The sequence below is a fragment of the Mytilus edulis genome, chromosome 2 (assembly GCF_963676685.1).
Source record: "Mytilus edulis chromosome 2, xbMytEdul2.2, whole genome shotgun sequence".
In the NCBI taxonomy this organism is placed as follows: domain Eukaryota; kingdom Metazoa; phylum Mollusca; class Bivalvia; order Mytilida; family Mytilidae; genus Mytilus; species Mytilus edulis.
The window spans coordinates 9,674,932-9,963,289 of NC_092345.1; the positions used below are offsets into that span (position 1 = coordinate 9,674,932).

Here is a 288,358-nt window from a genome sequence, read left to right on the forward strand (position 1 = left end):
CCAGTTCTATAGATATCATTGCAGGCAAGACTAAAGTACCATATTAAACAAGCATTCTGTGAGTATTGCATGGCAATACAAAGTCCCATACCGGTTAAAAAATTATTGTACTGGAACAAAATGCTAACTTTGTCTATAATTTGACATGGTGTAAGCTATATAACAAATACCAAGCCAAAATTTTCAAGCATGGCGAAATAAGGCGTGGAAAACTGATTATTTGAGTGATTTTTAAGTCCAAAGACTGTATAACTCTGCACAAAATTATCAGACCAGAACAATATTCCAACGTGATCTGTAACTTGCCATGATAAAACAAATACCAAATATCAGACCAATATCTTCAAGCACGAAGAAAATAAGTGTGGAAAACTAATTTGCCAGACTGACGGATGGACAGACAAACAGAGTGCAAACCGATAGTCTCCTTCGACTTTGTCAGTAGGGGACTAAAAACAAATCTAATCATATCACTAATATATGTATAGTAGATATTTATTACAGGCAAGACAAAAGTATCATAAAAAATAAATCTGTATTGTTACAGGTATAACAAATGTAGCATATAACATAACAAAAATCTGACTAAATATTAATAAAGTTCCCTGAAATAATTTAACTTTCTTCATGATTTTTAAAAATAATTAACAATGTAAATATATCATTAACAATTTTGGCACAATTTGGTAGTCAAGATACAATGACTAATTCTAGTTATCACATGATAAACATATAGAATCCTTATTGTCACGCATATCTCATCATCAGTATTATTAGTTACATAGTGTGCTAGTGACCTAATACGGTATATATGGGGTCAGTAAATTCCATATGGGGTGAGAGCGAAGCTCGAATCCCCATATGGAATTTACTGACCCCATATATACCGTATTACGTCACTAGCACACTATGTAACGAATTTATCTTACCGACTATCTTAACGTGTGAAATTAAGACTAGTGATTCTCAAAATGAGCAAGTCTTCAATACTGTTAGCACTAAGAAAATACTTCCATTGATCATACAAAAACAGATGCCAACAATAACGACTTGTAAGGTTTAAAGGTGTTTTGTGAACTTATTTCAATCTTAATCATCAATTTCTTCGTCTGTTGAAACTTTTAAGATTTTTTATCAGTACCGTTTTGTTTTTTATAAAGGGACATAACACCACTACTAACCGTGTATGAAATAAGACCCGCCCCCTTCTTACCTTATAAGGAATATAAAGGGACGTAACTCCACTACTAACCGTGTATGAGATAAGCCCCGCCTCCCTACTAACCTAATATCAAATATACACGGTTTGCACGCGGACGCTTTTAACCAATCGTATTCCTGGAAATGTATAGGAGGTAAGATAAAATTTATTATTCAACCAAGAGTGGATCTCCAACATGTATTCTCTTCCCAACAGCAGAATCATCATGTCTTAGATGAATTCCAAAGGGAATCTGAAAAAAAACAGAGAACCATGGTCAAACATATTTATCGTGGATTTAATATCAATTGTTGGATACTAATTTATATGGATTGTGTGGGTAAAGGTGTAATTTAAATCTCTAACAGGGTAAACATTTATCTGAAGTTCTACTCATCACAAACATCAACATTTTATTGTCAATAAGCCTTCATAATCCAACAGTTAAGAGTTTTGGACGATTATTATTACATCATTTAAAAGTATGAAATATATTTGATAAAATAATAACAAAAAAGTATTCAAGACATTACTAAGCATGCATTCAAATTTCAAATTAGTGTAAAATTTTAGAATAATTTCTTACCTTCTTGCCCCTCCATGCTGCTAATGTTTTTAGAGGTTCCTTACTTCGTTCACTTGTGTCCTGATCTAGACATACCATCTGACATCTAGTACAACCACCCTGACTCTGGAAACAAACAAATAAATAAATAAAGGACAGTATATTGTTTTTATTACTGATAAAAGTTTTCTTTTTTTAAATTTGCACAGATTGACTACACTTAACAAAGGAGTAGGTTCAGTAAGAACCTTTTTTGGCCCCAAAAAATAGCAGTTTTACAAAATTGTGAAAATGTAATCTTTTAGCTATAATGCTTCTGCTACATAAATATGGGCTGTTTTTGACAATACAATGCACAAATTTCGAGTACTAGCATCATTAAGTCATGCCAAATTACTGAATTCTTCACAATTTTTGCATTTTAGTTAAATTTTAGACAGTTACGTCTGAAATAAAAGTGGCCGCATTCGTGTTCATTCATAATATTGAAATGTAAGTTGTATTTGATGATAATAAATAACATATATAAAGGTTGAGGATGAACACGGATGCGGTCACTTTCATTTTTAACAAAAACCATCTGAAAAGTGACGTTTTTTTGAATATTTGGTAGATTTTTCATATTTTAGCTTGAATTGGAGCGTTTTTAATGACTAAATCAGTTAAAATCTTTCATATTAACTAATTGAATCAATTGAAATAGACACTTTAGTGTTTAAAAAGTGTCCAAAATCTTTCATTAGATAAACATGAAATTTGAGGCCAAAATCTGTATGTTTCTATTGCATAAATCTTTTTAAAATAAAAGGGGAATGTGTCCATGGACAGCAGATGATGCCCCACTTGCATATCATATACAGTTATAAAGGGATATAACTCAAGAACCGTAAAAGGGACACTACCATTTTTGAACTTGATCTGAATTTTGTGGTAATAAGTATTGTGTATAAGTTTCATAAAATTTGGTGAGGCAAACTTAAGTAAGAAATTCAGCAATTTTTTTCATTTGTAAAGGGTGTATAACTTTAGAACTGTTTAAGTGATGCCACCAAAATTCAAACTCAATCTGTATTTTGATGTAAAAAGTATTTGTTTTTAGTTCATTTTTGTACATAAATGAGGCCCTTAGTTTTCTTGTTTGAATTGTTTTACATTTGTCAATTCGGGGCCTTTTATAGTTGACTATGCAACATAAGCTTTGCTCATTGCTGACGGCCGTACAGTGACCTATAGTTTCTGTGTCATTTGGTCTCTTGTACGTCTCATTGGCAATCATACCACATCTTCTTTTTTATATTGTGTATAAGTTTAATAACAGTTGGTTGAGGCTGACTTAAGTAAGTGAACAGAGAACATAATTTTTCCATTTGACATAATTCTAGAACAGTAAAGGGACACCACTTAAATTCGAAAATGATCTGTAATGTGTGGTTATAAGCATTGTGTATAAGTTTCATAACATTTGGTTGAGGCTAACTTAAGTTAGAGAACAGAAACGAAAAATTGAGCAATTTTTCCATTTGAAACGGGCATAACTCTAAAATGGCCAAAGTGACAGCACCAAAATTATAACTTGATCTGTTTTTTGTGGAAATAAGCATTGTGTGTAAGTTTCATCACATTTGATTGAGGCAACCTAAATTTTGAGAACAAAACCAACTTAGGGAAGTTCTGACAGACGGACATATGCCTCTGGGTTTGGGATTTTCTCACTGTATTGAAGAGTGAAGACCCATCGGTGGCTTTCATCTGTTTTATGCTCTTTGGTTGCATTGTTGTCTCCTTAACACAATCCCCCGTTCAATTCTCATATTTAGACAGACGGACAAGGGTAACACTTAATGCCCCCTTTTAAAAAGATTGAAATGAGTCAAAATCCTTATTGTCCTATAAAAACATTCTGTGTAAACTGTAGATTAGTTTCAATGTTATTCTTGATTTCTGCAAATTATAAGCCAAACTAACTTTTGAAACTTCTTTAGGTATTTGTGATGCTAAGTATAATTCCCACTTTACAAGGAGAAGAATTGGGAGATATAGGCAGAATAAGAACTATAATACTGAATGTTCAATAACTTTTTATGTGACAAGGATTTACCAACCAAGAATATCATACTTATATACTTGACCTGTATTTTATGGTTAATACCATTGTGCTTAGATCAAGAAATATTTTATCATATGATATTTTTACTATCACCTGGAAACCATAAAAATAACTATTGTTGAAAACTGTATGTTACTCTTATGATGTGTATTGGTTATTTTAGTTGTTGGGTTGCTGTCTCATTTACATATACCTTACACATCTTTTTTCATGTGTATATCATTATATTTCATCACCTGTAAGGCTGAGGTATAGCAAGTTCTGATAAAATAAAAGGCTAATATATACAATCATGCAAGTTCTTAGCGTATTACTTGTAACAACACAATGGATTAAATATTAAATTACCATGAATTTGTTATTTCCAATCTTAACTGTTGCCCAACCGTCTTCTTCAAAAGCTAGGCCACCACCTACAACAACATTAGCACGGAATCTGTTTAGCAGGTTCTCCAGTTCTGTAAATGGAAATATAGTCATTTTTTAGAGTTTTCTTGTAAAACTTAATTTCAAAGTGTTGACATGATTAGTGAAAGGCATTTACTAGTTTTTATTTAAATTTGCACCATAAATAATACAGTTTTATGATATTTTTTTCTACTTTGTGGAGTAGACAAAATATGGTGTATTGATTCATATAACAAAAACAACTTGACAAAACAAAATCAAGGGAATTTTTTTATTGCTGTACACAAAGTCACAACAAATACTTCACACCAAACTGCAATTTCATGATGGTCCCTAGCAATGTGTTATGTGTAATACCTTGCAAGATGTTGATCATATTCATTACAAAAAATGGTTGTAGACATTTTTGAACTAAAAAGTATAATTGGCAAAGTAAATTGAGAAAAACTGTCAATTATTATACATCAGTCTCAATAAGTATTGGCACTTATTTATATTAATAACCCCGAGTCCTGTAAAGCAAAGCACAAACTTGAACTGATCCTAATTAAATCAAAAGTGAGAAAATAAAAAAGCCAAAATTGGGAATGTGTCCATTGGACACAGGTGATGCACCAGCTTGCATTAAACGATATAAAGGGAAATACTCAAGAACGTTAAAAGTGACACCACCATAATTCACACTTGAGTGTTTTGTGTATAAAAGTCATAACATTTGGTTGAGGCAAATTTAAAATGTAAGGTTTAGGTAAATACCAAAATTAGGATTCTCTTCGTTCTGTTGTATTCTGTGCTGTAAATCTTCAACACTCTGTCTACATATCAGTAAATATTGGGACTCATTGGCTAAGGAAAGTTTGGATACATTTTCTGTATCTGAAAGATAAGAAAAAACATTTAAATATTCATACAGGGCATAGCTATTGTATATGCACTCATACACAAGATCTAGAGTCCAACAAAACACAAAATTGGTACCCATGAAATTAAAAGAAAAAAGAATTCATACATTTGCTAAGTACAGAAACTTATGCCAAAAAATCTTAAGATTATATTCTCTTGTAACGAATCTGAATGAGTAATTTGCCAAAATATAGAAAGAAAATTATTAAGCAAAAAAGCATATATAATATTGGTATAAAAAAAAATCCCCAAAAGTTACTAATAAAATATATTCAGAAAAAACCCTATGAAAATGTACATATTAAAATCAATGGAACTAAACAAAACACCACAAATTAGTTAAAATAACCAAATAACCATCATTTTAAATTTTTACCATCAGTTGTTTTATCCAGTTTACATTTTCTTGACCTTGTTCTATCTTGCTGAATAAGCCTACATCCTGGTTTATTTAACACCTCACTGATCCATTCTCCAACTGTATCTCCACAATCTACACCAGTTACTCTGTTTGTAAAACAAATACCAAGATCATTAACTCATCAACACACATTAATCTTATCTACTCAATACTGATGCTCAAATGACAAACTCATACAAATATAGTGTTATAAAAGTTAGATGTGTTAATATGATTGCTAATGATACAACTATCTACCAGAGTACAAATGAAGTGGATATAAGCAAAAAGTTATCATAAGCCACTGTACAGCTTTCAACAATGATAACCAGATGCTTTTTAGGGCGCAGCTTTATATGACCGCATAGTTTGAACCCTGAACAGTTGGGGCAAGAATGGGCACAACATTCATACTTGATACAGCTCTGAATTTTGATTGTGATTAAATAGTTGACACAACATAAGTTTCTGACACAGAATGAATGTGGTCTGAGAATTTAAACAAACTTAAAAATTTTAAATTGGACATTTACTTATTATGGTCCAATATCCAATATCTAAATACATGGTTAGATTCAGCATATCAAAGAACCCCAAGAATTCAATTTTTGATGCAATCAAATAAAGTTCAATTTTGGACCCTTTAGACCTCAATGACCAATTTGATAACTGGGCCCAAATATCAAAAATCTGAATACGGTTAGATTCAGCCTATATCAAAGAACCCCATGTATTCAATTTTTGTTGAAATCAAACAAAGTTTAATTTTGGACCCCGATTTAGACCAACTTAAAAACTGGGCCTATAATCAAAAATCTAAATACATGTATAGATTCAGCATATCAAAAAACCCCAAGGATTCAATTTTTGTTGATATCAAACAAAGTTTAATTTTGGACCACCATTTGGACCAACTTGAAAACTGGCCCCATAAGCAAAAATCTTAATATGTGTTTAGATTCAGCTTATCAAAGAACCCCAAGGATTCAATTTTTGTTAAAATCAAACTAAGTTTAATTTTGGACCCTTTGGACCTTAATGTAGACCAATTTGAAAACAGGACCAAAAATTCAGAATCTACTTTCACAGATTTCTATTTACTTGTACTAAGGTTATGGTGCGAAAACCAAGAAAAATGCTTATTTAGGCCTTTTTTTTTGGCCCCTAATTCCTAAACTGTTGGGATCAAAACTCCCAAAATTAATCTCAACCTTCCTTTTGTGGTCATAAACCTTGTGTTTAAATTTTATAGATTTCTATTAACTTAAACTAAAGTTATAGTGCGAAAACCAATGTGTCTTCGGATGATGACAACGACAACGTCATACCAATATAGGACCGCAAAGAATTTTTGTGGTCGTATAAAAACCCATAGAATACCGTTAGCTATGGTAGCCCTTGACATGACCTAACCTATGTAGAACAAACCTTTACTTAGTTCTTAAATACAGCAACCCGTAATGTAAAAGAAGGTCCATTTTATTTTTTTAAATTCAACAACTGTTTTCATGTAGCCACTGGTATGTTGAATTTGTAATTACTGTAAATTCAGAAAATATTGCCATGTTTTATTAGTTCCAATAATACCACTAGGTAAATAATGCAACAGTGTGAACTGCAATATGGTTTCTGATATATACATACATTTCCTGAAATGGCAATAAGCAGTCTCACAATTTTGTCCATTTTCAAAAATTGCAATCATTAATTCACACAATAATTTCTGAATTAACAGTACTTTTTTGTGTACATTTTCATACAAATGATCTAATTTACTGTTGGACAGCTATGAATCAAGAGGTATAATTGTATTAGTGTAATCCCCATGTCATACCTGTCTCCACACACTTTCCCAACACATGGTAAGATTGATTGCTGACCTTGACCTTGGTCACTGCTGTCTAAAGGTACTGTTACTGAACACATATCTGAAGTAAAATTACCAAAATCAGTCACAATATTTCAACTAATTCCAACTACAATCGGAAGTTCAAGTAAACTGATTCCCATCATTGGGAGTTAGTGCATGATATGTAAAATTTTGCCATGAATCTGACAGGTGAATAAAAACCATATTTTTTGTCATTAACAATTTATTACCTGGATACCTAAAAATTAAACATTTTCTGACTAGATCAATTTGTGGTTTGATGAGACAAAGTTTGGGTTCCCTTTTCTGACTGACAGTAACACCACTCTCTGAGACGATCATCCATTCTCTGTCAAACTTTAGTCCTGTGTCACAAATCTCCCAATCTCTTACCTAAAAGTGAAATACACAATTACATGACTCTTCATTTTCAAAATATTTTTTTTAAATGTATGTATTATAAATTGCAAACTGAATGAAGCTATTGTGGAGATATAAGATATACTGTTACAGTGAGTTGCTTATAGGTGTTACTGTAAAAGTTTACCTATAGCTCAACCTGTTTTTAAAATTGACAATACAATAGGGACATTTAAATTGACCAGTTGGTATTGTTAGATTTAAATCTACCTTGATGCTACCTGTAAAAAAATTTATTCACCTAACCCGAAGTTTCAGCATGCTTTTTTCCTGAACTTTTTCTTACCTAGGATTATTCTATTAAAAAATTGATAGGGAAGAAAATAGTTTTGGTTTTCATTGTTTTAAATCCCTGATATATATAATTTATCTATTTTTTATCTAAAATTCTAAATCAGTAAAAGATTAAATTAAATATGTATTACTATGTTTGAAAATTAAACTGTCTTTACACACTAAATGCTTCTTTAAAATTCTAACCCTTATATATAGTATTGTCCAGCTGCCAGTGAAACAAGAAATAGCTGTTCAGGTGTTTACAGTTTAAATTTTCAGATGGATATGTTGTTCATTTCTTCACATGTCCCTTCAAGATTCTCATTTTGGATTATTATTTGCAATGTTTGAAATCTTTTGGTGTCATTGTGCATACAATATTGGATTTATTGTATTTGAATTCACTTCTTAGATTTTTTATAGCAATTTTGCTTCTTAAAATGTGATGTGCTTTTTTCAAGATTTTATTGTCATGAAGGACATCAAGGAGGAAATAATTCATTCAAACTGTTTTGTGGGGCTTACATATGATGTTGTACATGTAAAATTCAAAAATAATTTTGGAGTATACCTTGCTGTGTTTTTTCTTTGAAATCTATTATAATATTAGTGGGACTTTTGTGCATAAAATGCTGTGTTCGCTCAAGGAAATTCAAATTTTCATACGATGGGATTTAGTTATGTTAAAGATTAAAAAATTTCAAAACTGGAATTCAAGTAGGAGATATAGTGTGAGTTCATCCAACATGTTTCTGTGGCTTTAAATGTGATTTTAAAAACATTCATTATTAATTTGGGATCTATTACAAACTTAAGATGATTTACCATTTAAGGTAGCACAATACAAAGATTTGCTCACTCCCAATCGGACAACTTTAAACTGATGTAATTCATTTATTCCTGCTTTATATATTATAAATGAGGTACCAAAAGAAAGAAGAAAGATTCATCTTTCAAATTGTGATAATTTCATTATGACATAATTATTACATAATTAATTATTATGTAATAAGTTGCTATATTGTGATGTCCACACTTGAATGAATTTAGCATCTTTGTTCTTCATACAATCCCAAAATATTTAATAGATTCTGGTACAACACAGCTTGACCTCCAAAACTGTGTCTCAGATTTCCAAAAACATCAATAGAACAAAATTTATACCCAATTGAATTTAGTGATCACTTATGAATTATTGTTGCAAATTTCATTGTATATTTATGAGAGAATGAAATACAATAAGAAAAATCTGAGACACAGTTTTGGAGGTCAAACTGTGTTGTGCAAGAATCTATAAAATATTTTGGGATGCTATGAATAACAAAGAAGCTAAATTCATTCAAGTATGGACATCACAATATGGCAACTAATTACATAACAATTAATTATGTAATAATTATGTCATAATGAAATTATCACAATTTGGAAGATTAATCCTTCTTCTTTCTTTTGGTACCTCATTTATAAAATTTAAAGAAAGATGAGTGGAATTACATCAGTTTAAAGATGTCTGGTTGGGGATGAAAAATCTTTGTATTGTGCTACCTTAAATGGGATCTTGGAAATGAAATAAAATGTTGAATTAATGCAGTGGATATAGTCTAATCTAGTGATAAAGTGAAAAATGAAAGTAAAATATTCTAAAATATTCCTAACGTGAGGAAATGTTTTAAGTGAATGTGAAGTTGGAAATAGTCATTATAAAATTCTGGATCAAATATTGTTTGATTTGGAAATTTATAATAGGAAATGAAATAAAATGTTTACTGTGGATATAGAAAAATCAAGTGATGTATAGTAAAAATATAAATAAAATATTACAAAATATTTGTAAAGTGAGGATAACTATTTGGAATATAGTAATGGAAATGATAAAAAAAAATTACAAGATTCTGAATTATGTATAGATTCTGCACCTGTTAAATTAGGATGTATATCATGGGAAGTTAATCAGAATTTATACTATGGATTTAGAAAAAAATCTAGTGAAGTAGTGAAAAATGAATAAAATTGGGAATTATTTAAAAACTTTGGAATTCTGGATGAGATGTCAAATATTAGTGTAAAAAAATAAATGAAATTGTTTATTCAAATATGATTTTGATGTTTCATAAAGTGAGTGAAATATTACGACTGGATTATTTAGGGTATTAAACACTGCTAGTAGTGGCTATGCAAACATTAAGATGAAATGTAGTGCATTTTAGGCCATGCAATTTTAAATAAACTGCAAGAAAATAACATATATGATATAGTCATTCTTGTTTGGCTTGATCACTCCTAATATTTTGAATGACAGTAAAATACAAAATCTCTCAATAGAATAATCCTAGGTAAGAAAAAGTTCAGGAAAAAAGCATGCTGAAACTTTGGGTTAGGTGAATAAATTTTTTTACAGGTAGCATCAAGGTAGATTTAAATCTAACAATACCAACTGGTCAATTTAAATGTCCCTATTGTATTGTCAATTTTAAAAACAGGTTGAGCTATAGGTAAACTTTTACAGTAACACCTATAAGCAACTCACTGTAACAGGAAAATTTTCTAAGCAGTTTAATTTTTTTTTTCTTTTTTTTTCTTGATAACATTTGTAATGCAAAAATAAAACACCTTATTATACATGTATCATAGAACACCAGACACAAAGATGAAGACCATACATGTCAATAGAATATATGCAGATTATTTGGTCAATCACAGTAACCAAATGAAGTCATTTGACCTATGATTCTTTACAAATCAGTATATGATGAAATATTTTAAAGCTTTGCTAGTTTATTAACCAGACAGTTTTGTCAATTTTTAAAATAATTTATCCAACCAAAACAAGAAAATATCTTTAAAATTGCTTATTATCATTCAGAAGAAGCATATAGTAAAAATTTTGATCAGAAAGTAAAAAGTCATTTGAAATAAACAGATGACTGCCTAGCATTACAATATGAATTGGACGGGAAAAAAATTATTTTCACATGCATTGATTAAACTCAGATTGTGAGTTATGTCCAAGACTTAACTTTAATAATAATTAGTTGGAAATGGTCTGAAACGTATTTAAAATTTAAACAATTATGCAAAAAAAATATTAAATTGTCCATTAAGAAATGTTTTTGTAGCATAAGGTTTGCATAAAGACAAAATATACCTTACCTCAAAAGCACCACATGATTTAACAGGATAGAGGCAAATATTTGTTACAATATGATTGGGTGGAGAAGATGCCTTCAGAACTAACTGCAAGTCTTTTGTGCAATGAGAATCTGTCTTTTGATCAGAAGCTTTGTTTGAGCATAAGGTAAGATCATATTGTTCATTATCTTGTTTTTCATTGGATATCACAGATTGCACACTAGATGACAAATAAAAATCAGACACATCTGACTGTTTCTCAGTTATCACAGAATGTAAAGTTTTATTCACAACACATTTATATTGTTTGGACTGAACATCTTGAGCAAAATTTGGTTTGTTTTTATTTTCCATAAAACAGTCACATATAAATGTAAGACAATGCTGAGCATCTTCAATGGTGGACATATAACCGAATGATATGCGGATAGATCCTGTTGGTTTACCATTTATCAGATCTCTGTCATCACCACACACATGACCTGCCTGTAGAAAAAAGATTAATCAAATTTGATTATTTAGAAGTTCCTATGATTAGTCTCATCTATTTCATGATTCCCTAAGCAATATTTGGCAAAACCATTGGTATTTTGGGTTCTCAATGCTTTTCAACTTCATAATTTTATTTATCCTTTTTAACTTTTTTGATTTGAGCACCTCTATTTAGTATTTTATAGATGAAACGCCCATCTAGCATACATAATTTTAATCCTGGTATTCTGCCATGGTGATCAGAAAATGGCTCACATGACTCAACTTAGTTCTATCTACCTACAATATTTTTGACCAAATATCAAAAATTTTCTTATCACAGAACCTGAGAAATATGTCACCAAAGTTACTGATGCACTGACAGAAGGGTGGACTAACAGAGAAATGGTCAGACAAGGTCAATGCAGAATACAAACCACAATCTAATAATGCTATATCAATAAGTGGTGAATCATATTATTATTTTCAAATAGAAGTCTGTTAGTTTTCTCGTTTGAATTGTTTTACATGTGTGATTTCAGGGCTTTTTATAGCTGGCTATGCATATGGGCTTTGCATATTGTTGAAGTACAGTGATCTATAGTTGTTAATTTCTGTGTCATTTGATCTTTTGTTGAAAGTTGTCTCATCAGCAATTATACCACATCTTCTTTTTTATATTAAAAGTTTCTATTGAAATACTGTACCTCAAAGTTATCTTTGATTTGTTCTGCAGTTAGTTGTAAGTATTTCTGACAGGCTCCTATATTACAGAAACAACCAGTCCTCAAGTGAATATTATATAAATGGGCCATTTTATCTACCTACAAATTAAGATTCATGTACAATAACAATATGTTTTTGAGAAGACTGATAAATGAAAATAATCATCATGAAATCAAAACTAATAATTTTTCAATTTGTTTCAAGTGGTGGGCAGTTTGACAAAGAAATATTTTTTGATGTGGTAAAATATGTGTCAATATTCTAAGTGGTGTATGCTTGTAATTATTTTCCTGCTATGTTATTATTCATGAGATATTTTTTATGGTTAAACTTTTCTTCATCCTCGAGTTTTCATATAGGTAAATTGTTGTCATCACTTCAGTTATCCCTAGCCTTGCTTGCTTTTATCTTTACATGGGGTATGAGTTTATTGCGAATTACAAATAATTTAATTTGATATTTTCTGCAACATTCAATACCTCAGCAAATCCAATATAACTTCCATCTGGTCTTTTAAGATTAAAGTTCACAATTGGTCCTTGCTTTGATGGGTCAGAAAAATCTCCATGGCAATAAATATCTGCTACTTGTTGACTGTTACCATGGTGAAGACTCTGAAGATAATGATGAAAGTACTGTGCCACAATAAATGTGTGTCTAGATATAGACTTCATTCCACCTATTATAAATAACAAAAGTTTAAGCATGTATACATGTATTTTTGCTTTGGATAAAATTGAAATAAATTGATACTGACGACTCATTTTAAGATCTTATCATAAAAAGTACAGGTTCCAGCCACGGCGGGGGAGGAAGTTACGATTCTTATGAATCAAATCTACTCTAACATCGTTAGGTAGATTTTATAGGCACTTTATATATATATATATTTTCTCAGAGCAAAAAGTTGATATCAACATTTTTTGGGGAAAGACTACTGTTGATATCAAATACATTTTATATAAAACGGTCAAATTTTTGTAATTTTTTGTAAAAGATGACATTGATGACGTGCTCGAGATATCAAAGGGATATTATCACAAAAACATTTTTTTTCATAATAACTATTTTTCATAACCTTTTCCTGTGAATCTATAATCAGTAGTGTCCTCATGAAGAACATGCAAAATATTGAATAGCTTCCGTATCACAGTGTTTTATGGGAGGTAATATTTTGTCTGTTAATTTTTTGATACTGGTTATTCCACAAACATGTATCAAGAACATTGACAACATGTATCACTTGTTTTTTTAAGGTAGACACTGTGTTTCATTTACCTCCAAGATTCTTAAGAGAATCCAAACCATGTCTTAATGCTATTATATCTAAAAATGGTACTGTGCCATCTTCAAACCTGAAAAATATTCAAAATGTTTCAATTACAATACAATTAATATGCTGTATTAATCTTAATAGATATAATCTAAAGGATGCTGTAGTGTAAAATAGACAACTCAATTTTCCACAGAAACTCCATAAACACCTAAAATAGTTCTACTTTTACTATGATGTTTCATAAAAAAATCTTAAACTAGTATTGGAATCACAAAGTTTATATCCACCCCTACCCTCCAACCCCTTGATTTGTTTAATTGATATCTAATTGTATTTATACTGGTAAAAGTACAAAGCTATAAAAAAAAATCTGTGAACCAATAGGTAAACATAACAAATCATTTATGAATATTAAGAATCTCTCCATAAGAGGTGAGGTTTCTAAATCAACTTTATTTTCAAAGTGCAAAATATACAGATAGCAAGCCTAATTTTGGGTGTGTGCTCACAACACACAGCAAAATAAGTTTACAATTAAACTTCTAATTACTTTATATGTATGACTCAAGCAATTATTTCCCTCCCAAAGCATCTGAACATATTGCTGATAGATTAACAATTTCTTAGGCTAATGTTTTTCCCAAACAAATCTAGAATGCATTAAATATAATTTACACTAACAAAAAAAATTGATAAATTCTTCCAAAATATGATAAAATAATTTGTATATCTATAAAACAAAATGATACAATCAATTTATGTAATTGTGTAATGACAGTTTTCTGAAAATCTTAATAAAAACAATAAAATTTGTTATCACCCATTTTCCATGACCGATAAAAGATTTTTTTAATTAGTTTTTCATTGATGCACTTTTATTCTGTTTTGAAAATTGTCATGACGACTTGAAAGTTAAAATGAAATCAAGCCTTTAATAGCATGTTTAGGTTGTGTTATTTATCAGCCGATTCAAATTAAATCCATCAAAGTCAACTAAAGAAAGCCAATTACGTAGGGGAGTTAATTTCAGGATATACTTTTATATCCTAGCATGGAAAAACAACATAATCTCAGAAATTACAATTATAGAAAAACGCTGTTGTTTAAACTTCCCTATTTTCCTTTTGAAATTCAATTACCTTACGTCATTCGCTGTATAAAAGCAGTATTAAATATAAGAGGATCAAGTATTTTTACTTGATGTTTACGTAATTAGCAATTAATCTTTAATAATAGAGAAGCTATTAGGTTTGAATTTTTCTGCATTCAAAAGATTTCCATGGTTTTGAATACTATTGATCTAAATTAAATTCTATCCATTAATTTTCAAAAATAAAAAAAGAACATTTGCGTCAGCTAAAATCGGCTTCTGTACTTCTCATCAGTATTTCTTATTATAATATGCAAGCTTCTAACAGTTAAATAGTGATTACAGTTGTATGGTTTGATTTTTCAAATTTAAATGAGAAAACCAAAATAATAATTTTTGGCAGATGTACTGAGTTAAATGTTTATCTAAAGGTTTGGAAAGTAGTCATCAGTTTTACAACTAATTGTTACCATCCAAAATATTAATGTAAATCTGAAGTAAAATTATAGCTGACCACAAGCATCCAATTCTTACAGTTTATACAAGAAATTGTTCTAACAACAAACAGCAACCATCCTCCAATGAATAGGTTTGATTGACACAATAATAGTTAGTTATCTCCCTTTGATTCCTAAGGTCTAAGAGCACAAATTATTATAGGATTACACTCGACCAATTCACTCACAGACAAATAAAAATCCTTATGATATGTGTGAGTGACTTGGTCCAGTTTTTACACCAATAAATTCCTTTAAAAAGGCGAATTCTTTAAAATTGGAGATAAGGAGTATATATTTTCAATACTCGTTACCTCTATTAATAGCACACGTAAATTGTATATCTATTTCATTGGATAGGCCTGGCGCATGAATATATTTGTTGGTTAAAGCAAAAATATGTACTCAATGAAATTTGCTATCTGATAAAAAGTTATAACTGCAAAAACTCTTATTATCATTCACACGAATGTTTTTGAATATTATTTTATTTAACGATTAACGTGCAGTGAGAATACATTTTGTTAACGTCGGTGATATTATCGCCCCCATTTTGTTTACATTGGTTACGAAAAAGAAGTTCAGTAATGCCGTCTATCGAAAAATAACCAACGTCAAGATCAACTACCAGAAGTTCTCTCGACCAATCATATCAATGTATTCACTAATATGCAAATCATATAAGAATTATTCCTTAGTAAATCACTCAAATTTATTTTTCTGACTGCTAGACTTTTTGGAACAATTCTATTCATCGCTAGTATGTACAGCATGGTCAAATAAGAAAATAAATTATTTACCTCTTCAAAATGGCAGCCAAGGGAAATAACCCAAATGACTTCATATAGAAACATATCTATAGTAGAAATTTAACTCTCCTTAATAGAGAAATGCCTCATTGTAAAGAAGGAAGTGTTATTTCAAGATATGTGCATAAACTATACAAGATATTATTGTCTTCCAATGAGTTTATCTGTGTTGTCATGCTATCACAATAGAAAAATTTTGAATGGACAAAGACATATTGGATCTCATTATAAAATTCTACGATATAGAAGTGCCATAAAAAAGTAAACCTAACAATAGTATATAATTATTTTTTTACAAAATTATGAAAAAGGAATTAATCTGCAATGAGAGAAAATAAGATACTTTACATGAATCAAAATGCTTAATATTACAGTATGTTATTGTTAAACAAAATAAGTTTTCAGCACCCTGACAGGAACTGGATATATTTGTAATTGGATTGTTTTTCTGTAGTACATACTTGGGTAGCCATAACTAGATAAGCTCAGTCAGAATTAAACCACTGTCTTTGAACAAGGGTTCATTTTCCAGTGTTGACTAGATGAAATTTCAAATAGAGAATCATTATACTATCCATTTACATAGGGGGAAACATGATTTTTCTCATTAATTTTCTGACATATCTTTTACAGAAACTGATCAAACAATGAGACCTTTACATATTAATTGTAAATAAATAAAAAATCTTTTTTTTATCCATATATTTGGTGAATAATGATTCCAAATCATTTAGGAAATATTTGAATTGAGTTATTTCCCTTTGTCCATGACTACAATTTATAGTTGATCCTATTTTTAGAACAGAGAGATTTATATAAATTTATCTTGAACAATATATCTAATATAATTAAAATAAAATTCTTGGGAGTATAATGATTATATATATACTGTAAAAGCAGAAATTTTCGTGGGGGATTTAATTTCGTTTATTTCATGGAAAGAATATATCCACGAAATTAAAACCCCCACGAAAATTTAACCTACATATAATATCACTTCCATTCAACGGAAACCACAAAATTAAATCCCCATGAAACATTATTTAGAGTCAAAACCTCGAAATTTTAACCCCACGAAAATAAATGTTTCTACAGTATACACATCATTCCTTACTTGGAAATTTTAAATATACTCTAGTATATTATGATTAATTTCTTGTCCATGGACCTAAAGAATATTTACCTTTCTGCACCGTTCATAGTGTTCTTAAAGATAGATGATGTCTGGAAAGTTACAAAAGGGTTTTGATTGCCATTAATGCAATCTTTACTCAAAGAAAAATAGGATACCTTAAAATATGCAATAATTCAATTTAAAACCCTATTACAAAATCATACTTGTTCAAATTAATTTGGCTTATATGAAAGTTAACTAGGAAAGTATGGGACCTAAGTAATAATCATGCTTTCAGTTCCTGTCGCAGATTTTTAGCAAGTCTGGTGCAAATTTCTAAGAGTACAGGAAATATTGCTTGTGAAATCCTAAATCACATGAACTCCTAACACTGTACTCCTATTTTTTTTGTTCCCCAAATTAAAAGCATTTTCAATTATCTATAACATGTCTGCTTCATCTACTTGGGCTTTCAGAAGCTCAATAATTGTATTAAGAATCAATGATTAATTCATTACAAAGTAAATAGATATATAGATACCTACTAGGCAAGTCATTCTTAGAGAAGCAGAAAAAATTTAATCAGCAAATATTAGTCAGCTGAAAATAGTTTAATTAGATTTTCATGAGAAAATAGTGACAAAAATCAATACTTCACAAGTTAACTGAATTTACCATGCTTCTGCTATACATTGATAGATATAAGAAGCTATCCTCAGGACTCATAGAGACTGGAAATAGTCTTATTTATTTTAACTAGTACTTGTCTACACAAGAAACTTAAAAAGGAGTGCTGAACATACTATCATATAAATAAAATTAAATATATTACTTCAGAAACTTAAATGCATGCATTTACTACTGCGAATCTTGGTATAATGGAAAAAACACGATATCTAATTAATATGCTATAGCAAAAATTTTATGAAGGAATATCACTATTGAATCTATAAATGCAAGTTTTCATCATTGCAAATCTGATACTGTTGCATTTTTTTGCAATAATAAAAACATCGCAATAATTTCTGAATTTGCAGATTTAAAAAAAACCTTAACAAAACAAATTGTTCGCCCCTAAATTTTCCAAAATGTTATTTCCTGCTAAAAAGTGTTTTCTGATACTAAAGTGCAACTGCCTTAATGTCAAAACTCAGTGCAAGCTAATTTAGTTTAACTAACAATCTAACTAATATCAATGTCCTTAAGTTTAACAACACTACAAAGCTGGTTCAGTAGTTCTTTTCACAAAATATATTACAAACTTAAACTTATTTTTCTTGTACGAATCTTTAGTTTGAACAAATACAGCTTCCTTAACAACCCCATGTACCAGTATGATAACTGTCACATTTTAAATCTGAATGTCGACCAATCATTTGTAGTGATAAATTGTTTGCGTTTTTCTCACCTGAACTGAATCAAAAAATTGAAAAATAATCATTATTCCCGACAATTTTGTCTAGTTGGTTATTAGTGTTGTAATTTCATAGAAGAATATAAAAATGTGATTTCCCAAATGGAACAACAGAAATCTATAATGCATTATGGCTATCATTGGTTCCAAATGAGAATCTTGGTAGCAACGCACACTATCACCCTACCTCTATATACTGGGAAGATCTGGTCTTTAAAGGGTTAAATAAGAATCAAGAATTGCCTTTTATTTAAATGAAATAATAAAATCATACAAAGGACTTTCAATATTATTCCTGACATCTTAAAGGGTCCGATTGGTCTAGGAATTTTAGAAAGGATGTGCAAGTGATTTCCCATAGCGTTAAATGGGGTCAAATGTCACCAAATATACCACTGAATCAGTTCAAAATGATTAATCTTTGATAAAGTTATCTCAATCATCAATACAAAGAAAAAGACCTTCATTTATAGTTTCATAGCACTTAGTGAGAAATTCAAACATTTATGAATAAAATCCAGAATGTTTAAAAAAAAATGCATACATTTCTTTATTTCATTCATAATTTTTTTTTTTTTTTTTCTGTAAGTGCTTAACAAACAAAACAATTGATCTTTGTTAAAGATATCTTTTTATGCATTTCTATTTAGAAACAAAACATTTTACACAAGTTCTTTTATGCATGTATCTATCTTTTATAGTTTCAAAGAAGAAGTGATAAAAAGTAAAGGTTAAAGTTCAAATATGAAAACATATGAATAATATATATAGGCAAATTTAAAATATTACACATACAGTTAACCCATATCAAATAAGACCATGCAAACTTAATTGTTATCATCATGTCCCAAATAAAGTAACAACCTTCTGGAAAATCCAATTCTACGGCTTTTAGTCATCTGTCATTTCTAAATTACAAAATAAATGAGAATCTAACATTAATTTGTTTACAGGCCTGGGATTCTATGCATTCAATATCACGGCAACTGATTGAGAAACGACAGGAGACTAAAAAACATTTTATCAACGCTGTCTTGCTGGTTTTGATCTCGATCGGTTCCTCTATTATAGTTTCATTATGAATACATTTCTTTCAATTTGCATCATGCTTCTAACAATAATGAAATTTCTAAAAATATAATATGATATTCCCATTGTGATTGACATATAGTTATCAATGATAACAGATGAATTATCTCCCCTTACAAAGCTTCGGAAGGTGATCTGTTTTAGAATGTAAGAGCCATCACTCATTAACGTCTCCAAATTAAACCATAGAAGCAGTTTTCATCAAAGACATTTCATATCCCGTAGAGAAGAAATGAAATGGTAACAAGAGGAAACTGAGCATCATATTCTCTGCGACAAACAACTTCAATTATCTGGTTCAACAGTTTTGTTTGTGCATTTTGAAAAAAATCAATAATTAATTGTTAACTTATTTTTCCGTGGAAATTGCCAATTAAGCTGTAAAAAAGATTATCTAAAGCAGACAAACACCTGAGATTGTTTAGTTTGATGGAACAGAGGAGTTAATAGCAACTTTTCCAACCTGATAAATGAATAAAATAATTTTATGAAAGACAATGACCTGAACATTTGGATGATGTAATTTTAAAATGAAATGTAACTGAATAATGACATTTTTAGACTCCACAAAGAGTATAATATGAAAGAAGAAGAATGTCGTATTCTGTAATGTCAAATTAAGTGGTTTATTTGGCAGTATGATCTTATTGTGTATTGTCAGCAGTATCTTTTGTTCTTCAATTGATCCTTATAAGTCAAATGAAATCTAAATTTAATCTACTACTACTAATTACATGACTATGTACTAGAAATTTAGTTTCACCATCAGATATGATGGCTGATAACAATTTATTATTTCAAAGTGTTATAAATAGGTCCAATGTTGATCAGCAAAACTAAATAAAACCCACATCTTGTATATCACCAAAGATTGTTCCATAGACTGTTTAGTAAGAAACCAGGTTAATATTTTACAGGAACATCCGTAAATACAACACAGTCTGTCTATTTCATGTTCTTTTATAGTAAAGATACCAATGTTGGTGTAACGGGGACAAAAAAAATTTCGCAAATTTGAGTTAACTTTCTTAGATTTTTCAGGTGAAGTTAAGGTTGATAAGATATAGTTTCAGTTTATTTTTTTAATTTTTCATGAGGAACAATCAAGTGATCTTGTGATGATAAGATCCACATAGTATAATTGTTCATGTTCATATGGAAACTTGCAGTAAGGAATAACTTCAAAGCTCATTCACATATAACTAACCTGTCAGATAAACTGGAGCGGTTGATATGGGTACATTCAGTAGGGGAGCTAACTCCAACAGTACCACCACCAAAGTATGTTTTCTTCAGAACATCTGCAGACTCATTTTTCACAAGTAAAGCTCCTGAATAATCAAAACATATTTTTGATGTCAAATAAAATCAAAATAAGATAAAATAAATAAACAGCATTCAAATATACATTTCCAAGGGGAATAACTGCTATAAAAATAGTTTGGACACATGAATTTCATAAAAATCTAAGTGAATCTCGCCACATTATGTATTAGCCAGCTGTCCAAAGTCAGATGATTGTAATTCAGTGACCATCATTGGTTGCTGTCTACAAATTTTGTTTTTGTATTATTATAAATTAGGCCATTGTTTTTTTCTTATTTGATTATTTGATACTTTATCATGTTTTGGTCTTTTATAGCTAACTATACACTACAGTATGGGTTTGGCCAATTTTTCATGGCCTATATTGACCTAAAGTTGCTTACAGAAATTTCATTTGGTCTTAAGTGGATAGGCCTCATAGCGATCATACACATGCCTTATTTTTTTTAAAGTAAGAGTGATTACAATGTAATTTCCGTAATATTAACATTTCAGTTTTTGACTGCCATGGAAATAATTGATCTGCCCCAAAATTTGAACTCTTCCAGAAATCTTACATAATCATTTGATATCAAGTTTCCTAAAAATCCTTTAGAAATATAACTTGAGAGCACTTCTTATGCAATTTTCCATATAATTAACATATCCAAGGGGCACAACTCCTCTCATTACAGTTGATTGGACTAATTTCCTAACTAATCAGACATTACTGAATAAAACTTTGATATGAATGTTAGAAAAGGCAGACAAGAAATGTTGGGTCTTTGCAAGTCATGAAATAGGTTTGGATAGGCACTCATATGGGTGCACCCATGGATGTTGTGGTTGGGCAAAACGATGCAGAGATGGATAGGCTAATTATAAGAATGAGTGAGGATATAAAATTTGTGACCAAACAAAGTGGTATCAATTGCACTTTAGTTGTCAGAAGAAACCTAGTCCAAATAGTTATGACATCTTGGAAGGCTATTTTAAATGGAAGGCGTCAAAGAAAAAACAAGAATGTGTCCTCAGTACACGAATGCCCCACTCGCACTATAATTTTCTATGTTCAGTGGACCGTGAAATTGGGGTAAACCCTCTAATTTGGCATTAAAATTAAAAAGATCATATCATAGGGAACATGTATACTAAGTTTGAAGTCGATTGGACTTCAACTTCATCAAAAACTACCTTGACCAAAAACTTTAACCTGAAGCGGGACAGACGGACGAACGAACGAACAGACGAACGAATGGACGCACAGACCAGAAAACATAATGCCCCTCTACTATCGTAGGTGGGGCATAAAAATATAATAGCCTTTTAAGATGCCATAATTATTTGGAATAGAAGAGACCATACATAAGTCTCTTAGGCTATTTAATAACACTATCACATTTTGTGACAGTACCTATTATAGTCCAAATCAGACTAATATAACCCAATAAAATATATAAATGTAGTCTCTTTGAATGTTATCTAAAACAATTAGTTTAAGATGGTTTTTACAATTGCTGGGATGTCTCAAATTTTGACTGTTTTAACTGGTTTTATAGTGTATTTGTTATTCATACATACTGTGGATTCATTATTTTTTGTGAGAAACCTTATTTTTATGGATTTCATTTGAAAGTTAAGTCCTAATTAACAGTGTTAAGTGAATGTTGAGTGCTCACAAACATGTTTAACCCTGCAACCTTCTTTAAGCGCAGGACCCAAGGCAAGTTTTTAATAAGTTTTTATTTTTCTTGGTTTATAAATGTCATATTTGTTTTTCAAATTTTTGTTATTTTGGAAAATTAGGCTGTTATATTTGTTAATTGAATTGTTTCATATTTTTCATGTTGGGACTATACAGCATGAGTTTTTCTTATTGTTGAAGGCTGTATGGTTGCCTATAATTGTTAATAAATCCACTTCATTTGAACTTTGGTGGATAGAAACTGTTGTCTCAGTGACAATCATACCACATCTCCTTATTTTTATATACAATTTCCATATATCCATAAGCTTTTTTATGCAAAATTTTTCAAAGCTGTGAAATCCTGGAAAAGTACAATTTGTTGTCTCACCATGAATATAGGCATCAATTAACATTATATCTATTCATTTATATATTTAGTAGTTTAATGTGACGTCCATCATAGTCCACTAGTGAACATGTTTGTTTAGGGGCAAGCTGAAGCACGCCTTCCGGTGCTGGATTTTCTCGCTGTAGTGAAGACCAATTGGTGGCCATCGGCTGTTTTCTGCTATACGGTCAGATTGTTGTTTCTTTGACACATCCCCATTTCCATTATCTATTCATGTATAGATATCCTTTTACCTGTTCATCTAACACATCAGCATCAGAAACTTTGTATCAGTAGAAACAATAATTACATAAATCACATCTTCCATCTAAGATAGGATATCAATGATACATGAGCACTGAAGGAAATCAATGGTAGAACTAACCTTTATCATATATTGCACTTTTACAGAGCATATAAGTACATATAATGTAGTATTGAAAGATACATCAATTATATTTTTTTTCTCTTTGATTTACCAGTCTGCATCAACTATTTACAAGAGTTTTGTATATCTTATACAACACAATGTAGCTGTACCCTAATGTAAACTATGATAAGTATACAGAGATAAACAGAACATAATACAGAGGAAAAATGTGTATCATATGTTGTACCAATCTAAGGACCAAAGGCATGTGCACTGATATTGATTTAACTTATATCCCTTATCCCCTAGAGGATACCGAAGTCAAATCCCCCACAAAAAAAATTAAAAAAAATTATTCTGCTGTTAAACTGGAACACAAAGTTTATCTAATGAATGTAAAATAGACAGAATACAAAAAAAACCAAAACAAATAAAAGTTGGTATTTCAAATACTCCTCAAATAACACACTTGTAGGAAAGTAAAAATAATTAATTCTTTTAGCTCATAGCAGAGATATATAATACAATTGTATTATATGTCTCTGCTCATAGCAAATTAAAATTATACAAATGTTTCTGGTAATTAAATAATCAATTTAATTTATTAATATTTAGATAAAAAAAATACAGGAACCTCTGAAATGATAATAACAAGTTTATAAGATGGGAGCTCATAGCAAAATACCATTATCATCTATTAACCTTTTTACAATGGGAGATAACTCTGGAACTATAATTGTGGCATCATTGGAAATCATACTTTTCATTCATTCATCATAATTTTATTGTAGTTTAAGTGAATGAATGAAAATATTATTCAGAACTTAAGTATGTTAGAAGTGAAAATAAAAACAAATAAATAAAACACACCTTTGAGTCACCTTTTGTCTCCTCATCTGTTGTACCTAATACATGTACCTTTAAAAAGCACTTTGTATGAACCAAGGCAAACTCACCTTTTACCAAATGAAAAAAAAATTAATAGAATAAAAAGGCTGTTAAATGTTAGCAGCAGATTCTTTCAATCAAACACTTTTTGTTTGTATATTACAGCAAACAATATTACATAATATATCTACCTTAACGACCAGTCAATCATACCTAAACATACCTAGGAGTGTTCTGACATTTTATACCTTGTGCCAATTAATAAATCCCAGCAACAAATTAACAACATCCATAACATGATAGAAAGAACAAATAAAACAAACTCAAATATTAAAATCTTACTAAGCAGTAAAAATCAAACATGATTTGATCTTTAAAATTTAGAATTTTAATGTTAAAAGGAAAGCACCAAGGGCAGATTAATTTTCACTCTCCATTCATAGAAGAATTTACATTTGGCAAGGAATCAGTTTAGAAAAGCAATCACAATGGATGGATAAGAAAGGGGAAAAGAGTCATTTCAACCATAGTTAAGGCATCCTTATAATAATGAACTCTGATGGATATTTGTCTTATTGGCAATCATACTATTTTTTCTATTTTTTCTTAAAGAATGCATATATTTTTAACTTCAACCATCAGCAGGAATAGTTTGAATACCTAAGTATGAGGGTACTTCTTGGCCAGGCTAAAACTCAAAACAATATGCTGTTTTTATAATGAGTTATGTCCCTTGTTTTCATTCTTTAAGCAAACTTACCTATTCCTGTAGGAAATCCAAATATTTTGTAGAATGAAAGTGAGACAAAATCTGGTTTGTTCAGACTTAGGTCAAGATGACTTGTACTGACATAAGATGCTGCATCCAGTACAACAAACCATCTCCCTTGAAACGACCTCTGAAATGGCAATTGACCTTGATGTATTTTGTTGATCCATTTCATTGGATATTTAAGGCCACAATAATTAGACTGGGCTGGATACACAAACAGTGAGTTTCCATTTTTACTTTTCCCTTTTTTAACATAATGTATTTTAAAATTGTCATCTGTAGTTTCTTCAACACATAAAATGTCTCCTGCATTTACAATTTCTCGCATCCCCTGCACAGAAGTGTGGTTATCTAATAAATAGGCGAAACATCCTGATTTGACCTTGAACTCATGATTTCCTGGGTCATCAACTAGTTTATCAACTTTCTCTTTGTCACATTTTTCTATTCTGCTTATTTCATTTTTGTTCCCATGACAATTGTTTTCTGTGTAAAAGTCAAAGGACTCTGCTACAAGCTTGAGTGCACCAGTGCACCCAGATGTAAATATAACTGTATACTCATCACTTGTTGTATTGAACAACTGCAAAACCCTAAATATAAATAAAATAAATGCTTAAGGTCCAATTTATTGTTTACTTTTCAATATCTTTAAATGGTAAACAAAATATTACTTTGATGAAATGTTTTTGTAGAAAGGGATGAAATTAGGTTTAAAATCATATCTTATCTATGGCTATTTGTTTTGCGACTACAAAGTAAAAAGTGGCAAAGTTTACAAGGAACAAAGTAAAATTCCAAACTGTCTGTTTTACCCTGTGTTATTCTTTTGGGTAGTGATGGTGGCCATATTGGTTGATTGACAGAAACATAATATTGCAGAAAATTATTCTATAATGGTTATATCTTGCCACTAATTGATTATTGTTGTATAGTGTGGAGTAGTTGTAGCAGTGAGGGTTTAAAAAGGATATTAAAATTACAAAAGAGGGCTGCTAGATTAATACTAGAAACAGACCCATTCGCTCCTTCTGCACCCTTATTCAAACACTTAAACTGGATGACAGTTGAACAGAGAATAAAAAATTATAAGTTAGTGATGACATTTAAGTGCATTAAATGTGATGCCCCATCATATCTTACTAACAAGTTTCATTATGTTTCAGACAGAAATCCATACCCCTTGAGAAATGCTGTTCAAGGAAACCTCATACTCCCTAAACCAAAAACAGAATTGTTTAAAAAATCTTTTATGTATTCTGGACCATTCTTGTTGAATAATTTGCCAATACCGTTAAGAAATATTACAAATGTTAATTCTTTCAAATACAAAATAACAGATCATTTATTGAAATCAACCTAGCTGTATCAATAATAAAAAAAAAACAGATCATGTCATCATGTTTATTTTTTTCATCAAATTTTATCAAGTTGTATTGAACATTATTATCATACTTGACTTTTTATACTAATGTATGCAATGTATATGTTTGCATTTTGTTTGATTTCTCATGTGAGGGCCTTAGGGAAGATTAGTTATATAGCTAACTGTGTAACCCTCTTAAAATAAAGTATTGTTGTTGTTGTTATCTGATCAGGATGATAATTACACTAAACACCCAAATATAAGGAGATGTGGTATAGTTGCCAATGAGTCAACTATCCACAATATTTTTCAAATGAAGTCGATGTAAGCAATTACAGGCAAACATATGTCCTTCAACAATCAGAACCAGGTGCTCCATAGCTTTATACGAACGCAGAGGTCGAACCCTGAACAGTTGGGGCAAGTAAGGACAAAACATTCAAGCTTGAAACAGCTCTGAATTTGGATTGTGATCAAATTTCTGACATTATATGGGTTTCTTACACAAAACAAATGTCAAGATCTTACAAAGCTATTGCACAATATTGTGCAATTAAAGATTTCTTCTTCAAACTTTTCAAAAATTTGAAATTTGAGAAATTTGGAAAAAAAATAATTGAAAACTACTATCACACCCTTTTTTTTTGCAATTAGTCAAAAACCTGACATTTCTTTATACATAATTTATAATAGGTGTAAGGGAGGTAAATCTGAACATACCTAACATTGCATGTTAAATGTTTTTGAATTATCTCCCTTAAACTGCTTTTAAATTGTCTTAATTGTCCATTGACCAGAAAAACCTAGATTATCCCCCTTTTTTCCCCCTAATTCCAAAACATTTTGAGCAATTACCTCCCAAAGTCAATACTTACTTTCCCTTCATGGTATGGAAACTTGTGGTATAATTTCAGAGAAATTCATACACTTAACAAGTTATTGTTTGAAAACTACAAAAATGCATATTTTTGGCCCCCTTTTTGGCCCCCAATTCCCAATCTATTGCGACCATAACCCACAAAATCAATACTAAATATCCCTTCATGGTAGGGAAACTTGTGGTATAATTTCAGAGAGATTCTTACACTTAAACACAAGTTATTGTTTGAAAACTACAAAAATGCTTATTTTGGACCCCCTTTTTGGCCCCTAATTCCAAAACTATTGGGATCATAACCCCCAAAATCAATCCCAACCTTCCTTTAGTCATATTGAACATTCTGGTAAAAATTTATTAAGATTCATGCGCTAAAACTAAAGTTATTGTCTGGAAACTAAATGTGTCTTGGGACAATGACGACGCAGACATGAATGCATTATACGACGCAAATTTTTTTTGCAGTCGTATAAAAACCCATACCAGTATACTGTATAGGTGGCTTCAAAAGGCCATAACATGAAAAATGGGAAACAATTCAATTCAGTAAACTAGCAGCCTAATTTACAACAAAACAATTTCAAAAAAATATATGACATACATGAACCAACAACAACCACTGAACTACAGAATTCTGACTTGGGACAGGCATATAAACAATGTGGTGGGTAAAACATTTTTGTAAGCACTCATCTCTCTCCCTCACATAGGACAGTACAAGACTATTTTTATTAAGGCTCACACTGTCAGGTCTTAAATAATGTACCTGTATCTAATTTGATCAATGGCATCAGTTGTTAACCGACTACTTTGGCTACGACTGTGTGGATTACCATACAGGTTGCTAAGCAATTCTTTATGATGAGCCTCAATCTGAGATTTACTGTACAATGTTGTTCCAGCATGGTCAACATACACAGCCTCTGAAATAGCAAGGAAGTTTGATAATGTGGATTTATATACATGTATTTTCATGAATTCAAAGAAATGCATTCTCGTGGATATTTATTGGTTTAGCCAAAGTCTCCATACAGGCCTTATAGAAAAATTTATGTTTTTTTTGTTTGACTTTCAAATTCATGGTTCACCTACATTGTATACCCATAATGGTCATAAAAATCAAAAATATCTGTATCCCAGGAACAATAAAGAATTCACAGGATTTAAAATGAATGAACATATAGAAAATATATATGGTGCTTCACACATAAGTACTGGCTTAAATTTTAATAGTAGTTGTCCTTTTACTCACAATAAGTGAGAAATCCCATGATTTAAGTTTGAATGTAGTAGCTGAACCTTGAAAATGAGGTCAATGACAATAGACATATGCCAGATGGAGAAAACATAACTGATGCATCTGTAGTATTTAGGCAGATTTTCTATATTCAGAATTATAAAGCTTTGTACCAATATTTAGGCTGTTACTAATTTTTTGTTACTTCCTTAAGCAACTAGAAGCCCCATGTCTCACATTTTATGCAATTCGTTAAGGAAAATATACCAACCCACTAAAATCCATTGCAAAATATATTCACTCACAACAATTTTTCATCTATGAATTTTAAAAATTTAAAATCAGTTTGGTCATTTGATTGCTGATCATTCATTATGTCATGTATGTCATCTGTTAGAGTTACATACTAGAGAGTTATTAAAATACTCATGATGGGTATATAAGTCAAAATCATATCCCTTGCTAGACCTTCATTTGACAATTATATATTACACAATTGTAACTCCATTTTTGCTAAAAATTAATTAATAGAAAATATGAAAAGAAAGGATACATGGGGTATCCATCTATGACACAAAAACAATACATGCACAGTGAAAATTACACAAATACAAAGGAACAGTGCTTTTATTGCTGTTCTTCATCTCAAAGTCAGTGAGGCCTTTAACAGGGAGGAAAAAAAAACTCTCACCTCACTGCATGTTTTAGATGGTACCAAGCACTAGTTTGAGAGGAATGAAGATAATCCACAACTTAGAATTGAAGAACAAAGCTATGCATGGAGTTACAATAATACAAATCTGGCAATGAAATCATTTACTGTCATAATTTAGCCTAACAATCTCACTGAATCATGCAAAAACAATATAAATACAAATGTATATATATAACAACAAAATTGAGAATACAGCCTGACCAAAGAGCAGATAACAGCTGAAGGCCACCAATGTGTCTTCAACACAACTAGAAAATCCTCCATCAGTGTCCATCGGGATGTGGGCCTCAGCTGGCCCCATAATAAAACTGTGTACTATTTCAGTGATAATGGAGGCCATACTAAACTCCAAAACATACAAGACTATCAAAGGACACAAGTTCAATTACTTAGGACAGGCGCAAAAATGTGGCAGTGTTTAACATGTTAGTGAGATTTCAAACCTCCTCCTATACCTCAAGCCAATGTAAAATAAAGAAACACTTGACAATACACACAGTAAAACTCCATTTAAAAGAAGACTGAATCTGATGTCAGAATAGGTAACAAACGAATCTAAGCAAAATGACAATGATACATAAATTAACAATGGACTACTAGCAGTTTCTGACATGCAAGCTGAAGACCTCAATTACACTGATTGAATTTCAGAAAGATTATGTCTTCATCAGGATGATTAACTTTTCAAACAAGAATCACATATCACAAAGGAGTATTAATGTATAAGATTGTAAATAGTCTTGCACCTGATTATCTTTGTCAATTATTTAACAATAACCAAAATGTTAATGCAAGATATTCTTTGGGTTCATTGGACAATAATTGTCTTTTCATACCACGTCCAAGAACAAATTTTATGAAAAAAACATTTCAATATTACATTACAGTTCTTTCGAACAGTCATGACAGTATTCCAGTTGAAATCAAAAAGATAGAAAAAAATAGAACAGCTCAAAAAAAGTTTTTATAATTTCTTGTTTCTAAACAAAAAAATGTAATTATCAGATGAAATTTATCTATTTAAAAGTCCATTTTTTGTCTTGTATATCTGACATTAACAAAATATGTTTTTGAACCGATTCTGTATGTTTTTATGCCTTTTGTTTTGAATAAAAAGTATGTATGTAAATGTATATACATGTAATATATCATTGTATATTTCAAACTATTCAGAGGGCATCAGGGGAGATTAGTATTCTACTAACTGATTTAACCCTCTCTAAATAAAGTATTAATTATTATTATCATATGAAAAGAAGCACAATCCCTCCTGTTAAGCATCTTCTGTATTTAGTATTATACCATCATAAAATATAAGAGAAGAACATAACCTGTATCATGCCACCAACTGGATTTAGAATAAAGGTGCTTATTTCCAATGCCCTATGAGTGAATCAACATTCAGTGGCGGATCCAGAGCTTTTCATAAGGGGGGGGGGGGGGCCTGCTGACTGACCTAAGGGGGGCCCACTCCAGTCATGCTGCCCTACTCCAGTCATGCTTTAGTGAATCCCTATATAATCAACGCAATTTTTCCACAAAAGGGGGAAGAGGCCAGAGACCCCAGGACCCCCTGGATCTGCCTATGATATTAATACCAAAATATGGCATACTTAATGACCTAATAATAAGTGGAGCACAGTTAGTCCTCATGGGAATTCTGAAAACTTGAAGACGTACAGAATCTCCATAGCAAACAAAAATGATATCTAGTAAAAATTCAAAGGCACCATAAACTCTGGGCCGGCCAGTCAATAAGTACAAATCAGAAAGAAGACAATATAGTTCCTACACACAGGTGTAAATACAAATATATGTTGATTGTAAATATATATTTGAGTTCAGTATTTATGTTTATTTATCTTTTTAGGTATTAAATGAAAGGTACAGGATTGGTGATCATTCAACATTGTCGAACACCTTTTTGACTGTTATTTTAGAAAAATAAAATAAAATATGTATGAATGAATAAAATAATATATTGTAATTATTTTGCTCATTTAGGGTGCCGCGTGATTGGCAAATAAAATATTTGTATTTTAGGTTAAAATTGGCTGATTAACTATTATTTAGCTGATTGACTATTATTCAGCCAACAAACAATAACTGAATCAACTTGATTGTGCATGCAATAACAGGACATCATATCACAAAGTCCCAGTCTAGCCCCTCAAACCTAGTTTATTTATTTATCTAACATTGTCTAATACAATGTTAAAATTGATTTCTGTAATATTCCATTGATTTTATGACCTTGATAAGATAGATAAGCGATGGTCTAATAGTTATCTTTCAATTGCCTTAAAATTTGACGAAAATAAACAGCAGGCGATAAAATTCAACCTTGCACAGTTCAGGTGTTATGATCTAGTTCGCAGGTAATCATTCCTATGTTACCTTTTAGTTGAGGAAACTCGACAACCCTATCAAAGTTGAGGGAACTGTTGAGTAGACCATCTTTAGCCATCATATTCAATTAAAAAGTTTTAAAACTAAATCATTATTGAGTTATTTGACATAATAACTTTCTTCAAGTTTACAATCGTGGAGGCTGCCATTTGTTTTGGTCATGTGACAAGCACCTGCCAGGAGTGACCTCAAACATGGGGTTCACTGTATTCATCCGCGTTTCATTAATTAAGTATCAAAACATCGCCAAATAAATGAAATACACTATTAAAAATTATAATAATTAGTCTTTTGATAATAAATGTCTGATTATGGTTCATTAAAGTTCACAAGTCTTGTTAATAATTAGCTCTCTTATAAACTAGCGGAATAATCGATTTGAGTAATTCGGTCTTCTACACATGATTATTATATTCCCGCACTGCTCACCTAATTGCATCTTTTCCCTGGCTGTGTATTCTTGTGTGTTATATTTACTGTCAACCAACCTGCCTATCCCTTGCTAGTTTATCCAAAGGTATGTTACATCACATTTCCTTTTTAGCTTTTTACCTTTCACTTTGTTAACATGTTTTCTTTTATTTTTCCATTCATTTTTTTTTCATCATGCGCGCACGTTGCCATGAACGCACGTGCATTAGTGGTGTATTAGAATAGCTAAATATATTCACGTTGCTTTTCATAAAACTGTTTACCTTGCATGTGTGTACTGTAAAATACCTTTTTTAATTCTTATTAAAATCACGGTAAATGGAAAAAATCAATTCTCTCTTTCCTACGATATTTTCCCGTAGAAAAATAAATATCTGTACATTTGTATATATATCGAACATACGCATTCCTTCCTATAATCCCGTTATTTAATTTTTTGTTACCCTGTCTTAATCCTGAAACCTTTCCTACCGATCGCGACCATCTTGAGGATTTACAACGAAGATTTCAGCATGCAACGGAAAATCCTTCCTCACCTTATACTAACTAACCAGAGCTTTTTCCTTAAGCCTAAGAGCAGTGCACTCACAGGATATCTACAAAAGTGAATACACAAACAGAAAGGAATACACAAAACTGGTGGAAAAAATGTGTATTGGTGACATTTGTGACAATGTGACATTAATTTGGAATTTATCTTATTTGTTAAAAATCGATTTTAAATTTGGAATAAATTTGCAATAAAAGGTGGAGTATTTTTGTTATTTGTATGTCATTTAACTTGTGAAAAGTGTTTACAACACAAATGTCTGGATTTAATCCTATCCACAGGTTGTCTCAGCTGGTGATTTGTTGTGAATAATAGGTCTGTGGAAAAGTTTTACTTTCTCAGTGGTGAGTGAAAATGTATCCTGCGAAAAATGTTGAAATAAAAACCCTAATCTGATTTTTGACTATATCAAAACAATTTTAAGATGTATATGTTATAATTAAAATAAAATAAATGTTAAAATGTTTCAATTAGAGGAAAATCATTTCAGTTACTTTGTTGAGCTGTAATTGAGATAGTCCATATTTTATTAACTTGTTAAAAGCAATTATCTCCCTAAGATTATAATTGCAAAGTACATGTAAATGTCAATGAGACTGGTCTCCCAACAATATTCACAATAGACAAAAAAATTTGTTAGGAATTACCCACATGTATATTCATTAAATAAAATTTTATCTGTGTGAAGTATATATTCAGAATAAGGATACTTTTCATTGTGCTCAATTGTGAATTAGTTCTTTTTCCAAAAAAAAGAGGGGGGGGGGGGTAATCTTACCAGTAAAATTAAAGGCTCCCTGACTAGCCTCTAATCCATTTGTTTTTAAAATTGGTAAGAATCTAGAATTCATTTTAATAAAAGGGAAATATGTCTCTAAAATTGTGATTTATAACGGTTACAAGAAATCACAAAAATTTATAATATTGAAACAATTTAGTGTTGGTTTACCTTCTGGTTCAAATGAAAACAGGAATCTTGAAGGTAAACCAATATTTCTACATTGTACCTTAAAGTCTAACTGTTGTTTTGGTAGGGTTGCTGCCGAATTAATCGCTTTTAATTCATTTGAACATTTTAAAGTTACATTGTAACATATTTAAGAAGGTATGACTTGTATTTCTAGAATACACAAATTAGAGGAATTATTCTGGTCCTTGTCAAACTTTTACAGAATTACTTTACAATCCTGAAACATGTTTTTTTTCTGCCCAGAAATCAAAGTTCTACGTCAATTTCTTTTTTTCAAGACAGTGAAACACTATAAAGACTAGATTGAGTGCTACAGGTAATATTTCAAAAGTGAAGATTGTTTTAATGACAATACATGTATTTGGTGAGAAAAAGACAACAATGATGACTTTCCTGTGTTTCTTTAGAACATCCATCTGGTGTAAAATCAGTAATAACTTGCAAACCATAGTACTAAGTGTTTATCATGGTGTAAGCACAAAGGAGAACATTGATGAATGGTAAAAACTGCTGACTTTAAAGAAAGGTTTTACTTATATCAAATCAAAACATGTTGTCTGTATAACCTGAACAGTGTACCAAAATCATTAACAAAAACACATAACAATGCAGATAATAAAATATGTGATTGTTTTTTTGCAGTTCTTACATACAAGATAAAAGATAGATAATGACTGTGTAATACACAATACGTACATATGTATAAAAGTTTTGTTAACACCTTAGTTAGACCATTTATTATACAGTTATAATTACCTACTGAGCATTATATGTCATCAGTAATGATTACTATGTCAATTTTGATTATCAAGAACAAAGAAGTGATCAGTCATAACATTTGGGCCAATTCTTGTTGTTTTTATGAGGTTATTTATTGTTCAGTTCTTGTGGTTTCTATTTTTTACTTTGTACAACTTCTGGCTATTGTCAAGAAGATTTATAATGGCTGTATCTGCATGGAAATGCATCTGTTTGGAATCTACACAAAAAATATTCCTCTCTCCAGAGAAAAAAGAAATAAATATAAAACTGCAGAAGATGTTTAGATTCTTTCTGTAAATACATGTACATCTAAAATAAAAACTAGAGTTTTCTCCCTGTGAGCTTATTAAGATGAAAAGAACTTGTTTCAAACATGATATATGTGATTTTGATGAAAAAATACCAAAAAAATACAATGTTAAATAGTTATGACAAGGTAATATTTTGCAAATAAATATTATGACTAAGTTGATCTTAAAGTTTACATTGTCATAACTTTAACACTATGTTCTTTGTAAAATACATACTTGTGACAAAATCTTCACAATGTGGACTTGTGAAGCACCAAAACTAAAAAGACATATAAAGTCAACACATTGTCATCAGCAATAAGCATTTATAGTGTCTATATACAAGATGCCAAAACTCTAAATGAATCGCCCCTAGTCTAAATAAGTGTTGTGTTACTCTGTAAATACTGATGCTTTGGGATACATGTTTCTGTAGAAAGAAGAGCATGGTATTTTAATGTCCTGATATAATACTCTTTAGATTTTAATATTACCATCATTATTGAGGAAATTGCAGATGTTGACATATTTATATAATAATAAAAAATACAGAAGAAATATGTTGCATGAAAAAACACACTTGAAATGACCTTCCTTGAAGAGCTTCAGCTGTGGATTGTGAAGATAAATAATATGAAAATGTGTCATAACATTATTTTGAAAAGCTTATTAAATGAATATAAAGGTATTCATTTGAACATTTAAGGATTTGAAATGCATCATGGCATTTGAAAGTACATTGAAGTTTAATGTATAGATAATTCTATAGGGGAATTATGAGATTTTAGATTTGGAAAATAGAATTGTTTGACCAAAAATATTGTTAACTTCGGTTAAAAAAAAGATCGTATATAAACAAGTCCATATTTGTCAACATTAATTAACATACATATACTTCTTATGTTAATTTAAATTAATCTTAAAGTAAAATTAGAATAAGTTTTTAATCCTTATTAAATAAAATCTCCATTATATCTATAGATAGCTATGAATAAGTTATAGATATTTAAATTTTGTTCATTAACATCAGATATTATATAACTTTAAATCTTAAGAAGTTATATTGATTTATGGTCATTAGGTTTTGTTAAAAAGTATCATTTTCTGACTGAAGTAACAAATTTTTTACCTATTGTGATTTAATTTAATGACTGATTGCCTCTTTTGTTAAAAGGTGTTAAAATTTAAGATCTACATCTGATTTAAATATTGAATGTGCCTTGCAAGTCATAAAAAAGATCTTTATTGAATGTTATCGCATTGTGGATCGAATCTCGAGTTTCATTTAAATCTAATAATTTCATTTCCTCTGTACCGATCTATTCCTTCAATAGTCTCCCTTGAGGTAATTTGCATTTGGTATGAAATTTGAATGATGAACTTTATAAGTATGCATATAAACGCATTTTAAAAATTGTTGGTGTTATATTGTTGAAAGTCTGGTTTTGTTGGTGAGAATATTAAGATACTATTATACCACACTGGCAAATCTATATTGTAAGGCACAGAGGTAGGCAGAAATTTGCATGTGATAATGTCTAGAATTTCATAAAATGGAACAAAAAGTTTGACAGTTTTTTGGCACTTAATGTTAGGATAAAGATCTCAAGAAAAAGGCAGGGAAAGATGAGGGAGAGAAGTTATTTCATTTTTTTTGTAACTCTAATACATGTAATATATAAAAGTTAAAATTTGAAAAAGTGTATAAGTTAATCTTTGTTTGCCATTGAAGGGTATATTAGTCATGTCATAAAATAATATTTGTTCTAAATTTGATCAAAGTTTAGAGGGGATTGTGAAGTATAAATCCAAATATTATTCAAACAAAGTGAACATAAGTACCTAATTCACTGAGATGGTTTTCCACTTAAAGGGAGACAATTACCACTTAAATTTATGTAAATTAAAGCAATGTTTAAGGTTTAAAGTTAAGTTTAGAAGGGATATTGGACATTAAACCTAATCTTTTCTTTTGAAAGTAAATATTTGTACTTGAAATGTCCAGATTTTTAGTTTTTACATGTACTTGTTTTAGAATTAAGAGGATTTTTATAATACATTTATCCTAAAGTTCTTTCATTTGGGTCACAATAACTATTTGAAAAACAAAAACGGATATTTATAGGTTATTTATCCAACCATGTATTCAAAATCTTTTCCATAATATGTTCAGATATTTACAAGTAAACAAACTTCCAAGTTCATGACTTGGAATGATAAAAAAAAAGGTCAAGTACTTTTTTGGGGGGGTCTTAAACCCTATTTAAATGATTGAAAGGATCTGTAGCATTTAGTACATCTCGTAACCTGTACACGGACTGAAAAATAAACTATTTTTTCCTGTAATATTTTTAGGGATTCAGAAATGTCATTGTACCAAGTTATCTGTACAAGAGTCCACCCTAGATTCTGTACTGAGTATAAGGAGAGGTCAATTAGACAGCAACTCATTCACAAAAATAAACATTAAAAATCTAGAGGGCAACATTCTATTTTCAACAATAAGATATATCATTGTGTCAAATGACAATGGTGAATTCAGAGTTTTGAACCCCCCTCTTTTTTAAGACTATCAATGCATTTGAATGGGGACATTAAGTTGGAAACCCCCCTTTATCCTGGATTAGGAACCCCTCGCCTTTTTATGAAAGACTGGATACTCCCCTGCTTCAATATGTTCAACTTTGAATTGTTTCAAGTCTGTAATAGGTCTTACAGAAATCAAAATAGAATTTAAAAAATTCATTTATTAAAAAGACCATAAAAAAATTAACTTGAAAAAATTCATCAAGTATTTTATGTCAGCTGCTAGTTTTAAGAAGTCTTACGAATTTCTATTCATCTCAAGTATGTTATTTTCTGTACCAGTCGAAAATGTAACTTTACAAGAGCCCCTTGTACTAGAGAAGTACAAGATAAGAGGGAAGATAATATTTCTCTCTTGAGACAAGAAGTCATGTGCTTCAGATGACTTTATCAAGGACATTACTTCCTTAAATTAAGCTTACATAAACAGGCCAGAGGTCACTGAAGTTTAAACTTTGAATTCTTACCAGTATACCTCAGAAACTCAGTTTGTTACCTTTCTTATAAATGAAGTTGTGTTAATAATTCACAACTGACTGTTTTACTAGTCTGCAAAACATGAAAAGAATGAGCAGCATCATCATGTTAATATGCCACTGCACATGGAGCAAGCTGCAGTCAAACTCTTTTTATTACCCGCCATATAACAAACAGAATTCACATTTTGTCAGTAGTCTCAACATTCAGATTTGCAGCATACATGCACTAAACTCTTAGTAACTACAACTGGTATCATAATTCAAAATGTTTTTTTGCAGTATTTATTGTTTTCCTTGGGACAAGTTTGACCTCTAAAACTTTTCTTTTCACCTTCACAGATTTATGATTCCTCACAGATTTTCTTTAACATATTATCAAGATGAACAGCTCTTCTGTGAAAAGTGACTATGTTTCTTTCTTCACAAGTGTGAAATTAATTAATGGTATGTTTTTCTCATTTATGTATGCCTCTCAGTACAACATTATGAGAAAACCTTGATTTTTCTTTCTTTGAGGATTTATTTTCTGATGGTTATACTTGTTGATGCTTTCTAGAATAAATATTGAGGCTCAAAGGGGAAGTGACATTTCTATTTTGATACATGTATTAATATCTCAAAAAATGTTGAAATTTTTTAATACCTTTTACAATGCATTACTGATGCACTTCTAAAGTGTATATATATATATATAGTTGTGTACAAAATAGTTGTCATAATTTTATATGTAGGAAAAAAACAATCAGTCTTTCAAAATCAAAGAAAATTGTATTGATTAAGAAATATTTCTAAAACCTGATATCAATACCTGTGCTGGAAATCCAAGGGCTTCGTTTGCTGAAATATTTAATTGTGGAACTTGGTATATATTTTTATCTGGTGTCTTAGGGTTAATGTGACTTCATTGAGTATTCGGACATTGTTTTTTTTAATTATTATATGCCTAGAGTCTACAATAGTAACGTGAAATGTTTCTGAAACTTTTCACTAATTTCCCATCTCAAATCCCCCTTTTATGGTACCTGGTTTGTTTTATGAAACCTGACATGTTTCTGAAACCCTTTAATTATCTCCGTTCTCTAATCCCCTTTAATGGTATGTAATTAAGGATACCTGACATGTTTCTGAAACCCTTTTGTTATCTCCAATCTCAAATCCCCCTTTTATGGTATGTTTTAGGATACCTGACATGTTTCTGAAACCCTTTAGCTATCTCCCATCTCAAATCCCCCTCTTATGGTATATTTTAGGATACCTGACATGTTTCTGAAACCCTTTAGCTATCTCCCATCTCAAATCCCCCTCTTATGGTATGTTTTAGGATACCTGACATGTTTCTGAAACCCTTTAGCTATCTCACATCTCAAATCCCCCTTTATGGTATGTTTTATACCTGGCATGTTTCTGAAACCCTTTTGTTATCTCCCCTCTCAAATCCCCCTTATATGGCATGTTTTAGGATACCTGACATGTTTCTGAAACCCTTTTGTTATCTCTCCTCTCAAATCCCCCTTTTATGGTATGTTTTAGGATACCTGACATGTTTCTGAAACCCTTTAGCTATCTCACATCTCAAATCCCCCTTTATGGTATGTTTTATACCTGGCATGTTTCTGAAACCCTTTTGTTATCTCCCCTCTCAAATCCCCCTTATATGGCATGTTTTAGGATACCTGACATGTTTCTGAAACCCTTTTGTTATCTCTCCTCTCAAATCCCCCTTTTATGGTATGTTTTAGGATACCTGACATGTTTCTGAAACCCTTTAGCTATCTCACATCTCAAATCCCCCTTTATGGTATGTTTTATACCTGGCATGTTTCTGAAACCCTTTTGTTATCTCCCCTCTCAAATCCCCCTTATATGGCATGTTTTAGGATACCTGACATGTTTCTGAAACCCTTTTGTTATCTCTCCTCTCAAATCCCCCTTTTATGGTATGTTTTAGGATACCTGACATGTTTCTGAAACCCTTTTGTTATCTCCCTTCTCTAATCCCCCTTTTATGGTATGGTTTATATCTAACATCGTTTCCGAAACCATTAAGAGAGATTATTTACATATGATTTTAGTCTGGAACATCTTATTATTCAGTACTTTAGTATTTCTAGTCATGTTGATCGGAAACTTGAAAGGGTAAATTTTAAAGGGATTAACGAGGTTCACTGCAGGGGATAAACCAGTCATTAAAATATTATATATTATGTCAAGGATTTCTTAAAAGTTCATATGAGGATTTTGTACTACTTCACATAAGATTCAGACACTCTATTCCTGTAGATTCTTCTTAATTAGTATTACTATGAACTGTGATGGTGATTAGCTACTTTTGGTCATGGAAGGACACTCAAATGTGAATGTCAAACACTACATTTTTGGAAGTGTCAGAAGCCAAAGTGTTTAAAACTCCACCTAGATCAAAACAAAAATAAATTAGCATTCTACTATGAGGTTTATTTCATTAAACACATTTTTGGTATATCCAGGAATTAACTTCATGCTTCATATGGGGAAACCATGTGTGAAAATATACAAATGACCAACTGGACATTTTTGATGCAGTGGAAAATATTGTGGTCCAAGTCTAATAGTAGACTTTTTTAGTAGTTAGTCATGACTCAGAGGACCCTTCTTCAATGACCTGATACAAGTATTTGAGGATTTTAACTTGATTAAGTCTTTTATTATAAGGAGTATTATCAAAGCTAGATTTGCATTTATATGAGATTTTAAATGTGGTTTATTGTATTTGATTGTAACGGAACTCCGTAACCCTCATTCAAACTAATATATGCTTAATTCTTAAATAAAATAAAGTATATTCAAAGGTTAATTCTCCTGTTATGTTCATCAATTCTGAATAAGTATGCAAATTTATACTGGTGATACTGTCTCAGATGAAAGACCGAACATGCCGAAGCATAAGTTATGAGTAACAATGTTCCGTCTCTCGTTACATTGTGTATTAACTTGATACATTTGATATACAACCAAGACCAGGTGGTTTAGATAATAATGAAAAACTGTCTAAGCCTAGGGAAAAATTTGCCTGCATATATATACTTTCTTCATACCATTTTCAACATCTGACATAAACACCACATCTACTTTTATAAATACTGAAATAATAATTTGTGCATTTAAAGCATGAACACGTAGCAAATCTTGGGGTACTTTCTTTTGAACTAGGAAATATTTAAATCTAAAAGAATCACTTTACATAACTTTTGATAAGGCATTACATAATTTTAATAATATCATGATTTAATTGATCTCCTAGTGATATGATAAAGGTCAACTCAGTGCGTAAAAAACTACATGGATTAGAATTTAAAGAACCCACACATAAAGAGTATGACTTGAAATACATTGTTTACATTACATCCAAGTTGATGCCTTTCTTCCTATCATATATAAGCCCCTTGGGTCCCCTAAGAACACCTGTCGTGTGTGGTGATAATTACAATTCCTACCTATAATTATCACATAGAAATACAGAATTATTTATTATTATATAACTTTATTACTTATCAACCAAAATGTTTCAACCTTGGGTAGAGAGGTTAAAATTTGCAAAACTAAATATATCCTGTTAAAGAAGAGAAAAAAAAACAGTTTTGTGGGTTGTTGTTTCATTGATGTGTACCAGTGTTTTAAATGGCCATAGATTTCATACAATTTTTGAAAGGTTCAGTCAATGCTTTCACAGAACTTCAGAATTTTCTCATTTGACTGAAATGCTGAAGAAAGAGCATGGTTTATCAGTTGATGACTTGATAAAATAAACGAACATCCTTTTTATTGTCGTTCTTCATCTCAAAGTAACAGTGATAAAGAATTACCACGAAGCAAATGCTCACATTTCAATAAGATGACCAAATAAAAACACCATGATTATGCCTAAACAGTTTCAAACCAACTCAGATTGTCAATACTTTTAAATTGTTAAGGTGGATTCTAATTTTGTAGGATTCAATGACTAAGTTATGGAACTATGAATATCATATATACAAAGTACTATACTGTAAATTCAGAAATTATTGGAGGTTTTTATTATTGTGAAAAATACGACAGAGTTGTAAGCGCAATAATTTAAACTCGCATTTGGAAATGTTTTATGTGAATTCAGCAGGATTTTTCTCAAAATTGTAAAAAATAAAATCGCATTTAAGTCTCAAATTGACAAAATCGCAATAATAAATGCAAGCAATAATTTCTGAATTTACAGTATACTGCAATTGCTGGTAAACTTTTTAGAAAACTGTAACTTGTCTTGGATTAAAACTTGTGAATTATTTGAGGAGAAAAAATTAAGTTTGCACATAAAGAAAAACTCAAAACCCAGAGTTTCATAGTTCATGCAGTTTAGGTTGAAGTTTTTATAGGGATCCTACAGTGTAAAGCAATGAAAGTTTATAACACCATAATCACACTATCTTCATTGAGAATTCAGTGAGCGAGTCTAACAGATTATATATGAATCAATATGATATCGGGGAACTTGGATTTATATGAGAGAGACACAGGTTCATAATCCAAGAAAATAGATTTTCTATAAAAATTCTTCTAGACCTAAAATCTTTCAATTACCTGGTAACAGAAATAATTACAGTTCTCTCATGTTATTATATTGATTCTTTGGTCATGTAATGACGACAGAATTACTTTTTTGTGTCCTAGGGCATGTCAGATAAAAATGTCTTTTCTCTAAGAATTACAAATGAAGAGATAATACCCAACTTGTACAGTGCTTAGGATCTCGTAATATTTGATATCAAACTATTATAATGTTTAGGTAAGAGGAATTTTTTTAAACATGACAAAAAAAGTGATTTTCAGATTTGTGCATTTTAAGCATATATTATATTTGTATCTTCCATAGAATTTGTAACTTACAAAAACTTTTATTTTAACTAAGGATGTACACTGTATTTTGCTAAAAGTCCTCGACACTCATTAAGAATGACAGTCCATTCAGAATAAACAAGGAAAAGCAATGGACCAAAGTCTTGGTTTTGAAAGGCATGGGGATTTTAATGGTCAGGTCTTTCCAAAGATCTGTTGGACATTTTTAAAAAGGTTTGAGTAAAATTTGGTAATTAGTTCATTAAATGGTAATTTTATTGACTGAAGGTAAAGAAATTGTTAGACTTGGAAAATGCTGTGGGATTTAAGTCATTGTAATTTTAAGTGGAACCATAAAAAAATGTGACCTTTATAGGTACTGGTGAAGGTAATTATATAAGTATAAAAGATAAGTGAAAATTTGAAGTCTGTATAAACTGTATCTAAAAATTATTTACAATTCTGATGTAGACAAGGATTGAAAGATAAATACATATTGAAAAATTTACATCATTTATTCATAAAAAAGACCAATAATTATGATGGAATACAATGATGTTATAACATAGAAGCATGTGACATAAAATTGATAAATGGTTCAGCTGCTGACTTGTAATACTCAAAATACTATATACTTTTGACTGATTCTTAGACTGAATAACTTCATAACTGAAGTTCAGATTTCATCCATATAACCTGCTTTCACATTATTATGGACCCTTAATGGAAAAGAATCGTCTTTCCTTCAGTCCAGGATTTTTTTTTTAACTGCATTTTCTGATCTTCTCTTCTTATCCAGGTCTTTACAGCACTGATAATCCAAATAGTCCAAAAATAGGCCATACTAATCTGACACACTAAACTTTTATCTGAGTAACCACTGATTAAGACATGCTGATGGTATAATACAGAGATGGCACAGAATTCCATTATTACTGTTAATACAAATTTTCTAGATTTCTGTGTTGTATATAAAGATGAGATCTAACGATAGTTGCATAATACAAGTAACATTTTTATTGGATTATATAAGGTTGATATTCATTCTTATATTCTGTGAATCTGTAAAAATGCCAATGCCCTGATCTTAAATATGTAAAAGGGGTAAACATTTGGTAATTTAGATATTTTAGGAAATTATTGATTGGGTTGATTTTAACTCTTTGCCAATGCTGTGATACAGTTATTTTTCTGTGCAGTATTTTGTTTGAATTTTTGTGGCATCACTTTTACTGTTCATGAGTTATACCCCTTTACAAATAGAAAAATTGCCTAATTTTTTCGTTTCCATTCTCTTACTTTAGTATGCCACAACCAAGTGTTTTGAAATTTATACACAATTGCTAATTACTGCGAAAAACAGATCAAGTTTGGATTTTGGTAGCATCTCTTTTACCGTTCTTGAGTTATGCCTGTTTACAAATGGAAAATTGACTGTTCTGCTACTTTAAAGTTATATAGCAACAACCAACTGTTATGAAACTTGTATACACTACAAATATTACCACAAAACACAGATCAAGTACAAATTGGGATAGGGTCACTTTGACCGCGTCTTATGATGGACACAGTCACCATTTATTTAAAAAAGAAAAAAAACTCGTATTTTAAGTTCACAGTTACCTAATATCACAAGAAGAGTTACTTTTCTGTTGTTTTCCACTCACAAGTTATAAAGTATTTTGCCACAGGTTGAGATGTGCTGATGCTATCACAGATGACACAAAAATTAGCTATAACTGTTACTGCAAATTTTCTCTATTTCTTTGAGTGCATTTATATATACCAGTATATATGAGATGAGATCTTGTGATAATTGCATAATATAAGTAACATTTTTATTGGATTATATAAGGGGGATGTTCATCCTTCTTTTCTGTTTATCTACGTTAAGAGTACATCTGTGAAAATAAAGGCCAGTGCCCTGACTGTGAATTTGTAAAAGGGGAGGAAATACTATAATACAGATAGTTAGGAAAATAATGTTGTGTTTCCCTCGGTTTCAGTTTGTAACCCGGATTTGTTTTCTCTCAATCAATTTATGACTTTTGAACAGCGGTATTATACTGTTGGCTATATTAAGCATCATCAGCTGCTTGTAAATTATTCTTGTGAATGCAGTGATATTTTTTTTTATCATTGTTGAGTGTCCAAGTATCTGAAGTCACTGATATAACTATTCCTGTACAAATAATGACTGCCATATAGATATTAAGGTTCTGATTCACTAAGGTTGAGTGCTTTATACTATTTAAGCAAGAATTCAGTTCCAATTTGTTCCAAATTTAAACAATTTTCAAAATAAACAACGAAAAAATTATTTGATCGATAATTATTAATTTGCTAGTACATGTTTATTTCAAATGATACAATTGAACAGATAATTTACAAAGACACAAGCACCATGCATTCAGAGTACATAGTTAACTATTGACTCGAGAAAACTTGATTTCTGACTTCCTAGTCATGACCTTTTCAAACTTATTCAGCACTTTGCCATAGATTAAGACATGCTGATGGTATCATAGATGGCACAAAAATTAGCTATTACTGTTACTGCAAATTTGTCTCTATTCCTTTGTTGTATACAAGATGAGATCTTATGATAGTTGCATAATTTAACTTGCATAACATTTATTGGATTATATAAGGTAGATGCTCCTTCTTTTCTGTGAATATCAAAGAGTACATTTCTTAAAATGTAGATCGGCCGGTGCCCCTACTCTATGCTTGATAAAAGTGCAGGATAAATCACCAAGGCAGAGAGTTGGCATGTATATTATACCACTGAGGTTGTGAGTTTTGAATCCGAAATTGAAAGGTGCGCTCAACTCCATTGTTAACTAGTTAGAATTGTTTTTTTTCCCCAAAAGGCAATGGTCTCTCTCAGGGCACTCCAGGTTTTAAGTGACTGAAGTAACTGATTTACATATTCCTGTAAAAATAACAATTTTTTTGTTTCATGATCAGGTCAGGCAGTACCAGTGAAGAAGGAACATTTCAAAAACCACAGTTAACTTGACTGTTAATTTGAAAATCAAAACAAAAACTGTCAGATTTGACATACTTGGTAAACTACTGAATTGATTTTTTACCTTAATCCCCAAGAGGAGTTATTTTTCTGTTGTTTTTGAAACCCTATTTATCACATTTTTAAAATATATATACATATATGTTGGAGAGCAATTTTCAGTCAAATTCCATTTTTTTTTTATATAGAACCTTTAAAATCATCAACAGTACATCATTAAAGGAAAGACAAATTTGACAAATATTTTGATATGATAATTGGGAAATCATGAATTCAATCTATATTCTTTTTTCTATGTTGGGTGCTATGTGTACTGTTATATATCTTGTTCTTTCTCTCTTGAAGGCAGACCATCACAAATGAAAAATACACATTGAGATCCTTTAGTTGACTATAAAACAGCTCTATTTACTATAGATCAGCTCTGTTTACTCAGTATAGTTATGATTTTGAAGAGGAATGTACATACATAAACTTGTGTATACAAATCATTTAGTATTTACATATATGGCGACTTATTATAACAATAAAGTATTTGATCTGGATAATAACGGTCATTTGTCCAGTAAATCAATGGGATTGTTGTGGTCAGTTGTTCACCTTTATGATTATTGTCAATTATGGACTTTAATTGACCAAAGAAATTAGAAATAGTATTTTAAATGTTTATATAGAGTTAAATGTATTAGTGGAGATTTCTTGCTTTTTGGAGCAAATTGTAAATTTTATGTTTGTTCTGACTATCATGAAAAATTGTAAGTTGTAAAATAAAGTTGACCAGAAGTAGAAATTATTAATTAATTGGTTTTTTTTTCTCTGGACTAATTATTAAGTATGTATCTCGTTGACAAATATGAAGAAAATGTTCTGACAGCAATCCAACAACAACAAGAAATTAAGATGTGAACATTCAATTCTCGAATTGAAATGATCTATATATCATTGTCATGGGTGAGTACAAAACCTAATGGAGGCTGCAAACCTTTAGAAAGAAGAAAACACACAAAAGAAAGCCATAGATTAAATCAAGATAGTTACTGTCTGCAAAGCAATATTATATAAAAAGAAGATCATCATTGCAAAAGAGACGAGTTATTCAATGTTTTAGGATTCTGTTATGGTGTATTATGTTTGTGAATGTTGAATGAATGCTGCCTCCTAACAATGTCTAAGGGCCCTTATAAGGACACTAAAATATTCCTATTTTTATCCAACCTTCCAAATGAAGTGGTTATTATTAAGCAAGTCTATAGGTCACTGTACAGTCTTTAACGTTTAACAAAACTTATACCATATACCCTACTATGACAAAATGTGAAACATATCAAAAGAAAAAACCAACAGCCTGATGTATTGAACAAATATGACGGACAGCAACAAAAGAAAACCACTGAATTACTGACTTCTTGATTCAGACCCAAAAAAAACAAATAGAATGTGGCAGGGTTCAACAAGTTTCTGAGGGCTCAACCCTCTTCCTAACCAGAGACCAATTATTCAACAGCACAGCAACAGCACAACATAGAAAAAACTTAAGAATCAGTTGGAAATGGCTGGACTTTGTCAGATAATAAAGAAGCACCAAAAAATAAATAAAAAAGTGCTGATCTAGTAGGAGAACTGGCAAATTTCTTAACAAAATAACTTTAAAAGACACATTTTGGACCATAAATGCAATAAATCAAACAATGATTTGATCAGCATGTGAATAACAGGCCAAGTAATAAAACAAACAATGATTTGATCAGCATGTGAATATCAGGCCAAGTAATAAAACAAACAATGATTTGATCAGCATGTGAATAACAGGCCAAGTATAATAAAACAAACAATGATTTGATCAGCATGTGAATAACAGGCCAAGTAATAAAACAAACAATGATTTGATCAGCATGTGAATAACAGGCCAAGTAATAAAACAAACAATGACTTGATCAGAATGTGAATAAAAGGCACATTTGCCATATTAAGATTTTATTGACAGGTTTCGCACCTCTTTATCTGACAGCAGATTATTATTGTATTGTCCTAGATGTTAGGTCATTATTTACCTGTCATTTACAAAGTCGTTAAAGGTGAGATCTTGTCAATTTCTTAGTCAGGTGTTCCTGTATGTTGTCTATGTATATATGGCTTTGATTGATTTTGTAATTCTCGAATTTTCAATAGAAACTGCTATGGGAGATGTAGTTCTGTAATTTGATATTATCGACCAAAAATGGAATGGTCAAGTTTTTGATTATTTTGACCATTTGCTGAGTATGCAATCACAACTTTGCATTGTGGTCTTCTGCTGAAGTCTTTAAATTATATCGGAATATTAATCATCAAATTTTAGTCTGGATTTTTTTTATTTAAATAAGGTTTTAAGTGTGAAATTAAATTATCCTCAATTTATAAAATTAAATTAGCCGTTTAATTCACTTTACAATTTAACGATACAAAATAAATTAACATAACCACTAGTATAGACTGTAACAATACAACAGAAAAGTTCTATGGGCAGTCCAAACATTGCAGTGTATTGGTGAACAAATAGCTAAAGGTGTTTCATTTGCTTTTCACATGGTATATACCTTTCACATGTAAACAGACCTTTCATTGGTTTTTCAATGAGATAGGTAAACAAAACCAGGCCAGATTTATTATTAGGTGTTTGTCAAGTAAATACTTTTTCAATGGGTCGAGAGGTTTTATATAGAAAAGAAAACATTTGAGTTTATATAAACCAATAAAGTAAATTATATCTTAAGTACATGGATAATGATGTAAATTGAAAAATAATGTTTTGATATTATATATACTGTGTCTGGCCACTTTTAGCCTTTCTTAAGGTGAAAGTGCAAATTTATTTATTAAATAGACAAATATTTGTAGGAAAATTTGATTAAAATCAAAATGCTGTCATTAGGTATTAGGTATAGAACATACAATTTTTCACCATGTTTACATCTGTTTTGACATGATGAGTTATCTCCACTTAGTTTGTCTGTGATTTATGTCTTCTATCAGTTTGTTTATGTCCAAGAAAGACAAATATAAGCCAATTTTAATTCTATATCAGCAGAAATAAAGAAATAAATATCTTTCCTGCAAGAAAAATTTTATTAGATTATTAAAAAATGTTCTTCTGATTTTTAATATAACATATTTACAATTTGATAAATTAACAATATTTCTTCAAATCCATGATTATTTCTGAAAAAGTACAAATTTTGAATTTGTTTGAAGAAAGATAAATGATATTAAATTCTCTAATGGACTTTAACAGAATGATTCCGAATAATTCGACATTGACTAAAGCATATAGATTTCCAGCTGTTTACAAAATAATTATTTGAATTTTTATGGGTACTTTGATGTTGACTAATTCATATGAAGAATTCCAACTGTTTGTGTTATTTCATAAAATCTTGGGGTTTATTTTTAGTGTTGAGTTTTCTCCTTTCGAATTGAAACAATATATAAAAAGTATATTTTTTAAATTACTTGTACAAGTTTTTAATTTTTTTATAAGAAAGTTAAGGTTTCTATTAAAATAGCTTGATTGTTTTTCATGTTCATTCTCAGTTTTTTTGAAGCAATGGGACTCATTTGAGGTTTTCTGTGGAAAAGCTTAGTAACATACTGTTTGGTTATAATTTTGTGAATAAGGGTCCTGGTTGTCCAGTAGAGTACACTTTATCACCAGCCTGTCATCACCAAGGTTGTGTGTAGGAGTCTTGCATGTGACAGGTGCACTCAACTCCAATCTTAACTGACAAGGATTGTCAATTTTTAACCCAAGGTCGTGGTTCTCTTTGGGCACTTATTTGGCTTCCTACTCAAGGAAAACCGGACAGCCATGAAATAACAAATTTGTTTTGAAAGTGGTGTTAAACACAAATCAATCAACAGTGATGAGTGAGATGATATTTCTCTCTTCATATTTTTTTAATTTTTGACATGCAAGCTTTAGCAAGTCAGTTATTTTTCAGTAATTTTTTTTTTTATTTTCTTTAAAGTTGGAAGTATCATGGTAGAAATCTGAAATACTATTTTGATATATGAGAAAGAGTGCTAAATCATATAAGCTAACTGTGTTGCTATAAAACAGTACACAGATTCCTTAGTCTAAACAGATGAGGCAAACATTGCTTAATATTACACCCTAGTTTTTGGATACAATTGCAAGAAATGTTACCCTGCAGAGCAATGATAAGTACAATGCAGATGTATATCAAGAAATGTTACCCTGCAATGTGATAAGTACAATGCAGACGTCAAACTCAAGGATATCCCATCAGTAGTTAAAACATCTGTTCTATAAAATGTAGGTATTTGTTTTATCTATGTACCTGGATATCTGTGATAGAAATCTAATCAGCTGAAATCTAATCAGCTGCTCTCTATTTTTCATATTTTCCATCAAAATGACCTTTTCAAATAGAAGTTATTTTTACATCAGAATTCAGACAATAGGTTATTTTTTCTATGTGGAAATGTGGCATGATGTTTACTTTGGCTGTACCTGGTTTTTTGTGTCAAGATGGCAAGATTTTATATTCCAAAGTATGTCTTATCATAGGAGACAATAGCCTGAAAAACCACTCAACAGGCTGCCAGGTAGAATGATCTATGATCTAATTCATTTTCTTAAGAACATCATCCAAGTGAAAATTCAGTCCTGTATGCAGTTTAATTTGTCTTGCAGGGGCAAAACCAGGAATTTTGAAAGATGGAGCATAATTCTAAATAACTGATTATTTTTTGCACCATGATGTACTAGAAATTTATAGATATCCTGAAAAAGGGAGCGTATAATGTGTTACTACCTAGATATTTCTGTTATTTGTGTCAACCATGATGTTTCTGTTTTGGTTGAGTCAACCATGATGTTTCTGATATATGTAGAGTCAACCATGAGGTTTCTGTTGTTGGTTGAGTCAACCATGAGGGTTCTGTTGTTGGTTGTATTTAACCCTGAAGTTTCTGTTGTTGGTTGAGTCAACCATGAGGGTTCTGTTGTTGGTTGTATTTAACCATGAAGTTTCTGTTGTTGGTTGAGTCAACCATGAGGTTTCTGTTGTTATTTTTGTCAACCATGAGGTTTCTGTTATTTGTGTCAACCATGAGGTTTCTGTTGTTTGTTGAATCAACCATGAGGTTTCTGTTGTAAGTTGAGTCAACCATGAAGTTTCTGTTGTTGGTTGAGTCAACCATGAGGGTTCTGTTGTTGGTTGTATTTAACCCTGAAGTTTCTGTTGTTGGTTGAGTCAACCATGAGGGTTCTGTTGTTGGTTGTATTTAACCCTGAAGTTTCTGTTGTTGGTTGAGTCAACCATGAGGATCTGTTGTTGGTTGTATTTAACCATGAAGTTTCTGTTGTTGGTTGAGTCAACCATGAGGTTTCTGTTGTTATTTTTGTCAACCATGAGGTTTCTGTTTCTAAGTAGAGTCAACCATGAGGGTTCTGTTATTTGTGTCAACCATGAGGTTTCTGTTGTAAGTTGAGTCAACTATGAGGGTTCTGTTCTTATTTTTGTCAACCAGGAGGGTTCTGTTGTTATTTTTGTCAACCATGAGGTTTCTATTGTTGGTTGAGTCAACTATGATGTTTTTGCTGTTGGTTGTGTCAACCATGATCTTTCTGTTGTTGGTTGTGACAACTATGATCTTTCTGTTGTTGGTTGTCTCAATCATGAACTTTTTGTTGTTATTTGTCTTAACCATGAGGGTTCTATTGTTGGTTGTGTTAACAATGATTAGGTTACACAGATGGAACATTTTTCTGTGTAAATGTTTGTTTTTATCTTGTCTGTCTAGCCAATAGGGCCATGAAGAGCATTGTCCATCACTTTACATATGTCATCCCTCTTGCATGTGTTAAAAGATCTTCTCATAAACTACACTGGTTAAGTTATTAAACCCATTAAAACCAATCTTTATATGGTGATACTTTTAAAAGATGTATGGATTATATTTTGTGACTTCTATTACAGATGATAAACCAAAATGGCCACCATGGCTTAAATTTTACACAAGGTAAAATGCAACCAGTTGTCATGAAAACCAGATAGAGAATTTATGACGGAGATGAACATTCTCCCAAAGTTGTATATGCAAGATTGAAAAACAATACCAAATACAGTGTACTTGTAACAAACTTAAAACATCATGGTGTTTTAATATCAGTTATCTTATTCAAACATTTTAGAAATTGATGAATAATCATATGTACATGGAAAATTTTGTTACTTTTTGTCCAGTCTTTAATTTTAATCATTGTGGTATAGCTTTTAGTTTGTTCATCTGTCCTGGTGAACTTTTCAGCTGTCTCAGTCTTTTATTTTTCCAGTGTTTTTCTTCCTGTGTTTAATTTCTATTTGGAAATCTTCTAGATAACTGATACCATTCACAGTTTAATAGAATGTTTCTTGAGCATTCCTCAGATTTTATTAAACAATTAAATGTAGTCAGGAAATTGTATAATTATTGTATATACCCACAATAGAATTCAATTCCTTCCAGTCTCCAAACCAATGGTAACATAACAAATATGAAGTGATTCAACATTGGTCTTTGCTGCTGATATGGATTTATGAAAAAGGCATGTTAAACATATAATAAAAAGAACATACATCTAACAACCTCTAAAGGAAAAATGTTTTAAAACCTGAACTGAATTTAAAGGCTTCTATTGTTGTTACATTCTGGATTATATGTTGACTTGATAATTTATCAGACTCCTACACAGTGTGTTTGTGGACCAGTTTCTATAATTGTCTGATTGTAGGTGTATTTCTATTGGAAAACAGTTTTTCAAGGTTTCATTGATATCTCATTAAATACAAAGAAACCTAAGGCTTTAAATCAAATCTCCCAAGAAGTTTATTCCTATAGAAACATGAACTTTCTTTTCATCAATGATTCTTACAAAAAAAAAAGTTTCTAGATGATGAAAACATATGTTTTTACGGTAGATTTCATACCAATTAATATAATGAGAAAGTTCACCTTTGCAAGGACATTCTGTCAACATGGTTACCAAAACACAAAATGATAATGTTCTTGTACATGTAATATCTTTTGGAAGATACTATTTCTGTGTTTCCATAGCCATAATTGGCCATTAGAAATAACTGGATCAGATGATAAGTATCAAGCAAGTTCTTTCATCAGAGTAATTCTGAGGAGAAAAAAAAGCAATTCTCAGAATAAAAAAAAAACACATGTTTTTTTAACGGTAGATTTCACATCAATTAGTCTAATGAAAAGTTAACCTTTGCATGGACAATCTGTCAACACAATGTTATGAAAATACTTATAAAACATGTTGATAAACGAAGCATGATACATTCTATGATAAATGAAAATTTCCAACCTCCCATTGAAGTCTTAATCTTTTGAACAACCATAGATTTCTTCTTCTCCCATTCACTTTTGATTTTGTTTTCTATGACTGTGTTTGGTTGCTAAAACTATGTCATATTAGATAGCTTGCTGTAATAAAGTATTCTCTACTATGCCAAAGTTGATGAGCTATATTCATAATTTTTTATAGGAGGAATTTTTTCCTCCTCATATTTGATGGCTTGCTGTAATAAAGCATCCCCTCCAATGCCAAGGTTGATGCGCTATATTGTGTTATAGGAGGAATGTAGTCCTCTTGAAGGCTGGTGGGATGATGTTTATTGTATAACTGTGTTGAGATAAACAGGTATTTACAGAGTTACATGACTTTTATTGTCACAGCCATTGACTGTGGTGTGAAACACAGATGGAATAGGAATTCTTAGGAAAATTTCTTTCTACATAGCTTTACACAGCTGATATACAGCAATTAAAAAAAATGCAGTAATTGCATATTTTAAGATTGCCCAATTATTAGCATGGAAATCAATAAAATAAAAATGAAAATACAAATCTACAATCTTAAAATACGGTAAACCAGAAATAAATATAATTTGACAAATAAACAGCTGCAATATACCTGATACTCCAAAGGTTTAAATTCTTTATCAAAATTCCTAAACTTCAATATTCGAACTCGCAAATAAAAAATCAACTGACAACACTTATTGTTTAAAAAGGAAAAAAAACCAACAGTACATGTACATACAACACAACATAGAAAACTAAAGACTGAGCAACACAAACCCAACCAAAAACTAGGGGTGCTCTCTAAGGTGCCCTGGAATGGTAAGCAGATCCTGCTCCATATATCATTTAAAAATTTACTGCATATGAGGTAATATAAGACTTAGTGTCTGGTATATATTAATTTTTTGTTACTCACTCTTGTGAATTTATGTTTTGATTGATTCTTTACTGTTTCTTGATGTTATGCACAAAGACTCATTTTGTTCATATTCAAGGTCTTATATTCCAAATAGGCTAAAAGCCTCTTATTTTAAAGAGATAGATTTTAGTCCTGATAAATATGTAGGTATAAACACCTACAAGTATAGGAGAGTTAAGTAATAAACAAGACTCTGATAACTTTGATGTTTAATTGATATCAGATGAAGATAGAGTAAACCGTTATTACCTATCATGTGACTTTTTATGTAGGATTATCAAATAAAATGACATTTATCTACACAATTATACAGTAATCACTAGTTAATGGACGAAATCCGAGTATTTGATGGAAGTTAAATCTCTGTGATTAAATGATATTTGTGAATGAAATGTGTACCAGTATATGAAAAGTAGATTGGAGTGTGTCTATGTAATTATTGGGAACATTAATGGTACTAAATATTAATAATAAAATTATATGTATTTATTGGGCGTGACATTTAAATGTTTAGTGATTATAGTAATGGATCTATTTGAATACACAGAGTTTTTCATATAACTAAATTTGCTTGATTCTCTAGTGGCAGTGCAATTTTACAGTAATCAATTCCAAAAAATAAAATCATTATAGGATATTATTATATAGTGAGGGAACCTCCTTTTGGTTATAATTGACTATAACGGCATGTAGTTATTAAAAATGAAAACAGCTCCTGTGGAGAGTCTCGTAAAACGCTCTTTTAAAGCTTGGAAGTTGACATTTTTATCAATTTATTTATTTAACAGTGATTGAAACTCTGAATTGAAAATAAAAAACCAAGAAAAAAAACATATTTTTTTTAATAGTCTGTATTCCTTTTCAAACTGTAATTGAGGTTCATCTAGTACCCATATTTTATTTTTATAATCAATACATCATTAATCAAAGAAACATCAGACCTCATTAATCAATTTCACAAATAATACCTGGGAGAGAGCTGTAAGGTTTTGTAAAATGTTCCATCTAAATTTTAATGTATGATAAAATGCAGTCTTTACCTAGCCTTTGATGTTTCTTTTCATGGATGTAAATTCTTTTTTATTATGAATTATCTGCATTAAATGAATGAATGAATATTATTAATCACTGATCTACTCGAATCAGATTTGTATGTGAACTGATAGTAAGACAACTAAAGGTTATAAATACAGATTTTTATGGATGTTCTCTTGTGCTATGTAGGAATTTGGCATATTCTGATGTAGAGTTGGAATATTGGACTGGAAATCAAAAAAATGAATATGGAGAAATAAGTTTTTTTGTTGTCATAGTTTATTCAGATGAAACCTTTTTTGGATGGATTGAAGAAATTTAAGTAACATTATCATTTAAGTGTGGATTGGACTCCAGGATTGTAACATGAGAATTGCATAGTTTACTCGAGTTAATATCAATGGGACTGTGTCCTGATCTTACTGTAAGATTCAAGGTTCGTTACTGAAGACCTTAAAAGAAAATGAGGAACTACAATAAAATGAAAGGTCCTCCAAAGATATTGTTATAAGATTTCTTACTTTTTGTTGTCATTAGTGTTGGTAATCTGGACCATGTGTTTCTTTTTTGTTGTCGTTTTGTTTTTGCGTCACTTTATTTTTAACATAGAGGTCAGATGCTAGTGATTTACATGGTCTCTTGTTCTGTCATGATGTTTATTTTTAACATAGAGGTCAGATGCTAGTGATTTACATGGTCTCTTGTTCTGTCATGAATTTTAAATTATTATTCCTGTTTTCCTTTCAATGTAATAATATTATTAAACAATATCTGTTTTCTTCATATTTTGAGAAGCAGAATGAATACCCCATTCCATTACACCATACAACATTTTAGTACTTATCCAATGTTCTGCTGATGATACTGGTTGGGTATCAGTATATAATTACATAGATAAAGTCTTAGTGCTGTTTTATACTTAATCAGTGTTATAAATCAAAAGCAGTAGCAGTATTCCTGGGATAATCTTATCATATTCTATCAATTTCTTACAAATTAAACTCCCATTAAGAATTTCTTCTTTTTCAAACAGATTGAGATAAGTTATATAAGATTATTAGCGGCATGTAATTTACTGCAAACAAAGCTTTTCCAAAATGAGAAAATAATTATGTTTTAATGTGCATGGCAGTAATTAACTGCAGGAATTTTATCTGAATTGAAACAAAAAATCCAAAATATTAGATGATGATCAAATTCATTTTTCAAAAATTTGTAAAACCTAGCTTTGCTTTAAACAATCACATCTTCAAACAATGTTGACCCTCTCAGAATTGTGGACATGCATATCATACTTTCTTGGCACAGCCGTTTATATAACTCATTTAATATTTTGGCTTGCAGTTATTATTATATCAACAAGAATATTATTAACTTATGTGTAAAATTACCAAAGAATTTAACATGCGTCAAATATGATTTATATATAGATTAAACTATCTGAAGCCAGCATGATCAAAGAGTCCAGCTACATTTTTTTTTACTTATCTTTTCCCAAAAGTTTAAAAAGTATTCATTTTGAAGAAGTGCCATGATTTGTTAAGAGTATATTTAAAAATTAAGAAAATAATAAGCGCACTTAAGCCAATTTTCATGCAAGTGGTAAATTCTATTTAAATTTAAATTGAGATTTGATCAATTTATATATTTACTGAAATTGTGTTGATGAATCCATGTAGAATGCTATGCTAAATTTTGCAATAACAAACATTCATGGCTATTTTGTCATATTATAGTTCATATAAACTGACAGTCATTGCATATATATATTTCTCTAATTCTTTGTGAATTTATCCCTTTCCAGGGGCGGATGCAGGAATTTTCGAAAGGGGGGGTGCTAACCCAGGGCAAAGGGGGGGTGCAGGGGGGGTGCAAAACATATGTCCCGATACAAATGCATTGATCGGCAAAAATAAAGGGGGGGTGCGCACCCCCGGAACCCCCCCCCTGGATCCGCCACTGCTTTCTGCACTCGTTGTATAAAAAAAATTTAATCAACGTGTGGTTCGTTTGATCCCAGTTCATCATTGGTTAAGATCCAATTATGATGTCGAATTTTCTTGCTTTCCTCTGAATTTCTTATTGTGACGGCATGAAGAAAGGCGACCATGCCTGATGACATCACATAGAAAGAACACATCATTTTGCAAATCATTCGTAAAGAAGGAATAAGTTTGTCTGCATATTGTTTAAAAATCATTAGAGAAACAGATTCCACCACCAAATCTCGTGTAATACGACATTTGTCCACTCTCGACAGTTAAGTTTTAAATATTTAAAATGCTCGGCAAGCCTCACGATTTAAATTTGAAAATTTAACTGTCTGAAGTGGATAAATATCGTATTACACTCGATGCAGGGGTAGAATCTATATATATATATATATATATATAAAAAATAAAAAACCAAACATTCAGTTTTGTTTTGGTAAGATTATCCTTTTACCAGTTGGTCAGTAATGATTCTATATCCAGTCACTTTATTATGATCCCTTCCATGTCTGTTAGTAAGTCTATTATTTTGCTATGATCAGTCAAACTATTATGATCCCTTTCATGTCTGTTAGTAAGTCTATTATTTTGCTATGATCAGTCAAACTATTATGATCCCTTTCATGTCTGTTAGTAAGTCTATTATTTTGCTATAATCAGTCAAACTATTATGATCCCTTAGTCCATTCAGAACAAAGAGCCTATATCTTCTGGATATTTATGACCTTTGGTTGCTGAACAATTTTATTGTAACAATTTAGTTTTATTTCATCACAATTCATCCTTAAATTTCTTCAACTTGATTAATGAATGTAATATTTGTGGACAATTTTGAAAAATAGTACCTGTAACATCATCAGTGCTTGTACTATAAAGGGAGATAATTTGATTCTCTTGACAATCCAACTGTTGTGATTTTATGGCAAGACTGATTACATTTTTCCTAGCCTGTGGTGTTATTTCTACTCTGTATTCAAGGCCTCATTGTCAACTGCTTATATTGATTTTAGCTTTAATTCAAAATACTCTTGCAGAAAAAAATACATTTCATATAATAGTTTGCGTAAAATGAGAATGAAAAACAAAATAATTCCCCATTCATTTGATTACTCAAATGTGCAATAGAAATATTTTATTTATCTTCTGTAGTAGTTCAATCATCACATTTTGTATTGAATGTGTATTGGGGGAAATTGTGGGAAGCTTAAGTCTATAACACTAGGTTTATTTGCAGAGCTATTTCCCCAAACCCCTCAAATTATCTTCTGTCCGTTCACAGCTGATTTTCATCTATTGCTATATGAAATTGAAGCTTTCATATGTTATTTGTTATATAAAATAGCATGAAAATTTCTGTAAAAGTGGACATAATATTTTTTTATATAGATTAGACTGTTGGTTTTCTCGTTTGAATGGTTTTACACTAGTAATTTTTGGGGCCCTTGATAGCTTGCCGTTCGCTGTGAGCCTTAAGGCTCCGTGCTGAAGACCGTACTCTGACCTATTATGGTTTACTTTTTAAAATCGTGACTTGGATGGAGAGTTGCCACATTGACACTCATACCACATCTTCTTATATTTATAATCTGTAGTAAGAGTAAAAGTGGATTATGATATGTACATACAAAACTGATGCCATTTTGATTGAGTGAATCATTGTTTTATGTGATAACCTAAATGTACTAAAGTATCCCACAATGCTTTGCGGTCCAATATAAATTGGATGAAGCAAGGACCTATATGACCTTGGGCAAAGTATAAAAAACAAGCTGATAAATCTTGGATGGTGCCATTAAGGATAATAATATCATTATTCTTGGGTTATGTAGGAGTGGGAATGTGTCTTCCAGTTCATTCATGTTAACTCTAATTAACGGTGTTAAATTGGCATAAGTCTTTGTCCTCGTAAAAAGTTTGTTTTGCCATTATATGAATATTGGGTTTATTTTTAACAATATAGAAATTTTATAAATTAACAACTTAAGCTTAAGCCTGACAAAAATTAAGTTTTATGGCAAAAATTAAAATGTGGCATAGCTGGGAATGTGCCAATTCCGAGGGACCAGACTCCTGTTTTCATTAAAAGATTTGAAATATCTGCCTTATTGACAAGTCATCTTTTTTTTACCAATAAGATCAAATCGAAAACACTGTAGTTTAAAGAGGGTCTCCACCAGATAACAGGTATTTGTAGAAGCCCAGTTATTGAGAATTGTAGACCATATCTTGACATTAAGATGTCTTTTGTGTCATTGGGTTGCTGTCTAATTTAACTTAACCCCAAATCTCATTTGTTTACCGTTTATAAATTGTCTTCCACCAATGAACCATAAGGCTATCATTATGACATATACAAAAGGATTTGTGTGTCTGATGGCTATTGAAAAAAAATTCCAAATATTTTTGCCAACTTGTACAACAGATTATTTTCTGCTATTCTGATTGCCATTGAAATTATCTGTTACCTAATGTATCTGCATTACCTATTGCAGGTAATATGGTGCCATGAACATTCAATTATGATCCTATTCAATTGAGACACTTGAGGACGATTAGCCTAAGACAATAATGAAATGTTACAATTGTATAAGATTGGAACAAACACATGCCTGTACTGTTTATACTTCTGCAAAATGTCTGCTGCACTTTTGGCATGTTTTCTTGTAGTATATTTTATTTTATTTCACATGTGTTACAATAACATGATGTTGATCTGTCGGTTCTGTTGAAAACCAGGATCAGTACTTTTGAACTATATAGCAATTATTATTCATTCAGATTTGTATTATACCATCTATAGCATACAGACTAAAACATTTGACCTTCTCATGTATGGTTGTTTGTGTCTTGACCAAAGAACTAGACAGTCGATCCATTCAGTCATATCAGTCTTCATACATACTGTCGATTCATTTATTTTCATGGATTAAGGAAAACATACATGTTTGTGGATAAATAGTTAGTGGTTTTGCCGATGTCTGCACACAAGCCTATAGAAAAGTTGTTATTCGTTGGAACTTTTTGTTTCATGGTCCACATGTACCTACAAAATCCACGAAAACTAATATCATTGGCGGATCCAGGGGGGGGGGGGGGGGGGGTTCAGGGGGTTGGAACCCCTCTTTTTTTGGCCGATCAATGGGGACATATAGTTGGAACCTCCCTTTGTCCTGGGTTGGGAATTCCCCCTTTTTAAAATGGCTGGATCCGCCACTAAATATTAATTGAATAATAATGAATCCACAGTATATTTTTGTGGCAAGAATTTAAATAAGAAGATGACACTGGTTTTATTGCCAATGAGGCATCTCTCCATCCAGAGACCAAAGGATGTAGAATTTCACACTGGAACAAGTGTTTAATATTGTCTTTTTGATTGAGATGATTTGTATCAGGTTCAACACAATTCTCCCTTTTTGTTTTCCATGGACATGAAGACATCACTTGTAAAGTAAAGTGAAAAAAACTTGAAAACCGATACCCATGAATGAGTTGTATTTTGATGTTGCCACTGTAATATCAGCCCTTATCTGTTTAATGTGTAGAGAAGTCATTAACATGCTTGTAGTCTGAGTAAATAGCAGGTGTAATTAACAGCTTATTAATTACCAAACAAAAATCTGGATCAATATCTATCTATGCCAATAAATCGGCTATGTATATAACTTTCATTCATATGTTGCCCACACTATACTGTTCTAAACTTACAAATATTTAATGTTTGCACATCATTGAAGAGAGAATTGCACATCTTTGAAGAAAAAATGGTATCAGATTACAAGAAATATTTGTACAGAAGAATATCAGTGTATAGCACTTGGTATTGGTTGTTAAGATGTACTTCTGATATCAGATTCACACTGTCAATGTTTACAAGACAGGAGTGCATGGAGGCCCTTTGATTTGAAAGGAGACCATTTTCTGCATAAAATTAATCATCTTGATGCAAATTACTGCCACTTGTTAAGAAAGTTCAGTTATGTTTTATGACACTACAATGTGGAATATTTGTAAGAAAGGCAATATATATACACAAATAGTTGCATTAAAAGTACATTGTATGACTGTATACATAGAAAATTAAATGAAGTCCGAGTTATTTTGACACAAACTTTGGATCTATTCAGGACCTACATTTAAGTAACTTTCTTGAACACTTAATCTAGCTTAGCATCATAAACTACAACATCAGCCACAGTGACTGCAGTAATATTTTGAATGGTTCATTTTACTAAATAGTTGTCAGTGATATTTATCCATTACAATTCCGCTTAAATTTAATATCTTGAATTCCAGCTTAGTTCAGTATCTGCCATGGTAGGACAACTATAGAGATTCTTCTTGGGCGCATACAATAGTTGTAAGATTGGTGTTTGTGTAGATGGGTTATAATCATTATATCTTATCATTCTATTTTGTAATATAGCAGAGAGATAGAAACAATAGCCTTCACAACACACTTTTTTACCCTACTGTTTCCAAGGTCATCAGATCACTTGATTTATCAAATATCAAGGTCATCATACGATGTAATAGTACTGTATGGTTCATGTCATTCTTGAAATCTGCAATAGTCTGACCTTTGCTTAAAATAACATCTTGTGATTACATCATACTGGAATCAACATACTTTCTGGTACATAGAATTAGCTATCTGTTTGTGGTATTTTAATGTAGATATTCTGCTTTTCAGTATCAAGGAGTTGTCTATCTTCTGTCTGGGTTGCTTCCCTTGGGGTGTGTAAAAAGGAAAATTGGTAGAATTGCTAAAATGTTTGACGTCAAGAGTGGGTGGTTCGGTTAAGATTATGTACCATTTCTATCACATAAGCTGTGAGTTGGAGCAATTGATTGAAGTCAAATTTATATTTGAGGTCATATAAACTTTGGTGTACCGGTACATGCAGTATCAATATATAAAGTTAAAAAACAGTCTTGTCACAGTGATAGTTAAAAAAAGAAGCCGATGGTTTTGACTTTAATGACCTCAAATTGCAAACCAATTTTAAGTAACTAAATTTTCTCCCATATGTCCATAATTAAATAGATTTGATTAAGCATATGTGTTAGCTATATAACTAAACAATTGAAACAGAAAATGAAGTTTATATTTACTCCTTTCATAATTAAGTTTCAGCAGTGTGGATTTTCCATAATGGTGTAACTCTTATACTTGTTAAACATGAAGTAAATTAGTTTGCTTAATGTAAAACCCAGGAGTTTGGCATCTACAGCTTATAATGATGGCGTATTTCAGTGCTAAATACTGTGTAATTGATACAAAAGTAGGAAAACCAGACAGGGTAACTAATAGGAACGTGAGAAAAACCATACTACTGTAGGTGTTTGAAAAATAGGTATCAATGGCAAGACAAATAATTCGTTGCATAGGGAGTTTCATAACAGTTTGAAAAATATTCACATCTTTTTTTTTACTGAATTCTCTTGTACATTTATTGACAATTATCTGTTTATTTCGGTCATTATAAGTTGAGTAGTCTTTATATCATATCATTTGAGCTTGGGTGAATTATTAATTGTCTCGTTGGTGATAATATTACTGCATCTTCCTTTTGATTTTTGAAATTTAGAAAAAAATATTAGCACTTTATCCAGCTGAAGAAAAAAAATGTTTTTCTCTATGATTGACAGATTCTGTTGAAATCTGTAAACTGTCCACTCAGTTGGCTAAGAAATATGTCATTAAATCTGCTGCTAACAGTTTCTGTTGTCTTTCTTCTAGGTTGGTCAAAATATGAATAAAAACTATAAGCACCAATATATCTGTTCAATCTGTGTTCCAAAAAGGAAAAAAAAATCTGATGTTTCTTCCGATATAATCCCTAAGACTGAATAAACCATAGAGTTTAATTATAGGATAGTGATCTGTAGGAACTGATCTGCTATAAAACAATCAATGGACATTAGGATTTTAACACCCATTCCTTGGTTAGCAAACCATAAACATTTATGGCTTCTTATCATTTATATATGGACTGGTAGTGCTGAAAATCAATTAATGCTTACCAGTTTTAATATCCTTGTGTGGCTGTCAAGTTGGTATTGGTCATAAAAAAGGAAATTGGTGGAAGCAGGGACACCCAAGATGGTCATTATTGAGTGATTAGATTGGAACCTGATTTTCAATAGTCTTGCATAATGGTCTCCCATAATGACGCAAGTGCTGTTTGAAATCAGACGGTATTGTGAATGGTCAGTTTCCTTTGTGCTAAATCAGGATATTTTGCGAGTTATCTTTTATGTGGTTTGATACTTTAAAATAGGTATTTGGTAGTTTACTATATATATATATGTTTTAGGCTTGTACCAGTATCAATTTTAATTGATTTTCATCTTGGAATATGGAGTTTTAGGGGTCACATGAGGGAAGTGTTAAAATGAGGGCTCACTCTATCCAACCCACCCATCCCAAGTTAGAGACTATGCTCTGTTGGTCTCATTCTTAATTATATTGAAGCCAATTGAAATGGAATCAGTAAAATTTTTGGTGTTTTTTTAGGGGTGCAAACTAATATTACATTTCTTCTTTATGTACATCTTCAGTGAACATTAAATGTCATTTCTCTTGTGAGGCTGCAGTTTTAAAAAATTTAATCAGATTAGAATTAAGATGGAACTTATGTTTTAAAATTTCTTAAAAAGGAATTTACACATTTAATTGATGTACCGGTATGTGTTTCACATATTTGAATGATGGAATAAAACTGAATCCTTGAAATGCCGTTATATTTCCTTTATAATTCCTCTATAAATAAGGTAATAAAAGTTGTAAAAACTTTAAAAAAAAAAAAAAAACTATAATTAACTCATAATTTATATGTATTGATATGATGAAAATCAATTGTTATATAAGAAGATTGTAGGATGATGTGATTGAGTTATAAAGTGTGATCAGACATGAAGATACCATACTAAAGTGTGATTAAGTATTAACTGTCAGATACAAAATGGAGGTCACTATTTGTTTCACAGATGTATTGATTTAGTCTGAATTTTGTGGAACAAACTGAAATGTGGGGTATACAATAAAATAGGAACTTAACTATAGAAAATTACGAGTTCTGCTGTATATAGGTGAGAGGTTTTGAAATAATTTTAAATTACACAAGTTTTTGAGTCTGGAAACCATTATAGGTTTGTAGGTTTTCAAAAGGGAAATATTTTTATATAAACTGGTCACATATATAGGATTGTATTATAGCTGTTTTCCCAATCTTCCAATAATCAAAGGACTATAGAAAGTTATAATCAGTGGTTGATATTTCTGACTTCAAATATAAAATGTCATTTGAAAATTCGGAGATGAACTATTTTATTCTTAGAGAACTAATTTCAGCAACCAGACAATTCTTATAGGAAGTTTTTGAATGAAGATATATCAGGACTGATCAATAGCTGTCATCAAAATCATATTAAGTTCAAAATAAATGTCATTCTTCAATTTAATTTTTGTTGTAATTGAATTTAATGATTATTTAATTTGGTTTGGTCTTGAATTATGCAATTGTGAGACACCTATTGATGTATATCTTGTCATTGGTAAAAGTAAAGGATTGTCACTCCGCTGTGGTGTAAAAAGTAGAAGACTTTTGGAAAAAACTAACAGCATGTATTGATCTTTGTAAGACAGAGAAACCAGCTCTCAAAACAAATAAAAAAATATAAAAGGGTCGTTCCGAGTCTGATTCAAAATCAGTAAAGAAAAACAGCTCTCAAAACAAATCAACAATTAAAAGCGGTCATTCCTGAATCTAATTCAAAATCAGTTGGAGGAAATACTCAGCTCTCAAAACAAATCAACAAATAAAAGAAGTCATTCTTGAGTCTGATTCAAAATCAGTAAGAGAACACACAGCTCTTAAAACAATTCAACATATAAAACGGGTCATTCCTGAGTCTGATTCAAAATCAAGTTAGTGAAAACAACTCTTAAAACATATCACCAAATAAAAGTCTGGGTCATTTCTGAATCTGATTCAATTCAGTTAGGAAAAACAGCTCTCAAAACAAATTAACAAATACGAAGGGTTATTGCTCAGATGTTACCTACTAGATTCAAAATCATATGGCTCCAAAACCTTAATGCATTGATCGTAACAATTATAAAGGGTCTGTTTTTTAGTATGGATCCATCTGATGTAAAAAAAAATAAGAGAATGTGGTTTGATTGCCAACGAGACAGCTGTCAACCAAAGGCCTTAAAGGACAAGCATGTAGAGTTAATTCGATTGTTGGTGGTTTTATTGCCAACGAGACGACTGTCAACCAAAGGCCTTAAAGGACAAGCATGTAGAGTTAGTCAACCAAAGGCCTTAAAATACAAGCATGTAGAGTTAGTCAACCAAAGGCCTTAAAATACAAGCATGTAGAGTTAATCGGATTGTTGGTGCTTTACACTCACCTCTCATAAATCATAATGGTGGTGGCTAGTTTCAATTGATGGATGAAGCTGGAGTGACTGGAGAGAATCGCTGACCACAAGCATGTGTTGATTTTAGCTAACTAAAGCTTAATTATCACATTATGGCTTGAATGTTGGTAACTGCACAGTGTACAAAAGTCAATTTCTCTGAAAGAACCAGGCCAAATTGGAAGCAAACTTTGCCACAATCATCCTTGGGTTATCTAGTTTATCAAATAATGATCCTGCCAGACCGACATGGTAATCCAGACAAGAAATAAAACAGAAGGGTAAAATGCACCTATTGTCTTTTATCTTATGGCATATTAATGAAGTTGTTACCAAATAGAACAGATCTGAGGCTAAGTGAAACTCAGGGTTGATTATTATGCTGTGTTCCTGTGTCAATGAGAGTAACTCTCATCTTTTATTTACATTTATTATTCCCCACCTACAATAGTAGAGGGTCATTATATTTTCTGGTCTGTGTGTGTGTTCGTTCGTCCGTCCATCCATCCATCCATTTGTTCATCTGTCTGTCCTGCTTCAGGTTAAATTTCTTGGTCAAGGTAGTTTTTGATGAAGTTTAAGCCCAATCAACTTGAAACTTAGTACACATGTTGCTATGATATGATCTTTCTAATTTTAATGGCAAATTAGAGTTTTTATCCTAATTTTACAGTCCGCTGAACATAAAAAATGATGGTGCAAGTGGAGCATCCGTGAACTGGGGACACATAATGTTCTTGTTAAAAATATTCTTGTTAAAAGTGAAAAAAAAGGTTTAGAGCTACTGAGGTCTATCTCTAAATATCTAGAAAATAAAAACACAGTGACTTATAAAATGTTGTGCAGACTATGGTTATTATAGTCAATCTGACTTGAAACATTTACAATGATGAATCTAATGACACTTGCTGTAATTCACCTTAAAGTTTTATCACAATACATCTTCATTCGGAAGCGATTTATTTGATACCTTTATATTAATTATTCTTTGAAATCAATCTCAAATGTTAGTTTTATGTTTTTATGTTTTATTTGAAACCAAAGATCAAAGTTGTTATTATTGAACTGTAAAAACTATATTCATCATTTTATTCCTATCTAAATTACATGTCATTGTCTTGTTAACCGACAGACCTTGACAAAGATACATTAAGACAAAAATGTTAGTGATTTTTTTTGCCATTATAAATAACAAAAAAAATGTTTTTGTAAAATCAATACAGTTAATGCACCTGGAAAATATGAAAGTTCGGGCAGTGAGTCTTAAACTCGAATAAAATATTCTAACTTCTGCGATTGTTTTATCTCCCTCATAACAGAGGTTACAGATAAAAACAAATTTCATTTTGTGTCATTGTCGTCCCACTTTATTTCATCTTCCTCTACTTTAAATAACTGCTCAACAAAAAAACGAAATGAAAAATAGAAAGAAAGTTGTATTAAATACCCAACAATCAGTTAACCAAATTATCAACCTAGGCAATGAAGGAGGGGGACTTGTAATAAGAAAATGCCAGCAACCCAGCTTCCCTGCATTTCACTTTGGAAGATTTAAGTCGGTAGCCTTTTAGTGTATTTTTTGTTTCATTTCTTAGTGTACTTTTATCATTTAAAGATTGTAGTTGAATGGCTGAGGACTTTGGTGGTTTTGTTTTTCTGCTGAAAAGGACAGAAGACATTTCGAATTTTGGAAAATGTATGATGAAAACTAACCCAATCAAGTAGGGTTAGCCATGCCTGTTATTGAAATTTCTGGATCTGCCACTGAGTTGGTTCATATTGAAATATCAATGACAATTAGATTAACTTTACCCATGCCCTCTTTAATTTGGTAAGGTTTTATCATACATTTATCAATTTTTCAAAATGATTCCTGATCATTCAAATAATTCCTAGTTAAAAAGAGATAGTTCTATACTTCTATTTTGATCTATTTTCAATAATTATCAATTATTTTGTTATGTTTGTGTATAGTGAAAAACATTCACTATGAACAAATGCTTCAGCTTTCTAGACTTAATCTGTAAAAAGATGTTTCTGCACAAAAACAGGAAATGAGGAATTTATTTACAACTTGATCATTATTTAAAGTCTAAAAACACCAAATAGGGTTTTACATCATCCTAAAATACCGGAACTTAAATTTCCAATAAAGCAGGCTTACATTGCCTGTAATTACAGTATTGAATGGCAAGGAATAGGAATTGCTTAATTGAAGCAACTTTTATTGAATTGACTTTTCTAAAATTGAGTCCACAGGATAATTATCAGTAAACAGTAAAACTATATTTGAACAGGAACCCAGTCAATATTGAATCGCAAACAAACACTCAAATGATTAAGATTTGCTCAGATGTTACCTACTAGATCAATGAAATAATACATCAACAGTTTGAAAGAAGGAAATACAAATGTATAAATAAATAGAAAAGGAAAAAAAAATCAACAACAAAAAAATGAGTCAACCCATAATTGAAATAATAAATTTATTGCTTTGCCTTTACCGGAGTCTAAAAGACACTAAAAAAAAAATCCAGCATCAACGGCAGTGTCAACAATGTGCTAGTTGATAAGGTCAGTTTTTAGAAAACACTTGTGGTAGTCAATGATATTTCTAATGCAGTAGTATTAGAATTGGCATATCCACATTTCCATGCAGTCGGAAACCCGGTTGAAATAGAACAAAAGAATTGAAGCTCTTTGTTAGAGAAGGCGATAAATGCTTACTGTAATGTTTACTAAGTGACTAAATTTTTAAAGTTAATAGAAACAAACAAAATTACAATTTTCTTCTGAATTACAAAGTGTTTTATTTTAAAAACACCATTTGCATAAGTTTTCAATTTATCTAGTATATAGTTAAGGAGAACAATTAGATATCAAGTCGACGACATGGGTATCTTTCAAGTTGGATGTAGAAAATGCATAACCTCCGATTAAAAGAAAAAATTACCACGGACAGAAAACATTTCAATCTATAAGTTCAGTAATTTTCGTGTCTGCCCTTCCATTATGTGACTCAAGAAAAAATTCCCAAAAATGGGTAACACTTGTATCAGAAGGAGAAAATCGAGTGCACCTTTTTATGTAAGGGCGTGTTTGAGTTGAATATTTTGTCTTAATATCGTACAAAGTAAGAATATTTCATTCATAGTCTTGCTTCAGATTCTATCATTTTTATATATCAAAGCTACAGGTTGACTTTATAACATAACAAGAACTATCTTTAAAAAAGATATCCGACGTATTTAAATTTGAGTATATGTTTATCATTTCGATAACCTTCAGAAGCTCAAAGATACCATTTAAATAACGTTTTCTCTGTTTGTGTTCAGTATTCTCGGTCCTTGTATCTTTCTGTTTACATTCACCAAAACCCCGCGGAAATATCACATGCGTAGGTGCGTTGTAAAAGTCGTGTACGTTCGTACAACAAAGTTTACATTTAAAATTATATAATTGTCCCGAAAAAACAGCTGTCACGGATGCAAAGAGCCATTGGAGAAACAATTATTTTAATAAAAATATAAATCTTTGTAAGATCTAGTTCAAATATTTATAGGTTTTCACTTGCTTTCCATCACGATATAATTAACCAGATGTTTTTTCAAACACAACCAAATCACCCACCATGACAGCATTTTGTCCAATCACAGAAAGGATTTTCAAGCATGCGTATTCTGTTGCCATAGTTAAGCGTCCTTAAGTTCAAAGGGCACAAACCGAAACTATACCGACTATATCGGAAAAAAATCGCAGTACTAAAACATGAAATATATGGGTCAAGTGAAATACCTATCTAATGAATCACAAAAACAGAGTAGGTGTGTTCGAATAGCTATTTTTTTACTGAAAGTACTTGACGACAGTCTTTCAAGTTGGATGATGAAAATGCATAGCTTCGAAAAATTATTATATATATATATATATATATAATTTTTTGTGTGTGATAACTAGGGTTTATAGTCTTCAACCGCTTAAAAAATCTAGTCTGCCCTTCCACGAGATATTTAATTGGAATTTTTTTAAATGTTTATGAATTTTCGAAAATACCACCTGACAACCGACCAGACAATAGTTTTAAGTTGAATCAGACAAGATCATTAACTGATGTTCATTAGCTAGCAGATACATTTGTCTTTTAAAATACAACTGACATATAAGGGTCGTAATGGTGCAATGTGGATAAATTTATCGGTTTCTAAGAGCAAAATTGGCAGCGCGTCATCCCTACAATGGCTTCCATTTCTACGATTGTGATAATGAACTGGCGTAATGGGGAGATAATTTTGACAAAGTAGAATCCTGACTGAACAATTTTAAAGGGTCTGTATTTTAGTATGGATTCATCTGATGTAATAGAAAATAAGAGAATGTGGTTTGATTGCCAACTGCTGACTGCATGGAGATTGTTTGACTCTGTACATTCAGTCATGGTTCATCAAAATTATTTCAATTTTTATTTCAACATTACATCTCTGTCTTTAATTTGTTTGGTAATGTGAATAGTCTTTTCAAAGGAACATTTTTCATGATTTGAAACTTTGAAAAATTGGGATATAGACTCTCACTGGATACTTTTAGTTACGCCAAAAATTATGTAAAAGAAGTTGCCCATCATGGTATCATCACATAACAGTTTTGATGAGTTAGGTGATATATCTGTTTATGTTTTGTAAATCTGAATATTTTAAGAATTCTATGAAAAATATGTTACAAGTATTAGCATTATTTCTACATTAGCTTCAATTAATCCACCCTGCTTTAAGAATTGAATGCTGTAAGATCCCTTTATATATAAGTTTGGCAGATTGTGATCTTTCCATTGACAGAAGATATTGATAAAATGCATATTTCTATCCTTCAAATGACAATCTACCTCATGTCATCATGGTCTGTTGTGTAACTCCTGATGGGAGATCGTGACAAATAGATTGTTTCACTATTGACTTGTCTGTCACTGTCAGGGAGTTGTAGCTAGACCAAGATCACAACGCTTGATTAAAAGCAGCATTAGTGATGGTTCGATTAAAAATCTGTGGAACCAAGCATATCAGACAAGTTACTAGCTTAAATAGAGGAATCCATTTATTGTGGAGGATTTGCTACATTGATCAAGAAATGATAAAGATGATAGAATCACATTTATAAGATATCAACACTTGTCCCTGCATTGTAAATAATGTAAATACAGAATGCTTTTTTGTTCTTATTAGTTAATCACCCTGGGTAATCAAGGTTACAATTTGTGGACAAATTAACAAGGGTACAAAGTTGTTAGCAAGACACTGATCAACATGACCTACATTTCATGCTAAATTTACTTGGGGTTAAGTTTTCCACCTAGCTTTACTAATATATAACATATATTCATTAACAATAAGGCAGCTGAGTTTGAATCTTTACCAAATACAAAAGTTAAAGATATTTCAACTCATAGTACAATGTTTCATTTGGTTCTTTGTGACCAATGTTTTTAGTATAAATGTTTTAGGATGATATGTTCATGCCTTTCCGACACTTTATCTATTTCATTTTTTGATACTTTGAGACATATTTATAGATAATATAAAGTGAGTTATGAATATCTGTATTTTAATGTTTGCCCAATTGAACTATTGTACAACTCTTGTAAGGAGATTTCCAACAAATAGATTTCTACATATTAAATTGTCGATTTCTGTCAGTTTGGTAGATAGACCATTATCGGCTATGTTTGATTGAAAGTGCCTTTTTACCAAAGTTATTTATCAACTGGCATCCGAAGACCTGATTCATTTGTTACGAGGCAAAAGTGACAAGCTAGAATTCCTAGCTTCATTACGTGGTTATATGGCTGTACTTAAAACATTATCGTATCGATTCTTCTGTGTTAAAGAACAATATTCAAGGATGTATATTGTTAGTCAACACAAGATGTTACCTGCTAATCAATACCAAAATCGTCAAAGAGTCCGTTCTGTTCAAGATTTTAATAAAGCCAAAGCTGATAAAATCATCGGATTAAGATATGAAAATACCCGCTATGAAAAATCTCGGTCTTGGTTAAAAATCTATATTACTGTTGATAGGATTGTGTCATCAGGATATAGATTTGGATTTGTTTAAATCAAAATGTCTAAAGATTATTGACTTTTTTGAAAATATTTGATCTGTTAGTTTTAAATGTCAAATTGATTTAATTGTATAAAACCTGTGAAGACTTCTCTTCTTACCTTTAAGATATAAAATATCAAACAAGTTAGAAATAAAGAGTTTGATTTATTTGGTTTGTAAATTAATTCTTGCTTCTCAATGATAGAAAGTTGAGGCAGATTTAAAGTTTCTTGATGAACATTATGAATGAAAATGTTTACAATGGAAACTTGTTACCTAAATCTTATTAGTAAAAAATTAGTTGAAAATTTCTTGAAAAAGATGATTTTAAGTCTTTGTAATTTAACCAGGAAATGTTATCCTTTGGTAGGATAAATCATTAAAACAATATTTGAAGGGCTTATAGGTATTTGACTGGTTTTCTAATTTTCTGATTAAAATAATCATTTCTTATGAAGGTTTAAGTCTAAAAGAAACTTGCTGTCATTTGTTCTGTGGTGAAAAGTTGTGTCATTGGCAATCATTGTTGACCACATATTCTTTTTCTTTTTTTTCATACACACAATATTTTAGATATAATATTAAGAGCACTACTTGTGAAGCTCAATATGAATGTGCAGAAACACTCAGCACCCAACCATCAGCCGGCTGCCGCCACCAACAAAAACTTGCATCCAAAAAATAGCCCAAAAGTGGCGTAAAACCCCATCAATCAATCAACCCTCTATTTAGTTTTTGAAGTCAAAATACTGTCATTACTTTGGAAAGGTTGAATTTCATTATTTAAAAGTTTAACAAAACTACCTCCTGTCAGTACAAACCATTGTTGAAAAGCTGATGTTAACTGAGTTCTTACAGCAGACATAGAAATAACTGTGAAAATAAAGATACACCAGAGAATACAAAAAGATTCTGCATGCAGACATGAGATCAGGACCTTATTGTAAAAATGAAATGAAATGCCAGATCTTTGTTTAGCCTCAGGGGTAATTTAGTACCTCGTAACTTTTTATCAATTTGACATCCGTCATAATAGCTACATGTGTGAAGAACCAGTCAATATTCATCAGAATTAACAACCAAAATATGGTTATTTAATATCCCAAGGCAGTCTTAATAGATCCTCGTATGGAAGAAATTATTAAATCAGAGAGAAATAGGTTGTCAACAAGAGGCTATGATCGGAATTATATAGATCAGCTGAGAGATTACGAGTATAAATCATCTGTGTTGGATATTAACATTGGGGATGTATTCATTCTGTATGGTTTTAATGGCCTCAACTAAATAAGGCAAATTGTACCGAGTATTTGATAGATTTATAGATGATGGGTTGATCTTCGTGATAAATTACGAAGCTTCCGAGTTATGTATCTTTAAATTAAGCTTGTATCAGTTGATTCATGTGTGTTCAATCATATATTGGAAATAAAAGTGGCCCAAGAACATATTGGTATTTAATAATGTATGGAATAAAAAGATAAGATAAGAATCGAGAATTAAATATCTAATCCATACCAGTAGGATTTTGTAATTGAAATAAGAAAGGAGAATAGAAGTGAAAAAAATCTTATCCAATTTATTGAAGCAGATTTCACCTTTTCAGTGGTTGTTTTATGTCATTATAAGGTTGTTGGCTTTTTTGTGGTTTGTGTGTTTCTTTTTTCTGTTATTTATAGAATTCCATGTTGATAGCAGATGTATGATATATATGTCTGTGTTTAATTTATTCACAACTTTTGCAAGCTGGTAGACAAATTGTATAGATACCTGTCTAGTATATTTGATTTCCTGATGCCTCACAGTCTTGAGGTTATTTGAGTCTGGTGAAGACTATATGTTGTCCTCTCAATGTCTTGATGTTATTTGAGTCGGGCGTTTCTTTCTCATTTAAGAATACCCAACATGCCCTTTTATTTATATTCAGTTAAGTTGGGCTTTGAAACCCAAAACAAGACCAAATAAGTTATAGAATAATACCAAAATAAGGATGAATGATAGAATACCCCCAAAAAAGGTTCCGTCAGAAAAAATGAGGACATTAATTACTTACTAACTTAAAGTCTTGAAATATAAAAAAAAATAATTCAAAAACGAAATAAATCACAGGATTCATTAGCTCGCTAAACATCAAATTGAATTGTATACATGATTTTTGGGGTACAAATATTTTCAAATCATATACTGTAGCTCATTACAATAACAGAACAAGTGACTGGCAAGCATTTGTTTTGGGGAATTTAGAAAAAGCAAGGGGTGAATTTATATACAAAACCATGTCAAAAACATAATGATGTCGGGCAGAAAGAGGTATAATCTGTTCCCCAAGTTCAAGTTAGATATCCCAGGTTATCTCCCTTTCTGTGGATTAAGCTTTATTTTAATTCTGATATTGCTCTGCTATTTGCAACTTAACAGTAATTTGTATGTAAAGTTCTCGCTCTTTTATTTTTTATACGATTTCTGTGTACAAAAGTTTTCTCAAATTGAACTATAGGTACAAAAATTTAAGATGAAACCTTTTTTTCTATTTTCAGTTAGAAGAAGAATGAGCTGTATAAAGTATCCAGTTCCAGTTAAAGTAAGTGTAAAGAATAATTATACTTCATGATAAAATGACAGATATGGATTTGTTTAACTGTTTCAATGTAGACAATTTACTATCCAATGACTCAACGGGGGACACCTCTCAATGGCCCCGACGTAGCAGAGGGGGAATTAAGTTCTACCCTGCTGTTCTGTCTGTATGTCCCAAAATTGGTTCTTGTTCTCTAACTTTAGTTTGCCTCAACCAAGTGTTATTAAACTTATACAAATGCTTATTACCACAAAAAACAGATCAAGTTTGAATTTTAGTGTCATCACTTTAACTGTACTTGAGTTATGCCCCTTTACAGTTTCCACTTTCATATAACTTATAATATTATGTACATAAGGTCATAGATAATTTCTTTCAATTTACAATTTAAAACACAATAATGGAAGATTTAGTATAAGAAATTTAATAACACCCTCTCAGCTTTTTGTTATTTATAAATAAACTGTGTTCCATGATCCCTAGTAAATTTCATATTATGTCTGCATAAGTACAACAAGGGAAGTACAATATAAGTATATGTGATATGATCACCAATGGGTGAAAACTATCTACCAATGTCCAAAGAACCAGTATGTAATCTAACTATAGGTCACTCTTCAGCATTTAACAATTGATCAGGCAGCTGGTTTCCTCATTTGAATTGCTTGACATTTTATAATGTCAGGGCCTTTTATAACTTGCTTCTGAGTATGGGTTTTGCTCATTGTTGGAAGCCATACAGTGACCTATCTACTTTATTTGGTCTCTGTGGATAGTTGTTTCATTGCTGATTTGCAGCCAATCATACCACATCACCTGGATTCTCTTCAAATTTATCTGGTTACAAAGATCTGTTAGAGTAAAAACATATCAGATTTATATCTTTCCTTGTTTCAAAAGGTATGTGGTTTTTAATGTCCATACTGGCCCAAGCAACCAACCCACAATCAATCAATCAATATTAGTACTGGTCATGTTTCAAGGTCAATTCTTACTGAACTTTGCTTAAAATGTCTCATGAAAAATCAGAATAACTTATTTTTCCCTCAAATTTGGTGTCCTTTGGTACTCTGGATGGCTGGTATATAAGAAAGAAGGCATTTGTGATTGATTATTTTATCAATCTTGTTTCTATAAAGGTCAAACCAGATAAATGAAGGTGTTGAAGTCTAGGAGGTCAGGTCTGACTTTTTGGATCCTGCTTGAAAGTACACACAGCTGTCTGCTATCTGCCATTTATTTCTGGTAGAATTATATACACTATTAAAGATTACAGTCAAAGCTGCTGTAAAGGTCACCTATCTGCCATTTATTTCTCACTCACTCACGGGTAGAATCATATGTAGGTCTGGTAAACACTTTTGAACTACAGTCAAATCTGCTGTAGAGGTCACCTCTGTAAGGGGGAAACCCTGTAGTGTCAGGTCACTTTTGTTTTGTCCATTTGTAGTGAAACCTATTTGTATTTAGAAAGTTAACCTGACTAATAAGGTCAGTTTTCTCTTGACCCATAGATGACCTTTATATATCTTTGACTGTATTTGCTAATGTCATGACACTGCTATTCTATTACAAAATATTCTGCCTAAATTTATGTTCTATATTACTCTCCTAATCTGTAACACATTTTACTATTTTAATGTATAAAAATTGTCTACGTCTGCATAGTTTTATTCTATTTAATAAACTAAATGAGTTAAGTTCAATTGGTAACCATTTAAAGTAATAAAGCCTCATCCCTGCTTAATTATGCATTGATTGGAGATGAATATCTTAGGTTATAAACTTATTAGAGATGTGCGTGTATTCTTGTCTGAGATGATGAGAAGCTTGGATATGGCTTTATATAAGGCACATTAACTGGCTTGAAGAGGGATTGTTTATACTTATCCTTGGACTTGTAATTAATCATTAATTAATTTATAGATTACTGATCCATCTTTGGTTCATCTGTTATTACTGGTTGTAGAAAATAACGATTATTTAGTAAATTAGTACATGAATGTCTTCATTAGATTGGTTATGAAATCTGGTACCTTATCATGTAGTTATCCAGGTGTAAGTAGTATAGTTTGAATGGCATATGAAAATAGAGAATAGAACTGGAGGAAAATGTCAAAGAGACATTATAACCTGACCTCAATGCAGAAAAAAGTAATTGGTTTGTGTTGGCCCGTGGACATTATAGAAAAGAGAAGAAGACTTCATTATAATTTTGAGGTCTATTTTTTATGATAAAATCTGAGCTTTATGTATTTTTGTCATTTTGTTTAGTTTCTTTTGTTACCTATTCTGACATCAGACTCAGACTTCTCTTAAACTGAGTTTTACTGTGCATATTGTTGTGTGTTTGTTTTTTGTACATTGGCTAGAGGTGAAGGGGGAGGGTTGAGATCTCAAAATAACATGTTTAACCTTGTCGCATTTTTGCGCCTGTCCCAAGTCAGGAGCCTATGGCCTTTGTTAGTCTTGTATGATTTTTAATTTTACTTTCTTGTGTATAATTCAGAGTTTAGTATGACTTCCATTTTCACTGAAGTAGTATACATATTTGTTTAGGGGCCAGCTGAAGGAATCCGTCGGGTTCAATTGTTTCTCGCTGCATCGAAGACCCATTGGTGGCCTTTGGCTGATGTCTGCTCTATGGTCGGGTTGATGTATCTTTGACACATTCCCAAGCCCATTTCCATTCTCAATTTTATTTACCAAGTATTATGGAGTAGCCATCATAAGTAACTTCCATCATCTTAAAGGAGCACTAGCTATGAGATATATAAAAAAATCAAAAGTATGATGTTTTTTGTTCAATCATTAATGAAAGTGAAATAGCGAAATAATAGTTTGCTTTTATAGGCTAAAATGGTTCAATTTTGTTAAATTAAGCTATTAATAAACATTGATAATGAATTATTCACTTGCAAGTGAATAATTCGACCTCAGTAAATCCGTATTCATGTGAACTACAATTTAACCTCATAGAAAGAGATAGAATAACACATGCATTGTCTGTGTAAGGTTACTTAAAGGAATAGAATGTCAACATTGAAAGTGAAACAAAGGTAAATAATTTGATTAACTGATTTGATCCACAAAAAAACATTCTTATAAAGGTAAAAACGACAAAAAACATAAATTTTTAATCTATAATACAAAATTTAACAGACCTATAAAAATCCAATTGCACGAGTTGCTTAATCTATTTATATCTATGTTTATGTTTACATTGCTTATATATTCATAGAAGGTCAACTCGATAGTTAATTAGATGGCGTTTTGGCTAATATTCACACGAAACAAAGTTACATCTTATTGAGACCATGTCCTGTAAATTGTTTACTTTATACTTTTAATAGTTTGGAAAAATGTTTTACATTGTTATAAATAAAATATGAGAATTTGAGTCAAATCGGTGAACATGAATTTGGCAGCAAGTGCCCCTTTAAGTTTCTTTGTAAAGAATTTGTGGTGTTATAAAATTATGATGATTATTATTTTAAATAAAATTGAGAATGGAAATGGGGAATGTGTCAAAGAGACAACAACCCAACCATAGAACAGACAACAGCAGAAGGTCACCAATAGGTCTTCAATGCAGAGAGAAACTCCCGCACCCTGAGGCGTCCTTCAGCTGGCTCCTAAACAAAAACATATACTAGTTTAGTGATATTAAAATGGACTCCAAATTATACACAAGAAACTCAAATTAAAATTAAAAATCATACAGACTTTTAAAATGAAAAAGATTCTTTTTTTTATTCACTTTTGACAAATTACATGGTTTTTTTATGAACAAGTATTGACAACACATAAGACCTATCAAGTGTTGTCTCTCTCGGGAGATACAATGTCACTTTCTCCCGTAATGAATATTGATTTGGATAGAAAATGTGTAAAAACTGATTTACTTCAGCCTTCATCCTGCTAATACCACTTCCTCAGAATTGCCGGAATTGCCTTACTGGAATTATTTAACAATCAAGATAGCCATTGTGGAATTATTTAACCATTTTTTTCCCATAAATGCGTAGATTTAGTGTCTGATTTCCATACATGTTTGTATTAATGGTGAATTCTAGTCTAAATGAATCTTTAAATACTCCTTTATGATAATTCTTTGACAATTGTTTGTGTTTTGTCTTTATCAAACTAATATGTGTAATAATGTCATAAATTTTGATTAGGTTGGTAGAACTATTGCTACTTTGTAAATATCCCAATGACTTAAAAAAAAAAATGGAAAATACGAAAATGAATTCAGAATGGAATTTAGCATTTGCTAACTTGATTTAATTCATAAACTTCAGTTACTTAAATTGTTTTTTTATATACAATACTATTTAAAAAGTTAATTCTTTAGTTTAACTTTAAAAGAATAAGCTCACAAGTTTTAGAAAAGAAATAATTTTTGTTATTAATAAAATTATGGTGAAAAAAATACAAATAAAAGTTACTGAAGCTTTGTATAGAAAGGAAGATAACTCTATATTATTAAGTTTACTCAAAGATCAGTAAAACAATATATGATAAGACTATATCGAATTGAATAAAATATTTATGTTTTATTTTTTGTCAAATAGCGAACAGGCTATAGTTTTTGATAGATTTTCAGATTGTGCTGAATCTCAGTAGAATTTATATTTATTTATATATTCAATAAAGTTGCTGTCTATTGTACCTATCAGAGTTCTGCATTAGGGTTCCTTTACCCAATCCCTGTGTTTTCCTGTGTTTCCCCTAAAAGGGATATGTTGAATTACATTAATTACATTAAACATTGTTACATTAAACTGGCCAGTTCAAGCCCGTAGCCAGAAATTTCTGGGGGTGGGTGGGGTGTATTTGAACTCGCAAACTCAACTTAAACAGTCACAATTCAACCCGAACTTTGACTTTAAACAGTGCTTATTTGTTTTAAGGGTTCGTCGAAACCACCCCTGGCTATGGTTATATGGTTATGCAGTTAAGAATTGTCAGTTAGAATGTGTAAAACAAACAAACAGGATATTAAATAATAACACTTGGTATGTTCTTAAAAAAAATCCTCTAAAAACTGTAATATTGAATCACAGATATGTTGAGGAATATACTTATGTCATAAACATGAATCATTAAGTTTTTGGTAATTGGGTGGTATTTTAGATTTTTATGATATTTTGTGTTCCATTAGAACTCAATGACCTGCATCTGAATGTAGACATAACACTGGCATACAATCAAGATGTCTTTATTTTATTTTCAGTCCTTCATTGCTTTAAGTGACAGATGTCTTCAGTAGGAGACAATTTATTGCAGTCAATCTCCTCCTCCATAAACATAAAACAATGCTTATGTCTTTGCCAAGTCTGGTAAAGACAATTACATAACTCTGTTCGAGTGTTATGTCACGAATAGTAGTTTGCTGTTAAATAGCAAACTTTCTCTGAGTATTTATTGTTAAGAAATAAGTTATAATGAAGTGCCAGTAGTGGTATCCCTTTAAAGGAGCTAATTAACTGGGGACTCCACTCAATAGCTGCACGACTTTAAAATGATGTTGATAGCAGAGCTAAAACAATTAATATCTGGTAACAATTTGTAAGAGACCAATTAATAAGCCACACAAAACTCTATTCTGTTTATTTCCGATGCAAAGACCCTATGCGTGAATCAATATTAATACCAACATATGCAATCCTTAAGGATGTCAACATTATCGTAACTATATCCTTTCTGAATAAGTCTGTTTAAAGGTTTGGTTAGATTTTGAGGTGAATGTGGACATTTTTGTGTTTTGTAAAGAATATTACTGTTGGCTGTTATCTGCTCTTTGATCAACCGGATCAAAGAGCAGATAACTCTCTGACACATTCCCCATTACCATTATCAATTTTACCATAAAATATTGGATGTGAAATACCTGAACTTATAAGATATCTGCATGTTGATTTATATTTTAGAATGATGTCCTTGTGCCATTGATAAAATTTAGTAAATGTTTTGACAAGTTTGTGATATAGAAAACCCTGGTGTAATTATTTATCAGTAATACAGAGATTTCTTTCGTTGAAATCAAATATGTTGTTACATACACAAGCAAATCAAAAAAGTTGAAATATTTAAACCACTTAAAATGGTGACATGGGAACGTGACACCATAAAAAAATGGATAATTACCAATAAAAAGTATCATTCTGCACTTGACAAAAGATAAACTAATTCTGCCTTATGCCCTCAAGATGTAGCTAATACTTGTAATAATTTGACTTTGGCTCTCATACTTTCATTTCTTGTTGGATTCTTATGAAATTTAATTATGTTTTAATCAATAGTGATGAGCTATTTAATAAGAATTATTTATATATATATATATATGCCCTCGGAAATAAAACTGTATGAAAAATTGATGTAGAAGCTCTCCCATGTCTGTAACATTTCTTGTTGGATTAAGAAATTTGTATCAACGGTTTATATCAAAAATGACTTTTAGTGCTAATCTACCATTTGAACTTGATCAATTTTAAGGTCAGAGGTCTTAGTCACAGCTTCCAGATAAAAAGTTTGGGTGCATTTGTGATTTCTAGTGATTACTTGAGGTTAACTTTTTTAATTTGATAATTAAAAAGGAAGTGTTTTTAAAATGAGAGGGAGGAAGGTTCTCTAGTTTAAGGCCAATTGGTAAGTGGTCGATACTAGTATTTAGTTCATAGTTTGAAAATCTTTAGAAAAAAATCTTGATTTCTATATTAAACTTAATATATGTGCCTGAATCTGTTATTGTTTTTGGATGCCTAAGTTTGAAAAACCAACAAAAAGAACCCAAGTATTAATCACAACAGTTTTGAGTTACCTCCCTTTACATATTAAATAAAGAAAAAAGAAATTATGATCCATTGATCTTATAAAAGCCATTAAACTGGTGCTTATACATGTAGTACCATTTATGAGAGATATCTGTAGATCTTCTGCTGACTCTCATCAATTTATTTGTTGTTCTTTGAAATACTAAAAGAAAAATGGCCATAAGAGTTAGAAACTATATTATTTTTATTTTTTGCTGGAAAAGTTTATTCCTACAGAGAGAGTTGACAACTTTTTAACTTAATTTCTCTTCATTCAAATAAATATAGAAAATGAGATTTAGAGTTGAGCGTCTTCTAATACAGCTATTTTGTCATGCTGTAGGTTTCCTTTTTCTGTAAACCAATCTTCTGACAGTTAATTATGCCCCACCTACAATTGTAGAGGGGCATTATGTTTTCTGGTCTGTGCGTCCATTCGTCTGTCCCCCTTCAGGTTAAAGTTTTTGGTTAAGGTAGTTTTTGATGAAGTTGAAGACCAATCAACTTGAAACTTAGTACACATGTTCCCTATGATATGATCTGTCTAAATTTAATGCCAAATTAAGAGTTTTTACCCTAATTTCATGGTCCACTGAACATAGTAAATGATAGTGCGAGTGGGCCAACCGTGTACTGGGGACACATTCTTGTTAGAGAATTGCCCTTTTTTGTTTAATTTGCAGCGATTTATTTTTTGGATTTTTGTCGAGCCTGCAACTTTTGTTGCAGAAAGCTCGACATAGGGATAGTGATCCGGCGGCGGCGGCGGCGGCGGCGGTGTTAGCTAACTTCTTAAAAGCTTTATATTTTAGAAGGTGGAAGACCTGGATGCTTCATACTTTGTATATAGATGCCTCATGTTACGAAGTTTCCGTCAGTCACATGTCCAATGTCCCTGACCTCATTTTCATGGTTCAGTGACCACTTGAAAAAAAAGTTCAAATTTTTTGTAATGTTGAATTCTCTCTTATTATAAGTAATAGGATAACTATATTTGATATGTGCGTACCTTGCAAGGTCCTGATGTCTGTCAGATAGTTTTCACTTGACCTCGACCTCATTTCATGGATCAGTGAACAAGGTTAAGTTTTGGTGGTCAAGTCCATATCTCAGATACTATAAGCAATAGGGCTAGTATATTCAGTGTATGGAAGGACTGTAAGGTGTACATGTCCGACTGGCAGGTGTCATCTGACCTTGACCTCATTTTCATGGTTCGGTGGTTATAGTTAAATTTTTGTGTTTTGGTCTGTTTTTCTCATACTATATGCAATAGGTCTACTATATTTGTTGTATGGAACGATTGTAAGGTGTACATGTCTAGCGGGCAGATGTCATGTGACCTTGACCTCATTTTCATGGTTCAGTGGTCAAAGTTAAATTTTTGTGTTTTGGTCTGTTTTTCTCATACTATATGCAATAGGTCTACTATATTTGTTGTATGGAACGATTGTAAGGTGTACATGTCTAACGGCCAGATGTCATGTGACCTTGACCTCATTTTAATGGTTCAGTGGTCAAAGTTAAGTTTTTGAGTTTTGGTCCTTTTAACTAATACTATATGCCATAGGTCAACTATATTTGGTGTATGGAAATATTTTATGATCTTTATGTCAGTCGCACAGGTTTTATTTGACCGTGACCTCAATTTCACGGTTCATTGCACAGTGTTAAGTTTTTGTGTTTTGGTCTATTTATCTTAAACTATAAGTAATAGGCCAACTATATATGTTGTATAGAAGCATTGTTAGCTGTACATGTCTGCCTGGCATGGTTCATCTGACCTTGACCTCATTTTTAAGGTTCATTGGTCTATGTTTAGTTATCTTGGTTAATGTTAAGTTTATGTGACAGTTGTTATAAAGCTTAGCTTTATACTTAGGACTATCACCATAATATCAACGATTAGTATAGAAGGCGAGACATTTCAGCGTGTGCACTCTTGTATAAGTTTCTTGAAGTATTTACATTCATATTAAAGAGAAGATACATCTTTTTAAACAAATTTGTAACTATTTTTTTCACGTTATTTTTTCTACTCCCAAAAGTAAATGTGTAGGGATACACATTCAGCAAAAAACTAGGAAGGCATTATTAGAGTGCACCTTTTTATTTAAAAAAAAATAATGGCCCCAGCAAAACTTAAACATCTAGAAATAGATGAAAAAGTATTAAATAATCAAATCAACTATTGATTCAGATCTTTCAATGATGCCCCTGAAAAATGACATGTCCCCATTGATTAATCCTGCAAGTGATTTTTCATGAAGAAAATTTAACCTTAAACAATCTAAAGTTTATATGCACCCTGCAGAAACAAATAATTTGTGCACGTCATATAAATGATTATGCACTGTATTCCAGAAATATCAAAGTTTAATACTCATCTTAATACTGCATCATTAAATGAAATATGATTTTTACATCAGAGTTTTGGATTTCACAAACGAAGAAAAATCCTGTGTATTACTAAATGGCTCCATATTTATAGCGTAATAATGTTTGATTTATATTAGAAATGCATCTTTGATGTAGTGATCTTCGAGAGGGGGTATTTTTACTTTAATATTACAGCATACCCTCAGATCATACCTTTGTTAAAACTGTACTGAAATTTTTTTTTCTCCAGAATATGTAACCTTTGAAAGTGGATACCATTAACAGTACATATATACATATATATCAAGAGCATGACCTTCAGACCTCAGTAGCCATCACCATTTGATGTAAGTATGTGATTATTAAGCCAATCATACTGCATCTCCTGTTGCTTAAATATTTGATGTTTTCGGGTTAGCGAATTGTTAACTGTCTACAGTATACAGGTGGTCTTATTACACAGGTGCTACAAATTTTTGGTGATTTTCTATGATTGATATAATTTGATATTAATAAAGATGTATACTATTAAACACTAAATGCTTTACATGAAATATGATTGAATCACACAAATAAAAACAGAATGACCATAACTAAGAAACTGTCAGTTGTAAGAACCAGTCAGTGTGACTGGTAGATTTGAGACCATTATAATGGTGAAATAGAAAAATCAAATTTCAAGTCTGCCTATGTTAAAATGGAACTATCTTATACTTCTGACATGATATAGTCTGGTAGTCTGTTTTTAATACATAAATGGTTTTAAATCTGCCCTTGTTTTCTTTACACATTGCTTGGGTGTATGTATGCAGTTGCATGTTCACAAGCTAATATAACACATGGTGAAATAAGTATTGGTTTGACAATTGCACTTAAAAGATGTCTCATTGTATATCAAATGTAATGTCATGATAAGCAAAGAACTGGGTAATTAGTACCCATGAGAATTAGCAGTATATTATCTGCCAAATATTTATTAGATACAGACAACAATCTCCTTATTCTAAGAACAGAACATAAAAATCAATGCTAATTGCAGGACCTATAATGGACATAAATATTCTAGGAGATATAATACTGATCAACAGTATAAATCTGCTCTAATTATCACCTCCTAATGATCTGTTAATAAGAGGCTATTATTTTGTATAGCTTGCATTTGGGAATAATTGAGGCTGATAGTTGTTTATTGTAATCTGCTGGTGATTGGTCAGACTGATGGCAATAATTATTACATGCTGTTGGAAGAACTGAAAATGATGGGACACAGCCTAATGTTTGTTTACCCATATGTTTCACCTTGGTTTCAAATCCAGATAATATATTTTTTACAATGGAATTGCCATTTCCAAACATCATTTTGCTCCACTCATTGAACTGTTTAGAATTGATTGATTCATGGGTATAGAAATAGGTAGATGCAATATAGTTGCTAATGAGACACCTATTAGAGACCTTAAAAATATAAAACAGAAGATGTGGTATGATTGCCAATGAGACAACTATCCACAAAAGACCAAAATGACACAGACATTAACAACAATAGGTCACTGTATGGCCTTCAACTATGAGCAAAGCCCATACAGCATAGTCAGCTATAAAAGGCCCTGATAAGACAATGTAAAGCAATTCAAACGAGAAAACTAACAGCCTTATTTATGTAAAAAATATACAAATATGTAACACATAAACAAACGACAACCACTGAATTACAGGCTCCAGACTTGGGACAGGCACATACATAAATAATGTGGCGGGAAAACCATTTCCCTTAAACTAGTATTCACATTGAATATACACATTTTTACGTTCACAAACGAAACATTCTGTACTAAATATGATAAATCTGGAAGTTTTTATCATTTATCCATGCTGATAATAAAATATCAACATGATTCCTTACAATCATCGATATGTACTGGTATATTCATCTTTGGTTTTTTTGCAGAATCCTCAAAATCTGTTTTCACCTGTTGGTCATTGAAGAAAATCATCTAAAAGGCCCTCACTATTATTTCTATTGCAAAATACCCAAACTGTGTCATTCCTTTGTGAAATTTTGATTGACAAAACTTTAGACAGTAGCATTTTGTCATTCTAATTGCAGCTTCAAAGGTTCTTTATCATATATTTTTACCTTTAATGTTTTGCACTTTTCTTATGAATTTCAATCTATCTGCCATTCTGATTGTTATAGAATGACAAGCTTTCAATTTTTCTTGGACGTTTTTAAGAAAAAGACACAATAAGCTGATCTCAATTATTTTGATTGTTTAAGAATGACAAGACATATATATATAAGAATATGGGAATTAACATTTTTCTCTAAACTTGGTCATTGTAAGAATCATCATTAAAAAGAAGTTCTTCGTCAAAGTATAAGCTGCCAAGAGATAATGGTGCTGCAGACTTAACAATGAATATTAACGACAGGTTTTCCTGTGTTCATTAAGACTTAATGCTTCCACGGGGAGTCTTACTTTCCTTTACCGGAGATATATGTAGTACAAAGAGAAAATAAATAAAAAGTTTTGTTATAACAAGCAAAGAATTAATTTCACTCTTGGACAAATTGATGAGATTCATTTGTTTTTATTTGTACAGTTTTAGTGTTTTCCAAGAAGAAAAACAGATTTTTTAATTAAGGGTTTCAGTGTTCAATGAAATGCTGTAAGTGAATTGAATAAGTAGTAAGAACATTTTAATTTGGATGTTACAAGTTACAAGAAATAAACGTTAAATAATTTCATAGACTCCATTCAGTACATTGTTCGCAGCATCTACAAAAATATCAGTCTTCAATATTTTTATATCGAAAGCTTGTTATAGTGCTCGAAACACTTAATAATTTGCAAATTTTATCATCTTTGTCAAATTGACAAATTCTTGATTCATCCCTGACTCTTACTTTACTATAGAATAAAACCCATGAGTCCATGAAATTGGTACAATTGAAAACTTAGTCTTGGTACAATTGAAAACTTAGTCTAAATTATACCTTACCGCCAGAAAAAAATATGTCAAATTGCACACTGTCTGCTATATGGTAAATTGTCAGTTTATATTCATACCTTTTAAGGCCATTGGACCCGATGTCCCCTTAGTAAAACAGAAAAAGTAAGTTAATGTAATGTTTAATGGATAGGTCTGTTGGAAAGACCTTGGGTAGAACACTTTGATCAGTTGACTTCTATGAAAGAGCGTTTTTATATTTGATCATCATCTTGATAATATTAAGTTGTAGGAGTAGATCTGCACAATGTAGAACTTATGGTTTCTTAGATCTAAACATCAACAACAATTTATTATACGTTGTGGTTGACATTTTGGTCAAATGCCATACGGAATCTTTCCAACTTAATCTTTTAGGAAAAAAATGGAAAATTCAAAAAAATTGATTAGAATATACATAAAACTTATTCTAATTACGTATAAGTTCTTGTATAGGAATATGTAATTCTAAGATATTCTAATTACGTATAAGTTCTTGTATAGGAATATGTAATTCTAAGATAAAAGAGATATAGCTTCTGATGTTGCATCAATTTAGAATCTAGTTATTCTCTACACTTTAGAATAGCCTAAGTAAAGGTTTTCTAATGAGCATTCTTTTAGATCCCCCTAATTAGTTGATATGTATTTTCCCAGTAACCCTTGGTACATTTCCAGCCAAGTTGTGAAGTTATTTGTATAAAATATTAACACATGTTGAATGGAACCTCTCAGTCGTCTGTTCTTAATAATAATAATAATGCCAGAGTTAAAAAGGGTGATATAGATGTGAAATGGCAGATTGACAATCCACTCAGTGCACCCCCGTCACACAGGCAGAGGACGATATTGTAGTGACGTGTTTAACAGAAGTAAAGCTAGATCGTTCCCTCTATCGTAGGATTTAATTGCTTATTGCAGGTAAAGAAATTAGATTTATTTATTTTATGAGAAGATGGCATCTCCTGAAATGTAGTTTTCTCTTTTTTAATTATTTATTTATAATTGGGATAACAATTTTAACCTTTCTGATAAAAGATTCTTGGTTTTGTTGTTGTCATGTTGAATAGTTCGTCAACTGCTTTTATCTTTTGTTAGAAAATTATTTTTAATTGGAGTTGGCAATGTGATCAATTTATTTACTAGAATTGCAGTAAATTATAATTGTAAAACTTGAGATTTTGTGAGTTTGGGAAGATGTTTTAAAGCTAAAATTTAATGAGCACCAGTAAAACATTTTTATCATATCTCATGGTTTTATTAATTTATATGTATTAACCACTAGATAGAGAGACAAAGTTAATCATTTTAGAGTCTTACGATTTTGAACAAGGAATTTGAATAGTTCATTAACCATAATAGTCTTATTAAGTTCATTGTTTGTGTAGATTTTTCATGATTTTTATCCACCACCTAGGAGCATTATGTTTATCTGTCTGTGCGTCAGTTTGTTTGTTTGTCCGTCCATCCAGCTTCAGGTTTGAGTCTTTGGTCAAGGCATTGTTTGATGAAGTTGATGTTCACTAATTTTCACTAATTTAAATGCAAACAAGAGTTTTGACCTCAATTGCACGGTCCACTAAACATATAAAATGACAGTAGAGATGAGCATCTGTGTACTATGAAAACATATATGTTTTTATTTGTACACATAATGGAAGCACAACATTTAAATGTATTAAAAGTTATTTTAGGAAGGACATTATTAGGCAAATGGCCTTCTGATAGCAAATGCATCTGCTTTTCTCATTAACCTTTTCAAATCACTGTGGCCTACAATATGGATTGCAGCATAGTTCCAGTCCTAAGTTTGTGGTATTATATTCTATAGTTCTCTCACCAGTTAAGCAAACTGAGATAAATTGTTTATTAAAACTGAGACAATGATTCCATAATATATATATATATATAAACATCTGATACAAATTGAGGATGTAAACTCAGTAACATTTATAAAGCAATGGTGCTGCTGATAAGAAATGGTGTTTTTATTTCTTGTACAATGGCTTTCCCATAATACCCTTACCATTAGTAAACCTTTAAATCTCTCAATTTATTTAGAATTTGTCAAACTTGCAAAGTAGAGCTCTGCTTCCATCATTATTTGTATCTGTAGACAGAGATATTATCATAGGTTTGCTTCAGGTAGAGAAGGTCATCTTGAGAAAAGAAAATGGAGAAAATATTGATTCTTAAACTAATAGAAAATACAAAATTATTGTAGATGAAATAAATTTCATGTTTCAAAGAGAGATAAAATATAGCATTGCTATTAATATTAAGTCTAGTTTTACCTATATATTTTTAGTATTATTTTACCTCAGTTTATAATCAAAATATAACAATGACATATTATTTTACCCCTATAGTTATCTACATCAGACTCTCCAAACAGAATCAGAGTAAATATAGAGCTGTAACCTTGATCTAATATAAGCAATGGATTTATTTACCCACTGATCCCATTTGTCATTTCTTCTCATAATATGTTGTGTGGTTCCATTGATGAAGCTACCCACGGTTGTCAACGAGACATAATAATTAGATGTATGCTTGGATGAAATAGGTTGGAATTTCTTGGTCATTAACTCTGCTGTCTTTAGGTTGGCTTACCATCCTTCTATATGTAATTATTTTCCTTCAGAAAGAAATGTAGAAAATGTATAATGGTTTCTCTACAATATTATTACAGATGTGTAAAACTTCCTACATATAAGTGTCAGTTGTTTACACAGAGTTGGTTCCACTAGGCTTCAATTTGTCCTTTATTCATTTCACAAGCCAGAGAGGTAAGCTTCATTTGTCCTGTATTTATTTTATGAGCCAGGTTTTCTTTCAACAGTCTTCCCTTAAAATAGCCTTTCATCATTTATAGTTTTAAAGTATTGCAGCTTTTTATGTTCACTATGAAAGTTCCGACAATATTATGTCATACTGATTTCTGAGCCTATTCTGGTAATCAGATTATTAAAGTTAATAGAATTTGATAGATCTTTGGCAAATTTTAGAATATTTAAGAATTAGAAGATACTTTCCCAATCCAATATGTTTTTTTCATGAAAAAATATATCCATGCATAATCGTACATAATCGGATAATTGATGAAAATAAGGAGATGTAGTATGATTTCCAATGAGACAAATATCCACCAAAGTTCAAATGAAGTGGATGCAAGCAATTTTAGGCAACTGTACAGTCTTCAACATTGATAAAAACCCATACCAATATAGTCTGTAAAAAATATAAAATACAATTTAATTGAGAAAATTAACAGCCGAATTTATAACAAAATTTACGAAAACAAATATGACCAACATGAACCAACAACAACCACTGAACTACAGGCGCTTTATTTAAGGCCGCACATAAAGCACTGTTGGCAAGGTTTAACTCGTTCATGAGTGTTTAACCCTGAACATTGTTGGCAAGGTTTTACTCGTTCATGAATGTTTAACCCTGAACAAACTATTAAAATCTGTTAGAAAAGGCTTAACTCATCGCTGTGAGATAGATACAAGTTTGGCTTATCAATGTGATATAGAATTCTGTTATGCACCATGCATACAGAACTAGGTAGCTGCTTCTCCTAGGCAGCTTGACCTTCTGAAAGCTTGTTTGACTCCATCATAATTAATTACAATTGTTGTGAGGTGTCAAACTAGATTTTGACTCTCTGAGGGTTATACCTTGTATGACTGGCCACTGAATATCATGTTGCAGCAGGTATAATGACTACCACAGATTGATTGGATTACAACACAGCTTGTCTGTAATTTAGGTTCCAGACTTTAGGCATAAAATTGTTTTGGAGTTGAGGATGATTTCCATTTTCACTGAACTAGTTCAGATTTTTGTTTAGTGGCCAGCTGAAGTCCTGGTGCTGGATTTTCCTGCTGTGTTGGAAAGCCATTGGTGACGTGGCCTGTTTTCTGCTCTTTGTTCAGGTTATTGTCTCTGTGACACATTTCCCGTTTCCATTCTCAATTTTACAGCTTGCATTGCTAAATATTAAAAGCAAATAGTTCAACTAACCATAACAATTACTTAATTTTCTTAAACTGATGAACATTGAGGTCACTAATAACTTCAAAGGTTGTTTGGTTAGCATGTGTCCTAAACAAAGAAAAAACATTATGACATCCTTCTAATTTGGTGTTTAAACATACCAATTAGCCATCATGTATTGTCAGTTGGGACCTTTAGATTCTGCTGCATCAAATTGCTATACCATAAACTTTTATTTCACAAAAAAATCAAAAAATGCTTTATAGTATTTACGCTGGTATTAACATATAACTCAACATTTGTCATGATTTTCTGTTAGTTTATATTTCTGTCATTATTGCAAACAGCCTTGAAAAAGTCATTTTGGTTTGAATAATGACAATCATGCATGTAAAATGTCTTCATTCTACTAAGGTGGTGATAGAACTGTCTATAGCCTTCAGTATTAAGTTTGCCAACATCACTACTCATGGGATCTGTTGAAACAATTATACAGCTTTCATTGGAGAAACAATGAATTGCTTAACAATAACAAACGCAAGCTGCTGTGTAAACAGTTTATTTACTCATTTGTTATACTGCCAGACAAGGTGGTAACAAAAAATTGAAAGCAAAACTGCAAAAGCCTGATAGTACAGCTTCAGATGCCAATACCTTTTGTTAGAGTATAGCTTTGTTCTGCTGAACACTGAATTCTTTTATTGTCTTGGCAAGAAGTTGAGTTGTTGTTCTTCAGGGAATATCTATATGTGCTTTGTTTTAACATCATTATTGTTTCCTAAGCTGTTATAAAGTAAGTATGTTATTGCTATCTGACTTTTTTTTCTGGCTTGAACAATGTATTTTTATGGAAAATGTTTGTTTCTGTCACAGCAAATGCTGAATTTTAGAGCATAACTATTTTGAAAATTGATATAGTATAACTTGTATAAATAGCACTTCTTTAATCAAATCCCTGTATAAAGAGGAATTTTTTATGGTAAAATGTATTGCAATATAAAATAAAATATGTGACACTGCTTAAAATTGGTAGACCATCATGGAGTCTTGTTACCTGAATTGCAGTGGATGTTTTCAGGATTTATATTTCAAATATTTGATTTGATCATATTACAAGTACATGTATTGCATAAAACATGTTGAATTTGTCTTCTACTCCACATCACCGTTTGTGACGATCAAATCAACAATTGATGATGGTAAATATTTCAGGGGGGATGAAGAAAATTTATAATGCCACTGGAAAATGAGGGTAATTGGGATAGGTAATTTGGATTATAACCTTACATAAGGCCACCTACAGACTCCTTATAGAGTTATTACAAGGGTTTTTGACCTGCAGAGAGTGTGGCAATCTATTAGAGGCATCGGATTTTATGTTCCCTTTCTGTACGAACAGGCATGCATAATAATACATCTTGTAAATCAAAACTTATAAGCGGCTTTTGCAAGGGTCTTACAACCAATCAGTGACCAATATTTTTATCCTCCAGTCACACTTGTGGTGCTCTAATTAAACCAAAGAACTCATAATCTTTCTTAATTGTGGAAGAGAATCTGGCAAGTAATAGCTTTGTGATTTATATTTGTGTAAATCACTACGACAAGTAAGTGTAATATTGTAAGATAAAGTTAGATTCAAGTTAAGATATCATAAGATATATGTGATGATAAAAGATACAGGGAGATATATGTTATAATGTCTGTCAGTCTTCACATCTTTACCTACTTATAAATACATGAGTTAAGGAAAATTAGTAATTGTCACCCTTCATTGTTACACCTTGTGGTTATCTGACTTTTTAACTGTTTATAAGCTTGGGCAGACATATATTATTTGTACTTTATGAATTACTGTGGGTTAAGGTATTGGTGCAATCTAGCTTTTTGAAAATGTAAACATGGAATCTTTTCATATGGAGAGATTGAAGGAAACATGAGGTCTAAAACAAGTAGACATCAATTTGTTTTCTATAAATAAAGTTTTCAGATGACTTTTTATGCCCAAGCTACTGTAGCGGAGGGGCATTTAAAGTTTTACCCTTGTCTGTCCCACACCTACCAAAATTTGTTTCAGTTCTCTAACTTTAGTTTGCCACAACAAAATGATCTGATTCTTACAAATAATGCTTATAATGACAAAACACAGATCAAGTTTGAATTTTGGTGGCTTCACATTTACCGTTCCAGAGTTATGCCCCTTTATAAATGGAAAACATGCTGAGTGTTTGTTTTCGTTCTCTCACTTAAGTTTGCCCCAACCTCAAACCAATTTGTAAATGTTGTGGTTTCATCTGTCAGCAGAGTAGTTTTTGTCTGACCGTGACACAAATTAGAAACGTGCTTGCTTTTTCTGGCTTCAAAGGCTTCCAACATTATGAAATTTTGTCAGTTAAGGGGGAATCATAAATGGGAAGTCAATGATATTTGGTATGCAGTTGTATATAAATTGCCCGGTGAACTGTAGCATATAATTGTGGTATATTTTGACATGGTAAATAACAGCGAGTATTTATGTTAGATAGTTCAGTAACATACAGATACACAAAGATAGTCAAGTCAGTTAATAGGTTTATTAATGTCATTATGTGAGAGTTGCAGCAGGCAGGAGTACGTGACAACCAGTAATATGTTGTGACATTTGTGTCAGTGTTTATATGTTACACTGCTGTGATGGTGCAAGATTTGTTCAGTAAGAATCTAGAGTGATGACTGTCAGATTTATTTACCTATAATTTGTGGTGATGTGGTATAAGGTCATTTACACCATACATGTAATGGTGTTTGCAGTCTTGTGTTTTTCACTAATTTGGAAATGTCATATACTTGATAAGGATCTGTGTTGAAAATTGTTCTTGCGTCCACTATTTCCACATCATTCTTTTTCTAGTGGATAGTTGTCTCCTTGGCAATCATACTTCATTTCTTTATTTTTGCCATGTAACTGATGTTATTCTATTCTTAACATAGATTTTACAGTTGTTTTAATTTTATTTACATCGGTTAAATTTTACTTGTGATGTCTGACTGCATGAGCTTGTAAAATTGTTTTAAAAAAAAGACTTGATTCTCTTAGTACTCACAGATCACACCATGGTATTTAGAGATTATGTTAAAAAAATATCAAAATGCACTTTCTTTATTGCTTGGATTAATCTTCTTAAAAAAACATAGTTCCCAATGAAGAGCAGGACTCATTGTTTCTAATTTAAAATCTGTAATATTTGAATACACCCAATGCATTGCACAAAGCTTTAAACTTTCATCTGTAATATGATTATTATAATCAAATTGTTGACTACCGGGTACTCATATCTGAAGAGTTTTTATCCTGTACTACTTTCGCCCATCAAGGACCAACACTTACATTGGCCTATTAGTAATTGATTAGGAGAAAGTATATCACAAATCAGAATAGTTTGGGAGTTAAACTGATTTATTTTCTGAGATTAATTTTAGATATATAATTCAATTTTATGTTTATCAAATTGATCAACATTTCAATTGTATTTATATGTAATATCATTATTTGTGCCAATATTAAGATTCTGTCATATACTTTGATTTTGTCTTGTCAGTCTTTCCTGGTATTACGCAATAACATTACATAATGTCCACCTTCCTCTGATGATTTATGGTCAGATATTGGTCTTGCATCTGTGACAAATTGGAAGGTATATGTCACTCAAGAAATGTATATATATCTATCAGTAACTAACTCTACAGCCTTTATAACCTTAACACATTAAAAGAATATTTTTACAAGAAGATACAAGATTACCCAAAGATAACATGATTGATTCAATTTGTCAGTAAGGGATGTCTCAAATTATCTCCCCTGAGCGGTACATCATAGGCATAGAACAAAATACTTGATTTATTAACTGAATGATTTGGATTTACAGTTCTTACTATGGATTCATTATTATTGTGGGGTACTTATTTTTTGTGGGTATGGGTTAACCACCATTTAAGGTGAACAAAGCAAGTCTCCATTTGATGGATGTCTGAAGTCTGTTATTGGTAAAGAATCAGGTTATGATACAGTCTTGTTATAAACTGCCTGTATTTAGTTGTCTTTAGCAGGGTTCTGTACGGAGTTTATGTGGCACATCAAGTCTGAGCTGGGAGATTTAAATACAATGTGACAGGGATTTTAAAATATTTACAAATTTGTCTTTAAATCAGATGATGGCATTTCTCTTTTTTAACTTTATATGCTGTTTATTAAGTGAAAAATTCTTTAAACTAATCTACGCTTCATGGTTAATTAGAGCGCAATTATTTGTTTACATTTTACCGGCAAGTTTTTTACCCCAAGAGGTGTCATACCACCAATTAAAAGTCCCTATCTGTTCAACCAAATTTTGCAATTTTCACAGCTTTCTAAATATTTTACCTTAAGTTTAACTTCATAGAAACTAGGTATATCCTGAATTGTACAGGTGTCACCTTTCTGCATGCCAATTTTCAACATACATTCAAAATCATATAAGAAAGAAGAGAGCTCCCGAAAGGAGGTACCACTAAAAATAACCCCTGGTTTTCTGGAAATCTTTAATTAGTATACCTTGGAGCACATTAATCCTCAATTTTAAATGCAAACTCTTAGACAGGTAAAATTTGGCTCAAAAGGGTCTTAATATATTTCTCTTTCAACAAAAGTTTCATTTCTGCAAATTTGTTGGTTAGTTTAGGTGAACAATGACATCAAATGCACTATTTTTTGTCCGAGTAGGCCTACTTTCACATACGTTCTAAATTTGAGGGAGTAATTGGTGGTGTGACACCTAAAGAGACAAAAAAGTTAATTAGAAATCTTTTGTTTTGCTTTATTCTTAATCCTTAGTCAATTTGAAGTTAAAAACAGCCTTTCTGAGCATAATGCGACTTATATTAAAAATTTCACAGCTCAATTTAAACTGACTGTAATGTATGACTTTGATAGAAAATACTTAAAAATTTCATTTTGGGCCACAGGAACATAAACTTTCAATATCAAGATCAGTTTTTGCTGATTTTTCCTTGTTTGTTCTACTACTTTAAAGACTTGCAACAATTTTTGCAATGCATTTAGTAAAAAATATAAGGTATTGAAGTGTCAAGGAATATTGACCCCCCTTTTTTTCACCTGGTGTCAGTAAAGTACTACAAATTGATCAAAAGTGCAGTCATGGTCATTTAACTGTTTTTATTTAAATCAGTTAATAAAATTTAAGACATGAAAATTTTATTTGGAATAATAAATGGTATTTTTGTGAGTTTCTGCAGTGCTTACATTAGGCTATGCTATCTGCCAAGTACATAGTATGACGCAATGATATAAAGGGTAAAAATCAAATAATTTCATTAAATCTGCATGACAAAATTTGTTTGGGGTAGTAAATAACCTATGTTTTAATGTTTAACACCACAGAAACAACTTTCTGTGCATTTATAACAATTTAGGACATGTTTTTGATATCAAAGCATATTGTCAGGGTGAGAAAAGCTAAAAATAGCACAAACTCAAGTTTAAGGCTCTAAATTTGCAATTTGTGACATTTTGCCCCCAAAAAGATTGAAATGTGGCTACTATTATTTCAAATGATCAATTAAGACAAAAAAAATCAATTGTTTTCTGAATTTGATGTTTCACCGCATTTCGCTTAAAGGTGTCATACCACCAATTAAAAGTCCCTATCTGTTCAACCAAATTTTGCAATTTTCACAGCTTTCTAAATATTTTACTTTAAGTTTAACTTCATAGAAACTAGGTATATCCTGAATTGTACAGGTGTCACCTTTCTGCATGCCAATTTTCAACATACATTCAAAATCATATAAGAAAGAAGAGAGTTCCCGAAAGGAGGTACCACTAAAAATAACCCCTGGTTTTCTGGAAATCTTAAATTAGTATACCTTGGAGCACATTAATCCTCAATTTTAAATGCAAACTCCTAGACAGGTAAAATTTGGCTCAAAAGGGTCTTAATATATTTCTCTTTCAACAAAAGTTTCATTTCTGCAAATTTGTTGGTTAGTTTAGGTGAACAATGACATCAAATGCACTATTTTTTGTCCGAGTAGGCCTACTTTCACATACGTTCTAAATTTGAGGGAGTAATTGGTGGTGTGACACCAAGATGGTACTCAGAATAGAATCCTATACAGCTTCTGATTGGATGATGTCAGGATTGGAATTACTTTTAATCTAAATCTTATCCAATTAGGTTTAAACAAATGCAGAAAATATGCCTTTTTCCATAAGCAAAAAAAAATAGACAATCTTTTTCAACTGCATTTTGGATAAAATTATATATTTATTTTTCTGTTGTAATGCAACACTGGCATTTCTAAGTAACAGGAACTGCTATTCATTTTCCCCTAGTTTGTGTAGTCTTCGAGAAAAAAAATATGGAACACCTGGTACCCTATGGAAAATGCATTACGAATAATTGCGCTTTTGTAACCTCATGTGAACATTAAGAGTTGTGAGTTGCTTCCCCTGATTAAATTTGGCGTTTTATTGTCAGTTTTAACAGCACATTAGAAATGTGATTCTTGATTACAAGATAGATTAGCTCATTTGTGTGCTTTAGTGTTTTTGTCTGTATAAACATTTGCCTAACAGATGCCAAAAGATGAAAGGGGTGTTCTGCTAGTAACAATACATCATTAGATATTTATTATATATATATTTAGGTCTGGCAATCAAACAATAGATACTAGCTATATCTCTGTTTCTGGCTTTTAAATTTATATTGCACAGAAAGCCTTTTCAAAACATGTGTAAACTTTATGATATTTTTATATTTATGTGAATATGTTAACCTTCTGTTTTCAAATCTGGTTAAATCTTTTTTTATTGGATAACAATTTTATTGTAATACAAGGTTTGTCCTAAGTTTTTTTGAAGACCTATGGGGGAAAGGCAATGAAGTCATTTGCTTTTATTTGAACAGATATGCTAACCCCAATATTCTGAAGGCAGAATGAACTCTTTTGTCTCTCTCCTTAGTTTTTGCATGGTTCTTATAAATGTACAACTGTTCAAACTATACAACTGAAAACATACTTCAGCTCTGATTGATGTTAAAAAAAACTAAACTTTAATAGATAATTTGTTAGATTTTATGTTCTCTTAGAAATAAGCAAAGGAGTGAAATTCTCTGTCAATTATGTGCTTGTAGGCTGATTAAGTAATCAAGGGGGAATGATGATCATACAATCGCTTAGAGATCCAAATCTCTGGGAATAATTAAAAGAATAAGAGGAAGATTTTATTTTGTGAACAATAAATTGTCTCACTTAGTTGCTTCTGAAGAGGAGTTGAAAGTATAATAATGCAATGCTCTTGGTAATTGTTAAAAATCTGCTAAAGGCTATATAACATACAGATATGGTTTTTGCATTATTTTCATTGATAGAGATTCAATGGGGAAGAAATAGGATCTCTTAAAGCTTCAGTTTCATGCCACCATAAAATGTCAAATTATTAAGCATGAAAAAGAAAGTATAGGGTTAGTTGTGAAAGTAAAAATGCCATTGGACAACAAAATATCTAATCAATAGTCTTTTGCCTCAGCTGAAATAGCGGAGAGAACATTCCTGATTTACCCTGGTATCTGAAATATATTTTTTACAGACATATTCCCCAAGATTCTTCAAAGAAACATTTCTCATCTTGTTGGAGGGGTGACTTGGTGGCTGAGTGGTCTTATAATACTATACCATTAGCCAGTCAACACTGAGGTTGTCACTTTGAATCCATCACAGGGCAGGTAATGGAAGCTGTTGCAATTATTGCTAAATGTTGCAAAAAAATCTAATTTCATTCCAGCAAATTGCAAGATCAGCAAAAATGTAATGTATCAGTATTTGACCAGGAAAGTTAAAAAAAAATTCAGAAAGTTTCAGAGAAAAATTAGGAAAGGTCTTCAACTGTTTTAATTATCAGTGTTTTACAACTTATGGTGTAGTAATGTTTTATTTTGATAAGTTTTTTTCTTTGAAAGTTAAATCTTACTAGATGTTAAAATGTTATATTTATATAATGAAGCTATAGAGATGTCTGATGCACATAAACCACAACAAAATGCCTCTTAAATCCAACATTCAGTCTGTGGTATTAAAATTCCTAGCTGTATAACAGATGGGGGTGTTTTTTATTGCACCAGATACACAAAATATTCCAAAGTTTGTTTTTTTAAACACATCTATTTATGTTGCAGTAAAGATCAAGTTTATTACCCTGTCGCTGATGACACTCAGATATAGACAGCAGTCATCAGTTGAGATATATAATTAAGTTTATTATTGACTTTTTAATTATCAAACAAAGTTATTTCTACCGATTAAACATATTTTCTGGCAAACCTATTTATATTGGCAATTGTCTTAAGTAGTGTGACGTAATATAACAAAATGTGTTTATACCTCGTAAGAAACTGAGCATTGGATTATGACAGATGCACTCCACAAGGTTGACATCGTAACGTAGTTCATCAGCTTGCTTTTCTCTCGTTCCACTGGAAACATGGTGTTACTCTTCACTTCAACAAAAGCATAAAATTACAAGGCATCAAATTGCAGACTAGCAGAACGCAACAGTATGAAATATAGGGTTAATTAGGAGAATATTTCTTAAACAGTGAAGTCAACCAGTACTGGTATGTTGACAATATGTTTTCAGCTCATATCATTAATCTGTTTCAAGACCACCAAATGTCAATCACAGTATATTACTCATAATAATTATAAATAGGCAAAGATAGTATAATGACTTGACTTAATAATGACCTTAATAGAAATGTGGAAGAGACTGCTGAGCATTTTGCCCCGTTTTTAGCCAAAGTTATTGCACTCTTGTTGTCTTTATATTCCAAAGAGCAGTCCAAGACTGATCTAAAGTGACCATTAAACTTCTGTGAAGTGTTTATCTAGTATTTATACAGGTTTAGATTCTATGACAGTTAAATATAAAAAAAGAAGATGTGGTATGATTGCCAATGAGACAACTATCCACAAAAGACCAAAATGACACAGACATTAACAAAAGTTAAAGCATGAATGGTACTTGACACTTAAAGCCAATGAATTTTAATAAGTGATACTTCAACAAAGTGTAATTACCATAATTACCCCCTCAGAAAGATTATCTCCCCTTGTAACGATTATCTCTTAAATAATGAGTTATCTGCCTTTGACAGTTTAATGCTGCTAACATAATTCAAAATTGCTTTTCTCAGAATAATTCAACCTGAGTTAGTTTTGTTACTGACATTTAAAAATAAGGATATGATTGTTAAGGGACAGAAATTTTACATGGAATCAAGCCAACTTGGTGCTCCTCATTGAGATGACTATTTGAATTGAAAATATATGACATATGAATTAGTATGTAAATTTAATTACATGAAATTGGTTGCAATGATCATTTCAAATAATTGATTATTGTATTGTTTGCCCAACAGTTTGCATAAGATTCAAATGTGTGCAAGAATTTGTGCACAAATTTTGTCTTGTTTAGTAACAAAGTTGTGCAATGAATCCTGTCTTCATAAAAGTTGGCTGTAGGACATTGCATTTCAATTGATCTTGTTTGTTTACCGTACAGCAGTGATGTCTTCAAGAGAAAGTGAATTCGGAGGCTGTTGTTTTGGCAGCAGGTTTCAAAGGGGTGGTATCAGCACCAGCTCAGTAATATGTACTTGATTAACTGTAGACAGATTAATAAAAATCCTCTTTAGAAGTTTGGTTTGTTTGTATTTAACTGTTATGTTGTTTTCATTTGATATAGATTTACCCATCATTCCTCCACCATGTGTAGGATGATATTGCATGATGGGATACCATCTGTCAGTTTGACATTATCTTTGTTGGGTTATAGAGTATACTGCTTTGTCTTTGTCTGTTTTCAGTAAAACTATAAAAATAAACTTCACTGAAAATGAAGACAGATCTTCATTACAACTTTTATTCACAGAAGCCAAATATTGAGATTGATATAAAATGTTGCTGGCTGTATTACACACAGATGTGATTCCTATACACTTGGCATGCCAAGCACAGCTTGTAAATCAGTAATAAAATTCATGTAGGCAGACTTATCAAATTAAATTTGACTAAAAGTAATAAGGTAATTATAAGGTCATTACATTTTTTGCTTGTTTTATCAAGAAATTACATGATTTATCAGAGATTTTGAAAATTTTCATTCATAATTTTGTTTATTTATATTATGGTTAATACAAATAAATATGATTTCTTCTATCATAATTGTGTTTTTCTCCAGAATTTTCATAATGTTATTTACAATTGCAAAGTGTTTTGAATTAAGCATAGTAACCACTTATGTTATGCAAAGAGTTCATTGTAGTAGAAATAGTAACTTCAAAATCAGCTTAAAGTTATATAATCAAAAAAGTTTATGATTTATAATTCTATTTTGGATTAAGATTTAATTCCTTAATGAAGGGATAATTGACCCGTGGCAAGCTATTGGACGAATTTCAAACAGTTTATGTTTATTTACTGTTGATGTTTTGTGTATTGAATCATAGGTTGACATTTCATTATGAGAGAATTTAATGTTCAATGATTTGGGAAACTGTGAAGACTTGTTATAACAAAAAAAATAATTTTGAAAATTTGCCTTCTTCCAGGTAAGCCAATCAAAATAATCAAATAGTTAAAATTAAATTAGTGATTTCAAGGCTGTATGATGTATGATTGATTTATTGATTGATTGATACTTTTCTAAACTCACAGTGGCAAATATTTCATGTTTATTGCAGATAATATATGATATTATTGTAGTAATGAACCATTATTTAAGACATTTCGGCCCCTGGCCCTCTTCAGTTTCTTTATTTTCTTTCTTTCTTTAAGCTTCATGTAATATTATGTTCCATATAGGAATTTTTGAAACAAGGATAATGTATGATCGTGAAAAAACTGGTATTTGTTCAGTCATCTTCTAGTACCAGTCATTGCAAAATAGATTCTTGATTTTGACCTGAACCTTGTTTTTATTCAACACAATCCTTGCTTATTTTTTAACCCTAAGGTTTATTTCATCAAATATGACTTGACAATATTGAAGAATGCACAACAATATTTCAAAAAAAACAACAAAAAACAATTTGAAATTTATTATTGTCATTTCAGGAAAATGGGCATACAGTTGTATGTGTCTTAGATATCAGTATGCAAGTTCTTGTTATTGCCATACGGGAGTCATATTGATAAAATACTCACAATAACTTCTAGATTAACAGTAGTCATTAATAATTATTTTACAAGAAAAAACCCAAAAAATATTTTTGAAGATAAATCTGTTGTTTAAACTTTTCATCCCTCATTAATTATTAAATTTGAACGCAGAAGGAACATCAATAATAAATTTTGATAAACAATTTTATTTTACTGATAAACAAGAAAAAGATTGTTTGAAGTCCTGGATATCTGTTTTAAGACAATGTCAGGATAAAACAGTATCTTCTTTAGATTTGCAGGATGTTATGTAACATTGTGTGAAATATTAAACAAATATCCTGACAGATATAAACAATATATTACACCCACTGAGTAATTATCAACTGTTAATTACCTAATACTGGTCCCCTGTCAGGGTGGAATCTTAAGTCAGGAAGTTTATCATCATACATGGAGTTAATTAGTTAGTACATTATGTCATCCTTCCCTGGAATTGTTATTTGATAAGAACCCCATGCCAATTATAATTGTAATAAAGTTTCAGATAAATTTCAAAAAAAGAAAAAAGAAAAAATGTAGATTTTTTGCCAATTAGTATCCTTCATTTATACTAAATTTCAAAGAATTTATGTAAGTCTATTGAATGAATGAATGAATGAATGAATGAATATTTTATTTGCGAAAGCATAAATAATATGCTATGGCTATACATAAACAAGTATATACAATGTGACAAAACAACGATAGCAGAGAACAATACATAATATACATATATAATAAGAATGTAGGACAGAAAGTCACAGGACAAAAAGTCACAGACAAAAAGTCACAGACAAAAAGTCACGGACAAAAAGTCACAGGACAAAAAGTCACAATTCATTTTTTCTGAATATTTTCTTTGAATAAAAAACACTTATTTCTACAAAAATATTTATGTATTTTTCTTGAACTATTGTATATAAACCAACATTGTAAACAAAATTTATCCAAAAAATATCAAAGATGATCAAATAATTGTTAAAAAAACAAAATGTCAATGTGGCTTTTCACTTAAATGGCTTCATGGTGCCAAGAAATATACCCTTTGCATGATTAAAATTAAATAAATTTTCATTTTTCAAGTATAATGACACATTTCCCACACTTTAATATGTATATATGTATTAAAAAGTAAATATTTCTAGATATTTCTCTTATATATTCAAATAATTGTCAACCAACTATTTGTGACTTTTTGTCCTGTGACTTTTTGTCCTATCAAATTTGTGACTTTATGTCCTGTGACTTTTTGTCCTGTGACTTTCTGTCCGTTTACCTATAATAAAGGTACAATTAATTCACAATACATGATCTAATTTTCCAAGCATATTTCAGATAGTAACACAGTATAATTGTGATTGATTTTGATTTTGTTTGAAGTAAATGAAAAAGTTTAAAATTATTTGGCCAAGAACAATAATATTTTGGCAAATGTTCTTGTCTCACAGTTCTGTAGGCTGGACATACAAGTAAGAAGTGGTATTCATTTTCAATATAATATTGGTGTACTTGTTTATTATCATTTGGTTGCTGTCTCATTGACAATAACTTAAATCTCCTTATTTACATAAATAAGACAAAAAATTCAAATATTTGCTTATTGGTCATTTTCAATTGATTAATTATATTATCAATTATCTGCCTGTACTCGTTAATATTTTTACTTATTATTTATTTTAACGAGTAGAGTAAATAAGCACATGGCAATACATGACGCGGAGAGTGCACAAAGTTGTCCAAAACATTTTATCTGCACAGATAATGATGAGGCAATCAGTGTATTATCTGGTCCCATGAGAAATTTTGGTTGACAAGGCTCCAGTATCATGTGACAAATTCTCATGTGTTCTGATTTTCTCTTTTATACATTTATCTTTACCTAATTGAGACAAAAGTTATACCGAGTCATTAATTTCCCTTAGACTAATGTTTTACCGACTGAAGTAGTTGCGTTTCCTTTCCCTCTTAATTAGCGAAACCTCAACCAGCTTCATTTATCCCCAACATTTTGACTTGCTTTTGAACAGGCCAATTCTACACTTATCTTACAAAAGATTAGGTCACATGGATTTTTAATTGCTAATGGTTTAAGCTTGTATTGCGAAGTTGATAATGAAGCTTTGAATATCAAGCTGTATTTGAAGTCCAAGGTTCGTTGATCAATAGCAAAATCTGGAAATTTTGATGAATAGGAATAATAGGAGACAGGAAGGTAGGCTTTTCTATTAAGCATTATTAACGGTCTTTGATTAAAGTCTTGGAATTTCAAATATAAAATATTATAATTGTTTTAAATGATAATTATCTTTATGCTTTACGACAATAAAGATTATTATCTTCACGTTGAACACTTCAGAAAATGATAAGAATAAAATTGAACCTATTAAGAAGGTTGTTGACAAATACATAATTTGATTATTTTACGACTGTGTACAAATGGACACAGCTGTAAAAAACTAAATGAGCTGTAGGGCTAAGAAATGCCTGTCAGTCTAATGTCTGATGACCATTTAAACAAAAATTAAACAGCAAAAACCAAAATTTAGTCTAATTTTATCAAATTTTAGCTTACGAAAAAATTTATATATCATATTTCATAATGTATTTAGAACAAACAAGAAACATTGAAGATATGGATTAAACTATTACAGACATTATTGTAAGCAAATTTTGATTGTACTGTAACTCTGTTTTTTATGTTATTCTTATAATTGAATGCAAAATATCCGATGAGATTTAAATACCAACATTTTATAAATGACAAATATATTTGAATTTCTTGGGGAAACATTAAGCTTTTACCTCTTGGTTGAAAAGTAATTCTATGCTTCAGGTCTCCTGTTGCAATTTTGTGAAAATTTAATTTCAGAATGATATTAGCATTGTCATGAATGTCCTAAGGGGAGATAATTCTTAGAGTCTTGACAAATTTAATCAAAGTTATAATGCATGCTTCTAAAGTTAATAGAAGCTACTGAAAATTACATTCCTATTACATCATGATAATGTAATGCAATTTGTTTCAGAACGTTATTAAAAAAGTCTATCTATATCTTTTCATATCTTATAGAGATGATGTGTATAATGTGTCGACTTTGAAGTGCATAATGTGTAAATTGAATACTTATAAACAGCATTAAGAAATATATGAACCCTTTTACAATAGCATATGTCTAATGTCTGTTTGAATCTTATTCAGCTTCAAGGTCAAATTTCAAAGGTTAATATCTCAATATTTTGAGCAATAAAAGCATGCATATTAAATTATACTTCAATAGCTAAGGTTTGTGTGAAAATAAAGTTTGCCTTACCAGCCCATTGGGAGATACACTGGACAACAATTTAATATCAATAAGCCCTATTTCACGTAGTGACTTATCTATTTGGACATTGGGTGATTATTTTTTCTCGCTCTTTATTTTTATAAAACTAAATTGAACTTTAAGGAAACACTACAGTCCTCTGAATATACTACTTTTAAATGTATATTTTCTTCATTATAAGTCTTCAAGGAGACATTTCATTTTACATTTGATACACAGCTGATGCTGGTTTTTAGAAGCGTTGTTTTGGTTTTACTGCTCTCCAGCTTTAGATAAATGAGATTTTTCTATATTTGGTTTGGAGCATGGCTGATCAGAAGTTTTGAAATGTGAATATGCTTAATGTCAGGATTAAATTCATTGTGAATGTCATATTATTTACCATTAAAGTTCTGTTTGGTAATCCTGAAGTCAAAGAACTTAAAACTTTTAATCACTTCCTCTATTGTTTTGATAGATGAGAAAATGTTTATGATAAGTTAAAAATTGTCACATCTAAAGTTCATCTTTGATTATAAGAGCACAGATTAAAATCTCTGTTTTCTTTTGTAAACGTTTTAGATGATTTCTTTGATGTAGTTTTACGGGGAAGATTCAATTAGCACTGATAGAAAATTAATTTGGTTCATAGAAAATCTATAAGATTACTGCAGATTGTTACTTTCTACTGAGGGTTAATTAAGATGGAAAAAACATTAAGGTATCTGTAATATTCTGTGATCAAAGATCAAGGACAATTATTGATACAGAGAAATGGGATCAGGATTATATCAAATCTTTCAGCTTATCTTTCAAAACCACCATCTCATTACGAAAATTATGCATTGGAATGAACATTTAGGATGAGTTGCTTTTAAAGAAAGGCAGTCCATAGCTACTGATATATTTCGTATAAATGAATCTATTCTTTTATTTCATTTTTTGTTGTATTTTTTTTATGACTTTAAAGTGACATCATGTTTGGATTTTCATAATATAAGCATTTGAATATTGCTCTCTCACTTGAATTCTCTTAAACGTTTCTCTCTCACTTAAATACTTAAGACCTGAACATATTGCCCTCTCACTTGAACTCCTGAACGTATTGCTTTCTCACTTAATAACTCTTGATCATATTGCTCTCACATGAATACTCTTGAATATTGCACACTCACTTGACCACTTCAGAACATATTGCCCTCTCACTTGAATACTCCTGAACGTATTGCTCTATCACTTAAATACTCCTGAACATATTGCTCTATCACTTGAATACTCCTGAACATATTGCTCTCTCACTTGAATACTCCTGAACGTATTGCTCTATCACTTAAATACTCCTGAACATATTGCTCTATCACTTGAATACTCCTGAACATATTGCTCTCTCACTTGAATACTCCTGAACGTATTGCTCTATCACTTAAATACTCCTGAACATATTGCCCTCTCACTTGAATACTCCTGAACGTATTGCTCTATCACTTAAATACTCCTGAACATATTGCCCTCTCACTTGAATACTCCTGAACGTATTGCTCTATCACTTGAATACCCGATTATATTGCTCTCTCACTTAAATACTTCTGAACATATTGCTCTCTCACTTGAATACTCCTGAACGTATTGCTCTATCACTTAAATACTCCTGAACATATTGCTCTATCACTTGAATACTCCTGAACGTATTGCTCTATCACTTGAATACTCCTGAACATATTGCTCTATCACTTGAATACTCCTGAATGTATTGCTCTATCACTTGAATACTCCTGAACATATTGCTCTCTCACTTGAATACTCTGGAACATATTGCTTTCTCACTTGAATACTCCTGAACATATTGCTCTCTGACTTGAATTCTGTTAAACATTGTCAATGAGACCAGCACTTCTTACTTAAAAAAAACTTGACATTTAAGGAGCATTTTATAATAACCATGATGGTTCTTGATGCATAGATTAGTAAAGTTTTAGTAAGAGTTGATATTAAAAGATGGCTTTATTATTGTTATATAATATATATGATTATACTTATTGCAATTACATTACCCACTATCCCACTGCACAGTACATTCTGTCATAATTGCTATTTTGTTTAAATGTCACTACCTCAAAATAAATACTGAAAACCAATAGATTGAAAATTTAGCTTTAGTTTTATAGTTTTAATTAAAAAAAAAATGCTATCTTAGCCAAGCAAAACATTACCATAAAGTTTATGTACAAATAATTTATCAACAGAGAGAACTAAAAAATCGGTCAGATTAATATTGGCATGTTGTGAGGAATTTCTTACGTGAGTCTTAAATGGATGTTGTAATTATTGAGGACATTAAATAAGTTTGATCATAATTAGCAAGGGCTTAATCAATATCCATTTTCTAAATGCTTTAAACAATTAAATATTGATTATCGTTTGGTCCAAAATTACCTTCATCGCTAGTCTATACAACTATTAATAAAGCCATTGTATCCTTCGCCAGAATAAAGGCAGAGAAATTATTAAACCATTAAAGGTCCCTGTTCTTCCTTGAAATGACTTCCTTTGGTAATAACTGTTCAATTTCCTCGTATTCCAAAAGAAGATGGGGACATTAATAATGTATGTGCCTTTGACAAAGGTAGCATAAAAAACTCATCTTCATTAGAGAATCTTTAAAGTTTACGTGTCAAATGACACTCTCCCGTATTTTATATTTGTCTCCTTAAATAACATCCTTTACTTTTATATGTTTACTAAAGAAGAATACAACAATGGTTCCTGTGGTTACAGTGTCTTTGATGTCGTTGACAAAAAATGTCTGCATTGACAAATAAGTTCTCATGTCTTTTAAAGAGAAAAGTTAAAGTTGATACTGTTTTGTCTTCATTTCTATCAGAATCTGTAATTTTCTATAAACTTATACTTTTTTTTGTAATAGCAAGTGCAAGAGTTTCTGAAAAAAACATTTTCTAAAATAAGAACAGATTTCTCAAAAAATTTTGATATCAATTAAATTTTTTTAGAAAGCTGAAGGCTCCCATTCACGACTGGCAAGCTCAGTCTACCTAAAATACATCTGGTCATTGACATTTCAGGCCCATTTTTAGCTATATTCAACTTATGTGGAATAAATGTATCAAAAACAGTTATTTTTTTATTTTTAATAAATATAATAGCAGATTGAAACACCTTTTTCCTCCGTTATACAATATGGCAAATAAAATATGGATTTCTTGTAAACAACTCATTTATTCTTTATAATATTATTGTGAACATGTGATAATTATTTTAGATTTATTATCCTCACATCATAGCTTTTTTTTGTCAGCAATTATTGAACATTTGATAACACAAAATTATATAGGTACCTTGTTTATCTTTATTGTTGGTGGATGAACCTGTAGAAAAATGGACTCATTATCAATGTGCTTTGTGTACCATTATAATCAGTCATAAATGGGTGATAACCTCTTTTCCAATTATCAGTTCTCAATTAGGTTTGCTATAAAGGCGCATGAAATAATTAACTTTCTTCATAGAATCTAATTGTGATGAAACTGACGTTGATTGCAAAATCGGTATATTGGATTTATGATTTTTTTTCCATATAACTGTTGAACAGTTTTATTCATGATGTCATGTCTCTTTTTGTATTGAGTAACAAATATTAATATTTGGAACCTTTATCGCTAATTTGTTTTAATTAGAGAACTATCAGTATTATATATAATCAAGTAATCTATTTTTGTCAACGTCAGCATGGACATGGACTGTGATTGAATAATAATGAGATTTGTTACGGTGTAATGATATTTATATATTTAAATAAAATGGTCACATGTACTTTTACAAATTTGGTCATTTAGTGCTAGAGACAAATCTTCATATCAAGTCTTGTTAGTCCTAAATATAAAGGCAATACTGTGGATTCATTTATTTTCATGAGCACCAATTTTCGTGGATGAAGGAAAATTTGCATATTCTTGGACATTAATTTTTGTGGTTTCGCCAAAGTCTTTATACAAGCCTTTAGAACATTTGTCATTCATTGAACATTTAATTTTCGTGGATCACCTATATCAACGAAATCCACGAAAATTGGTATCCAACGAATAATAATGAATCCACAGTATAATAATGTCTTAAAAGACTATCACATCTCCTTAAACATAAGCAGATCTTGGGCCTAGTGTTTTCTTGTATTACTATGTACACTGACATAAGTTTTAAAGATAAAGTCTGGAGTTGGTTTGTATGTTTACTTGTCTTTATGATGAGGACAGTTCTTCAGCTTAGCTCATGTCTGGTCTTTGTCATTGCCTTCTATTGTTACTATAATGTAGACATAATAGACAACTTTCCAGTTCGAGGCATTTCCGTCAAAAACTCTTGTTTTAGTGAACGTCATTTGTGTGTTTAGGGGCATCTTCACTCCCATTCCAATGTTGAGCGAGTGGTTGGAAAACTATAATTCTATATTGTACGAATTATTCGGCAAATTGAATTCTCAAAATTTACAATCAGCACTGATATCATTAGGGAATTGCCATTAAGTACCTACAGAACAACCATTATTTCTAGTTTATCCTGCACAATGACGATCACTAAGACTCTTGATTCCGGTGACGGATGAACTCGAAAGTGGTCTATTTGTTTGGCTCATATCTCTCCCAATTTGGCATTAGTTGCTGAAGGTTTCGATGGGGAACCAACAAGCCCATACATATACTATACAGCTTAGATCAGTAATTGGACCAAATGTGAAAAATATCTTTAGCTGTTACAAAATTATCAGTTATGTGGTCAAATGTCACTTTTAGACACTGTTCTTTTGGCTTTTTGAATTGTATATTGTCAGGGACTATTACATTAAACATATAAATGTTGATATATTAGTCCTAGATATTATACCATTATTCAAATTAGTACCGAAAGCAAAACTGAAACATTTTTTTTTATTTAAAAAGTAAAAATACCATTGGCCATGCTTCTCATGTAGCAAAATTCAGTTGTTTAAATTCTATCACAAACAATGGAATCCTATGAAAATATATTCAGGCTTTCTGCATTATTCAATTATTATTTGGTGTAAATGTAAACTAACGGTTCATTTATTATCCTTCAACGTTTACAATAAAACAAATCAAGCAGTATATATTTACATTGCAAAAAGGCATGTGTGATACCAAATATTTAAATATCGCCTGTTGAGAAAAACAGCTTATCCCTGGATTAACCATAATCTTCACCAGTTATGTCAATAAATTTCCTTAAATTTATGGATATATATTCACAAGTTTACATAAGAAGTCAGTTAATCATATCAGCCCTCATACAATCAGGGTCTATTGTTTGTTTGGAAAATCAGGAGTAATCCTGTGGTGTGTCCGTACTTATTTATAGTTTAATTACATGTGTGTGTCGTACTTATTAATAGTTTAATTACATGCATAAGTGAAGTAATTAATGGACTTTTGTTATCATCATTGATTATAGAGAATGCACAATTTAAAGAAATATGTAAGTATTTATTTAAATGTGTCATAATCATGATGCAAATAACTTCACATGGTAATTAAATTGCATAAGCATCATGAAAAACATATTTTCCATCTAACTTTCTTGAAAATGTAGATTGTGTAACTTAACAAATCCCAACAGGGAAAGTGTCAGATTGGCACTAAACATATTGAATATGCGATTTCTCCTAGAATAAACAGTGTCATAAAAAGATCTTGTCAAAATTGTTTTAATTCTTAAGTTGTTTTAATTATGTCATAACTTCATTATCAACTAATTGAGTGTATTGTTGATAATCTGTATTATATGAAAATTTACACTATAAAGAAAAGATGTAAGTTATATTATGATTTTAGAAAATTTATTTAAATAATAAAATATAAAATCACCTTTCACATTTATTTATTTATTTAATTTATAGAAAAAAAGGTGATATTAATGAAAATGAATATAAAAGGTAAATTTGTTTTGTTTTGTATATTATTTTGTGGAAAAACCTTTGCCATCTCTGAAACAGATTTGTTTTATTTCCCTCATTGTTCCCCGATCTACCCATATTGCATACTAATTAATTATGAAATTAGGAGAAAAACCAAAGCTTGCATTAATTAATTAGCTAATATCATGCAGAGACATGTAATGGAGAGTGGTAGGGCAGCACAGGGCCATGATATGTAATACCTTGGTGTTAATTGGGACTCACTACAGACCTAGAGGGGGTGTGTCCTCAGGCTTTCCTTTAGATATCAGCTGACTGTTGACAACACCACATCTATTAAGGGTATTCACATAGATTATGACAGTGTGTTTGTGAAATATTAATAACTGGATTGTTTAGGATTTAGTCTTGGATTTATAGTTTATTGGATTTTCTGTATTTTCGTGTTTTGACTCAAGGTAGGCTTAGATTATATTAAAAAGAAAGAGTTGTGACATTGAATTGTCAAGCTGTTACGAACGGCAATGAGAACTAGAAGGATCAGTTATTTATTGAAAATATTTCTTTATTACATTATATCAGGTAAGGATTTTCTTTTCATAAAGGTGAGAAAAAGGACTTATTTACTGTGATAGTAGAAATAGACAGGTGCTTGTATTTCTATGGGGTGTTCAAAATCCAGAGAATGATGCTCAACTGTGTAAATCACAGTTATACATATGTGTTGCAATATTGAAAATTACAGAAATATGTTATATACATATGTATAGAACACATTATTTCAAAACAAAATTATCAAAAGGATAGAAAAGGTTACAAAGTCAAAGATGTATTATACCCGTCTTTCCTTAATTATACAGCAAAGTAATGTATCCATTAGTATTGACTTTCAAACAATTTTGTGATACATAAATTCAATAACTATTTGTGGAAAATAGAAAGTTAACTGTCCCACCAAATGTTACAAATATATTCAGAAACAGATTTTCTTAAGAATTTTACGTCTCAGTTCACCGTATTAAACTATTGAATGTCACATGTGTTCAGCTTACGTCTTCAAAGTTTATATTTTGATGTTGCTTGATTTGACTGTATATTCATTTGGAGTAAGTCTTTTAAACTTGGGTGACAACATTCTATGGAGTTTAAAACACGACTTCTTGCTTGATTTGAACTTTAAAGACATTAGTGCAAGAGTTTTAAAAGATTTACATATTTTTATATACAACTAAGAGATAATTAAACATGTTAGTATATGTTGGTGTATAAATTGATTTGATTTTGTATATTTACAAAGTGTCATTTTACAATGAAAAACATCATCTTTTCATTAAACTCGTAAAATTTATTTACATATGTTCTTCGCATAAGAAAGAAATCTCTATTGAAATGCATCTAGGAATATCTCAATGTGAGCAGCATATGTTTAGTGTTTTAAACAGCTAAAATTTGAAATAACCTCATACATTCATACATTAAAAGTTTCATTATTTTCAAAATTCATTGGATTACTGATTGTTGTATTTCTATTGTGCCCGTCATGGTTTTTTCTTGTTGCAAATGAGGAAGGTTTTAATATTTTTAAGAATTATTGAATTTCCATTGTGTCTGTCATGGTTTCGTGTTGAAGTTTGGTAAGCTTCAAGCCAATAAAACTTCATGGATTAGCAAATAAGTTAAAATGGAATAGCCAAGAATAGTTTGACGTGTGTCAGGAAAAGAAATAAAGCAAAACCATGGTGCATTTTGTTTCAGGCAAAACTGCAATTTTGGAATTTATTGATGCCATATTAAATGTGATAATTCTTTTCTCTTTGCAGATAGCATTGTAGAACCACAGTAGTGTTACCAGTAGAAACAACCCTGTACGGACTATAAACCGTACCTATCCCCCCTTACTTAGTGTTGTGACATGGCCACAGATATTAACAACATGGTCCAGAACGACAATTCCCCACCCACGATGCTTACAGTCCGAATGATAATGCAGGGAAAGGTTAGTACTTACACAAATTTCCAGTCTTTGACAACCCCTACTGAAAATGAGACTTTTTTCTTGTATGTTTAAAACAATGTACTTGATGTTACATGCTTGTTATATGAAAAGGTTGTACTTAAACATGACAGGAATATGTTTCATATATAATGTATATGGCATAATATTATTAATTCGTATATTTTAACAAATTTGATTCGTTTAGGGATAGTCACATGTTAAACTATATTTTCGAAGGTAGAGAGAAGACGGCGGATAGCGAAAAGCATATTGACCGGCAAAAAGCATATTGCACGGTTATTTTTAGAATATCTAAAAACCGATATACTTTGTGACGTCATGTAATGAATTTCAGGATAATGTTTAACATTTTGAAACAAATGATATCTGTAATCGATTATTTGACGAAAAAAAATCTTCAAAAACATAAGATGTCAAAAAAAAAGTAAATGAAATAACAACTAATATGTTGTTATTGTCAAGGAGACAATGTAATATCTATAAAGTTCCAACAAACCTAAATGACGATTTTGATACAAACGTGGTCGGAAATTAATAATATAACAAATATAGTCTTTGTATGAGGTCAATACAGGATATATCGACCCAAAGAAGTATATCGACCTCAGACTTCGTCCTCAGTCAATATACTTCTTTCAGGTCAATATATCCTTGTATCGACCTCATACAAAGGCTATATTTGTATAATATATACATGTTGAAAAAGCCTCCAATTCACTAACACTGAAAGTAAAGAATTTTAAATTATCTCCCTTACTTTCATTGTAAACTAGTATGGGGTGATATCTTATTACTAATGGTGTTACTGTGGTATTTTAATTTTGAAAGCAAATTTATTGAAATCTTAAAAAGGGGGATCAAAACATCAAAAAATCATTGATAAAAAGTAAGATTGCACAGAAAGCGTGTGCAGATATTGCCAAGTATTATTTGCATCATTAATGATATTGTAGAGGAATTTTACATATAGATAGAAGTGCTTCTGATAATTAAGTTTGTCTGTGATTTATGTGTTAAATTTAACACTAAAGGGTTAATGCTTCATGCTGCAGGGATTATATTTTTTATCTTGTCTAATTTTGATGGAGATTTAATCTTGGGGCTATCTAAGGTTTGAGTCTATTATGGTGCATATTTCAGAGGTTTGGAGAAATTATATTGTGGAATCTGAAGTTTGATCCTTCGATTGAGTAAATCTGAGGTTTGGGTGACAGAATATATATGGGTGTGATTTTTTGGGACTTTCTTCAGTTTGTTAAATAAATCAGGTTGTAGAATATAATTTCCAGAGTTATGTTTTTAGACATTATAGCAGAATCTTCAGTTATCTTTAATTATATTTTGTTGGGAGACTTTCAAAGTTTTAGAGACATCTTTCTCTACAAATCACAATCATAGGTTCAACTGAGGTATGTTTCATAGTTTGTGATACTTAATCTTGAATTTTTGTCTTTTCCTTGGATTTCAAGTTCTAGAATAACGCTTCATATTTTAAAGTTAATGTGGAAAACAGAATCGAAATGAAATACAATTAATGCGTTATTATTTGTAACAAATTTTTTCAACCACATGATATTTTTTCTATGTCATGTTTTGGATATTTTTTCATGACAAAAAAAGGGGGGGGGATTTGATAAGTTTCTGCATAATCCTGTTTAGGTCCCTTGTTTGACTGTATTCTATGAATAAGTTGCTCTATACGTCTTTGACAACAACAATAAATTCCCCTCATTATATTATACAGTGAGCTATTACAGTAATGTGAATCCCAACATTGTATATTTTGAGCTATTACAGTAATGTGAATCCCAACATTGTATATTTTGAGCTATTATAGTAATGTGAATCCCAACACTGTATATTTTGAGCTATTACAGTAATGTGAATCCCAACATTGTATATTTTGAGCTATTATAGTAATGTGAATCCCAACATTGTATATTTTGAGCTATTATAGTAATGTGAATCCCAACATTGTATATTTTGAGCTATTATAGTAATGTGAATCCCAACATTGTATATTTTGAGCTATTATAGTAATGGGATTATTGTATATTTTGAGCTATTATAGTAATGGGAATCCCAACATTATATTCTACTTTGAACTATTGTAGTAACCTGAATCACTTGGATTATCTTGATGATTTATATTTTAAAAGAATCACCATCTTTCTTATTTCTTCATTAGTTAGTAAAGAAATGGTCATTAAAGGCATCCGTTGACAACAACATTTGTTTTGTTGAGCTGTGATGGATAGACCTTAGTTTAAAACACATTCTGTTGTTCTTTACTCAGTAATAAATATGAATAGCCTCAAGATCAGATCTCATTTCTTGCTGCCATTTTCCAAAAGAACCAATGTTTATGATAAGAAAATTTCTCACATTATTTTTTTCCCTATTGCAATATTAACATGGAGACGATGCTTTGTGACAATTAAATCAGAAAATGTTACGATGTAGACGCTAAAGGCCAACAGAGGTTGTCTTTAATGATATTTTACAATATTAATGTTCCTTATTTGGATCTGATGTCGTTTCATTTCAAAATGTACATTTGGTTTTGTCATCATCTGAATCTTTGGGGACTCCTGACTTTGAAATAGATTATCAAGTCTACTTTTATATGACGAAATGACATGATAAAATAGGGATGCTAGATGATTATCGAAGGTACTCAAGAAATTCAAAAATAACTATTAAACCTTCTGAGTAAACATGGCAAAGAATAGATTACAGCTATTAAACTGTGGACTTTGGGTATCAATTGGACTTTAATTTGTTAGGAATAATCAGTGTTTGTTTATTTATAATCACAAACTTTACACATCTTATCAAAATATTTATGATAATGGTAATCTATAGTCCAGGGTCAAATTGATAAATGAAAATTAGAAGAGTAACTCTTGTGACTTTGTGACAAAATGTTATGGCTATCATAGCTGAACCCAATGCATGTTCAAACAAAACTGATATTTGTTTATCATAACCACCTTAAAATATAAAAGACATGCAAACTCCTGGGCCTTATGCGCTGGTTTTCAAATTACCTTAATCAAATCAAGTAACCTTAGATCATGTCACTAGAATAATTTACAATAGGTTGATCTGATTATTTATGTAGGAAAAAATTTATGGACCAAACCACCTATAAAAGAGTTCAAGAATACTAATTTTTAAGATTTAATTTTTTTGGCAACTGAAATATTATTGCAACACTATGAATAAATTTGACTAGCAAAAGAAGCAATTAATAAATATACTTAGAGATATTGTTGTGTTATTTGAGGAATAAATGCCTATATTTAGTATAAGGAGATTTTCTATGTCAAAAAGGTCTAAATATGTAACATTAACAAATAATATAATACAATCTAAAAGCCTTTTTCTCTTAATTAGTTAACTGACAAGTAAGCACTGTTTTGCCTGAAGATTTCTGACCCAGAACAATAAACCTAGGACAAATTCATGTCCAACATCTTTTTCATCCTAAAATTAATGTTCTAAAGTTCCTGTTTCAAGTTTCTATTTCAGCTAATATTTCTGAAAATCAATGAACTGAATTTAGCTGGCATTAATTTCCATTATCTTTGGCATCCTGATAATTAAACAAGTATTGTTAAAAGAGAATGGTAGAGAAAAGCTTGATAATGACTTTACTTAAATCTTTAACTCAGGTATTTTCCTGTTTTCATGTAAAGGACTTGTATTGATTTGTTTTAAAAGTATTAGATGGAGTTGTCAAAATATAAATAAACAAAACTTACTTTGGTTTAAATACAATAAGAGGTGCTTTTTTTTTAAATTTTGATTTTATATTAAATGCAGCAGAACACAAAAATGTATACCCAATTTTATTTGTTTATTGTAATTCTATTCTAAACCGTGCTGTTTCTAATTTTAACATTATATCATTGGAAAAATTGACTTAGGAAAAGACCAAAATAACTTGGTTCCAGGGGTGGTATATTTGAAAATAAATTAGATTTTTTTTTATTAAAATCGATAAACCCAAAGCCTGGATATCACCAAATGTTCCCTAGACTAATCAGTGTCAAACAGTAGGATTTTCTAATAAAGGTAAAAAGTCACCCCTGAGAATTGAGATAGATAATTTTCAATTGTTACATCTGGAATACTTGTTAAAATTGAAATAACCAACTTTTTATATACTGGCTTTTATCATCTAGACACATGTAAGGATGAGTTTCAATTTAAAAGTATTCTAGCATTATCATTGATGTTGAGAGATTTAGTTGTTTGAGGAGGAGACTTGATTTCTAATGTTTTATAGAAGATGGCTCAGTATGCTGTATAATTCTTTAAATATTTCCAGGCTCTTTGTTTTGTGATAAGTCATTTGTTGACCTCTATATGTCTCTTGATATTGCTATGTTTATGGATTGCTGTCTCATATAACCAATGTTTAACAGGTCTGTCCTGGTGAAATGATGCCCCAACCATTGAAAACAAAAATTTGGCAAAATTATGTTTCACCTATATATAGCTATTGTTCATAAAGATCTATTTTTTTGAATTTGCATTTGTTCGTGTTTGAAAACATTTCATTGTCATCTTTTTGTATTGTCATATCATTCAGGGGCTAATCAATAAATGAAAATTTAGAAAAATATATATAAAGAATATATCTTTATAAGATGTCAGCTCTGTGTAAATATACTCCTGTGAGAGAAAACAATTCTTTTATAAATTTGCACAGAGTTTTACCTATGAATATATTGTTATTGATTACTGAGATTTATATGTTAGTAAATTCAAAGATAGTTAAAAGAGAAAGGCTTAATCCTCAATATTGTTATTGTGGGGGCAACATGTGTGTTTATATATATATATTATAAAAACATCTTAATTGACAAATCAATAAAGCTGTGTTGTGTGAGCTGAAATGAACATGATATGATTTTGATTAATTAATAGTACCTGGTGTGCAGCTCAGTAGAACTATCAATTGGATTGCTGTTTTCTTATCTTTCTTATGATGCTTCATTATATTTTCTCTTGTATTAGTTGATGTTCCACACAAGACCTCAGATAATGCTGGCTTAAGCAGTTTTAACTAATACTGCCGGTCTTAAGAATATTTTTTTTAACGAACTTTGTAACACTATCTATTCATTTGTATTCTATCATAAAGAAGCTTATGAAATAAAAATATGAATAATTATCATTTAATTTTGAATTAATCTTGCTGTGACTAATTGATTTATACTTATAGTATTTTAATTCTATTTTCAGGAAGTGGGCAGTATCATAGGAAAGGTATGCATGTACTAGAGAAGCACCAGATATTCACTATATGGTCACATATTAAATAACCAAAAAAATCAGGCTATAATGTATAACTAAACATTTATACAAGAAAATACTGGAAGAAAAAGAACAAAATGCATTGATAACAGAAAACAAAATTATACATGTATTCTACAGTTTCTATAGCTTAGAAAAATGTACTAGCTAAGTTATGAACATTTCATTTAATACTTGTAGTAAGATTTTTGTGAAAAGAGTCGCTGCTCATTTTTAGGTTTTCTTGTTTATGTTATTGTGATATGGATTTTTTGCCTTTTATGTTTCATCAGCACTCTTACAGTCCCTTCATACACTGAAGTTAATGTGACGAAAGATGTCATATTAAATTTGACACATTTCGTCATATCTTTCTATCATATAAATTATATTAAACCGGAATCAAATTACTTCTTTCACCAGACACTGCTTTACTAGAGTAGGAATATACTTGTTGAATTAGCAGTAATATTCAAAGATATATTTCATTTGACGTAAATAGCTAGCCTGCAGATTGAATTATAGAAAGCACCTGCTAGATTGTGGGAAATCAATGTCCTTTAAGCTGAATGGATCATTAATTAAGGAATGACAGCATGGACAAACACTTGTCTATCATAAGTTGTGCTTAGCCACTTGTCGTTGACTTTTCAGGTGTATATTTCCAATCAATAAGAAATTAACATTTTGTTTCCAATTAATTTACCTGTATTGTAAAAGACCCTGCTGGTTTTGTCACTGATTCAGTTTTAATGGAGTCGTTTGAAGTGTCTTTTACAGAGCAAGTATGCTATAATAAGGGAATCAGGGTTTCAGGGCTGATTATAATCAATTGTCAGTAGTTTATACTTTAATTAATAATCTATTTCTAAGTGAAGTACAAAAGGTGGTTAGGGAGTATTTGGATGAATTGGTTCATAGATATAAGAAGATGTGGTATGAGTGCCAATGAAACTACTCTCCATCCAAGTCGCAATTTAAAAGTAAACCATTATAGGTCAAAGTGTGGTCTGCAACTTGGAACCTTGGCTCAACTCGATCAGCCAGCTAGAAACAGCCCCAAATATGACTATTGTAAAACCACTCAAACTGTAAAAACCAAGGGTCTTATTATAGAATAGATAAAAAAAAGTTCTTTGTACCAATTAATGTTTTGGGAGATTTATTAAGATTACTCTCCAAATAAACTCCTAAGAAATAGGAATAGTACTGTGTTTGAAGAAATGCCACCATCAAATCCAAGTTGATTGCTGCATCTTTTCAAACATATGTCTAATCCAATGCTAATAAACAAATTGGGATAACACATTCTGAAAAGTTCAACTGTAATAAGAACAATGTAGCCTAAATAGGAACCTTTTCAAGTTGTCTTTGCACGTCTTTAATACTGTCTAGTCAGCACATATAATAGTTGTACTGGGACATAGTGAATGTATAGAAAGTGAGTGTATAGAATGCCTATGATAGCTATACTGGGACATAGTGTATAAAATGCTTAATTTTCTTTTTCAGAAAGGAGATAATATAAAGAAATTCAGGGAAGATGTAAGTCAATTGTTTAACTTGTAAAATATGTTTATATCCTTTATTTCAGAACAATTAAAAATCGTTGAAAAAAATGATTTGCCGTCGTATCATTTAGTAAATTTTCATTTTAAGAAAAGCTAAGAACAAAGACCATAAAATACATTTTTCTGAAATTTAAGAATTGTTAAATGACTAAAATAAAAAGCACATGGGCAAAAACCGTCAATGATGAAAACTTCAGTGTGATGTTGTATCATAAAAGTACTATTAGGAAACAAAATGGGCGAAATGATTGTTAAGAAGAATTATAACAGCAATAAGATTCACTTTTGATCATGCGACTTCACAAGGTTTACCTATTGCACATCATATAACATAATAGTTACAAAAAATAATAATAAGTAATATAGAGCAAGAAGAAAATAACTTAATGTTTTATTGTTATGGGAAATTTACTTGTGGAAATTTTTCAGTTTACAGTAAGATAGAATAAAGGAAATGGAATCTTGAGTATTTTTTTTCAAGTACTTTATTGTTAATGCTTACCTTTTTTATTGCAGAGTGGTGCTAAAATAAACATATCGGATGGATCTTGTCCAGAACGTATCGTCACAGTAACAGGAACTACAGATTGTATAAATAAAGCATTCACATTTATTTGTAAAAAGTTTGAAGAGGTGAGATTCTCTTTTGTGAGTTGTCTCCCATATTGTTGTATCCTGTAACTAAAAGAGAAACATGTTTAAGACCCAAGATTTTACTTACAAAATTTTACTTAAATAAGGCATTCAGGGATGGTTGCAAAAAATGAGGTAAAAGTAATCAGAACTTTTGGTACATCCTTCTTCCCATTTACATTTTCCTAAATTTGAACCTTGCTTGCAGCTGCTGCATACTCCTACAAATATATAAGAACTGAAAAAGTGCGTGAAAAATCTAAAAAAAAATTATGCAAAAATAAGGCTGGGTATAATACAAATTAGTAGTGTTACTTTGTGTCTTTAAAAGATATTTGGAATTAGTTGTATAACACAGTGTTCACTTGAAGCTGTTGTTTACAACACATTATTACAATTTACCTAACTGATTTGGTCTTTAATTTTGCCATTGCTGAAGTAATTGAGTACAGCATCTGATTATATAAACAAATGCTCTTAACTAGATACACACAGATTTTGGTACTTAAATTTATGATCAAGAGAAAGCCATTTTAGATTTTGTGTTTAAGTGGTAGCCCCATCTTCATGTCTTAACAACATTTAAAGAACATTTAGATACAAAAAAAAGTTTCAGCAATTTATGAGAAAACAAATACATTGTACATGCAATGAAATGAACTTTATATCTGTAAAAAATAAATATGGGTTTTGAATGGTCATTGCATGCTTTTTATCCACCTCATTCCACCATTGTGTTTGTAGTCAAATACATGCATTACGAATGAGTTATTTTTGTTAGATTTTATATTTCAGTTTTGATAAATATTTTCATGTATATTTTAAATGCTTAAAGAAGAAATAAGTAATTTTTCAACTATTATGTTATTTTGTCAAATATATGTTTGAAAAATATACTGTTAGATAACTATATGTATAAGAATTTATATTGCAATTTTACAATACTGTTGATTAATGTGTTTGTTATATTGGGTTATCTTGGAATTCCACCAAACAGCTTCCACTATCCATCTATTCTATACATGCATACAGACAATCCTCCTGGTTATTTAGGGACACTATACATTGCTTACACACATACACTACCTCATTACTTCCATACCTCTACCAATATGGTACATTGTATGTTTTCATTGTTTAAATTGGTCATGAGTTCCTTTGTGATACCATTATACTATATTTTGTGACAGAAAAAGTATGTGTTATAATCATGCATTTTATCTTGTATGGTGAAAGTAAAAGCTTTATCAATGTAAATTAAAACTTTCTTCTAGATGTTTTGCACCTCAAAAAAGGTCAAAACATCTCACAGTTCCCTGTTGTTTTGGGTTTTTATTTGGAAAAAATAAAAATTGAAAGTCTGTTCATATGGTATCACAAGTTTCATTATTGACCTCTTTAGATATTGTGTACAATATAGTGCATGATTAAAAAAAAAACATTTTAGATCACAATTTACTATTATTGAAATAGTTTTCAATGATGTATTGACAAACACTGCATTTATTCAAATGAATTGTTCATCATATGAAATCACTTGTATGTTATTTGAGTGACTTGAGCACTATATTGTATTGTTTGTATTTTAGTTTTGTGCATGATTTGTTTTAGCATGTGATTTATGGTGTGTCCCTTTTGTATTTTCCAGGATTTACAGAATGCCTTTGTTTTACAGGACTTACAGAATACACCAACAGTGCCTAAACCCCCCGTTACATTACGATTGGTTGTGCCCGCTAGTCAGTGTGGATCACTGATTGGCAAAGGTGGCTCCAAAATTAAGGAAATTAGGGAGGTATGTCTCCTGTTTAAAACATTTTTATTGTGAACTAATATATGTTGTGAAATTGTTTTTGTATTTTAAACAGGAAAAAACTTCACCAAAAAATAAATAATCTTGTGCAGACCCAGGTAAGTAGAAAAAGAGAGAGAAGAAAACAGCCTGGTTATACCTTTGTAGTATTAACATTCATTCACCAAAGAATGTCAAGTACTTTCAGTGCTTTGATTTTTCTGGAAATTTTATTGAATTCGTTTCTTTGGTTAACACCACTGGACTTCAGGATTTATTAGACAAAAAATATGATTTTACCCCGCAGTAAAAATAATCTTATAAGCTGTAGGTTTTCTTATTTTATTTATTTCACAGTATAGTTTTTGCTCATTGTTGAAGGCTGTAGGAAAAGGTATTGATATCAAAGGTTATCCATTGAAAATCAGGGGGGGGGGGGAGGGGGGGGGCTTACTGTGTTGAGCTTCTAAAATGGCTGTTTCCTATTTTCAATATTAAAAAGAAAGAAAACAAGTGGTGTATAAAGTATTTTATTCAAAGAAAAAGTTGCTGCAATGCTTATATTCAAGTTTTAATTTTATCTAGGTAGCAGACTTTTTGTAGTGAGAAAGTGATTGTATGCACTGAGGGTTGGAAACATTAGTATGTAACATATTGCTATTATTTCTATGTAAGAAAGGTTTATGTTCTCCTGGACAAATAATGACAGACTAACTTAATTATCACACTTGAAGGTCTTTGTCATTACCTGATTATTATTTTTGGCACTGCCATTAAATTCTCTTTCTATCTCTCTAATGCAAACCATGTGCTGTGTTGGCATAAATAGATCTGATGTGACATCAAGGTAAACTCCACTAACATTAAAGATGGTCACTTGGGTCCTGAGAAGTATTACCAGAGAGGTTCAACCATAAAATTGAAAATCATTACTTCCAGTAAGAATATGGTTGGGAGAATTTGGTTGATTATAAAATTTGTGCTCTGCTTTGTCAACAGCTTCCATGGTCATTTGGTTGGTTGTCATATTTTTAATTGGTAATTGCTATGTATATTGTTTTCAAGGTCATATGGCTATTAGTTTGTTGAATTTGGTGGATTGTTTATTTTTGTAATTCTGAAAATCTGTTATCAATCAGCTTTGTTATTTGAACTATTTTTTCCACAATTTTCCACCATCAAAGGACATTCTAATATCAAGGCATTTATCCCTAGAAGAGAGGAGGAAGCACACCCATGTTAACTTTCCTCTGATTCTTCTCTTGACAGGTAAACATATGTAGAAATATGCTTTATCTCTTCATTTTATTAAGATACTTTGTTTTGGGCTAATTTTATTACAAATCTTTCTCCCCAGATATAAATATATAGTATACAACATGAAAGTAACAGTAAGACAAATTAGCACCTCTATCTGAGACTACAAGACAGATAAGACTTATCATTACAAATATTGGGGGAGTTGTCTAGCTGATGGAGAAGATAGCTGAATCATATCTTTGTGTTCAGTCTTTATGAATGGAATATAACAAGTGACTTGTAAAGATTACCCTGCCATGGCAGTAACATACTAATACAGAAAGTGTAATGATTGCTCTTCTACTGTTATACAAGTAAGAGGCTATGAAACCAGGTTTAATCCTCCATTTTCTACATAAGAAATCTGATGTGTTTGAGCTTCTGATTTTATAAGGGATTTTCCTTATGGAGTTGGGCATTTCCCCCCCACTTTTTACTTATAACTCTCCGTGGTATAGCCAATAGTGGTGAAAGATGGTAAAACACCAATAATTAATCCGTGTTAACCTCTATTTTGTTGAGATACTGCAATTTGATTGGATTATATCAAGTTGGATCAGTTGACAGAACTAGTGCCTAGAGTTACTTATAAAGAATAACTTACTTGTTGTTTTATTTAAAATAACTTGATTTATTATACAAAATATGTTCACTTGGACTGATACTTGGCTTAGTATCTGTTAAGTGACTTTGAAGGACTGGTTTTGGTTGGTAGTTGGTTTACTTTGAATTACACTAAATGAAAGCTGCATTTTTCCATTATTAATTAAATGAAAATCTAACAACAGTCTAGGACATGTAAATTACTGTGAAATTTTCATTTTTCACAAAATGTAGATATTCTTAATAGACAATTGTTTCATAATGTAATAAGACAATCGGATAAGTAAATTATAAGTCTGTGAAGCCTCATTGTCAGGAATTACTGTAATTTTGTCTGATAGGTCTTAACGAATGTATGTTCTAATTACACCTATATGCTGCAGTTTTACCTGCTTGAGTAATAGACTCTTAATGACTTGTTACATTAATGTGCATTTTTTGTTCAATATAGTAGTAAAGTATTCAAAAAATCTGTTCAGGTTGTCTCAATATTGTGGATATTTAAATGAGTAGAAGAACTGGATTTCAGAGAAGAAAGCATGTAAAATATTTGGATATTTTGGAATGAGAATGTGTTTTAATAGCTGACTATGCTGTATGGGTTTTGCTCATTGTTGAAGGCCGTTCGATGACCTATAGTTGTTAATGTCTGTATCATTTTGGTCTTTTGTGGATAGTTGTCTCATTGCCAATCATACCACATCTTCTTTTTTATATTTAAGGCAGATAATTATTGTTTCTAATTCCTAAATGCATTGTTTGGTTTCATTTAAAGTTGTTAAACATTACCAACCTGTTAAGGGTATGACTGTTTTGTAGAAGGGCTAAAGGAAAGGACAATACTAAATAGAAGTCAAATAACAAGGACTGGTCTTTTTATTGGTGATGTTTGAAGGTCCAAAATAATAGACAGAGCAGCTATGAGGATCAATCCATGTCCTCTGGTCTGTGTTTGGCAGTTGTCTCATTGACAATCATACCTAGTCTCCTTTTGTATACTAATTTACAGTAAACAAAAGTAGGGAATTCCCAACCATTAGGAATATCTGTATGCCATCTTATCAACAAAAATGATACTTTTAGAAAAAGCCTAACCTTTGATGGCTTGCTTAGTGATTTAATGACTGAAATTATGTCATTTCTCTTGTGAGCATTAGACATTGCCTAAGTGGAGGCATGTGTTGTTAATTTACTAAATCATTTAATGATCAGATGTGAGAGTGTTAGATTCCTTGCTTATGGATCTGTCATACTTTTGGCAGAGAAGGTTGCCAATGTGTATTTATAGAACGGCTAATATTTTGATGGACTCCCTCAAATATAAATCTATTAATGAATGCAATATGTCTATCATCTTGTCATGTTTTTGTTAGCACATTGTAGTAATTATAATAACTTCTTGTGTACACTTAATAATTATGGTCTGCATTCACTTTGGGTGCTGAAATAATAAACAGGGTCAAAACAAATATAAGTAGGTCAATGGAATTTACAATACTTTGATTACTAAACTGCAAACATATTTGACTTGAGTTTATGTTAAGGATAGACATTAAGGTCTTAATGATCTGAAAGTATTGTGGTTAAGCTGCTTTACTCTCTGTTTCCTTTGTAAAAGCTGTTTCATAAGAGGTAGACATATCTTCCTTTCACTTTGTTATGTAGGTTGGTAGTAACCCTTTTTATAACAAGTACTAAGACATGTTGGTTTTTAGATTCTTTTGGATTGAGTGACGTCTTTTAGTATAAGCCTATCTGTCATTGTGTGTGTGGTTTTTAATGCCAGGCTATTTACTTGATAGGTTTCGTATAAACTAAAGATAGGTAAGCAAAAGTGGCCCAAATTCTAAAGATAATCTTGTTGAACCTGATTAAAATGGTGGACTGAAATCTAAATTTTATTTCATAGCTATACATGTAGAAATTTACTTAAGAAAATTTTCTTTGGAAGTGTTACTGCACTGTTTTATCATTTTGTCCTGTAAAGTAGACCGTGATGCCTTTAAAGACCTCAAACCTTGAACCTCAACTTAAAAGCCCTATGTTAAGTGGATTTTTTAGATTTTTTTATATAGAACAATTCTCTTCATGATAGTCGGTACTATAGAAACCAACATGAAAAAAACATCAAAAACTTCCGTTCAATGAAAGTTGAAAAAGCCATAATAAATCAATTAATTAAATTCCATTTCCATTTCCATTTCCAGACAACGGGTGCACAGATACAGGTAGCATCAGAAATGTTGCCGAATTCCACAGAGAGAGCCGTGACTGTGTCAGGCACAGCAGACGCCATTACAGCGTGTATACAGAATATCTGTAACATCATGTTGGAGGTACGTGTGTTTATGTTGTGTCATGTAGAGGCTTACTGTGTATTCATCATACATTTATTAAAAATTCAATATATCTATAAGAGTTTCTCAATCTTCAAAGTGCAGGAGTTCAAAATTGTTTCTTTCAGTTTAATTTCACTTTTGAAAATTTGATGGAAAGCTTTCTGATAAAGTTTTGAAGTTATATAGAAAATTATTTTTCTGGTATTCTTTATATTTAAAGAGGTTTTTTCAAAATTGAATTGTTCAAGTTCATCACCCAATATTAAAGGTTGTAGATATATTTTGAACTCTGCCGTATTAGATCTTAATTCATATTGTTCCTGTTTATTTCTAAGTCAAATTTAGCTGTGCAAATATTATATTAAAGTAAAGAAAAAATTCACATTTTGAAACTTTGTAAATGATTGGTCATTCAGGATACGAGACATACCATGTAATTTTCCCTTATTGTCTTATTCAGTATACTAAAATAATGAGAATTGCTAGTCATTCGAACATAATAATAGTTTGCTAATTAGAAGAAAAAATTTGTGCTAAATTAACCGAAAAAATAAAAGGGTTGTTTTTAATCTTTCTATAATCAAGATAAAGCAGCTAACATCTGAGTTATACTTGCAACAATTACCTTCTAGCCTTTCAGCTAAACAAAATGAAGCAAAAGATATAAAATCACATTAATTTTTAGTAAGCTTGATTCTTTATAGAAATTAAAGATTTTAGGATTAAATGGAAAACGTGCAGAGTATTGATATTTTGCAAAAAGACTTTTTAATGATCCAAGTTCTAATGCGGAAAAATATAGAAATAGCTGAAACTGCACACTGTGCATTTTCACTCTGAATAAAATAGCAATAACAAAATTGGCCCTGCGCATATATAAATATTTTGAAATATCATAATGGGGCTTATTAGGGGTTGTTTCCTGACCATTTTTTTTTATATGTGTTCCTTTTGAGACGAATCTTTCTTTATATATGAGTCAAACATGTAATGAATGAAAGTTTAACACAGTTTCTCATTATAAAAATTAAAATTTGATTATTTGCCTATTGCTTTGCTTAAAATTTTACATTTCCATCAAGAATTGAAATATTCATTTAAAATCACAGCTTTGATTGAAAGTCTTGCTAATGAAGTATAAAACTAATAATAAGTTTAGATGACTAGCAAGAATAACTTAATGTTAAACAGGCTTATTTATCATATACTTTTTATTACATCCAATATTATTTTTTTAGGAAAAACAGGCAATCTTATATAGTTAGGCATGTTTATAATTGATAAAAATATATAACGCTGCAATTAGTGGCATGAATTAACAAAAATGCCCATTTTCACTAATAACTTGTGCTGAAAACTTTAATTGATATTCCCTTCAGTTATGGATCATGCATATTGAAAATTGTAAAGATTTGTTTCATTTCGTGTTTAATTTTTTGAAAAATAAATTTCATTGCCAAATTATTTTTTATTAGTTTTTAGAAGGAAAAATTACTGTTATACAGAATCTGTTTTCAATGTATTTATAATTTTTTATAAATCTATTTATATATTGATAAAGATCATATTTAAAAAGCACAAGTTTGAGAAGAATGGTGCAGGATTATTTATCGTGTTTTAATGTTCAGTATAATCTCAGATAAACACATTTTTTTCTGTAAATTTTTCCAGCAGTCAAACTCGGGATTAATAAATGCCTGTCTCCCTCAATGTTTCCATGGTTATTGCTTAATTCCTTGACTTAATTTAGTACCGAAACTTGTAGCTATAACTACTTCCTGTCGATGTTACCTTTAACCTTTGGTTCCTTTCCTCTTTCCTCTGCAGTCCCCTCCCAAGGGAGCAACAATCCAATACCGTCCAAAACCCGTTGTCCCTCCAGTAATCTTCACTGGGGGTCAGGCATATACAGTTCCGGGTGGGCAGATACCACTGACAATACCAGAGGTGAGTACACTTTATCGCTATAGTAACCTAACTGAATCTTAAATCATATATGTATGCTTTTTCAAAAATTTATTAATTATACAATTTAAAAGTATACAAATTTTTTTTTCAAAATCTTGATTATTTTAACTGTGTGGTTTGGTCTTTTATACAAAATTGAAGCATATATAATTTAAGAGTTCAGTACTTTTAACTTTGATATATAGATTGATGTATTTTTCTCAAGACAGTTCGAAGATTTTTAGCATTTTTGAAGTTGGAACTTTTTGCCATATGAAATATACTCAAAAAATTTGAAAAAAAGAATTATGGTTTGTTTGAGATAAATATTCTATAAAAATTTGAAAAAAGAATCAGGAATAATGTCATAAAAAAATTCTTCATTAAATTTTCTCCAATAGAAGAATCCATGCTTGAGAAAAATATCTATGTTATTATAAAATTGTCTTTTTTAAACCTTAGCTTCTTCTTGCCCTTGTGACAATAATGGCAAGGTGTTGTGAACTAATGCTTCAAGTCAAACATACCCCTATATATAGACAGCTGTTTTGTAGCCTGTAGCTATGTGTTGTACATAATAACCGCATTATAACATCAAACAATTACTATACACTTTTCTCTGAAAAGATGGCTGACTTACATGAATATACTACAGTTTGATCTTTTAATGGTTACCTATTGACTATTGTGTAACGTGGACATGCAGTAAGAAATCATGCTTTTAGATCGAATAAAGGGGGATGCATTTTACAAAATGACAAATGCCATCTTCCATTGATGTGTTGCACAATGCTTTTGCTCTTTAAATAGCAAAAGTGTTACGTAATTTGGATTGTCATATTAAAGGTAATCATGTCACGGACAAAAAAAGTCTTCATTGACACAGAAATAATCTAAATATGAAATTAATTACATGGAGATAGTATTTCGTTAATAATAGTTTTATAATTATGATGTGAAAAAGTACTTCAGAAACACCATGACAACTACAGACTAATGACAGCAACAACATGCATCACTTACAAATTAAGACTGAGAATTTAATGCAAAAATAACCGATTTGGCACTCGAAGTGTATAGTAAGGGAGTTGTCATATTATAGAGGTCTATTTTAGTTGACTGTGATACTGACGCAATATATTAAACTAAAGGACTGGCCATGTATATTTGAGTGCTGAAATATTCTGCTAACAGCCTTTTAAGTCATATAAAATCTGTTATACAAGGAAACAGAACTGAGCAAAATAAATGTGAACCAGTTAACATAGGAAGGATATTAACCTTATATCTTTTAAGACTGATGATAACAAAGAGAGAGCTTTTCATTACTCGGTACAAAATATCATGTAAATCCTGCTTCGTTGGTATAATGAATCCTGCTTATATGGAATATAAAGTGCGTGAAATTAAATCCCTTACGATCGTCACTAATCCATAGGCTTTCCTGTTTTGTACTGCATTATTTCTATTTACTATCAGTCTGTAGGCAGACGTTTTCTGTCTTTTTTTTATCCAGAGGTATTATTTTTATAACAACACAACACCACTGTCGACATCACATTTTATAAGCAGCTTAGATATTGAAGGATTAGACATTTCTCACGTTTTCAGAGGACAATTGAACCTCAGCAAGTTTTGTATACAATTTGATAGAAGTACAGGACACTTTCTTTGATATTGACAATTGATCAGGCCTGATATGTCCAAAGTGGAAAGAGTCTAAATATATAAGTAAGGAGTTGTAGTACGACTTCAAATGAGACAATTATCTATCATGTTTACATTAAAAAAACATTGAAACAAAGGTTTTACAGTTTTGTTCGAAAACACCAAGTATGGCTTTTTTTAGTTGGCCACATTAGACAATAAAAGCATTTACATTAAACATATCTTTAGAAAACTTTATTTCATTTTTATTAGTAGCAAAATGAAGATACATTTAGTTGATGACTTGTTCTCTGCAACAACCATACAATCTTGTATTTCTTTAAAAACAAATCAAAATCGAAAAGGAATCTTACAGTTTGCTGGATTTGAATATCAAGCATACATGCATATAACTATAGTTTGTTTTTTATAGTTTTTAAAACACAAAGACACTGTTTTAAAGTTTACATATCTTTAATACAATGTTAACCTTTTCATGACATTAAACATTAGCTATTAGGATTCTTCATGACAAAAAAACATGAGCTATCAGGATGCTTCCTTTTCTCATAACTTTGATCCACTAGTGGAAATAAAACAATATTAATACAATATCTACCTACACAATTAATAAGATATATTCAAAATGAGATATATATATATAATGGATTATGATTGATTTTTTACAATATTAAAAAAAAATATTTGATTTGCATTCCTTCCTTTTATGACATTTCTACAATGAAAATACCATTGTCATCGTAGGGGATTACCGTCTTCTTCAAAAGATATTAGTCTTGGAAGCGTTTGAATGTCAAACTTTATGTACCATATATTGTTTGCTTGTCATCATCAAAGCTGAATAAGAAAAATGAATTATTATTATACAGTCAGTATACAAGTTCATAGGAAATCATAAATAAATCATCTTAACAAGGTAGAAATGATACATTACATAGAAGGAAATGGCCTTTTATTATGTTTAGTTTTATTTCTTAATGTCAGTCAGGTATGTATAAAAAAAAATCTCTGGTAAATAAATATCAAGGAGACAGTAACCCACCATTGAAAAGACCTGTTATTTTATGGATATATAAATTGTGAGATTTTATTCTGATTTATTCAAATAATAAAAAGATCAAAGGAACTTTCCAAAAAAAATAAAGGTGAAAATGCAAATTTCACCTTAATTGAATGACGGGTAACTAAATAACACACAAAGAAGATAATATTCACTGTATAGTCTTCAACAATGATTGAATCCCAGTCGTTATATAGTGCAGTGTGATAGTGTCAACCTATTTGTAAATTAGTAATTATTACATTTGTAATATGACATGTAGTCTTCTATTGTTGCACTATTTTTGATACTTTCATATATCGGTATTACAAAAAAAAAAAAAGCTTTAAAAAAATATTCCTACATTTTGTTACCAGATCTGTATTTCTAGAAGAAGTATGCAACCTGCTACTTGACTAAGGAGATTTCAAGGTCTATATACCTCAAACTTTGTTCAAAGTGGTGTAAAAAATGGTGTAAAATACCAAAGGGATTTTAAAAAACATTTGTTGAAGGCTAACTGACAGCCATGACAAACAAAGTCTCTGTAATTAAGGATGTGGTTCTAAACCTAACACTATCAAAAATTCTGGGAAGAGAAAATGTATAAATTCTACTACATGATTTGATTAGCATGTCTATAATACTGTTAATGATGATACAAAAAAAATCAGTTTAAGAATGTTCATTTGCAGTCAAACTAATCACAAATTGGAAATTTTCAGATATATTGAAAAGACAATATTTCTACCAATGATTCAATATGATTTCCACAGGTGTTGCTATGAATTTACATCCCAGCTCCTTTGTTCTAACAGGTGTGATCTGAGCCGGATCACTCCTACCAGATCACCCCAGTTTAAGTTTCTTTGTTATGCATGCTTTCCTTTGTTCTGTAACATTTTGGCGGGAATGTCAAATCCAGTATAAAACTTATAATTAATTATACATAGAAGACTATCTATCAAAATTCACGTAGAAAAAATCCAGTGTATATGCTGGGATTCGAACTCAAGACCTTTAGCATATCAAGCCACGACACATACCACTTAACCAGGACGACTCGATACGAACTTTAAGAAAATTAATATACTTAAAGGAAGCAAGATATTTTTATAACTGGGGCGAGTTGGCAGACCTTTATTCAGTGGGGTTTAAACACTTTTCGTTTAATAAATGAGTTGTCAGACTGATTGTTCAATTTGATTTTACACTTTTTTAAAGTTGGGCGAGTCGGTCACCAGCGTGGGGCGATTTTTTCATAAAGTGGCGATACAGTGTGGGCCGATTGGCCAGTGGGGCGAGTTGACATTGTTTGATATCTACTCCTCGTGTTAGGGGGTCATAAAGGGTATACATCATATAGTAATATATAAAGTATATAATAATGGTTGTGTGGCGTTCTAAAATAGATTTTATGAAATGTAAATGGTTTTTCGTCTAATCTAAAACAGCTGGGATGTAAAATAGTTATCCCATTCGGACTTGGTGTGTCAGTGTAAGATCACCCTCTGGCCTCCGGCCATCGGGATGATCTTACACTGACACACCGCGTCCTTATGGGATAACTATTAAAGAAATGCCAAGCTTTTTACCAAATTTACTATGACAACAAAAGCCAAGCGTTTTTACCGAATTAACTATGACAACAAGAGTACCAAGCCTTTAATAGTTATATTGTATTGCATATATAGAATTTTACGTGAAGGTCATACAAGCGAGAGGTTAAGCTAGCTTTGAAACCAAGTTTAATCCACCAATTTGTACATACGAAAATGCCTGTACCAAGTCGGGAATATGACAGCTGCTGTCCATTCATTTGATGTGATTGAGATTTTGATTTTTCCATTTGATTAGGGACTTTCTGTTTTGAATTTTCTTCCGGGGTTTAGTATTTTTGTAATTTTACTTTTTTCTATATTTCAGATGAACAAATTACATCAGATATCATTACAGCAGGGTATTCCAATAATTCCAACATCACAACCTTTACTTCCAAGTAAGTCTCTTACGATAATATCACGGTTGAATCTAGGATTGAACTAAATGTAATTGCCCCTCAAAAGTTATGAAATATTTGGAGATAGAAAGGACACAAAGAGAGAATATTATTATTGGACTTTATGGAATTTGTGTTTAATTAATGGAAACAATTTCTTCCTTTTTTTGCTAGACAAGGGGTGGTTGACCCATTTATTTGTCTAAATCCTAGATACAATCCTTATAATCTGTTCACTAACCTGATATAATGATTAGGTCAAACCATTATAGAGAAAATGTTCTGGACACATAATAAAATACTTCAAAATCATTAGGGACATTAAAAAACAGTACTAACATTTATTGACACTTGATAAATTCTGAATTTTAAAATAAATATTATGATGCAATGTGCAAAGAACATGAGGATTTTGGACTTTGCAATTACATAGAGAAAAAAGGGGAAAAATATCAAACAAAACTTCAGAATATATTAAGGAAATCAGATGTCCAGTCATACTTGCTACTACATGATAAAAAATCTCTTGACATCTGCATTTGGAGCAATAAGCAAATATTTTGACCTATTTCACCCCTATATTTACAGCATGCCAAGTCCCTTGGTACCAGGGAACAACTAATGATTTTCTCTGTAATCAAAAGAAAGCAAACTATTTCGTAACAGACAGAAGCAAGTAGATTCTATTCTTTGTTTTGATTAAAATCAGTAAATAAAGGAACACAATGCATCGTATTTCAAAAACAAACTAAAAGAGAATTACATCTATAACATTTTGTAGACTAGTCAAAAGACATGATTATTGTAATAATAAATATTTTGTAATGGTGATACCACCATCTGTTTTTCTGAGAAATAGATGCAGAACAGATGTTTTCAGAGTCTACACATTTGGTAACTGAGGATTCATTATTTTTAGCGGGATACCAGTTTTCGTAAATTTTGTGGGTATAGATGAAATTGAATTTATATGTTAGGTGTAGAACAAATTTTGCTTATATTTAGACTAATAAAATCAAATATCTTCCAAATTATTTTTTTCTTCATCCATGAAATTGGTTGTAACCCATGACAACAAATGAATCAACAATATATACAGAACTGATGATATAAAGTAAGGGAGCTGGTATCCACTTCATCATACTCCATACTAGATCAAGTATCTGAAGAAAAAAAACTCAAAACAACAAAGCAAAATATTTGTATTCCATATAATTTGCAGAAATATTACAATTATTTCATGTATGAATTTTCTCTCTTTCAGTGCATCATGCTCCTGGTATTCCTGTAGCCTACAGACATGCCAGTCCGGCAGCTATTCCCCAGAATACACAACAGACACATGAGATCTCCATACCTAACGACTTAATAGGATGTATTATTGGTAGAGGGGGACAGAAAATTAATGAAATCAGGTAAATAGATGAAATGCTCATCCTTGGCAAACGTACAAATTACAATAGAAAAGGAAGATCGCTTATGTATATATATGGTAAATAAACAAGTATATCTTCTACAAAAAAAAAGATGAGGTATGATTGCCAATGGAACAACTCTCCACAAGAGACCAAATGAAACAGAAATTAACAACTATAGGTTAAGTTACAGCCTTCAACAATGAGCTATCCCATACCTTAATTTATTTTAAAAAAGATACATAAAGATCCATTTTCAATATGGTCATGTTGTTTGCGAAAGAAGTGAAACATGTAATGGCATAATAGAAAGATGAATTTCAACGATCAACCTCTTTTTCATTTCAGACAAATGTCAGGTGCTATGATAAAAATTTCCAATGCAGAGGAAGGGTCCCCCGACCGTAAGGTGACAATTACTGGTACAATAGAAACCATTGGATTGGCACAGTATTTAATTAACACAAGGTTAGTATAACAAACATATTTGTCAGACATTGTGGGAGACCTCATTTATTAGGATTTGACTGTTGCATTAGATATCAGGGAGCCTTAATCATTTGTTAATTATTCACACCAACAGTAAGTAAGTAAGTCAAAGTAAAGAATTGTTTGTGCAGTTTTTTTCAATGTATAAAGAAAATGAGGTCTTTCACTTTGCCTGTTTTTATAATTGAACAATAAATTATGTATCTTCTTGTGAGAGTGCAGTAACGTGCTAGACCTTTGGCGTTTGAATTGAATTTAGATAATAACACTTAATTTAAGATGAAAATAGAATGAATAATTCTACATTTAATTATTAATTTAATAAGCATGGTTTTATATTGCTTTAAATATAACAGTAGGGGTGAGTGTAGGCTTGGGGTTATCAACTGCTTAACTTTATAGTAAAACAGCAGTTACTTAATTTGAGTGCTCAATGATTGTTGCAAAATTACAAACATTTTAAAATTCCACTGCCAAAGATAATTTGATATAAAGTTCTATTAGAAAACTATTATTGTTGAATTGTTAGGCGTAAACAAAATTTAAGAACAAAATAATTAGCTGCTGTTGTTTGACCCAAATAAGATGATTTATTAATCGTTTGAAAGTTTTATGGTATATAGATAATTTTATATCATAAGTTAAGACTATTCTGATTATTAGAAAGTATGACATTCTTAGTGGTCTTTTTTCACCTTGGTTGGTGTAAATTGATTTAAAAAATTCAGGCAAAACTGTTTTTGCTTTGCAGTATAATGTATGTCCAGCCTTGGTACTGATAGTGACAATATAACGGTAAATGAAATTCATCTTCCACAATCAATTGCCCCGTTTTATACCATGTGTTCTTGTGCTTTATGGTCAATATTTATACACTTGCCCTGAAGATTAAGATGCCTGGATTTAAGATACCTGTAGGCATCTTAATCGTCTAACATTTTGAAGGGAGGTAACCTCAATCGTGTCTGATTGCCATAACTGCACTTAGTGATATCCTCTTTGTTATAAAATGTTATTTTTGTAATTCTCCTGTTTTCCTTCCCAGATAATTGTTGTAATTTGTGTCTAGAGAACAGTTTTTATATTTCATTATTAACATAGCATGTTTTTTGTAAAAAAATCTTCCTAAATAACAGTATTCTGTCCTTTTTATACAATTCTTGGCTTTTTCTGCATGGTATATTACTTGTTTCAACAGATATTTATAAAACTTAGCTCTGAAAATTGACAATATTATGCAGAAGTTAAAAAGATTTTAAATAATTTAGAAAATTAATATTTTTTTTTCATATTCACAAAATGTTTCTTGTTTTATTTGACATGCACAAAAAAATGAATCAATTGCTCAAATAGATAATTGTCAAGAATAGGTGTTAATCATTTTGTTGTGAAAATACTAAAAAGTAGACTATCTGAATTTTTTTGCAAAAACCAGACCTTAATAAAGCACAGCAATTTGTTAAGATACATTAATCTGTTATAAACATTTATTTGTTTTATTGTAAACTATTTTCACTTTGGACCAAGGTCGGCAGAATGAAAATAATTATATCCATGGTATGGATGGGTTGCCTTCTGTAGGTTGGGAAGAGATCCAAACAAATTAGGCCTGGGACATTTTTATATTGTAAGCAAAAACAAGTTGTCTATTTTTCTAGGAAATGTTAAGTACTTCTAGGAACCATTTGTCAGAATTTATACTTAAATAAATATCCAGCTTAATGTGAATTATGCAAAGATTAGTTAATCAAATTTGATTGTTTTATAAATTTATTAAAAATTCCACTAATTTTTTTTCCTTCTGGTTATAAGCTTCTTTTAACACTTACTTGATAACAAGGTGAACGAAGACTTTTTTACAAGGGTTCTAAACATGTCTTTCAGATACTTTGTCTATTGTATCTGATGTCATACTATTTGATATTATGAAAATCTTTTAAGTATTTAAATTGCCACTTGACATTAAGCAATGAACAGTCAATCTCATAATTAAGAATTTAGCATCGGTAAGAGAAAACACAACAGCCAAAAACAAGAGATACAAGACTATTATTTCACAGTTCCATTGAAATCGGGTGACTTGTAAAGAGTTATCTCCCTTAAGTGTTTGTATTATATGCTACTTTCACTTTCAAAAGATATTTGTCGACTGAATTTTAACTTTTTTAATTTCAAGAAAATGAGTATAACTAAAATGGGGCTGAAGAAATTATAAATTCCATTATTATTATTTATATGTATAGTTTTAGTTCACACTTTAAAAGTATTATTTGGCATTGTGTATAATGTAGACATGTGCCTGGTTTGTGGATTTTATGTTTATCCTGTTCTAATACAGATCCCTCCCTTTTCTTTTTTTCTCTGCAGCATGGAATTGCATAAGAATTTGACCCTTGACCCGACTACCTCGAATATCCCAACAACATCTGCATCACCCTTGACCTCTGTTGTTCAGTCCCCTCAGCAGCTGCAGGCCTCTCCGTATGCAATTACATTGAATCAACTTGCCATGAACTCCATGAATTCGATGAACTCAATGAACATGAATGCTATGAACATGAACTCTATGAACATGAACTCCATGAACATGAATGCTATGAACATGAATGCCTTGAAACAAATGCCAGCAGTTCCATATCAACTGGGCCAGTATTTTGGAATGATAGATACAGTAGGACAGGCTCCTGTACAACAGAATAAAATGCGAGTCGGGGTTGCAGCAAATGCTATGTTGACTGAGAGGAAGAAAATAGCACCCTACTAACTGTCTTGTGTTGATTGTTATTGCACACAATCGGAGCACCTCACTTGATGGTTGTGCTTAACAGGAATAATTATACAGCTTTACATCATATTTTTCATCAGAGAAGCTGACAATTAAATGCCTTTTTTTCAAGGATCTCCTTGCTATGAAAGAATTTTTAAAAAGCAGCTTTGAATGCTGATAATTAGTTCAACCGGAAAGAAGTGAGCTGCTCCGTTTGTACATAGATGTGATGTGGTCACATGCTTGTCATGTGACCTATGTTACTTTGTCTCATTATTTATTTTGTTAAATTGTTTTCCTTTGAAATCATTATTGAATATGATAGATTCATACAGAAATGTATCAGAGTTATTGATAATTGCTAAAATGTTTATTTTTGGTTAATACATTTAAAGGTTTATTTTTTTTTGCCAAAAGTTTGTTTTTGATATGTATATATTTACACAATTTAGTGTGCAGTATAGATATGAATTAAAGTAATTGTTAAAATCTTGTTAATTAGAAACATATCACCATTTTCTTGACTGATTCAAATTTTATATTTTCAATTTTGTGTATAAAAAAAGACGAAAACAATTAGAAAAATAATCTATTTTTCTTATTTTATAAAATAAATCATAAATGTTGTGTTGGTGTTGTCAACTTGAATCTTTTCACAATTCTTCAATGATTTCATTTTGTTGATTTTTTTCCGCCAAAATGCTGTATAAAGTGTGTAGGAGTTATATTTTTCCTATGATTAGCCAGAATGTGTCCAATCTATGTTAACCTGCATGTATACAGACGTTTTAATAGTTGTTATATTTAATAAGCAGTTTCTTACATATTCATGAAAAATATAATTTATTTTTTTGTATCAAAAAATTGTACTGTTATGGCAATGTTAATATAAGCCAGCATGCTATACTTTAAATTTTCAGTATGGTACCAGTTATTCCAACTTTCTTGTTTAATATTTAAATTCATTGAATTATCAGATTTCTTAATCTTACAATGAGTTAATGAATTTGTGCATGATAGTGCTTTAAACTTTAGTATGATTAATGTTAAAAAGTGCAATAGAATTTCTAATGATTTTTAGTACATCTTGTGTAAAGTCGATTAAAAGACTCTTAAACATTCAAATGGCTGGCAATTTGGGATGATTACCCATAATGCTTTTCAATTTTACACAAGATAACACTTTCCAATCATTTGTGATATTCAAATATGGATACTTCCATTATGTTTTATGTGCTCCCAAATAAGATAATAATTTAGTATCCAGCAGTATTACCAGGACTTTGATTGTTAAAGACTTAAGGATCACAGAGTTATCTCTCTTTGGTTTATATGCCATTTAATCATCAGGAATTGTCCAGTAGTGAATGTTTTGTACAGTTCTAAAGACCTTTGACCTTAAGATATCATGACTGGTGGTACTGCTGTATTACTGCATTACAATCTGACCATCATAGTTTGACCGGCACATTTTATTTCACTTGAACATTTAGCACATAGAAAAAATGTATACTCATAAAACTGATGATTATCAGTACAGTTATGGTGTTATGTATGTATATTTAGGTATATAAGGTCATCCATTAGAAGGTTAACATTCCAAATGAAAAAAATCATCCGTCAATTTTATCAGGGTAGCAGTGTATTTTTTGTTTAATGCCATTTTTTTTGTTTCAAGGGCATTTAGCCAGATTCTAAGTCATTTGTATTCCATAGTTATATCTTTAGTCTTAACTTATATACAGGTCATTTGTCCATATCAGAAACGGCAGATATTCTTATTATAACATCCAGACATGCTGAGACAATGCTGTGGATGGCATAATGATCAATTTTCTATCAAAAAATTGAACATAAGAAACATCAATATTTATGGGATAATGTTACATTTTGCCATCAACAAGTGACACTATTTGAGCATGTTTTCATAAAACGAAATGAAAAGGTCTTTACAAGAAAACGTAAAATAGGCCAAATTAAAAAACATTTTTGATACTTGTTGAAAAATTACCTGAACTTTTTATCATTGGATTAGAAACCACAAATTTATTTAATCTTTTGGTGAATGGAAGTAAAGTGATTAAAACCCCCTAAAGAGAAGTAGAAAAATAATAAAAGTTTATATAATATAAGGTGCTGAATAGACAGAAATCCTTTGAAAATATTACTGATTTAGTTGATGTGAACAAAAAACTTGTATTATTAGGAAAGTAGTTCAGTTTTTATATAGGTTCATTGTTTAAACTTGATGCTTGCCAAATATTTCTTCCCCTTGGTATTTGTTAATTGACAAGTATTTACATAAATCCAAATGAAACAATTACTTGTTACCTTCACATAGTACAAATTGTACAGAAGGATTTGTGTGTTTTCTGGAAAAATCATCAATATATTTATTCAGTAGCAAAAATATTATAGGTCTAGTTCAATCTACACATTATTTAAAGTTCCAGAAAAATGTAAAATTAATAAGTTTATTCAGTTTTGTAGTTTTCTATACATAGTTCAACTATTTGTTAAAATAAACTTGGAATTTCTTTTCATAAATGTTCAATATGGGTTTTATTTCCCACAAAGAAACCTTTATTTTATTCAGTAAGGCTGACAAGTAATTGTTTTAGAAATATGTCTCAAGAAGTTGGATTTTTATCCATACCTGATGCTCATTATATTTTGTTATATAAGATTTATGTACATTATTTAGTCCCAATATTTGCAATATTCCATTTTAAAACTTAAATCTTGTTTTGCATGAACAATGTATGACTCTTGAAAGTTACAAAACTCTGTCTCCTCAAAGTCCTGATATAGACTTAAGATTTATATTACTATAGTACCCTAAAGTCAATAAGAAAAAACCGGTGACCTGCTGGGTTTTTTTAATTCTCTGTTTGCCAGTTTTATGTTTAAACTTAAGGTATCAAGACATGATGAACTGTAGATTAAATTGGCCAATACCTAAAACAGAGGTCATAGGTATACCAAGTCGTCAAATGAGTTACATAGTAAATCAGCTCGAAGCAGCAGATAGACAATCTACTGGAACCTACCAAACATTTAAAGCTTGTATAGAGTCATATATATGTTTTGAATTATCTTTAATTCCCTTTTGAGTACCTCAGCTTTAGTGATTTGCATAATTGATTGGTTTGCTGCAATATAAAGCATTATGTTTGCAATATTAATCACAGATTGTTGTGGGTTTATCATAAAGATACAAATATATATATATAACTTGCATTTTATTTATATATAAAGTCACATATATCATAGATTTTGAATTTTAAGTGCAGTATTTTTAAATGTTTAAAGTTTTTATTTTTTTTTAAATGTTTTGAAAATTGTTCAAAACAGAATGCCAAACTTTGGTCACACTTTTTTGAAGTTTTTTCTTGTATAAATTCTACCCATGTCAGCTAGAGATCACAATAACAAAAATTATGTAGATATGTAAAAGGCAAATGGGAGCATCATTTTTCAATTATTTTATATTTTCTTTGGTAAGTAAAAAGGATAAAGAAAATTGTCTGCAGAGTTCACAAATTAGTACTGTTATTCCTTCTATAGAAAATTAACACTTTAAATTAGTAGTATGTGCCATGACTTGGTTGTTTGAATAAATGCCATTTGGAATTATTGCACAATGCTTTCAGAAGGAACTCTGCATACTGGGGAAAATTGCTGCTTGGCACTAAATTGTTCCTCTTTCCATTATAGTTATACTGTAGGAACTCAAACCTCAGTCAACAGGCAATTCACATTCACTTCTTAAAGCTAATTTTTCTAACATAATTAATTTTGTAGTACTACTCAAAAGTCAAAACCATGATTTATTAAATCATTTTCAATACAAACGTTATATTGAAAACTTCATTTGGACCTTACAGTTGAGTGATCTAGCAAACATGGGTTGATTCTAGTGTTCAGGTTGTACATAATTAATTCCATTGCCATAGTTCTTGTCCTGTATGTATGTGGTATAGGTTGGTTAGTAGAATTTTATTGCTTGGAATGATGGCTTGTCTAAATATCATTTTACTCTATTTATTCCTGGAATATAATTGGGTGCTTTCAATACTTAGTTCTTTCTAGTCTGTAAGTTTTCTGATAATCTTGGTTACTTTTGGTCTTTGGTTAAACAAGAAAATAATATACTTCATTTTACAAAAAGCTTCCTTATTGGATGTTGGAAAATAAAGGGTTAAGTCATTGTTTTTTTCTAATTTTCTAAACTTAAGTTAACCCAAGATTATCATAAAATGCTATAGTGTTCTTTTTTTTTAACATAGATACCTCTATTTTCAGTATTTTGATAACTTGACTTACATCTTTAATGGCATTTATTTTTTTACAAGGGTAGTGAGTGCAATTTTGTAAAAAAAAATAATATTTTAATGTGGATGGTTTGTTAGTTTATTAAGTAGAAATTAGAGAGAGATTGTTGAAAATCCTGCCATTTATAAAAATACATTTTATTAAGGGGTCCAACTCTAATAGCCCCAGTTCATTGTCCTGCCATTTATTGTTTATTGCCAAAAGTTTTTGTGTTCCAAGTTGTTCAAACAGTTCTTCTTTATCTGTCTAATCTTTAAACCTGTTCGTACTCTTCTATTTTTAGGATAACATCAGAGATGTGCGGAATGGGAATTCGTTAAATGTGGAGAGGACCATAGATTTTAATAGATTTTATCACTTGTTGTTATTTTTAAAAGACAATCAGCACTTAAAAAGTTCAGTGTCTGACTTGATTGGAAAAAAGACCAAAAGTTTTTACAGAGTTGTCTTTCTTGAAATAGCATTCAGTTAATGTTTTTTTTTTCATGCCAAAAATATTTCAATGAGAATCATTTACATATTTTTTTCAGATTGAAAGCATAAATTAAATTTTTATAAATTTACAAGCATATTATGGCTTGATTGTGAAGCCAGACTTTACATAGCCAAAATTAGGTTGTTTTATAGTGCAATATTTGTCATATTTTCATACTCAGTCAAATATTTGCACATTTTGTTTTTACTATTTATACAAATATTTACTGAGTTGGTCGTCTTATAGAAAACATTTATTTCATTTTAAATAACATATTTCTTTAAAATTTTGGAAGCAAGTTATTTTGTTCATAAAGCATTCCTTTATGCTGAGCTAAAATATGAAAAAAAAATTTTTTATGGAAAACGGAACAGATCTTTACAAAAAAGTAAGATATAATTCATGTTAAATTATGTTTATAATTTATCAAAAGTCAGAATTGCAATAGAATGATAACTTTTAAGAAAGTTCAAGAAAACTTGATTATTTTTTTTAACTTGTATCGAAGTAGCAATGAAAACTTGTACTAAAAAAAAAAGCATATCTCAGCTTCACACCACGATGACAGCTAATGGCATATATATATTGTAATATTACGACTGTGATAAATTATGTGTAATATGTGTGCATGGTTATACAATCATTGATTGACAATGTGTAATATGTGTGCATTGTTATACAACCATTGATTGACAATGTGAAATGGAAAATCATTTTTATTTTGCAACAAAATATCCTTCCTAGGTCTTTTGTGGATCAAAATATCCTTCCTAGGTCTTTTGTGGATCAAAATATTCTCCCTAGGTCTTTTGTGAATCAAAAGTTTTGAAATTTGTTTCACTTTTAAGGAATCTCCCCTGCCGTATGTCCTGCACAGAGATTTACTAAGAAATGATTCAAATCTGAAAAAATGTTTGTTTTCTTTGTATTTAAAATACCCTAGTGCAGAATTAAGAAATGTAATTTGAATTTGAGGTCCTAATTAATTAAACTTAAACATATACATATCAAATGATTGATTCAAGTTATTGAAGTACTTCAATTATAGACAGGCAGGTCAGAAACATTAACAATCCTTTATTTAGTGAAATATGTCAACACTTGGAACACCTTAAGATTTTGATCCAGATTTGACAAGTGTTTCATGAATACAGGTTTAGAATACTAATGAATATTCATTACTTGTCATTGTACAGGAGTTCTGTTTTGACTGTTAACTAAAGTATATATTCTCAATGAGGACATCACACCATTTGTTTGACATAAAGACTGAGGTGTTACCATGTTGTTCAAGTAATAGATATCAAATGTCTAGTTGAAGAGGATATCAAAATGTCTGCCTAAAATGGGGGTACTTCTATAGCTTATGTAACAATCCTTTATTTTTAATCATTTGATTTTTATGATAAACATTTTGTAGTATTTTTAACAGTTTTGTTTAATAAATGATGAAAATGCACTTTTAATATGTTGATGGAAAATATACTCATAATTCTCAATCCCCGCGTAATTAGCATTTTCCAGTTCAGTTCTAAACATAGAGATTTGTTACCTTTGACAGGTAATATTTTGTTTATGGGGTACATCAAGGGATTATTGTGTTAGGGGTATGTTGGGAATTTATTATGGGGTATACTTTTTGTTTTGTGTTCTTTTGACATATTGTATATAACTGTTGAATCTTGTATATTGAATTGATTTGTTGTTTTTTTTTTTTTGTAGAAATCTACGTAATTTTATATAATTTCTGAACCCATTTATTGACATTCATCCTATAATTGAAACTGGGGGAAACTTAAAAGCTCAGCAGCCACATGATTAAATTTTATAAAACAAATTAAAATATTTAAAGCAGAACGCAGCTAGGTTGTAAGATCATTTTCATTTCTGCTAACGTCATTTCAACTTCATTGTTTTGCTATAGAAGAGACTCAATGTATTTTCCCATTTACCAAATTATGTCCTATTATCTTTGAGAAGTTTGAGACTTAACAGTATTTTAGTGTTTTAATTTTCCCATGTGACTGTACTTTTTCGTACTTATAGAGAGTGACCGTAATGAATGTTTATAAATGGGACCAGAGAGGTTTTTTACATGTGAAAATGTGTGAAGTGAAATCGGACTGTTTTCCAAAAGGGTAATTATCATCATAACTATTTATCATTTATTTATTATTATCATGATGAAAAGTCATTAAAAAGGTGCTGCACCTCTTAAGATTTACTTATTGTTTGTTATTTATAGGGAGCACACAAGCCAACAACAACATAAAACAAACAAAAAAACTAGAAGTCAATTCTTTATTGTAAATGATGGGCAACTTTTGTATATATCACGGCAAGTTACAGATTCTACCGAAGATCTGTTAACACATATAGAGTTCCTCAAATAAAAAACAAGAAAAAAACATTGGCTACATGTACATATTAGGAGGAACCTCAGGACTTTGAATAAGAATTTGTATGAAAATAAAAGACATAGTATAATTGCCATTGAGACAACTATCCAATGATTCTGAAGGATTATGCCACTGTACAACATTCAACAATGAGCAAAACTTTTATTATATATATATATATATATATAATAAGCTATAAAAAGCCCTGACATGACATGTAAAAATGAACATATGTTTGGATTAAGGTTTCTTTGTGAGTGCACAACAATCATAACTAATTCAGAAATGTTAATATTCATTAAATGGGTTTGACCTGACTAGCAAATTTTGACAAGTACCACCATAAATCTGGAGTGTTTTTATAATAGAATTCAGAAAACGATGTATTAACAACCAGGACTGACAAAAACATAATAGATTTCAACAACCATGATTTTCAGTCTGGAAAATTGCAAAAAATCATCTGAGAAGAAAAAAATATACCTATTGAATAATAATAAGTTTACACATGTTAAAGCTCCCTCTACAGTACCCACTGGAACAAAACGGCACAGTACGAGAAAATGAAACAACAAGCACTTGATACATTTTGTGTGTCCCATACAATTTGCATAACCAAGTTTGATGTTGATCAGTAATGTCAACTTTGTAAGACAAACAACACTGAATCAATCAATCCAATGATGGACTGATGTTTGTGTATTAGTAGTACCATGTGTATTTATGCATCAGTTGTATGCAGCTCCAACATTCTCATCCTTTATTGAATATTCAACTCATTTCAAACAATATAGCATACATTTTTATTTCTGTGCCTTTAATGAGTGATTGTGCATGGTATGGGTTTTGCCTTTGTTGAAGGTTGTACGGTGACCTTTAGTTGTAAACTCCTATGTCTTTTGGTCTCTAGTGGAGAGTTGTCTCATTGGAAATCATACCACATCATTTTTTATAATGAACAGATACTGCCAACAAACCAACAAATAGAGTGAAGTTAAGATGAGGCAAAGATCTCTTGTTCATAGTTAACCCCTTAACATTGCTCAAGCAAGCGGTTAAACTTTTAAATCTTTTAAAAGGGGGATTTATTCTTAATATGCATGAAATATATGCCACTGGACGTTCAGCACACGATCAATTCAAAGAACCTGAAGTGAATCTACTGTTTTCAGTTATCATACGTCCCCTTATCTAGGAGTGGGGTCTACATTGCAATCACATTGTCGCTGTGCGTTCGCCCAACAACAAAATCCGTAACTTTCACAAAAAACACTTAACAGTTTTAAATGATATTCTCAAAGCAAGGCTAACCTCCTTCAAACAAAGTTGAATTTCTTCCAACAGTGCTGACTTCCTTAATATAAGCAGACAAAGTGTATCTCCTTCAAATACAACTGATATTCTCCAAACAAAGTGTATCTCTTTCAAATACAACTGATATTCTCCAAACAAAGTATATCTCCTTCAAATACAACTGATATTCTCCAAACAAAGTGTTTCTCCTTCAAATACAACTGATATTCTCAAAACTAAGTACATCTCCTTCAAATGCAATTGATATTCTCCAAACAAAGTACCGCTTCTTCAAATACAACTGATATTTTCCAAACAAAGCACAGCTCCTTCAAATGAAATTGATATTCTCCAACCAAAGCTAAACCCCTTGAAACAAAGTGTATCTCCTTCAAATACAACTGATATTTTCCAAACAAAGTACAGCTCCTTCAAATACAACTGATATTCTCCAACCAAATTGAATGCTAACCCCCTTCAAACAAGCCTAGCTGCTTTAGACAGAGTTGACTTCCTATATACTATCTACAAGCAAAGTCTCCTGGAAGCAAAACTGATATCCTTCAACAAGCGGGATGGGATAATAATCTCCAAACCAACAGATAATAAGAGCCGACAAAATATATTTTGTTTGTCCACAGTATGTTAAAAATTCTGGTCATAATATCTGTTAAATTCGTACACAATTAACTACGATTTACACTCCCTCCAGTCCGGTGAACAACGTTTCTCTATAGGCATAAATTAACTAAATTATCGAACAGGTATTTGGGTGTGTATGCAATAACAAGATCATCGAGGTCTACAATTCAATACAGTATCAAAAGTAAGTATCCGACAAGACACTACGCAAATTTTGGTAACAAGGATAATAAATGACAAAGTTTTATTAATTACTTTAAATACCAGAATATTAAATATGAATGGTGTAATCAGTATTTATGCTTATGACCTTTTTAATAAACAAATGAATAACATTTTTAACGACACGCAGAACAACGCAGTTCAGTATATCATGCTATAAACTTTAAAATAATACGTTGGTAATTTTAATTCTTTTTCAATTGTCTCTTTCTTATAGTGATTACCTACACTAAACTCATTAATTAAAACTTAAATTTAATAATTCATTTTGAAATAAATGTCATGTTGATTTACTCCCATACAAGGTTTTATAACCGGTTTAATATTGTTTCGTCAATACTTCTAATGGCGATCTTCTCAACGTCAGATAAGTGGAATTATTAAAAACCCAGAAATTAGAGATATTTTGTTATCAAGGAATCATGTGAACAGAAAGCGGCTTTTCTGGTGAAGTCGAACGAAAATTATGTAAGTTAAAACTGCATACTGACACCTTCGCACAATTTCAAACGAAAAAGGCAATTTATTTGTTCCAAGCAGACGACGTTGCTTACTACCAGAAGAACAGGATATATCACTATATATTAGCCGTAATACTCGTTAACAGCTCTAACGCGTTAGTATGGATAGAAGGAATATCGAATAGTTAGTTAGGTTCCAAAACTGAGAATGCAATGTCAAAATAAAACGAAAAACGACTGAAAGGCTGAAAGACAAAACAAATAGTACAAAAACACCACATAGAAAACCAAAGACTGAGCAACACGAACCACGCTAAAAAGCAGGGAGGTTATCTCAGGTTCTCCGGAAGCCGGATGGGAATAAATATACTTCTCTAATGTCACAGAATATATTAAGTTCGTGTGATGTGTCCGAATTTCCTCCATGAAAACTAATGTCAGACTACTAGAAAAATATATTAAAATGAAATGTAGCAATAATTCAAATAAAAATATTTTTCCTCCTCCATTTTAGAATGGTTTGTGTTGCTGAATTTTGCTGTTTTTCATTGGTTTAGAGATTTGCGGATAATTGTCCTTCATCTCTGATACTACATCAACAGTATATATTATACACGGCAGTTTATCTTCATTGTTTTAGGTCCACATACTGTAGCTTGACCTTCGTTGACTTATGGACAGTGGTGTCGCTTAACTGCCAGTAACTACCCGGTTTATCCTTGCGTCGTCCTACACCATGGTAACAATGAATATAACAACAGCATACAAAATAATTACCATACTTTAAATCATAAAGGAAGAAAAAAACAAACAAAAAAAACAAAAAACAAAAAACAAACAATAGAAAATTTAGTCCTTTATAATTTTTTGATTGTCCGAATTACTAAAGTTTCAATTTTCCTGGATTGACGGTAAAGTGCATCATGAAATACCTTGTAAGGAAATGAAATCATTTTTTGTTCAATGTATATCCATTTATCAAAGCGTCAAAGACGTTTTGTATTTATGCAAAACACCATATTAATGTGCATACTGAGTACAACTATTAACGTTATCACACATATCATAATTTAAAATATATTCTTTGCATGTTTTGTAAATATTCTACTGCTACAAGCTATGGTGGAATTCAATACTTAATTAGTTTAATCAACTAGTGTCTCACTCATCTGCATATTTAAGCAAAAAAGAATATGTTAAAACTAAGAGAAATAATTAAAAATATTGAATTACAAGACATCCTAGAAATCGCTACTTGTTACCCATCCTTAATATCCTTTTTGTCAGAACCCACCGCAGTGCAGTTCTTTTGTGTTTTATACGTGTCCAAAAGGTACACAGAGGGTTGATACATTTACAAACCGTGACGTCAGGGAAAAAAATCTAAATAACAAATGATTAAAACGTTAACAATATTTAATTTCAAAAATCTATTCTTTTCTTCAGATTTTCCTATAAATCAACATGTATATGTAATTAAAAACATCATTTGAAGAACCCCACACATATTTTAAATGCACCACAAAACGTGTTAATTATGAAATAATTTGGTGTGGACATAAATTGATTTAAAATGAAACGTCAATCAACTTCTATTTAAAACAATTAACTGACGTACGAATTCATGTCCTCATTAGCATAACTTTACATAAGTAATAAGTACACTTCCCTCTTTCTTACAATAACACTAGGTAGTTCCAGGAGTAAATAACAAATTAAACAGGTATGATAGTTTAAAAATTGATTATGTTTTCTCTTACTGTTATATATTCCTGAGAAATCTGCAACACGTTATATTACTTTCTTAATTTACGTAAAGTTACGTCCAGTGTCGGATTATATGGACTTGAGATCCTGTTGAAACTGACTCATCTTGCCGAGTGCTTTTATACACCAATTGTGTGGCAAAGCTTAAGGGGAAAAGGATCCATTTATTCTGAAAAGTCTCAAATACAGGATTCATACCACTGAAACATAGCAATTAAAATACCGTTTAGAGAAACCGAGAAGGTGTGATTTTTTTTCTCCATCGAACTGAGAATATATGAGCAAATGTGTCACTATTTGAAGTATTACCTGAAATCGTGTCATTCTTATTTTTTTTAATCCTAAATGTGACAAAGATATTAATATGAAAATCCCATCACGATGATACATGAATTCAAATGACATACAAGTAGCCGATGATTATTGCACCTATTGACAGGAAGAAAATTTAGTAGACTTTTTACCGAAAGACGTGCACATTTTGATTTAAAATTCAATTTCCTTGTACTGGAATTAATAAAGCAGTATGACATATGCACTTGCTGTGCAACTCATTGTGTCATATTAAACAAACGTCTTTGGTTTTATTTTAGAGAATTTAATTGTCGGACTATATTAGATTGAGTTTACTACCACTAAGTGAAGGTTGGTTCAATTTTGGTAAGGGCTGACTTAGATTAGTTTTTTTTTATAACATTGTAGTTTTGTTGATTATAATTTGTCTACGATGATTCCCATATTATATGATCATTTATCATATCGGATGAAAGGAAATACTATCTATCATCATTACATATACCAATAGATGTCTCAAAGACAGCAGGAAATATTTTTCATCCCTGACTACTAATGATAACGTCGTTTAATTTTTAAATCTCATTACAATACATATAATGTCTTTTAGATTTTCTTACACGGATCTGACAACTGTCTGTTCTGGTAATTGTTACACCCTCCAATGAAAGTTCAATTTTTGAAAGTGTGTATTAATTTTGACAAAACCAGAGGATCTCGAAAGGTCTGTAAAACAGAAAGTAGAATGAGCGTTTTCAGACCCGTGTAAGCTTGGACACAGGATTCTATTTTAATCAGATTATTAGTTTTCATTTTTTTTATTTCGTATTACACACTTTTTTATCGGCTTGTTATACTTCAGACGCAATATGTAAGACAAATCAAAATCTGTTGTACATGGTTGCAAAATCCATTGGTTTGTGCTACCAATCCGAACAACTGACACACATCTGCTGTTCATGATAGTAAACATAATTGTTTTTTTCAAAAGGCAATCTGGAACATATAATCTTTTGTATTTGCCGTAGATCTCGCTATTATGGAGTATGTGTAGTTGTCTGCCTTTGTTTCGTTTATTTAATGATATGCTTATCTTCCTAAAACTGGATCTAAAATATTCAATTTAAGGTTTGCTTCCTTTTAGTGACGTCCATTTTATGCCGTTTTTGCTAATATCGATAACACTAGTTATGTGTGAATCCACGATCGTGCTTTCGATAAAAACGTATTTATTACAAAAATAAATTATCTGTTTATTCGTAAAAAAATATTTTACAATTCAAAATCATGTGAACCTGTATTCCTTCGGCTTTGCCACCCTCAATGTACGCCTAAGCAGGAGTTCGGTTACGTTAAGCACGCCCAGTTATTGAAAAGATTTTTTTTTTTGTTAAAATTCAAAAGCGAAACAATTAAAGGAGTTACCGGGAAGAACCGTTTAGTTGACTTGTTCATACAAATTAAACGACGATGTACATATTTCTTTTAACTATGACATGAATCAAACACACCTATGAACATTATAATTGTACGATTGCACGTGCTTGTTTGTGAATTATTTTTGTTTTATGTTTATATCAGATTATGTAACCATCGACATTCATTGTGTCTAGTCTATAATACACACGAAATTCTTAAACATTGTAACGAGTCCATGAACTTTAAATTGTTTCTTTGGGCAAACAATTTTATTGCTTAATCAAATATAGGAATTTGTGTCACATCGATGAAAATGAGTTAGCCCGCTTTTCAACTACTTATTTTCATAATCAACATTAGGTTTAATGCAAGGATATCGAATCATACCACATCTATTCCTGCCATTATCCAGTTATCAATTGTTGATTAACGCCTTGGTTTGTATATACATGTTTGTATGCAGACATAAATTGTTAACGTGTTCGTTCATTACTATCTACATTTTTGGAAGTCATTTTACTATTGTTTTTGGTGCAATATGACTTGTACTTCGATTATATTATTAAAAATGTTAATGTGAATGCAGGGACGTTCTAGAAAGTCCTTGGGTGTATGTGAGCAATATTGTACAGTTTATTATTTTTTTTATTTCAGATATCTGCATGGTTTCAGCAAAATGAATATTTTAACTAAATTAACAATTTTTGTGCTTATGTGCTATGGTAAGTCTTGTTTTGATTCATATGTGTTGAATTAATAATTACATCAATTAGGTTATTTTCTCTTTCTCGAAATAAAGATGATGGATTGCATATGCCCTTATTGATAAATGAATGAACTACTAATGCAGCTTTTAAGTTAACTGTTGGATCTCATTAAAAAAAATACATTTAGTTTGTGTGTTTTTGAATGCTGACAGAACATTGTTTGTAGTTCGAAGACACCAACTAGTTTTGATTTGGAGCTTTACATAACAATCTGGCGAAAAACAAAACACAGATGTTCTGTACATAACATGCAAGCAAAATAATTGTTTTTGTGACAGTTGCTCCCGGAGATACTTGATGCATACATATGATTTTTAATTTTAGTTTCTTGTGTATAATTCAAAGTTTAGTATGACGTCCATTATCACTGAACTAGTATACACATTTGTTTAGGGGCCAGCTGAAGGACGCCTCCGGGTGCGGGAGTTTCTCGCTACTTCGAAAACCCATTGGTGGCCTTCGGCTGTTGTTTGCTCTATGGTCGGGTTGTTGTCGCTTTGACACATTCCCCATTCCCTTTCTCAATTTTATAGTAGGATAAGGTTTTAAACATGTGAATGCATCTGGTCTGTTCAGAGTGGTGGAGTTTCCGAATGTGTTGACATCAACGGTTATACAAAATAAGCAGATGCGGTATGCTTACCAATAGGACAACTATCTACTAGAGACCATATGAAGAGAATGTAAACAGCTATAGAACAATATACAGTCGTAAACATTGAGCAATAGTTTGTTTTAATGTGTACTTTGGCTACTTGAACTAATATCAGTTAACGCATTTTACAACTGTCTTTACGCAACATCTTTTGAATTGGTGTGATCAAATTGGTGATTTTTCCCTAATTATTATGGTTTTAAATACGGACATTCAATGTTATATCTTTAACATAAGAGTTGATATTTTAATTATTTTCTTTAGTATCAGCAAAATATAACTGTAAGATGGACGGTTGTCAAAATGGCGGGAAATGTACATACTTTGGAAACTGTGAATGTGCACATGGTTACGTTGGATACGACTGTGGTGTTCAGATGGGTATGTGTAAAATTAAAATAGGCATATATATTGTCAGTTTAAGCAGTTCAAATAAACAAATTTAAAGTTCTGATCAATAGAAATTCACATATTTACTTTGTACCACATTATTTCACACCCTGTTTCTAATATCACAATATTTTTTTTTATAAATGTTGATATTCTCAATTAAGCAAACAAGTGTAATGCTATAAATCTTTTTATTTGTCTTAACAGACTAATTAAAGGTTGTTGTTAAATTATTACTTTTTGTCTTTACTGCTTCTTTTATTTACAGTTTTAAACATTTGCATAAATTGATTAGAAATTCTTAAGATATTTATTTTGAACAGCTAACAAGGTCAGACATGCACTGTAAATGACGTTTATGTTGGATTATACTCGGAAATACATCGACCAAAATTTGCATGTAAGCAAAACAAAAATGATTTTTATATCAAATGTTCAACATAAGAAATTTTTATTTAATGATTTATACGCTCTTTTGTTGTAGCTTTAAGAAGTTTTGGACCTAGTTGTACGATTAAGTGCTTGAACGGGGGCACGTGTTTCAACACTAACATGTGTTACTGTACAGAGTCATTCCACGGAAATCGTTGTCAATATCAAAAAGGTAAGTATAAACTTAACCCGTTACCGTCCAACCATTTGAATACTGTCATACAAGTGAGAGGTTTAGCTAGATATAAAACCAGGTTTAATTCACCACTTTATACAGAAGAAAATGCCTGCACCAAGTCAGGAATATGACAGTTGTTATCCATTCGTTTGATGGGTTCGAACTTTTGATTTTGCCATTTATTAGGAACTTTTCGTTTTGAATTTTCCTCGGAGTTCTGGATTTTGTGTTTCGACCTTTAAATTGTTTTAAATACCGAAAAGTTTTTTTTGGAACGGATAGCAGGAACAAATCTGTTTAGCTATATATAGGAAAAGGGTTTAAGAATAACACAATCTGAAATGACCGGTGTAATTTCAACCATACCTCAAAAGCTTTCATTCATTCTCTTAGGGGTTATGTATTGAGATTTATGGTTGTTTGCTTCCCCCGGAGATCCCTGCCCCCTTTCTGTTTTTGTTTCGATTGAAATTCTTACTTCAGTAGAAAGATTATAAACCAGTATAAAAAATTAACTGATCTACCAAAAAATATATAGTTTGTACTGATAATTCCCTTACCTGTTATAGAAAATATCCAATGTGGATTGGAAGGAATACAGATTACTATTATGACATCAACGAAATTCCAAGGGGAGGTTACAACAAAACCTAACAGCACAGGATGTCAGTTTTCAAACTTCAGGGCTTCGAACGCTACTTTACTACGATCATACAGACTGATAACTCCATTATCACTTCAAACAACAAACCCATGTCACAGAGCAATAAACAGAACGGTTACTGTAAGTATATAATCGGTTAAAAAACAAATACAGAATTAAAATTGAAAATTACAATGACTTCTGGAATCTGTTCTTTTGTTATATATCAAAATTACATGATTGTAGTTTAAAATCAACGTAAGAGGAACATTTTTATTTACAGTTTTTAAAGAAACAAGTGTTGTACAAACATAATCATATCGTTTGTTCTCGCAATCTTGTGTTCGTTTTTTAAGCTATAGGAATCTAAGACTTACAAATTAAAATAAAGCGCGTGCTGGATTTTCTGGCTACATTGAAGACCAATTGGTGGCCTTCGGCTGTTGTCTGCTCTATGGTCGGGGGGTTGTCGCTTTGACACATTCCCCATTTCCATTCTCAATTTTATTTTTAGATTTGTTCTATTTATCCATATATAGGTATACGCTTCATGGTTTTGAACTTAGCTTTTTTGGTGTATTCCTTGGTTTTATAGCTCGATTTAGCTTTGGAATGAATCTATTGAGCGTATCGTTATGATATTTGATTGTTCGAAAAATCTCTTTTTCAAATAATAGTTGCACATGTACAGTAAAATTTTAAAGTAAAACAATGTGTGATTTTCTCCAGTAATTATGAAACACATTTTGACATGAGAAATGAACAAAAAATACTGTATGGGTCAGTTTGTGGGATTTATAAAAATTGACAACGACGTCGTGAGGAATCTCATTAAAGACTTTTCGTCTTCAGCAGATACATCAGAAGCGCTAGAATAAAAAAAGTGAGAAGGCAAAAAGGTACTCATTTTAAGAGCAAGTAAAATGACAGTTACTAATAATGTATAAACGCTTATGTTATGATTCCCGTGTGCATAACATGTGTATCTAAAATAACCATCATCCAATACACTTGATTCCACAATTTTTGAAAAGACAATAATCCAATACAGTTGGAGAGTATACACACAAAGGGGCATTTAAAACACATATAAAACAGAATGTGATCGATGTTGGTCGAGGGAATTGTAACCTTAGTTTATGTGCAATTACACTATCTTGAAAATAAGATTTTACAGATGAAAATTTGAATGATGCAGACGCAAATGCTACTGGACGGAAGGGATAATGAGGGACTCGATGGCAAAAATACTGAACTTTGAGGAAAATTCAAAACGATAGGTCCCTTATCAAATGGCAAAATCAAATGACAAAAGACATCAAACGAATGGACAACAACTGTCATATTCCTGACTTTGTACAGACATTTTCTTATGTAGAAAATGGTAGATTGAACCCGGTTTCATAGCTAGCTAAACCTCTCACTTGTCGTTGTGATAACAAAAATAATACAGAAACTTGACCCATACATCGTAGTTAATTAATATATTTTTAGTATGTTTACAAAATATTGAGCATAACACAAACTATTTGACTTCAGATTTCATACAAAATTTGATTGTCATAACGTTCCCATTCAAATTAAATGATTTAAACAATTGCAATCATCATAGAACCAAATCGACAATGAACAGAATTTTAGGATCAATAGTAAAAAAATATAGCCAAAGCAAACTTAAGCCATGATCACGAAAAAACGTTCATGGAAAAAGTGAATCTGCGGGAATCATCAATATCAATCAATAGGTACACAGAAACTTTCGTTTGATATTATATTGCAGATGAAATGATATGGAACTTAATTTTGAATTGCACCAATGTCATATGAAAACCTTTTATTCTAAACGAGCAGACATTAATCGATAATACCAAACAGAATGTGCAGTTAAAGACACTTGAACAGATAAAAAATTTGAAGCAAATTAAAACATTTCAAATCGTTGCAATTTGAAAATAAGTATACTGATATGATTGAAATGAAATAGGAAAAATCTTCACCAAACGTCATGGATAGACAGTCTTAGTCTACCAAAATCAATAAATTATCGTTAGCATAATATTGCTTCGGAATAACATTGCTATTACAACCTCGTGACTTTAAAAGATTAACAACTGTCTAAATTTTGAAAACTACTTCAATATATTACAGAATATTGCTACCGTTTTCAGATTAAGAGTTTTATTTGATTCTGGTGTTTTGGCGATGACTTTGTTATATTTGGAATGTTTTGTCATGAATTAAAGTATGATTTATGTTTTGTTTTGCAAACAGACCAACTATTTCAATTTTTAATATCTTTAAAACAATATACAAAATTCTTCCGTTTGAATTAGGCCATTGCAATTGCGCGGATGAAATCATCGGAGACTGAATGCAAACCACCAACAGTACCGAAAAATAAGTAATATAATTACATAAAGGAAATTATTCATAAATGCCAGTGAAAAGACAAGATACAATTTTGAGATCCCCCTAATGTCGTACTAGTCTTACTTACTCATGTGTTTTGGATAACTTCGATTTATGTTAAAAAATTTCGGTTTGAAGTTTAGTAAAGTTATTATTCAACTTGTGGATTGTTTTATACAAAAATACTCACAGAAAAATTATTTGCAGGAGAAATGAACAAAATACTTTTTAATTGCAGCCTGATAAAGTGACATATTCCATAGATGTAGCCGTCTCAGAGAAGGAAGGAGTATACAACCCTCTGAGAGATAGAATTGTCAACTTTAAATGTGTTTATCCAAGAAGGTAATATAGTTAGAACAGTGACGAATCACCAAACCACACATTATAATGATAATTTATTACTTACAATTTTAATGAACATATATAGAATAATTAATTGATGTTAATTTTCTCTGTAGTCGTGTTGATTTTTTTTTTAATGCTAAATTTTGACATAATTACCCATAAAGTTTCTAATTTATAAACAAAAATGCCCCGTTAACCTCAGCTAACTAATCAAATCCAAATCGAAAGACATTCTAATTTCTACTGTCTCGATTGAAATGACTTATGTGTATATAAATATAGGAAGATGTTGCATAAATATAAGCCAATGTATACTTTTCCTATACAAAATAATTACACCCACCGATTACATTCATATATGTATTGAATTCTTTACAAAAGGTAATTTCGATATGTATTTAATGTTTAACTATTGGAGATATTCCTGAAATTAACATTATATAGTCGAACCATCTGATTTCAGGAAACTTTATCTTAGACTTACTTCATTTCAATTTCAATCGCATATGCCTCTAGCATCACTGGAGAGACATCGATTGTCAAAATGCGCATCGGTTGCAGGAAAAATGCAACCGTTTATGTTATTAGAAATTTTCATTGAAACTATGAATACAATTGGACACCTTAAAAGATAGGCCAACAAATGTATGTTTAATGAGATTTAATTTGCAAAAACTGTTAGAGCTTTTGCTGAAAAAGTAATCGCAGAGTCAAATATGGTTTCCAAAAAAAGAAAAAGGAAAAATCATTTTCCGTCCAAGTTGAGCAAGCAAAAATCAAATTTTCACATTGGAATATTTTAGAACTACAATGCCTTTGTACTATTTAATATCAGTCTTTGATAACCATATCATTTGTCGTGCATCATTTGTAGTGCAATGTGATCATTGTTATTCACATTGCATACATTTTTAAATTCAAAATTCAAAAAATCCCCATTGCCTTTCTCTAAAATTATGACTGCCTGACTTACTTAGACGTTCATATAAACTACTTTTATCGTGTATTGCTTACAGGATAGGTGAAGGTTCAACACAAGATAATACACAGTCATATACTCCAGTGGAACTACTTTATCTGGATACTAGGTTGCAGCCTCTTACACAAGGAGTTCAAGAAGGGGATGTCTTCTATATAGATTTTTCACCTACCACAGAATCAGGTGAAATAAGTACAAATAAAGTGTAATTTGCAACATGTTCAACGACTGTTTATAGAATTTCAGTAATGAATTATCAACTTTGTTTAATTGTTAATATACAGAAGAAAAATCCCTAACCTGCTTATTAAACTGAAAAAATACTTGAGGGATACAATTTTTAAGGAAAAAAAAGAATGCTCTTTAATTCATATCTAAATCTTTTATATATCAAATTTTTCATGCAAAACAGGAAATATATATGAACCTGGTAGCTATTGCTATTATCAACGTAAGTTACAAAACAAAGTTAAAGGTAATCTACTACTGTTATCGTTTTACGTTTATTGTCATGGCATTGTCAGTTTGTTTTCGGCTATAGAGTTTGAATGTTGTGTATTTGTATAAATCTGTAATCATATCTGCTATGCTTTATTCGTAAAAATTTGAAACCATAATGTTTATGTTATGTATAACATATAAAATAACCAAACATGAGGCAGCATCTAATACCATATACATAGTAGTAGCCAGTGCTTCGGTATCGGCATACTATAAAGTTATAACTTTGACTCATTTTGATTGTAGATTTTTAGATAACAAATTATAATACTGTATTTTATTTTAAACTAGGTAAGGCAAAGTTCAAGTTTTTGTTTGATTTTTGAATGTTATAATTTTTCAAATTGGCAATCACAGCTTGGTCTCTAAGACTTTGACTGAAGGACGTGTTAACAAGACAATTTTTATAATACAAATGTATAAGAATTACATTTAAAAACAATGATGCTGTTTTCAAGCTTGAATATGACAAATCAAATGTATTGGTAGCACCATCTCACGGATGCTTCACGATTGAGTATAAATAACAACTGGAACATTATTGTATCCGGGTTTGTCTTTACTTGGTGACTTTTTAATCTCATATTTTTCATCTATTTATATGTTTGCACTTACAAATGACTATTGAAATGCGCACCTGGCTGAAGCAGCAATATTTGTACCGTTAGTGTTGTTACATGTTACCATTTCATTATGTTTTCCTGTTGAAATTATCAATAATGATTATAATTACGTCTTTAAGGAACAAATGGATTACAAGTAATTAGTATGGAAGCATTTAGTGTACACAATGGTAAAGTCACCACATTCAAGATGATTGAAAAAGGGTATGTCAACAATTTACTTCTTTATTTGTAGATCTCAATAAATCATGAAATAGAATAATTCTAAAAAAAATATTATCATAGTCTTCTGGGAGACCATATCATTTTGGAATTGGCAACCAAATAAAAGACGGAGACTTCCTTTAGTTTATGTATGAAAAGTCGTCAGAAATCTTTAAAATAACCTACATCGGGTTGTATAAATCTAAATTTCAAAAAGAATGAAGGTAGTTTTTGTGCTTTTATATGCATGATTCTCAAACATTACTTGATATCTAGATAAGAGGTAATGTAGATTATTTCGATCATCATACCAACTTGTGAACAGAAAATTACTGTTAATTTATCACAAGGTAATTAAGTGAGTTTTTTGTTTTATATTTTTAATTTAATAAGAAATGCACATTTGTACGCTGAGGGATTGACCGTGAACAAACATTAAAACAAGACAAAGCAAATAATTAAAATATTAAAGCATAGAAAGTAATAATAAGACTCTTCAGTGTAAACGACTTTTAATGACTGATACAACAAGCTCCAAGATATTAAATGATTAGCAAGGTAGTTCAAGCCAATTATTACTAAGATAGTTGACATAAATATAACTTTATGCATATGCCATGAATAATTAGACAATAATTTTTAAAAATCGCTTCATTCCTTAAACAACTCTTTTTAAATGAATTTGTCTATGATGAACATATCTGAACATATCAAATATCGCATAACGTGTTCACCCTAACTTCATTTTTGTGCCTGTCCAAGTTCAGAAACCTGCAGCCTTTTTAGCTCACCTGGCCCGAAGGGCCAAGTGAGCTTTTCTCATCACTTGGCGTCCGACGTCCGTCGTCGTCCCTCGTCGTCCGTCGTCCTGCGTCCGTCGTCGTTAACTTTTACAAAAATCTTCTCCTCTGAAACTGTTGGGCCAAATTAATCCAAACTTGGCCATAATCATCATTGGGGTATCTAGTTTAGAAATTGTGTGGCGTGACCCCGCCAACCAACCAAGATGGCCGCCACGGCTAAAAATAGAACATAGGGGTAAAATGCAGTTTTTTGCTTATAACTCAAAAACCAAAGCATTTAGAGCAAATCTGACGTGGGGTAAAAATGTTCATCAGGTCAAGATCTATCTGCCCTGAAATTTTCAGATGAATCAGACAACCAGTTGTTGGGTTGCTACCCCTAAATTGGTAATTTTAAGGAAATTTTGCTGTTTTTGGTTATTATCTTGAATATTATTATAGATAGAGATAAACTGTAAACAGCAATAATGTTCAGCAAAGTAAGATTTACAAATAAGTTCACATGACGGAAATGGTCAAATGACCCCTTTAAGAGTTATTGCCCTTTATAGTCAATTTTTAACCATTTTTTGTAGATCTTAGTTATCTTTTACAAAAATCTTCTCCTCTGAAACTGCTGGGCCAAATTAATCCAAACTTGGCCATAATCATCATTGGGGTATGTAGTTTAGAAATTGTGTGGCGTGACCCCGCCAACCAACCAAGATGGCCGCCACGGCTAAAAATAGAACATAGGGGTAAAATGCAGTTTTTGGCTTATAACTCAAAAACCAAAGCATTTAGAGCAAATCTGACGTGGGTAAAAATGTTCATCAGGTCAAGATCTATCTGCCCTGAATTTTTCAGGTGAATCGGACAACCTGTTGTTGGGTTGCTGCCCCTAAATTGGTAATTTTAAGGAAATTTTCCCGTTTTTGGTTATTATCTTGAATATTATTATAGATAGAGATAAACTGTAAACAGCAATAATGTTCAGCAAAGTAAGATTTACAAATAAGTTAACATGACCGAAATGGTCAGTTGACCCCTTTAGGAGTTATTTCCCTTTATAGTCAATTTTTAACAATTTTTTGTAAATCTTAGTTATCTTTTACAAAAATCTTCTCCTCTGATAATACGTGGCCAAATTAAACCAAACTTGGCCACAATCATCATTTGGGTATTTAGTTTTAAAAATGTGTGGCGTGACCCGGTCAACTTACCATGATTGCCGCCATGGCTAAAAGTAGAACATAGGGGTAAAATTCAGTTTTTGGCTTATAACTCAAAAACCAAAGCATTTAGAGCAAATCTGACATGGGGTAACTGTTCATCAGGTCCAGATCTATCTGCCCTGAATTTTTCAGGTGAATCGGACAACCTGTTGTTGGGTTTTACAAAAATCTTCTCTGAAACTACTAAGCCAAGTTAATTATAGATAGAGATAATTGTAAGCAGTTAGAATGTTCAGTAAAGTAAGATGAACAAACACATCACCATCACCAAAACACAATTTTGTCATGAATCCATCTATGTCCTTTGTTTAATATTCACAAAAACCAAGGTGAGCGACACAGGCTCTTTAGAGCCTCTAGTTAAGTCTTGTGTGTTTTAATTTTGGTTCATTTATATGTTTCCAAGTTACGCGTGTCATCCATTTCGCTGAACTAGTATACATCATTGTTTAGAGGCCAGCCGGAGCCTACCTCCTGGTGTAAGATTTTCTCGCTGTAAGCAGACCCATTAGTGGGTTGTTGCATAAAAACCGTTTCATTTTAATTATAGTTAGATCATAAGATCATTTAGTATACTATATATATAAACGAGTCTAAATTGAAAACTACGTTCAAACCTATTATTGCGTTGGATAAAAACCGCGATTTTTATACGTTTGCATGTAAAACAAATTTCGTTGTAGAAGGGTCTAAAAACAGCACAAACAACATTTTCCAAAAGACCAAAAAAGTGAAAAGTAAATTTAAACAAAACGCAAGACTAACAGGTCGAACAACTGATGTTCTTTAACCCTGCTGACTGCCATTGGCGATTGCCAAATAAAATTGATCACAAGATGTAACAAAATGGATCTTAATATAAATTTAATACTAAACAGAAAAAAAAATTAACTTTTGGCCACGATGTTATGCCACAAACATACGGTGTCAATATTTTTTTAGTACACCAGATCCGGATTTCGACAATAAATGTCTCTTGAGTGATGTTAGGGATAGAAACTGTATTTGGAAGGCCATATAAAAAGTACCCTCATTTTTAGATACACTCTTGAATTTTAAGAGTCAATATAGGATGAACGGATCATATAAACCGGAGGGAAAATATGATACAAGCCCAAACGAAAAAATATAAACGAGTCTAAATTGTACAGTTGTTCGACCTGTTGGTCAAATGCGTTTTGTTTAAATTTACTTTTTCACTTTTTTGGTCTTTTGAAAAATGTTGTTTGTGCTGTTTTTAGACCCTTCTACAACGAAATTTGTTTTACAGGCACACGTATAAAAATTGCGGTTTTTATCCAACGCAATCATAGTTTTGAACGAAGTTTTCAATTTAGACTCGTATATATACATATCCATAAGACCAAAAAAGTGAACGGTATATTTAAACAAAACGCATTTGACTTATATATATTTATAAATTACAAAACAGTTCTCATATGAAAATCAAATAATTAAATTCCAGCAGATGTAAACGATTGCAATCAATCATCTTCAAAATATATATATTAAATCTTTGTATTATCAAATAATGAAGTAATGCAATTTTACAAACACATTATATAGTATAAAAATGTTGACATTCAAACTGGTTTACCACTATTGTTAATAACGTAATAGGCTAAACTCATTAAAATCATTACGTGAACCGCACCATTAATTTCATTTTTTATATGTTGTTTCATTACATTGCTGTAATACATATGATATATTTAATGGTTCGTGATATGAATAATCATTGTATGGTACTAGCAATGGTCTTAAGATATAAAGTTGCATTTTTAAGAAAGGGAAAAGGAGACACAGATAGAAATAAATTGAGAGGGGTAAGATAAGAGCTATATGTGGACCCTGAAATGAAATATCGAGCCATTTTGTCACCAGTAACAATATATATTAACATTCAAACCGCATTTGTTGAGCGGAAACGGCCTGCAAAAATCTATTAATAATTCATTATCCATTACTCTTATATATCATTAAGTGAACTTGTCTTTTGTCAGATCTAAATGTGATTGTTGTCAACTATGAAAGTTACATATTATACATACTTTGATTCAGAGTTTTTGTGATAAGTGAAATGAATGGTATTAAAAACGTTGGAACTAATTAGTTTAAGTACCTGGAACCTTTCTAACTTATCATACAGTATTGGTCGTTTTCTGTTCAAGAGATAGACTACTTGTGTTGTTAGTTCGTTAAACTGAAAGAACATCGTTTTTGGTCTTTGATGCATTGTTGTCTCATAACCAATCCCATCCTGCTTCATATACAGCAATTTTAATTTGTTTGTGTGTTTTCGTCGTTTTAGATGTATTTTACCGACAGCTGAATCTCGTGTCAAGTCAATGAAACAGGTAGAAGGCACTCGTCCAAATGGAGAAAAAATCCACAAAACAAGAATTGAAATGACCGCTTTTTCATTGTACGGAAACAGCTACCTCCATTTCAACTATGACCTGAAATTTTGTCCTGGAGCTTGCCCTGAGGTAAAATAAAATAACAAATATTCTAGTGTTTGTGTATCTTACAACTTTTATTTCCATAAACAGTTGAAAACAATTGCGTTGTCTTTACAGTATTTAATCCGTCGGACGGGGACGATAAATGGCTGACCCGTGTTAAGAGAGAGCCATATCTCTTGCACGTTAAAGACACCCTTGTAGATTTCGAAAAAGAGCAGGCTAATGCCGCTACAAGGCAGCACTCGCACCCGCAAAGTGGAAAGGGATTAATATAAGTTGCAAAACTTGTTTCCCAATCCACTATAAATAAATATGTTTAAACTAAGTATTTAATCATATTATGCTTGGTATATCATTGGTAGCATGACAATTAACTAGATGAAGAGCACACACGCGACTGTGCTGCAATATAAATCGAAATATCTAATTAAAAATCACTGGAATATTATTGAGCATTTTACATAAGAATCAGCTCTAATGCTAGTATCAAAACATTCAAAAGGTCAAAATCAATAACAAAGTTTAAGAGAACTAGACCTAATATACAAAATTAGACCCCCTTGTAAATGCAGAGGCACCTCAGTTTTTATAGTCATATACTAAGATTGTTTACCTTTTACAAATTGTGACTTGGATGGAAAGTTTTTCCATTGGCACTCATATCTTGTCATATATATATACCGGTATGTTTATTAATTTTTTTTTGAACATGAACTACTGAACTATGATATAGTATTCCGATTTGACACCCACAACGCAATTACCTGTTTATGAAAGTAAATGATAGACACCAATGAATTTAAGCATTGGCAATATTAATTTGAGCTACTGAACAATTGTTTTGGCATTATGTAAATAGAAAACATAACATTCCAAAATTCTACCTTTGTATAAGTTCTTAAATAAGTCTTTAATTTTCTAAATAGTGTAGGAGAATTAGTTTCATTCTCTCTGTTGGCGTTTTAAGTTTATAAAGACATACGAGTTTTGAATACCACTTAGTGTACTCCACACTCGTTTTTTTTTATTCATCAAACTCGAAATTATAAATAATACAAAAATGATGTTAAGTGGTCAACCGATGTTCCAATCTCATAGTTCGATTTCGAACACAAATCAAGGAAATAAACACATTTTTTTTTAAGAAACTCCGTAAGGTACGAGATTATATACGTCTCCTCTTATGCCTGCATTATGCGCAATCAACTCTCAATCAAAATTTCACAATTCTAAACAGAAAAAAATTGTAAATACACAGTTTACGAAACGATTTCAGAAAAAATTTGTTGACAGTGTTTTTTTTTTTTTTTATGTAAGACGTTCCTTCATTGGAGACAGACATTACTTTGTTATATTCTTCATTCTAGATAAGATGTATCCGACGACAACCCATACAACCAACTCAGCATCAACAACCTTATCATCATTTTGGTGGAGGACCTGGATTGAACATTGTCATTTGATGATTTTGTCTAGAGAAAAGCGATATGATTTGGGAAAAGAAACGCAAAATCTTGATATCACCAGTAGTTGCATCTACTCTTCCAGAATACTACAAAAACGATCTTCGTCCTCTGACATCTATATCACACATCTTTTCGTCGTTTCATTTGATCTCATGTCGCCTAACATAATTATATTTATGTCTCAATTTTGTTGCCAATAATTCTGCTTTGAAATGGACTTGTAACTGAAAGATGAAGACATATCTTAAAGTATATATACTAGTATAAACGCCGTAAATACATTTAATCAGTATAGCTATAATATCTAGCATTTCTGTCGTGACTGAATTATACTAATAGTGTTTTTTTTGTTTAACTTTATGCTCTTTTGTACTACAATATTAAGGTCTAATTCACATTCTACATAATATACGTATAACGTTGATTAAAGGAGAAATATAATTCTTGCATAAAAAAAAGTAAAAAAAAAAATTAAAAAAATACTTAACTCCGAGGAAAATTCAAAACGGAAAGTCCCTAATCAAATGCCAAAACCACAAATATGAACCCCTTTGTTAGAAAGGCTTTTATTTCTTTCTACACACTTTATGGAGCAGTCATAACTTATACTCCATGTTTAGTTAAACATTTGCACAAATTCTCAACAATTTATTAAGGGGTATAGAAAACCATTGAAAATATAAAAATTTTAGTTTTTTTAAAGAACTCTATCCAAAGTAATAAAAAATCACTTTGAACCTAAAAAAAACAATATTGTAAAAAAATCACTGAAAACACACCTATTCAGAAGTGAAGAATAAATGCTCGTTAAAATATTTACCAAAAAAGGGGTTTTTAAAATTATCATTTCATGTCAATGATGGCAAAATATCTACTAATTTCCTAGACTGGCAGTGACTACAGAAGATACATAAATTGATATCTAATGTCATGTTTTTTCTGTATTATATCTACAAGTAAAGTTTTGTCATTTAACTATTTATTATATCTTTTGCTGTATTTCTCGACACTGTAACATAAATAAAATGTAATCCTAACGAAAAATTACCAATGTTTGATTTTGGTAATGTTTGTGACAGTTATTTACAGCTTGTCAGTGTATTTCCTATGAAAATACAGTTAGGCACTTTACGAAGAACAGTCGTGTTTCTTTTTGATTAACGGTTCTAGTAGATCCTGGTTTATTCTTAATTATGTGTTAAGAGTTTATAGCAACAGAAGAAGGAAAAGAAATAAACTATTTAAAATGCAATGTAAAGATTCTTGTCATTTTGATGTCAATGTTATAGGAAATAAAAACCTATTATAAGTCATGTTCTTGTAGTCTTATTTTCTTTGAGCAAGTAATATGTAAAATTATAAATGAAACAATCGATTTTCAGAATACTATAAACTGTTGTTATATGATCATAAGTGTTGTTTTTATCAGTGACAAATTGTTCTCATTGAAATACTGTGTTGTACCTTTTGTAAAGTTGCGAAAAATGACAACAAGCTATGAACATGGATAATTTTATCGTCGTAATTGACACGACACATGTGTTTTGAATAACTACATCATGAGCAACAAGACGGGTGCCACATGTAGAGCAGGATCTGCTTACCCTTCCGAAACACCTAAGATCACCCAAATACTTTGGTGGGGTTCGTGTTGCTTAGTTTTTAGTTTTATGTGTAATGTCTTGTGAACTATTAATTGTCGTTTCGATCTATGAGTGTGACTGTCCCTCTGGTATCTTTCACTCCCCTTTCCATCAGATATGCTCACCCCAAATATATAAAACGTTTGACAGCATTAGACTTGAATGTTATTAACAGTACAACCAAAACCGTTCGTTGCTTACCGAAAGGATCACGGATATGCGTCACTAAGCATATATAGCAACCATTCTTTTAAATTGTACTCTGAAACAAATATAACCAAACTTGGCCACAATCATTTTTGGGGTTACTAGTTTTAAAAATGTGTCTGAAGACCTGCCATGCCATTCTAAATTGCCGACATGAATAACAACAGATCATAGGGGTGACATGCAAGTTTTGTTTACTATATTGAAAACCATAGCAAGTAGAGAAAATTTGACAAGTGCAACACTGATCAAAATGTTAAGCTCTACCCATTGTTCAAATACGTAAAACTGTCAAATTAAGACAAACAGATCAACAAGTTAAAGACAAAAATGGCAAGTTCATTACCACTATAGAAGAACAGATAGTCAGATGAACTTCTAAATATACCACCACTGACTGATAACCCAGCTATTGACAGCAGATGAAGAGCTCCAAATAAACCTTAAAACTACCAATAAAAGTAGAAACAAAATCAACAGTAAAAAGGTTGGAATCAGGTAAGGCAGTAGGTTCAGACATAGTCCAACATAAGCTTTAAATGCCTGCCCAGACCTTACAGCTAACCATTTACATAAGCTAGTCTATGATATATGGAAGCAAGAGGAAATGCTTCACGAATGGAATGAAGGCCATCTAAGCAAACTAAGAAAAAGGCAACCTTTGAAGATGCAAACATTAAAGAGAAATCGCATAACTATCAGTATCATAAAACACCTATGAGTTTAATTGATTAAAAATTAAGGCAGCTGTCCATCATATAGCATATTAATCTATTGTAATAAAAATTCATAATATGTTATAGTTATTGACCAAGCAAGTCGGTATATAGAATTTAATCTGCACAGCTCAGGTGACCCTTATTAACCCGAACGACGTAGGAGTTCGGGTTAAAGGGTCATCCTGAGCGCGTGCAGATTAAATTCTATATACCGATTTGATCGGCCAATAACTGTTTGTTTTCTCTTATTTTTGAGTGTAAATTCACATTGCGATAAGACGTGTCACGGTACTTGTCTATCCCAAATTCATGTATTTGGTTTTGATGTTATATATATATGTTATATTTGTTATTCTCGTGGGATTTTGTCTATATGTGTTACATTTTAGTGTTATGTCGTTGTTCTCCTCTTATATTTAATGCGTTTCCCTCGGTTTTAGTTTGTTATCCCGATTTTGTTTTTTGTCCATGGATTTATGAGTTTTGAACAGCGGTATACTACTGTTGCCTTTATTTAACACATGACGTCATTAATTTACGTGAACGTTTTAGATGTGGACGATGTTCCGCAATCACTGGATCCTAGGAAAGTTTATTGTAGTGTAAAGAAAGGGGGAAATACGGCTTTCATTGGTAAGTTTCAAATTGATAACTTTTTTGGGGGTTAAGACGTATTGTAAAATTGCGATTTAATGGTAGATTTTTTTTTAATGTTTCTGTTAAATCTGTTCCCATTTTTATTTAATAAGTGACGTTTAAGACTTTGACAAATTGAGTACTTTCAAATCGTTGTATGAAAAAAAATCATAACCGAAAGGGTTATTGAGTTTAGATTAATTGCTTTTGAATTTCTTTCCATCAATGATATGATTTAATAGAGAAAGATAAACCGAAGAAGATGTTAGTTATATTACCTAAATTTTAAATGTTGAATAAACGGAAAATAGGTTTCTCTTTCCAATGTTTTACTCCCCCCTTCCCCAAATTTCATTGTATCTACTGTATTAATTTTTAAGACACGTCCATCTAAATGAAGTCTGATTGATCTCCAGCTAATCTCCCTGTTTTCAAACAAACTTAAATATGATCCCCTTTAAATTCGATCCAAAAATATGGGAAATAGATATTCAAAAAGTCGTTATAAATTCCATTGAGTCTAAAACTAATCCAAATCAGATTTCTTTTATTCGGATATTCTTAGATACATTTCTTTTTTGGCGGAAATGACCAAACATTGTTTTAACTCTCTTTCTGCGGACTTTAAAACACTGATTTAAGATTTATGTTGTACGCAAAATATAATAAAATTTTTATGTTCAAGCTAAGATGAAAAAAAGGAATGAGAAACCTTTCTTTTTTCCTATTTTGAAACTACGATGTTTGTACAAAGTTAAATTTTGTCGCAATTTTAAGGCAGAAGTCGGATTCGGGGGTGGGGACGAACATGTCGTTCACCCTAGGATTGGACAAAATATCGTGTTTTGCCTTAAAATCGTCAATATTGTTAAGTCTCGCTACACTCGGTGATATATTTTTTCAATTTGATAGAATAACGCCCCTGTCAACATCTAGGAACCGCCCCTAAAGGTAAAAATAGATTTGAACTGTGCAGTATATCTGAGGTAGTTAATGCACACCTTTGCTGTGCATTATCCAGATTATAGTACAGTAAGAACAAAGAGATTTTGCCCATGTCATGTGTTAACTAATAAAATGTGTAGATTTAGCTAACAAAGTCCTTATATTTGTATAAACTAACATTCGTTTATAGTGGAAAATTGTTTTAACGTTAAATAAGTTATAGTTATTGACCAAGCAAGTCGGTATATGCCATTTAATCTGCACAGCACGAGATGACCCAATAACCCGAACGACGTAGGAGTTCGGGTTATTGGGTCATCTCGTGCTGTGCAGATTAAATTACATATACCGATTTGATTGGACAATAACTGTTTTAACACATGACGCAATCAATTTACGTGAACGTTTTAGAAATGTGGACGTTATTCCGCAATCCACTGATCCTAGGAAAGTTTCTTGTAGGGGAAATACGACTTTGGTAAGTTTAAAATTAATATTTTTTTTTATATTTAGACTCATTCTAAAATTGCGATTTAATGGTGTATTTATTTTTATCGTTTCCGTTAAATGTATTCCCAATTTTTATTTAATTGTTGACGATTAAGACTTTGACAAATTGTGTACTTTCAAATTGGTGTATGAAAAGAAAAATAACTGCAAGGGTTATTGAGTTTAAATGAGATTAATTGCTTTTGAATTTCTTTCCCTCAATGATATGCTTAGAGAAAAAAAGAACCGAGGAAGATGTTATATTACATTAATTTTAAATGTTAAATAAACAGAAAATACATTTCTCTTTTAAAACATTTTACCCCCCCCCCCCCCCCCCCCAACCAATTTCTTAAGACACGTCCATCTAAATAAAGTCTGATTAATCTCCAGCTAACCAGCTAATCCCCGTTTTGAAACTAACTTAAATATGATCCTCATTAAATTCGATCCAAAAATAGTCCTTTTATAGGAATAGCTATCAAAAAAGTCGTTATAATTCCATTGAGTCTGAAACTAATCCAAATCAGATTTCTTTTATTCGGATATTCTAAGATACATTTCTTTTTTGGCAGAAATTACCAAAAATTGTTTGAACTATCTTTCTAACTTTAAAACACTGATTTAGATTTACGTTGTACACAAAATATAATAAAATAGTTTATGTCCCAGCTTAGATAAAAAAAAAAAAAGGAATGAGAAACCTTTCGTTTTCCTATGTTGAAACTACGATGTTTGTACGAAGTTCAACTTTGTCGTAATTTAAAGGCAGATAGCGGATTCGGTGGTGGGGGAGAACAGGTCTTTATAACCCTTGGATTGGACAAAGTATCGTGTTTTAGCTTAAAATGGTCAATTTTGTCTTTAGTCTCGCTACACTCGGTGATACTTTTTTTAATTTGATAGAATAGTGCCCCTTTTAAAATCCAAGAACCGCCCCTTAAGATAAAAATAGATTTGAACTGTGCAGTATATCTGAGGTAGTTAATGCACACCTTTGCTGTGCATTATCCAGATTATAACACAGTAAGAACAAAGAGATTTGACTCTTGCCATGTGTTAAGCTACAATAAAAAATTGCTTGCTAGTCCCTCTCTGTGATTAATATTAGATAACTCTGGTCAATTTCCAAATCAATCTATCATGATAGGGCGATAATTAATTCGACTTTCATTTAAAGTCTTTTTCAAAAATGATGAACGGTTCTTTATATTGGTATGTAATCATTTTAAACGTTTCAAATTTATGAAATTATATTCGTACATCAATGTTTTTGATACACCAATAACAGAAGCTGAATTATATATTGAATTGATACATTTTTTTTATTAAAAATTATATCAGAAACCTATACTTAATTATAAAATAATGAACCTGTTAAAGGGAGACAATACTCGCATATCTTTTTCGAATCGGCACATAATACAAAGGAATGTCACTCTTGCATATAAATGGCACATCAATATAATTAATTAACTGACTCTGTGCATTCGTGCTCCACCTTCAATGAAGATTCTAAATTATAATATAACCAAAAGTTGTTGATCTATAGGATAGCGAAGACTAATGAAAGCTAACCCACTGTAAAAAATATTTCTTTGAAATTTTTTTAAAATTCCTCAGAAAAATGCTCGAGCCACTTGACTTTCATAGCTCATAATTAACGTTTTTACACAATATTTTAATAAAGTAGCAAAAGATTATTTGCTTTTCAAAGTGTAAGACGCTATAAAAATCGTATGCTTGCATCATCTTACCCAAATACAGATTTAATGAAGTCCTGAACATTTCCACATTTGTTTGTTTATTTTTTAAAAAAACGGTTTGTAAAAATCGCAAGTACATTTTAAGATCCGATATCCCGATATCGTCAAGTAAATGTGCTACACCATACTCATATTGTACCAATAATCTAATTTGTCTAATGCAAGAATTGGAATCAAAGCATTAAAAAAAGTGTGGGAATAAACTCTTCTGATATCAATACACATCTTGACTAAATTTTATTTGAACATAAGATACTGATAAAACAATTTCATTATTCTTATCTGAATATCAACAGCTCTGCTCAAATTTGATGAATCACATTATCCAGATTGATAAATAAATGGCAATTTAATATCTCCCCCATGCAAAGCTCTGATTCCTTTCACGGATTTGGCTATAATTTTTGGACCTTTTGGATTATAGTTCTTCATCTTTTATATAAGATTTGGATTTCAAATATTTTGGCCACGAGCATCATTGAAGAGACATGTATTGTCGAAATGCGCATCTGGTGGAAGAAAATTGGTACCGTTAATTTTATTAATATCAATTTGGATTTACAAAAGAACTATATGTAAGTGTAGATCTAAAATAAAATAGTTGTTAGCCCAACCTTTTCTTAATTTAAGGACAAATAACATTACTTAAGTTAGCACTTGATGATTAAAATTGTGTTTACAGTTTCTGCAAGTCATTATTTTCTTGCCTTGTCTTCAACTTAGAATTTTGCACCATCTCCCAAACCAGAGTGATTACATAGATCCACCATGGCGGAATCAAAAACGAAGAGAACACCAAGCAGGCTTAAGGAAAGTCCCATCTGGAGTAGACCAGACAGCCACACTAAGCATAATAAAAGAAGAGTCCTCAGAGGGGAATACGGCCCTACTGATTTACTTTGTAGAATTTGAGAAGGCATATGCATCTTAAAGTTTGGACAGAGAAACCCTTAGAAATATCTACTATTTTTATGGAAATATTCTTTATAAAGCACAAAGGTGTCAGTATTCACCTCAAAAACTAACAAAACCTTTGAATAGATTTATTAAGAAGGGTTATAGTTACGATACTGTTGTCAGGTCATTAAAGATTGCATATTTTGGCGTTAATATTGATTCACTTATAGGGTCTTTGCATCGGAACTAAACACATTTATTTAAAAACCAGTTGTTGGCATGACACGGGTTATGTTCTTCTCATATATGTTATGATGGTATGATACTAAACCCCTAACAGGAAGGATTGTGCCTGATGTTCATATGATGAAATCATAATCTTTCAGTCAGTTTAATTGAAGTCTGGAGCTGGCATGTCAGTTAACTGCTAGTAGTCTGTTGTTATTTATGCATTATTGTCATTTTGTTTATTTTCTTTGGTTACATCTTCTGACATCAGACTTGGACTTCTCTTGAACTGAATTTTAATGTGCGTATTGTTATGCGTTTACTTTTCTACATTGGCTAGATGTATAGGGGGAGGGTTGAGATCTCACAAACATGTTTAACCCCGCCGCATTTTTGCGCCTGTCCCAAGTCAGGAGCCTCTGGCCTTTGTTAGTCTTGTATTATTTTAATTTTAGTTTCTTGTGTACAATTTGGAAATTAGTATGGCGTTCATTATCACTGAACTAGTATATATTTGTTTAGGGGCCATTTGAAGGACGCTGCGGGAATTTCTCGCTACACTGAAGACCTGTTGGTGACCTTCTGATGTTGTTTTTTTCTATGGTCGGGTTGTTGTCTCTTTGGCACATTCCCCATTTCCATTCTCAATTTTATGGTTCATTATGGAATTTTGTCAACCGCATATTTGTTCCACTTAACAGAAGTTCCAACGGAAACTTTGTTATAAACATTGTCATAATATATATTACTGTTGGAACAAATATTCTATACCATTTATTCTCTAAGGAAATAATATTCCAGAATATTTTATTTCTTTTGGAACTTATATTATGAAGGATCTTTAGATACCAGAATAGTAGTCTAATCTTTTAATTGTACCAACTGTGTCTTATTCCCTATTGTAACATTTTGACTGATGGTGGATTGGTATAGTGGGGGTGGAAAGAAAGCAGCAGACCCTTATCCTATTGAATTTATTTCAGGGCTGTATTGTTTAGGAGGTAAAGGGATTCCCTCAGATTTTGTTAGTCACATTATAGTTTTTCTCTAGGTTTGTTGGCGTTTGTCGGTGTTCCTGTTGTTCCTTTGTTTTCCTTTTATAGTTGATGTATTTCCCTCGGTTTTGGTTTGCAACCTATATTTGCATTAGCTCAATCGATATATGACTTTTAAACACTGGTATACTATTGTTGCCTTTATTTCTTCTTAATCCATTGACATTTTGAACATTGGTAAATGTATTGTATCACATTTGTATTGCAACCAGATTGACAATAGTAAAATAACATTGATTAACATTTTTTTTTTATGTGGTCTTTGGAGTCCAAACAATATATATTCTTAGCACATTTTTAGAGCATCCTGCCAATGTGCCAGGTCACAAATAATTTTGTTTTTACTATTCACCTGGGGTTTAAAAAAAACTCATTTTGAATATTCAAAACAAATTTATTCCTCTTAAACAACAGTATAAAAACAGTTGTCTATTACTTATAAAGATCATTAAAAGAATCTTAGACTATTTACACAACAATATGTTGGCATTTTCCAACCAATTATACAATAAATATTAACAAAATTAGAATTTTTAGCTACAAATTACATGTATTGAAATTGTATCTTGCATCAATTTTATTTACTGTACTTTTACAGGTATTTTTCATTTTCAATATGATTTTTTTTTGCCAGTTAGATACACCCTTTCCAACTGTTTTTTACAATTTTTTCTGATATTGGGTTGTTACGTAAGGTTAAGAGGGGGTTGAGCAATCCCAAACATGTATAACCCACATAATGTATGTGCATGTCCCAAGCTAGGAACCTGTAATCAAGTGGATGCAGCTGGTTACTGTCTGCCATCTTTCTTGTTTATTGATAGTATAAATCAGAGTTTGTTTTCTGTTTTGAATATAAACTCATCATAGATCCCAGGATTAAATTTTCTATTAACACCAGACGCGTGTTTCATCTACAAAAGACTCATCAGTGACGCTTAAAAATCCCCAAAAAGTTAAAAAGACCAAAAAAAGTATCAAGTTGAAGAGCATTGGGACCAAAATTCCTAAATATTTTCCAAATACAGCTAAGGTAATCTATTCCTTAGGTAGAAAAGCCTTAGAATTGAATTTAGATTCTATCAGGGCCTTTGGTAGCTTACTTGATGGTATGGTATATGTTTGTTATTAAAAGTAGTACATTAACCTATTGTTGCTTAAGTCAATGGATTTAATCTCTAGTGGATAGTTGTTTCAACAGCAATTATAACAAATTTCTTAATTTTTCAAATATAGTCAAATCATTCGTTTGTGTAAATGTGCCACTGGTTAATCAACATCAATGAAATCCCTTTTTCATCACTACTTTCAAAATAAAAGATTGTCGTTAAATGTCGTAATTGGATATATTTTGGATTTGTTTAATTTTGTTGGTACCAAATCTTCAATTTCATGGATTTGCCAAATTCTGAATTCAAGCCTACAGAAAATTATTTTATATTTATATTTTGTATTTATTTCAACATAAAGATTAGTGGTTTTCATTAAAGTAATAAAAAGGTGTATTGCACATAAAATAGTGTATCTACAGTTATTCTAAAATGACAATGATGAGAATCACTTAAAAGATACTTGCATAAAACAGACATACTTTTGTTAATGTAGACCAGCATTATATGATTCATAGTAGGTATCCCTGTTTTAGGAAATTTTGTTTCTACTCTACCAAAATCTGATTATATATATTTTTTTCATCAATCTATAAATTTCTAGATATAGATGATTAAATTAACCTAAAACACTTGAACATCATACAGAACAAAACTGAGAGTGGCGTTCAACCAGACAATCAATAATGAGCTCCTCAATTTCTTTGCCATTTTTAATGTCTGTATCTGATAATGATACACAATCCTGTGTTTCCTTCGTAACAACAAAAATCTCTTTCTTTCTTGTTTCTAATAAATTTGCAATGACTATCTGGAAGTAAAAATTAAAAATAATCATATACCAAAAGTAAATAACAACATGACCTAAATGTATAGATTTTAACAGTTTATTTGATTATTTTATGTGATCTTTTTTACATTGTGTGTTTTATGGCTTTAAGAATACTCTGGCTGAATATTACCATAGGCCACTGCTATAATAATGGATTGAGAAAAAGTAAAAAAAAAAAAAAAAAACCTTTTCCATCAGTATTACAAACTTTGGAAATTTCTGAAGTATAAATTAAGGGCAATTATGCTTTTTCACTAAAACAAAAGGTCCTGTTATAATATGGGAGTAGTGAAGGTATATTTGGTCAACATCTTCAAGCAGAAATCCCCTGCTAAAAAAATGTGTCCCATCCCCTATGCGTTTAAATCTTAAACAGCCCATAGTAATTCCTAATTTATCATCATATAGTTTTAGAAAAATATGTTAAATATCAAACTAGATCCAAAGCACTGCCTACTGAGCTAATGATACCCTCAAGAAAGCACAAGTACCAATTCTAATGGTCATAAAATATTTGTATGATGAACAGACAGACAACTGGATGGACAAACATAAGAATGGACTGACAATGCGCTTGCAATATTATGTAAAATATAATACATAACTTTTAAAAGTCATCAATCATTTCATGTACTAGTATAAATTTTTGTTATTGTGTCAGTTTTCAAAATTAAGTGAAGACTTTTTTTGTTTTTTTATTATTTGAAGTGTCATCTTACTTTGTGTTCAAGAATATACTTTATATTTTTTTATTTGCTTTTTTTACCTGATGTTGATATTTGTCTATGGCTTGTAATGCTTTGGATATCAATAAATCTTTGTCTGTTTCAAGCTGAAAACAAATAACAAAAATAGGCCATTAGAATCTCAATTTTCTGAATACACAGCAGAACAGTAATGACAGGAACATCATAAGGACTTCAAAACATTTTTTTTATAAATGTTACATAGATATTCTAACATTAAAATATGGTATTCAAAAACAAACAAATGTTAACATAACTACATGTATCAACTTTTAGCTTTGACAAACTGTCAACCAAAAGTGACAACCACCAAAGATCTGACTTCAGGAATAAACCAATCAATGTAAACAAACATTTAGATTCAACCAAACATAACCAAAATAGAAACACATTAAATAATCTATAACGACAAGAGACAAACACATCAACATGAGGCAAGGACAAATCACCTTGAACTAGTTTTCAGTGACAGCAAGTTTCATAATATCAATGCATTGCGTCTATTGTATTTGTGTTACAATGTATTTGGTGTGGTTTTTTTGCACTTGGTATCAATGTATTGAGTCAAGCCATTTTCAACTGACTGCTAACATTTACTCTTATTTTGCACAGTTACATCACTGTCCAACTTTAGAGGTTAGATGGTTTCTTGTATATCATATTTTTTTTTTTTAGTAAATTTTATTCTTATAAATAAGGCCTTTACTTTTCTCCTTTGGCAACATGGTATGGGTTTTTCTCATTGTTAAGACAGTATGGTGACCTATAACTGCTTACATCCATATCATTTGGAATCTAGTGGATAGTTGTCTCATTGACAATCATACCACATCTCCTTACTTAAAAATAATTGTTGCTTATATTTAAACTTATGTAAAGTTAATATTATAATAATACTATGCTTAACAAGGTTACAAAAAAAAAAGTGTGAATATATTGATCCCAATTCAATTTACATTAATGTCAAAACCGTTCATGTGTATCAAATTCTCTTACATTTTACAATGATGCTCAAGTTAGCCCAACTTATCTTCAGTTGGGTGCTTTTTAAAAAAAACCAATAATTACCTTGACTAAACAACTTTATATAATGATCCAGAAAAGAAAAATTCCTATAAACTGAGGTAAGATGTACTTTCTAAATATGTTACAGCACTAGTAGCTTCCAGTATTTAAAACAGTAAGAGAACAGGATTTACACATATACATTTATTTATTTTGTATTTACATTGTGTCATAGATCAAAGTTATTCGTTTTGTGTATGTCCACTTGTATTAATATGTTTTTCTATTGATATTTTATAGTTTGTCTTTCTATTTTGTGATGTTACCCTATTGTTTCAGATAAGGGTGAAGGTTGGTACCTATAAGAATGTTTAAACCCACTGCATTTATTTGCACATGTTCTAAGTTAGGAATCTGATGTTCAGTAGTTGTTGTTTGTTGATGTGGTTTATAATTGTTTCTCGTTTTTTATTTAGATTAGATCGTTGGTTTCCCTGTTTTTTAATGGTTTTGCACTTGTCATTTTTGGGGCCCTTTATAGCTTGTGGTTTACTGTGAGCCAATGCTCCGTGTTGAAGACCATAAATTGACCTATAATGGTTTCCTTTACATAAAAATGACTTGGATGGATAGTTGTCTCACTGACACTCATACCACATCTTCTTATATCCATACAGTAAATTTACCTTAAAGCTAACAACAAAAGCATCTGGTACCCATTCTTTGACTAATGGTTCTAACATTTTAGGAACCAGTTGTAGTGATAACTTCAATGGACCACCTGATGACTGAATTTTATGTTCTGGCTGGAAAAAACAACATTTTTTCAAAATTGTGACAATTTTAACGTAAATCTAATACTGCCATCAAACTTTTGTGATCATGATGAATACAAGTATCTTTTAGATAATTCAAAAAGACTTGAAGTACAATCTGATACATTCTATTATACAATTAAGAATTATTTTTCTCAATAAAAACAGAAAAGAGATAGTAACCAGATGCTCTGCAGGGCGCAGCTATATACGACTGCAGAGGTCGAACCCTGAACAGTTGGGGCAGGTATGGACACAACATTTAAGCTTGATACAGCTCTGAATTTGGATTGTGATTAAATATTTGACACAACATAGGTTTCTGACACAATGAATGTGGTCCAAGAACTTAAACTTAAATTTTTTTAAATTGGACATTTACCTATAATGGTTAGATTCAGCATATCATAGAACCCCAAGAATTTAATTTTTGATGAAATCAAATAATGTTCAATTTTAGAACCTTAAGACCTCAATGTGGAGCTGGGCCCAAATATTAACAAGAATGTGTCCATAGTACATGGATGCCCCACTCGCACAATCATTTTCTATGTTCAGTGGACCGTGAAATTGGGGTCAAAACTTAAATTTGGAATTAAAATTAGAAAGATCATATCATAGGGAACATGTGTACTAAGTTTCAAGTTGATGTAACTTTAACTTCATCAAAAACTACCTTGACCAAAAACTTTAACCTGAACTTCACACTATCATTTTCTTTGTTCAGTGCACCATGAAATTGGGGTCAAAACTATATTTTGGCATTAAAATTAAAAAGATCATATCATGGGAAACATGTGTACTAAGTTTCAAATTGATTGAACTTCAACTTCTTCAAAAACTACCTTGACCAAAAACTTTAACCTGAGGCAAACGGACGCACAGACGGACGGACGAACGGAGGCACAGACCAGAAAACATAATGCCCCTCTACTATCGTAGGTGGGGCATAAAAATCTAAATACATGGTTAGATTCAGCATATTGAAGAACCCCATATATTCAATTTTTGTTGAAATCAAACAAAGTTTAATTTTTGACCCTTTGGACCTTAATGTAGACCAATTTGAAAACAGGACAATACTATGCAATTGAATATTTCTTGCTATTGCGCAAAACTGTGCAATTGAAAATTTCTTGCTTTTGCGCAATATTGTGCAATTAGATATTTCTTGCTATTGTGCAATTGAAGATTTCTTGTTATTGCAAAATTCTGTGCAATTGAAGATTTCTTGCTATTGTGCAATACTGTGCAATTGAAAATTTCTTGCTATTGCACAATGTGCAATTGAAGATTTCTTGCTATTGCGGAATACTGTGCAATTGAAAATTTCTTGCTATTGTACAATACTTAAAATAATAATTTTGGACCCCGATTTGGACCATCTTGAAACTTGGGTCCATAATAAAAAATCTAAGTACATGTTTAGATTCAGCATATCAAAGAACCCCAACAATTCAATTTTTGTTAAAATCAAGCTAACTTTAATTTTGGAACCTTTGGACCTTAATGTAGACCAATTTGAAAACAGAACCAAAAATTAAGAGTCTGAATACACGGTTAGATTTGGCATATCAAAGAACCCCAATAATTCATTTTTTGATGAAATCAAACAAAGTTTAATTTTGGCCCCTAATTCGTTGGGACCAAAACTCCCAAAATCAATACAAACCTTCTTTTAGTGGTCATAAACCTCGTGTTAAAATTTCATATATTTCTATTAACTTATACTAAAGTTAATGTGCAAAAAACAAGAAAAATGCTTATTTGGAACCTGTTTTTGGCCCCTAATTCCTAAACTGTTGGAACTAAAACTCCCAAAATCAATCCCAACCTTCCTTTTGTGATCATAGACCTTATGTTAAAATTTCATAGATTTTTGTTTACTTATACTAAAGTTATTGTGCGAAAACCAAGAAAAATGCTTATTTGGGCCCTTTATGGCCCCTAATTCCTAAACTGTTGGAACCAAAACACCCAAAATCAATCCCAACCTTCCTGTTATGGTCATAAACCTTGTGTTTAAATTTCATAGATTTCTATTTACTTTTACTAAAGTTAGTGTGAAAACCAAATGTCTTCGGACGACGACACCAACGTGATACCAATATACGATCAAAAAATTTTCAATTTTTGCGGTCGTATAAAAAATGAATGGGGAATGTGTCCAAAGAACACAAATGCATATCATATCCAGTTATAAAGGGACATAACTAAAAAAACAGGTAAGAGTGATACTACTCAAATTAGCTCTGAGTTTTGTAGTAATGAGTATTGTGTATAAGTTTCACAACATTTGGTTGCAGCAAGCTTAAGTTGGAGAACAGAAACTAAAAATTCAGCATTTTTTTCCGTTTGTAAAGGGACATAACTCTAGAACAGAAAAAGTGATGCCACCTAAATTCAAACTTGATCTGTATTTTGTGGAAATAAGCATTGTGTATAAGTTTCAAAACATTTGATTGAGACAAACTAAAGTTACAGAATAGAAGTGAAAAATTAAGCATTTTTTCCATTTGCAAAGGGGCATAGCACTAGAATGGTTAAAGTGACAACTTCAAAATCTAAAATTGATCTTTATTTTGTGGAAATTAGCTTTTTGTATAAGTTTCATTATATTTGTTTGAGGCAAAATTAAGTTAGAGAAGGGAAATCAACTTTGGGACGTACATAGAGACGGATGGACATACATACAGACGGACAAGGGTCAAATTTAATGCACCCTCAGGGGCATGAAAACTTCATTATGTGCATTAGATCCTCAAACTCAAAACTGTTTGATTACAAAGCTGATTTTCTATTTATTGATATTCCAATTTAAGTCTAATTTGCATACAAATTACCATTAAATCTTTTGGGATGTAGAAGTCTGACACAGCAGCTGCTAAATATAGAACAGCCTGGTTCCCTGCTGGTTGTAGAGCAAAGGAACATGCTTTTAATAACTGTAGATAATCACTTAATGTCTGGAACTCCACGGTCAGTAATAAATTCTCATTCTTTATTTCCTGATAAGTCTGCAAAACTTTAAGAATTTTTTGTTCATATTCTGGTTTGACTGTAAGTACAAAAACAAGAATATGTAAATGCATATAAGTAATGAAATTTATAATATACCCGACTTAGATTTTAGGGACTAATGTCAAGTATAAATAAAAATCAAAAGAGGAGATTTCAAATTACATCTATTTACTTTCGATTCAAACACAAAAAGAGGCTGTTACATGTCATAATCACAACAATCATGATTAAGGCAATACAGTTCCAGAAAATACTGATTCAACATACCCGGTACAGATAATTATATAACAAATTAATCATACAGGTAATTATTTTTTTGTCAAATCAGGATAAAACTTATAGTGAAGGATAACCTCTATGGTTATTTAAGTACCTTCAATCTATATCAGCTTTCATTACTTGTACTTTTCCTTTACAATAAATATCAAAATACATGTATTTCTATAACAAGAAAATTTGGAGTATGGTTTTGTCGGCATAAGTGAATGATCATCAAGAGATATAAAATAGTTCTCTTCATAATTAAACAAACATTGATGTCAAATTTATTCATGTGACATCAATTAAGTTATATGAAAGAAAACAATTTATCAGGCACAACTTCCAACTTTTCAAAATCTCCATGCTGGATTATAAGCACCATAAGGACCTTATGCTTCACTTATAATGTCTTACGTATACCTATATCAAATGAAAAATTCCATGGTATAAATACTTAAGTATCTCTGAATTTTGATTATTCTTTATATATAATAAAGGATTTCGAGAGTCAAGCTAACCCCTCTCATGGCAGGGATCTCCCATAAATTGAAAAGTTTTCAGGTCACAGTCAGGAAGTTTTAAATGTAATAAAAAATTGTAAAATGAAAATGATTAATTTCTTAAATTTTTGCAAATTTGCATGCAACTCACTAAGAACATGTGAAACTGCATCTTACTGAAAAAATAAAACAGTGAAATTTGAATGAACCAAACGCCTTTTGAATAGATCTAGAAACAAAGATGTAAAGAATTTCATATTACGAACAGCCATAGTTTTAGTGAAAAGTCTATTTAAAGCAGCTGTAAATTTGACCTTTGACCTTAAAAGGAATAGGGTTTTTCTTCTTTCTAATATCTTCCATGTGTATCAAGTTTAATTTAGAACAGCACACATCTGAGTTATCATCTGGAGAAAAATGAAAAAGCCAGAACTATACATGCTATATGCAACCAAATTTTTATTTCAGGGAGTACCTTATATCAAAAGATAGTGTTTTATAAACATCTGAAGAACGTAATTTCATAGATTTACCCTAATTTTACATTTTGTATTTTTAAATTCAAGATGTAAAGAATGTGGTCTTATCATACCCTTTCTTTTGAAAGACAAATGGATGTGAGGAAAATTTGACCTTAAACCTTCCCATTAAAACAATTGACCTTCAAAGCTCTTACCTTTTACATCTTTGTTGTCAGTTATTGTTAGCAAGTCTAAAATATTTGTTTTTGGCACATGTCTTAAAAATGGACGTAACCCTCTGTTTCTTGTTAGGAATATCACAGCATAACCTCTCTTTAGGAAATACCTGCAATTATAATTCAGTTTATTTCACAGTTTATGCAAAACTGGTTTACAGTGTCTTCAAAGGCAGAATCTAATCAATAATCAATTTTAAGCCCGCACTTTCTAGAAAGAAATTTTTTATTAATCATATTTAACTCTATGTTGTGTTTCTATACTCAGTATGTATTTTTAGACCAAGAATATAGTGAATTAATTACAGCATGAGTTCTATTAAAGTATGATCTTCAAAATGAAATAATGTATGTATTGTAGATATAAAGAAATAAATAAAGTACTACTCTGTAGATAAGGCACCTCTGGTTCCCACACTGAAGTTGTCAAGGAAACGCACAGTTTTACTCTCTAGTGGTACAGTTGTTCCACCACTCTGAAATAGAAATTTTAAATAAAATAATAATAAGTAATAAATTGAGTAAATGGTACATGTATTTAAACGTATAGCTCACCATCAACATGATAAGAGTAGTAGAGTGTAGGTGGTTTGTTAGGTAATCAAGGGTCTGGAAACAGTCGTATTTGCCCGACATGACTTACAAATTTAAACTGAAACCTGTTTGAATGAAATTTCAGATTTGGTTTAGATTCGTCAAATTCAGTTGATTTTTTTTTATCGTCTAAAAAGAATGTGTACATTTCATGGTCATGCACCAAAATATAACATCAACGACATTTGGTAAGATTTTTTAATGTTATTGGTCATGAAGATACCCAAATTCAACCCTCATGTATGATATTCTAGTGGGCACTCGTATACATTTTGTAAATACTAGTAGTTGTACAGTGTACTGTCCCATATTTATGGGTCATCGTAAATTCCCCTTTTTCTATTTTTAGATATCATATAAACTATAGTTGTCTGGTCACTTTTTTGGCGAGGATCGTTTTTCTCGTGCTTGAGACTCAATGTCTGGACCAGATATTTAAACCTCATGGGGACAGTATTTCTTTAGATTGGGGAAAAATTTCATACTGGTAAGTTGTACTTTAAATTTCATTTTAATTTGTATTTCGATTTTTGACTTAAATTTTTATTTCTTTACATTTGATATTTATTTTCAGTTTAAGAGTCAAACATTTCTAAATTAATTTACATTTCCATTCCAAAATAAATAAAGAGAATGGTAAACTAGCTAGATATTTTGGTTTCGGGTTTATTAAGAGATCTGATCCCGGGTTCATTTTGATAGGGATATTTAGAAAGATGGTTAATCTGAGAGATATTTAGAAAGATGGTTAATCTGAGGGATATTTTGGAGTAACGGTCGTCAATCTTCTGAATTTTTCGTGTCTGAGAGTCTTACTCTGAAATTGATTATGATATTATCGCATGTTTTATTTAAGGTCTTGAACTGGTTAATGATATTGAAAAATGTGTTTCAGACATTGCTCAGGTTGGACAGAGAATTAAACGGGAACAGAATTAATGCTATGTTTTTTTTAACTGGATAGGTATTGTTCCCTAGTGATGGAATTACATGGTTCATGATCTAGTCTAACAAAGTCAGTGGGAACCAGTGGGTATATTTATTTTATCTCGGAAGGGGGGACGTCACGAGCATGATTGATTGATTGAATTTAGTTTATAGTTAAAGATGACTAGTGTACAGCTCTCAATATTTTAAGTATACAGACACTCTAAATTCTAGTATCCTATTCTTTTATTCAACTAGCCCCAAGGCAAAACCCTTCATTGAATTGGTTAACTTGTTCTAGGTATATTTCACCGCCTCATTTTATCCTAAAAGGGGAAGTTCAAAAATGTATTGAAATTCTAAAGAATTTAAATTTTCACATGGAGATATCACGATATTTATGTATTTATTGTCTTGTCTATTAAATATGAAACTGTTTCATAATTCTTGGTTATTTGTTGTTTGAGCATGTGCATTGCTTGGCAGAATCGCCATCTCTGGTTATTTCTAATACCTGTCATTTATTGAATTTATTGTTTCCTAACATTGTCAGTATGCTGTTAGAAGTCCTGATGCGAAAGCAGAGGCCGAAACCCTCTCTACCAGTAATGTAAACGGCTGAGCTGGCAGGGTATAACGTCATGAGGCAGATTATGAAAGGAAAATATGTTTACACATCAGGGATCTCCATGAATGAAAATTGAACGATGGAGGAACTTTCACCATCACAAACTGTGTCTATACTCACTGGGGTAAAGCTGATGACCGTAACTGCATTCACGGTCATCCCAAGATGTCGGATGAAAAATTAGGTCAGTTTCTGTATTGTCTGTTAAAGTGTTTCTATATCATTTTCTTTACAAATCATACATTGAAACGATGTAAATTTATAAAAGAATCACTCGGAAATCACTAATTACTTCCGAGAAATGTGCATGAAACGGGAAATTCGATTTGAAAAAATCGCCAAGATGACCGTAAATCACAATCGTGATGACCGTAACAGAATCAGCGATTCATAACAAGGCTGACCGTAACTCCTTTTAAGATGACCGTAATTTGTAAATGATGACCATTACTTTTAAAGGATGACCCTCAATTCTAAGAAATATCCGTATTTATATAACTATCTTTTTGTATCAAATGATTAGTCGTGTTGGTATACACATATTAATATGAAAGTTTTATCCTATAGGTAGAAGAAAATAAGACGTGCTTCAAATGCAAAGATTACCATATGTATCTTTTTTACAGTAGAGGGTTCAATTTCTAAAATGAATTTGCCAAAAGACATGCAAATGAACAGGAAGGGAAAACATGCTACAAAAGCGCGATAAAATGACACCTTACAAGCATAATGAAAAAAATGTGGTGCACAGTTCAACTGCTCGACAAAAGATTTTTGTTTGTTTCTGGGATTCCTTTTAATGACATATAATAAATACACATTTTTAAAAATGCCAAAAAATTGCATGTACACCCATTGATATTATATCGTCTTTCATTTTGTCGTGCAAATAAAATAACAGAAATATTTTGAAAATATCATTCGAATAAACTAGTGAAGGTGAGCTCCAGCAAAGTAGATCCTTAAAATAGTATTGTACGAAAAGCGTACCACAAGGCGGAACGTTGTCAATTTGTATATATACAGAAATGTTATTCATACAGTCAGGATTCTACTTCTTCAAAATTATCTTCCCATTACGCCAGTTCATGCTCACAATCGTAGAAATGGAAGCCATTGTAGGGATGACGCTCTGCCAATTTTGCTCTTGAAAACTGATAAATTTATCCACATAGCACCATTACGATCGATCGTTATATATCAGTTATATTTTAAAAGACAAATGTATTTACTAGCTAATGAGCATTAGTTAATGATCTTGTATGCATTGATTCAACTTAAAAATATTGTCTGTTTGAATGTCAGATGGAATTTTTGAAAATTCTTAAGCATTTAAAAATTCTAATTAAATATTTCGTGGAAGGGCAGACTAAACATTTTCAGTGGTTGAAGATTATAAACCCTAGTTATCACACACACATTTTCATCATCCAAATTAAAAGACTGTCGTCAAGTACTTTTAGAAAAAATAGCTATTCGAACACACCTACTCTGTTTTTGTGATTCATTAGATAGGTATCTCAATTGACCCATATATTTCATCTTTTCGTACTGTCATTTTTTTACGTTATAAAGTCAACCTGTAGCTTTGATATATAATAATGATAGAATCTGAAGCGAGATGCTATATAAAATACTCTTGCTTTGTACGTTTTAAAGACAAAATATACACCCCAAACATGCCCTAACATAAAAAGGTGCACTCGATTTTTCTCTTTTCGATGCAATCGTTATCTGTTTTGGCGAATTTTTTCTTGATTCACATAATGGAAGGGCAGACACGAAAATTTCTGAACTAAAAGATTGATATGTTCTCCGTCCGTGATAAAAAAAAATCGGTTATGCATTTTCTACATCCAACTTATAGATACTATATATAAAAAAAGAAGATGTGGTATTATTGCCAATGAGACAGCTATCCAGAAAAGACCAAAATGACACAAACATTAACAACTATAGGTAACCGTAAGGCCTTCAACAATGAGCTAAGCCCATACCGCATAGTCAGCTATAAAAGGCCCCGATAAGAACTATGTCGTCGACTTGATATCTTATTGTTTTGCATTACTATGTACATGTAATAGATACATTGAAAACTTATGCAAATGGTGTTTTTAAAATAAGAAAATTGTCGTTTTATTTGTTTCTATTAACTTTTTAAAATTTTGTTACTATATCAAACATTACAGTTAACTTTTATCGCTTTCTCGATAAACACAGAGCTTCGATTCTTTGGTTCTATTTCAAAAGTGTTTCCGCCTGCATATATCAAGACAAATAAAGATTTTAATCTGCTTCCTCTGGACCCATACACATGGGCTCGATAACCAAATATTCGTATGTATTCTTAATGTTTTTAATGCTCCATTTATTGGCATTATGTTTTTCTGGTCTGTGCGTACGTTCGTCCGTTCGTCTGTTTGTTTGTCTGTTTGTTTGTCTGTTTGTCCAGCTTCAAGTTAAATAAAATTGAAACTTTGTACACATTTTCCCTATGGTATGATCTTTTTAATTCTAATGCCAAATTACAGTTTAATCCCATTTTCATAGTCCACTTAACATAGAAAATGATAGTGTAGATGAGGCATCCGTGTACTAGGGACACATTCATGTTTCTTCAAATTTTCGTCGTATCGCTGTAAATTTGTGTTAAAATTTTAACGTCGATATCAATAAATATTTCATTGTTTACGAGAAATATGCAATGTACTATCATTGTTATGAATCCTAAATATGGCCAATTATATCATAGTTTAAAAAAAGAAATTTATGAAACATATTTATATCCGCTAACCGAGCTCCTATTGAAATCGACAAACTCAACAAAAAAGCTTTGAATACAATACGGATATTTCTTAGAATTGATGGTCATCCTATAAAAGTTACGGTCGTCCTATATAAATTACAGTCAGTCTTTACAAATTACGGTCATCCTTTACAAGTTACGGTCATCTTTTTACCAATCACGGTCATCCTTGTTTTATGTTACGGTCATCTTGAAAATATTTTGATTATGATTTACGGTCATCTAAACGATTTTTTCAAATCGAATTTCCCGTTTCATGCACATTTCTCGGAAGTAATTAGTGATTTTCGAGTGATTCTTTTATAAATTTACATCGTTTCAATGTATGATTTGTAAAGAAAATGATATAGAAACACTTTAACAGACAATACAGAAACTGACCTAATTTTTCATCCGACATCTTGGGATGACCGTGAATGCAGTTACGGTCATCAGCTTTACCCCAGTGATACTGTACAGTGTAGCGCAATTGGAAGTATTTCATCCCTTCACATAAGGATAGATGAACATGCTAATTCATTGCTTATCTAAATTATATTTATTTGAATTTTCATTATGAATAGAAGTAGTATAAATATTTTCATTAATTGCCGTTTGTAACTATTCAAAGGCAAAGCCTTCATGCCCCCCCCCTTTAGTCGAGAATGACCAAAAGCTGTCATGAAGGTCCCCATGTAGTTTTCTTGCTATTTTCGGTAATTGTCATGGGGTTTAAAAGTCATGTGGAGCTTGTTTTTTACAGACACTGACAAAATTCAGAAGTCATGAACCCATTACCAGTATGGCTGATTTGCAGCAACTACAAAACGATTCGTAAGGATTATGTAAAAGGTTAATGAGATTTGTAAAGCAAACGTTGACAAATGAAAAGGTTTTTAATGACTTTATCTAGCAAATTGATGCTATGCAACATGTATCTTTCGAGTCTGAATAGAAACCGTAAACACAGATGTTTCAATTTAATTGTAAACTACGAAATAAATTCGGAATAACGATACGATATTTCTTTACAGGAAATATTAAGTTTTTACTTTTAACTTTTAAAGTAATTCAATATTATCATTCCAATAAAGCAGTACTCGAGTTATTTGCGATGAATTTACGTCTAATTTTGTACTTCTTAAAAAAGGGGGATGCTGATTGCGTAAGTCAAAATAAAAGCATGTGTTCAACTTGTTAAACTGTTTTCTTTGTAAGTGGATTAATAATTTATTTATCTAATCTAAATTATCACAAGCATTTGCGGAAACTTAGTGGAATAATTCGACAAATGAATCAACTCACTATCTTCAGATGTTATTCTCCTGTAGGGTTTTTTGATCTACCTGTACAAGCTCAGGTACAAGTGATTAGCGATCTTAATTTAGATATCCCTCATGCGTTAAGAACTGTATTGAATTACAATACAAAAAAAGCCTGAAGGGTATGCAATTACATGCATTTGATAATAATTGCCAAAAAAATGGCGTCTGGCTATAAAAATGGTAACAATTTTGAACGATAGGGAAAGACAATTTAACGATGGCGCCGGTCATTTGACAATGGCGCAAGACATTTGAACGATGGCATGGCGCCATCTTTAAACAGGCCATGGAGATCCCTGCACATTTAAACCCGTTTAAGTTGGAATTCTTGTTTTCATAGACGTATTTACACTTGTATGCAAATTTGTCCGCCATTCCGTAAAATCACACAGGTTCCCGTAAACTTTGACATCATAATTTAAATTATTTGACGTCACAATTTAAAAGTGATTGTTGCTTGACGTCAAAAGGTGATTCGGAGTAGATCTAAGGTCATTCGGAGGCAAGATTCAGCTAAATACCAAAAGTGTAAATACGTTTATTCTTCCATACTGTAAATTCAGAAATCATTGTGTGCATCACACAGACGTTTTAGCATTAGTTATTGCTATCAATGAAGAAAGGACAAGTTTGTCAGATAATTAATCCTTATATGGGGACGAAGTCCCCAATAACAGTAGAAAATTCAATAAAAAAAAAATTCGGGAAAATTTCCCGAATTTTTCATTGTACTAATGAACTCAAAATCGTTCAAATTTTTTTTGTCGTGTTTTGAAATCCCGGACCTGCGCAGAAATGTACAATGTACTTCCTTTTTCCGGTCTCGTTTGTATGAAACTTTGAGTAAAATATATATTTATCAGTCTAGTATAAAATAGGAAGGAACGCGCAATACCAATTTCATTTTTAATAATTCCTTGATATAAAAAAATGTTACCTGATGATAGCGTTTCTTTGTTTACATTGCATATGACGTCATAATTTAAATAACGTCACAACTAAATCCCTAACAACAGAACCAAAATCGGAAACGTTACGGTATTTTCATTTCTTTTTTTTTAAACAAATATTTAAGTTACAAAAAAATACTTCGTCCCCATTTACAGGTAATGCCTGCCTCATATTATTATGTGTCATTTCTACACCAAATGACATGTAGTTCTTTTAGACAATTTAGGTTGTGAAAGCCCCCTTCCCTTTTTCTTTCCAAAGACAGATTATGAGTATGATTTCTTTACCATTGCACACAACATGATGTGAGCCTTATATTTAAATAACGAAATACAAGGTAATTTTTTTTTTCACCAATATTTGTATAAATCATAAACTTTGACCTTTGGCTTTGGGACATTTTTAGGGGGTACAAGTCAAATCGGCACCTGGTCAAATCGGCACCCATAGAAAAAGTCAAATCGGCACCTGGTTAAATCGGCATCTAGTCAAATCGGCACCTATTTAAAGTCAATTCGGCATCCAATAATATTTGATATAATATATGGGACTGGGACTATTATGCTAAGTTAGTAATTTAAGTATACTAGCATAATAGTCCCAAATATATATAGATATTTCTAAAAATGTATAAATTCGATCATGATTTATTTTGTTAAAAAGCATCAAGCTGTAAAAATACAAAAGTTGATCATTTAAAGTTTTCTCAACATTATGTGACTGATGTTTTCATGGTTTCATGGGTTTTGATAAATTTTCTTTTCAATTAATAAATAACTTTAATCAAGTACATAGTGAAAACACAATGTAACACCAGTTTTTGTTTCGCATATTTCTGTCATATTTTCACAACTATATGATATAATCTAATAGCGAGAATTAATACACAAACATGATTAGACCACAAAAAGACTTTTTATGGATATATGTCATATGTGGTATCAGGAGAAATAAAAATTCGAATGTAAACTATTCAGGTATCCTCATTTCCATTGTGAGGACAAGGATAATAGCATGAAATGTTAGGTTAAAGTATATAAATTTGAATTTAAAGATTGAACTAGAACATTTTTAAAGATAAACTTGTATCACCTGGTGTAAGAAAATGTGTGTCAAAAAACTTATAACTTGTACAAAAACCCTGTACAAATTATAAATTGTACAAAGTTATATTTTGTACACATCATATATTAAACAAATTTAACATGGGTGCCGAATTGACTACATCAAGTGCCGATTTAACCAGGTGCCAATTTGACTAGGTGCCGATTTGACTATACTGGGTGCCGATTTGACCAAGTGCCGATTTAACCAGGTGCCGATTTGACTAGAATTCATTTTTAGGTAAAACAAAAACATACTGTGACAAGAACTATGTTGCGTTTTGAACGCAGTTGGAATTTCACAAATTCGATTATTTCTTTCGATTTCTCGTCAAATTTATCTGGCTTTTCGGTCTGATCAAGAAAATCTTTCCATGTTGTTGCCATTGTCAGGGAAATTAAAGGAGGGGGAAGGAAACCAATGCATTGTCAATTTTGCAGTCTTAATCGAAACAAACATGACCATTGACAAATATTTCCGATTGTTTTAAACGCCTGATAGATGCAGAATAGCAGCAGATACTAATTTCTCCTCTTTCAAGAAAAGTTATCTATTTTCTTATCAGGGGTAAGTAAAGTCACAACTGATGACAGTGCAGGATCATTATAAAAGAGACTGTTTAAACTGATTTGCATAAATGGCAAAAAGTTTGTAATATGAGACAGGTGTTATCTGTGAAACACTGGAAAGAGGACGAAATCAATAGAAGAAAAAATAAATACCTAATTTTTGCAACATTAAGGTTCCACTAAAGTCAAAATATAGGATACTACATAAACATCTAAACTTCACCTGTATTTCTCAACCATAAATGAAAAACTCCTTAACTATGGGAGCATATGTTTATTTATTATACTGTAAAAATTGTAAATAAACTTTGGAATTTTTATGTTGTGGTGTAGGATTTAATACTGGCCCCAATGAAAAAGTGTCCACCGGACATTATTTCCTAGTAAATACGGTCTCGGGACAATATTTACTTATTTATATGTGTCCTGGACACATTTTTCTATGAAAAACTGTCCTCAGGTATGAAAAAGTGTCCCTGAAAGTGGACATAATTAAATACTATACTTCAGTGATAAGATGTCCACCTGGACATTTTTTCACATGACATTTTTGTCCTCCTGGACTTTTTTTTAATAACATTCATTGCTTAGTTATATTACTGACTGTATTCTAATCTATACTTGCTAATTTTTAATACACTAATTTTGTTAATTTGACGGGAATTACTTCAGTTATCTCATTGGCATTCATACCATGCTAATGTTCTTATAATATATATACATGTATATATCCACTTTCATCATGACATATGAATAAAACAGCCTCTAGCTTGTCACAGTGTACCACTAGTTTTTCCACATTTTCTTTTGCCTTCTTGTCATGGTACATATATAGTACAGTTCTTCAAATTTAATTTTAAACTTTTCACATTTCCTTCTTATAGTTCTTCTTTCATTTAGATTTGTATTATAAGGATATTTCTTATAACTTATATAGTTGTAATTCTTTCTGTATTCCTTTCCATCCATTTTTCATTTTGTTTATATTAATCAATTTCTAATTAAACTTTCTCATTTTATTAAAATTCAAGCATAATAAAACATTATAATGACCATTGTACTACTTCCCTTGGAGGACATAATTTGTTAATAATAGTAGGATTTGATAATGTCCACCATGAAATAATGTCCTCTATTTCATCACATTCTGTAGTCAAGTGGACACTATTTCATAGATATTGCTATTACAATCTGTCCATTTAGGGGACAATAATCAATGGCAATGGACATTATTGAATACCTAAATTCTAGGAAATAGTGTCCATGTGGACACAATTTCCCAGGACACTATTTTGCCTTACAGTGGCCAACATGGTGAACACTAAATTTTTCAAAAAATTTGGAGGCCTGTGAGATGACTTAATTTGTTCAAAATTGGTCTAGACGAATAATGTTACATGTAATGTAGTTTAATTGTCACATAAATATGTTTCAGCGACATTTTTGTCCAATTTCTGTACTGTACCTTCGATATTCGTTCACTTAGATACATGTGAAATTCACTGAAATTCAATTCATCGATGTCATCAAATTTGTTAAAATTTATCATGATATGTCTAAATATCCTTATCTTGATACGTCAGAAGTCCCAAATAATTATGGATACCAATATTTTTGGTAATGTGATTTGTCAAAATCTGTTAATATCAGTTGATTATCGTCCAAAAAGTTACATTTTATTGTCATGCACCAAAAATTACTGTTATCGTCATTTGGCATGATTTTTACCCTTATTGGTCCCAAACAACACCCATTACTTCCCTTACCAATGGCAATGCAAAATAGTTTAATATGAGGCAGGCATAACCTGTGAATAAGGACGAAGTCTATATGTATTTAAAAAAAAATTTCAAACATGTTGATAAAAAGAAACAGAAATACCGTAACGTTTCCGATATTGGTTCTGTTGTTAGGGATTTAGTTGTGACGTTCTTTAAGTTATGACGTCATATTCAATGTAAACAAAGAAACGCTGTTATCAGGTAACGTTTTTTTCATATCAAACAATTATTAAAAATGATTGGGTGTTGAACTCCTTCCTTTTTTTTTAGATGATATGTTGATAAAAATACATTTTATTCAAAGTCTCATGCAAACAAGACCAGAACAGGAAGCGACTCAACCGAAACAGGAAGTAGATCTGAAAAAAAAGTTAACGATTTTGAGTTTATTAATAGAATGAAAAATTCTGGAAAATTTTCCCGATTTTTTTTTTTTTTTTAATTAATTTTTCTACAGTTGTGGGGACTTCGTCCCCATATAATAATGATAATGCAAATTTTCTTGTATTTTAAAATAACAATATGGTATAGTGAGGTTGGGTCTGAAATCCTGGGCTTAAAAACATAAAATCCTGAGGTCCCAAATTTAAAGAAATTGAAATCCCGACATCCCAAAAATAAAAAAATAAAAAGATTCCCCGATCATATAAGGATCAATCCCGAAAATCCTTAGCTTAAAAACACCTGATCCTAGTGTCTTGATAAAGGTCAGACCCCCCCCCTTTAGTGTCTAGTACATGTACTATAATTCTTGGAGGAAAGGGTTAATATCAACACTGCATGCCAAATTTTTAAAGAAAAACCCTTAATCTTTTCTGTGATGATTCAACATGTTCAATGTAAAATGTTAACAGCAATGTTCTGAATAGACATGGTGGGAAATTTATACACCTGACCAATGAATTTATAAACTTGTTGATCAAAATAAACCAAACTGGTCAGATCCAGTTTAAATGCACACAGAATTTGAGAGAGACATATATATACATGTGTTTAAATGTCATTTGGAAAATCTATATGTCAATTACAAAATGTGTTTGTGAAGCAAAACTAGGGTGGAATTGTTGTTTACATTTTATGTGAGGCCCCACATTGGGAAGTTATAGTTATCACATAATCAGTAAGTTATTTCTGTAGAGCAAGAATTTGTATAGTAAACAAAGCCTTGTGTAGAGGTATTTTAAATTTAATAAGCAAAGGTGTCAAATCAGGTACAATGTACATGTATTAGATTTAATAATGATTTAAATTTGAGTACAAGTTCATGAAATCAAATAATGTCTTATAATAAATTAAAACATACAGGAACTTTTATGATCTATAAACTTATTGCATCATTTTGCCTTTTAGGAAAAGAAGGAAAAGATCTGGAAATGTTGAGAAAGTGAGTACTTTTCTTCTTTTACTGACCATGAATCTACATGATAGAAGGGTTTAGGGGCAGATCCAGCAATTTTCAGAAGGAGGGGGGGGGGGGGGGGGGTGGGGGGGTGGGGGGGGGGGGGGCAACCAAGGATATAAGGGGTGGGATGGTGTTCAACCATATAACCCCATTTAAATGCATTGATGGTACAAAAAAATGGGGTGTTGCAACACAGGCCGGGACACCCCTCTACCCCCTCTGGATCTGCCACTGGGGTAAGTTTACCTACATTATGTATACATGTGACTAAATCTGTATGTTTACAAACATCCATAATTTTTTTCTCATTAATTACTGTGGATTGATTTATTTTCGTGGGTACCAATTTTCATCGTTTAAGGAAAACTTGCGTGTTTGTGGATATTTAATTTTGTGGTTTTGTCGAAGTCTGTAGTATACAATCCTATAGAAAATATGTCATACCTTGAACATTTAATTTCGTGGTTCACTTGTACCCAAGCAATCCATGAAAATTGGCATCCAACAAATAATAATAAATCCACACTGTGACAGTACTCAAGGAAAATAAAACAAAACCATTTCTAGCTTTCTAGTACATTGTAATATACTTGTAAATATAATTCTTAATTTAATGTGCAATAACAAAATTAATAATCAAATTTTAATATTTGAGATGTGAACTTTGTTAATAGGGAATTATGAATACTCCATTAGATTGATTCAAGTCATTATTGAAATTCTATTTTACCTTTTTTAGATCTGTTCAAAGACTAACTGTTGTTATCAAACATGTGGTATGTATTATGATCTATTATATATATTCAGAAAAAAACAGAGAAATCACAAGGAATCAAAATAACAAGTTTGAAATTTACAGAAAAATAAAATTGAGAAAGGAAATGGGGAATGTGTCAAAGAGACAACAACACGACCATAGAGTAGACAACAGCCGAAGGCCACCATTGAGTCTTCAATGTAGTGAGAAACTCCCGCACCCGGAGGCATCCTTCAGCTGGCCCCTTAAAAAATATGTATACTAGTACAGTGATAATGGACGTCACACTAAACTCCGAATTATACACAAGAAACTAAAATTAAAAATCATACAAGACTAACAAAGGCAAGAGGCTCCTGACTTGGGACAGGCGCAAAATTGCGGCGGGGTTAAACATGTTTATGAGATCTCAACCCTCCCCCTATACCTCTAGCCAATGTAGAAAAGTAAACGCATAACAATACGCACATTAAAATTCAGTTCAACAGAAGTCCGAGTCCGATGTCAAAAGATGTAACAAAAGAAAATAAATAAAATGACAATAATACATAAATAACAACAGACTACTAACAGTTAACTGACATGCCAGCTGCAGACCTCAATTAAACTGATTGAAAGATAATGTCTTCATCATTTGAATATCAGGCACAATCCCTCCCGTTAGGGGTTTAGTATCATACTATCATAACATATATGAGAAGAACATAACCCGTGTCATGCCAACAACTGTTTTTTAAATAAATGTGTTTAATTCTGATGCAAAGACCCTGTAAGTGAATCAATACTAAAGCCAAAATATGCAATCTTTAATGACCTGACAACAGTATTGTAACTATATCCATTCTTAATAAGTCTGTTTAAAGCTTTTGTAAGCTTTTGAGGTGAATACTGACATTTTTGTGCTTTGTAAAGAATATTACCATAAAAGAATGGATGTGAAATACCTGAACGTATAAGATGTCTGCATGTTGATCAGCTATATTTACGAATTATTTCCTAAAACAATGTTATGCCGATGATAAAACTTAGTAATACATAAATTTCTCTTGCTAAAATCTAATACGTTGTTACATACACGAGCGAATCGTACAAGTTGAGAAAGACTTGAAATATATATAAGTATGGTAGAAATATCCTGAACATTCAATATGAATCAGGGATTTGACTAAAATTGCTATTTAAAAAACCACCACAAGGTCCGTTGAGTGTGCAATCAGACTAGAACCAGCTTCTCTAGATAGAGCAATGCTATGATCCTAAACAGAGGATTTTAGTCATATTGTTATAAAGTGCAAAGTTTTAGTCATAGACAATCATACAATGGAAAAGAATGCATGACATAAGTCTCCAAACACAACAATGTTAAATTACAATATTGATACAATGTAATTTTAAAACAAAGTCAAGATTACTTTAAAGAAATGTTTTGTCATGTGACCTATTTGAAGTAATCAACTATTTTGGAAAAATTAACAGCTAACATGCGTCACACACTAATATTTAATTTTATCCACTATTTTGTAGAAGATAACAGCTAACATGTGTACATCAGCCTCAGATGAAGTTTTATTCCAGAAGATTGACACAAAAGGTGTTATTACCCTGAACAGACCAAAAGCTTTAAATGCCTTGAATTTATCCATGATCAGGAAGATCTTTCCTGTGTTAACAGTAAGTTAAAACACCATGACATTGTTATCCAATGCCAAATAGAGTACTTTTTTTGTTTTGATAATACCCTTGCCCGTCAATATGTCCCTAAATTGGTTTCCATTCTCTAACTTAAGTTTTATATCTCAACCAAATCTTATGAAACTTATACACAATGCATATTACTAAAAAACACAGATTAAGTTAACTGTTTAAGAGTTATGCCCCCTTAACAAATGGAAAATCACTTTAGTTTGCTGCAATTAAATGTTTATATGAAACTTTAATACACAGTGTTTATTACCACAAAATACAGATCAAATCATATTTATTTGTTGAATTAATTATTCCTATTTCAGGAATGGGAAAATGATCCGAAAACAAAAATGGTGATTATAAAAGGGGCTGGAGACAAAGCTTTCTGTGCTGGTGGAGATGTTAGAGGTAACTCTTTAAAAAAGGGGGAATCAAAGAATAATACGAAGATAGTACTGTAAAGGTGGGAAAAAGTTATCTTTTACACTGGAGTGATGAAATTGTTGTCTGGAATAGGGAATCATACATTTGATCTGTAGGATAAGGTTTTCGAAAGATTTTAAAATGATTTTAAGCATATCAATTAATGTATGTTTTTCTGGGTTTCATATGGTATGTAATTTCCTGATTTCCATTTGATCATAACTGATCAGTGCACTTTGAATAAGATATTGAATTTAAAGTCATATGAAACGAGTTGGTGGTTAAAAATAATGTTTATCCAATTCTTGAACCAATGAATGTACATATCATAAACTTAGTCCTCTGTGCATGATTTTATCATTTTTACGCATATATATCGTATAATTGTCAATTTTTTTTCTCTCTGTCTGTTATGATTTAACAAATATGGCTGCTCATTAAATGCTTTGTTTTGAAGCTGAAGTTTACTGATTGTCACCTTATAGTAAACAAATAACAAAAAGCATGGGTATTGAGTACGTGTTTAACATGTACAATCAGATAATTGTTTATTTTAATGACAGATCCATGCATTTCGCAATCACTGAATTCTCACATCAGGGTTACGCTCAGGTCACTATGCATACAGAAAATTTGTCAGCGAATTGCTTCCTGGAAGCAAGCAATTAAAAATAAGTAAACTTCTTTTTAAATGTGGACAAATTAAAGAATTTTCCTCAGAAAAAAGTATATGTGCACTTTCCATTTTGTTATAAATAACATATGCATAATTTTTTTTAATTTGAGGTTTCTTATGACTTTAAGTACATACTAGTTGATATTTATCAGAATCAAAAATACAAAGATGCAATATTGTTTTTTATATTTAAGTATTTGAATCCCCTGCAGTATTTACAGGTTTTTAATATTTGAAATAAAGCAAGAGACATAATTTTTTATGCAAGAATTTCATCGTAAGTGGCATTTGCAATCATGTCATATAAAACTTATTTATTTTATTGTCGAGCCTTCGACTTCAGTTGAAAAAGCGAGACATAGCGATCCTACATTCCGTCGGCGGCATCCACAAATATTCACTCTGTGGTTAAAGTTTTTAAAATTTTAATAACTTTCTTAAACTATACTGGATTTCTACCAAACTTGGACAGAAGCTTGTTTATGATCATAAGATAGTATCCAGAAGTAAATTTTGTAAGAATAAATTTCTATTTTTTCTGTATTTTACTTATAAATGGACTTAGCTTTTCTGCCGGGAAACAACACATTCACTCTGTGGTTAAAGTTTTAAAGTTTTTTAATAACTTTCCTATACCATTTTGGATTTGTACCAAACTTGGACGGAAGCTTTTTTATGATCAAAAGCTAGTATCTAGAATGAAATGTTGTTAAAATTTTGTACCTGTGCATCTGTATTTTACTTATAAATGGACTTAGTTTTTCTTCCAGTTAACATTACATACAGTTTGCAGTTAAAGTTTTTAAAACATTAATTAGATTCATAAACTATCTTGGATTTTTACCTAACTTGGACAGAAGCTTTTTAAGATCAAAAGATAGTATCAACAGGAATAATTTTATTGATTTTTTTCCTCATTTTTGTTGAGCCTGTGATTAACAGCAAATGTAGGCCAGACACTGGGTTCCGCGGAACCCTTACAAATTTTATTAATTTGCAGCCGTTACTGAAGCTGGAAAAGTAGGAGACAGATTATCACAAGATTTCTTTAAAGAAGAATATATTCTAAATAATAAAATTGGTAAGTATATAGACATTTGGGAGCGTAGAAAACATTGTGATACATATCCTCATAGTTTGATATTTTACTGCTCAGTTCCTCTAAATTTTTCTTTATATGAATGAGCACAGCAAGACCATCGTAAATGTATGAGTAAATGCAAAGAAAATATTGAAAAATATCATTGATGGAAAGCTAAAGGCAAATAAAGTTTTGTTTAAACAAAAAGTACCATGTAAAAATACCACATAAGGTTATCCATATAATAATAATACTTTATTTATAGAGGGTAAAATCAGTTAGTACACTACTTATCTCCCCTGAACCTCATACCAAATTGAGGAATTAGTATGTTGAACTTTACATTTATTTAAGACAGTCAGATGCATTTATTAGTTTTCTAAAGAGAAAAACTACATGTAACAGGTATTGAAGTGATTTTTCTACACAAACAAAAAAAAAATTTAAGAAAGTTGACTGATATTGTCCATTTGACTTCTATATATTTGCAGAAAAAAATTCTTAAAAATTCATTAATTTATAAGAATTTTTTTCTGCAAATATATAGAAGACAAATGGACAATACTGTGAAATTAAACATACATTCCTACATCCTGCTCATTTTATAATTTATATGAAACATGTTTGTTATCAATTTCTTTTAATGAATTACCATGGTGATGTGATTCTGGTAGGTTTTAAGGGCACAACTTGTTGAAATAAAAACATTATAAATGAAAACAAGTATAAATTCAAAACAACAAATAATCCTCTTCTGACAAAAAAAAATTAAAAATGTACAGATAACATGCATAACATTAAGGTTTTTATACGACCGCAAAATTTGAAAAATTTTTCGTCGTATATTGCTATCACGTTGGCGTCGTCGTCGTCGTCCGAATACTTTTAGTTTTCGCACTCTAACTTTAGTAAAACTGAATAGAAATCTATGAAATTTTAACACAAGGTTTATGACCACAAAAGGAAGGTTGGGATTGATTTTGGGAGTTTTGGTCCCAACATTTTAGGAATTAGGGGCCAAAAAGGGCCCAAATAAGCATTTTCTTGGTTTTCGCACTATAACTTTAGTTTAAGTTAATAGAAATCTATGAAATTTTGACACAAAGTTTATGACCACAAAAGAAAGGTTGGGATTGATTTTGGGAGTTTTGGTTCCTACAGTTTAGGAATTAGGGGCCAAAAAAGGGCCCAAATAAGCATTATTCTTGGTTTTCGCACAATAACTTTAGTTTAAGTAAATAGAAATCAATGAAATTTAAACACAATGTTTATGACCACAAAAGGAAGGTTGGTATTGATTTTGGGAGTTGAGGTCCCAACAGTTTAGGAATTAGGGGCCAAAAAGGGATCCAAATAAGCATTTTTCTTGGTTTTCGCACCATAACTTTAGTATAAGTAAATAGAAATGTATGAAATTTAAACACAAAGTTTATGACCATAGAAGGAAGGTTGGTATTGATTTTGCGAGTTTTGATCCCAACAGTTTAGGAATAAAGGGCCCAAAGGGTCCAAAATTAAACTTTGTTTGATTTCATCAAAAATTGAATAATTGGGGTTCTTTGATAAGCCGAATCTAACTGTGTATGTAGATTCTTAATTTTTGGTCCCGTTTTCAAATTGGTCTACATTAAGGTCCAAAGGGTCCAAAATTAAACTTAGTTTGATTTTAACAAAAATTGAATCCTTGGGATTCTTTGATATGCTGAATCGAAAAATGTACTTAGATTTTTGATTATTGGCCCAGTTTTCAAGTTGGTCCAAATCGGGGTCCAAAATTAAACTTTGTTTGATTTCATCAAAAATTGAAAATTGGGGTTCTTTGATATGCCAAATCTAACTGTGTATGTAGATTCTTAATTGTTGGTCCCGTTTTAAAATTGGTCTACATTAAAGTCCAAAGGGTCCAAAATTAAACTAAGTTTGATTTTAACAAAAATTGAATTCTTGGGCCTCTTTGATATGCTGAATCTAAACATGTACTTAGATTTTTGATTATGGACCCAGTTTTCAAGTTGGTCCAAATCAGGATCCAAAATTATTATATTAAGTATTGTGCAATAGCAAGAAATTTTCAATTGCACAGTATTCAGCAATAGCAAGAAATCTTCAATTGCACAGTATTGTGCAATAGCAAGAAATCTTCAATTGCACAGTATTGTGCAATAGCAAATATTTTCAATTGCACAGTATTGCACAATAGCAAGAAATATCTAATTGCACAATATTGTGCAAAAGCAAGAAATTCCAATTGGATTTCAATTGGAGTTATCTTTCTTTGTCCAGAATAGTAGTTGAATCAACTTAAATCATTGTTTTATACAATATACAATGTATATTCACTTTTACTACCAACTGATAGATTAAAACAATCTTTACCATTCAGTAATAACAAGCACTTTTTTACATTTTAATATTTTATGATGTATTTAAATGAGTAGTTATTGTTGCAAACTTCATTAGAAATTTGAATTGAGATCAGTTTTGAAATAAGGGAAAGGGGGATGTGAAAAAAAAATTGGGGGGTCAATTGTTTTCATTTCAGATTTCATAAATAAAAAGAAAATTTCTTCAAACATTTTTTTGAGAGGATTAATATTCAACAGCATAGTGAATTGCTCAAAGGCAAAATTTTTTGTTTAAGTTCATTAGACCACATTCATTCTGTGTCAGAAACCTATGCTGTGTCAACTATTTAATCACAATCCAAATTTAGAGCTGAATCCAGCTTGAATGTTGTGTCCATACTTGCCCCAACCGTTCAGGGTTCAACCTCTGCGGTCGTATAATGCTGCGCCCTGCGAAGCAACTGGTTATAGAAAATATCATGTATACTAATACTTCAACAGATGTATTAAATCAATTTTAGTTTATTGCAGGCACATATGAGATACCATATATAGCATTGATAAATGGGATCACAATGGGAGGGGTAAGTAACGTAACATCTGATGTCACTGATTTCTGCTGTCTATTCATTATTATTTGTTGGAAACCAACTTTTGTAGATTTCATGGATATAGGCAAATCAAGAATTTAGATGTTCATTTAGAGCACATCTTTTGAAGCTTGTATGACTTTGGAAAAACAATGAAATTAGATAACAATGAAAATACCATTTTACCCTATCAACGAAAATTGGTACAAAAATAATATATGTAATCAAAGAATCCAGTTTATCATTTTACATGACTTTGAAAAAAAATCGATTTAGTTAAGATTAATAAAAAAAAATCTAAAAAAGTGTATAAATTTTTTAAGACTTAAAAATAACAATGTACAGATGTTTTTTAGCTGACCTAGCTCAAAGGGTTTTTCATCACAACCTAGGTGAGTGACACATTCTCTAGTGAGTAGTTTTTGTCTCACTTGACAGAGTAAAAAAGGGAGACATAGTTAGGCTGTTACAGGCGTCCGTGGCGATGGCTGCGGTGGCAATGGCGTCAACAATGTACATGTAATAGTTTGTGATTAGGTTGGTTTGTAGGGAACCACTAATGGCAAGTTAATGACATTTGGTATGCAGTTGTATAAGTATCTATATATCTCATTTCCATGGAGATTATTTTGCTGGGCCCCCTCAGTCATGGATATTGACTTTGAATCTTTTGTTTAGTTATTATGTATTAATTTGTGGTTAGGTTGGTTTATGGGGAACCACTAGTGGTAGGTCAATGATATTTGGTATATATATATATTGTTGTACAGTGAAACCTGTCCAAACCAAACACCCATGGGACTTTGCGTTTTGTTTTGTTTTCACAGGTGTTCGGATTAAAAATATTGTAGAGGTAAACAGAAGTCGACACCAAAATTACTTTGGCACTTACTGACAAGGTATAATAGGTGACACAACAGACGACAGTTTATTTTCATGTTGATTTAGATGTAAATGTAAAAATATCAGGAGATGAAGATAAACACGTATTGCTACATTTTTTTTTATAAATTAAAAGCCACTCCATCAATTAAGCTCGTCGTTGTGAAACTTTAAATCGTTCAATGATGTCTGACATGGAGCGATTTTGCTTTTTATAATTATTTTCAAATCCGTTAATTCACTGATCAATTCAGATTCCCAGTCACTGTCTAATGACGATCCATAGTTGAATTGAGATAGTCATTGTACACACATGTTCTCGGACTAAACTGGCCACCTGCTGATTGATACTTCGCCACAAGATAAGAGTGAAACAACAGCAGGGGTCCAGTTTATTCTCGGACTTTATCATCGCTAAATAGCTAACGGAAGTCTTTAGGAGCATCTGAATTATATATATAGGGCCTCTAAAGGGAATCCGGTATCCAGAAAACGTGATTCGAAAGCCATTGGCCCTGTTGTGTTGTACGACTTCTTAATCCAGTAAACCTTTAAAACTATTATTTAATTAAACAGTTCATCTACAGAATAGCAGTTTTTTTGTGGCCGTAATTATTTGAGTAACATGCATTTAATTGATCTACCGGATAGTTCCTTTCTTGTCATTATCGGTGATGGGGGCAGTTGACCAGTTTAACGTTTCTTTACAAAAAATCATTTGTCACTGAATACATGGACACAAACATTCTAATTAATTTGTAATTACAACTCACTAGTTTATTTTACCTCAAATACCTTCGTGGATACTCTGTCATCCTGTGTTTGTTTAATTAAATCATGCAAACAATTAAAAATTACTTTTTTGTTTTGATTGCTAGCGATCGATTTTGACAGGAAATTTTTAAATACATATTTACTAACGAGCCTTCAAAAAGCGTTTGGAATTCGGTGTTGGCAGGGTTCGTTTTTTTCAGGTTAGATTAACGTTAATTGATAGGGAAATTTTGTGGACTTTGAAAATTGTTCAGGTTTAATCTGAAATTCGGTTTTATCAGGGTTTGGTTTACCCAGGTTTCACTGTATTAGCATTGGCACATCTCATTACCATGGAGATTATTTGCCCCTGCCCCTCACTTATGGTTTATTGACTTTGGAATTCCCCTTAGTTTACATGTATCACTTTGTGTTTATGTTTGTTTAAAGGGAACTGCTTATGATAATTCAATGGTGTTTGGTATGCATTTGTATTAGCATTGGCACATCTCATTTCCATGGAGATTGCTTAGCCATGTACCTTCGGTCATGGTTCATTGACCTTAAATATTTGAAAAACTTACATGTTAAAGTGTTGCTATTTTAGTTTCAACATTTGTATTATGTAAACTACAAAAAAGAGAGACATATATCTGTGATGACAGTTCATTAAATGTTACCCATAATGCAAATCAAATTATTGATAATAACAGTGTGATTAAATTTCTGTTTATTTTCAATTGTCAGGGAGTTGGATTATCAGTACATGGTGCTTTCAGAGTAGCCTCAGAAAAAACAGTATTTGCTATGCCAGAAACAGCTATAGGTTTGTAAATAAACTTTTACAGTGCTATGAACAGATGACACATATTGACCATACAAATATCATTACACACAGTCACTAAGTCAAGATTTCTCATTAACACACATATGTTGTTGTGAATTCATTATTGTATGCATAGTTTGAATCATTGCAGTAATTTTAGAAATATATTTATGAAACATATTTAGGGTAAAAATATCATATTTCAAATAAAAGAGGGACGAAAGATACCAAAGGGACAGTCAAACTCATAAATCTAAAACAAACTGACAACGCCATGGCTAAAAATGAAAAAGACAAACAGAAAAACAATAGTACACATGACACAACATAGAAAACTAAAGAATAAACAACACGAACCCCACCAAAAACTAGGGGTGATCTCAGGTGCTCCGGAAGGGTAAGCAGATCCTGCTCCACATGTGGCACCCGTCGTGTTACTTATGTGATTACAAATCCGGTAAATAGTCTAATTCGGTAGGTCACATTCATGAAAGGGAAGTGGATTGTAGTTACGACGTAAGAAACATATCCGATATCATTTGTGAAACGGTTATTCCATAACGGTCAACCAACTCGTGATGGCGTCCGTAAAATTTACGAAGGGATGATTTCAACTTCACCATTTGGAAGCTTCCTTGTGAGCAGTAACCCTCTATCAAGAAAATCATGATAGGAAATGCAAGCACGGGAATATTGTATCAAATAAAATATATGTACAAAAGGGGAAAAAATGCCTGTATTTAAATCTCAAACAAATGATTTTTACATTTCAAGACATGAATAATCTACCCACTTTCTTACAAACAATATGTACACAGAAAAATGTTTGATTTATTTGTGGATTATACAAATATTGTCTCCTTGTATTTCGCTCCTATTTTAGGGAAACTGTTTTCAGTGATATTACAAATACTGTTTATCTCGCAGATCTCTTTGGGGTCCTCTGCATTTAAGCAATTTTTATTTCTATTAAAAAATAGACAACTTACTGTTCATCAATTTTGATTTCTTCTAAAAAAAATAGACAACTTACTATTCATCAATCTTGATTTCTTCTAAAAAAAAATAGACAACTTTCTATTCAGCAATTTTGATTTCTTCTAAAAAAATAGACAAATTACTATTCAGCAATTTTTATTTCTTTTAAAAAATAGACAACTTATAATTACTATTCAGCAATTTTGATTTTTTCTAAAAAAAAATAGGCAACTTACTATTCAGCAATTTTGATTTCTTTTAAAAAATAGACAAATTACTATTCAGCAATTTTTATTTCTTTTAAAAAATAGACAACTTACTATTCAGCAATTTTGATTTTTTCTAAAAAAAATAGGCAACTTACTATTCAGCAATTTTGATTTCTTTTAAAAAAATAGACAACTTACTAATCAGCAATTTTGATTTCTTTTAAAAAAAAATAGACAACTTACTATTCAGCAATTTTTATTTCTTTTAAAAAAATACACAACTTACTATTCAGCAATTTTGAATTCTTCTAAAAAAAATAGACAACTTACTATTCAGTTTCGGGCAGTAAAAAACTAAAGTATTTTTGCAGGTTTATTCCCAGACGTAGGTGGAGGTCATTTCTTACCTAGATTAGGGGGTAAGTTAGGTATCTACCTAGCTTTGACAGGATTTAGATTAAAAGGAAGAGACGTACATAAAGCAGGAGTAGCGACACATTTTGTTCAAGACAATAAAGTAAGTGTAATTTGTGCACAATAAGAATAAGTGTTAGTCGTTCTCTTGGTGCCTTTGGAAAGGGAGATAATTCTAAATAAATTTGATTTAATTTATTGGTATCAATTTCTTGGTTTGAGAAATAAAGTTTGTTTTGGCAATTGCGGTTTTGAGCTTTGTTTAAATATAGTTTTTGCTATAGATTTAAGTCATATAAAACTTCAAATTAAAAAAAAAATGATGCATATATTTTTGGTAATTAAATGGCTAGTTTTTATTATAAAATTTATGTGCATATACTTTTTCTGAAGAAATTTCTTTAATTTGTCTAAAGTTAAATGAAATTGACTTTTTTTAATTGTTGGCTTCCCTGGCAATAATAAGCCAACAGTTTTCCGTATACAGTTCCCTCAGCATGACCTATCTTGTAAAAAATCCCCAAGTGGGAAGGGGAAACCCAAATTGGCAGAGATAGTCAACAAATGTAAACATCGCTCCGTCATCAAAAGACACTATATCTTATTGTACATGTTTGTCATGTTATACACTTGCTTACCTGAATATCCATGCTTCTTTGTTGATTGTTTACAAAGGTGACACCGACTGAGTGAAATATGTTTTTGATGATTTTACGAATTGGATGCATAACATTTTTTTTAAATTGTGCACAGAAGACTAAGTTTATGATATATGCATGCATGGTTCAAGAATTAGACAAACATTTTGTCACTCGTTTCATGTGACTTTTAAGATTTATCATTTAAAGTATGTTATATTTTTATACATAATTTCTGAAAACACCCCTTGAATAATCACTGTACTGAATGGTTCTATACAGGATAAAATTTATGCATAGAAGATAAATTCTATAGAGTGCACCAGCCCTTGTGGCCAAGATGTCCAAGTAGTTCTTCTGCAGTTACCTCTAGTCTATCAACACTGGTAGAGATTTTAAACCCAACTTGTGGCAGGTGCATCAACTCCTATCTTAATAGATAGTTTTTCTTCTGATATCGGTGGTACTCAGCTTCCTCCAAAAATAAAAACTGCAAAGAATGCAATCATTCTTTAAACTGAATATGGAAGTGTCATCATTATCTGCAAAGTTTTAAATTTGGTAAGGTTAGGTTCATAAACCTTCACTTTTTTGATAAAGATCATGTAAAAGTTTTGTTTATAGCTAGATTGCTTCCCTCAAATCTTCCAATTTTAGCTTTATATCATTTCTTACAGATATCATTTTTCTTTTCAGATTGAAGAATTAGAAAAATCATTACTTGAAATGCATGACCCAACTGCACAAGATATTCATCATGTTTTAGACAAATTTCAGAAAAATGTAAGTACAAAATTGAATGCATATATATAAAAAAGAGATGTGGTATGATTGCCAATGAGACAACTCTTCACAAGAGACCAAATGACACAAAAATTAACTACTTAAGTTCACTTCACAGCCTTCAACAATGAACAAAGCCCATACAGTATATAGCAGGTTAGTATCACTTCAACTTCCTTAATTACTATATAATGTTAACCAATCTCTAAAGATGGGGACTACATTGTATTCACCTTTCCCTGTCACTCCATTTGTTATATATCAATATTTCTGTCAACCTTTTCTCAGCTACTATAAAACTGCATTACCTTATATTTGCTCAACAGCTTGCTAGTGATACATAAAACATACTTATAAGTTACTTACTTCTCGTTTGCATATACTTGTGAAGTTTTTAAAATTTTGAATGCATATACTTGTGAAATTGAACAAACTTAAAAATGTTCCTTTACACTTTTCTCAAGTACTGCTAAACAGAATGCCTTAATATTGAGTCAGCAGCTTTCTTGACAGGTGATAGTTGTATTAATCATATTTAATTGATATGAGACTGAAGGAAACATCAATTTCTATAATGCTTAACTGATGGTTCCGAGTACACAGTTATCGTCCTTTGATTTTCGTTGTCCACAAATATAGTCCCTAGTGTGGACAGTATGTTACTTGACAATTTTCTTTAAACCCCTTCCGAATTTATTTCTTCATTGTTTTATGCCTCAAATAGCAAGTAGGGGATGAAATTACACTGTTAAAAAGTTTGGGTCATGAATTTGAAAGTAAAGTAGTGATTTGGTCCAGCTAAAAAAGGTTAAAACTTAGCATTTCGGAAGCTGTCAAAAGATTTCATAACATTGTTCATATTTTGAGTTAGAGCTGATGTAGTTTTCTATAATTTTGATATAATTTGTCCCAAAAGTAGTACAACACTGAAAATATTATTTAGAAAGTGTAGGTGGGATTTTTTAATTTTCATTTATTATCTAAAGGAAATGCACTACGAAATAACTGTAGTCTCAGACCCGATTTATCCTTTTCCTGACTGGTTGATAATTTTTATTTAATCAATGTGTGGTTCGTTTGATCTCAGTTTTCATTGGTAAAAATTTTATTATTACTTCAAATTTTCTTGCTATTCTCTGAATGAAAAAAGGGGACCATGCCTGATGAAGTCACATAGAAAGAACACATTTTTTTTGCAAATGATTCAGAAAAAAAGTATACAAGAATGTTGATATCATCTATAAATATTCAGAGAACAGATTCCACTGCAAAATCTCGTGCAATACAATATTTATCCACTCTGGACAGTTAAATTTTAAATATTGAAATCGCTCGGTGAGCCTCTTGTTTTAAATTTGGCAACTTAACTGTCTAGAGTGGATAAATATTGTATGACACTTGATGCAGTGGTAGAATCTATATATAAATCTAACTGCATATGTATGTATATGATTGGATTCTAAATATACAGTTGATATAAACATAGTGTACACTATTTGTGTATTATTGTTACAGAGTACAGATATTCCTGATAAAGATTTTATACTTGCCAAAGATATGGAGAAGATTAACAGACTATTTGATGGTAAAACCATGGAAGAAATTTACCAAAATTTAGAGAAAGATGGTTCAGAATGGGCAACAACACAACTAAATACATTAAAGAAAATGGTAAAGGAATTTGAAATGTTATTCTTAGAGACAATATATCAAACTTTTTCAAACAAATATTCTTATATATATAAATCATATAGCAGACCTCTTGGGATATAATCTTCATAGAAATTAGATGGCTCAACTATAATTAAACTGTTTACCAATTATAAATGGCTCATCATAAGTGGTTACCTGTAAACTGATTTAAAAATAAGGAGATGTGCTATGATTATTATGAGGCAACTATTGACCAAAGATGAAATGAAGCAATTATAGGCAACAGTACAGTCCTCAATAATGAGATATTAAAACCCATACCATAAAGTTGGCTATAAAAGGCCTTGACATGCAAATATGAAACAATGGCTAAATTTATTACACAAAACAAAAAATATGGAACTTTTACACAAAGCTTATCACCACAAAGAACAGATCAAGATTGCATTTTCGTGGAGTCACTTTTACTGTAACCTTGATAGAACATTCTTCAAGCTAACAGAATGGGGTTGTCTTGCCTTGCTTTTACCTGTAATCTTACTTGGCAAAATTATCAGAGATATTCATGATATACTGTTTACGAAGTGTAAATATTTTATGGTACAAGATTTCATAAGCCATTTAAATTGCTGAAATAAATCCTAAAAAATAAACAAAAAAGAATCAACTTTTTTTTCTTTTTTGTTATACTTCCTATTAATACAGATAGCTTGTATCTTTTACAGTCCCCCACATCAATGAAAGTAACATTACGTCAGCTGTTAGATGGAGAAACAATGACCTTACAGGATTGTCTTGTCATGGAATACAGAATTAGTCAGCGATGTATAGAGGACCAGGATTTCTATGAAGGGGTTAGAGCTGGTAAGTTTCATAATCAAATAGGACAAGAGAGTTTATAAATCTTAAACAGAAAACATTATCTTTATTACAAAAGGCTTCTCAAAGCGCCAATACTGTCTGAACTTGTGTTGCACAATACTGTTTCAAATAATCTGGATATGTTTGAATATATAAAAAGAAGATGTGGTATGATTGCCAATGAGACAACTATCCACAAAAGACCAAAATGACACAGACATTAACAACTACAGATCACCGTATGGCCTTCAACAATGAGCAAAGCCCATACCGCATAGTCAGCTATAATAGGCCCCGATAAGACAATGTAAAACAATTCAAACGAGAAAACTAAAGGCCTTATTTATGTAAAAAAATGAACGATAAACAAATATGTAACATATAAACAAACGAAAACCACTGAATTACAGGCTCCTGACTTGGGACAGGCACATACATAAATAATGTGGCAGGGTTAAACATGTTAGCAGGATCCCAACCATCCCCCTAACCTGGGACAGTGGTATAACAGTACAACATAAGAACGAACTATAAAAATCAGTTGAAAAAGGCTTAACTCATCAGATGGACAAAAATACAAGTGGACGTGGCCGGGTACTTATACATCCCAACACAAAAAGACACAATGAACAGATCTGAGAGTACTTGCAGTTATCTGACAGCTAGTTCAAAGCCACTAACAACTAATAAAAAAATCATGCATCTAAGACTAAACAATCAATCCGTACACATCCAACATCCAATGGATTTAGTGTAAAGACGTCATAAACAGCCAGAGAAAAACATAACCTTGTGCAATGCCAAATTTCAGGTATCGACAGATTGTAGATCCATGAATATGTATATGTATATAACATACTAGTAATATTTAGTCAGCTTTTAATTTACTGATAACAAAATCAATATTTATACCAATAAAAATAATATTCAATGATCTTATTACAGTGTTGAATAGGTACCCTTTTAGAATAAGTTTATTTAAAGGAGCGACAAGTTTACATGGATCATTTCTAAATTTCCGGGCACGGTTAACAACATTTCCTTAAAAATGAGGATGTGCTATCCCGTTTGAAATAAGTTTTCTACAGGTACAACCACAACTTCAAAACCAAATCTTTATATCTATTGAAAAATTTAGTAAAGGTTTTAAGTAATTTATGGTAACGATATTCCTGGTTTAATAATTTACCAGTAATACATAGGTTGCGTTCGTTAAAATCAAAGCGAACAAGTTGTGAAATATAAACACCGTAAGATGGTGCCAAAGGAACATCACCATCTAAAAATGAAAAATTAACAATAGGGAACGAAAAATCGTCTCTTTTGTCGTAAATTTTATCTAAATCCAGGAAAGGACAGTTATTACCGAATAAATTTGATTTATTTAAAGTAAGTTCCTTGGGGTAAATTTCAGCAGTATATTGAGAAAATTCTTGATTATTTAACGAAAAACTATCATCAAGATAACGGTAAGTGTTGTTGAATTTATCAATTAAATGCAATTTCGACTGTCTTTACTGAGTTTATTCTTAAACTGTGATTCGTAACAGTACAAAAACAAGTCTGCTATTAAAGGGGCACAATTAGTGCCCATGGGGATACCTACAACCTGTCGATAAACTTTGTTGCCGAAACGTACATAAATATTATCAAGGAGAAAATTAACAGCTTCAATCATCTCATCACACCTCCAGTAATCTATTAAAATTTATGTGTCAGTTGAATATTGTTGTGAAAATCTGTTAATACATAGGTAAAGAAATATATTATTTTTCAATTCACATTAACGAGATGAGATGAAATTGAATTTTTCACATACAAATATTTTAACTTTATTACCAAATTAACTAAGAAGTATATTATACAAAAAAAAAAATTATAATGGAAATTCATACATATCAAATATTTCATGAAAGTAACAAGGAATAAATATGATAATAGAATATCTACTTCAGACAATTGTGCCAGTAAGGGGAGATAATTTCTAACCATAATTTTGAATATGAAAATCAGTTGTTCAAAAAGTAATTAGAAAAGGCTAAAGATTAAGTGGTCTTTAGATTAAAAATAATGTTTCCCCAAGATATAATAAATCATCTGATTCATATCCTGTTTTACAAATATATAATGTGGTGATTACAACTAGACTAGATACAGAGATGTTAAAAAAAAATTGTATGCAAAAATTTTGAAACAATGCTTAACTTAACAGAAAAACTTTTTAATAACAACCTTGAGTCCCTTTTGCATCCATCTACTTAGCTACTAGTTCTCTATGTGTTGGAATAATAATTTTATCTAATATAAGGTCATATAACATTACCCCCCCCCCCCCCCCCCCCCCCCCCCCCCCCCCCCCGTTATTGACTGTATTAATATAAAAAGTTGACATATCATAGCCAAGCTGAGTCTTTGACGACAGTATTGCACATTTAACATTTAGGGGATATTTTATATGCTTTATTTTGAAAGTTTTACAAGTATTGTATAAGAATAGACAAATGGTCTTGTTTTGAAAGCTTTGCCTGTGTAAGGTGGGATTTAAGTCATAAACATCGGATTTGCTCGGTAGGCATCACTAATTATGTATACAGTTCAGGTATTTCTTAAAAACTTTTGAGACTTTTATTAACATTTCAAATACATTATAGAAGCAATTTGAGCAAATCTACCACTGTGAAATTATTCATAATGTAATTTCATGATTTTTTATCTTACAGTTTTAGTCGACAAAGATCAAAGTCCTCAATGGAAACCAGCTGTTATAGAGGGTGTGACCCCACAAAGAGTTGAATGGTATTTCTCTCCCCTTCCAGAAGAGAGGGAGCTTCAGTTATGATGATACTGACATCATTAGAGTGTTTTAACAACTGAAATATGTAATCATGTGATAAAGATTGTTAAGAATCTGACAATGATATTTTCTTCTACATTTGATAATACATGAATATTTTGATAAACAGGGGGTGTATTTAAAATTTCTATACATCATTGAAACAAGTTTTATAAAGCTTACATTGTTAGATAGAAATTTATTGATTAATTTTGTCATTCAGTATCACTATTTATTTTGTATGAAGGTTTACATATGGGGGTTGAAAATGTTAAAGATGTACATGTTTGAATCCAATAAAAAATTATGCAGAATTTCATATATAATATTTATTTATGACGTACTCAAACTTGAACAGTCAAATAAATAAGTGCTATAAATTAGAGACTTGTATGTGATTATTAAAATGTAAATTAAAAGAAACCAGTGACCATTTATTAGCAGACTGACATTATAACCTGTTAAAACCACACACCTTCTGATGGTTGTCAATAATACCTTTTATGTATCATTGATATCCTTTAAGGTGTTCAAAATTATTGTCCAGACAAGACTTAGATACAGGCAAATAGAGTGACTACTGTATAACCCCAGAACTTTGGAAAGTTGGTGTAATTGAGATGAGCTCATATTGACTGCAAGTAGTTTAAAAAGAAATTCACAAGCGTGAATTTTATTTGTGGATGATATGGGGTAAATTATTATTTTTTACAGGATTACTTTAAGTAAGCTAATATTGGACCAGAAAAAAAACATCTATGAGTTTCTCTTCCTATTTTACTATCCTAAGGATTTTAGTCTTGTTACAGTGGTTATGTAACTGTTCTATTTATATCTTGTTCCTAAAGGAGTCAGAGTATACTGGTTAACATCTATGGGTGTCTGCCGTTCAGTCCATCCCATAAAATTTTGTCATGCTCTTGTCAGGAATTCCACATCTAGGTTTTTTTAAATTTTCGAATCTGCCTTCATGCTGGTATGCCTTACTGTGTGATGCTTTTTAAAATCCATCTCTCATCAACTTCATGTTTACAGTATGATTATGGTTGGGTAACATTGGTGAACAAAAGCCCACAGTTCAACTTATTTTTACTTTGTTAAAATGCACATTTTAAATGTTCTTCACATTACTTTACAATATTCAAGACAAGACAAAGAAAGCTGGTTTAGTCAATAAATAGATAAGTTTGAAGTGTCTGCATTTTCTTTAAGATCTTGTCAAGGAATTATACCTTGTAGTGTCTCCCAACAATATCATTTGCATAATCTTTGATGACATGGACATTGAAATAACTTTCTGACTACTAAATACTCATTTTTATTATCATTTGTATAAAAAAAGATAACTATGTACAAGTAAGTTTAATTACAGTCAATGATAAATATTTAACATCAACAACCATACAAATATTTAAAACAGGATGAAACAAGAATGTGTCCCCATTACAGGGATACCCCATTCACACTATCATTTTCTATGTTCAGTGGACCGTGAAAATGGGGAAAAATTTCTAGTTTGGCATTAAAATTAGAAAGGGCATATCATAGGGAACATGTGTACTAAGTTTCAAGTTGATTGGACTTCATCTTCATCAAAAACTACCTCAACCAAAAACTTTAACCTTAAGCAGGACAGTCGTACGGATGAACAAACAGACGCATAGACCAGAAAACATAATGCCCATAAATGGGGCATACAAAAAAGTGTCCCACTGTTGGTAAATATGTTTCTGATATACAAGGAAATCTATTAATCAAAGAATTTCATAATTCATAATGTAACCATCTTTTTTTTTTAACATATTTATATATACCTACATTAATTCCACTGTTCAAGAATCAAAATCCTGTGTTATTATGTCACATGTTTAAATGTCTATTCTAAGCCAGGAACCACATAAGTGGTTGTCTTGTCTTATGTCATACAGTGTATGTGTTGTTGATGGCAGATCTGCATTGTCTTTTTAACATTTATTCATAACTTTTTTAGACGGGTAATTTCGTTCACACTTTGCTGTCAATATGATGAAATTTGATGTAACTGTCATACAAGTGAGAGGTTTAGCTAACATTAAAACCAGTTTTAATCCCCCATTTTCTACATAATGAAATGCCTGTGCCATGTCAGGAATATGACAGTTGTTATCTATTTTTTTGATATGTTTGAGCATTTGATTTTGCTTTTTGTTAACCTCACTTTTCGTTTTTAATTTTCCATGGAGTTTGGTATTTTTGTTGTTTTACTTTTTTTGAAAAATTACATTTTGTATGGATACTTGTCTGTTATTGAAGACTTGCTGTCTCATTGACTTATACCAAATATCTACTTTTCTTGGTGCCTTTAAACAACATTAGATGAAAGTAAATATGAAATCTCTCTACTACCTTAAATACATGTACATTTGTATTGATATAGATCCAATTAAAGTAGATTAAATCTAAAAAAAAAATTAATTGAAATATATTTAAAAAGAAATCAATGTAAATTAGTATCCAACAAAAAATAATGAATCTACATTATAAAATGAAATGTAGTGGAAAAATCATGTACCATGTTCTGTTACTCTGTAATGACAAAAATGTAAATCTGCAAAACTAACAAATGCCACCTGAATTCAAACTTTTTCTGAATACCTATATAACGTGACGGTACCCAAATTGCACCTATTTTGACAGTTTTTTCACCTACGTTTTTTTATGATCAAGAAATAAATGTCCATACTGTGTTTATTTTGTAGCCCTGTCCTTCTTTATTGTATAGGTACACCAATTTAATTTTGAATCCATATTGAGTCATAAAAAAATGGGTTTGAATCAACCTCCAAACTATCCATGATTCTGTAATGAGGAGTACCCAAATTGCATCCATGCTTAAATTCACATTGTCAAAAGTCTAATAACCGAGCTTTTGTTTAATTTTTTCAAATATTTTGAACAATTGGATATAAATCAATGCTTACTCTTCATATTTTACGAAATTAATACATATAATATATTGTATTTGCTAATTTTAAAAAGATGACGTTTTGATGACGTCGCATGGTGACGTTTTCGTACTATTTGCTTTTTCAGTAAACAGTCCATCTGTTGATAAATACTGTGAACGTTTTGTGTATATCGAAATATGTTTACCTATGTTGAAAGACGTACATAGTATCAAATCATAAAAATACAAATTGTTTAGTCTCTAGGAAATCTTTGAATCCTAGAGATTGCTATTTTTTCTAAATAGGTGCAATTTGGGTACTCGGTGCAATTTGGGTACCCTTACGTTATATATTAAAGGTTTGTAAATTTGAATAGTGTTTGTAAACAGTGTTTTGTATATCATAATTTAGATTTGGTTTCCTCATCATCTTTCCAGGTATATGCCTTGGACTTCTTGTGATCTGCAAAGAAAGTAGCGTATTTAATGATCTGAACTTAATTATATTTTGTGTTTTGATTGAACAACTACTGTTGACTCACAAATCTTTTTGTTCATTTGTCATTGTAAATATGGTAAAACCAACAAAAATGTAAATTAATAATTAGTATTTCAGGAAATAATACAATCCAATAATGTCATCCTCCTACTTTATTTCTATCTTATTAATCTTGATTTTGTAACTTACACATTTTTGCTACCATTTAAAACTATACAATACTTCTCTCTGTTTTCTTTTAGGTTTAAACATATTGAAACTAAGACTACCATATTTAAAGGTGCTGTGGTCTTGATCTTTGACCTACTGACCCCAAAATCAATGCCAGACAGAAAATCCCGGTTTTATTCGTGGATCAAGTGTAGATAATTTCTTGGTATAATCAACTCATGTTTGTATTAGTTGACATTTCATGGTGAATTAATAAACCAACATATTTATTAAAAGAATAGCTAAAACGATTTTGTATAAAAATGGGAAAGGTATTGCTTAGACTTAGAGGCCTATGATATAATACTGTAAATTAAGAAATTATTGCCTGCATTTATTATTCAATTTTGTTATTTTAGACTGAAATGTGATTTTAATTTTAGCAATATTGAGATAAATCCTGTATAAGGGAGCTACCATTTGATTTTTATGGGGGGGCTAGGATGAAATTTGAAAAAAATAGGCAGGACAGGAGTTTTGAGTTAAAAAAAAAAGGCAGGATGAGACACTTTGCAAAAAAAAAAGGCAGGATGACAATTTAGGTAAAAAAAGTCAGGATAAACTAATAAAAAAAAAGGCAGGACAGAATAGAGTGAAAAATAAAAAGGCAGGACAGAGATTACAATTAAAAAAAAATGCAGGACAAAATTTTTCATCCTAGCCCTCCCATAAAAATCAAATGGTAGCTCCCTAATTCATATAAAATAATTCAAAATGCAAGTTTAAATTATTGCGATTATAACCTTGTTACATTTTTCACAATAATAAAAACATCGCAATAATTTCTGAATTTACAGTAATGTTTGTTGCAGTGCAGTGTTTAAAAAATACTTTACAGACAACAACAAAATGAGCAACAATAACAAAGCCAAAACCAGAGTGAATAAGGAAGTTCTGTAACAGGGGAGTAGTTCTTGCTAAAATAATAGGGTGCATCTGAAAAATGCAATTTACTGATTAAAGAAACTAGTGTTACCAGGTAAACCTGCAACTTATTGGAATTTGTTGACCAGCTCTTTTGCATGCAAGTAAATGTATTTGACCTTATAATGTTTTCAAATGACTACCATAGATATAAGAAGTTGTGGTAAATGAGACACAACATGATATCCAAGTCACAATTAGTAAAAAGTAAACCATTATACATTTGTAAATTAAAGTACGGCATTCAACATGGAGCCTTTGCTCATACCTAATTCCAGCAAGCTATAAAGGTCCCAAAAAATGACAAGTGTAAACCTATTCAAACAGGAAAATTAATGTTCTAATCTATATTAAAAAGGAATTATAAAAAAAACACTTATGAACCATATCAACAAATGACAACCACTGAACAACAGTGGTTATATATTGAACAACTGTATAAACCCAAACCCAGACTGACAAACTTGAATTGGAGTGATTTATAAGGCAGATATTAAGCAATTTAGTAGCTATTTGGAATCAGAGGCCTCCACATACATGTGGGTATAGTGGCTTAGAAAGAAAAGATGTGAGCTTTACCTGCTGTAACGTGCTGTTTTATATTTCTTCCCTCATTTAAATACATTTAAACTTCATTATGCAATGAAATTAAATTATAATTTTTGTTAATGATTAAAATAAAAGAGATATTTTTACCTGGTACTTCAAAAATCATAGTTGAATAAAGACTGCCTCCACCATCTACTTTGATTGTTTCACCAGTTATATAGGCTGATGCAGGGGACAGCAGAAAACATACTGACGTGGAAATCTAAAAAAAAAATTGTGAGAAAAATCATTTACCTGGTATATTATACATCATAGTTGAATACAGACTGCCTCCTCCATCTACTTTGATTGTTTCACCAGTTATATAGGCTGATGCAGGGGACAGCAGAAAACATACTGAAGTGGAAATCTATAAATAGTCATAGAAAAATCATATTTACTTACATCAAAATACAGATTAATTCATGGACTTTTTCGTATCAGCTTGGTTCACTGTTTTTATTTTGTAGGGGGATGGGTTCACTTCCTATATGCCAGTATAAATATTTTATACATATATATTTTTAACTCATATATTTATAATATAACCAATATTGATATTTGAAAAAAATATATATACACTGTATCAGTATTCATATACTACGGTAAAAAAATCCCTTATTAACATATAGTCTTTTCAACCTTTTCAATTGAAAAAAAAACCTATTTTGCTATACAAACAGTTGAAGGATCTGTCATTTAAATACAATGTATTACCTCTTCTACAGTACCTAGTCTTTTGAGTGGAATTTTGGGTATATTGTATGCAAATATTTTTGGGTCACCATAATTTGCTGCTGCTGTTTCAGAGTATATAGAACTTCCCTGTAAAAAAAAATTACTTTTTTTATTATGATGTACATCATGAGTAAAATGTCTGCAGAAAAATCAAGTGAGATCAGCCACTGATTCAAGTAACAGCTGGGTCAAACCAAATAGTACATAAAAGGTTAACTAGAATCACTAAAAATACTCATCAGTACAACAGACCACATTAACCAACTAACACAAGACTCCTTAAAAAACACTGGAGGTGGCATTAAGTGTCATCCATGCCCGTCTATACATGCATACGTCCCAATATTGATTTCCTTTCTTTAACTTTTGGGTGGCTCAATTGAAGTCCCTTAAAACATTTATGCAAGAAGAAGCATTATCTGTGTCCCATGGACACATGATTCTTCATTTATCATTTTTAGTTTATAGTAAATTAGCCATCTTGTTTACTGTTTGTCCCAGTACATTGCCTCTTTAGAACCCTCTTAAAAGACTGAAAAATATATCAATCTTATAAACAAATAAGTAAAGGATGTCATGTAAAGGTATTGGTTCTGTTGACAGTCAAACAAGCAACAACAAAAAAACAATACTTTGTACCATCTAAAATTTTCCTTTATATAGAAATTACATCGTATCTATATTTTATAGGATTTGACAAAGTCTTTACGAAAATATCTTATATATAAATTATAATTCTATGGACTGTTTAGAACTAGCTAGAAATTCAACACTCTTTTTAGTCATTTTATAAATTTTCAAACCAAACGACTGAAGTGAATCTTCAACACCCATTGCAGTTACTTTATTTAATAAAAAAGCACTGGCACAATTACTTGCACAGTTACATTTGTATATCATATCATCATAATATAACTTTAAATAATGAAAGACATATATTTTCTTATTTAATTGATTGCTATGCTATGAACTTACAGGAGCTACAGAATTAATTCTCACTCCACTCTCTGCCCATTCTAATGCTAAAGATTTCGTCAGATTGTCTACGGCTGCCCGAGCTGCTCCTGTGTGGCTATAAAAGATTTAAAATATTGTTTCTGTTAAAATTATATTGTGTGAGTTTGACAAATAAAAACTTGGAAATGATGATGTTTAAATTAAGGCCTTCTTTTACATATATGCTATAACCAAACAAACACAAAAAAAATGCATTTTCAATAGGAACAAATCAAATAAAAAATTGAAATCAACTTTTAATGTTTGAATCCCAGATTACATTGAACAGATTGAGCCTCAATATTATTGATATTGAATAAATACAGCATCCCATGCAGTTTTGTGAGTTGAAACATGTACATGTATTTTCATCTATTTAGATTTGTTTTTACTCCGATAAATTAATCAATGAGTAATGGATTTCTCTTAGAAGAAATTTAAGTGTCCAGTGATTCACCTACACAGAGAACAATAGATATTGTATTTATTCAATGGAACATACGAACTGACAAAAGTTAAAATTAACAGGTAAACTGCAAACTATTCTGTGGAAAATTTTCAATTCTTTCACAATAACATATAGGCATTACATTAAACCAAGGTGCTACCTCATCATTGGAATTCCCTTCCACATGTCAGCAATAATGTTTACAATAACTCCTCCATTATCATTCATCCATTGATTGTAGGCTAGAAAATAAACAAACAACAACATTGTCATAAAATATATTAAAACAAAACAAATATAAAAAAAAATACAATTGTGAAGTACAACAAAAATCTATAGATTTATCTTTCATCTTTTAGTAACTGCTTAATATAGGTGTCACTTTCAATGGCAGCCATCTTTTATTTTTCAAAGAATTGTTTTTTGGTGTAAGAACTTTCTCAAATGGTAATTTTAACATGGTTTTATTCTATGCAGACCTTGCTTTCTGAAAGTTTTACAAGGGTTCTCATAGACAGCCTCTTCAAGAAAAGAAGCAAATAGCATTTACAACAAGAATGAGTCCTCAGTACACGAATGCCCCACTCGCACTATCATTTTCCATGTTCAGTGGACCGTGAAATTGGGGTAAAAACTCTAATTTGGCATTAAAATTAGAAAGATCATATCATAGGGACTATGTGTACTAAGTTTGAAGTCGATTGGACTTCAACTTCATCAAAAACTACCTTGACCAAAAACTTTAACCTGGAGCGGGACAGACGGATGAACAGACAGACAGACAGACAGACAGACAGACAGACAGACAGACAGACAGACAGACAGACAGACAGACAGACAGACAGACAGACAGACAGACAGACAGACAGACAGACAGACAGACAGACAGACAGACAGACAGACAGACAGACAGACAGACAGACAGACGAACGGACGGACGAACGGACGGACAAACGGACGCACAGACCAGAAAACATAATGCCCCTCTACTATCGTAGGTGGGGCATAAAAACTTAAGTTTTCATATGATACTCCTTTAACATTTTTCTTTTGATTGTTATTTAAAAGTTAACAATTAGAGAGGAATGGTTTTTACTTCTTCTAATAATTAGTTAAGTTTTGTTGTTGGATTTTTTTACATTAAGATGTAACTTTCATGTATTTCTTGGATAAAGCTGTAGTTTACATGTATAAAGGTTAGAAATGATTGTTTGATTAAGTTAAAAAGTTGATTCTTAAAAGGTTTTCAATTTTCAAGTAAAGTATTACCTTCTCTGCAGCATAGAAATGTTCCAGTAAGATTGGTTTCTATAACAGCATTCCATCCTTTCAATGAAAATGACTCAGCACGAGCAGGAAACTGGCCTCCTCCATTGTTGATTAAGAAATCTAACTTGCCAAACCGTTTTAATGTTGTGGATATCAGATTTTGTACCTAAAACATTCTTTTGATAATAAATCTAATAAAATCCCCTCTTTAAGTCATAATTGAATAGAAATATATTAACAATTAACATTTTAATAGCCATTTTCATTGTCATAAGATTTTCACTTTTGTTGTTGTACAATTTTATCATTTAAAAACAAATCTGTACACCTGAAATTATATGTCAGACTAGTTTGACCATATACATGTTATATAAATCATTAAAAGGTCAACATGTTAACACTGTATTGATTAGAGATTTGTCCTTTACTCTTAAATGATACTAGATATATAGAAAATTCAGTGTCTAATACACTTGATTCCAATCCTTATTTTGTTGTCTGATAGTTTGGTTTTAGGTGCAGACTCAAACATCATTTTAGTTTGTTGGGTATAGCATTTACGACAGTTTGAAGAGAAAAGGGATGAATATTCTAATTTGGATGATTTTTCTAATTGGCTGCTTAGATAAATGTGAAATATGATCAAATTAATACATCTTAAGGCAGGGTATACCGTAAGATAATGTACATAATTAGAATAAAGATGGATGTATGAAAATTGTCAAGCAGAAAATTTTTCTAGTCAGTTCAAAGATGCAAGGATCCGGTAAGCCCCAGCCCCCCCCTCCCCCCCCCAAAAAAATGATGTTAGTCATCAGCATATAGTACAGAGTTTTTCTGGTAAAGGGAATGACATGATTTAATTATTTTGGATATAAGTGTAATCAAGGATTAACATTTAATTGAGTTATAAAGCTTTGAGCATTTCTATAGAAAAATTTCAAAATGATAAAAATTAATAAAAAAATTACGAAGTTATTTCTCTTACAAAACTGTGACCAACATTCTTTCAATAATCCTATATCATTATTAAGATTACTTGTTCTTCTTTCCTGATATTACACTGCATGTGATCTAGTTCTGCAGGAGAAGTGATATTCTTTTTCATCTCATCTGTTGCCTTTCTCAGTCTTTCTTCATTCCTTGAAGCTACCATTACATTACATCCTTAAATAATATTTTTAATGGTTGTAGCACAAATAGCTCATACATGCTTTGACATGTATCATATTCAATGAAATAAATTTAAAAAAAACATTGGAAAATAATTACATGCATGATAAAAAACATATATGGTTTCTCCAACTATTGATCAGTATTACGCATACATTGTATGATATGAATTGTTCAATATCACATACCATATTATTTATCCATCAACCAATATCTTAAAATGTACATTAGAACAGTCTATTATTTGAACTTGGAATTATTTCTAATTTATATGGAACTTGCATAATTTCTTGTGCTTGAATTTTTAATAAATTTCATGTTTTTTTGGTTTTGAGAGGTTCATATATTACTTTCCATACAATGTATTTTGTATGAATACTGTTGTGCTAGGCACAGCACATTCTATTGAAAATGTACTATCTTTTTTAAAATAGAAAGTGTTGTGTGCAGCACAGAACATTAAACTACAGAATAAACATAGAATTTATTAAAAATTTCAAGCACAAGAAATAATTCGTAAATATAACTCAACATGCAGACATCTTATACGTTCAGGTATTTCACATCCAATCTTTTATGGTAATATTCTTTACAAAGCACAAAAATGTCAGTATTCACCTCAAAAGCTTACAAAACCTTTAAACAGACTTATTAAGAAGGGATATAGTTACGATACTGTTGTCAGGTCATTAAATGTTTGGTTACTGGAACAAAACAGAAACTATCAATTCAGACCTATCAACCAAACTTGATAATAAATTCAAAAGTATTACAAAATTCTTCATGTGAAAAATTATTAGGTGTTAAAATTGACAACACACTTAACTGGAAAAATCAAATTGACCAAGTTTGTGCTAATATATCATCCAGAATATACCTTCTTTCTAAAATAAAGAAATTTTTAGATTATTATATAAATGCAAGGAATACATATTACAATGGGTATGTTCTTCCCTTAATTGACTACTGTTGTATTATTTGGGGTGAATGTAAAAATGAAGGGATTTTTAAAACTCCAAAAAAGGGCAGCAAGATTAATTCTAGATGCAGATCCTTTATCCCCCTCAGCCCCCTTATTTAAATAACTTGGGTGGATGACAGTTGACAATAGAATAAAATACCACAAATATTTACTTCTAAATAAATGTATGCGTATGGAAGCACCAATGTACCTAAATGTAGTTCAAAAGTTTAAACTGAAATCAGATAATAATCCTTACTCCTTAAGAGGTGTCACTCAAGGTAATCTGATAGTTCCTAAGCCAAAAGCTGAACTATTTAAGAAATCCTTTGCTTATTCTGGATCAGTATTATGGAATGGACTACCACACACAATGCGTAAAGCTCAAAACACTTACACTTTTAAGCAAAGTATCAAGAAGTACCTAACACAACCCTGATGAGAAATGTTTGCTACAATGTATTTGTATATTTTTTATTTTTTATTATTTTCATTTGATTTTTTGACTACATGTATACATCTTAAACAGCATTATATCTTATGTTATTAACAATACATTGAACTACATGAGTGTAAATTAACTTTGTGTAAATATCTGTTTTGATTGTATTGTAATTTGTATGTGAGGGCCTCAGGGAAGATTAGTTTGTTGTAACTAACTGAGTTTACCCTCTTTAAATAAAGAATTTATTATTATTATTATTATTATTATAAAGATTGCATATTTTGGCTTTAATATTGATTCACTAATAGGGTCTTTGCATCGGAACTAAACACATTTATTATTTTTAAAAACAGTTATTGGCATGACACGGGTTATGTTCTTCTCATATATTTTATGATAGTATGATACTAAACCCCTAACGGGAGGGATTGTCCCTGATATTCATATGATGAAGACATAATCTTTCAATCAGTTTAATTGAGGTCTGGAGCTGGCATGTCAGTTAACTGCTAGTAGTCTGTTGTTATTTATGTCATGTATGTATTATTGTCATTTTATTTGTTTTCTTTTGTTACATCTTTTGACATCGGACTCAGACTTCTCTTGAACTGAATCACAACAATCAGTGAGAATTGGTATGTCATAGATCAATAATTAATCCTAAAACAACCAATCAACTTTTAAATATTTCCATGTAACAGTTTTCCTAAATTTTCAAGAATATAAATATCTTTATTCAATTTTAATGCCCTCAATATTTTATTTTTTACGTAGGGCGAACGGACTCTATGGGCGAACGAACTCAGGGCGAACTGACCTAGGGCGAACAAGTTATTAGGGCGAAAGTACCCGATACCATGTTGTAGATGTACTGACTTTATATGGGGACGAAGTCCCCAATAACAGTAGAAAATTCAATAAAAAAAAAATTTTCATTGTACTAATGAATTCAAAATCGTTCAAATTTTTTTTGTCGTGTTTTGAAATCCCGGACCTGTGCAGAAATGTACAATGTACTTCCTTTTTCCTGTCTCGTTTGTATGAAACTTTGAGTAAAATATATATTTATCGGTCTAGTATAAAATAGGAAGGAACGCGCAATACCAATTTCATTTTAATAATTCCTTGATATGAAAAAACGTTACCTGATGATAGCGTTTCTTTGTTTACATTGCATATGACGTCATAATTTAAATAACGTCACAACTAAAATCCCTAACAACAGAACCAAAATCGGAAACGTTACGGTATTTCCGTTTCTTTTTTTTTAACAAATATTTAAGTTACAAAAAAATAATTCATACAGACTTCGTCCCCATTTACAGGTAATGCCTGCCTCATATTATAAAACTGATATAGTAGGGTCCAGAAAGGTATCCAGTAGAAATTAAACAATAGAAATGCCGATTATGGGATTCTCTAAACTTGCAAATATGGTATGGGTTTTTCTCATTGTTAGAGTCCACAGGGTTGCCTGTAATTGCTCACACCCACTTTAAATGAATGTGGGTAGATAGTTGTCTCATTGGCAATCATACATGTACATGTAACGTGACGGTACCCAAATTGCACCTATTTTGACAGTTTTTTCACCTACGTTGTTTTATGATCAGGAAAAAAATGTCCATACTGGGTTTATTTTGTAGCCCTTTCCTTCTTTATTGTATACATTTTTTGTGTAGGTACACCGATTTGATTTTTAATCCATATTGAGTCATAAAAAAATGGGTTTGAATCAACCTCCAAACTATCCATGATTCTGTAATGAGGAGTACCCAAATTGCATCCATGCTTAAATTCACATCGTCAAAAGTCTAATGACCGAGCTTTTGTTTAATTTCTTCAAATATTTTGAACAATTGGATATTAGTCCATGCTTACTCTTCATATTTTACGAAATGGATACTTTAATATATTGTATTTGCTAATTTTAAAAAGATGACGTTTTGATGACGTCGCATGGTGACGTTTTCGTACATTTTGCTTTTTTAGTAAACAGTCCATCTGTTGATAAAGACTGTGAACGTTTTGTGTATATCTAAATATGTTTACCTATGTTGAAAGACGTGCATAGTATCAAATCATAAAAATACAAATTGTTTTATAGTCTCTAGGAAATCTTGTAAGATTTCCGTTGCTATTTCTTTCTAAATAGGTGCAATTTGGGTACTCAGTGCAATTTTACCCTTACGTTATATCAACATCTTTTATATTTCAAGATTTTTTTTGTTATTCATAATTTTCAAACTTTGATCTTTACCCAAGTACAACAATTCTTGTGTTATTGCTTTTCCGATACCCGTTCCCCCACCAGTAACAATAGCCACTTTCCCGTTAAATAAACCATTTCTGAAAACACTACAGATTTTTGTGGGCGCTGCCATTTTGTTATCATGTGACCACAGAAAATTATATGTTAAAACATAAATCCGTAATCGATATGGAAAGCGTTCCGGATAATATAGAAATGCAATATCAACTAACCTTTTCAGACATTAAAACATAGTCTTACATCAATATTTAGAGTAATCATCATTCACATAAGAAACAACATAATTTCACCTAATAATGTTTGGCATGTACAGATTTGTTTAAGGTGGTACCCAACACTTTCACTAAAATTAATTTGGCTCGTTTAATTTTCATAAAATTTTAACAAAGTATTTACTTCGACCCTTAAACCAAAATATATTAATTTCAAAAATTTTGAACCAACCATTTTATCAGAAAAATGACACTGGTTATATAGCAGTTTGACAAACACCAATTTTGATCATTGAGAAGCTTAATATTCCCTTTACAACACAACGTAATTAAAACGTTTAGCTGATTTTACAGAGTTATCTCCCTGTAGTGTTAGGTACCACCTTAAATTATGAAGTCCTCCATTTTCATTGCAGATTCTGAATAAGATGAATTTTAAGCTTTTCCCAATAAAGACTAATATGTTAAAGTCATAAGAAACCTCAAATCAAAAAAAATTAATGCATATGATTTTTATAACTCAATGGATAGTTTTCATTATAAAACTTATGTACATATACTTTTTTCTGAAAAAAATTCTTTAATTTATTCATATTTAGAAGAAGTTTACTTTATTTGAATAGCTTCCTTCCAGCAAGCTATTCCCCCGACATATTTTCCGTATGCAAGGTGACCTCAGTGTGACCCATCTCGTAAAAATCCGGTGACCACAATACGCATGGATGTCCTTAAAATAAACTATTATCTGAATTTACATGTTAAACACGTGCTCAATTTCCATGCTTTTTTGTTTATTTTTCGTCAATTGTTGACTAACAGGTGACAATCGTTAAACTTCGGCTTTAAAACACGAACTTTAATTACCTGCCATATTTTCACAACAACACTGACCGATTGAGAAAAAAAATTGACAATTATACGAAATTTACACGAAAAAAATGATAAATTCGAGCACAGAAGACGAAGTTTAGGATGTTTGTATGCATTAGTTCAAGAATTGGAAGAACATTATTTTTCACCGGTCACTCGTTTCTTATGACTTTAAGCTTTGGACTCAAAGTCATCAGACCCAAGGACCTCTGTACCTTCATTTGTACACAAATGAATCTTGATGTACTACTGAGACTTGTTGGTTCTTAATGAGATTCTTCAAGACGGTCCTCCCCATTGAAGCTTCTGTGCCCCAATTTCTGTTCCCGAGGACAATTATTCCTACAAACTTAGGGGGAGGGTTTGGATCCTGCTATTATATTTAACCCCGCCACATTCTTTATGTATGTGTGTAAAATAGTAATTTGCACGTCAATATTTTTGAGTGAAATTGTAAACTATTTTGTTTTGTAATAATGTTTTAAGGTTATCGTTTTATATATATAAATATAAATAAATTGTTTCAATTATATGTGTAGTAGGTTAAAGTGTACAATCATATATGATAAGATTTTTGTAGAAAATATCATGTATTAGCTTCACGGGATTAGCTCCACTGTAAACAAACAAATTTTATGGTGTATGCAAGTTTTAATTGCTTTAGCATGTGTAGATTAAGGAATATGAGACTTGCAGACGATTTTCCAGAATTAGAACGGATGCATTATAGTAAATTAAATATTTATAAAATTATTATTTTTTTGTTGTACACTTAAAGTAACCTTTTGATAAAAAGAGATTATTAATAATGAAATTCAAATTCATTTTTATTTTAATTGTTTCATTAAATAATTTTCCCGGGAAAACATCACGTGGTTAAAGTATAATTTTTCTTGCATTTGGACCTTTGCGGCACACGCACGCTGACCACTGTATTATACAGACATATAATTGTCAGCAGGATAAATTCATATAAAAAGGAAAGAGTTTTTAAGTTATGTAAGGAGACCAGGAATCAGTTGAAACAACAATTGTACCATACGCTGAGGGGACTTTTCTTATTTACGACTCGAATAAATGATGTCAGCATAAACGGAGTTGTATAACTGCCATGATAAAACCCACCTTCACATTTGGCGTCGTCGACAGGATTGGCAGAAGTCCCTTAGCAGTAACAACTTGTATGGTACCGTTCCGGATAGATGTTAGATACCAGATCTATTGAGATGGCCAGGATGAGTTGGTAAAGATAACTGTGATATAATCTAGTGACAATGACAGTGAACTTTTGTTAATTTTAACCTGTATTACGATTTTTTTCTATGTACATGTATTGATATTAGGTAATATAAATTTGAAAGGTAAACATGGTTAAAGATTTGAATTAATTTCGAGATGTTCAAAAAGTTAATAGTTAAATTTTAATCAATATTTTTATAAATTTTTGAAAGATGGATTAATTCAATTGAAAAAAATATAAAATAAAAAGAATGGCTGACGCGGAGGACTTAAAGGCTCTGGGCGAAGAGGTTGAAAGATTACGCATTGCGATGAAAGAGCAAAAAGAATATATACAGAAGCAAGAGCAGTCTTGGAAGGAGGCAGAACCAAGGCCTGTTGTTATGATGAGCGGAAGGAGATTGGATAGGTTTAGGGATCGATCAACATCATCGTCTGAGCCATCTATAACCGAATGGGTTTCAGACATGCGAAGCCAGGCGAAATCCAGAAAGTTAACCGCCCCTGAATTTTCGGTTTTCCTGTTAGACAACTTAGCAGGAAAAGCAAGACAAGAAATTTTAGGGAGAGGAGAGGCTCTACACCAGGATCCGGAGGGCATAATTAAAATACTGTTCAAGGTTTTTGGTGATGGGGACAGTTTACCGATCTTACAGCAACGGTTTTATGCATATAAGCAGAAGGAGGAAGACTTGATTACCTGTTCTTTGAATATGGTAGAACTTTATGACAAAATTGTACAACTGGACCAGTCTTTCGCTGCCTGTAGGGACGCTTCCTTAAAGGGAAGATTTGCTGAAACCGTTAAAGACGAGGGCCTTAGACGAGAACTTAGACGATTGAACATCGAGACGCCTACCCTAGAATTCTTTGAATTGAGAGATAGAGCAGTGCACTGGATGGGCAGAGAGTTTGAAAGAAAATCAGCTATTAACCAAGAGATAAAGATTGACAAAGGGGAATCTGATTTACTAGAAGTGGTTAAACGCCAGGAGTCTCTTATAGAAAGACAACAAGAACAGATAAATCAGATGTTGCTGTCAAGACCGGAATCGGAAGTAAGAAGACTCGAAAGTGTTGGAATTGCGGATCATATCAACACCTTAAATACAACTGCCCTAAACCAGTTAAAGACCGGCATCAAGGCAGTTCGTTAAACGGGTAGTGCCTGCCGTGGAGAGCCACACTGCAGGGAGCAATAACATAGGCTCATGCTTAACTAAAGCAGTAGGTGTTTGTCCAGAGGCCATGATTGCATTAAATGATATCGAAATAAGATGTTTGTTGGATACGGGGGCACAAGTATCAACAATTACGGAGTCCTTTTATAGGCGCCATGCATCGATCTTGGGGAATTTTGTAGATATCACCGATATATTGAGAGTATCAGCTGCAAATGGTGGAAACATACCTTATATTGGGTACATTGAATGCGACCTGCGGGCTCTTGAACATACTTTTAAAGATATGGGATTCCTGATCGTCAAAGACCCTGATGATAATACATTGAAACAACGAAAAAGGAAGGTACCAGGCGTTATTGGCTCCAATATCTTTAGAGGTATGCGAGACGTTTGTAGTAGTATAAAAAAGTTACCAGAAAAATGGGGACATATCTTGACCTTGTATGAAGAGATGAATGCCACTGAAATTTCATACAAAAGCAACATTAGAATTCCGAATGATCAAACAGTTATAATACCAGCAGGTACTATTAAGATGATAGAAGCTCAAGCAAGGCCAGCACCAAAGGGGCACATTCTAGATTGTATTGTAGAGAAAAATACTACACTTACAATGCCGAATGGTTTTCAGTTAGCATCGGCTGTCGTTTCGGTAAGACAAGATGGCAGAATTCCTGTCCAGATTTGCAACTATAGCAACACAAACATCAAATTAAAACCCAAAACAATGATTGGATGTGCAATGACCCAAAACAACTCCGCACATGACAAAGAGACAGCAGAAGTTAACAGTCAAATAGTGTGTCCTGTTACCAACAATGATTATTTGGGAAAGATGGATGTCGGATCTTTAACAAGCGAACAGCAACTGCAATTGAAAGACGTAATATCAAAATACAGCGACACATTAAGTAAAGGCGAAGATGATATAGGATTTTGTAATAAAATAGAACATCAAATACCAACGGCAGATGACGTACCAATCAGAGTACCGCATAGACGGATTCCTCCGAATCAGTGGTCGGAAGTCCGAGAATACCTACAGAATGCACTGAAAATGGGAGTAATTCGCGAGTCATCCAGTCCGTATGCAGCACCTGTTGTTATTGTCCCAAAGAAGAATGGAAAGTTAAGAATTTGCGTAGACTACCGAGGCCTCAATGCTAAAACTAGAAAAGACGCCTATCCGTTGCCAAGAATTGAGGAAGCTCTTGATGCTCTGAATGCTGCAAAGTACTTTTGTAGTTTGGACCTTGCCCATGGATATTATCAGTTGCCTATGGCTGCGAAAGATGTAGAGAAGACAGCGTTCCGAGTAGGAACAGGAGGACTGTATGAATATCTTCGGATGCCATTTGGACTTACCGGAAGCCCAGGAACGTTTATGCGACTGATGGACAAGATTTTTGGAGATCAAAACTTCCAAACCATACTGACTTATTTGGACGATATTTTGGTATTTGGCAGAACATTTGAGGAGACACTTGATCGTCTAGAGATGGTTTTATCAAGACTCCGAGAGAATAACCTTAAAGTTAAACCTGAAAAATGTCAGTTATTTAAGGAAAAGCTACGATACCTTGGTCATTTGATTTCTGCCGATGGTATGTCACCAGACGATGAGAAGATCAAGGCTGTCACGAACTGGCCAAAACCCAATACAGATACAGAATTGAGGGGAATTTTTAGGATTAGCAGGATATTATCGTCGGTTTATTGCAAATTTCGCCAAAATAAGCGGTCCTCTTCATGCGTTGTTAAAAGGGAAAGGCAAGTCGAAAAAGGGAAAGCGCAGAAAGAAACATAATCCGTTAGGTATCGGAGCATGGGATGAGACATGTGATAAAGCCTTTGAGGAGCTGAAGGCTAAACTAACCACTACACCCGTACTAGGACATCCAGATTTCAGCAAACCTTATATCTTGGAAATTGATGCAAGTTTTAACGGGCTTGGAGCAATCCTATCACAAGACCAAGAGAATGGTAGAGTAGTACTATGTTATGCAAGCCGATCATTGCGGGAAAATGAACAAAATATGAACAATTACAGCAGTATGAAGTTAGAATTGTTAGCACTGAAATGGGCCATAACCGAGAAATTCCGAGACCTTTTGATAGGATCTGAATGTATTGTCTTCACCGACAACAATCCATTAAGCTACATAAATTCCACTGCCAAGTTAGGAGCTACAGAAACAAGATGGGTAGCCGAGCTAGCACAATTCAAATTCACAATGAAATATCGTTCTGGTCGCACGAACGTTAATGCGGATGCTCTTAGTCGTAAAACCAACCACACTATAGAGACAGTCAGACTTGAAACAGTGGATGTTCAACTTTTTGAAAGTCCCAGCACATTATTTCCAGTTGAGCTACAAACTGCTGTCCTAAACGAGCACAGAGTTGATGAGGAGCAGCCTGACGTGTCATTGCTGCGATGTCCACCGTTAATCGCCTCATCATTGCCAACTTTTGACCCAGTTGAAATGGCAGAATTGCAAAAGGCTGACCCAACTATAAAACGACTCATGCTTTATCTCAATGGTGACCAAACAGCAACAAAAAGACAATTCGCTAGAGAAACTAAGGAAGTCCGAAAATTGGTTAATATTACGAAATATTTGAAAAAGGAGAATGGAATATTATACAAGGTAAATAGAAACGCTAAACAGCTGTTACTACCAAATGCATTGAAACAACAAGTACTATATACTGCGCATGATGGAATGGGACACCAGTGTTTTGAACGAACATTTGATATTATCAGAGGAAAATGTTATTGGCCGTATATGTATACTGAGATAGCAGACTACTGCGATACTTGCGAGAGATGCAAAGTTGGAAAATTAGGCAGGACAGTTAAAACTACTTTTAAATCCGTACTTGCAAAGAGACCACTTGAAATAGTAGCTATTGATTTTACCGTTTTGGAACGAGGAGTTGGTGGATTAGAAAATGTATTGCTTATAACCGACATATTTACAAAGTATACTCAAGCGATTCCGACTAGAGATCAGAAGGCAAAAACAGTTGCAAGGATCTTATTGAAGGAATGGATAATCCGATTTGGGGCTCCACAACGCTTGCATAGTGACCAGGGCAGAAGTTTCGAAAACGAGATTATACACGAACTTTGCAAAATTTATGGTGTGAAGAAAACCAAAACATTGCCGTATTATCCAGAGGGAAATAGCGTTTGTGAACGTTTTAATCGAACCATGCATAATTTACTACGAACCACCGACAAGAAAAGCAGATGGCCAGAACTACTTCCAGAGTTAGTTTATGCATATAATTGTACACCCCATTCAACAACTGGTTATTCACCGTATTTTTTATTCTTCGGAAGAGAGCCAACAATTCCATTAGATCAACTTCTAGGAACAGAGCAAGAAGTAACTTTTGAGAAGGAAGAATGGATAACTGAGCATTTTAACAATCTAAAACAAGCATTTGAATTGGCAGCTGACAGAACTGAGAAGCAAGCATTATCGAGGCAGACCACTTTGAATAAAAAGGTCGATAATAAAGAACTTCCGGTTGGAAGCAGAGTTTTTCTGAGAAATCATCCGAAGGGAAGGGCCAAAATTCAGGATGCGTGGAACAGCAAGCCTTTCCGCATTATTGAGAAACATGAAAACATATACAAAGTTGAACCTTTACTTGGGCGTGGCGATCCGAAGAATGTTCATCGAAGGGAAATGTTAGATGCCAGATATCTAGTCAGGAAAGATAATCCACTCATAGAACCTCCGCAGGATATTCGTCGTGGTACATGTAATGATAAACGTTTAATAAACGGTGAAGAGGAGGATGACGAGGACTACGTGGTCGTCATGCAGATACCTCCAGTAGAAGACTTAGCTAGTGAAAATGTTACAGAAGACGACGATGAGGTGGAGCCACCAGAAACAGAGAACCCATTACCGGGACCTGTTGTCATGGAGGATAATGATGAGAATTTTCTGGATGGTATCAGCATTGGTATGGATGATGATGTGGAAGGTCAACCTGAAACAACGGACGTGGTTGAAGAACCTCCTATATTACGCAAAAGTACAAGGATAACTGCAGGGAAACATTTAAATCCGCTTAATTTGCCTAGATCCGTCCTGCAAAACGAAATTTCGATAGATACCACAACAGTCATTGATAAAAACGTTATTGCAAATTTTTGTTAATCACAATTGCTTTTGGCTCATATTTTGGCGAATTCTTTACCAAAGTAATATGTAAATCGTTTTTATGTAAAATGAAGTTTCAGTAAAGATTTCAATTTTTTTTATTTTTGGTCAATCGTTTGTATTTAATTGATATTGGAAACCATATCTTGGTGTTAATGAGTATTATTATTTTTGTCAGACGCGTTGTCGTGGACGTCAACACAAAGTAGGGGAGTGTAAAATAGTAATTTGCACGTCAATATTTTTGAGTGAAATTGTAAACTATTTTGTTTTGTAATAATGTTTTAAGGTTATCGTTTTATATATATAAATATAAATAAATTGTTTCAATTATATGTGTAGTAGGTTAAAGTGTACAATCATATATGATAAGATTTTTGTAGAAAATATCATGTATTAGCTTCACGGGATTAGCTCCACTGTAAACAAACAAATTTTATGGTGTATGCAAGTTTTAATTGCTTTAGCATGTGTAGATTAAGGAATATGAGACTTGCAGACGATTTTCCAGAATTAGAACGGATGCATTATAGTAAATTAAATATTTATAAAATTATTATTTTTTTGTTGTACACTTAAAGTAACCTTTTGATAAAAAGAGATTATTAATAATGAAATTCAAATTCATTTTTATTTTAATTGTTTCATTAAATAATTTTCCCGGGAAAACATCACGTGGTTAAAGTATAATTTTTCTTGCATTTGGACCTTTGCGGCACACGCACGCTGACCACTGTATTATACAGACATATAATTGTCAGCAGGATAAATTCATATAAAAAGGAAAAAGTTTTTAAGTTATGTAAGGAGACCAGGAATCAGTTGAAACAACAATTGTACCATACGCTGAGGGGACTTTTCTTATTTACGACTCGAATAAATGATGTCAGCATAAACGGAGTTGTATAACTGCCATGATAAAACCCACCTTCACATGTGTCTTTCCAAAGTCTTTAATTCAGTGGTTGTCGTTTGTTGATGTGTTACATATTTGTTCAAGTTTCGTTTATTTTTGTACATAAAATAGGCCGTTAGTATTTCTCGTTTGAATCGTATTTCATTTGTCATTTCCGGTCCTCGTATAGCTGATTATATGGGAAGGGCTGTGATCATTGTTGAAGGCCGTACGGGTCAACCTATATAACTGTTAATTGTTTGTGTCATTTGGTTTCTTGCGGAGAGTTGTCTCGTTGGCAATCATACCACATCTTCTTTTTTTATATTTACTCCTCATTATATAAGGATCATCCATTCTCTAAGATTGGTCCAATATGGCCTGATAGTTATGTAGAAGATTTTCAAAGCTTTTTCCATTGGAGCCTATGTTAAACTTTGGACCCCTAATACTCGAGCCTAATGAATTCCCTGACCTTCGCCTATCACCTAAGGAAGTTGTGTCTAGTACCCTAAGTGGTATGCGAGCGATTGCTATCGTCGTCGTCTATCGTAAGTGTACTTTTAAATCTCCTTTGAAACTACTGTGCAAAATTCCTTCTAAGTTAGTTTCGATTTTTTCGTATTGAATGTTTCCTTTACAAAAGGCTCCGGCAAAATAGTCTCTAAGGGGCTATTTTACCGGCTCCGGCAAAATAGTCTCTAAGGGGCTATTTTACCGGCTCCGGCAAAATAGCCTCCTTGGCGCTATTTTGCCGGAGCCGGCAAAATAGCGATTTATATAGAGTTTTGCTATTTTCCCGGTCTCAATTAAGATGAAAATAGAAGTAAATGAATAATAGAAAAAAGTATAGAAACATACATTTAAATAAGAAATCTCTATACAAACGTTTTCTTTAAAATATTTATACAAATCGTGCATATTAAAATTGATATTTTTTACTTGAATAAGAAGTATCTAAAACATGTCTTTTAAAACATTTTTAAAAAGCATAAATATTAAAATTGATAATAGTTTTCTTTTCTTTAATGGGAATTCTATGAAAATGTGTCTGATTAAAAAATATATAATACACATAAGCAAAGCATGTGAACCCATATAAAACATCGACACTTTAATTAAAACTTTTAATAAAAATCCTATATTTGAAGTAAAAAGTAACATTAATAAAAACCTCAAACTGCTTTACAGGCGTTACAAAACCGGTGTCATGTTTTTGGTACATGTTTTAGTCTGGCACAAGACAGTTGCTGCCACTGCAGACATAAACTGCATATAATAATTAATTGACTGCAATGATTCTTTTGCATCTGCATCACTTTTGCAAAAAAATTGCACATGTATACAACGACTCAAACTTAATTTTCATTTTTTTTTAGAAAAAAAAACATATTTATGCAAACTATAAGTCATTATGTTTTATGCTTATTGTTGATATTTTAGTTCATTCTCAAACAAATTCGTTCACCATCGATTGTGACTTTCAACTGGTAATGTACGTTTCATTGATCATACATCGGGAGCTTTTCCGTTTAAAAAGCATTTGTATAAAGTTCATGTAATATAGTAGGTTATTCATCATTACGCCAAATGTCGTTTGGAAGGTTATCAATTCCTACCGCTTTACCAAGTTTGACACTTCGAAGAGCTTGTTAAGTTTCTTTTAAAGATATCTGGTCATAATTGCGGTGGTGTGTGATAAATTTCAGTACCAATATCAATGTCAATATTACTCAGTTCTTGTTCCCATCTTGAGTTCAATTTCCCGCTATTCCGTCTATAAATTCATAGTTCGATTTATTAGAATACCCCAAAAAAGTTTGGCATAACTCTTCTTTCCATTTTCCAATGATAATAGTTGGATCATTAGAGTAACCACACTCGTTTCAAACAACACAATCAATTTTAGTTTGTTCCTTTGCAAGTCCAAGTTTATCAATTTCCCTCCAAATGTCTTTAGGGTTTGATGTATTCATTGTTTTTATTCTTACCAGTCGTTCAACCGAATATATTGGTCCCTCTTATCTAGAGTATCATCAAAGTCTTGCTGTAATTCCTGAGTGAACAACCTTTAAAATCAACACAAATGAAGATTGAAACACCAGTGCTGTATAAATATATCTGCGATAACAAAGCGTCGTGTAATTCTTGTACTCCATTTCTCCTACATGAACGTTCGGGCAGTGCACGCACAAAAATAAAATTCAACATCATGATATATTTACATTGAAGTTGAATTAATAAAATATGTTCTCAGTTTCTGTTTAAAATGTTAACAAAACAAAAAATGATTAAAAAATAAAGGCAACAGCAGTATACAGCTGTTCGAAAGTCATAAATCGATTGAAAGAATACAAATCCGGGTTGCAAACTAAAAGAGAAAAACAACGAAAAAACAGAAACACTAAAGTGCAACAAAACAAAAACGACAATGCAACATACACAGAAACGGAATATAAAATAACAATTGCCATTTTCCTGACATGGTACAGGACATTTTAAGAAAAAATTAAATGGTGGGTTGACCCAAAATTCCAAAAGGTTGTGGCAAATATGGCTAAGGTCATCTGCCTGGGATAAGAAAATCCTTAGTATTTAGAATAATTCATACTTAAACAAACAGTAAATTTATAAAATGACCATATAATTGATATAACATTATTCCTGATGAGAAAAAACCTCCACTTTCACCATTTGCATTTGTTGAAACAGTTTTTCAGTTGTTCCCTATCCATTTTTAACCGTTCAAATCAATTGTCTAATACCAGCTATGTCAAAGTTCATTCTCCCACCAGTTTCTTTAGCAGCATGCCAACCATTTCAGTTTCAAAAGACTATTCATGTGCAATTGATAATTTAGCATCTAGACAATCAGACTGGCTTAGATTATTAGTGAGTAATTGTCTGTACGACTCAACCACCTTTTATTCTAAGTTTAGAATCTTCCGTATATTTGATACTTGAATTTTTGCAGTCGTCAATCGTGTTCAATGAACGATTCTTTTTTAATACATTAATATGGTCTTCCTCATTATGAAAGGGAACATTTAACAGTTGCTGTTTTTGTTGGTCAATACCGTTATTCTGGTTGCCGGTGCATTGAAAATTCAACGCGGTGAAATTTAAATCTGAATTGGAAAACTTTTCGCTACCCTTCTATAAATATTGAAATATCCTTTTATCAGTCCAGTAGTCAGCACGTCGGTGTTGATATGAATATCAATTATATGTTCATTTTCATAAATTTCCTGTAACAAAACTTTGAATTTTTCGAAAAACTAAGGATTTTCTTATCCGAGGAATAGATTACCTCGCTGTATTTGGCACAACTTTTTTGGAATTTTGGGTCCTCAATGCTCTTCAACTTTGTACTTGTTTGGCTTTATAACTTTTTTTTTATCTAAGCGTCACTGATGAGTCGTATGTAAACGAAACGCGCGTCTGGCGTATTTAATTATAATCCTGATACCTTTGATAACTATTATATCAAAACTTAACCAAATAATAGAAACTGTTTTTTTTTTTTTTTTATCTTGATGCTAATCATCAATGCTAATAGTACTAGCTGAAACGCCAATGCTCCTTAGTCTTTGTTCATTGTGCTTTATAAATATTGATATATGAAAGATTGTTGTTTATAACCAATAGTTCTTTTGTTTCATAGTTGTAAGATAATCCGGTTGGTTCATTGATACCATCGTCTGCTGTAAGGACAATATTATGTTTTTGTCCATCATTTGATATCCTATGTATGGTGTCTGATTCACTTCCTGCTACATACACATCACCACGGTCATCTACCGCCACACCATAAGGCTCTACCAGCTCAGGACTGTTGTATATCTCGTGTTCTTTTCCATCCGATGTAACGACGTAAACTTTATTACTATCATAGTCTGTACAATAGACATTACCATCTTTGTTGGCACAGATATCAAAAGGATCAAATGTTGTTTGTATTGTATTCAGAAGTTTACCGTTGATATCCACTATGGTAAGAGTGTTACGTTGATTCCTTACCCAGATCTTATCCTGCACACTAGTGATTCCTCTACAATCTCCCCCACCAACTTTAATTATCCTACCAGGCTTTAATGTTGTCAGGTCAAGGATTTGAATCCCATCAACACCTGCACCTGATACTAAAGCATGGTTGTTTTGATACAAGGTAATACCTCCTAGTTTAAAATCTACATTAATAACTTTGGTTTTGAATCCATCAATACTACAGACAAAAAGTTTTCTATCATTGTACTGACCAAGGAGTAATCGATAACCAGGAATAAAGCAACACATGTCCAAACCCTCTCCATCGCCTACTTTAGAAGTCTGCAAAGAACTTGTTAACGAAAGTGTTCTCTGGTTGCTGACCAGAAACTGACCATGTTGATCAATATCTAACACAGGAGTTGGTACTTGAACATGATCTACCGTTATTGTACCGAAATCTGCGACTAATTTCGTAATGTTTGTCTCAGATTCTGAAAGATGATATGTAAGAATCGGAATATTTGTTTGAATTTCTCTGATTTCCAATTCCTTTTCGTGGGTTTTTGCATCTAGAAATTTTACCACCTGGAATAAATGGATTTCTGATACATGTTGCTTCAGTGATTTTATATCTGTTCTCCATGTAGACAGGGATTCTGAGCTGGATTGTATGTAATTTGTGTTTCTGAGCACAATCTCAGTACAGTGTTGATACTTAGAATCAATGTCTTTATGTATTTCCGCTTCTAATTTATCTAAACGAGCAATAACTTTCTGTTTGATGTCTGACACCTGTTTCCTGATTTTGTTCCTACTTTTTTCCAAATCTACATGTGTTTTCTCCCTTTGACTCAGTATGTCCCCTGTGACTTGACATAGGTTGTCAATCCGTCTCTCTATGTCAAAAAGAGCAGTGCCATCTTTCACACTTCTAGCAGCGTTTTCAATTGAAAGGATAGCATTGCAATTCTGATGTGATACTGGTACACATGAATCGCAGATGACTTTGTCATGTTGACAACAGTACATTGCAATCTTTTGATCTGGGTGATTCTCACAGTTCTTGGACAATCTGAGAAGCGAAGAACTGAGTTGTTGTATATCTTTCATTGGTACTACTTTGTGAGGCGGGGACATTCTTTCATGAACACTGGCGCATGTCTTACATACTAGTTCGGTGCATTCACAGCACCAGGATTCGGCTTTTTTGTCTTCATCACCACGAGCACAACCAATGCAGTATCTACTGTCAGCCATACTGTAAAAAAAGAAAATAAAACGTATGTGGATAGCTGTTTCATTGGCAGTAATACCACATCTATTTTTTTATATGTATGTTTTTTCATCTGATTTCATTTTTCCATAGAAAATATAATTAAACACTTTTAATTTTTTTCAAACATCAGTGTTTTTTTTCCTTTCTAAAAGCCATACTCCTCCGATAACGACTGAATTGCTGTCGAGAAGGAAAAAAAACAATAATATCATGTCTAAAATTTTCAAAGTCAAGTAAATGATAATATTGATGTTTTTACTTAATGTAACACGATAAGGGAGTGCCTAGATCTCCACACGAAAAAAAACAATTGGACGGTAATTTGTTTCACATGATGAAGTGCAAAGAACTATCAAGGAAAATAATGTTTGGGTGAACATTTTATCTTTCATATATTACAGTTAAAATAAAAAGACAACTAAGATTTTTGTTTAAAATCTTTGGTATATTGATAAAAAAAAAAGCAAATCTCGTTTCCGTGTAAGTTATATAGCCACCCCCAATCATCATGGTTCATTTACCTTAAAACGTTTGCAAAGTTAACTTTGTGATTATATCAGTTTAAAGATAACCACTAATAATACGTCAATGGTATTGGTATGAGGTTTAATTGGCATTAGCATTTCTGATTGCCATAGAGGTTATTTTGCCATGCAACTTCAGTCATGGTTCGAATGTTTCCATAGTTAACATGATTAAAAATTGCCATTATAATTTCAACATTTTATTTTACTTTCAAAATTACAAAATCCCAGGCACATCTCTGTGCAAACAGTTTATTATATTATATGGGTCAGTGTATTAAGCCCCTTTGGTTCAGTAAGATTTTAGGAAAATTATCAACAAAATCGATTGATATGTAGCAAAGGTTCAAACTTTAAAACTAAAGTTATCTAGGCAAATACAAAATTACCTTTATAGCTTGCTGTTCGAGGTGAGACAAAGTTCCGTGTTGAAGGCCGTACTTTGACCTATAATTTAACTTTTTATACATTGGTATTACATCTATGATTGAAACTTGGATGAATAGTTGTCTAATTAGCACTCATACTACAGATATCTATATAAACTTATTCAGATATAAAAATTGAATGCTGATTTATCGAGGTGAACATTGTATGTATGCAGAATAATTGAAACGACATGTTATTCAAAAGATAGCAAAACATGTTTATTCTTGGAATTGTTTCCCTTTATTTTATTCACTCTTCAATCGATATATTCACACAAAAAGTAAAACAACAAAAATACCGAACTCAAAGAAAAAATCCCTTATCAACTGGCAAAATCAAAAGCTAATAAAATCAAACGAATGGAAAACAACTGTCATATTCCTTACTTGGTTCAGCATTTTCGTATGTAGAGAATGAGGGTTTAAACCTGGTTTTTAAAAAAACCATACAATTGATTGACAATATGTTTATATTTGAACTCAAGCTTCTATAGTTTAACGGATAATATATTAAAAATTGTGATTTGAAAGTTATATTTTAAATAAGCTTGGTTACCAACGTAAACAAACTGTTAATTGTGTCCTCTTTGATGTAAGAAGACGTAAGCAATGTTATTGATTATGCAATATATATATAAAGATTTGAAATAAATCATTTATAAAAAGTGTTACTTGTCTTTTTAATATTGCTGTTGATGTAACTCATTGGCGGATCCAGGGGGGAGGGTAGTCCGGGGGTTGGGAACCCCCTTTTTTTGGCCGATCAATGCATTTGAATGGGGACATATAGTTGGAACCCCCCAAATCCCCCTATGTCCTGGGTTGGGAACCCCCCTTTTAAAATGGCTGGATTCGACCCTGTAACTCACCTTGCTACTTTGTTTTTATAAACTTTTGTCTTTTTTTTATAAACAGCCAGATTACTTTCGTTTTCAGTAGGAATTTCTATTTGATTAAAGGGAAACTATCTAAATATTCCAAAGATCGTTGATTTAATCTGCGCTAAAATTTAAATTTGATAAAATGTGTGGCTTTCAGAAAAAAGCAAAGATATATTAAGACCCTGTTGGTTATTAAAATTTTCCATATAGTAAAGTGTATGTAGATAATAGACAATATAGACAATTATAATGTATTGGAACAGACGCATTGATGAAATGATAATGATAATGACCGAATGTAAACACAAGGTAGTAAAATGCATACAATTATGTATACATAAAATACATGTTTAATGAAAATCTATAGCAATCGATTCCTTATTCCATTAAAACAGTTTGTTACCAAATATGGAAGATAGTTTTAGTGCCGTGTAAGATTTATCATTAAGTATAAGCTTTATTTCATATTTTATCGCACAAATGAGTGTTACTTTTGTTAGTAATTTTAGACAATTTAAATTCAAAAGTCTTATATAATCTCATATGGAGTACCCACTTTGTAAAGTAGTAGCATGTGCTGTGCATCTTCAATTTCAATTTTGTTTTTGCAGATTTCACAATTTTATTTACCCTTGGGCACTTTTAAATACATCACCCTCTTTATTTTTACTAAAAGTATAAACAAAATATATAAATGTGACTTTGAAAAAAAAAGCATATAACGATACATATCACTAAATAATTGATTTATTGCTGTTTGTTTTACGTCTAGTGGCAAATATTTCATGCATGTCCAGGGTCGCTATTTTCTCATTTAAATTGGAAACACATTTTTTTTTATTTAGTGGCTTCTTATAGCTGACAATGCAGTATGGGTATTGCTCACTTTTGATGATCGAACGGCGACCTATTGGTGTTAACGTCTATCTCATTTGTTCTCTACTGGAGATGTATCTCATGTCTCATTGACAATCACACAACATCTTCTCGTAGTCTAAAATACTGAAAAGAAATGTAAAACCCTCTGTTTAGACCCTCGGTCATTGCATATACTATAAACAGAAGTATAGGAACCGATTCCATTAAGTATGGTTTAAATTACCTTGGTCAGGATGCAGAACTAAACAAATATCTCAATAACTAGTTTTGTGAGATTTCTGGATCGTCTCTCTCTCTCTCTCTCTCATTTTACGGTTCTTAAAAAAGTAACAAGTCTTGATGGCTTACATAGTATAACATTTGAGTTGAAAACCAAAGGCACAGATTTGAATTCGGTGATGTCAAAGCAAAAGTCTACATTATATAAAAGACACAGATTTGAATATTAAATTGACCACACGTTTAACTTTCATGAAGATTGTTTCAGGTTTGACATATATTTGACTTGAATATGTACGGGAGAGATGTGCTTGATTTTCACATGATAAAGACATTATCTTTGTGTTCAGTCAGATTTTAGGAAAATTATTAACAAAATCGATTGATATGTAGCAAAGGTTCAAACTTTAAAACTAAAGTTATCTAGGCAAATACAACATTACCTTTATAGCTTGCTGTTCGAGGTGAGACAAAGTTCCGTGTTGAAGGCCGTACTTTGACCTATTATTTAACTTTTTATACATTGAAACTTGGATGAATAGTTGTCTAATTAGCACTCATATTACAGATATCTATATAAACTTATTCAGATATAAAAATTGAATGCTGATTTATCGAGGTGAACATTGTATGTATGCAGAATAATTGAAACGACATGTTATTCAAAAGATAGCAAAACATGTTTATTCTTGGAATTGTTTCCCTTATTTTATTCACTCTTCAATCGATATATTCACACAAAAAGTAAAACAACAAAAATACCGAACTCAAAGAAAAAATCCCTTATCAACTGGCAAAATCAAAAGCTAAGAAAATCAAACGAATGGAAAACAACTGTCATATTCCTTACTTGGTTCAGACATTTTCTTATGTAGAAAATGAGGATTTAAACCTGGTTTTTAAGCTAGCTAAACCTCTCACTTGTATGACAGACATATACAATTCTCTTATATAGATTAATAGTTAAGTTTAACATGGTAAGATGGAAAGGACCTCATGGAACCACAGGTTAATGAAAACAATTACAAAATACAAAAAAAAATATCATACAATTGATTGACAATATATTTATATTTGAACTCAAGCTTCTATAGTTAAACGGATAATATTTAAAAAATTGTGATTTGAAAGTTATATTTTGAATAATCTTGGTTACCAACGTAAACAAACTGTTAATTGTGTCCTCTTTGATGTAAGAAGACGTAAGCAATGTTATTTATCATGCAATATATGTATATAAAGATTTGAAATAAATCATTTATAAAAAGTGTTACTTTTCTTTTTAATATTGCTGTTGATGTAACTCATTGGCGAATCTCGGGGGGGGGGGGGGGGGGGAGGGGGGGGCTTTTTTGTGGCCGATCAATGCATTTGAATGGAGACATATAGTTGGAACCCCCCAAACCCCCCCATGTCCTGGGTTGGGAACCCCCCTTTTTAAAATGGCTGGATCCACCCCTGTAACTCACCTTTCTACTTTGTTTTTATAAACTTTTGTCTTTTTTTATAAACAGCCAGATTACTTTCGTTTTCAGTAGGAATTTCTATTTGATTAAAGGGAAACTATCTAAATATTCCAAAGATCGTTGGTTTAATCTGCGCTAAAATTTAAATTATACAAAAAATGTGTGGCTTTCAGAAAAAAGCAAAGATATATTAAGACCCTGTTGGTTATTAAAATTTTCCATATAGTAGGTTGATATTTAAAAGTGTATGTAGATAATAGACAATATAGACAATAATGTATTGGAACAGACGCATTGATGAAATAATAAATGATAATGAACGAATGTAAACACATGGTAGTAAAATGCATACAATTATGTATACATAAAATACATGTTTAATGAAAATCTATAGCAATAGCTAGATTTCTTATTCCATTAAAACAATTTGTAACCAAAGATGGAAGATAGTTTTAGTGCCGTGTAAGATTTATCATTAAGTATCAGCTTTATTTCATATTTTATCGCACAAATGAGTGTTACTTTTGTTAGTAATTTTAGACAATTTAAATTCAAAAGTCTTATATAATCTCATAGGGAGTACCCACTTTGTAAAGTAGTAGCATGTGCTGTGTGCTGTGCATCTTCAATTTCAATTTTGTTTTTGCAGATTTCACAATTTTATTTACCCTTGGGCACTTTTAAATACATCACCCTCTTTATTTTTACTAAAAGTATAAACAAAATACTTTAATGTGACTTTGGTAAAAAAAATCGCTGAATAATTGATTTATTGCCATTTGTTTTACGTCTAGTGGCAAATATTTCATGCATGTCCAGGGTCGCTATTTTTTCATTTGAATTGGAAACACATTTTTTTATTTAGTGGCTTCTTAATATAGCTGACTATGCAGTATGGGTATTGCTCACTTTTGATGATCGAACGTCGACCTATTGGTGTTAACGTCTATCTCATTTGTTCTCTATTGGAGATGTATCTCATGTCTCATTGACAATCACACAACATCTTCTCGTAGTCTAAAATACTGAAAAGAAATGTGAAACCCTCTGTTTAGACCTTCGGTCATTGCATATACTATAATCAGAAGTATAGGAACCGATTCCATTAAGTATGGTTTAAATTACCTTGGTCAGGATGCAGAACTAAACAAATATCTCAATAACTAGTTTTGTGAGATTTCTGGATCGTCTCTCTTTTTTTTACGGTTGTTAAATAAGTAACAAGTCTTGATGGCTTAAATGGTAAAATAATTGAGTTGAAAACCAAAGGCACAGATTTTAATTCAGTGATGTCAAATCAATGGTCTACATTATATAAAAGACACAGATTTGAATATTAAATGGACCACAGGTTTAACTTTCATGAAGTTAGGAAACACACATTTTAGGTTTGACATATATTTGCCTTGAAGATGTATGGGAGAGATATGCTTGATTTTGACATGATAAAGACATAACTTTTCACCCAGCCAGCAACTGCTCGCAGTCCTTTTGTTAGTTCATGTATTATTGAAGTTTGTTTAGTTTCTTCTGTTACCTATTCTGAAAACGGACTCCTTTTACTGTACATATTGCTGTGTGTTTGTTTATTCTGCATTTGCTAGAGGTAAAGGTCAGGGGAAGGGTTGAGAATTCAAGAAAACATTTTGAACCCTGCTGCATTTGTGTTGCCTGTCCAAAGTTAGGAGCCTCTAACCTTTGTTAATCTTGAAAGTTTTTTCAGATTTTAGTTCATTTAGGCAGCAACCATTTGATTTTCTGGGGGGGGCTATGGTTTTTTTTGGAAAAAAAAGTTTGTTTCCAGTTTTTGGAGAAAAAAATAATTTGTTTTTGATTCTGAGAAAAAAAAATTGTTTGTTTCACCCTCAGCTGCCACTATATGTAATGCTAAAATTGAAAGAAAAAAATTGTTTTCGACTTGTCGCGAAAAAAATTGATGCGGCGAAAAAAAAAATTTGTCCAGAAAAAAAACCCATAGCCCCCCCCCCCAGAAAATCAAATGGTTGCTGCCTTATATGAGTGGGAATTTAGTGTGTTGACCATTTTCACTGATTTAGTTAACATATTTGTTGAGGGGGCAGCTGAAGCCCGCTCTGGTGCATGATTTTCTTGCTGTGTTGAGGACCCATTGGTGGCCTTTGGCTGTTTTCTGCTCTTTGGTCGAGTTGTTGTCTCGTTGGCATTCCTAATTTACATTTTTTTGTATATATGTGGTTGAATTGTACCTTTTTTAAATTAATTTGGCAAAATGAAAAAAAATGTTAAGATATTCGGAATAAGTTAACCACACATTTCCATATGTCTATATTATCCATTGTAGACAAGATCACTTGGTTTGCCTCAAATCAAAGAAGTCCGTACTCTGAATTCAGTACCATTCAACCATATACGAATACAGATCCAAATAAAACAAATCAATAGATAGACAAAGTAAATTTCAACTTTTTGCTATTCATAATGAAAATCAAATTCGACCAATCATTTGTAGTTTGAGAATGGGTCTAATTTGATAAAACCAATTTGTAATTTAGAATCAATTAAATAACCATATTTCAAGAATATATAAGACAATCGGAATGAAATGGATAAATCAATTAGAAATATTTATATCATCTCTAAATAATAAAATCCACAATGAAATGTCAAGCCTCAAATCAGTGTCATTTTTGTCAAATTGACTTTGAATATTGCACAGTCTACAAGGTAAAGTTTGTGATTAGATCAGTTTAAAATAAACCAATTAAATAATTGATAGTTAGTATGCAGTTGTATAAGAATTTGAAAGTCTTATTTTCATGGAGATTATATGGCCGTTCCCTAACATCATGGTTCATTGACCTTAAAATTTTTGTGTAGTTAAAGTTTGTGTTTAGGTTAGTTTAAAGACAAACACTTATAATAAGTCAATCATATCAAACAAGATATTGACAGTCTCTCAACTGGTTATTCTGTATTATTTTGTTTCTAATTATATTCAGGCAATGTATAAGTACATCCATATCTAAAATTATTATATAATATTAAGAAGATTGATAAATTGATTGGTCATTAGACAAACTTGAAAAATTAAACTTATAATTTGTGTTGGGCTACCATCAGACAAACATTAGACTAATGTGAGAAAGTTGTCAGGTGGTCTAGATAGTTACTGTATATGTATACACCACACCATACTGTGCTTAAAAGTGACGTTAAAACACCACAAATCCAATCAGATTCTTTCATTGTTTTCATTAGTTTTCTTCTTTGAATCATTTTACATCTGTCATTTCAGGGCCTTTTTATAGCTGACTATGCGGTATGGGTTTTACTTATTGTTTAGGTAGTTGTTATCTTTATGTCATTAGGTCTCTGGTTGAGAGTTGTCTAATTGGCAATTGTACCACATCTTATTTCTTTATATACCGGTTAATGTTTTTTACAAGAAAACAAAGTAATTACATAAACATCAAACCAAAATAATATTTCAACAAAGACCCAAATGAAATACAAACAAATTGGCAAATATGTATCACCTTAGATAACAAGAATTTTTAAATTCCAATTAAAATAGGTATAATTTGGCATTAATTCACCTGTGAACCAAACAATTTTGTTTTCCTTTGAAGAAATGAATATGTTTATACTGTTTGTAAATCTTTATATTAAATAAACTATTTTACTAAAATGATACTGTATAAATAAGTGATATGTGTTTTAACTGTTGTTCATCTGTTTCAAAATTACCATGTAATTTGTTTTGTTATCATTTAAAATCATGCAATACATTTAAAATAAATCATCATAATAAATAAACAGTTTAATATCGGTCTCATTCATATCTTTTCCATCAAATATTTTATAAACTTTGTCCTTTATGGTACTAAGTAAATGATTGTTCAACCACGGTAAGATTCCTTTTAATTCCCAGAGATTACTATCCTTGTGCAGCTTTATTTAAGTGTTCCCTGGAAATTATAATACGTTGGATCTGTGCTGTACCCTCATATATCTAAAACAAAACAAAACAGGTATTCAAATTGAAGTTAATTAACAGATCATATCCTATAGTGTGAAATTTGTTACTAGGTAAACTATGATATTTTGTTCACTTTTATTGTTTGAGTAGAATATAGTTTTTCTCAAATACAAATCTAACCATGCATCAATTTATTATTACCAATTCAATTATGTTTTGAATCTTTGTTAATCTTGGTTTTAAGATTACAAAGTCATATTTCCTAAAAAAATTGGTATCCTGCATTTACATGTTATAAGTTATATGGTTCGCTACTGACCCCGTACGGATCCATAGAGGGTTAGTAAAATCCATAGGGGGTGAGGCCGGAGGCCGAGTCCCCTATGAATTTTATTCACCCTCTATGGATCCGTAGGGGGTCAGTAGTTAACCGTATAATGAATTTATCGGACGCTGGACTTTTTCTGCGGCGTTTTGTTGAAAAATGAACAATGAAACACAACAACATTAATAGATGACGTCGCCATTAACGCGTCATGAACCACCTATGAAACTTACTAACCCCCTACGGTCTCATAGGGGGTCACCACGTGACGGCATTTAACCAATCACAACGTGATAATTCATCTGTGGTCCGATAAACATATATATACAGTTTTGCAATGAAGATCAGCTTATGCTATAGGTTATAAGACATACTGATTTTAAGAAGAAGAACAGCAAAAAAAAAATTCTTTGGTTTTGGCCATTGCATGTTAGAATTTCACATCATTATAACTTGGTGGTCTTGTTTAAAAATGCTTGTCACTCTTGTTGTAGATCTTGGATTTTATTCCTGGCAGTGTCAAAACCTTTTGCTTTAAAATAGGTATTTGCTGCTTCTCAACTAAGTACAATGCATATTGGAGAAAGAGTAAAGATTGTTACCTTATTAGCAACTTAAAATATCTGTCTAGTACAAAAACATTCATATTTACATAAAAAAAACTTCTTTTCATTTAGATATATATGAATGTTATTTTTTCACTGAAATGTATCACCAGCATCCATCATCATGAATGTATACACTATATCCTTTATTTTATTTTGCAGTGTTTCTGTTGGTACATTTTAAAATGTTTTTACCTGATAAATTTTAGCATCTCTCATCAATTTCTCTACTGGGTATTCAGAGTTAAATCCATTTCCACCAAAAATCTAAAATAAGCAGGAATAATTTTGCAGAAAACATAAGGTAATTTATTTAAGGTTCAAAGAAAAATGTGACAGAACAGAAGGACTAAAGGTAAACAACAATATTCATCACAACGAGGGTATAAATAGAAACTAACTCCTAAAAGATTCCATTGTGCCATCCAACAATTTCTGATATGTATATTGGTTCAAACTAAAATCTAGCAAAAAAAAAAAGGCAGTTGATTAATCTATGTATGAAAACTTTATATAATCAACCTTAAACAGGTTAATTTTAAAAATACACGAAAAGGAGAAATCATGGAGTATAATTGGATGTTGTACATCTCTTAAACATTCCTCAAAAGTTGTCTTTGATTTGTTGCTGTTATTGCTGAGGTATTTCATATTTTGTCACTATTATTGCAGAGGTATTTTATGTTTTGTCACTGTTATTGCTAAGGTATTTTGTGTTTTCACTGTTATTGCTAATTTTGAGGTATTTTATGTTCCATCACTGTTATTGGTAAGGTATTCATAATTATATTTTTTTCTTGTATCAAAACAGATATTTTAAGCTATGTACCTGAACAGCATCTGAAGCAGTTTTGTTGGCCACATCACCAGCCAGACATTTTGCTATAGAAGCAAAGTAAGTATTTCTTCTCCCCTGATCAATCTCCCAGGCAGCACGCTGAGTTACCATTCTAGCTGATTCTATACCAATGGCCATGTCAGCTAACATAAAAGATACAGCTTGGTGCTGGAAAAAAAATTGAAATTTTTAACTGACAGTAAATGAAGAACAAAAAATTATCAAGCACTATTTTTTTACTGTCTGAAAAATGGTGATAATGAATGGCTACTCTGTACCTATGTATCTTGTCATACTTTGAATGACAAAATTATTTTATTCATTAATATTACTTTTACTATTAACCAACTTTTTTTGTGATATACATTTTACGTGACTCTGTACTTATGTATCACGTCATACTTTGAACCACACTATTATTTTATTTATTATTATTACTTTAACTGCTAAGTCAGTGTTTGTTATATCTATTTTGCGTGACTGTATTTATGCATCCCGTCATACTTTGAACGACAAAATTATTTCATGTCTACCTGTGCGAATTTCAAACGCGCAATTTTACACCAGTACCCATACCCTCCTTCCTCGATGGGTGCATTTTACATAGACAAATATAATCGTATAATATAATCAAAATGAGGATGTTAATTTGATGTATGCCTTTTTGTGCTTCTTCGTTACATTTGTTGTTTTTATAGTGATTAAGATGATAACACAATGTTGACTGCTGTACCCCTATTTTTGACATTTTTACCTATTATGTCTGTTTGTTTTGTTCACGCATCGGTGACTATATAATGGAATTTGATGCGACTGTCATACAATTGAGAGGTTTAGCTAGCTATAAAACCAGGTTCAATCCACCATTTTCTACATTTGAGGATGCCTGTACCAAGTCAGGAATATGACAGTTCTTGTCCATTCGTTTTTGATGCGTTTTGTTATTTGATTTTGCCATGTGATTATGGACTTTCCGAATTGATTTTCCTCTGAGTTCAGTATTTTTGTGATTTTACTTTTTAGCATGTAGTGGCAAATCAAATGCACATTCAGGACCATAACATGTTAATGTTATATGAATAACCTTGCTTTGTACTAAACTGATGCACTGAGCTGGATTTTTAATGTTCTAATTCACAATGAAACATTCCACAGAAAGACATGATACCTTATCCTGTCAAATTTTTCTGACTTAGAGCTGACCAGTCTTTACTATAAAAAAAAACAGTTTCAAAGTTTGATTTGACCTGGCCCAGTCTGCACAGTTAGCCACTAGTCTGAATGCCCCAGACTAATAAAAATTCATTCGGACTTGTAAGTTTTTGCAAAATTTTGTTTAGACCAATAAAAAAAATGTCAGAATATTGGTCTTTGGACTAGTAGTAGAAAAAGTTTTTGGTGCAGACTGCTGGCCAAGTTTTGAACCTACAATCTTCAGCACTCAAGCTTTGTTTATAATATTTCTATGTTTTATAATAAAATTTCTTTCAATATATTTTAAAAAGAAACAGATTTTTTTTACAAAATTACTTGTTTTTCTTCCTACTCATTCATTTTTTTCGTGGGCCATCTTCCTCATTTTTTATTTTCTCTTTTTTAAGCATTATTTTACATTATCTCAATTACCAATTACTTATACCTACCTCACATATAAGTTTGCCAAAGGTTTTTCTTTCCATGGAATATTTAGTAGCCTCATCAAATGCTCTCTGCGCCAAGCCTACAGCCCCTGAAGCAACCTTCAACAAAAACAGTTTATATTACAACACATACATATATAGGTTTCTAGTACATGGAATATTTTTTATATCAGTAAAAAAATAAAAAAAATAAAACAAAAATATTTAGCATATGGGATTTCCATTTATGCATCTCATTGTTTGTTTGGCTTGTTTGTTTATTGGTGGCAACTTTTCAAAATTGTTTCAGTGTTTTATAATATTTTTTTAGGAATTTGATGACATATCTTTGATATTCTCTGTTAAATGTACTCAATACATTTCTAGACTCGATACAAATACCAGCTTGACACATTGTATAGACACCCGTCAATAGTTGATCTTTTCTAGACTCTGTACAAATACCAGCTTGACACATTGTATAGAAACCCGTCAATAGTTGATCTTTTCTAGACTCTGTACAAATACCAGCTTGACACATTGTATAGACACCTGTCAATAGTTGATCTTTTCTAGACTCTGTACAAATACCAGCTTAACACATTGTATAGACACCTGTCAATAGTTCTTTTCTAGACTCTGTACAAATACCAGCTTGACACATTGTAAAGACAACTGCCAATAGTTGATCTTATGATGAAGGTTTAATTCTAGATGATTTTTGGCTTTTTATGTGGTTGGGTTGCTATCCTATTTAGTATTAAATTATGTCCACTAATTAACTAGTAATAATTTGAATTGAATTGATTTTAACTACATTTTACAATATTACTCACAGGTGGTCTGGTCTTGTCAAAGGCTCCCATTGCTAATCTAAATCCAAGGCCTTCTTGTCCAAGAACATTCTGTACACAAAACAAAATACATATGTATATATTGAGGTGAACAAAGTCTACTTTGAAATCATTAATTTAACTCCAGTTTTTGAATCTTTATAAATATAACCAAGGTTTTTATTTACAGTCTAATTGTATGGTAGTAATTTTATGTAAATTCTATGTTACTATCTATGCTTATCAATATTCTTTTTCCTTATAATTGTATTCTCTATATGCCCCTTGTGGGCACTTCATTGGTAATAACATATATCTTATCTTATATAAATTAGTTTCCAATAAAAACACTATATAGCTCACAGCTTCCTAAATAATCATATTGTTTTGCTTAATTCCTTGTATTTTTTTATTTACAGACTATTCCGAAGATTTGTAAAAGTATGATTAACAAGAATGTGTTCATAGTAAACGGATGCCCCACTCGAACTATCATTTTTTATGTACAGTGGACAGTGAATTTAGTAAAAAATCTAATTTGGCATTTAAATTAGGAAGATCATATCATAGGGAACATGTGTACTATATTTATAGCTAAGTATCAAGTTGATTGGACCTCCAACTTCATAAAAAAATACCTTGACCAAAAACTTTAACCTGAAATTTGCACTATCGTTTTCTATGTTCAGTGGACTGTGAAATTGGGGGGTCAAAATTTAAATTTGGCATTTCAATTAAAAAGATCATATCATAGGGAACATGTGTACTAAGTTTCAAGTTGATTGGATTGGACTTCAACTTCATCAATCAAAGTGCTGGATAGCACCTGTAGAAAGTTTGCAACGGTAGATTGTAATATTTTAAATAGATTGTAAATGTGTAGATTGCATGGTTAATTTTTTTCCTACTTAAAAAAGAAAAAAAACTTTATCAAGAAGTAACAGAATGCTGCTACGAAGTCTCCCAAGCAAAGCTCTCAAAATTAGTCATTCCCACGGTCGCCTGACATTAAGCAAAGTCCAATACAAATTCGTCTGGTCTATTAAAGTGATATGCACAAGTGACGTCTAGGTATTACACCTGTATGTCATTCAAATCTTCTTGAAATCATGTATGGTACAGTTATATTCATGATTTAGGGGTGGGGATCTAGACAGTTTACAAGTTCTCAAACAGACAGGAGGTAGGGGTAATAGTGACCCTAGGGGACTAGCCTTTTATTTCATCGGATTTGTTTTATTATTTCGTACAAGAATACATGTTGTTTCAGTGTGGACATTTCAACAGTTTTTAAGTTTTCGAAAAGAAGGGGGTGGATCTTGACTGTTTACAAGTTCTCAAAACAGGATGGCGTGGGGTTAAAACGAGAGACTCTCCTTATATTTCATTTGATTCGTTATATTGTCCAATACAAGAATATTTATGGTCAAGGGTTGGGGATCTCAACCGTTTACAAGTTCTCAAACATGAGGGGTAAGGGATGACCCAGAGGGACTCCCACTATATTTCATTTGTTTTGTTTTGTTGTCCCATAAAAGAATATATATGGTTTAGGGGTGGGGATCGCGACCGTTTACAAGTTTTCAAAACTAGAGGCTCTAAAGAGCCTGTGTCGCTCACCTTGGTCTATGTGCATATTAAACAAAGGACACAAATGGATTCATGACAAAATATTATTTTGGTGATGGTGATGTGTTTGAAGTTCTTACTTTACTGAACGATTTTGCTTCTTACAATTATATCTATCATGAACTTTGCCCATTAGTAACAGAGAACTATATTTGGTAAAAATTTACATAAATTTACCAAATTAATGAAAATTGTTAAAAATTGACTATAAAGGGCAATAACTCCTTAAGGGGTCAATTGACCATTTAGGTCATGTTGACTTATTTGTAGATCTTACTTTGCTGAACATTATTGCTGTTGACAGTTTATCTCTAACTATAATAATATTCAAGATAATAACCAAAAACAGCAAAATTTCTTCAAAATTACCAATTCAGGGGCAGCAACCCAACAACCGATTGACCGATTCATCTGAAAATTTCAGGGCAGATAGTTCTTTACCTGATAAACATTTTTATCCCCTGTCAAATTTCCTCAAAATGCTTTGGTTTTTGAGTTATAAGCCAAAAACTGCATTTTACCCCTATGTTCTATTTTTAGCGGTGGCCGCCATCTTGGTTGGTTGACCAGGTCACGCCACACATTTTTTAAACTAGATACCCCAAAGATGATTGTGGCCAAGTTTGGATTAATTTGGCCAAGTAGTTTCAGAGGAGAAGATTTTTGTAAAAGATTACTTTAATTTACGAAAAATGGTTAAAAATTGACTATAAAGGGCAATAACTCCTAAACGGGTCAACTGACCATTTTGGTCATGTTGACTTATTTGTAGATCTTACTTTGCTGAACATTATTGCTGTTTACAGTTTATCTCTATCTATAATAATATTCAAGATAATAACCAAAAACAGCAAAATTTCCTCAAAATTACCAATTCAGGGGCAGCAACCCAACAACCGATTGACCGATTCATCTGAAAATTTTAGGGCAGATAGATCTTGACCTGATAAACATTTTTATCCCATGTCAGATTTCCTCAAAATGCTTTGGTTTTTGAGTTATAAGCCAAAAACTGCATTTTACCCCTTTGTTCTATTTTTAGCCGTGGCGGCCATCTTGGTTGGTTGACCAGGTCACGCCACACATTTTTTAAACTAGATACCCCAAAGATGATTGTGGCCAAGTTTGGTTTGATTTGGCCCAGTAGTTTCAGAGGAGAAGATTTTTGTAAAAGTTAACGACGACGGACGACGACGACGACGACGGACCAGGTGAGCTAAAAAAGGGGGTGGGGTCATCCCTGTGGACTTCTTCTATATTCATTTGATTTATTTTATTGTCACATAAAAAAATATATATGGTTTGTTGGTGGGGATCTCAACCGTTTACAAATTCTCAAACATGAGGGGGGTGGGGCTGACCCAAAGGGACTCCCACTTTATTTTTTTTATTTGTTTTGTTGCCCCATACAAAAATATATATCGTTTATGGGTGGAGATCTTGACCGTTTCCAAGTTCACAAACATGAGGGGTGGGGGCTGACCCAAACGGACACCACTTTATCTCATTTGATTTGTTTTGTTGCCACATGCAAAAATATATATGGTTTAGGGGTGGGGATCTCAACCGTTTACAAGTTTTCAAAAAGACAGGGCTGGGGTGACTGACCCCTCTGGAGTTCCTCTATATGTCATTTGGTTTATTTCATTGTCCCATACAATAATACATATGGTATATGGGTGGGGATCTCAACTATCAACAAGTTCTCAAACAACCAGGGGGTGAGAGTGACCCCCGGGGCTCGCCTTCTATTTCATTTGATTTGTTTTATCGTAACGTATAAGAATATATGGTTTAGGGGTGGGGATCTGACTGTTTTTAAGTTCTCAAACATGAGGGGTTGGGTGAATTGACACCATGGATTCAACCTAAATTTAATTAATTTGACTTGTTTTATGGTCCTGTGATCATTACTGAAAACTAGATGTGTCTGTCACTTACTGTTTTCAAGTTATAAAAATTATTATTGTTATTGAAAATTTAAAAAAAATCCCATAGGGTTCTATAGTAAATTCCTCCCTTCTGATGGCCCCTCAAAATACAACTAAATAGACCCCAAGAAGAAAAATAATAAGAACTGAGCAAAAACTTTGTTTAGGAGTCTTAATAGCAATTAGTATAATTACGAATTTTGTTATAGTCCGATTTCTAATGCCGAGTTTATTATAGTTCGAGTTTGTTGTGGGCCAAGATGAGATAAGATACCATGATACTCCCGATACTCTCTAGCTTTTACCTATTGAACAAACTTTTGTAAAAATCGTAGTAAGCGACGAAAAATCACAGTAACAAACTTTTGTAAAAATCGTAGTAAGCGACGAAAAATCACAGTTCATTCATGAAATATTTCAAACACGATATTAATTTTTCTCTTCAACCGGAGGAAGGTAGGAAACCTTTGAAACCGGGATGATAGTACTCCCGTGTGAGGCACACCTATATGGATCTGACGCATGTCTGGAGAATACCGATAAAATCATAACGTAGAAACTGCTGTCTCGTGTGTGTATTGATTTTACTTTCCCGGCGTAGCGCAGATCCGCGAAGTAGTGTTTGTTCATCATTTTCGAAATGAAGTTGAATTATTTGATATATTGATGAAAATTCAGTACATTTTAATTCAAGCTGTATGCTATTAAAATAGAAGAGCTCAAAATTTCAAAAGCATCTTTCAGCATTAGTTTTCAAACATCAGAACTTTATTATCTAGAAAAAGGACACACTTCCTAAAGTAAGATAGTCTGTCTCTTTTCCAGTTAGAGGCCGATGCCTAAAGAAAGTTTATAGCAAACTTTCCAAAAACTACCTTGACCAAAAACTTTAACCTGAAGTGGAACAGACAGTATTGTAGATGGGGCATACAAAATAAAGGTTAAATGTCTTTTAGGCTCGACTCTTTTCCCTACCACATGAACACTTTTCCAGACATAAAAAATAAACTAATTAAGTACCCTGTGATCAAATCAAAACAGTATATACATATACTTATATACTCAATGGTAAGCTGACAGCCAAATGTTATCTGTTTACTAAGATACACAAGAACCAGATATTGATCTCTTCTTGAATTTATTTCTCATGTTTAATTAGTTTGCAAAAAACAATAGTTAGCAACATAGTATAGGGTTGAAAGATAGTTGAATTTCAGTCTGATTAAAACCAACCCCTACAATCCAATTTCTAAATAATAGTTTAGTTTATTGGCAATATATATATATATAGTTATGTTACTCTCAATTGTTCAGTTTTTGTCTGCTTCAATTCTAATGTAAAATGCTTATGATATGCAGTTTCAGTTGGAAATATAACTAAACAGTGTGTACAGACTCTTTCTTGGCAACACACACAATTTCATAAGGATGAAAAGTGTTTTCTATATAATTATGAAAAATGGAATATGGCATACTAAAAATAAGAGATTCCTTGAGATTATGATTAATTTAATGAGGTGTATCAGAAAAACGAGGCTTTAAGACAGAACAATATTGGAATAAAAATTATAAATCACCAACTCTTCCCAATTTCACATAAAATATCTGAAAATTTAACAATATTTTAACCCTATACAAAGTTGCGATTAGACAAGTCATAGTAAAATGAATAACAGACCTCTGCTGGCACAAGTACATCTTCAAATGTTATACCTCTGGTGTCTGATGCTCTTTGTCCCATATTTATTTCCTAGAAAATGTAGAAATTATCCCATATTTATCATCTCAATAAACAAATGAGAAGAGATACAAAACATCAAATATACTGCAGAAAATTACCAATTATATAAATTTTTGCTCTCCTGAAGTAATCTTGTACGATACTTCATGAGAACTAAAAGCTTCTTTACTATTAAATAAACAGAAAGAAATGATCAGTTTATTATTTCATTTTTAAAATTGAGAAAGGAAATAGGGAATGTGTCAAAGCGACAACAACCCGACCATAGAGTAGACAACAGCCGAAGGCCACCAATGGGTATTCAATGTAGCGAAAAAATCTCCCGCACACAGAGGGGTCCTTCAGCTGGCCCCTTAAAAAATATGTATACTTGTACAGTGATAATACTATAGCATAACATTAGATGAATAAATCTCTATAATAAATCTTCCAAATTTTTGTTGAATCTGCACCATAAATTTTTGGCTATAAAAAATGACAACAAGTCTTTACCAGAATAAACCATGAATTCTGCCTATCGTTACTCACCTTTCTACCCACTGTGACCCCAGGTGAATCCCTTTCTACAATAAACCCTGTGAAAGCTTTGCCAGCCGGACATTTTGGATCAGGATTTGTCCTTGCTAATACAAAATACCAGTTAGCTACTCCACCGTTAGTGATCCACATCTTCTGACCATTCAATACATAATGATCCCCTTTTTTCTCTGCCTTTGTTTTGATACCGGAGACATCTGAACCAGCAACTGGCTCTGTTACACAGTATGCCTAATGTGGAAAATAACAAAGCAGAATTTATAGAGAGTCATAACTTAATGTTTACTACAAGTTTAATTTAAAGCTGAATTAAATACAAGGGATTTTGATACTACATTGTTATAGTCATATCTGATTGAAATGAGTTCTTATTGTTTATATCTTGTTTCTCTCATAGATATTTGTTTCATTGGTAATCATACCACATATCCTTATTTTATATCACGAAGTAAATTTCTCAGGACTGTCACAATATAAGTTTGTCCACTGCCCTTCTCTTACTCTTCAAAACAATCTAAATTCCTTTTTTCCCAAATAATTGGGTGTAAAATGGAGAAAAAACTTTATCAATTTGAAGTGTTTAAAGCACTTTTATAAGATTTTTTTTTCAGAAACTACAAAATCAAAATATGTTGAGGCCAACAATCATGAACAATGTATATAAACTTGAATACTTAAGAATCTATTTCACAAAGTGACAAAAAAATAATAGGATCCAGTTACACTTTGAACCTGTTTTCTCTGAGAAATCTGTTTGTCCCAGTCATTTTGAGTTGACAACAGGTATATTTGTAAATCTAAAAATATGTCTGCCTGTGGTACAAACAGCTATAATTTTGGTTCTAAGTACAACTATGATGTATATAGACAACTAGTTTTTCATTATAAATGCACACAACTTTGCCAAATTAACGTCAAGATTATGCCTACATTGTAATACATGCTACACCTAGGAGGTTTTTTAATGACCTTGTCTACTTATGAGGGTAGCATGGTCTGAGGTGCATACCGACTTAGTCACGATCTTATTTTGACTTCACTCATAAAATAAGAATAATTAGATTGTTTTCTGTTCTGGGAGATGTAGTAACTAGCCTATCTAATAATTTATAAATCAACAATGTTGTTTTAACTTTGATATTCATATTTTTCCTGAAGTTTAAAACAAATGACATTAAATTAAAAATGCAGTCTGTGTTTAATATAATGCTTACATATTACTTTTTTCAATATAAAATTGTATTGGTAAATCAAATGTTATCATATTTATTAATAAATTGACAAGAAATTTCTATAAACACCTACACACATGAGAGGTTCCTCTAACATTCTACCTAAATATTTCTTCTTTTGTTCTGGGTTTCCAGCTAATATCACAGGCATTTCCTGTAAAAAAACAAAAAGAATACATGGTTTCTGCATGGGTATTGCCTTAGAAAGCTTACTGTTACACCTTGTCCAGCTAAGAGGGGGTTGAGCACTCAGGAAAATGTTCCATCCTGCCACATTCTGTATGTGCCAGTGCTAAATTCAAAACCTGTAATTTTAAAAGTGGTTGTTTTGAATTATTTCTTTTTCTTTTGGTTTTCTCTTTTGATTTGTTTTTCAAATTTCTTTCATGCTGAGAGCTGTTTCTCTTATATAGTTTACTGTGTGATATTGGTTTTAATCATTGTTGAAGGCTGTACAGTGATTTATGTTTGTTTACATCATCATAATTTGGTAAGATTTATGAAAATGCTTTATGAGAAAGACGTCACAGCAAGAAATTAAATACAACATGTAGCATTTTCAAGATCTATTTTTTATTTGGACTAATTGAAAGTACTAAATATCATGCAAGGGATAATATCTAACAAATAATGAAGACATGACAGTTTCTGAACCAGGCAGCCATCTTCAGGAGAATATAGACCAAAGATCTTAGTCGTTGGGAGATAACTAAATGGTTCAAAACCTGCCATTTGACCTGAAGTGACACAAATTATTTGTTATAATGAAGAATTTTTTTAAAATCCATACAACTTGGCATGGTTTAATATTTACCCTGAATCAGAAATGTATTCATTGAATTAAAAGTCATTTATGAAAAAAACACAAAAACATTTAAAATATGTCTTTTACAAATTAAAAAAAAAACAACATTTTTTCTTAAAGAATTTTGAATATATTTTAAAACACTCTTTAATGGGGGTTTCATTGGGGGGTTCCGATCCCGGATCCTGCTTACTGTTTTGTCAGATTCCTGTATCCCGCTTACACTATATACGTAAGCAATTCTCTTATTTTTGTAATTTCCCGTGTCCCACTAGACTTCATTTCCCGTTTTCACGGCACAATAATTTGACTTTCACATGTCACGCTTATAAAAAATCGGCAATCCCGTGTCATGCTTAGACCTCAATGAAAGCCACTTTAATAATATTTTATGACTTCAAAATATGATTCAATCATCACCCTTCTGACTTGACCCCTAGTTCTGTAGAGAATGTAATATATATGGATGGGATTATTTTAAATAGATAAATAAGAGCAATGTCTTAAAGTAGCAACAATAATTATCACAAATATATAAAATAAGACTTCTTACAGCATACATACCCCTAATGAATTGGCTTCTATGGCAGTCTGAAAACCTGTACATCCATAGGATATTTCTTCTGTTACTATACATGATTCAAAAGTTCCTAAACCAAGTCCACCTAAAGATACACAGATGCACATGAAAACAAATCAAATCATGTTTTAATTAGCCATAAATTCATCATTATGGACATTACAGGAAATGCATGTATGAGAGTGTCAAGACACCACATGATATTTTCATGTGGACAACCCTTTTACATTTTTTTCTGGATTAGTTTTAACAAAGCCAGTTTGATAATATGTATATCTAGAATATAGGAATTTTAGTTTGATACAATGTATATCTAGAATATAGGAATTTTATTTGTTCTTGTAGCTCTTTCTTTCTGTTTTGTTTTGTCCTTATTCGATTTCAATATTGAGTTGATTTACAACAAGTCTTGACAAATAGCATGCTTTATATTTTAATACTTGACCATTGTTTACATTGATCATATGGTGATCACTTAATACATATTTTAGTAAACTGGTGTTATTAATTTTCTGTCTCATTTTTCACATCTTTCATTCATCTCTCCTTTCATTGTTGCATTTTTATTGATCAACAAATTCATCAATAATAAGATGTACTTTGAGCAATTGCTCAATCATTTTAATCCTGCTCAATGTTATATATACTACCGATAAATCAAATGTGAACCCGATTCGCTGCAGGGCGCAGCTTTATACGAACGCAGAACAGTTGGGGCAAGTATGGACACAACATTCAAGCTTGATACAGTTCTGAATTTAGATTGTGATTAAAAATTTGACATAGCATAGGTTTCTGACACAGAATGAATGTGGTATAATGAACTTAATTTAAAAAAAAAATAATTTACCAATTTGATAACAGGGCCTTAAAATCAAAAATCTAAATACATTTTTAGATTCAGCATATCAAAGAACCCCAAGAATTCAATTTTTGTTAAAATCAAACAAAATTAAATTTTGGACTCTATCAACCTTAATGTAGACCAATTTAAAAACAAGGACCAAAAACTTCAAATTTAAAAACACAGTTAGATTTGGCATATCAAAGAACCCCAATGATTCAATTTTTGATGTAATCAAACAAAAGTTTTGACCTTAATGTGGACCAATTTGATAACAGGGCCCAAAAGTTAAAAATCTAAATACATGGTTAGATTTAGCAAATCAAAGGACCCCATACATTCAATTTTTGTTGAAATTTTAAACAAAAAGTTTAATTTTGGACCCTAATTTGGACCAACTTGAAAACTAGGGCCATAATCAAAAATCTAAACACATTTTTATATTCAGCATATCAATGAACCCCTAGAATTCAATTTTTGTTAAAATAAAACTAAGATATATTTTGGACCATTTGGACCTTAATGTAGACCAATTTAAAAACGGGACCCAAAATTAAAAATCTAAATACACGGTTAGATTTTACATATCAAAGAACCTTAATAATTCAATTTTTTGATGAAATCAAACCAAGTTTAATTATGAACTCTTTGGAACTCATGTGTACAAATTTAAAAACGGGGACCAAATTCCAAAAACTCAACACACGGTAAATTTCAGCATATTTAAGAATAAAACCCCATTGAAATTGGACAAGAAATAGGCAATTTATACAAAGTAATAGAAAAGTATTGTTTTTGGCCCCTTTTTGGTCCCTAATTCCTCAACAGTTTGGGCCATAACCCCCAAAAATCAATTCCAACCATCCTTTTTTGGAATGGAACTTTGTGGTACAATTTCAGAAAGATCCAAACACTTCACACAAGTAATTGCCTGGAAACTAGAAAAATACTTATTTTAACCCCTTTTGGGCCCCTTGTTCCTAAAATGTTGAAACCATAACCCCCAATCCCAACCATCCATTTGTGGTTTCAAAGCTTGTGTTTAAATTTCATAGAGATCCATTCACTTAAACTAAAGTTATTGTCTGGAAACTAAGTGTCTTAGGTCGACCCTGACAATGACGACAACTACAACGTGATACCAATATAGAATGCAAATTTTTTTTGCGGTCGTATAAGAAACTTATTATATGTGTTTGACATTTGAAAGATATAGTTTTTTTCGGCACAATAGAAGTACAAATACTCAAGAACAGAAAAATCTGATTAAAGTACATCTACTTACCATATTCCTGAGGTATGTGCATGTTGACTAATCCGAGTTCCCATGCCTTCTTTACCACTTCCCATGGATACTGTAAATAGACACTTATTGATTATATATGTTAAAATTATATTCAGACCTCATTCAATCTGAAATGACAAAACAAAAAAAAAGCATCTCCCTCATTTCTCAATGATTTATTTAACTTAGTTTTGGTATTTTTCATGTAAAAATTAACAAAATATGATAAAAACATATAATTTATTGCCCGAGAACATTAAATCATTATAAGTTATATTTCTTTGTATAATATTGTAATACTTAAATGTTGAAATACTGTTAAATCACCTTTCAAAATCTGTTTGTTTGATATAAGTCTCTCCCTTTAGCCCCCATATGATCAACAACAGACTTTTGATGGCTAAAATTATGTTGGTTTTTTTCTGTGTTTTTTTTCTCATAAACTTGCTCAAATTTCAAAATAAGTTAACACATTTACAAGTTCAGTTACTGCTTCATTTTTTCATCAACTCCCTTATTTTATCATAATAAACTACCTATGTTACTTACCTCCTCTTTTTGATCATCACAAACTGGCATATGTTCACATCTCTGTTAGTTGATCATAAAAAACTGACAGTGCATCTTACCTCCCCAAGTTTGATCATAATGTGATGTCTATGGCATTTGTGATTATCTCCCTTAGGTGATCGTGACATGATCTATTTCCTACCTTTCCTGTTTGATCATAATGTGCTGTCTATGGCATATATGGTTTTTCTCCCTTAAAAGATCATAATATATTGTATTTCTTACCTCACCTCCCCTGTTAAATGATAATAGACTGCAAGTGTTACTTACCTTTCATGTTTGATCACAGTCTGCCACTGGCATTTGTACTTATATCCCTTGGATGATCATGACATGCTGTGTTTCTTACCTCCCATGTTTGATCAGTCTGCCACTGGTTGATGTACTTATCTCCCTTGGATGATTGTGACATGCTGTGTTTCTTACCTCCCATGTTTGATCACATTCTGCCACTGGTTGATGTACAATGTACTTATCTCCCTTGGATGATTGTGACATGCTGTGTTTCTTACCTCCCATGTTTGATCACATTCTGCCACTGGTTGATGTACTTATCTCCCTTGGATGATTGTGACATGCTGTGTTTCTTACCTCCCATGTTTGATCACATTCTGCCACTGGTTAATGTACTTATCTCCCTTGGATGATTGTGACATGCTGTGTTTCTTACCTCCCATGTTTGATCACATTCTGCCACTGGTTAATGTACTTATCTCCCTTGGATGATTGTGACATGCTGTGTTTCTTACCTCCCATGTTTGATCACATTCTGCCACTGGTTAATGTACTTATCTCCCTTGGATGATTGTGACATGCTGTGTTTCTTACCTCCCATGTTTGATCACATTCTGCCATTGGTTAATGTACTTATCTCCCTTGGATGATTGTGACATGTTGTGTTTCTTACCTCCCCTGTTTGATCATGATGTGCTGCGATTGGTATGATTTCTTCTCTGGCAAACTTTCTTGCAGTCTGTTGATATTCTTTCTGTTCATCTGATAACTCTGCAATAGAATGGTTTAAGCTAAAGATCAAATAATTCTATATATAAGATACTAAAAGTTAAAAGTAACTACAACTGTAAGGTCTCAATAACTCTGACCTCTGTAATAGTAAGGATAATGGTATCCCTACTCATTGTTGAAGAGTTAATAAGAGGTCAATATCTGATAAGATTATGCATTGTTGAAGAGTAAATCAGAGTCAATATCTGATTACTCTGAAATGAAGAGTTGGAATTAGGGTCAGATTATGCCTGTGCTTAATTGCTAGGGTCATACAACTTGAAAATGTAAATGAAGAGTTTGATCTAGGTGCAATTATACTGCTCATTTTGGGCACCTGATTGGCAAATAAAGAAAATAATGTTGTAGTTTTTGGTACATGTTTACTGTATGGTCAGACTCTGGAATGAAAAATAAGGGTGATCGTCACATTATTTTCTGATGATAGTTTTGATTAGGATTGGAAAATTCTAGGATGTGTAATCATGGTAAAGAATAGCAAAGAAGCATGTTCAATGAAAACTGTCACAAAGGATAAAAATAAATTAGGAAATGATAATACTGAAAAGCTCTTCTTCTAAAAAAAAAAAGGGAAGGTAAGAAAAAATATATGTCATGTCTTAAAACTTAAATATTCACATAACTCCTACAGTTAACTTAATAACAAAAATGTAAGGTTCATATATACAGGGGTTAAAAAATCCACTAGCCCAACGCCCGGGACTAGATCATTTATGCCTCGGGCAATTAAAATGTGTAACCCGATATGCCCGACAGACTAGTAACAAAAAAATCTTGACGTTTCCAAAAGTGGAAAATCCCTTCATTACTATTCTATGTTAGCCAATCCGATTCAATTAATAATTATAAGTCATCAGGGATTCCAAGAATTTGAACTGGTTTGTACAGGTCCTGTTGTACATATTTTAAAAACAGAACAAATAACTCTGGGTGGCCCAGTATCATGTGTTGATTACAATTCTCGTACTTTAAATATCGATTTCTCATACCATGGCCTGGGGTATTGTTCATTGCTTATGCCGAGATTTTCAATTAACGGTATTTGGGGATATGATGTATTGATCGGTACTGACCTGTCTTGTTGCAAAGCTCTTGAGCACGAAACCATGCAACAAATTATTTCTTAATATTTTAGTACGGGAACCCCAGGAACTTTGTCAGTTTCAAAATGAAAAACGGTAGATGAAGGGAGTAGCGAGGCTGAAAATTCATCCCCCAAAAATGCTAAATACGATAGGGAAAAGCCGCGGAGTGTCCAGGACAGCAGGGCTGCCAAGTCGCACACACCCTATGAACTTCATCAGTTTCAAAACAAAAAATGGTAGATGGAGGGGGTAACGAGACTGAAAATTCATCCCCCAAAAATGCAAAATACGACCGGGAAAAGTGGGGAAAAAATTATAGTGTCCAAGACAGCAAACCTGCCAAGTCTTTAGGGCGAGACTCACCCATTTTCATGCTTATTTGGCGGCATTTTCCTTGTTTTTTCTCTTTGATCTTTATAATTTGGCCAAAAAATCACGCATTTACTTCCTGAGAATTTGGCAGAACTGGGATACAACAATTCCCCTCGAAGGTTGGCTGTTGCTGATGAAAAAAACAGATGATGCTCTGTGAATATTACCGTTAGTTACCCAAATCATGCCAATAAAAAGTTTGCTTTGAATGTGGGAACGACTAAGTTAGTTTAAGCACCAACAATAAATAGCAATTCAACCAAAAATATTAAATACAGTCAAGTGTATAATGTCTCCTTCAAAACAAAAGACACCCACTTTGTATTATGCAGCAAACTCTTGATTTTTAAGGCATACTAGGGCTAGCAGGTCAGTTTTGATGGACTAGCAGTTCTTCCAACAGGGCTAGTAAAAACCTGCTGCCATAAGTCCTGGGCTAGTTAGCTGTAACAAATTTTTTTAACCCCTGTATATAACTACATTGTACTATGTTTTTGTTTCAATATTTTGATAGAAATAATTCAGCACTAATATATTACCAAAAGAGAAACCTCCGGAGCCCTGAGCTGATGTGGAATTCACTGAGTCTGGAACTGTTCCAAAAGCTCTGGCTGCTTTACATAAACTTTGCTTTCCTTGTCGAATCAATCCACTAGACACCTAAAAAAAATCATACAAAGTATATCTCTGCAGTGTTTTTCTACAGAAGACAAAAAGTGTCTGTGTCATTTCTTAACAAGCAGTTTTTGAAACTGTTTCCCTTTGAAATTGGTCATAACACAGACAAAACATGTAATAATGATTGATTAATTATCTAAATTACATAAGTTAACTTTGAAACATCTCAAAATCTATTGTAAACCATGAAAACTAAACGGGGTATAATTTTCATCAGACATAAGCAAAAGAAACAAATAATTTCAACAAATCTGCTTTATACATGCAAGGTTTTACATAATGCAATTCTTAAGGTTAAAATGTTTTAACTAAGATTCTATCTGAGAAAATAAAGGTGCTCTGTGGTATTTCTAGAGACCAGTTATGTCATGTCAAATATTTATATAATCAAAACTTGTAGTGTTATGTAAAAGTCAGGAGACCAATTTGAAAGTCAACATTAAACAGGTGCAAGCTTTGTGTTCTTATAATTCATATCGTCAAATGTATTTTAAAATTGTTCATCTGTAAGCATAGAACAACTCGAAGACAGACTGGAAATTATGCAACTCATCATGTTCATAATTTTTACATTTGTCAGTTCGTGGGTCATGTAACAATCCAATGTTTGTTGTGTTTAATATTATACTAAGAAAATGAGTAGGAACACAACCAGCATAGGTGCTATGTGTTCACATGTATCTTATGCTTTTCAAAACATTTAAGGAATATATAAACAATGATAAGTTACCTTCGACAACGACATTGCCATTTTTTCAAAACTATAAACTGTAGTCACATGACTTACACCAGAGATACAACGAATAACATAAGTACATAATCAACATTCAAGGACAGCAACGTCCTATTGAGCGTTAGCTGAATACCGAGTAATTTCAGCAAGTACAATTCTAGGCACCCGTATGGTCTTAAATATTATGGCTCATAGAAAATTAAGGCCATTTTTTCTTCTGGGAATAACAATTTTAACATTACCGAATATTTTAAAATATTCCTAGATCTTCGAAATACTGGAGTAAAAATCAACTACCCAGTGCTGCTGGTTAGGGATATTTATAATTTTATTTAAGGCTTTCAATGATGCACGCATAATAATTTGTAATTTCTGTTTTTTATAAGTATCATAAAAATTTATACATTTTTTATTCAGAAATAACTCACATTTATCAAATATTCAAACCAAATGGCATTTTAAAAAAGAGGTACATGAACTCTTTTCCAAGTTAAATCAGTTTGAATGATAAAAAAACAGTCGAAAACTGAATCTTTTCCCGATAAGTCATAGTTTGACGTCGCAAAAATAACAATTTATGTTAGTAATGTCATGACCTCCTCTGTAACTGTATCGTATGCCCTTAATAATGCACCTGCAATCATACACAACGCTTTACACAACTTTGAATTCTCCGAGTTTCTTAAATATATATATAAAAGGACAAACTTTCAATTTTTGTTTTGAGCGAGAAGATTGACCAATCAAAAACAAGCATCTCAAGAAATATTTTTCCTCAAAATGGGTCCTAAATGAACGTGACGGTCATTTGGGCGTAACGCAATTTATTGAATGACGTCATTGTTTGGCATATGACGTCACAAACGTCGAGTTTTCATATTTTTTGGCACACGAAATGCAACTATAAAAAAGAATTCATTGACATGCCATACAAAACACACAAACAAAATACAAGTAACAATTTTTTTTAAACATCAGCACGCAAATTGTAAGGTAACCCAGGTGCTTCGACAAGACAAAAGTAGAACTGAAGTTAACCAAGGCGCAAATGATCAAAAAGCAGTTCATATATATATATGTCTCCTGTTGAAATATATGATAAAGCGTATAAAACATTGCAAAATCCGTATCACATGCCGTATCACCCTCGGGCTGATATTGGTATCTCGGGATGATACGGCATATGATACGGATTTTGCAATGTATTATTCTCTATGTTTCAGCATTGCATGCGTTTTATAGACGAAACGCCATCTAATAAGTCATTGAGATGACCTCTAAAAACTGCCGAGGTTCATATAACCTGATACAGTCGATACAATCATAAATATAAACACAAATAGATAGGGAGCACGTGCAATCTGACTTTTCAACTGAGATCTGTTTGATTTCATGTTATAGTAAAAATATTCATATAGGGCCTCCCTTGTCATTCTTTTCTTTTTTATGAATGGTCTTGATGAATATATAATATAAACAATCTCCCTAAAGGTTAAATTAAAGGTTACATGATCAATACAGATTGGCCTGATTCAAAGAAGCTGAATTATTGACTTGCAAGTCAATAATACTACAGTGATTGACTTTTTTAGTTTAGCTTTGACGATATTAAACCAAACATACTGCTTAAAGATTTTTTCTCGATTTCCTGTTCTATAAAGTCCTATAAATGTTTGAAATATCTTTTTAAGAAGTCGAAGCTAAAATCCCTTTAACTGTGTTGCAAGTGCTATAGATCCGCTTTTGATTAAGGCTTTTTGAGACAAACCGTCAAATGAGTACTTGAAGAAGTTGAGTCTGAATATAGCTACACTTATAAGTGTTAAAATATACATCAGATCATATACCATATGACACAAGTTGATCAATTTAATTGTCAATTGTGATAATTGCATCGAAATACATTTTTTTCAATTAATTTCCTTAAAATAGATTTCCGTTAGCGTGATCTAATTTGATTTCATAATACAATTATACGGATGTACTTATTTGAACACTTAGATCATATCCTTGAATATGATGCAATGAAGTCATCCGTTACAACACCCTTTTATATCGGCTACATGCACTTTTATTAGATACAATAAATAACAAAAATCAAATTTGTGCAGTATACGATTGCAACATCCATTGTATATAATAGCAATCAGAATGGCACACAAAACTCTGTTTTATACGATAGGAAAAAAAACAATTGTTTTGAACAGAAATCTAAAACCCAGATTCTATTGAATTTCCCGTAGTGATAGTCGATTATAGGGTTCGAAAAACATGTTACAGAAGATAAATGATGTCCGTCACCGCCAGTTATTATAAACCGATGCAGATGATACTTGTTTTCAAATGGTACAAAATTGACAGTTAAGTTAAACGCTGAATTTTGATTTAATTTTTTTTTATTAATTGTGATCTGTCCACATCTATATAGATATAGGAAGATGTGGTGTGAGTGCCAATGAGACAACTCTCCATACAAATAACAATTTAAAAAGTAAACCATTATAGGTTAAATGCTTTCTTCATTCGGCTATTCATATATTTGAAGAATAAAAGACGTAAAATATTTGAAGGAATGATTTCATATTCACCAATCGGGAAGCTGAAATTATATCTTTGTCTTAAACTTTTGTTCTCAACCGAACCTCTTTGTCAATTTGAAGATGTACAAGTCAAGATATGAGTCAGACATAACTGTATCTGTAACATGTTGGATAGCTGTAGATGCGTCCAAGATAGTCTCCAAACTTTTAATTATTTAGCGAAAGAACATCCTCTGTGCAGCGGAGAGTGAAGTTAAAGTGTTATGCTAACTTCTTTTCATTATTCATAAGAAGCTGCTGTATGAAGTATGCCACATACGAAAAGGGGGGGGTTGTGGTGGGGTGGGGGTAAAATTCCAAATTTCTGAATTCTTATCTGGGGCTTTGCCTGACTAATAAGTGTTCAAATAGATTATTTGTAACTTCATATTGTGTACACATGCCGTGATACAAGTTGATTGATTCACTTGATTATAGAAGTGATTTGTGTATAGAAATAGATTTTTTATTCAAATCAAGTAATTTCCTCTTTTATTATCTAATTTTGTATTATGAGCATGCAGAAATGATACAGATGACATAATGGTACTTTTTTTAGCACTTACATGTATATATTTATTATAGATCAAACGATGTCTGCTCTTTACAAATCATCATAGACCATAATTGTATATAATACTTGTTTTCAAGTGGTACATGAGAGTAGTTGAAGGTTATTTTATAATTTCGAACAGAAAGTAAAATGATATGTATATTGTTGCATGACAAAAACACCCGTATGTTAGTAGATACAAAGGTGATTATAATAATATCCCTAGACAAAACAAACAAATAACAAAACTATGACCAAAGACAAGATGTACAAAAGTTTATATCACCTAGTAAATATATAGCTTTGGCTATACGACGATCGTCATTGTATTGCATACAGCTTATCTCAACTTAACATCCCGATTTTTAACATGCTTTTATATTTTAGTTCTAGTCCGTCCTACATCTGTTGTTTTTATTATTTTACATTGTACCATAGCTTAATTAATCCTCACGAATTACTGTAGGTATATATCTGATTTCCATGTTTTATTAAAAAGATGTCATGTTTTTTTCTCTTTCATTGTAAGTAATTTTTAAATAGCAGTACTTTCTTTTATAGGCGCTTTGTTAACTCACTTTATCCAGTATTTTAGGTTCATGTATTAAACACCCGAGCTGATAATAAAAGTACAGTGACTATCATTGATTAATTTGTTGTTTAACTTCTTACAATGTCAGCCAATTCCTACAAAATAGAACACAACATATTAAATTTATTATTTAGAAAGTTAATTACAAATGTCAGTTTGTTTATCATGTTTATAGAGTAATTCTGGTAGGATAAAGAGCGTTTCAAGAAAATCTTGAGCTATGAAAAGATTGCTCGAAAGATTTTGTTCTCGTATAAAAGGTAAGTATTTTCCTCAAATAGTAACTATGGTTACACGGTAAACAGGAAAAAAGTGAACAATTTGGAAACCACTTTGCGGTTCGCCTATTGTGTCGACTATTATGTTTTTTGTTTGGGCGGTTCTCTGTTAAGTATGTTTTACGTGTGTTTTTACTGTATTTCTGTCACGTGGTGTTTTAGCTTTAATTTTAACATTGTCATAAAGCGGGAGGTTTGACACGCCATTGAACAAGGTTCAACCTACCAGTTTTTTTTCTAAAAATGTCCTTTACCAAGTCAGGAATAAAGCAGTTGTTATCAAATAGTTTGTTTCTATGTGAGTTGGCGTTTGGTTTTGTTGCACTTCTGTGTTCCTGTTGTTTCTTTGATTTCCTCTTGTAGTTGAAGTGTTTCACTCAGATTTGGTTTGCAAACCGGATTTGTTTTCACTTAATTTATTTATGACTTTTGCCTTTATACATAAACATATTTTGTGAATGCGTTCCTCCTTGATTCAACATCTTAACGTAATGAGTGTAACCTTTCCAAACGGTGCTAGGTACATAATCGTAGCCCCTTCTTAACAATGACGATGACTGCATAACAGATAACAAACTGGTTATACTGAGCTGCAACACTAGAACAACTAATAATTCATAATACAAAAACCAACCAAAAAAAGCAAGGAAGAAAATCTTGGTATTTGGGTTTAGTTAATTAAATGTGTTATTACCACTTGTATTTGATTGGTAGTGCTTTACTGATGCAATACGGAAATTTTTAATGATAATTTGATATAAAAGTTCCTCATGTTTTTAATAGTGTCCTGTAAAATACACATGTTATTTCAATTTCATTCACTCATATACCAATGAAAGAAATCTATGGAAGGTTATTTTTGTACAGTTCTTTTGTTATGTTTTTCTTTATTTTACATTAACAAGTTCCTCATACATTACATAACTTTTTTTTTACATAGCGGATATGTTCCTGTTGACGTAACTACAATCTCGTCCACCCTTTTACGGATGTGACATACCGAATAAGACTTATTACCAGGTTTGTACTAACATGAGCAACACTACGGATGCCACATATGGAGCAGGATCTGCTTACCCTTCCGGAGAACTTGAAATCACCCCAAATTTTACGTGGGTTTGTGTGTTGCTTAGTTGTATGTATTCTTTGTTGTCTTTTGTTTGTATGTTTGTCTTTATCTTTTTAGCCATGGCGTTGTCTTTTTATTTTCAACCTATGAGTTTAAATGTCCCTCTGGCATCTTTCACCTTTCTTAAAACATCCAGATGGATAATAATTTCAATGTTTGGTAACAAATGGTCAAATTGTTTTAGTTTACGAACACGACAACATTTTTAAGTAATGGTAATACTAGTTCACATTGTCATTATAACCAGGTGAAGTAAGACAAAACATGATAAACATGATAAAGACAAAGTTTACGGCGAATAAAAAGTACATAAAGGGGGTGAGCTAAAATGATTGTCAACTTCCAATTATTTACATTTTCATGTAATGGTGTTATGATAAACCATACAGGTTTACATTTATTGTTAAATTCTGTATTTGTTAACAAATTATGACAATTACATGACTAATGGTCGCTCTTTTTGCTTTACAGCGATATTTAATTGGACTAGAATTAGATTGCACACATCAAGATTGTAAGTAGTAACTTACATGTGTTGCAGTAGTCCTGTTCCAAATATTTTATGAATACATGTATATCTGTTTGACAATTTGTATACCAATAGATAGATTTTTTAAAATTTTGTCATAAAAGATATGCTATGAAATTCTTCATTCAGTATAAAGTTGTAAAAGTGTAAAATTTCTGTTCTCTGGGTGCACCTGTTTGAATTGCTGTTGTATTTATCCCGATTGTTCTACCAAACACAATGTCAATGTTCGTGAATCTTTTAAAAATTTTCCAAAGCTAACAATGTCTGACAGAATTTTGAAGATTTAGGAAAATAATAGAATGGGGAAAAATTATAAGGTTTCTTGTCAAATACAAATTTCACGTGTTATTACGATATCATTTGTACCTAAAAAGTGAAATGACAATAACACTGAATTCTAAGGAAAATTCAAAACGAAAATTCTCGTATCAAATGGCAAAAATGAAAAATTCAAATACAACAAACAAATGGAAAACAACTGTTATATAACTGACTTGATACTGTCATTTTCTTGTGTAGAAAATGATGGATTAAACCTACATCAGTTTGATTGTAAGACTACTGTTTTGTAATACTATATATAAAAAAAGTATCATGATAGATATAAATAAAGAAAAAATATCAATTTGCCAAACCATATAAATTATATTTGTACCCTCAAAAATATATGTAAAATTAATTGACAATACTGTTTAAAGAAGAAAAAACCCACCACGGTTCTATTTTCACTTTTATAGTGTCCAATCACAATAAAATGTCGTGTTGCATAACAATGTTTTAGTTTTCAGTTTTAATTTTACTTATACTGTATATATTGAAAATGTGATATAATTACCATTCAGACAACTTTTCACCAGAGACCAAATGACAATGTAGTTCACAATTTTTTTAATGGTAGTTCTTTGACTAATAGTAGTAAGGATAGTTCCTTATACATGTTATAGACAATGTTTGTGAACTTAATATGTGACAAAAATGCACGGAATGACATTTACTATTTGAACATAAATTTACAGTCGATGCCTCTGCTGGTGGACTATTAGTCCCCGAGGGTATCACCAGCCCTGTAGCCAGTACTTCGGTACTGGCATGAAAATACGGATTTTTTGTGTTATTAAAATTTGCTGTTACAAAATATTATAAATTATTATAAATTAAGGAATGTATCTCCCTCATGCAAAGCTCTGATTCCTTTCACGGATTTGGCTATACTTTTTGGACCTTTTGGATTATAGCTCTTCCATCTTTTATATAAGCTTTTGATTTCAAATATTTTGGCCACTAGCATCACTGAAGAGACATGTTTTGTCGAAATGCGCATCTGGTGCAGGCAAATTGGTACCGTTAATTGTATTACTACCACTGGGTAGATGCCTCTGCTGGTGGACTATTAGTCCCCGAGGGTATCACCAGCCCAGTAGCCAGTACTTCGGTACTGGCATGAAAATACGGATTTTTTGTGTTATTAAAATTTGCTGTTACAAAATATTAGAAATTATTATAAATTAAGGAATGTATCTCCCTCATGCACAGCTCTGATTCCTTTCACGGATTTGGCTATACTTTTTGGACCTTTTGGATTATAGCTCTTCCATCTTTTATATAAGCTTTGGATTTCAAATATTTTGGCCACGAGCATCACTGAAGAGACATGTTTTGTCGAAATGCGCATCTGGTGCAGGAAAATTGGTACCGTTAATTGTATTACAAACATTTTCACCAAAGAACATCATTGGTCAACATTTTCATCTCTATGCGTATTTATTTAAGGGGAAAGATATAACACATTTTTATAATAAAGACACTTTTTTTTTAACATACAGAAACTTAATATTTATATAAAGACATATATAGGGTAACTCTGATAAGTCAGAAAGCGTTTGACATATTCGATGTGGAACTCAATGTTTATTTTACTGGTATGAAAGAAAAATGATATTTCAAATCGTAACTTCACATATGAGTAAACGGTCAACAGGAAACAAGTGGACATTTCGGAAACCACTTTGTATGTTCAACTTGTGGAATGTCTTCAGTTTCCCATCCAGAAAGTATCCCTCCACACATATAACACTGACATGTGTCCTTAGTTCCTAGAAAAGTAAAAATACAGAGTTTATATTTTTGGTTGTTATTGATTTATGTCAACGAGCAACAAAAGTTGAAGATCTTCGATCATACTGCCCGACATGCTAATGGCATCAAGGTCAGTAAGTAAGTAAGTAAGTAATATAGCTGATCCAATGGAATTTAAATATATTTACAAACCTTTGTAGTAAAGACCAGTAGCTGCTAAATCGTCAGGTCTCTGATTTAAGGTTTTTGACCATGTTTGGTAAGTTGAGAGTCTATCACAATATAACGAATATTTGCTATTGTGTGGTTTTACATTATTATCCGAAGAGGTATTTTCTTGCTTCTCACATGTCTGAACTGAATTAGAAAATTCAAACCGTCTTACGCAGTTATTGTTCTTCACACGCACAAGTTCACATTGTCCGAAATGTTCAGAATGCTCACGATGGACATCATCGTCTTTTGTTAAGCCACTTAAAATTCCTCCACAAAAAGCACACTGGACTTTGTCCTGAATTCCCATATAGTAGAAGCCATTATCACACAATTTTTCAGGTAACACACACATATTCGTTGGCCAGTTTGTGAATGTGTTTCTTCTTAATTCAACATCTTCACGTAATAGGCGTAATCTTTCTAGTGGGTGCTGAGGAACTTCATCGTAGCCCCTTTTTGACGAAGACGGTGATTGCATCAGTGACAACATGCTGGATGTGATAACTTACACTAGAGATGTACAACAACTAAAATAACAATATGAAACTAAGGTTGCATATTTATATCGATGTACGATACGGAAATATTTATGAAATATAAACTGAGGTTTATTTATTTATGGGGGTTTTGAGTTGCGCCTAGAAGCCAATCACTACAATAACCATTTTGTAATGAATTACCGATGGATTGTTGCTCTCATAACGTCCTTTTGCCATTATGTCATGCATATTCAGAAAACAAGTTAACATTTACAACAAAATATATGTAAAATTGTTCTAACAGGTGGACAACCGAGATGAAAGGGGAATTATTTTTTATCACCACTGTAAAATAAATTAATGGTTTTCTGAATAATGGTATCTACAGACCCGTCACAGATTTTTTGCACGATTTGATTTTACTTGTAGAGAGAGTGGCATCAAAATTTCACGTAACCCGACCGTACTGGTTTGTGGTAACGACTTTATATCACGTAACCCGACCGTACTAGTTTGTGGTAACGACTTTGTATAATTACATCCTTTCCTTCATTCATTTCTTTATTTCCTCTATCAAGAGATTCAATGAACAACATATATATTAACAAATTAAATTACAAAAGTTTACAAAACAGGCAAAACAATACAATATTACAATATTTACAATAAGTATAGCATATTACTAAAAGAACATTTTAAGAAAATTGCTCTCACTAACGACAGTTCATGTACTTGCACGCTTCTGTATCACCCTTCTCGTTACTCTGCTATACTCAGCAACACAGAGTGCAACGTGTTCGTGGCACAAACTAATAAAACTGTCAGTGTCGATATTTACTGTTGTTATGTGCTTGCCGAAAAGAATGCAGTATAACTGTTCATCATCGTATGAAAACAGTTCGACAAATAATTGCAATGGAAACCTTTCAATAATGAAATCCCACCATGTATCTCTGATTGATTGAGTACCACAACTACAACACGCATGTACGTACACATCAAGAAATGGTCTGTCACATAGCTTCCCGTGTTATTAGGGATGTCAGTTAGTAATTTTGTTATGAAGTATGCGTTTATGATTTCTCTTGATGATCTACCGCATTTCCAGAAATCAGGGACTTTGACCGAGAGGTGAATATTTCTAAAACGAGAAAAGTTATTGTCACTCTGTATTCGACGAGTCCATTCATCAGTTTGTACTTTGGTTACCGTATTATTTACAATAATTTTCCAAGATTGCTTTGTAGGGAAAACTCCATCTCGCATAAAGATAATCACATATTCATGAAGATAATATTTGTATAAGATATCCATAATTTCCTGAATGAACCCATAATGTTTACGTTCAGTGTCAATAAAATAAGAGTACAGGCGCACAAGAAATAGTTTTTTGGTCAGGAATTTACCATTAAGGCTACAAAGCTTTTGTAAGAAATATAACTTCTTTATCTCTATTGTTGAAGTAATAGGATGCAGTCCGAATATACTTTGACACATATCCGACCTAGTTGAAGTTCTCAAGTCTAAAATACGCTTGACAATAAAGTGCTGAAAACAATTCAACGTTGCTATATCGTTTGACTTTGAATTAGTCCATATTTCACAACCATACAGTACAGTAGGTAACACAATAGATTTATACAGTTTAAGTAGAACGCATGGATTTGAGACATACACCATTAAGAGCGAAAAATGAGTTTTTGCCTCTTCTACATGCGTTAGAGGTCCTTTCTGACGATCTAAATTTATAGTTTAGCTCAATGCCCAAATGAGTATAATCTTCTGCTAACGGGAGAACACTGTTTGCAATATGCCAATCGTATTGTAACCGAACTTTTCGTGGATTTATGGAGAATTGCATTACCCAAGATTTCTTCGCATTGAAGCAAAATCGCCATCTATTAGCAAATTCAGCACATGTATCTAACATTCGCTGTAAACCTGATGGGGTTGTGCCAATACATGAAATGTCATCAGCGAGAGCAGGAGAACAACTGGCTATATGATATACACCTGTTTTCTGGTTACATTTTTCAAGTCTAATCAACATTTCGTTTATAAATATTAAATATAATAATCCAGACAATACTGCTTCCTGCCTTACACCTTGTAATACAGGAAAAACATCAGAATAACATTGGTTAACAACTACAGAACTCAGTCATGGTACCAATATGACAGTCATTTAGAACTGACCACGTTTTGCCTGTTTAAAATACTCCTATTTTATACAATTTATACATTAACCCAATTCTCCATACAGTATCAAAAACTTTTTTACTATCTAAAAATGCAACATATATTTTACTGAATAATTCAAGGTTATGATAAATAGTCTCATGTAGGTTAAATGATGCTGTTAAGCAACTAAGGTACCTTTGAAATCCTTGCTGTTGGAGATCCGGAATGTTTTTGTCAAATAGCACAAAATTTATTAACTGAGCTTTAATAACGCTTTCAAATAATTTCAAAACACAGGACAGTAAACTAACTGGTCTATAGTTATCAGGTGAAGTCTTGCACTTGGTTCCACCTTTGAAGATAGGAACAAGGAGGCCTAGCTTTTAGTTCTTTGGTATTCGCCCTTGTTTGACGATGATATAGCGGTTACACACTTCACAACAGAGATACCTCCGTGACGCAAATGTTCGTTTTGAAAGCTGTCATGTCCGGCGGCTTTTCTATACTTTAATTGCCCTATTAATTCAGTAGCTTCTTTTTCAGTTATCAAACCACCAGGTAGGTATTCACCTTCAACACCACATGTTTTAATAATTTCATTGCATGTGCTCTCGATAGAACAGTTTAGTCATTGTCAAAACTATTCTCATCCTCTGGTTGGTATATATCATGGAAATATTCGGCGAAACAGTTTGCTACAGACTCAGGATTATTACACACTTTATTTTCATACACAATCTCGGGATAAACTTTAGAAGAACGACCTTTAAAACGCTTTATTTGTTTCCAAAACAGACGCACATCACATTATGCAGTTTCTTTGAGATCATCATAACAGCTCTGTATATACTGTTCATTAGCCACTTGTTGCACACGTCTAAACTCAGACTTGGCTCTTTTGTACATTCGATAAGAGTCAAAATGCATGCCTCGAGGCCGACCTTCTAGTACCCAACATCTACGCTTTGATCTTTCGTTGTCATGTGCTCGTTTTACATCTGCGTTCCAGTAAGGTTTTGTATGCGGGTTGAAACCGCATTTCGGGATTCGAATGTCAGCAGCAGTGCTTAAAATGTTAACGAATTCGTCATTGATGGCGTCAATATTGACATAATAAAAAGACCTAATTTTATCAATCAACATATATATCAACGGGATCATTCAGCAGATTTTTGTATTCATTTATCTGCGCATCTGGAACTTTATGCCAAGCTAAACTCAGCCACAACTGGCAAATGATCGGACGTGCTACTTATCTTCCCTTCATCAAGGATTTCATAGTACCTTAGTTTTCTATACATACTTTCATTGATATCTCATAAACATGTTTAACCACGTCACAATTTTGGCCCTTTTATTTGTATTTTACCCCCGGCATTCAACAAATGATGCCTAGATACAAATTTTAATAACTCTTTAGATTTATAGTTATTTGACATATGTCTGTCAAATCTAAGCTTAATCTAAGCAACTAGCATTTAAATCACCTTCAATTATACAATTACCATAAACACTATAGTATGTATATAAATTATCTAGTATATTTAATTCACTCTTATAATTTTCAATAGAGTCATCAGATGATACGCAACAAAAATAAAAAATGAACCATTAGACTGGTTCTTAATTGTAATACCAGCTATTCTACTGGAGTTAATGTCACTTATTTCATTTACAGAAAACTGACGTGAAGTTTTGTATAATATGGCAATGCTACCCTTACAATGATATGCATTATACCTAATGGGTAATGCATCAGCTTTACTTATACAGTTGTACCCTCTTTCTATAGTAGATAAGTAATGTAAAGACCTTTCTTTCAATTTATGTTCCGATATAACACATATATCACAATCGGTGTCCTTTAAAAATTTACCAAGACAAATAGTAGAGGACATGATACCCCTGACGTTCCATGCTACTTACTTAATACTAGACATAAAAAACAAAATGAGTAATACATTCAGAAATAATACAACATTTGAAATAATAGTTCTATTCATTATGAAGGTTTTTAGTTTTTGCCTTGTTTTAGGTCGCTTGGAACCTCGGAGCTTCGTTGATACTACGCCTGGTTACTAAGCCAGCATCTACAATGCACACCACTTGGCCAAAAGTTTTCCATTTCAATAATATTAGCACAGTGTTCGGATACGTTCAATTTAGCAGACACATAGCACAAACTATTTCGCGATTGAAACAATCTCAGGTATGTCATTTGCACATTTCTACTCTCTAAATATGTCATGATTCCGGAACGGGTTGACCTCGAATCAATTCCTGACAGGTAATACCTTGCGGAACTTTTCCGTGAAACACCAGTAAAGAAGTTGTCATCAGTGGACTGAACTGCAGCAGTGGAACCCTGCAAGCGAACAAGTATTTTGAACGTCGTTGGTTCATCATTTTTATAACTGTCGATTTTTTTTCAAGGACATTTGTACGGAGTGTTTCGTGTGTTTGTTGTGAGTCTTTAACTGTACCGTTAGAAATCTCCGATTCGGGTGATTACATTTGTGAATTACATGTATAACTCTGAGTTGTACTATCAGTAGAACTGACCGGAATGCTATCTGGGGTAATGTGTGGGTTAACTTTTGTTGCGTACGACTGTTGACACGACATTTTAAGTTAGTTAAAACTTTTTTGTGCACTTAGAAGTAGTTTGCTATGTCGTATCTGTTCATTGTCTACCTGTTTAATTTTTTCTGAATACATGTTGAAATCAAATTCACCAATTGCTTTCGATTGCTGATTTAGTAATTTTAAGTTTGCTTTGTATTGTGTGTATTTACGTTCGCTGAATACAATATGTTTACTCAGTCTCTCGTTTGAGTCATCTAATTCTTGTCTCAACTTCTCATTCTCAGTTTGTAATTTTTCAATCACTGTACGGTTAGCTTTACCCAAATTTCAACTTTGCAAACCGGACTTGTTTTCACTTTATCTATTTATAACTTTTGCCTTTATACATAAACATCTTTGGTGAATGCGTTCCTCCTTAATTCAACATCTTAACGTAATGAGTGTAGCCTTTCCAAACTGTGCTACGGTACTTAATCGTAGCCCATTTTTAACAATGACGATGACTGCATAACAGATAACAAACTTGGTTATAGTGAGCTGCAAAACTAGAACAACTAATAATTCAACATACAAAAACTAACCAAAAGAGCAAGGAAGAAAATCTTGGTATTTGGGTTTAGTTAAATGTATTATAACCACGTGTATTGCTAGCAATTGCTTGGTAGTGCTTTACTGATACAATACGGAAATTTTTAATGCTAATTTAATATAAAAGTTTCTCATGTTTTTAATAGTTTCCTGTAAAATACACACGGTGATTTCTATTTCATTCACTCATATTGCAATGAAAGAAATCTATGGAAGGTTATTTTTGTACAGTTCTTTTGTTATGTTTTTCTTTATTTTACATTAACAAGTTCCTCATACATTACATAACTTGTCTGTCAATTGAATTAATTTGATATATAATACTATATTCCTATAAATAACGAAACAAAGTAACTGTTGTAAATCGTTAAACGGAAATCTAAGAAATCTTTATACTTTTAAACATTTTCAAACGCCCTCTTCCTAATGATTCATATAAAAGATTAGATGTTTTTGTTCTGGCAAATTATTTAATAATATCTCCCTACCACATGCAAACTGTTTATGTTATATTAAATCATTCGATGGTTTTGTGCCTATATATGGATAGAATATTATGTGGGGTATACGTAAATGAAACAGCATCCAAATTTTAAAAAAAAGATAAAATGCCTGTATATCTCTTTCTTTTCTCATTTCCTTACTACTCATATGAATAACGTGATATTGATAGAATAAGTGATGAGATATATACAGTGACTCAAAATTTTCTCTCTCTACATCAAATTATTGATTAGCTGGGAATGTTTGTCAGTTTCATTTTTCTTCTTTTTTCTTTTGTATATGAAATGTGAAAGACAATAAATAAATGACTCGATTTAATCGGGTTTTGTTCTAAACAGTAACAATAACTTATAATTTAATAGGTCATGTTTTTGTAAAGTTTCATAATTTCATTTTTCTCTGTATTACTGAAGTTGGACAAAATATATAATGGCTTTCATTACGTGATATTTATAGAAAACTTCCAATTTGTTGTGGAAGTATTTTTTTTTAATTATTAAAGTATAAATTTTCAAACTGATAATTTTGAGTCTATTTTGTTATACACTCTCTGAAAGAACTTATTGGAAAGGTTTTTTTTTAAATGTATTGATAGTTTATTTTGATAAAGTTCGAAGTTTCGATTCTTTATGATAAATTATTTTTTTCAAAAGTTAGAACAACTTAAATATATTTATTTATTAGAAATTAAGATAAAGGAAATGTATCAATGCAAACACTAAAAACTATGACAAAATTTGACCATGGTCATATATTCCTAAAGCAAGCCATAATTAGTTCTAATAAAACGCAAAAGCATAGATCATGAAAACTAAACTAAAACGTTTACCTAAAGACCACAAAGGACACTAAAGGGAGATACAGATTTACGCACCATTATGTAAATCTCTTCAACATCATTGTCAATATAATGGAATCTTATACGACTGTCGTACAAGTGAAAGGCTTAGCTAGCTATAAATACAGGTTTAATCCACCATTTTCTTCATAAGAAAATTCCTGTACCAAGTCAGGAATATGACAGTTGTTGTCCATTCGTTTGATGTGTTTGAGCTTTTGATTTTACAATTTGATTAGAGACTTTCCGTCTTTGAATTTTCCTCGGATTTCAGTTTTTTTTGTGAGTTTACTTTTTTCCAATATTGAGACATTCACATCAGCCTGATATTGTATGGTAAACCAAGATATTTGAACTGATATGTATTTGACCCCTACTGTCGTTCTATTTAGGGTTAAAGTGGTCAGGTTAGCAAGTAGATGCGGTCTATATAAAAAGACAACAAACAAGTTTTATACATAGCGGATATGTTCCTGTTTCCGTCCACCCTTTTACGGATGTGACATACCGAATAAGACTTAGGTAGCACTCCACAGTTAGATGTGTAGTTTCGCATTTTGGCCCCTGTGGATTTTTCAAATATGAGAGCTAGTGTGCAATAAAAATCATTTTTGGATAGCTGAGTATTAAAATAGCCTTTGTATTGGGTTTATATGAACATCAAGGTTATGTAATGTATGTAATATAGGCTGTTTTCTGCATGACAGTCCGTATTTGCATGTCCCTACCATACATTGGTCCGCCAATTATTGTAATGTTTTTTTCCAACTTTTTATCGCACGAACTTTGTGATTGGATTTTACGAAAAAATGAGGCGAAAGACACCCATTTTTTATTTGATCATTAGGAAGATTTATGAAAACAGTTTCTAAAAAGGTATCACTCAAAGGCATTGAAATTCTAGTTTGATCCAAATTTTGGGGGGATATGTGACATGTCAACCCCCCTTTTTGCAATATTTTATGGTAAATAAATGCAGAATGTTGCCATGGATACACATATAAGGAATTAATTTTCACTCTTTTAACTTTTGAAAATCAAATCTATGGAATATACTGATTACATACATATGCACATGTACAACACAAACAGTTGGGTTAATGTATTAGAAATCCAGGAATAGGAGATGATAAAACATTTTGTGGCTCATTTTTAATTTTATTTTCTAACTGTGGAGTGCTACCTTATTACCAAGTTTTTACTAACATGAGCAACACTACGGATGCCACATATGGAGCAGGATCTGCTTACCTTTCCGGAGAACTTGAAATCACCCCAAATTTTACGTGGGTTTGTGTGTTGCTTAGTTGTATGTATTCTTTGTTGTCTTTTGTTTGTATGTTTGTCTTTATCTTTTTAGCCATGGCGTTGTCTTTTTATTTTCAACCTATGAGTTTGAATGTCCCTCTGGCATCTTTCACCTTTCTTTAAACATCCAGATGGATAATAATTTCAATGTTTGGTAACAAATGGTCAAATTGTTTTAGTTTACGAACACGACAACATTTTTAAGTAATGGTAATACTAGTTCACATTGTCATTATAACCAGTTGAAGTAAGACAAAACATGATAAACATGATAAAGACAAAGTTTACAGCGAATAAAAAGTACATAAAGGGGGTGAGCTAAAATGATTGTCAACTTCCAATTATTTACATTTTCATGTAATGGTGTTATGATAAACCATGCAGGTCTACATTTATTGTTAAATTCTGTATTTGTTACCAAATTATGATAATTACATGACTAATGGTCGCTCTTTTTGCTTTACAGCGATATTTAATTGGACTAGAATTAGATTGCACACATCAAGATTGTAAGTAGTAACTTACATATGTTACAGTAGTCCTGTTCCAAATGTTTTATGAATACATGTATATCTGTTTGACAATTTGTATACCAATAGATAGATTTTTACAAATTTTGTCATAAAAGATATGCTATGAAATTCTTCATTCAGTATAAAGTTGTAAAAGTGTAATATTTCTGTTCTGGGTGCACCTGTTTGAATTGCTATTGTATTTATCCCGATTGTTCTACCAAACACAATGTCAATGTTCGTGAATCTTTTAAAATTTCTCCAAAGCTAGCAATGTCTGACAGAATTTTGAAGATTTATGAAAATAATAGAATGGGGAAAAATTATAAGGTTTCTAGTCAAATACAAATTTCACGTGTTATTACGATATCATTTGTACCTAAAAAGTGAAATGACAATAACACCGAATTCTAAGGAAAATTCAAAACGAAAATTCTCGCATTAAATGGCAAAAATGAAAAATTCAAATACAACAAACAAATGGAAAACAACTGTTATATAACTGACTTGATGCTGTCATTTTCTTGTGTAGAAAATGGTGGATTAGACCTACATCAGTTTGATTGTAAGAGTCACTACTGTTTTGTAATACTATATATATAAAAAGTATCATGATAGATATAAATAAAGAAAAATTACCAATTTGCCAAACCATATAAATTATATTTGTACCGTCATATGTAAAATATATGTAAAATTAATTGACCATACTGTTTAAAGAAGAAAAAACCCACCGCGGTTCTATTTATTTTTACTTTCATAGTGTCCAATCACAATAAAATGTCGTGTTGCATAACAATGTTTTAGTTTTCAGTTTTATTTTTACTTATACTGTATAATATTGAAAATGTGATATAATTAAGAAATAATAATTCATGGAAGCCATAGATTATTGGAAATTTACACATGGCCTGGGCCGTGATATTCGAATTTTATCCTGAGCGTTAGCGAGGGATAAAATTAACGAATATCACGGCCCAGGCCATGTGTAAATTTCCAATAATCTATGGCTTCCATGAATTATTTTGATTCTAATAGGACAAATACGATCATTAAAAAAACTGAAGCGATGGTGGGTAAAGCTGTGTGTGCGGCTGTTCTTTTTTACTCCCTGTTAGATAAAGCTCAAACATTCTAATAAATCCGTAGCTTGCATGGATTATTTCGTGAACAACCGCTAAAATAAAAATCTGTTTCATTCTCAAAACCAACAATTGTCATTTTGATTTAAATGTTTTTCTCGTAAGCTACCGTCAAATCCAAAGTTGACATTTCGTAAAGGAGCCGCCATGTTGACTTGCTGAAATCAGTAAATATGCGAATAATGCAATAGAATAGAAAATCAAACAAAACCTACCTTGATAATCAATTTTAATACAATAGTAAACAACATTTCAATGGTTCACGTAACAGAAAACTTTCAACTGTAGCGTTTTCATTTGTATGACGTCATGTTTTGAAATGACTTAAATGCGCAAAAAACATTAATAGACTTTCGCAGAATTTTATTTTATTTTTATATTTTGTTGGTTTCTTCGAGTTCTTGTGCATTACTTCTTTTTATTTTGCATTCGAATAAGAATAAAAGTGATTTTGTCTTTTTTTCATTGCAATTTTAAAACAATAAAATCGGCAAAGGGTTTACAAATAGGTTTCAATACATGTGGATTTACGTGGGAAGTATATTGTAACAGCCATTTTTATGTACACCACGGAGTCTGCGCTAAGTATAGATATATCGAGAATTTTATCACACTGTTGTTTACATAGCGAAAGAAGCACGTCATATTAGATTTACCATTCAGACAACTTTTCACCGGAGACCAAATGACAATGTAGTTCACAATTTTTTTAATGGTAGTTCTTTGACTTATAGTAGTGAGGATAGTTCCTTATACATGTTATAGACAATGTTTGTGAACTTAATATGTGACACAAATGCACGGAATGACATTTACTATTTGAACATAAATTTACAAACATTTTCACCAAAGAACATCATTGGTCAACATTTTCATCTCTATACGTATTTATTTAAGGGGAAAGATATAACACATTTTTATAATAAAGACACTTTTTTTAACATACAGAAACTTAATATTTATATAAAGACATATATTGGGTAACTCTGATAAGTCAGAAAGCGTTTGACATATTTGATGTGGAACTAAATGTTTATTTTACTGGTATGAAAGAAAAATGATATTTCAAATCGTAACTTCACATATGAGTAAACGGTCAACAGGAAACAAGTGGACATTTCGGAAACCACTTTGTATGTTCAGCTTGTGGGATGTCTTCAGTTTCCCATCCAGAAAGTATCCCTCCACACATATAACACTGACATGTGTCCTTAGTTCCTAGAAAAGTAAAAATACAGAGTTTATATTTCTGGTTGTTATTGATTTATGTCAACGAGCAACAAAAGTTGAAGATCTTCGATCATACTGCCCGACATGTTAATGGCATCAAGGTCAGTAAGTAAGTAAGTAAGTAAGTAAGTAATATGAGGCAGGCATTACCTGTAAATGGGGACGAAGTGTGTATGAATTATTTTTTTGTAACTTAAATATTTGTTTAAAAAAAAAAGAAACGGAAATACCGTAACGTTTCCGATTATGGTTCTGTTGTTAGGGATTTAGTTGTGACGTTATTTAAATTATGACGTCATATGCAATGTAAACAAAGAAACGCTATCATCAGGTAACGTTTTTTCATATCAAGGAATTATTAAAAATGAAATTGGTATTGCGCGTTCCTTCCTATTTTATACTAGACTGATAAATATATATTTTACTCAAAGTTTCATACAAACGAGACCGGAAAAAGGAAGTACATTGTAAATTTCTGCGCAGGTCCGGGATTTCAAAACACGACAAAAAAAATTTGAACGATTTTGAGTTCATTAGTACAATGAAAAATTCGGGAAATTTTCCCATATTTTTTTTTATTGAATTTTCTATTGTTATTGGGGACTCCGTCCCCATAATATAGCTGATCCAATGGAATTTAAATATATTTACAAACCTTTGTAGTAAAGACCAGTAGCTGCTAAATCGTCAGGTCTCTGATTTAAGGTTTTTGACCATGTTTGGTAAGTTGAGAGTCTGTCACAATATAACGAATATTTGCTATTGTGTGGTTTAACATTATTCTCCGAAGAGGTATGTTCTTGCTTCTCACATGTCTGAACTGAATTAGAAAATTCAAACCGTCTTACGTAGTTATTTTTCTTCACACGCACAAGTTCACATTGTCCGAAATGTTTAGAATGTTCACGATGGACATCATCGTCTTTTGTTAAGCCACTTAAAATTCCTCCACAAAAAGCACACTGGACTTTGTCCTGAATTCCCATATAGTAGAAGCCATTATCAC

The 288,358-nt window shown here is 31.5% G+C and overlaps 11 protein-coding genes across 52 annotated transcripts in view; 4 read left to right on the top strand and 7 right to left on the bottom strand.

The window, feature by feature from the left end:
• Window positions 1-1,370: 1,370 nt before the first annotated feature.
• LOC139510104 (molybdenum cofactor sulfurase-like) lies at window positions 1,371-31,950 on the bottom strand. The gene is made up of 15 exons (XM_071296361.1): window positions 31,768-31,950; window positions 28,185-28,341; window positions 25,164-25,768; window positions 20,973-21,096; window positions 13,755-13,831; window positions 12,956-13,155; window positions 12,458-12,574; window positions 11,301-11,765; window positions 7,685-7,847; window positions 7,419-7,512; window positions 5,561-5,691; window positions 5,038-5,157; window positions 4,222-4,331; window positions 1,788-1,892; window positions 1,371-1,454 (listed from the first exon to the last, which is right to left on the bottom strand). Exons 1-15 carry the CDS (start codon window positions 31,838-31,840, stop codon window positions 1,371-1,373), a joined length of 2,625 nt encoding a protein of 874 aa, XP_071152462.1. The 5' UTR covers window positions 31,841-31,950.
• A 204-nt stretch (window positions 31,951-32,154) lies between these two features.
• Window positions 32,155-144,732, top strand: LOC139510105 (poly(rC)-binding protein 3-like). Of its 36 annotated transcripts, none has more exons than XR_011661830.1 (16): window positions 32,155-32,296; window positions 74,096-74,139; window positions 83,584-83,680; window positions 112,634-112,809; window positions 118,087-118,110; window positions 119,650-119,682; window positions 120,225-120,341; window positions 121,990-122,136; window positions 126,243-126,371; window positions 128,202-128,321; window positions 132,955-133,027; window positions 133,616-133,699; window positions 134,292-134,442; window positions 134,791-134,910; window positions 137,299-143,282; window positions 143,313-144,732. XR_011661830.1 is itself a non-coding variant. In XM_071296387.1 (16 exons), exons 4-15 carry the CDS (start codon window positions 112,726-112,728, stop codon window positions 135,708-135,710), a joined length of 1,110 nt encoding a protein of 369 aa, XP_071152488.1. In that variant the 5' UTR covers window positions 32,155-32,296; window positions 74,096-74,139; window positions 83,584-83,680; window positions 112,634-112,725; the 3' UTR covers window positions 135,711-135,726; window positions 142,317-144,732. The 36 variants fall into 36 exon arrangements, 34 of the variants coding, with proteins under 34 accessions (XP_071152488.1, XP_071152463.1, XP_071152485.1 ...); XR_011661831.1 differs by having other exon boundaries at window positions 137,299-143,252; XM_071296387.1 differs by adding an exon at window positions 135,683-135,726 and having other exon boundaries at window positions 142,317-144,732.
• Window positions 144,733-149,134: 4,402 nt separating this feature from the next.
• On the top strand, window positions 149,135-166,395 carry LOC139510106 (gigasin-2-like). Of its 3 annotated transcripts, none has more exons than XM_071296400.1 (10): window positions 149,135-149,248; window positions 151,660-151,727; window positions 152,692-152,808; window positions 153,302-153,421; window positions 153,997-154,211; window positions 156,718-156,824; window positions 157,844-157,989; window positions 159,050-159,134; window positions 163,463-163,640; window positions 164,984-166,395. In XM_071296400.1, the coding sequence occupies exons 2-10, from the start codon at window positions 151,682-151,684 to the stop codon at window positions 165,077-165,079; spliced, it is 1,110 nt and encodes a 369-aa protein (XP_071152501.1). In that variant the 5' UTR covers window positions 149,135-149,248; window positions 151,660-151,681; the 3' UTR covers window positions 165,080-166,395. The 3 variants fall into 3 exon arrangements, with proteins under 3 accessions (XP_071152501.1, XP_071152503.1, XP_071152504.1); XM_071296402.1 differs by lacking the exon at window positions 149,135-149,248 and adding an exon at window positions 149,880-149,952; XM_071296403.1 differs by lacking the exon at window positions 149,135-149,248 and adding an exon at window positions 149,914-149,937.
• Window positions 166,396-174,040: 7,645 nt separating this feature from the next.
• LOC139510109 (phosphopantothenate--cysteine ligase-like) lies at window positions 174,041-191,434 on the bottom strand. Its single transcript, XM_071296407.1, has 7 exons — window positions 191,225-191,434; window positions 183,041-183,129; window positions 182,633-182,763; window positions 181,018-181,232; window positions 178,046-178,165; window positions 176,375-176,440; window positions 174,041-175,587 (listed from the first exon to the last, which is right to left on the bottom strand). Exons 1-7 carry the CDS (start codon window positions 191,351-191,353, stop codon window positions 175,417-175,419), a joined length of 921 nt encoding a protein of 306 aa, XP_071152508.1. The 5' UTR covers window positions 191,354-191,434; the 3' UTR covers window positions 174,041-175,416.
• On the top strand, window positions 191,359-213,508 carry LOC139510107 (3-hydroxyisobutyryl-CoA hydrolase, mitochondrial-like). Of its 3 annotated transcripts, none has more exons than XM_071296405.1 (13): window positions 191,359-191,534; window positions 194,668-194,701; window positions 195,459-195,495; window positions 197,001-197,147; window positions 197,486-197,570; window positions 199,262-199,342; window positions 202,219-202,271; window positions 204,660-204,738; window positions 206,297-206,442; window positions 207,674-207,760; window positions 209,276-209,431; window positions 210,139-210,277; window positions 212,995-213,508. In XM_071296405.1, the coding sequence occupies exons 2-13, from the start codon at window positions 194,691-194,693 to the stop codon at window positions 213,111-213,113; spliced, it is 1,140 nt and encodes a 379-aa protein (XP_071152506.1). In that variant the 5' UTR covers window positions 191,359-191,534; window positions 194,668-194,690; the 3' UTR covers window positions 213,114-213,508. The 3 variants fall into 3 exon arrangements, with proteins under 3 accessions (XP_071152506.1, XP_071152505.1, XP_071152507.1); XM_071296404.1 differs by having other exon boundaries at window positions 191,529-191,614; XM_071296406.1 differs by lacking the exon at window positions 191,359-191,534 and adding an exon at window positions 194,287-194,437.
• Window positions 213,509-215,553: 2,045 nt separating this feature from the next.
• LOC139510110 (peroxisomal trans-2-enoyl-CoA reductase-like) lies at window positions 215,554-226,701 on the bottom strand. Of its 3 annotated transcripts, none has more exons than XR_011661832.1 (9): window positions 226,545-226,701; window positions 222,745-222,872; window positions 221,706-221,871; window positions 220,597-220,678; window positions 219,968-220,064; window positions 218,972-219,079; window positions 218,363-218,477; window positions 216,381-216,496; window positions 215,554-215,746 (listed from the first exon to the last, which is right to left on the bottom strand). XR_011661832.1 is itself a non-coding variant. In XM_071296408.1 (8 exons), exons 1-8 carry the CDS (start codon window positions 226,666-226,668, stop codon window positions 216,435-216,437), a joined length of 882 nt encoding a protein of 293 aa, XP_071152509.1. In that variant the 5' UTR covers window positions 226,669-226,701; the 3' UTR covers window positions 216,362-216,434. The 3 variants fall into 3 exon arrangements, 1 of the variants encoding a protein (XP_071152509.1); XR_011661833.1 differs by lacking the exon at window positions 218,363-218,477 and adding an exon at window positions 218,510-218,624; XM_071296408.1 differs by lacking the exon at window positions 215,554-215,746 and having other exon boundaries at window positions 216,362-216,496.
• A 1,458-nt stretch (window positions 226,702-228,159) lies between these two features.
• On the top strand, window positions 228,160-230,060 carry LOC139510111 (uncharacterized). The gene has a single exon (XM_071296410.1). It carries the CDS (start codon window positions 229,129-229,131, stop codon window positions 230,032-230,034), a length of 906 nt encoding a protein of 301 aa, XP_071152511.1. The 5' UTR covers window positions 228,160-229,128; the 3' UTR covers window positions 230,035-230,060.
• Window positions 230,061-237,515: 7,455 nt separating this feature from the next.
• LOC139510112 (E3 ubiquitin-protein ligase TRIM71-like) lies at window positions 237,516-242,311 on the bottom strand. Its single transcript, XM_071296411.1, has 2 exons — window positions 242,228-242,311; window positions 237,516-240,388 (listed from the first exon to the last, which is right to left on the bottom strand). Exon 2 carries the CDS (start codon window positions 240,385-240,387, stop codon window positions 238,735-238,737), a length of 1,653 nt encoding a protein of 550 aa, XP_071152512.1. The 5' UTR covers window position 240,388; window positions 242,228-242,311; the 3' UTR covers window positions 237,516-238,734.
• Window positions 242,312-248,422: 6,111 nt separating this feature from the next.
• LOC139510113 (medium-chain specific acyl-CoA dehydrogenase, mitochondrial-like) lies at window positions 248,423-268,158 on the bottom strand. The gene is made up of 13 exons (XM_071296412.1): window positions 268,027-268,158; window positions 267,158-267,278; window positions 265,043-265,140; window positions 263,566-263,635; window positions 261,421-261,521; window positions 260,125-260,205; window positions 258,811-259,050; window positions 258,220-258,291; window positions 252,985-253,053; window positions 252,173-252,268; window positions 250,521-250,697; window positions 249,887-249,958; window positions 248,423-248,794 (listed from the first exon to the last, which is right to left on the bottom strand). The coding sequence occupies exons 1-13, from the start codon at window positions 268,045-268,047 to the stop codon at window positions 248,720-248,722; spliced, it is 1,293 nt and encodes a 430-aa protein (XP_071152513.1). The 5' UTR covers window positions 268,048-268,158; the 3' UTR covers window positions 248,423-248,719.
• Window positions 268,159-274,463: 6,305 nt separating this feature from the next.
• Window positions 274,464-276,529, bottom strand: LOC139511410 (baculoviral IAP repeat-containing protein 7-like). The gene is made up of 2 exons (XM_071298116.1): window positions 275,961-276,529; window positions 274,464-275,785 (listed from the first exon to the last, which is right to left on the bottom strand). Exons 1-2 carry the CDS (start codon window positions 276,472-276,474, stop codon window positions 275,664-275,666), a joined length of 636 nt encoding a protein of 211 aa, XP_071154217.1. The 5' UTR covers window positions 276,475-276,529; the 3' UTR covers window positions 274,464-275,663.
• Window positions 276,530-286,921: 10,392 nt separating this feature from the next.
• The window catches only part of LOC139511411 (baculoviral IAP repeat-containing protein 7-like), a 1,665-nt gene continuing 228 nt past the window's right edge, over window positions 286,922-288,358 (bottom strand). The window contains exons 1-2 of the mRNA XM_071298117.1: window positions 288,008-288,358; window positions 286,922-287,340 (exon numbers count right to left, since the gene is read on the bottom strand). The exon at window positions 288,008-288,358 is cut by the window's right edge and continues 228 nt beyond it. Of these exons, the coding sequence (XP_071154218.1) occupies window positions 287,219-287,340; window positions 288,008-288,358 (473 nt within the window). The 3' untranslated portion in view covers window positions 286,922-287,218. The remainder of the gene's footprint in view (window positions 287,341-288,007) is intronic.

Coding starts and splice junctions, on each gene's coding strand:
- LOC139510107 (XM_071296404.1), top strand. Junction 197,148..197,485: donor AGATCTTTCCTGTGTTAACA/GTAAGTTAAAAC, acceptor TTCCTATTTCAG/GAATGGGAAAATGATCCGAA. Junction 197,571..199,261: donor TGCTGGTGGAGATGTTAGAG/GTAACTCTTTAA, acceptor ATTAATTTGCAG/CCGTTACTGAAGCTGGAAAA.
- LOC139510111 (XM_071296410.1), top strand. CDS start 229,129: ATGGCTGACGCGGAGGACTTAAAGGCTCTGGGCGAAGAGGTTGAAAGA.
- LOC139510106 (XM_071296400.1), top strand. CDS start 151,682: ATGAATATTTTAACTAAATTAACAATTTTTGTGCTTATGTGCTATG. Junction 152,809..153,301: donor CGACTGTGGTGTTCAGATGG/GTATGTGTAAAA, acceptor CTTTTGTTGTAG/CTTTAAGAAGTTTTGGACCT. Junction 153,422..153,996: donor TCGTTGTCAATATCAAAAAG/GTAAGTATAAAC, acceptor TACCTGTTATAG/AAAATATCCAATGTGGATTG.
- LOC139510105 (XM_071296362.1), top strand. CDS start 112,726: ATGGCCACAGATATTAACAACATGGTCCAGAACGACAATTCCCCACCC. Junction 128,322..132,954: donor TACCACTGACAATACCAGAG/GTGAGTACACTT, acceptor TCTATATTTCAG/ATGAACAAATTACATCAGAT. Junction 134,443..134,790: donor CAGAAAATTAATGAAATCAG/GTAAATAGATGA, acceptor TTTTCATTTCAG/ACAAATGTCAGGTGCTATGA.
- LOC139510110 (XM_071296408.1), bottom strand. CDS start 226,668: ATGGCAGCGCCCACAAAAATCTGTAGTGTTTTCAGAAATGGTTTATTT. Junction 222,873..226,544: donor ACAAGAATTGTTGTACTTGG/GTAAAGATCAAA, acceptor ATATTATTTAAG/GATGTAATGTAATGGTAGCT. Junction 221,872..222,744: donor ATATCAGGAAAGAAGAACAA/GTAATCTTAATA, acceptor AGAATGTTTTAG/GTACAAAATCTGATATCCAC.
- LOC139510112 (XM_071296411.1), bottom strand. CDS start 240,387: ATGGCTGACAGTAGATACTGCATTGGTTGTGCTCGTGGTGATGAAGAC.
- LOC139510113 (XM_071296412.1), bottom strand. CDS start 268,047: ATGGCAATGTCGTTGTCGAAG. Junction 250,698..252,172: donor TTGGCAAACTTATATGTGAG/GTAGGTATAAGT, acceptor TTTTTTTTCCAG/CACCAAGCTGTATCTTTTAT. Junction 249,959..250,520: donor CTGCTTCAGATGCTGTTCAG/GTACATAGCTTA, acceptor TGCTTATTTTAG/ATTTTTGGTGGAAATGGATT.
- LOC139510104 (XM_071296361.1), bottom strand. CDS start 31,840: ATGATGGCTAAAGATGGTCTACTCAACAGTTCCCTCAACTTTGATAGG. Junction 13,832..20,972: donor CGCTCCAGTTTATCTGACAG/GTTAGTTATATG, acceptor AATATTTTTCAG/GTTTGAAGATGGCACAGTAC. Junction 13,156..13,754: donor TTCTCTTAAGAATCTTGGAG/GTAAATGAAACA, acceptor TATTTATAATAG/GTGGAATGAAGTCTATATCT.
- LOC139511410 (XM_071298116.1), bottom strand. CDS start 276,474: ATGTTGTCACTGATGCAATCACCGTCTTCGTCAAAAAGGGGCTACGAT. Junction 275,786..275,960: donor TACTGGTCTTTACTACAAAG/GTTTGTAAATAT, acceptor TTACTTTTCTAG/GAACTAAGGACACATGTCAG.
- LOC139510109 (XM_071296407.1), bottom strand. CDS start 191,353: ATGGCAACAACATGGAAAGATTTTCTTGATCAGACCGAAAAGCCAGAT. Junction 183,130..191,224: donor GCAACATAGTTCTTGTCACA/GTATGTTTTTGT, acceptor TTTCTATTTCAG/AGTGGTGGAACAACTGTACC. Junction 182,764..183,040: donor AGAGGTGCCTTATCTACAGA/GTAGTACTTTAT, acceptor TTATAATTGCAG/GTATTTCCTAAAGAGAGGTT.